The following is a 288,358-nucleotide window of genomic DNA, read 5'->3' on the forward strand; positions in this document are numbered from 1 at the left end:
GAAGTTCCTGAAATAAATTCAAAATTGGGAAAAAACCAATCTCAATCCTTAATAAAAAGGTTTGCAGAATTTAATAGAGATGAAATTAATAGGTTTGCATATAAATTAATCAGGATTCTATAGAAATTATTCACAAAAAACTATAGGCTGTAATAGAAAATGATCTCCTTCAGAATGTTTAACCTCCCTATAGGATTTAACAAATCATAACCAATAATTTAGACATAACCAGTATAGCATCCCATACATTAATTTAAAAATTCTATACCAAGGATATCATTTGCTGTCAAATTTCTTAAGACTTTTCCCATAAGGGAACGTGATTTTTAAACGTTTCTATGTAATTGTTTATTTTTCAAAGTAACTGCTCTTAGCTGTTAAATACACCATGCTTTTCTTGATGATTACATACCAAATCCTCAGATGCACAGGAGGAAAGAATTATGCAACTCTGGAAAGGGAGAAGGAAAACTCATGTATAGTTAGCTGACTCAAATCATCTGCTTTTGTCTGAAATTCTATCATGGATCATTGAGGTGGTGGGTGACTTGATGAACCAGTAATTTTTTTTTTTAAAGTACAGCTGTTCAGGTACTGTATGTATCTATGAGTAATCATGGAACTTATCAGAACAACTCATTTTGTCAAATTGTAGGCAATGCAGTTCACATCTTCAAGTGATAATTATATACTAAAGAAAGCTGAATCTCTGTGTGTGACTGCTAATGAAAATACGAAGTAAATATATACAAACCAAGAAACCAATGGTACCTAACCTTCTTGAAACACAAAAGATACTTAAAAATCAAATTACATACAAAATACATAAGAACTGTAATCAGCACACTTCATATGCCAAAACAAGGAAATAGCTTCAGACATTCTACATGGCTGCTAATTTCTACTCAGTCCTCGTTTCCAAAGCTGTTGGTAATTTACCTTTTTTCCCCCCTTACAGATAATGTCTTCTCCTCCTGGTTTTTCCTTGGCTAGTTGCAAGGAAATTGCTTTCTTCTTTCAGTCTAAGATCACCTTAATTTGTAACAGTATCTCCTACATCCTATATCTTCCTTCCAAAATGTTTGCTCTTCACTTCAGAAACATTTGATAATCCAATTCTTTAAAAACTGCACATTTGACACGCTTCACTATTGTTTGGCAGGTGGGGGAGGGGGGAAAAGGAAGGAAAGTTTGGACCTTATCCATTTACCTTGCATTGGGATTGATTAATTTTGGGTATGTGGATCATTTTTGGTATTTCATCACTCCCAGTTTCTATCCAGTCAGAAACTAAACATGCCAAAACCTCATCCTAACAGTTCAGAACTTTAAAAATGAGATTTAAAAAGTGGGCAGAGAGAGGAGTGTGAGTATGGCTGTGTATGGGTATGAATGAGAGAAAATGGTGATTCTTATTGTATTTAAAGTGTTTCATCCATCTCTAATGAAGACATTATCTATACAGTTATTAATAGATAATATAGTAGTAATATCATTATGCCATGCAGCATTTCAAGGTCACTACTCCATGTAAATAACTCATGTCTTTAATATACTAAGAAAAATTGTAGATATTCTGGAGGAAGGATCACAACCACACCAGGAAAGTGGTATCTCCCTGATAGGTTGTACAGAACATGCCATATATGTATCATCAGTAATCAGATTTACTTAACTATAAATTGATGAGATAATTATTCAGGGTAGATCAAACTGAAAAATAGAAATACAAAATTAAGCAATCCAGTGTTATCAACATGTATGCAATTTTCTGAGTTACTGAAATTAATGCAAGCTCACTCTCTGCCTCTCCCTCTCCACAGCAACTTTGAAAGCTGGCCAATCTCACTGAGTTTGGAAATGTGGCATCCAATTTATTAATGAATGAATGAATGAACTAAATTAAAGGGTTATAGATGTGCTAACTGGATAATAAAAAACAAAATATTTTCATTCTTTCAACACGTATTCCAAAATTCTTTTTATATCTTAGAAGACTGGCATGTCATTTACTGTGGGCCAGTTTCTGCTATACTTACAAACATCAAGTGGTACCTCACTCCTGGAGCAGTCCCATTAAAATCAATGGGACTGCTCAAGGGTTAATACACAGTGTGAGTAAGAATATCAGAACCTGGCACATAGGCTTTGAATAAAGCCCAGTCAAAGCAATTGATGGATTTGGATCTGGTCTAAGTTCCTGATTCTAAAAACACTTAAGTATGTAGTTAAAAATGTCCCATATGAGTAAAACTATGTATATGTTCAAGTGATTGCAGGATTCAGGCCTAAATTAATGTGACACTAGTGTAGTAATAGACAAAAGCTCAGTCAAAAAGTAGAACACATTATTTTATATGTAGGAAATTTACGTGACACAATAAAAGGGAATATTCTAATGACTATTCTAATGATTTACAGTAGTTCTTCAGTCAGGAGGTTGAATAATGGATCACATTGGCTGAGTCAAGATTAATGAGATTCTCCAGAAACAAGGGGGGTAAAAACATCTCTTGACCAAAGGGACATTGAACTGAGTAGGATTTAAATTTTTAGCCCCATTGACAATGTGTCATAATAGCACCAATGAGCTAAACAGAATTTATTAAAATGAATATGCAAGACTTGAATTTCAGCCAACATTTGTATAATTCCTTGTTTAGTATGTAAGGGCAGGTATATCATACATCAGAATAATCCAAGCACTGAGACAGAAAAAAAAACCCACATGGATTTAAAAGAAAAAAATGATATCTCTATTGCCAAGTGTGGTGTTTGGCACAGTGACCACACCTTATTAGAACATAGGGATGTGAAATACCACATGGGAAAACTTTTATGCTAACACCACAATCTTTGCATATTCAGGACATCAAGTACTTTTGCTTTAATACTAGAACTGATCATCTGTTTCTACTCAGGTTTAATCTGAAGACTGGCATCCAAAGAAACAGTATGGATCCTATAATTTAAGAGAGAGAGCACACGAGAGAGAGAGAATCAGGATCACTTGTGTATGGCAGAGTTTGATTAGTGAGGCAAGGCAGCACAATTCCCAACTTCTTTTACCATGTTCCATGGCAGATGTATGAAGTTTAATAAGATGCCAAAAGTGTTACTCAGTAAGTAAGCCTGTTCCTGTATTATTTTTGAGGTTGCTGTTTAAGTCTTGTATAAAACTCCATTGTTTGTAAAAAGTTATAGACTTTCCACAATCACAAGCTATTATCAATATATTTACTAATTTACATGGTCCAAAAATCCTCAAACATTCAGTAATCATGGTAAATTACGTTCAAAAAATAAATTTTCCATTATGTAGTTTTTATATCCCATCTAGTTTAGTTTGTATGTAAGAGGTGAATTAATGATAAGGTAAGTAAAAAATAATTTGGAAAAGAGACCTAGATAGCAACAACTAGATACTACAGTGACAGATGTATTAGTCATACATTAGACAGATAGAAAGGAAGCCTATGACAGCTAATATAAAAGTAATGACATTTTTTGATGAAAGAGCTAGTGATACGCTAACTATAAAATACATATTTATGACTTTTCTAGACATCATTTCTACTTGTAAATGCAAAATCCCTATTGCCAGACCTCTTTCACAGATTATTACTGTTGAATAAAAAGGGTTTTCCTTGATATCTGAACTCCCAATATTTCTAATCCTTCCATAATCCACTCCCTCAATCAGCCTCTCATTTTTCTTCCATTGGTTTCCTCCAATCCTCAGAAGACACCTGGGGAAACAGGTTAACTTTGGACTGTACCTAGAAAGTAACTAAAGGAAAGGAAGTGAGCTCCAAATCGAATGTCACCGTCAGTATGAGCACCTTGCCATTGCTTCCTCCAATCAGCATATACCGATTCATACCTTACAAAACTAAGATGTCTGACTTATTAGATACTCATTATTATTCGTGAGAATCTTCTCACATCTTTGCATGCTTGTGTAGTGCTTACAAGAGGATGTTAAGTTTTCAAGACTACTAGACAAAGTTACTATTATTTTCCTTTGAGTAAGCTGCAGTGGGAGGATTCACAGGACCTAATCACATCAGACACACCATCAGGGGCTCGTACACCTGCACATCTACCAACGTGATATATGCCATCATGTGCCAGCAATGCCAAAGAATAAATGGACACAAATCTGACATCAGGAATCATAACATTCAAAATGTTCTCTGTATGTATAAATATCTCCTGTCTGTGTGTTCCATTCTATGAGCTCATGCTAAAATAAATTTGTTAGTCTTTAAGGTGCCACAAGTACTCCTGTTTTTTTTGCGGATACAGACTAACACGGCTGCTACTCTGAAACCTGAAGAAACTATGAGGTCTATGATCTATTCTATCTAACATTTATACTGAAAAACAAGTGAAAAAGTTGTAATTAAGTATGCGTGTTAATTTTAATTCTTAAACTGTAACACTAGTACTGCTGAGCCACTGAAGATATGTGAATTGTTATTGAAAATACATTTTCAGATGTATTTATATAAAACAACAGAGCTAGTCTGATCTATTTTGAAGATAGACAACTATGGTATGAGTGGTGCCAAAGAATAACATACCAAGACTATGGGATCTAACTGACCTATTGGTTGAAGTTCACTTGTTTACTCATTTGCACCTTAGTAGGTCAACATCTGTTTTACAACATCCTCTCCAGCTCTTTATGTAGCTGGAGAAATCATGTGGACAAAGTGGTTGTTAACATTTTGTTGCAATTTCTGTTTATGGAGTTCAGTGCACATTTATTACTTTTAACATGGTCTATTGCCAATAATAGTTGTAAAAGCTGTTAAATACCTAAACTGACATTTAGAAGGCTACATTCATAAAGATTCCTAATGAGATATCCATACTTTTAAATCCCTGGAATATCTGTGGTCTCCAATAATGCGATATGGCCATATCACACACTTATATCGTATCTGCATTCACTGAAAGAATGGAAATACCTTTAAACAGGATGTCACATATATGAATGTTGACATGACAGAAAAGATAATAAATCATAAGGCTGTGGTTCCCCCCCTCCCATCATACTATTTCATGTTTTGAAAAATTCCTGCAATAGAACACATTGCCATCTGTATGATTATGAGAAACTTAATACACCTGGTTGATTCACTTTGACATACTTTTCTATATATTTTATATACCTTTAAACCAATTCCTTGAATTATGGTTAGTGATTTATCAAGATGAAATATATTCCACTTTCTTTCTTTGTATGTCAAATTAGATACAACTAAAAATTCAGTCAAATCTTCTAGGTGTAACTCTTTGGGGTCAGGACTTTCTTTACTGTATGTCTCATAACACTGATGAGATTTTATAATGCTTAAAACCTGATTTCACATTCAGGTAAAATTCTCACTGAATTCATTTGCTCTTTTGCCTGAATGACATGTAGAACTGAGCCTATAGTCTGATAATCCATCTGTTATCTGCATACAAACATGCACATGCAAGTCATTTAGTCTCTATGTACCTCAATTCCTCAATTGTAAAGTGGGAGATTATTTCAACCTCACAGAAGTATTGTGCAGATAAAAACATAAAAGATATTAAGGGGCTCAGATACTATGGTGACAGGCCATGTAAGTATCTTAGGCCTGGTCTACACTAGGCATTTAAACCGGTTTTAGGAGCGTAAAACCGATTTAACGCCACACCCGTCCACACTGAGAGGCCCTTTATATCGATATAAAGGGCTCTTTAAACCGGTTTCTGTACTCCTCCCTAACGAGAGGAGTAGCGCTAGTATTGGAATTACCATATCGGATTAGGGTTAGTGTGGCCGCAGATTGACGGTATTGGCCTCCGGGCAGTATCCCACAGTGCACCACTGACCGCTCTGGACAGCAATCTGAACTCGGATGCAGTGGCCAGGTAGACAGGAAAAGCCCTGCAAACTTTTGAATATTTCCTGTTTGCCCAGCATGGAGCTCCGATCAGCACGTGTGGCGATGCAGTTAAAAATCAAAATAAAGAAAGAGCTCCAGCATGGACCATGCGGATGTGATTGCTGTAAGGGCAGGCAAATCTGTTCTATCAGCGCTCCGTTACAGAAGACGAAATTCAAAATCATTTTTAAAAACTCTCCAGACAGACGCCATAGCAGGGACTCAGCGCACTGCTGCGTGACAAGCGTAACGGAAAGCCAAAGAATCAAATGGACGCTCATGGACTGGAGGACTCAAGCTATCCCACAGTTCCTGCAGTCTCCGAAAAGCATTTGCATTCTTGGCTGAGCTCCAAATGCTTCTAGGGTCAAACACAGTGTCCGCGGTGGGTCAGGGCATAGCTCGGCAATTTACGCCCCCCACCCCCACCCCCAGAAGTGAAAGGGAAAACAATCCTCTCTTGACTCTTTTACATGTCACCCTATCTTTACTGAATGCTGCAGATAAACGCGATGCTGCAGCACTCAACACCAACATCCTTGCTCCCCCCCTGCCATGGGTGGCTGATGGTGCAATATGGCTGATATCCATCGTCATCATCAGCCTATTGGCACATGGGGCAGTGCAAAAGGACTGGTAACCATGCCGATTAGCATCCGTGAGGTCGATCAAGGGCGCCTGGCCCTAATTTTTCCTGGTAGATGGTGCAGTATGGCTGGTAACCGTCCTCATCATAGCAACAGGGGGCTGAGCTCCATCAGTCCCCACCCTTCATGTGTAAAGAAAAGATTCAATTGCCCCTGGACTAGCAGCGGGATGCTGGGCTCCTCTCCTCCACACTGCTTAATGTCCTGTCTGGATTATCATAGCAGCTGGAGGCTGCCTTCCACTCATTTCTCACTAACAAGTCACTGTGTCTTATTCCTGCATTCTTTATTACTTCACCACACAAGTTGGGGGACAATGCTACGGTAGACCAGGAAGGCTGGGGGAAGAACGGAATCAACAGGTGGGGTTGTTGCAGGAGCACCCCCTGTGAATAGCATACAGCTCATAATTTCTGCGGGATCTGACACAGAGCAGCTGTGCTCTCTGGTTCTATGATACAGTGGTTCTCTAGTACATTTGCCCATATTCTAGGCAGGACTGATACTATTTTTAGATACCAAAAAGGAGGAATTGACTCAGGGAGTCATTCCCAATTTTGGCTTTTGCGCCCCTAGCTGATCTCAGCCAGGGGCACTTATGACAGCAGCAAATGGTGCAGTGCAAAAGGACTGGTAAACATGATCATCTTATTACCAATTTATGGTATGGTAGATGGTACAGTATGGCTGATAACCATCTCTGCTGTCATGCAAAAGCAAAAGCATGCTGCTGTGTAGCGCTGCTGAATCGCCTCTGTGAGCGGCATCTAGTACACATACGGTGACAGTCACAAAAGGCAAAACAGGCTCCATGATTGCCATGCTATGGCATCTGCCAGGGCAATCCAGGGAAAAAAGGCGCGAAATGCTTGTCTGCCGTTGCTTTCCCAGAGGAAGGAGTGACTGATGACATTTACCCAGAACCACCCGCGACAATGATTTTTGCCCCATCAGGCACTGGGATCTCAACCCGGAAATTCCAAGGGGCGGGGGAGGCTGCAGGAACTATGGGATAGCTACCCACAGTGCAACGCTCCAGAAATCGATGCTAGCCTCGGACCGTGGACGCACACCACCAATTTAATGTGTTTAGTGTGGCCGCGCGCACTCGATTTTATACAATCTGTTTTGCTAAACCAGTTTATGTAAATTCGGAATAATCCCGTAGTGTAGACGTACCCTTAGATAGATCTGAATCATTTAAGATTAAACCTGTCAGATAAGAGCTATTTTCATCCAGACACACATATAATAAGATACACGGAACAAGAATGGATTTAACACAGCAGGCTGCAACTTTATTAAACTCATCTCAAAATTACCACCACTCCAGCACACACCTTTTAGCCACCAGGCAGCATTAACTCATAATTATTAGGAATTTGTATTAGCACAGTTCCTAGAAGACAGAGTCATGGGCCCAGACCAGTGTTCCCTCTAATTTTTCCCACCCATGTGCAGAATGAATTTTGTTATGCACACCAATATGGAGGTAATATGTGACACAACCTTCATATTGGTGCACATAACAGAATCCATGTGGTGGGGGTGGTGCCGAGGGGTTCTTGTGGGAGGGGGCTCAGAGTGCAGGGGGTGAGGATGGGGATGAGGGGCTTAGGATGCAGGAGGATGCTCCGGGGCTACTGTGGGGAAAGAGGACTCCCTCAGCGCTCTCTCCCCACAGCAGTACCCGAGCTGTGGGGGGAAGAGGCGCCTTTCCCTGCCGCAGGCGCTCTGAGGCTAGGGCTTCAGGATAGGCACCCTTCCCTGGCCCCAGCAGGTCCAGGCTGGGGGAGGGCCGCCTGGGAGCGATCCCGACATGGCTGGGTCCAGGCTGCTCTGGCCACAGCAGGTCCAGGCCACAGGGTGAGTTGGGGTTGGGGGGGAGGGGCACCCCTCCCCCAGCCATGGCAGGTCCTGGGCAGGTCCCTAAGTGCGTGTGCGGTGCTAAATAGGCTGCTGTGCAGCCACACAGCTTACAGGGAACTTAGGCTAGGGCACCATTGTGCTGTACAGCACAGAACAAAATGTGAGTCCCTGCTTGAGAGAGTTTAAGAACATAAAAATGGCCATACTGGGTCAGACCAATGGTCCATCTAGCACAGTATCCTGTCTTCTAACAGTGGCCAATGCCAGGTGCACCAGAGGGAATGAACAGAAGAGGCAATCTGCAAGTTACCCTTCCCTTGTCATCCATTCCCATCTTCTGTCTAAATAATACCCTCAACCAAGGATTCAGCGGATGCCTGGACCACTCACATGCAGGGGATGAGGGTGCCAACAAGGTATTGTGGTATTAAGTATCCTCATATTCTTTTCAAATAATACCATTTTCAATCAATTTTGCTTGTATTAGACCTGGCAGGAAAAAGTTTCCTTTTGCATAACATTTTTTTCTTTTTTGAGATTTTGAAAAAATATTTTCTCCCTCCAATCATGATGAAAAGTAAAAAATAAAATAAAAATAAAAAAATCAAACCAAAAATTCTCTCTAAATTTCAGTTTGGGTCCTGTCACAGCTCAGGATAACTCATAGGTTCATAGATTACAAGGCCAGGAGGGACCACTGTGATCTAATCTGACCTCCTGTAGAACACAAGCCGTAGAACTTCCCCAAAATAATTCCTAGTGCATATTTAGGCCCTGTATTTCCCCTTTGTGGTCCAGCAAGGGCACCTGCTCCTAGCAGTCACCTTTTTCAGGCAGAGACCTGCATCCCTCTCCCTTCAGATGGGTTTCTTCCTCGCTGCAATTCCCTGACCACACTATAATATTCCCAGCAAGCCAGACAGCTTAAAATGGCAGTGTCTGCATTTTGTTTTCTCTTTGAAGGCTATGACCAGGTAGTTGACCACAGTTATGAGTTACCACAGAGCTCTTCCTAAACAATTTATTCTTAAAGTGAAAGCATTAGAGAGAAAACTTTAACAAAAGAATGTACATGCATACTAATAAGTTTATCAGAGCTCTGCCGTCCCCCCCACCCCCAGCAGGGGATCCTGTATCAGTCAGTCCTTCAAACCCACCAAGGTTTTTTTCCTGTGGTTCTAATCCTCAGCAGAACAGGCAACTGGACTAGACAGATCAGCATGGTTCTTTATACAGCTTGTGATTTGATATTCAGATTCTGGTAACAGGTAATCAGTAGACAATGGTCCCTTCCTCAAGGCATATCTTCAAAAAACTGGGATTTTGCATAACTACAGGGTGGAGGGGTTTTCATTCATCTCCCTCTACATATTTCTTAGCAATTCCTCATCACATCTATTGTCCCAAAAGATCATTCTTGTCAGCAACATGGTTCAATAGTCCTTTGAATAATACATCGATACTTAAACTTAATTCATTAAGGCTTTTCAAAAGGTATTACAGGAAATTGCTATATCTGTCACAAGTCCATCAAAACATTTTGTTTCAATAATTCTGAAATTTGTTTTGATTTTAATCATTAATATTTGAACTGTACTTAGCTTAAATTTCAAACAAAAAATTCATTAAAATGAAAAAAACAGAATTAGAAAATGTCAAAGCAAGACAGTTTTGAATTTTTTTCTTCAATGTTTTTAGTTGAAAAGTTAGTTGAAGCTGACCTTTTCCTGCAAAAAGGTTAGTTCTTGACAAATCTGCACTTTCCGACAAAAAATGAATCAAAATATTCCTGATCAACTCTAGTTTGTCACCAATAATATGTATAATTAATATGCTGTTCTCAGTGATTTTTGACATCAATGCATATTATGTGGTTAAAATTCACATTTTGAAAATGTACCCTGTTTTGTGATTATCAGCAAGTATAAAAGCTATTTGCAATATAGCAAAAGTATGATTACATACCTGTCACTGGTCCTGTAAGATGCATTCTCCTGCATTTATACAAAGCCCCACTGAAGTCGACGCATCTCTGCGGAGATGAGGGATTATCCTCCAGGAAGTAGCTGGCAGGAATGGGATTGATCGGTTTTCAGTTTTAAATAATTACAAGACACTTAAACACTGTATTGAAATTAAGGTACTAATTTTGCCTTGTCCAATTTTGGCTACTGTTATCTTTCTGGATGCATATGAAGATCAATACATTTTATCTACTTAATTGTATTTTCACCTATTTGCTTTTACAAAGAAAATCTCTCTGTCAAGAAAGTACCAATGTGTTGACCTAACTGGCCTGTTGTTCACTTTGATTCTTTCCTGCCCCCCAATTACTGTTCAAGCAAGTCCTGAGATTTTAATGAGTGTTGTGATCATTCCTGTGTTGGACTATTAAAGCATGGCCAGTATTTTGCCATGTGTGCAGAAACAAAAGATGATAATTAACCAAAACCTTGTAACAACATTTCTCAAACTACATCTCAGAATATACCTATGAAAGGATCAAATGTTAAAATATAACAAGTTCTTTTTAAAACTACACAACCTAGAAAATTCCAAAGTAAATGTTCCCAAGGTAACTTTAATCTTTTTTTTTTTTTGCATATTCATTAGGAGGGAATCTTTCATTATCAACAGCTGATTTAAAAATCATTTTAATACAAATTATGTTGGTATAAAAGCACATAGTGAAAAGCACCGAAACAAGTTTAATCCAGACTATCAATTGTGTCAGCTACAAATCCTTCTAGCCAGCAGCAGCACAAGCTCCCTAAGAGAGTGTGCAGGAGGATACTGGTGTCCAAACTTGGCCCCGCACTGCCTCTTCCTCCCCCAAGGCTATGCCTCAGCATGCTCCTCTCCGCCCTCTGCCTCTGTCACACTCCTCCCCCTTCACTCTTTTCCACCCCTTTCCCTGTCCCATACAACTGGTAAAAAGTGGGAGGGCATACTTTAAAAAATGATGGGTCCATGACCCCCTGGCCCTCCCTGTTCCAGTACCCCTGCTTCTAGCAGAATTGGGCATTACCTTGCATGAGTTCTACTGCTCATGAAAGTCTAAACCATCATAAGGATCACTTTTCTTTCAACATGAGGTATCTGCAAGCTCTGCTTTTTCCTCCATACTCAGAGTGACTGTGAGAGACCCCTTTACAAGCATGAATGGTAAGAGACCACATTCATCTGGAAAGATATTTGGTGAACTTCCCCACCCATGTTATGTGAAGATGCTTTAATATTTGTTTAGATGAATAAAAATGTACATCACCACATGTATGGTATTAGCACCTCATGGTTTTCAGAGTGGACAGCTGGAGAACACAGAAAACATGCTTTGAAGAGGAAGGGAATTCTGGTGGTGCTATTTTTGATGGACAGAAGAAAGCAGTTTGGTCACTGAAAGTAGCTTATCAGGAAGGGGAGAGAACACATAATATAGAAAGACTGATTGCACTTGAAACAAAACTGACAGACATAGGATGAATTTGTCACCAGTCCAAAATGTTCAGATACAGTGCTGAAAGAGTAGTGTTATCTAGCTCAGATTCACAGATGCTAAGTTTGTAAGTTCAGAGTGAGACAGACTGCCTCCGTAGGAAGGAAGCCAGAAAAAGAAACAAAACAGAAAGCTTCCATAAAAACAGAGACAAGGTGGATGAGGTAATAGCTTTCATTGGATAAGATCTGAAGCTTACACAGAGCTCTTCTTCAAGTCTGGGAAATGTACTCAAGAGTGTTACAAATAAACAGCATGGAACAGCTTATTTAGAATAAGGAGTTAGTATATTTCAAGAGACCATTCAAGGTGAAGTGACTTGTTAACAACTCTCCATTCATTGAAGGGGGTGGGCGGGGGAAAGCAGCAGGGTAGGGGAGAGTTATAGATTGACATAATAAGCCATAAATCCAGTGTCTCTGTTCAGTCCACCATGGTTTTTAAATATCTAGCAAAGTTATGAATTTAAGCTTCCAGACACATCTTTTGAAAATATTTTGCAGGTTCCCTTTGAGGATGAGGATTGAGAGGTCAGATATAAAAAGATCGCTTTGTGAAAAAAGTGTTCACCCACAGGTGATAGGATGTTTTTGTCTTTCATCATTTCTCTGAGTTCAGTTGAGAGTGTACTGATTGTCTAGTTTCACCCAGTTAGTTGTTATTGGGGCATTTAGTGCACTGGATGAGGTATACCACAATTGTAATAGGCACGTGTAGGACACATGGATCTTGAAAGGTGTGTTGTGGGGGATACTGATCATAGTAACAGTGGAAAGATGTTTTCAGGTTTTGCATCTGTTGTTCTGGCAGGGTCTGGTGCCTCTTTAAGTTGGTGCATCCGGATCTGTGCAGCACTTGTGTCTGATGAGCGTGGAGAGGGGTTTCAGCAAAGATTGCTTTCAGGATGTGGTTCTGTATGGGTCGTAACTGTTTGATGATACTGTACATAGGTTCTAGTGTGGGTTGGCAGGTGACAGCCAGGGCCGGCTCCAGACCCCAGCGTGCCAAGCGCGCGCTTGGGGCGGCGTCCCGCGGGAGGGCGGCAGGCGGCTTTGGCGGACCTCCCGCAGGCATGGCTGCGGACGGTCCACTGGTCCCGTGGCTCCGGTGGACCTCCCGCAGACGTGCCTGCGGAGGGTCCGCTGGTCCCGCGGCTCTGGTGGAGCATCCACAGGCATGCCTGTGGGAGGTCCACCAGAGCCGCGGGACCAGCGGACCCTCCGCAGGCACGTCTGCGGGAGGTCCACCACAGCCACGGGACCGGCGACCACCAAAGCGCCCCCCGCGGCGTGCCGCCCTGCTTGGGGCAGTGGAAATCCTAGAGCCGCCCCTGGTGACAGCTAGAGGTGTGAAGTCAGAAGGGGTTTTATTTCTGCATTGTAGTGCGGATGCACACTTTTCACAGAATGATCACTCTATTTGACACTTCAGTCTTCATTCTCAAAGGAAACCCGAACACCTTCAAAAGATAGGCCTGGGAGCTGAAATTCGTAACTTTGCTAGATACCAAAAGTCATAGACTGAATAGAGACAGTGGATTTATAGCTTGGTATCTACTGAAATTTACCCTCACCCCCCGCAAGGGTTTCCACCCCCCATGACTGGAGAGGTGGTAATGGGTCACTTCACCTTGAATAGTCCTTTGAGATACATACTATTTATGCTCAATCTTTTCCAAGCTGTATTTATCTCTCATGCAGAGTACATTTCCCAGACTGGAAGAAGAGCTCTGTGTAAGCTTCAGAGCTGGTGTTGCTCACTAACAGAAGTTGGTCCAATTAGAGTGATATTACCTCAGCCATCTGGGCTCCCTAATATCCTGGGATCAACATGGCTTCAACAACACTGCATGTAAAAATACATTAGTATGTTGGTTAAAGGGACAGACTCTAATAGAGAAACACAGGTGAGCAACACTATGTACAGTGTTTGAAATAGTGAATTATATTTTAAATTCATGAGCAAGTAAGCAAAACTAATTTTTTTTATCCTATCTTATTCTATTCTGGCTTTTATACTGCACCCATCATTATATCTGAATGCTTTATCATTCAGACAGCTTCACCACATTGTTAAAGAGTGAGCATCTGGCCCTTGTCAAATAGATAGATCTGTGTAGATGGTGATATGGTTCCAGCGAGTATAGCATCTATTTTAATAAACTACTGAGTATTTAACTTAAAGAAGGCCAACACTAGTGGCATGCTGCTGGACAGGTTATGAAATACTAGAAGAAAGATGGCAACAGCCAAACATTATTTGCACAGCCACCAGACAAGTCTGGGCACCAGATAGAGCAGGTAGACAGCCAAAGAGTGGGATCAGGTCTTTCTGCCAACACTTGCTAAATAAAAGTTTGATGTAAAAAGGAAATAAAAGGGAATCTGTCTCACTCAGATCACCGTAACTTGCAAAATACCTTGTCAGATAATTAGACAGTGAAGTTCTCTGGGCTGATGGTTACTAAGTCAATCTTGCCAAAGAAAACAACAAGCCCTAATATACTAGATGACCCATAGCAGTTACAAGCATGATAGCAAGGCGGTACTTTAAAACTTCCCAATTTTCTCAGATTACCTGCAAATCTTAAATTTCTTGCTAGTTCTGTATTTGTAGTTTTCAAAGGAATTTCTAATAGGAACTATAGAGAAATGAGAAAGTATTACAACTATTGAGGGAACCATTCTCTATCTTAGATAAAAACTGACATATCTGCTCTATTAGGGACTTTGTCTTTGTCCCACTGAAGTCAATGACAAACCTGTTATTGACCTCAACAGTTCAAGAGCAAGCTTATAGTGACTATGCATCTCTTTTCCAAACAGTTCAAAATTTTATTTTACCAGATTAGTGAAGATGCAAGTCCATTCATAATGAAAATTAGAATCTATGTTCTTTGGCACAAATACATGCTCAGAGAAACATTATGGCAATTTACCATAGTGGTAAAATCCCTGTAACATTTATGAATATGAACTATTATAGATTTAGGATCTCTGACATGTTTATCCATTATGGGACAGGCATGGTGGTTTACACAGAGCACTAGCTATGGTGTTGTAGTGAGCAGGTGTCCTGGAGGGAGCACCAGAAAGGAATATGCTTCAGGAAGAACAAGCACAGTGTGCAAGCTCTACCATCTCATAATACATTTTCACAAGCTCCCCATTCCACAGCCAGCCAACTCTTCCAGCTGGTGTGGAGCAGACATGGAACAGGCTGGTTCTTGTTTAGGACCCGCCCTCCCTCTACACCCACAATCTAATCCTAAGGTTTGTAATACAAAAATATAGATTCAAGACTTATTATAAGCAAGTTTATTTTTCGTTGATGGCTAATAAAAAAAACACTCAAGCTACTCTTGCAAACACCTCATTTAACTGTAATTTAAATTAAATGATTTACCGATTTAATTTGTTTAAATCGCCCACAGAATAATTATTTCAGAAATACATTCAGCAGCATTCAAATTTACTGAATCAGTCATCAAAACATTTCACAGGTCAGGGTACTCTGCAATTACAGGTTCATTTCATGGAACCGTGAGTCAGTCTTTCATGTAGTTGAAGGGTCATCCATATCATGCTCCAAGTACACTGAAAAATAGAACCCTCCCAGGTAGTGGCAAAGAGGCTTTGTTTTTCATATGTTAGAAGAGTATGAACAGAAGTGAAAATAAGTTTTTGCTTTCTGAACAAATGTGACAGGAGGATTTAGCTCTCTAAGGCAACAGTGTGATATGCTCCTTAACTTGGCTGGTGCTGACTGTTTAAATTCCCCAGACTTTTAATAGATTGAAATATGGGTCTTGATTTTTCTGGTTTACCTAGCTGAAGAAGCAAGACGGTCTATAACTGTTGGACTATGTTCTCACTATTAGGGCCCGACTAAGAACCTCTTAATCATACATGTGAGCAATTGCACACACAAGTAGTCCAAATGGAACAAATGTGAGTGTTCAGCAACATCAGTAAAAGATTCACAATCTGGCCCTATGAAGTGAAGTTTAATATACACTTTTAAAACGTTTCTTGTATTGTTTTTGGTAATACATCATGACCAAAGAGTAGCCTCTTCAATCAATTTTATCTACATCTGAAGTGGACAAGAACACATTTTATGTTGTTTGTTCAAACAATTGAATTATACCTGCACTATACCTCTGTATGCATATAAACTAAATTGTCAAATAATTTTCACCAGACTCCATGGACCAAATGTGTGATCTGCTGTAACAAGCACTGCGGACAAGTGTTTAAGTGGCCACAGGTTTTGGTTGCCTCAATTTTGGTGAGCTCAACTTTAGATCTGATTTCCAGTTATGCTCATTACTGGTACTTAGTGCTGCAGTTCTCAATTTAAAAAAAGAGGTCAGGCCTCAGATGTCACAAGGTGACACTCAGGTTTTGAAGCAATCAAAGTCTGTGGCCACATTAGAAAATGTTTCCCACAGATATGCATATCAGATCTATGACCACCGAATCCCATATCCTGCCTAAACCTGGCTCTAATATGGACTGCTTCAGAGGCGGAACCCCACAAGTGACATAAATGGAGGAAAAATGAAATCAGTCTAAAACTGAAATTATAAAGAAAGTGAAACAAAACTGGCCCTTTGTCTTCAAGAGAAAGATTAATGCAACATGTCACTTTGCTGACAGCTGGACTTGTGGAGTCTGATGTTTTCAATTACTTTGGCTCATTGCACATCAAAGTAGTGGTGAAAGTACAGTATCAGAACAACCTGGTGTTGGCCCCAGTCTTTATGATTAAAGCAGCAAAAAAACCAAAAGTGAAATATTGTTTCCTTACTGTGCTGAACTAAAATGCTTGAATCACATTTTAATTCCCTTTTTAATGTATTACTAAGATCAGAGCCAGTGCAAGGATGTTTCGCGCCCTAGGCGAAACTTCCACCTTGTGCCCCCCCCACACTGAGGCTCCCCCCCTCCGCCCTGAGGCACCCCCTTGTGGCAGCTCCCCACCCCCAACCCTGAGGCACCCCCCCACCACAGCTCACTCCTGCTCCATGCATGAGCACGAGCACCCCGAGCACACCGTCGCTGCTTCACTTCTCCCGCCTCCCAGGCTTGCGGTGCCTAAGCTAATTGGCGCCGCAAGCCTGGGAGGCGGGAGAAGTGAAGCAGCCACGGCGTGCTCGGGAAGGAGGCGGGGCAGGGGTGAGCTGGGGCAGGGAGTTCCCCTGTGTGCCACCCCCACCTTTACTTGCTGCAGGCAGCCCTCCCCGCACTCCCCTGCCCCAGCTCCCTCTGCCTAAATGCCGGCGGCAACTGGGGCAGCCGAAGATGCGGCTGCCGTGGTCACTGCCAAAGAAAATGGCGCCCCCCCCAAATCCCAGCACCATAGGTAACCACCTAGGTCGCCTAAATGGTTGCACCGGCCGTGACTAAGATAGTGGACAAATCACTATCTACAGAATTCAAGGACTCTTCATCCAAAATTTGGATAGCTGCACCTTGAAAACAAATACAATATGGTCATGTAACATTTATAAAGGTTTCAAAGATTCAGGGTCCTATCTAATAAGAAAAGCACTTAAAAATGAAAGCTGAACATTTTGCTCCTAGTTCTCATAGGATAGGCAAATTCATGGTTTGGGAAATAGAGCCATTCTCCTGCTTTGAATGCAAATATTGAGAGCGGAGAAGAGAAAATGTGAAATCACAAGGACAAGATACTGTCTCTTTGAAAGGTTATAATGGAGTGCAGGAGCCATTGGGGCGCGGGTGGGGGGAGAGCAACAACAACTTTTTAAGAGTGATCATTGCAATCTAGCACTATGCCTACTCACTAAATAGAATTTCAATAAATAAAAAAACAAAACAAAAACAATATTCCTCTTTGGCTACAAATTAACATAACAGATGAGTTACATACAATAGTTACAGGCAAGAGAGAGATCGTAATGCTTCCTAGAAACACAAGCATAGTACTCAGAGATAATTAAATGCATCTCTACACAAAAAATAAATCTTGTGACTATTGTCCAGTCTAAATACTTCAGCTGGACTCTGTGTAACTCTGGGCTAAGGACTTGGTCTGGAGCAGACTTTGATCTCAGCACTTCCATCTAGGGGTGGGAGAGACCTGGAGAATCTTCACCATTCAGCTGCATCCTCTGCTGCTAGAGCCTGTGAGTACAGCATACAAGAAGCTTATGGAACTGTGGTGGAGTACACATGATCAGCACATCTCCTACCAACCTACCTACCTCCTACACATTTCCACTCTGCATAAAGTAATGCTGTGATGTTCTCTGAATCAGCAGAGGAAGAGACAAAATGAGAGAGAGAGAGAGACCCGCAAATCTCATAGAATGGCAATAGCATGGATACATCTGACACTCTGACTACCACAGGGTTAATTATTTATGAGGGCTAGTAGAGCAGCAGAATTTCCTTGGATAAACATGATAGCACTCCTCCTTCCCCTCAAAACAGCCTATGATATAAATTATATAGAGAATGTGAACCCAGGAAAAACAAACTAAAAAGGAGAGAGTATCCTTATGGTATAATCTAAAGAGATACCTTATCTTTGAACTTTAAGTTCAGACTCTGGCCAAGGTCATTTAATTTTTTTTTTTTAAATTTTGGCAGTATGAACTGAGGAGCATTAGAGGAGAAGGATATTTAGTTTGCCATATATAAATAAACTAAGAATATGTCCACATTGCTCTACTGCTTGAGCTCCCATGTAGCCTCTCAGTGATAGGCTACACAGAGTGCTATTGAGTGGTGGTGGTATAGTCCAGGAGATAAACTATTGGTCTGTGAGTCATAGATTATTAGGGTTGGAAGGGACCTCAAGAGATCATCTAGTCCAACCCGCTGCTCAAAGCAGGACTAATCCCCAAATGGCCCCCTCAAAGATTGAACTCACAACCTTGGGTTTAAGCAGGCCAATGCTCAAACCACTGAGCTATCCCTCCTTCCCCAGGACACTTGAGTGCTATACTATACTCACCTGCTGTGTGACCTTGGGCATATCACCTCTTTATACTGCTGTTTCCTCTCCTAAATCTTGTCTGTTTAGCTTGCAAGCAATTTTGGCACAGGCACTGTTTTTCTGTGGCTGTTCAGTGCCTAGCTGTAGTGGGGTGGTCATCTGCTCCTGCCTGCAAGGGCTTAAAACAGCCCTGGAGAGGGCTGGGGCAGGGGGAAAAGCTGGGCTGATTGGGGAAACATCCTCAGCTGTGACCATGCCCCAAACAGACCCAGCTGGCCCTATAAAGTCCAGGGAAACTAGGCGCAGAGACTGTCTCTCTCTGCCTTCAGAGAGAGAGAGAGAGGGAGGGGCCTAGCTGCTGGGAAGCTCAGGGTCCCTAGAGTGAGGCAGGGTTGGGAAAGGCCAGAGAGGCTGGGTAGGGCTCCAGGCTGGTAACTCCCCAGGCTGCAGGGCCTTGTCCAAGGCACCATAGAGGCACTGGGCTGCAGAGAGAGACAGCAGGTCCAGACCCAACCTTGCCTATGATGAGTGGCTGACACTGCAGTCTGCCCCAGGGAACAGGGTGAGATGGGGATACAGGGTTCCCTGGGGAGGGGAGACCCTGAGACCGAGGGGTGTATGGCCAGGGGCTGCACCCTAGATAATGGGGCACTGGGTCTGGGAGGGACATGGGGGGTGCCAGGTGGCAGCAGGACACCAGCCTGCAGAGGGTGCACTGAGGGCTGGAGAGCTAATTCCTTGAGACAGCCAGCAGGAGGCGCTGCAGGGCTGAGTCCCACATGGCTTACACTAGCACAATGAGGCCTTATCTCAGTTGGATCAGCAAAGCACTACCGTAATACAAATAAAACAATCCTGTTCTAACATGCTGCTGTGGATACCCAGAGTTATGAGCCACTGTTACCTCTCTGCCTCTGCAAGAATGAGTTTTGCTAGCACTTAGCCCCCTTCTAGTATATCTTCCTAACCAGCAAACTCCTCAAGGCTCTCCTAGCCCAAACTTTGCCCAGCAGGTATCAATTATCTCTAGCCCCCAAGCTTCTCAGAGATGTTTCTCTGAAAAATCACAGCCCCATCACAGATATTAAGATTGCTGGTTTGTGAAAAAGTCACTACATCACAGCTTCTCATTTTAACTGAAGTATATACATCTTGCTCTTCAAAACATAGCACTGAATTGTTTATAGTAAAATTAAAATGTTTATTAACATGAAAGCATGGATTAAGCAATACCCTGTAAAAGATGAAGACAGAGATGGTTACACACAAATAAGTGAAAACATGCATTTAAGTTTAAACCTTAATTTAGACAGAAACACTCTTGAACAGATTGTTTCTCTCATCTCCATTCTCCTTTACAGTATGCTTTTTTTTTAAACTGGTCAGCCTCGATAGGACCTATCAGAGATCAAATTGCTTGGTTTTGTCTAAGGTGAATAAAGATGGAGCCTCTTTCTGTTGCTTATATTCCCAAACGGATTCAAGACGGCCTCCTGGGGATTTGATCTCTTCTCTCTTAGGTGAAGGAGCCATATTAATTCTTCACCTCTCAAGTTCAAGAACAGGATAACCCCAGCTGGTTTAGCTCAATAGCTTTGTTTACTGCTATATACAAATTGAGATAAACCCACATTCTTGTATCTAGCACAAACTTGTATATCACCTTTACCTAGGCTAATTTGTCTGGAGTTACACATATTCTAGTAACATCATACAGAGGTAATTTAAGACTTCACATATAAAGTTAACACATGCATTTGACAAGGATATTAATAACCAGCATGGTATTAGCTGTCATCCGATATCTCAAAAGACAATTTTTTACAAATATCATTGCAGCAGTGTGTAGGATGTGAGTACAGGGGTGCTTAGGATAACACCTGCATTCTTAATAAAAAAGCTGGTAAATCAGTAAGGAGACATGAGGTGATCAATGCCAGGAGTAACAGATTAATCAGTCTGTTTTAGCATTGATTAATGCAAGAGGAAAGTCTGAGTTTTTTAGAATCTCAGAATGCTGATAAGATGGGATGAGATTTTTCTGAAGTACATGAAGTCTTGCCTCAGATTGGAACAAAGACTTCCTGCAAATAAGTATATGCAGAAACCATGATAGATGCACAAAGAGAATGACCATAGTTTTATGCTTATTTAAGCACAGAAAATTGAGACATCTAGCTTTTTAAAAATCACTAATGTAGCAAACTGAAGCGGAAAACTCTTGATGTAAGAATTTATTATGAGAGTAGTTTCTGAAAACAGGATAGCGGGGATAAGCAATATCACAATTTAGATCAATCGAAGATCAGCCCCAATGAATATGGCCATGCAAATAGCATAGAATTGAACTTGCAGCATTTACAAAAAGAAGAAAAAAAATTACATTACTGCAAGTAGCAATTTTCACTGCTCGTGCTCTAAATATTTGTTACATTTTAGCCAAAGGAAGTGAAAGAGTCTTTATCCCTATATAAGGTACTCAACATTTGGCTTGGATTACTTTGAAGTGAATGGTTTTTCTTTTGATATCGTAACTTTGAGTAACAGAAAATCACTACCTACAGCTTTCCAGGGGAAATAACCTTATGAAAAAAAAAAGAGGGAAAATCTAAACCCATTGATTGCCTCATCATTTAATATAGCCACAACAAGGGATTTTCTCTGGCCTCCTTCTTCAGTGCCACTTTCAGATTTAGCCTAGGCTTTGTCAGGATAATTTCAAGAGGATCAGGTCCTATTTCACAGTTTAGCCCCAGCATTCCTTTTGTCTTTAACAATATCCCCCTGTTACCTTATGATAAGCATAAACAGCCTCCCCAGCAATAGTACTGACAGAATTTCTCCACATAGAATAGTGTTATCAAACTGGTTCTTCCGACAAGATTAATATTTCAAACACAAGAAAAACCCACAAAAAACATAATACTCTGGACCTCTAATCACAATATTTATTGTTATAAATAAGACTTGGGAGAAGACTCATAATTAAAGCAGAAAAGGTGGGACAGGAGAATAAGTTTACCTCAGGAGTAAAAATGTGTATTTGTCACACAAAAACTCTGTAAAAGATACATCTCTCTGTTTATGCATGTGTGTGTGTATATAAATGATGTATGTAATATTCACACATACCAACTTGTATAAAAGAGAAAGCACAGAGTTTGGGATGCCTGTATTACTTGCCTAGGGCAAAGCCCTGAATAACTTTTGTGGATCAGCCCAAATGAGAGCTAGTTAGTTAAACTTTTGCATCAAGCTGCTCTGTATTTTCCCCCTATTTAACACAACTAATTTAAGAATGATTTAGGCATTTAGAAAATCGGGATATTTTTATATTTTTGCACTTGGAAAACCAAGTTGCCTATTTAATACAAGTTCACCTGTATAGACCTCTAGGACAGGAAAATAATAATACACTGATTACATTTCTAAAAGTGACCTTATAACAGGGCTCACTTACTGCAAGAGTGCCTCTTCCTGGCCAGGCATGATATAGCATCTTGTTTCTCCTTTGGTGTCCCCTGCAGATAGTCATTCTGTGGTGGTCTCTCTTCCCATAATTCACAGTGCTCTTGCTTCAGGATTCAGCTCTCCATCTGGGTCACTGTATAGTCCACCTTCTGGGGTATCAGAATCTCATTGGACAAGGTGGGGCCTCCAACACTCCTGTATTACTTTCCAGTGGCTGGTAGAGAACCCCAGACCCTCACTCTACCCTGGGTTCTGACCCTATAACTAGCAGCCACAATCTTCGCAGTTCCCTTCCTTATTGCTGTTTCCCAGGCTTCTTCCGATCCTACCTCCATAACTCCTGTCGGGTTGATCATTCTTCCAGAGCTTATCCTTCCCACAGTTTTTTTGTTTATAGAGAATAACTCCAGATCCTCCACCTACAGACTTCCTCTTTTTTATAAACCACTCCCTTCTCCTCCCCCAGCTGGTCTTCATCTGCAATTAGTGTTTGTAAATCCCTCCTTTCTGGTGCAACTGTGAAGATTAAGTGGCCCCTTCTGAGCCACCTTAACCCCTTTATGGCTGGTGTGAGATGAACACCCCATCGCAGATCTAAAATAGCTTTTTAATGACTGAAAAATATCATAATTAAGTCCAATAACTCAAAACCTTCCTGGGATAGAAATAAATGCTTTGTACCACATATAAAAGCTGGGAATATCCCCCTCAATAATAGTATGACACTTCCCTTTTTGCCCTAATGGACAATGAAATATTAGACCCGAATCATGTTACCAGTGCAGAATTCAATATTGCCCATCTTAGGACTCAGGCCAATGCTATTTAGTAAGGAAAATTCCATGAGTTGGGGGCAAAAAGATTCCTCTATGGTGAAATTTTTTGGAGACTGATTTTTTTAAAAATGGTAACTGTTTGAAGCTGAAATTTGGAATGTTAGAAACAACCCTTATGGAGAGGGACTAATGGACAGCGTTTCTCTAAGTCTGTCAAATGCACGATATATTATATCTATAAGCAGAGCTGGTATTACTACTCACAGTTAAGGTTGCCCAACATTTTATATATATATAGATAGATAGATATAAATTTATATATAGATATATAATAGATTTAAATTTTGGCAAACTTATATTTTTCAGGATGAAGTTTTCTTTGCTGGATGTCTGCCTCAAGCTGAACCTTTTGGGACAGTTTTGGACAGTTGTTTTGCCCATATTAAAAAAAAATCACACAACCTTTTCTTTCAGAAGCTCTGGTGCCTTCAGGCTTTGGAACAGTGGTTTGAAATTTGGCAGGAGTGTTACCCTAACATTCAGGATGTGCCTTTTGCTGCCTCTGTGAAAGTCTACCTAAATCTGGCCAAGTTGTAAGCCTAGAAAAATCTCAGTTTTCACATGCTCAGATACTAGAGTTTGGCAGCTAAATTCTCCATAATTTCATCTGTGCTGAGCATGCTCACATGCAGAACTGCAGGGGCTGAGCAGGACTTTCCCTGCAATTGCTTTTCCTATCTTACACGGGAGCTGCTGTAGCACCAGACTGAGAGAAGAGACTATATCTCCTGTTCTCTCTGTTTCAAATGTTTCAAATGAGTTAAGGAAGAGTAGAAGGAGAAGGGGATGGAGACAGGAACTGGGGTGAGGAAGGGACTGTGGGTCCTAAGGTCCAACCCCTGCTTGAGGATCTATTGTCAGTATGATTCCACATGAAGAAATTTCAGTTTGTTTTTAAGAATATTTAGGAAATTATATTAAAACCCCTCATATGTTAAAAGAACATTAAGGTTGAAAAATCAAGGACTCAAAAAAGTTAGGAAATGCAAAAATTGGTTGCCCAGCCCCTCTGTGCATATGCATTATGATAGTCTTTAATCACATGAACACATTCTCAGTTTGCACAGGAAGGGTCTGCTCTGAGAGTGAATCAGAATTGTGGAGCAAAGGAAGCTGTTATCTGTAGGACCCCTGTTTCATTTGTTGTAGAATTTCGAAGGTGTATAAGGAAGGCACTTGAAGGAAGAGAAAGGATAGGATCTTGTTTAAAGAAGTTGAATGCCTCTATAGAACTGGATTCTAGCACTGCATCTGCCACAGAGTTACTATGTGATGCTAGGCAGCTCAATTAAATCCCTATTTTCACCACTGTCCAGTAATTGTGTATTTCTCATTTTTTGAGGTAACCAGCATGAGACCTCGTTGGCCAAATTTGCAGAAGTGCTGAGTGCTCACAACTACAACTGAAATTGATTGGGGCCATGCTTTGAGCATATTAAGTTCTATTTAAAAATGTATTCTGAAAAAATGAGTCTCTAGGTGAGTCTAACTGGGCATCCAAAATTAGTGGGCAATTTTGGCATTGGATGGTGCACACTAAATAGGGCCTGCATCCACACACAATGAAGACGATAAAAAGAAATAATGAATACCTATGTGTTCACTAAATGAAGCGGGAGTCCTGCAGAAAAAAAATAATAGGTGACAATGTAAGTAAAGAATATACCATAATAGCACAAGGGCAACCTTAATTCTGGCATTTCCTACATTTTGTGTGCTTGACCTTGCAAGATGAATGTTATTTTAATATAGTGTGGTGGTTGTCATATGCAATATATACCAGATATGTTGAGGAGATATTAATGTAATAAGCATGAGTAATCCTATCCTTATACAGAAAAACACTTGAGCATGTGATTAATTACTACTGACTTCAGTGACTTAAACACATGCTTAAGAAGTTTGCTAAAACTGGCCAAATTGCAGAACCCATGTAACCATGTGATAACTTGCCAGAGAAATACAGCTAAGACTCCATGTTCTCTTTCAGTTTATCCAGTCCATTAGATACTACTTAGATCATCAAGGACAATTGTGGAACTTGGAAACATATATCAAAGATTCTTATACCAATGAGCTTCTAAGATAAATTTTGGACCACTCAATTTTCAAGCATCACATGAACTAGAGCAGTTGGGAGGTAGTGTGGACCCACAGTTGGAGATAGAAGTTGAAGACTGAATGCAGCGAACATGAGACCTTCCATTTAATAGTTTTCTGTGCTACATTTCTACCTTTCCAAGGCCTGGTCTACACTAGGACTTTAATTCGAATTTAGCAGCGTTAATTCGAATTAACCGCGCACCCGTCCACACCAGGAAGCCATTTAATTCGACATAGAGGGCTCTTTAGTTCGAATTCGGTACTCCACCCCGACGAGGGGAGTAGCGCTAAATTCGACATGGCTATGTCGAATTAGGCTAGGTGTGGATGCAAATCGAACTTAGTAGCTCCGGGAGCTATCCCACAGTGCACCACTGTGTTGACGCTCTGGACAGCAGTCCGAGCTCAGATGTTCTGATCAGCCATACAGGAAAAGCCCCGGGAAAATTTGAATTCCTTTTCCTGTCTGGCCAGTTTGAATCTCAATTCCTGGTTGGACATCGTGGCAAGCTCAGCAGCACTGGCAGCGATGCAGAGCTCTCCAGCAGAGGAGTCCATGCAATCTCAGAGTAGAAAGAGGGCCCCAGCATGGACTGACCGGGAAGTCTTGGATCTGATCGCTGTGTGGGGCGATGAGTCTGTGCTTTCGGAGCTGCGCTCCAAAAAATGGAATGCAAAGACCTATGAGAAGGTCTCCAAAGCCATGGCACTCAGAGGATATAGCCGGGATGCAACGCAGTGCCGCGTGAAAATCAAGGACCTGAGACAAGGCTACCAAAAAATCAAAGCGGCAAACGGACACTCCGGAGCCCAGCCCCAGACATGCCACTTCTACGAGGCACTGCATGCCATTCTCGGTAGGTCTGCCACCACTGCCCTACCAGTGACCGTGGACTCTGAGGATGGGATAGTGTCGACAGGCAGTTCCTCGGCGATGTTCACCGATGGGGAAGATGAGGAAGGGTTTGTGGAGGACGAGGCAGGCGACAGCGCTTACAATACTGCTTTCCCCGACAGCCAGGATCTCTTCATCACCCTCACAGAGATCCCCTACCAAACCTCCCCGGCCGTTAACCCGGACTCCGAATCAGGGGAAGGATCAGTCAGTAAGTGCTATAAACATGTAAACATTTATTTTTTAACAAAACAGGAATAAAAACTATATGAAAAGAAGGTCAATGCATATAGGGATCGAACAGAAATCCTCTTGGGACAGTTCCACGAAGCTCTCGGAGAAGTACTCAAAAAGCCTCCGCAGGAGATTCCTGGGGAGAGGTGCCTTATTGGGTGCTCCGTGGAAGCACACTCTTCCGCGCCAGGCCATCCTGAGGTATAGTGGGAGCATTGCCTCGACCAGCATGGCAGCATAGGGCCCTGGTCTGTGCAGGGATTCACGCAGCATGTGCTCTCTGTTTCTCCTGGTGCCCCGCCTCAGGGTGATCTCGCTCGGCGACTGCTGCATCTAATTAGGGGAATTACTTTAATGTTACTATTGTGAATGCTTGACTTTTCCTTTGCATAACAATGACCGTCGTTAAACACCCACGTGGTGGAGGATGCAGAGGAAAAGCATACAGGGATCTTTCCCGGGGACAGCCACGAGGGGCTGGAACAGGGTCAGACTTTATGCTTTCCAGATTGCCTGCAGCAGGAGGGCACTGCTATCCATTAACTGTTAAGCAGCCTAAAGTTTACGGCTTACCAGGCCTGGCTGCTACACGGATTCTGCTGTCCTGCCCCGCTTGTCCGATCTCCAGTGCAAGACCCCAGGCAATGAAAGCGAATGCCGAAAATTCGAACTTGTCCTGAGAGCACATGAGATTAGGTGCCCTGTATGGTCTTGTTCACAGAAACTGAGTAGACTGTGTTCAGTGTTCGCAAACATGTATCTTTGCAAGGAAATCACTTCCTTTTTCCCATCACACAGCTGCGGCTCTTTCCCGAACTGCGCCGGCATCCCCCTCACAGAGGCTGGCGCACATTAGGCGGCGAAAGAAAAAGACTCGGGATGAGATGTTCGCTGAACTGATGACCTGCTCCAGAGCCGAGGCGGCCCAGCAGAGCCAGTGGAGGGAGACCCTCTCTCAGCAGCAGCGCTCACACAGCGAACGGGAGGACAGGTGGCGGCAGGAAGACCAGCAGGCGACTCAAACGCTGCTTGGACTAATGAGGGAGCAAACGGACACGCTCCGGCGCCTTGTGGATGTTCTGCAGGACCGCAGGCAGGAGCAGAGAGCCCCCCTGAACTGTATCTGCAACCGCCCTCCTCCGCCACAAAGTCCTGTCCCCCCCTCACCCAAAATCACAAGAAGGAGGGGCACTAGGGGCCGTGAAAACTGTCACTCCACCCCAGCAGAGCGCTCATGTACCAAACAGCTCTCTTTCCCTAAAGTATGAGAATTGCTTCCCTTCCTGGCTCACCCGATCCCAAATCCCAGTTTCATCCCCCAACTGTGTAGTTGAGTATTAAAAATAGTTTGCTGTTCATTACTGTTTCCATCATGTTTCTTTGCAGAAGACTTTGTGTGAAGGGTGGGGAGGGGTTTGTTAATTGCATAGGACAGCCACCATTAACAGGGTACAGACATGGGGGCAGGATCAACAGCAGGTCACACACAGAGTGCAGTCACTAGGCACCCGGTCACTGTGGGAGGTGTCTGCTGCCCCAGGTCAGTCTGGGAGGTGTATGCTGCCCCAGGGTCCGAGCGCCTGGCATCCACAAATGGCAAGGCAGGATGCCCGTACCATGCCCTTCCACCCTAGCCATGAACCTCTCCGATGCCCTGAGCCCCAGCCAGAGCCATCATCCCCCTACACCTACTCACCCTTCCCACACACCCCTCACCCCTTCCTGCAAACCCACCCCTTCCTGCACACCCTCCTGTAACCGTCCTCCCCCCAGAGACCGCTGTAGGAGCAGGGGCCTGTCAGTCCTCGAGTGTAGAAGCGGTCTGTACATCACTGCACACCTTACCCACCACAGTCTGCGTCCCTGTTTGAACCCTTTAATGCAAATTCATTAGTAAAGAAAACTTTGTGAATTAAAAATGTTCCAATAACTTTATTTTTAAACGTCTGTTGGAAGGGGGGAAACCTGGGGAACGGGGTATGTAACCGCTGAAAAAAGTGAATAGTAAGTGAAACAGGGGCAGGTTCAGCTTCTCTCAGTAAAGAGACTGGACAGTCATAAGTTACCCTGCTCTCTGAGGAACCTAGCTTTCAAAGCCTCCCGGATGCACAGCGCTTCCCGCTGGGCTCTTCTAATCGCACGGGTGTCTGGCTGAGCGTAATCAGCAGCCAGGCGATTTGCCTCAACCTCCCATCCCGCCATAAAGGTCTCCCCCTTGCTCTCACAGAGATTGTGGAGCACACAGCAAGCTGCAATAACAATGGGGATATTGGTTTCGCTGAGATCCGAGCGAGTCAGTAAGCTCCTCCATCTCCCCTTGAGACGTCCGAAAGCACACTCCACCACCATTCTGCACTTGCTCAGCCGGTAGTTGAAGAGCTCCTTGTCACTGTCCAGGGCGCCTGTATAGGGCTTCATGAGCCAGGGCATTAGCGGGTAGGCTGGGTCCCCGAGGATCACTGTAGGCATCTCCACATCCCCAACACTTATATGGTGGTCCGGGAAGAAACTACCTTCCTGCAGGCGTCTAAACAGTTCCTGAAAGCACGCGCGTCATGAACCTTGCCCGGCCACCCGACGTAGATGTTGGTAAAACGTCCCCTATGGTCCACCAGTGCTTGCAGCACCATTGAAAAGTAGCCCTTTCGGTTAATATACTGGCTGGCCTGGTGGGCCGGTCCCAGGATAGGGATGTGAGTGCCATCTATAGCCCCACCGCAGTTTGGGAATCCCATCGCGGCGAAGCCATCTATGACGACCTGGACGTTTCCCAGGGTCACTACCTTTGAGAGCAGTAGGTCAACGATTGCGTGGGCTACTTGCATCACAGCAACCCCCACAGTAGATTTGCCCACGCCAAAGTGGTTCGCTACTGACCGGTAGCTGTCTGGCGTGGCAAGTTTCCAGAGGGCTATGGCCACTCGCTTCTGCACAGTCAGGGCTGCTCGCATCCGGGTGTCCTGGCGCTTCAGGGCAGGGGCCAGCAAGTCACACAGTTCAAGGAAAGTGCCCTTACGCATCCTGAAGTTTCGCAGCCACTGTGATTCATCCCAGACCTGCAGCACTATGCGGTCCCACCAGTCCGTGCTTGTTTCCCGGGCCCAGAATTGCCATCCCATAGCATGAACGTGACCCATTGCCACCATGATCTCCGCGGCGTGGGATCCCGTGCTTTGTGAGAGGTCTGTGCCCCTCTGACACTTCATGTCCTCACCGCGCTGCCGGAGCCTCCTCGCCCAATTTCTCAGCAGCTGACTGTGGAAGAGGTAGACGATAAGGTGCGAGGAGTTGACAACGGCCATAAGTGCAGCGATGATCGCAGCGGGCTCCATGCTCGCAGTGCTGTGGCGTCCGCGCTGTCACTGACCAGAAAAGTGCGGTAACAGATTTCCCGCCGGCGCTTTCAGGGAGAGAGGGCAGGAGTGACGGTTGAATGACGACAGTTACCCAAAACCACCCTCGACACATTTTTCCCCCAGCAGGCATTGGGGGCTCTACCCAGCATTCCAATGGGAAGCGGGGACTGCGGGAACTGTGGGATAGCTGCCCAGAATGCACCACTTCCAATGTCGACGCTTGCCCCGTTAGTGTGGACTCACAAAGTCAAATTAGTGTCCTTAGTGTGGATTCACAAATTCGAATTCATAATGTCGAATCCACAAATTCGACCTAAGTTAAATCGAACTACTCTTGTAGTGTAGACATACCCTAAGACTTCACAAAAATCTTACCGCTCTCGTAGAAGCCTAATTTATGTTCTAAATGTATATTTCTATTTAAAGAAAGCTAAAACAAAACAAAAAACTCACCAAGGAAATTCCCAGACCAAAAGTATTATTAATTAAAGTTAAGGTTTCTACACTACTATTAATGATAGAATGAATGGAAACCAAAAAATGGTACAGTTAAAGATATACTAAACATTAACAAATATAGAAATACCATGGCCCTGATCTTGAAATCATTGGGGCTACTTACAATAATGAAGTTAAATGATTATAGGATCATGGCCTAAGTTAAGATATAATGTATATAAAGATTTGAATATCCTTATAGTTCTTGTGTTCTCTAATGTGAGATAGTTAGCAATATCACTCTTCAGGGAGTTCCTGTTCTGTTAATAAATAGGCCTCATATGCTAGAGCTGTCAATCTGGCATCATCTAAGGTCGATTTAAAAAAATGATGTTTTGGTGGGGGGGGAATCTTTTAAAAAATTAGATTTTTTTTTTAATTTTGAGCTTTAAATTATAAAATATTTTCTTTTTAAAAATAAACCTGTTTAAAATGAAATCTGAATTTAATACAAAATACCTTAAAGTCTAAACCTCTTATTTATAATATCTTAGAACATTTAAATAAAAAATAAATATGCTGAATCCAGGTTTGTGATAATGGCTGCTTTTCTATGTAAAGAAAGAATCAGTGAGAAAAGATCTATTTTTGAGATAAAGCTGTATAAATATGGCACAACAGGTCAGCCTAAGTAACTTAGGAAACTGTCTCATTTTCAAAAAAGTCTTAGGCAAGTAAGAACTTAAGCACCAGTTACTTTCACTTAGGCATGTTTGAAAATTTTCCTAGGCTGACCTGATTTAAGCACTTTAATGCACTAAATTAATCCCTCTGTTTAGTAAATCGTTTAGTTGTAAATGTGAAACATGTTTTGATAAGAGAAGTTCATGTATCCAAAACTTAAGGACATTTTGTTTAATAAATTTTATATACTGTTTCATAAGTTTTTTAATTAAATACCAGTTACCACCCTAATACAGCCTGACACAAATCATGATCAAAAAGTTAATTATCTGGTAAATAAGCACTATACCAGTCACCATTTTCTAACATACTAAAAATGTAAATTAATAAGAATCTAGAAATATTAAGCTACATATTTACTTAAATAAATGCATATAGTTATTTTGTGCCTTCCTAGGTAGCAAAAAGAGGTACCAAAGCTAGGGTAAAGGCTCTATTAAGTTGTAAATCAACATGTTTTAATGGTTATATCAATCAATGATAATGCATCTTTCTTTAGAAAATAACAAGTACAAATGGAAAGGCTGATTAAAATTGATTATTTAAATCAAGACTTTCTACTAGGTGATTTAAATCACGATATAAGTCACTGATTTAAATCATCTTGATTTAAATCAATCCACCCTGCTTTCATGAGCACTTTATTAACTTTTAATTTAAAAAATCCCAAGTTTTACTAGTTTTGATTATAACGCAAAATTAAAAATAAATCTAGGGAAATATGTTTTATTTTGTAATACAATTTAATGGTTTTCTTCCTTCACATTTGGAAGGAATCACATTTGTCTTCAACAGTCATAAATAGACTTCTAATATATAGGACTTGAAGGAGTTTTGGAAAATGTATTTCATCGCTCATATATTTTTCAACATACTGAAATATATCTCACTAACATTCTTCTACTACAATGAAAAATGTAGTGCTCTGCTACAATATTACAAAGTTTCCTTAAGGGATTCATGACCCTGGATATACAGTTAAAGGAGCCAATTTGAAGGGGTTATTTGCTTGATTCCCAAGGATTACTTTATTTACTTTTAAGGGTAAAACTTTCTAGTTCAAAAATACTGTTGGTCCTTAGGAAAAGTGCAACATTTAACTTCAGTGCCCTGCTGCCTACTGGAATTCACAAACCTGAGTTAAGGATGGAGAGGTGGCCATAAGAGGCAGAGTGAAGGTGGAGCACCCACAGGAAAAATAAAAGTCAGTGCCTATGCTCCCTATACAGTGCCTAAACTAGCCAATAGAAAATGCTGAAGAGAGAGGTGTAGCCTAAGCCCCATCCCTCAAAGGGAATTACACATCTATCTCTGCTTGGGCTACAAGGCCATCACCCCTCTCTGGAGTTAGTCACCTAAGCAGATCAGCAATTTAAAAACCAGCACGGAAGAGGTGGTGTCACTGCACCACCTTTCTTATAATGTTTATCTCAATGGTTAGAATGCTCATCAAGGGTAAGGAAGAACCAGAGACTCCTCTGCCTGGTGTGGAGAAGGGATTTGAACTTGGGTCTCTCACCATGATGTTGCCTTAACCACTAAGCTAAATGTTTAAGATAGGTACCACCTCTCTTTCTGTAGCAGCTGCATTTTGTGTAGGGCCTGATCTATTAGGCAACATCCTCCACGAACACCTATTGAATCGCACCCCACATGCAAGGTAAGCGGAGGAATGTCTGGTTTGCAAATCCCACCATGAGTTAGGTGTCAAGCTTCTGGACAGCTTCAAGACTGAGGATGTTGTTTGCATGCCCAGCTATCAAAATGTAGGTACCCTGGAGACTTTGATAGTGAGAACGTAGACTCCAAATGTGTTAAGTGGCAACTAAGGATTCTGTGAATGCCAGTGGTGTCTAAATATTATACTTTAGGTGCTTCAAATGGCAGTTAGGTGCCTAATTCCCCTTTGTAAATCTAGCCCTTTGTTTCACTTCTGTATTGAATTTGCAGATTCAACAAATAATATGATACAAAACCAAACCATATAAGATGCTGAAGATGAGTGTTGGTTAGGATCCTTAATTAAAATTTTTACACTGTATCGTGAAAGAGATGAGTCCACTCATCAAGAAAGAATTTAACAGGGGGTTCAAACTGCTCTTAGAGCTCTCTTCTCTCCACCTGGGGGGCACTATAGATGACATTACTTCTGTTCAAAACATGATCTAGATATTAAAATCATACCCATGGTCATTGAAATGAAAATTTTTCAGCAATATTCTCCATGGAAATGCACGTTACCTTTATCCCACCTCAAGTCTCTTTCCCTGCAATGCTATAAACTCTCTCTATAGAAAATACATGGCAGTGAGTGTTGAGATTCCATTTCCATGGGAGAGTACAGAGCAGGGTAGTCACTCCTGGGACTAGGGACTACCTAGGATTGATTAGGACCCCATGCCCAGAGTTTTGTGTTATGTTTTGTCCCCTAATTATTAATGCCTAATACAGTTCCCACAATTATGACATTTTTAGCAAGATCTCCATTTCTGGATTTATTTTTGCATGCTTTGTCAGTGTTTTGACATTGCCTTAGTACAGCGATGCTACTTGAAAAGATGTTGGCCCTTCTTAAGAACCTCAAATTTCTATTGATCAAGTGCTTATCTGTTTCAAATTGACAGTAATAATCCAAAATGTAACTGTAATTTGATAATTCCTTCATTTTAAATATACCTCACTCAATAGTTTTCTGTTCCCCTGACTGAGTTAATGTAGTTTTGGTCCTGTTCATGAACTACATTCTAAAATCAGTGGTTATATTTTCCGAAGCTGCAGCTACCTTACATTGTTATATGAACTGACCCACACAAAGTGCAATTTAAGCTGTTATGCTACATATTTATGCAGATATCTTTTTTTTTAAATGCATACAACCTGGAATTACATCTTTGCATTTATGTGTAGGGTCTCTAGTTTGTATAATAATAGTTAAGTTAGAAAGCTGGAAAAAAAACCAGTTGTTTTAATAGTGATAGACAATGTAGTAGACTTATATTTATATGGTTCAGTGATTAACAGAGTAGTAGAACATGAATTTAAATGAAGTAATTTAAAACATTGCTGACTTGAGTAGTATGAGCTAAAATGAGATGCTATACCTGCAAAACCTTGAACAAGTCTTTTTTTTTTTTCTTCTCATTTTTGGAATTTATTTGTATCTCTTGTTGCACATAAATTTGTATAATTTTTAACCATCATTGACTCATAGGATTCTGATATATAGAAAAAATACTTAAATATTAAACGCAAGCTGGTTTAGGGTTTTAAAATGAAAGACTCACTTTCCCTCGAGTATCTGAGGAAATGAAAGCAATGAATTTATACTAAGAGGTGTGCCAAAACCAAAGATGTTTTCTGACTTTAGCTAATTTCTGCTAGTTTCCAGAGCATTGCTAAGTTAAAAGGCAACCACTTAGGTAAATTATGTGCCTCTCAGTTTGAAACACATTTACTGAGGAAGGCCTTATTTGCATATAATGAAAGCTTTCCCAGTTTTCTCATGAATTTATAATGCTATGAAATAAGATTGAAAATCGCCTCAATCTGGCTCCTAGTGCCTGCATTGTGGTTTTCTTTATGTACTATTTCTGACATTCTTTAGTGTATTATTCAAATGAAAATTATGTACTTGTACAGTACTACATAACTGTGTGCTAAGTATTAAAAATATTAATATCTATATTTAGCTTGTTTAGGGATGTATCCAACAAGAAGATACACATAATATTCCAGGGCAACAAGTCCAAAATCACGGAACTTGGCTGAATGGGTGATGATTCACTGAGCAGAAAGTGCATCTCACTTTTGCCATTGAAAGTTACAGAGTTGACATGATCTGGCTCATTCCCAGTACAACTGAATTGCTGGAAAAAAGAGATTTTCAACAAGTTTGGATAAATACTTAAATCCAAGAGCCAAACATTGATGAAAATCCACAATAACTCTATATTCATTTCAGGTTTAGTTAGATTAGAGAGGGATCAAACATCCAGATCCAAATTCTTTTCATAGTGACAGGGGGGTAGATCCAGAGCAAATGTATTGACTTCAGTGGTGTTATTCTCAATTTACACAGATGTGACCGATGAGTAACTGTACCATGTTCAAAATGATAATGTTAACCTTTAAAAAAATATCAAAATGTTCATAGGGTTCAACTCTGAGGACTGGTCAAACATTTGGTTAGCTTCTGGATTTAGATGAATTGGTTTGCTCACCTCTAGAATCCTCTTTAACACCCTGCACACCAGCATAACCAAAGGGAGTTACTCAATACTCAAAGAACTGCCTAGTGGCCGAGGCTAAGGCAATTGATGGATTCAGCAGTTTGACATCATGGAGTTCTAGGATTTTTGAAGTGTGTGAGCAAAAGAGATCACTGGTTCTAAGGGAGTGGTGTCATCTTCATTTTCCTTCTTTAGGCTGTGTATAGATTCTTTGTTTGCTGTTGCTTGGTAACAATTGTGACTTCTGAAGTTAAGCGGAAGAATATCAGATCTTGCTATGTACATTAGAAGAGAAAAAGTGGCAAATAACCGGAGTATATTGTGTGGCTTTCATTGGATTACTTCAAGGATGGACTTTGGTCCACTATAAGCTAGTAGAGCACTCAGTACAATTATGATATTATACCTTGAAAGTCCTCCAAACATACATCTGACCAAAATATAATGGACCAGGGTCTCCTCTTCAGTGGAGAGCCTTATGGATTATATAAATAGAGGGATGGTGATATTACCCCTCATCATAGAGTGTGCCTGGTCTGTAGATCCTCCTGCCAAGTTAGTGTGGCACTGCATATACTTGCCGCCTCAGTTTCCATCTCATGGAGCCAAAAACTTTACTTCAGGCACTCTTGACACTACACTTAATAATACTCTCCTTAGGGCTTGTTTATTACAAAACCTCATACAAAGAAGTCCCGAACAAATGAAAAAGGTTTCTGGATTTCAGTGTTCCTCTGAAGCCTGCTCTCCAAGCCAGTGGTTCTCAAACTTTTGTACTGGTGACCCCTTTAACATAGCAAGTCTCTGAGTGTGACCCCCCCATATATTAAAAATACTCTAATATATTTAGAACCATTATAAATGCTGGAGGCAAAGTGGGGATTGGGATAGAGGCTGACAGCTTGTGATCCCCTCATGTAATAACCTTGTGACCCCATGAGGAGACCCAACCCCCAGTTTGAGAACCCCTGCTCTAAGCTTTTCTCCCAGTCCTGTCAGAGTTCTTTCTATGTCTTTGCTTCTCCTTATGGAAGGAGTTCCAGACTTCCTTCTGGAGTTGGGTAACTCCAGCAGTTATCCCTCTTCTTAACATGTCTTCCTCAGCTGGCACCACTTAGTTGTCAGGCTCACAGGGTTCAGTAGTCCTCTTCTGCTGGCTTCTGCTCCCTGCTAACTCAGGGACCTCAAGGAGCCTTCTTACTCCTTTCAATGTCTGCAGGCATTGACCCCAGTCCCCACTATGCTGGAGGATGCAGCATTTATACTGGCCCCTTCTCCCAGCTTATCCCTTATTGGCTAGGTGAGAGGGGAGACCGTGCCCCACCTTCTCTGCAAGGCCCTTAAAGATATAGTAACAAGATTTCTTCTAAATGCTACTTCTTCCTGGGAACCGTTTCCTCTCTCTCTATCTCCTCAGGCTTTGTGTATCAGACCACAGTAAATTCTTGAAGGGCCATGCCATGACAGGGAGAACTGACCAGTAGAAAGTACTGCCCTTAAGGGGCAGACTACCACATTATACACACACTCCTCCCTTGGGATAGGAGTTGCTTTAGCTTTTTGTGCAGCTGAGAGAATAAGCTGAATCAGCCCAACACCAGCTAGCCTGGTCACACCCCCTTAGCCACTCCCCCTCAATTTTTGGGTTGCCTTTGTTTCATAAAAATCCCCTGAAACAGGTTTAAGCCATCTTTATTGCTGTGACTTCTCCCACAGCAGACTTTCTGTGGCCATTTTAGAGAAGCCAGGGTAAGTCCCAGCTAAACTTGACCAATTAGCTTCACCCAATTCTCACATTTTAATCATAATGGTTTCAAAAACGCATTACATATAGCTCAGTTGTATACCATACCTGACCAATATGTGGCATAACACCTTGCATTAGGAGCTGAAGTTCTGCAGCTTCTTGTGGCAGCTGGAATGCCTCACTGAAAAGTGAAAGGCTTGTCACATGCTGTGTCTCTGGTGTCTGAAAAGAAACTTCAGTTATTTTTTTGAGGAAGTTTAAAGCTCTTAGCACAGAGAAACAAGCACGTACAGTATTCAGAGCAACTGCACACCTAATCTAATAGTCAATAGAAAAACTCCCTTTAGAGGTGGATGTGAAAAAATGTGTTTTATGCTCTCCCAGATGGGAGTTTTCCAGGTCTGGTATATTTCTACTTGAATTATAGCATGGATATTCCTGCCCTATTGCCTGAATGACAGAGGACAGCATAGGTGCTGGAAAATTTTTATAGTGGGTGTGCTGAATGCCATGAAACAAAACTGTAAACTCTGTAAATGATGAAAACCCTGTAAACCTCTTCAAACCAGGAGGTGCTGCTGCACCCCAGGACCCTAGTTCCAGCACCTACAGAGGACAGGAACAAAAGTTTTCTTGACTCAGAACTCTCAATGTTTCATACAGATGGGTATTTTAATTCAACAAAAGGTTCCCATTACACTTACTCACAAGTCACATCCATAAGTGTTACATAGCTCTTATTTATTTATAGTGAGGCAAAAATAGTTTAGTAAGTTCTCTTCAAAGCAAATGTTATGTTTTGAATTTTGTGGAGTGAATAACAGCAGATAGTGTACCTGACATTGTTGTTCCCTGTGCTGGTATTACATCAGGTTTCAATAAAAGGCTCTGAGGCTAAGTGTCAGAAAGGAAAAGTTCATTGCTTAATGGACACTAATAAGTGCTCAATGTGCTTCTGAGATGTCATCCTGGCAAATAATTAGATTGGATTGCTTGAATTTTCTTAGCAATGCTTTCAACTAGGAAAAAAATGCCAGTGAGAGAGCATGGAAATCTGCTATGGTCTCTACGGGACAGGTACAATATGGACAGCAGCCATTTAACCAGACCTACACTGTACTGTCAATATGCCCCAAGCTACCTCTGGAGGGATCATCTGTACAGTCAAGAAGATAATTCAGCCTCTGAAGCTTCTGCCATCACTTTCAACAAGGAGGTCAATCAATGTCAATAGTGATGGTGTTTTCCACAGCGTGGACCCCTAGTCAACAGGAATGCTATTGACACCACCAACTCATTAGTTCATTGAATGATAATTTCTGATAATTTTTGCTTTTTGTTTACCTGTGCTGGATTTAAACCCTCTGGAAATGAAAAGAGAAACATGAGAAATGTTTATAGCAAAATATTAAAAAATGTGTTTTCTCATTTTGTTATGAATTCAAAAATGGACCCTTTCCAATGTAAAGGTTGCTAAGTTAATGGATTTTTTTAATGTGAAAATGGACCCACTTTCAAGGAAAGTTAGCTTTTTATCCAAAATATGCAGAAATTAACTTTGTTTTTGTTTTGCTCTTAAGTCAAAATCACAATACCACAAAACAAATACCACAATTTTTTGCTCAATTGAGTTGTGCTCAATTCTGGGTGCAAGAATTCTCCATATTTTCTTTGGGATCCCCCTCCCCCCACCAGCCATTAGTGTTCCTATATGTAATTTGTATTGAGAGTCAAGACAATAGTGTGGGGAGGTGGCCTTGTTAAAAACCACAAAGAAGCCACTGGTGCTAGGAAGGTTAGTGTGGAACTGAGAGGAGAAGAAAGAAGGAACTTGGCTGGAGTAAAGCAAGTAGGAATGTAAGAGCAATAGTATGAAAAAGGAATGGGGAAAGAGAAAGAAGGTGGGGGCTGAGTAATCTCTTAGGGTTTGGATAAGTATCTGGACTTTTCAGAAACTTCCAACCTTTTGAGATTCATTCTTTGCTATTATAAATGACAAGAAAAGAGAAATTTCTAAATTCTTTAAAACTTGCAGAACTTCAGTTAAAATAATTGAACTCAAGCCTGCACAGAAATCAATGTCTTGCTAACACAAAACACTGTTTAACAATAAACATTGATTTCATGTCACTTTTTTATACATCAGCCCTCATATAAGATCCTTGGGTAGCACTGATTTCCTTATCTACAGTTTAATAGAGTTTACCATTCTGCTTCATGTTTTAAAAGCCCTCTGGTATTTGAAGCTCCTAATTGTTACAGATGTTCTGTCCTGCAACATGATACCTGATATTTACTTTTACACTTCGTGCATGTACTACAAATTAATTATTATACTTATACATGGGATTCAAAAGGGTTATATTATACTTAGCATTCCCCTCACATCTTGATTACCATAACTTCTGGCTTCCCTGACACCCTTTTGTCACTTTCTAGTCCATCCAAAGCTGCTAAAATTATCTTTCTAGCCCACCAATCTGATCTCTCAGTACTCCTTTCAGCCATTCTGATTGTATCAGACATAGAGCTAAATCCTGAGCCAATGTAACTTAGTGTAACTATGTCAATCTACTACAGCTGAGGATCTAGCCTTTAAACTTCTAGTGCTTGCTGTAACTCCATCACTCTCTACTTGGCTGACCTCATCTTTTTTTCCATCGCATCACATCGCCTCTGTGCCAATGATAGCAACCTCAATGACCCGTTCATCTATTTCTCCCACAGATGTCTCCTTGCCTTTTTTTTTCTTGCCACTCCTGTGCAAATGAGACAATTTCTATTCTGGTTTGTCAAGCCACTACTTTCCCCTCATTTAAATTCTTCAATTCTTCTGCAATGCCTACAATAAAAATGAGTCAATAATATGACTGTTGTTTTATATAGCACATAACCAGCCGATGTTATGTGCCTGTATAAAATGTTCAACTGGCCAATTAAATCCAATGCTTTAATTCACACTGTTAGTTGCATGTATCTTTATAAAATAAAAAATGAACAAAATTTTGGCTGCAGGACAGGCTAGGAGGAGAAGGGCAGCAGAAGAGGTAGAAAAGGACAAAATTGAATAGAATGTAGGGGAGGGGAAAGACCTTACAAGGACAAGCCAAGAGCAAGAGAAAGGTCACAAAGAAGCAGAAGCAGGCAGTATTAAATGGCAGAGCAGAGTGGACTTCAACAGTGAAAATCAGTTCTTAAAAGCACAGTCATAGCTTAAGAACTACAGAAGTGTCTGCTGAGGAGACACAGAACAACTGATTTTTGTTTTGTTTTGTTTGTTTGTTTGAAAGAGATTTCATACCTGAATGAGCAATATATATAAAGAGCATCCCAAGTGCCTGAAACTGTACCAAATGTGAGTTCTTGTTCCCCTATAATCAGATTGAAGACTTTATCAGCTTAACCTCATTTAGGAGATTCACATTGGTTGCAACATGTGATTGGCATCATGTAGGAAAATATCTTAAAACTTTCCTCTACAGAAGTGAAGCCTTTAGATAAATAAATTGCTTGTCCATTTCCAAAACCCAAGGAACAGCTGTACTGCATCTTGATATTCATTAAAGAGAAGAACCATATCCTTTTGAAAGTAAGAAAGAGAAAGCAAATGAAAATGATTCCCTTCCCACTCCCTTACAATTCATCTGAGATGAGGCATACCAAAGTTGCACGATGGGTAGAGCTTGGTTGAGTATGCCTCCTCTTCCTCTTCCTCATCCTTTATGGGTAAGTCCCATGAGGCTCTGTCCTTTCTCCCATTGCACCTTATTCTTGGGTGACCTTATCTACTCTCATGGTCCAACTATCACTTCTGTGTTTAAAAATCACAAATCTTCTTCGCTCCTATCTCTGTGTCCTATTGTCCATCCCTTCTTATCCATCTCTGACAGACTAAGATTAAATTATCTTAATATGAATAAACCCAAACTCCTTATTTGGCTTCCCACGTTCTCTTCATTTATTCCTTTTTCTCCTAATGCTGACAACTCTACCATCCAACCTCGCACTCAGATGTACAATCTTGGAGTCAGCTTTACTGCTATTTTGGAGGTACACTGTTTCTAGGTGAATAGCTTCCTTTTAACCCTTAGGAGAGGGTAACAAGGTGTTCAGAATTTGGGCTATGGAGAAGAATTCTCTTTTTGTCTGCAGAGTATATAATTTAAAAATCAAATAATTATAGTATGTATGTAACCCTTCGGCCCATCTGAGTTGGCAGCAACAAGGGCCGGGTTCAGTATCTAGGAGTTCCGTTTTAATAATGCAATGCAAAACCGGCTTAAGCCCCCACCCAGTGACCTGGGACAATTACATACCACCCCCCGGGTGCCTTTAGGAGGCAATACTTTCCTTTTTGCAAGCACGGAGTCTGAGTGTAGCAAAATCCTTTTAATAAAGGAGGGAAACAACGTGGCATTATGTTGGGGAAACACCACAAACAGGATTTATAACACAAACTATGAGCAAAAGACCCACCCCCAAGCTAGTTTGGCAGTGTCCTTTTCCCCTCAGGCTCTTAAGTCCAACCACCCAAAAGATCACCCCAAAATCCCCAAAGTCCAACAACCCAAAAGTCTCTGTCCCTGGTCAGTGCAGCCCCAGAGTTCAAAAGTTTATCTGCAGAGTTCTACACCCTCCTCCACAGCTGGGTGGAAATGGGGGGGAAGGGGCACACAGGGTGTTAAGGGGCACCTTACATGGTCCAAGGCCGACTCCTGTGTCTCTCCGTGGGGTTCTGCTGCAGCATTCACCACGAGCTGCTCCCACCGTCCCACGAACTGCTTTGCTCTGCCAGCTGCTTAGCAATATATCTTCAGGCTCCCCCACTAGTCAACACAGCACTTAGTGATTTCTGCTTGTAGTAGGGGAGCCCCAGGGATGGTGCACCATTGGCCCAAAGTGAATTCCGCACAGCAGCCATAACTAGATCCTTAATATAATTAAAATTAGCTCTGCTATTCAACAGTGGAGAGAGGAGGAGGTGCAATTGGTGTTTCAGGCCCTTAAAAGGGGCCCATACCATACAAATACCTGTCCTCAGCCTCTCTGTCTTCACTGGGTTTTGGAACCCATGTCCAGCGAGCACTACCTAGTCGATGGTGAGTCCCTCTGTCATAAAACAGTTTTCTTGTCCTTGATTCACATAATCAGGGCAACAACACTTCATTCCTCCTGCCCCAACAACAGAGAAACCGGGGATCCCACAGCAGCCAAAGTGACCATCTGGGCAGCTGTGGGCCTATGCTAGGTGGGGTGGGCACGCCCATGCAAACAAGACCAGCCCCTGAAGTTTCCCTCCAGACCCGCCACAATTCACCACCGGATGTCAGGGTAAAGCTCATCCTGACTCTGCTTACATCTAAAATAAATTTGATATTTTCAAGCTTTCATAATTTTGCCTATGTGACCTTTGATTTCAAGGGTCCATGAGTACACCAGATGGGGACTGCCAGATATGGAGTACAGCAGCAATCCATCCACCCCTCCTCCCAACATCATTTCCCCTCAGTGCCTTTCGGTCATCGGAGGGGAGCAAAGGGGCCAATACTGGCCAGGAATCTCTGTTCCCAATGCCTGAAGCAGCATATTCTGCATTCATTTACCATTTACCATTAGGAAAAGTAAAAAAAATATTATTACAATACTTTGGCTCACTGGCTCTTCAAAAGTAATAGAACGTTTCTTACTACATAATGAAAACATTTGTATCATTTGTGTTTAAAGTGTGTTACTTGGCATTTATACACACAAAAAGCATATATGTTCAAGTCATTCTCTGATAAGGTTCTTCTCTTTATCTTCTTGTTTGGATACGTAACACCACATGTCCGTGTTACTGTGCAAATGACTCCACAATATGCAAGGCAGCAGAGGTGAATCAGACCAAATGACCTAAAATCTGTATAGTTTCATTGATTTCAGCCTAGCTCCACTTCCTTAGAACCACCTGGTAATTTTGTCCATTGTATTTATTCCTTTTGTAAAATGTCATTTATACCTATTGTCCTAAATAAAAATATTGAATTATAAAATGAAATTTAATTATCCATAGGAAATAAAGTTTCTTAGTTAATTTATTTCCTCTTGAAGGAAGTATACAAAAATACAATCATGATTAAATGTTTTAGAACTTTTTATCCCCACAGTCAGTATAAATAACTTTCATTATTCTTTATGCATTTAAATGATACTTGTCTGTCCTTGGATTGTGAGCTCCTTGAAACAGGAACCATCCTTCTTGAGTATTAAAAACTGCTAGCACATAGTGATACCATAAGAAGATAATAATACACATTTGGAGAACCATGTCCTGTATACAATGTTGACTTTTAGGCCCTAGAATATGCATTTCATTTGAGTATCATTTTTCCTAGCTCTCTCCATAGAGAAAAAATATCTCTGGAAGACTCTTACACAACTTCAGATTCATCTGGGTACCCAATGTACTACTGTAGATGTGTCTGAACTATTTAATCTGTATCTGTAGTACTGTAGATTTTAGGACCCCAAAGCACTTAAACATGTGGTTAATTTTAACCATGTGAGTCTCCCTGTAGGGCTACTCTGAGCATCTGCATAAGCTGTTGCTGGATCATGGCCTAATTTCCTGAGGGCAAGGACTGTGATACTTCGTAGGTTTGCATGGTGCTGAGCACACTGTTGTTAATAAATAATAAAGAAAAAACATTATTCTATTCAAAGACATAAAAATGACATCTCTTTCTTTCTGCTATCATGCCACAGTTCCATCTATCCTTTCTATAGCAATCAAAACAACACTCCACACAAAAACTCTACAGTTCAAAATAATGCCACCTTTAAAATTAGGCAGCAATGTGAGAGAAGAGGAAATGCCACAGGGAAAAACAAACTTCCATTACAAACTCAGCTTTACAGAGGGAACCACTCAGCAAAAAGAAGATATAAAAATAACTAGACTCCACAAAGACAATACATCAACTCTTCTAGTGAACTACAAGTTTTATTTTCCCTCATTAGCCACAGGGTCTCTGACCTGTAGCTCTGTTTCATTCTGAAACTAATGAGGAATGCAACGGTCACCTTAATTCATGAAAATACATTTAAACCCCAAGGTGCAATGTGGTTTATTTTTCCCCTATATGGAGTCCTTTAGCTTTGTTTCTTTCTAAGCTGCTCTAGACAAAAGGCTTATAGTGTAAATCCTTCTCTGCTAAAAGTATTAGAGGCAAATCTGGAGTGTTACGCTTGCCATTGTACTGTTTGTTCGGAATGATCAGATTACTCTAAATTTCAGGAAAGTGTGAAGCATATGTGGGGCCTTATTTTCCTTTCATCACCCAATTTACCATAGCTTGTCCTTAGGGTTGTTTTTTTTTTTAAATGTAATCATGAAAGAAGCTTCATCATTTACCGTACATAGTGAATATTATACTTTGTAATGGTTATATTCTCTAGCTCATGTGTATAACTCATGTTTAGTGGAGAGATGTACATCTGGAGAAGCGTTCAGGTTGTATGAGAAACAAATAATCATGTCCTAAGCAATGGAGGCTATGTTAAAAAAGAATTTTAAGAGCAGGAAAAACAAAATGTTATATTCTCCCCTGTAAAAATTATTATGTCAATCTAAACTGGACATCTTTACACTGTCTGACTTCACTGCCCAGAGGTGTTATGCCTGCCCTGTTGCACATACTCAGTGAATGGAATGGACTACATGATTGTGCATGCTCCCCATACCCATGTCTACTGTCTATATATGCTGTTCTGAATACTACTATAACACTGTGTACATGCATATACCTGTATCCAAATGGCTGTCTTTGCCACACAATGTTACACTACTATTTCATGGGCAGTATCCCAGGACTCTGCGTGTCAGGGAGACTTCTGGGAATTGCTTTGCTGTGCATTGTTGGTACTGTCTCCCGCTTTCACTCATTTGCCAATGCAAGTTCCTGATCACATCTTCCCCCGGCCAAACTAGGTGGAAGACATGGAGCAATGGGATGATGATGTGGTTCTGGTTCTGCTCCTGATTTTTATTTTGGGACAAATGGTTATGCAGTGGAGTAGGCAATCGGTGAGATGTGGGATGGAATTTGGACAGAACTTTCTGACTCACAGATGGTGACCCTTGAAGTTCAATGACAATTTCTTCAGCTCATATGCTACAGATATGTAGGGTGACCAGATGCTAACTGTAAAATATTGGGACTGTTCCGGGGGCAGGGGGCACCTTTTAATTGTTACACTCACCCGTCCGGGTCTTCGGTGCCAATTCGGCGGAGGGTCCTTCAGTCGCTGACGGTCTTCGGCGGCATTTCGGTGGAGGATAATAAGTCTTGCCACCAAAGAAAGAAGCACCCACCCCCAAAATGCCACTGATATGTTGCATAGTTTGTACCTCACCACAGTCACAATTTGGTGATTCTTTAATTTTCCACTTGTGGAGGAGATATCCACACCTTCTGTGGGTGGAGAGGGAGAAAGCACTGAATCTGTGTAATCTTCCAAGGGACAAAGAGAACTCTTACTAACGTTAGACAAACAACTATACATTTTCTACAACTGTTCCACTCTAGCTGGGACCCTTCTATAGCCATCCCCTTCCTTCACCCAGTTCGCATAACCCTGGAAAATCACTGCCTGTGTCCTGGCCAAGAAATGCATGGAAATAGATGTGCAATGATTTTTCATTCATAATCTGTTTTTTTCTGACATAGCTTCTGCCAAATGCATAATAGTGATTCCTCAGAAATCAATAAAATGATTATTTAGAGCCATGTCTTGCTCAGGAATCATTTTGAGGTGGAGGAGAGCAGGAGCTGAGGTTAAAAACAGGAATTTAGGACCAGAACAAGATATTAGTGGGAAGGGTGGGAGTCCTTGTAACTTACCAGCCTTAGGTTCTGGTTCCTGCCGCAGCTTGGGGTCCTTCTCGAGTTTGTCATAGGGCACTTCCTCAACTAGCTCCTCTGGGTAGAGGTACAAAATGACATACTCATCTTTTGGGACTTCCTCTGCAGTCATTACTGCCTTCTCGGTCTGATCTTCATCCGCATCCCATTGGACAATGAAGCTGGTAGGGTTGAGGAAGGGCACGGGGCCAAAGTCCACTCAATGCACACTTACTGCAGCATCCATGAAATTTCCCTCTAAAAATGTATGTCCCTGTCACTCCAAAAAAAGTCATGGAGGATGGTGTATTCTGACCACACATTGCTCAGCACCTGGGCAAGGTGGCTGCTCTCAGAGCAACATTCATGTTCATCTGTATTGATATAAAGAGTGAAGCAGAAAACTGTTCTGATGTGGGCCACACAGATAGCTACTACAGATGATACTTGGGGGACAAGGCCCTTTATAGGTTAGGTAAGGGTCAGGAAAGCAAGGGTTCAGTGCATTGTGAGAAGGGGGTGAAGGACTATTGAAACTAGAAATCTGGGTGCCTCTTGTCCCTGTCCACACTGCACATTGGCATGGGTACAGAGGTGTGCCACAGTCAAAGCTCTGTACTTACTCATACCCTTCAGGTGTGCTAGCTTACTCGCCTTGTACTCACCTCCAGACACATGCTTCTGCAGACCATAGGGAATTATGGCACAACCATGCACATGGACACAGGCACAGTTGCTAGTGTAGATATCCCAAAAGTGACCTTAATGCTCTCTCAGTCTTGGGGCTGATCTGGGCTAGTCCAGTTCCTCATAGCAAGTTGGAGGAGCCTGAAGGCACCAGTGCAAATGGCCTAAAGAGCATTTACAGCAGCCAGAGATCACCAGGATACAGGGGAAACTGGTCATGTTTCCTTTTCCCTGTCTGCCTCCCCTGCATAGCAGATGGGAAGGAGAGCTTTTGGAGCCACTATACCAGTTTTACACTACCCAAGGTAAACCCAGCTCTAATATAAACCTTCCCACCTCCACCATGTTGAAGGCCACTTTGCACAGGTAGAGTGGCATAAAATGACTGGAGTGTGACCCAGGAAATGAGGGTCTTTGTCTCCCAAAAAGAGAATAGTTAATCAAAAACTCATAAAAAGAGGTGCAGATGGTGAACTTTTGTGCCCACAAAATAAAATCCTATTAGTCTGCCCATATCTGGCATGTCCACGGTCATTTTCAGAAATTGCATGTGCCAGTACCTGTTGATTAATGGAGTCAGTTAACATGTATGAATTAACATCTCTGTGTGGAAATGTGGGCTTTTGCAGCTGCTATAAGAGTATGCACTTTTCTGCTAATGGATCTCTTGTTTCTGACATTGAAAATTTAGCCCAAGGGGTGTAACATTCTCTTCTGATTATAAGAAACTATTAGAATATACTTGAATCTATTTCTCCAGGTTTATGTGTGATGCAACTAGTTAAAGAGATGAAGCAAGTGAGTGACAGTTGATTTATATTTTGTGGGAGGAGGTCTGTCTGTCTGGATTATTCCTTACATTTTGATTAGTGTTCATATTTTAAAATGACTATATGTAAGCAGCCAGAGCTTCAAGATAGGCACTTTTAACAAATCTGAAGAAATATATGAATAGTTCCTTGTGGCCAGTCATTGGAAAAAAAACCATTAATTTCAGTGGGTTCAAAATTGGATCTCTAGTCTTTTCCTACACTTTACAAAGGATCCCAAATTTTCTCAGCTTGATGTTTATACTATGTGCTTATATAAGTTGCTGCAGTAGCAAGCTGCCATATGAGCTGTTGGAGATTATAAATATAAAGTCTTAACACTGATATATTATTATGTATTTTACCTATGAAATTATAACAGTTGTCAAAAGTGTTTTGATTTTAATCCCTCTTTCTTTAAAACATATCTGTTTGCACCTTTTTTTTTTAACTAGTCTCTCTTTATGCCTGCCTACACACATGTGCTGTCCTAGAGACCATAGTTTAGTGCCTAGAACCTCACTCACATGGTTCTCATTTTAGTATTTATTTGGCAGTCCTCTCTCTAGGAAGTAATAAATGTAAATAATCAAATATCTCAAAGCTCATAATATATACTTTGTTTCCTGATACTATTTCACATTTCTTAATCGTGGCCTTATAACAAGGCTCAGGCACTGTGACCAGAGGAAGCTATTTGGCACTCAGATTTTACAAATGTCTTAGATTAAATCCTCTTGTTGTTACTGCTGACTTCAACAAGAGTTTGCCTGAGTAAAGACTGTGTTAAAGTGAGTAAGGATTTCCAGTCTGGATTTAACCTTTTTGCACAATCACCTCCATGTCTTCTTCCATGCAACTCCCTATTCATGGTACAGCCTCCCTACACTCATCTCTAAGACTCATCTGCAAGACTGCTTGTATTTAACTCCCCCTTAAAGCTCCATTTCTGCTGTGCTGATTACAGCGAAGCTAATTGACTTGTATTTAAAGCTGGATTATAGTTTTGGCATGATAGGCTCATGCCTACTCCAAACCAACTCCTGAAACCATATAATGAGGGCAGAGTTTTCACCACACACACACACTTTCTCTCTCTCTCTCCCCTAATCCAGGTGATTCAGAAGAAAAACTTGAAAGTGTGACTAAAGTATAACTGGTTCAGTGATGGCTGCCTGAGTCTGCAGACACCCTGGAAGAAAAGTACTTCCTGTGCATTTCAATGGGGTGTTAACTCCAAGCTTTGCTGCTTAAGGGATACTTGCCAATACCACCCCCAAGAAAGGACTCTGTGTGTGGCAAAATACTACAGTGCCCCCTCCCTCCCATCTACCCAAGCAGATGCACACTGGCGCTGGGGTATGTTCTGGGGCAGATACTGCTGCTGCTTCTGTTGACTCCCTAGTTGTTCCTAAGGAGAGGATTTAAATAAAGAAATAATAAAGAAAGTATAGAGCATACTACATGTACTGAGGTAACCATATCTATTTTTCCAAGGGAAAAATGGCAAGGGCTAAAGGGCAATCTCTGTATATAAATCTTCTTTCCAATTATTTTTATTTTTCGTTTAGTCAGGAGACTGAATGTTACAAGACAAATTACAAGACTGCCTTTCCTACTGTCAGTTAGCTGGGAATTTTACTGTCAGGACAAGACAGAGGATGTCTCTTACAAGAGTAGAATTCTATATCTAGAAATAAGCCGTCAGGTGCAGCAAAGTTACCATCATGGAATTTAAAACAGATATGAGCCTTGGAGTTTGCAGTAAATTGATCAAAATGTGGAAATGAAAGATTCAATATTTAAGAGCTACAATAAATCAGCATATACCAGTTTCTGACATTAATGATAAGTTTTGTTCTGATCTGTCAAATTCATTGTCTGCAGATTATATTTTAAAAGCACTGTGCCTTTCAGCCCAACAAAAACTAGTGTATCTTAATTCTAATTAACTGCTTCAGTAGCTGGGATGTAAACATTGACTTTTTGCTTCCAAACATGTATGTAGCTAATCTATATTTAATCAAAGTGACAACATCTGTAACAAAACAAAGAGGAAGGGGCTTGACAGTTAAAATGAAGAAGTTCATCTGGAGCATTACAATATCATTCTTATCATAAAATATTATAGACAAGATAGAAAAGAGTCTTTAACTTGTACTGTGCTTGAGGACTTGCTACAGTATGCAGTGCAATGTGAACTGTCTTTATTGGGTAACATTCTGTTACACACCATATCCAGGTAGTTTCACAGCATGTTCTAACCATAAATAATGATGAGGACATGTCACTGGCACAGAATGATCTGGATTGCTTTGTAAACTAGACACAAGCAAACAATATGCATTTTAATATGGTTAAATGTAAATATATACATTTAGGAACAAAGAATGTAGGCCAAATTTACAGGATGGGGTACTCTATCCTGGGAAGCCGTGATTCTGGAAAAGACTTGTCATGAATAATCAGCTGAACAAGAGCATCCAGTTTGACACTGGGGCCAAAGGGACTAATGCAATCCCTGGATGCATAAACAGTAGAATTTCAGGTAGTAGTAGCAAGTTTATTTTATCTCTCAATTTGGCACTGGTATAACCACTGTTGGAATCAGAGTAGCAGCCATGTTAGTCTGTATCCGCAAAAAGAACAGGAGTACTTGTGGCACCTTAGAGACTAACAAATTTATTTTAGCATGAGCTTTCGTGAGCTACAGCTCACTTCTTCGGATGCTGTAGCTCACGAAAGCTCATGCTAAAATAAATGTGTTAGTCTCTAAGGTGCCACAAGTACTCCTGTTCTTTTCACTGTTGGAATACTAGGTCCAGTTCTGGTGACCACAATTCAAGTAGGATGTGGTAACAGTGAGAGTAATTAACCATTGGAACAAGTTACCAAGGTCATGGTATATTCTCTATCACTGTCCATTTTAAAATCAAGATTGAATATCTCCCCCCCACCCAAAAAAAGGTATGCTCAAGGAATTATTTGGGGGAAGTTGTATGGCCTATTTATACAGGAGTTTAGTGTGAGTGATCACAATGGTACCTTCTGGCCTTGGAATCTATCAATTTATGAACAGTTTAATTTTGTTGTAATCTCAGTTTCCACAAAAGCAAAGAGTTCATCATACAAAAGTATGAAATCCATTAGTTAAAAAAATGAAATAGAGTTTAAGAAGATAAAATATAAACATATATTTGTAGTGTAGCTAGATATATTTGATTGTAAGTAAGCATGTAAATAAAATAAAAATAAAATAAAATAAATGAAGCACACTTTCTACAATGCTAGTGGTCAAAATGTGAGGATTTTATACACAGGTATTTTCATCTAATCTAACTCAGGAACCAAAGAGATATTTTAAATGAGCAAAAATATTTATACATCCCATAATTACTGAGATCCAATAATATCAAAGAATATTTAATTTCATTTACCATTACCATTTTTCAGACAGCCATACTTTGCTTTCTTTGTGTTGTTATGGTAAAATATTCCTTTGACATTTCTAGCTCTGAAAACAGTCCAATAATAAATAGCTTGTATGAATGAGAAAATAACTGCCCATACAATCACTTTATTTACTTAAATGGCATATATACTCTCAATTTATCTTCTTATTCTAGGATATGGAAGCTATTTTATCTTGTACGCTAGAGTGATCCCACATCAATTTCAAGAATGAAGTTTAAAAAAAGAGAGAAAATCAAGAGGTTAATATTGCATGTGACTATATCAATGTCAGGCTGTGTGAAAGAAGAGAAAGTGAAAATCAAAATATAAAATATTAAATGAAATATATTTAGTGATAGCTCTGTAATGCTATCGTATGTGATATTTGAAATGAAATTGTTTTTCTACAAATTTTAACAGTGCAGAATAAGCAACTTCTGATACTTCCAAAATAAACAGGAATGTCCAGAACAGTGGAATCTGTCATTCTGAAACCTGAAATTTATGACAAAGAACCACTGAATAAATTAAGTAGTAAAGCAGCCAGAATACAATCCAGCAAAAACAATGTAAAGCTTCAAAATATAAAATGAAATTCCCCTGCAGCTATGTTCTACCAGAACGACCTCACTGCACTTTTAAGTGGTGGGAGCTGTTGTCTGGATTCTAGAAAAAGTGTGTGGCTCCTTTAAAGGCTAGAGAGAAAGAGTGACTTGCTGTGGCAGCTTCAGACCAGATCAGCAGGGGGACGCTGACCCAGGTGACCAGAAGGGTGTGGGGGGGGACTATTTTGATCCATGACAGTACAGGTAAAGCCCTTCTTTACCTGGACCAGGCCAAGCAGCTCCCACCCTCCCTCTCCTGGGAGTAGTCAAATTCCAGGATTTGTCATGATCCACACTGGGCATTACGCTAGTCACTCCTTTCTCAGGGGACTAGGAAGGACTTTTTCCCCTCACCATCAGACTGGTCAGGGTGAGGTTGGTGCATTTTCACCTTCCCCATAATGGATTGAGGGTTAGTTGGGGCAAACATGAAATGGGGGTTAGGCTATGGTGTTGTAGGGGCAGATGTTCAATGGAAGTACTGCGTAGGGAAGGGATTCAGTGATCAGATAAAATGGACTGACAAAAGATATAAAGGAGGTATTCTTTAAAGGAGCAGAAATGGGGAATGGAGGTGGGGCTCCCACAACTGTCACAGTAGGAAGTGAACCCACCCCTTCATAGTTCCCCCTTAGCCCTCATTTGCGGCGGGGTGGGTGTGGCAGAGATGCAGCAGCAAGTTGACTGGGAACCAGGATGGCTAAAACTACGTTTTACTGCAACAATGAAAGTGTCATGCTATAGAGGAGACACATGACCATGACAGGAACTGGATCCAAACTATTGAACTCAGTGCCAAATGAAATGAAAATGGCCACTAAACTTGCTGCGTTTCAAGCTAAATGTAAGACCTACCTCTTAAGCTTTTTCACAGTAGTATCATATTGCTACCAACGCTCACACCTGCGTGTTAAATTAAATAAATAATAATAGAAATAAGAAGACAACCCATTCCAAACAACCTAACCCGGCCTCTTGACAGCCATCAAGGAAACGAAATATATCATTGGCATCATTTTTATTTGTGGAAGGTGCTCAGGTACTACTCTGGTGTACAATGGGCCAATATGAGGCTCTGGATAGAAAAAATATAAGACGCATTTGGACATATATTTATAAAATACCAGATGTGCTTTGTTTTCCTTTACTGGTTTCTTTTTATTAAAGATATTTGCATGAAAAGAACATTTGAGTTATTTAGAGTTCATGTGCACCTGCTGCTTTTTCCTCACTCGTGGTCATAATGTGCTGTTTGTTACATTATAATTGGTTGCTCTGAGGGATCAGAAGTATTGTTGCTAAATGGCAAGTTTTCAGGAAATACGGTAAGATATTAGCTGCACTTCAAAGATGGCCCAGCTTGAATCCTGGGCACAGCTGAACAATTTATGTAACAAATGAATTGTTTGACTACTTTAAGGATTATATTTAATGAGGACACATATATTGTAACAAAAATGGACTGTTTAAAGAACTATATTCAACAGACGATACATTTATGAAAGTCAAAATATTTGATGCAGGCCCCTTAATTAGCTCTAGCTTTGCTGTACTTATGTTAGTGGGTACTTTACATATTCTTATGTATTTTAAAGGGCTCCCTTGCTGTTTTGTTTATTACAGCAACATTTCACTCATTCTCATTGTGCCAATCCTAAAGCTCAGAGTTAGATCATGTTCCATTTCATGCTCCCTTTGACAAAGTTTACAGGAAGATTCAAAGAGGAGAAAAACTCTGAAGATCTTCTCACAGAGGTTCCTCCAAATTCTTATGCTATAGAGCAGTGCAGTGTGACATCTCCTAGAGAAGAAGCAGAAGCAACAAACCAAAACTTCCAGAGGATCAAAGCCTTCTACACAGAGATCTTGTGCAGTTCTAGGGCTGTGAATTCCATATCCAGGAACAGAGTCAAAGTAAAGGCAATATATTTTTGACAGAGTTCCCGCTAGATAGTTTCCAACAGCCACTCACTATGTAGCCGCAGTCAAAAAAAAAAACCTCACAGAAAGTTAGGAACCATTAGAAAAGGGATAGATAATAAAACAAAAAATATCATAATGCCACTATATAAATTCATGTTACATCCACACCTTGAATACTGTATGAAATTCTGGTCACCCTATCTCAAAAAAAGATATATTAGAATTGGAAAAGGTACAGATAAAGGCAACAAAAATGATTATGGAATAGCTTCCAGTGAGGAGAGATTAAAAAGACTGGGATTGTTCAGTTTAGAAAAGAGACAACTAAGGGGGTATATGATAGAGGTCTATAAAATCATGAATGGTGTGGAGAAAGTGAATAAGGAAGTGTTACTCCTCCCCTTAATACAAGAACTAGAGTCACACCCTGAAATTAATAGGCAGCAGGTTTAAAAATAAATAAGAGTAAGTAATTCACACAATCTACAGTCAACCCCAGTGGAACTCACTTCCGTGAGTTGTAGTGAAGCCCAAAAGTACAACTGTGTTCAAAAAAGAATTAGATAGATTCGTGAAGGATGGGTCTACCAATGACCATTAGCTAAAATGGTTAAGGATGCAACTCCCATGCTCTGGGTGTCCCTAAGCCTCTGATGGCCAGATGCTGAGACTGGACAACAAAAGATGGATCACCTGAAATTGCCCTGTTCCTCAGAAGCATCTGGTACTGGCCACTGTAGAAGACAGGATACTGGGTTAGATTGACCATTACTCTGACTCTGTATAGCTGTTCTTATGCTTGCTATGGCTGTTGAAGAAAACAATGTGCATTTTCTTGGCTCCACCTGCTCTTGCCATTTTCCCATGCAAGAAGCTCTGGATTTATGGAGAAGGATGGTTGACTGAATCCAGGAGCAGGCCAACGTATTAAAGGTTCTATAGAAATTGAATAGAGGCTTACAGAAATAACTTAAAAAACCTATACAATTCAATTGAGAATTATAGTCTTTCTGCAGAATTATTAACACATCCATCAGAATTCTATAGCAATGATATAGTTCTCTATTAAATTCTATAAGACTTTTCCCAAAGGACTAGATTGGTTAAGTGATGTTACCTTTGCTGCAAGGTTTGTGGCATAGCATAATACAGTGCACTGTATTAGAAAGTTCAGTCCCCTTTACTATAGCAAATGCTGCATAGCAACTCGCTTCTGCAGGATTAGGGATATACTTCATGATTACAAAGGTTTCAAGACTGATTTTTAGCCCATAAGTGTACTGCAGGAACATCATAACAATCACATCCCTCTGCAAAACAATCATGTTTTCAAATTATGTTCCTTCTTCTTAAGAAGAACATAAATCACTGAACTTTGGCTTAGAACACTGGAATTTTCATAGACCGTAACAATTCATCCAGAGAAAGAGCTCTCTGCACTTTTGCATCTTTAGAAAATATTGTTTATTTTAGCCTAAAAAAAAAAAAGAGGTCTGTGACAGGTACATTTCTGTGATTTTTCAATTATCTGGTTAGTCCATAATGTACTTTTAAAACTTAAATGAAGATGAAAGATCTTCACAGGTATTATTTTACAATAAAATTGTGACTATGAAAGATAAAAAGCCATACCTCTAAAAATGTGGAAGATCATTTCAGTACTACTGGCTGTATGGTGCAGTATTAGACTCAAGAACTTGAAGTTCTGTACAATTGTATCATAATTTAATAATGCAGAAGATTTGAATAATCAGGATAATCCACAACTTCTCTTCCCCAAGTTTATACGTATTATTAAAGAACTGGAGCTTAAAGAGGGAAAGAAGAAGAATCATGGCTGTAGCCTACTTACCATTGACCCCTGTGCCACTTAGTTAATGCAGAAGGAAATGAAAGTCAGACCTGTCAGGAAAAAAAAAAAGAAAATGCACTTTAACATTGTTTTTTCTTTTCCTTAATTGATTTTGTTTGCTTGTAAAAGGTGGTAGATTGACAGTCCTGGACCTGAGGTCCTCTCTCCATAGGCACATTATTAACTCCTCCAGCAAACTACAACCTTATTTTAGGACCAGCCGTAACCAGGTCTTCATGCCAAATCACTCCTTGGCTTTTGCTGGGACTACGAACAACTACCCCAATAAATACCATTTTTGGTTGTGAATTGTAAGTTGTTTGGGGTGGGGACAGTCCTTTCGTTACCAGTTTCTACAGTACCTAGTGCAGTGGTCCCTAAACTTTTCACAGTCATGCCCCTCCCTTTCCACCCCTCCCCCAGGAGCTGGGGCTGTGAGTGGGGCAGCAGGTCCAGAGGGAGGGGCAGACAGAGGTAATTGGAATGAGGCTGGAGCCACAGCTGGGAGTGGGTCTGAGGCTGGAAACAGAGATGCGGCCAGGGGCCAAGGCTGGGGGTGGGGCTTGGGACAGGGCCAGGAGCTGGGCCGCAGCGGGGGCCGGCAGGTGGGTACGGAGCTGTGGCTGAGGGCCAGAGCCAAGGCTGGGGGGTTGGGCCAGAGCAGAGCTGAAGGCAAAGCGAGACTGGGTGGTGCTCCCTCCCCACTCCCCCATGGGGGCTGGCCCAGACCCCGCCGTGCCATAGGGTTGCCAACTTTCTAATTGCACAAAACCAAACACCCTAGCCCCGCCCCTTCCCCGAGACCACGCCCCTGCCCTGAGGCCCTGCACCCCACTCACTACATTCTCCCTCCCTCAGGGGCTCACTCTCCCCCACCCTCACTCGCTTTCACAGGGCTGGGGCAGGGATTGGGGTGTGGGAGGGGCTGAGGGCTTTAACTGAGGGTGTGGGCTCTGGGGTGGGGCCAGAAATGAGGGGTTCAGGGTGAGGGAGGAGGCTCTAGGGTGTGGGAGAGAGTGAGGGCTCTGGGGTGCAGCTGGGGATGAGGGGTTTGGGGTGCACATGTGGGCTCCATGTTTGGGGTGGGGCAGAGGGGTTCATGGGTTCAGAGTGTGGGAGGGAGCTCTTGGCTGGGACAGGGCAGTGGGGTGCAGGGAGGGTGAGGGCTCCATCTAGGGGTGCAGGCTCTGTGGTGGGGGCTAGGATGAGGGATTTGGGGTGCGGGGGGGGTCTGGGTTTGGGGGGGTCAGGACTGGAGCAGGGGGTTGGGGCATGAGCTTACCTCTGGTGACTCCTGATGAGCAACGCAGCGTGGGGGGCGCTAAGGCAGGCTTCCAGAAGCAGCCAGCAGGTCCGGCTCCTAGGTGGAGGCACAGCAGGCAGTTCTGTGCACTGCTTTCATTCCACAACATCGCCAACTGGACTTTTAATTGCCTGGTCAGCGGTGCTGACTGGAGCTGCCAGGGTCCCTTTTCGACTGGGTTATCTGGACACCTGGTCACCCTACTATGCCCCTCTGAACATTCTTCTGCACTGTCCTAGGCGGGCACACCTCACAGTTTGGGGACCACTAACCTAGTGCTCCCAATCCCCAATAAGTAATAATGGTGGGACATTGTATGATGTGGACACCTGTCCACTAGCAATTGGACTGAGACAACCTTTTCACATAGGCCATCAAAAGCTGTTAGATGGTGATGACATTCAGTTACTTTCAGTGACCAGTTGACTTCAGAGGGGGAGGAGGAGGAAGGAGGGCAGGGTAAAGGAGTCCCTTGAGCTGTTTTTTAATTGTTCACTATGAATTGAAAGACCCCACATTTCATTACAAACCTCTAGAGAGCATGAATATACTCAGTCTAATCAAATATTTTTTTCCTAAAATGAAAGACTGGATAAGATTATGCTTACCGGGGGGGGGGGGGAATCTATTCCCCCGCCCCCCTTTTCTCTTTCACTCTTTCTTTCTCACACACACACCCCTACCTACCTACCTCTCTCTCTCACTGATGCACAAAGAAATTGCATGTGTTCGTCCTTTATGTAACAGGAAGCAAATGGATACCTTTGTACATCCTTCACAATATGCCTCCCACCTGTATCATCTATCATTACAAATGTATAGTAATACAATGCAATAATATTAACTCTTTCATAGTGTTGAAAGCTCATTCACATCATCCGCAAGTAATCAAATAAGGAGAAATGTAATCCTGGGAGAATAAAACACCTACAGAAATACTGATGTTGACTAGCTTGCTGTTAGAACTTTGACAAAGTTACAGCGAGAAATACTGTGTGTATTTTTAAGTTGTCATTTCATCTCTAATATAGACATTTAATATGAATTTGAAATTCATAAATGTTATTGGATATTATCAACATGTTATTCACTTTGAGAGCTGAGCTTATGGAAAATATACTTTTACACAATAATAAATAAGTACAAATGTACAAAATACAGAGGTCTAGTTTAACTAATAATCACTAAAAGGCAATCCTGCATGTTCTTACTGCAACATACTATATGACCTCAATGGGACTAGGAAGGGAAATAAGTATCTACAGCATCTGGCCTTTGGTCTATGATACAAGGGGGAAAAAAAGTCTCATCAGAAAAGAATATGCCCCGTCTCCGTCAGCAACTACTTCACAACAACTTTCAGAGTAGACAGCCCAGAGTGAATGGCTACCGCCATGATTTTTGCTTTAAAAGGCATCGTAAGCACAAATAAACCATAGAACTATCAATTCTGAGGAAAGAAACACTCATTTCACTTGTATTGGTATGTTATTTAAAGCTCTCAACTGCATGGTATATTTTCTGACTGTTCCAGCCACAAGTGCGGTTTTCCATTTTAATGAAGTGCATTATCTCACCTTATGTGTGTTGTACAAGGAGCCAATATTCTGCATCTTTGTCCTCAGTGAACCCCCAAACCTAGTTCAATTCCATTTCCTCTGCAACCATATTTATCAGCAAATCCCTGAAGGAAACATAAGGTATCCCTTGAAATCTTACAGGAATTTATAAAACCATCATTATAAGAATTGGAAAAAGATGTGCCAGTACCCAAGAAAAAATAGGTATCTTTTGTTTCCTAGAGTATATGTGAAGGGATACTTCTTAGCATCACACTTTGGAGTAATTCTCCTCTCTCATTCTCATCACTCAAGAGGGTTTATACCAGAAATTTCTATTATTTTTAATGGAAACTCCCCATAAAAATTGCTGAGGATTAGTATGGGATTAAAGTCCTTTAAAATATAATGTAGTGTTTGACCCTGCACGCTGCTGAGGAATACTGAAAGGAGTGTGGAAAGCCAAAGTGTCAGGGCTGAACAGAGCTGGTCAAAAAATGGTATATTAATTTTGTATTATCTTAAAGATTTTCACAAAATTTCATTTTCCCCTGAAATTTTGGTTTTCCTTTGAGTATTCCAACAACTTCTAGCACCAGCTACCAATAGAATGGCACAGATAACTATGCCTAGAGGTCAAAAATGGGGAACACCCTCAACTCTATAGTGAGCTAAGTACTGTGGAAGAGAAGGAGGTGGCAAGGTGGGCATAACAGGGGAAGGAGAGAGAGATTGTGGAATCTAATTAGTGTAAATTATGTGAATAGTGTCCAATTTTAAGATTCAAGATTTAAGACTCCCACAAGCAGCTGTTCAGTGCCAAACTACAAACAGTGAGCAGAGCGTCCTTGCCAAGCAACAGCCTGCCCTGCTCACTCCTTTCACTTCACTTTATCTGATTGTGAGTAAAGAAGCATCAGGCTCGGTAGTCCTGGTGGTGCTGCACTCTCAAGCTCCTCAACTCTACCCTGGCAAGATCAGCTCTTTTATTCTAAGAACTCTATTCCTGTCACGAATTAAAGCCGCTCAGCAGAAAAACAGGATCCAATTTCCCTCATTTACACTTAAACCTAGTAGAGTTACACAGGCGTAAAACTGGAATAAGGATGATATTGTTTAAGCAGGAAACTCTGAAATTTTTTCAAGTTTGTAACCTCAGTCAGTGGTGAGAGCCCTACTCTAGATTAGTCCCTGAAACCATTTTGACTACAGTATTTGTTAGACCTGCTCAGAGCAAGTCTATCTGGCTCCATGCTGAAAATGACATGGATAACTAGAGGGCTGTCTTCAGTAGGTCCAGCTGACCTGTATTAGCAATGATTATATATTTTTCAAAACGTTCCTTTGTGTCAACAAACCTTGAGAGAAACAGGCCCATTCACCATACAATAGGTCCACTTTCAGGAACACCTGAAATAAACGGTTTACCACTTAGACTATGTATCTTTATAACTACTGGGTTAGGGTTCCTATGGGTAGGGAACGTCGTGCTAGGGTTAGGGTTTCTATGAGTAGGGGACTTGGAGCTTGGGTTAGGGTTCCTATGGGTAGGACACGTGGAGCTAGGTTTAGGGTTCCTCTGGGTAGGGGACTTGGAGCTAGGGTTAGGGTTCCTCTGAGTACGGAATGTTTAGCTAGGGTTACGGATTCTATGGGTATGAGACTTGGAGCTAGGGTTAGGGTTCCTATGGGTAAGGGACCTGGAGCTAGGGTTAGGGTTTCTATGGGTAGGGGACTTGGAGCTTGGGTTAGGGTTCCTATGGGTAGGGCACGTGGAGCTAGGTTTAGGGTTCCTATGGGTAGGGGACTTGGAACTAGGTTTAGGGTTCCTATGGGTAGGGGACTTGGAGCTAGGGTGAGGGTTCCTATGGGTACGGAATGTTTAGCTAGGGTTAGGGATTCTATGGGTAGGAGACTTGGAGCTAGGGTTAGGGTTCCTATGGGTAGGGAAAGTGGAGCTAGGGTTATGGTTCCTATAGGTAAGGGACTTGGAGCTATGGTTAGGGTTCCTATGGGTAGGGGACTTGGAGCTAGGGTGAGGGTTCCTATGGGTACGGAATGTTTAGCTAGGGTTAGGGATTCTATGGGTAGGAGACTTGGAGCTAGGGTTAGGGTTCCTATGGGTAGGGGACTTGGAGATAGGGTCAGAGTTCCTATGGGTAGGGAACGTGGAGGAAGGGTTATGGTTCCCATGGGTAGGGGACTTGGAGCTATAGTTAGAGTTCCTATGGGTAGGGGACTTGGAGCTAGGGTTTGGGTTCCTATGGGTAGGGAACATGGAGCTAGTGTAAGGGTTCCTATGGGTAGGTCTTCCCGCCCTAGGGTTAGGGTTCCTATGGGTAGGGCATTTCGAGCTAGGGTTAGGGTTCCTATGGGTAGGGAACGTGGAGCTAGGGTTAGGGTTCCTTTGGTTAGGGAACGTGGAGCTAGGTTTAGGGTTCCTATGGGAGGGGACTTGAAGCTAGGGTTAGGGTTCCTATGGGTAGGGAACGTGGAGCTAGTGTTAGGGTACCTATGGGTAGGGAACGTGGAGCTAGGTTTAGGGTTCCTATGGGTAGGGGACTTGGAGATAGGGTCAGGGTTCCTATGGGTAGGGAACGTGGAGCTAGTGTTAGATTTTCTGTGGGTAGGTCTTCCCGCCCTAGGGTTAGGGTTAGAGTTCCTATGGGTAGGGGACTTGGAACTAGGGTTTGGATTCCTATGAACATGGAGCTAGTGTAAGGGTTGCTATGGGTAGGTCTTCCCGGCCTAGGGTTACGGTTCCTATGGGTAGGGCACTTGGAGCTAGGGTTAGGGATCCTATGGGTAGAGAACGTGGAGCTAGTGTTAGGGTTCCTGTGGTTAGGGAACGTGGAGCTAGGGTTATGGTTCCTATGGGAGGGGACTTGTAGCTCGGGTTAGGGTTCCTATGGGTAGGGAACGTGTAGCGAGGTTTATGGTTCATATGGGCAGGGACTTGGAGCTAGGGTTTGGGTTCCTATGTTTAGGGAACATGGAGCTAGGGTTAGGGTTCCTATGGTTAGGGAAGGTGGAGTAAGGGTTAGGGTTCCTATGGTTAGCGAAGGTGGAGCAAGGGTGAGTGTTTCTATCGGTTGGGGACTTGGAGCTAGGGTTATGGTTCCTATGGGGATGTCTTCCCGCCCTGTGGTTAGGGTACCTATGGGGAGGGCTTCCTGCCCTAGTGTAAGGGTTCCTATGTGTATGGGACTTGGAACTAGGGTTAGGGTTCCTATGGGTACGGAACTTGGAGCTAGGGTTGGGGTTCCTATGGGTAGGTCTTCCCTCCCTTGAGTTTGGGCTCCTATGGGTATGGCACGTGGAGCTAGTTTTAGGGATCCAATGGGTAGGGGACTTGGAGCTAGGGTTAGGGTTTCTACAGGTAGGGGACTTGGTGCTAAGGTTAGGGATCCTATGGGTAGGGGACTTGGAGCTAGGGTTAGGGTTCCTATGGGTAGGGAATGTGGAGCAACGTTTAGGGTTCCTATGGGTACGTCTTCCCACCCTAGGGTTAGGGTTAGGGTTCCTATGGGTAGGGCACTTTGAGCTAGGGTTAGGGTTCCTATGGATAGGGAACGTGGAGCTAGGGTTAGGGCTCCTGTGGTTAGGGAACGTGGAGCTAGGCTTAGGGTTCCTATGGGAGGGGACTTGAAGCTAGGGTTGGGGTTCCTATGGGTAGGGAACGTGGAGCTAGGGTTATGGTTCCTATGGGTAAGGGACTTGGAGCTATGGTTAGAGTTCCTATGGGTAGGGGACTTGGAGCTAGGGTTTGGGTTCCTATGGGTAGGGAACATAGAGCTAGTGTAAGGGTTCCTATGGGTAGGTCTTCCAGCCCTAGGGTTAGGGTTCCTAGGGGTAGGGCACTTGGAGCTGGGGTTAGGGTTCCTATGGGTAGGGAACGTCGTGCTAGGGTTAGGATTTCTATGGGTAGGGGACTTGGAGCTCGGGTTAGGGTTCCTATGGGTAGGGGACTTGGAGATAGGGTCAGAGTTCCTATGGGTAGGGAACGTGTGTGACGTTATTGATATAAATGGGGACCATATAGAACATGTGTTGCAACCAAGGTCCTGTAGTGGCACCAAATCCTAAGTAAAGGGGGTCATATAAGGTGTCTAAGACCAGGTTCTGGGTTGCTGGTTATGATTATGCTGTCTGTATGTCTGTGTATTATTTTGTAGTTGAAGTTATAAGTGTTGGCTCTGTAATGTCTGTAATTTTGTATTATGCTCTGCCTCTGGGAAGTGTCCCAGACAAAGCTGATGTTAGCCCGGCATAGCTGGCTTGATGGCCCATTAAAGGGCCATCAGCTACACAATTGACCCATGGAGAGAAGGCAGACACGCCTTGTGACTCAGCAAAGTATGCAGGGACTGGCCCATGTGACTCCAGACTCCATTTTATTTTTGCTGTAAGTTTCCACAGTGAGGACAAAGGGATTCTTACACCTGGAAAAGTCTATATAAGGCTGATGCATCATCTCCATCTGGTCTTCAATCCTGCTTCTGACCTCTGGAGGGACTTTGCCACAAACTGAAGCTCTACACCAGGGACTGAGGACCCATCCCAGCGGGGGATGTTCCAGAGACTTAATCTAAACCTGCAGTTTACTCCAGCACTGCTGCAAGCCTGAACTAAGAACTTTGCCGTTACTGTATGTAATTGATTCCATTTAACCAATTCTAGCTCTCATCTCTACCTTTTTCCCTTTGTAAATAAACCTTTAGATTTTAGATTCTAAAGGATTGACAACAGCGTGATTTGTGGGTAAGATCTGATGTGTATATTAACCTGGGTCTGGGGCTTGGTCCTTTGGGATTGAGGGAACCTTTTTCTTTTATTGGGGTGTTGGTTTTCATAACCATTTATCCCCAGGACGAGTGCACTGGTGGTGATACTGGGAGACTGGAGTGTCTAAGGAAATTGCTTGTGTGACTTGTGGTTAGCCAGTGGGGTGAGACCAAAGTCCCTTTTGTCTGGCTGGTTTGGTTTGCCTTAGAGGTGGAAAAACCCCAGCCTAGGGCTGTGACTGCCCAGTTTAAGCAATTGGTCCTGATTTGGCACTCTCAGTTGGGTCCCGCCAGAATCGCTCCGTCACAACGTGGAGCAAGGGTTATGGTTCCTATGGGTAGGGGACTTGGAGCTAGAGTTTGGGTTACTATGGGTAGGGAACATGGAGCTAGTGTAAGGGTTCCTATGGGTAGGTCTTCCCACCCTAGGGTTAGGGTTCCTATGGGTAGGGCATTTCGAGCTAGGGTTAGGGTTCCTATGGGTAGGGAACGTGGAGCTAGGGTTAGGGTTCCTGTGGTTAGGGAACGTGGAGCTAGGTTTAGGGTTCCTATAGGAGGGGACTTGAAGCTAGGGTTAGGGTTCCTATGGTTAGGGAACTTGGAGCTAGGGTTAGGGTTCCTATGGGTAGGGAAGGTTCAGCAAGGGTTATGGTTCCTATCGGTAGGGAACGTGGAGCTAGTGTTAGATTTTCTGTGGGTAGGTCTTCCCACCTTAGGGTTAGGGTTAGAGTTCCTATGAGTAGGGCACTTCGAGCTAGGGTTAGCGTTCCTATGGGTAGGGAGCATGGTGCTAGGTTAGGGTTCCTGTGGTTAGGGAACGTGGAGCTAGCGTTACGGTTCCTATGGGTAGGTCTTCCCGCCCTAGTGTTAGGGTTCCTATGGGTAGTGAACGTGGAGCTAGCGTTAGGGTTCTTATGGGTAGGGGACTTGGAGATAGGGTTAGGGTTCCTATGGGTAGGGAACGTGGAGCTAGGGTTAGGTTTCCAGTGGGTAGGGGACTTTGAGCTAGGGTTAGGGTTCCTATGGGTAGGGGACTTGGAGATAGGGTTAGGGTTCCTATGGGTAGGGAACGTGGAGCTAGGGTTAGGGTTCCTATGGGTAGGGGACTTGGAGCTAGGGTTAGGGTTCCTATGGGTAGGGGACTTGGAGCTAGGGTTAGGGTTCCTATGCTTAAGGGAGATTGATTTTATGCATGTGTTTTGTGCATTTCGTTAGCTATAATCAAGAATTAAATGTTTCTCCTTTTGCATGTTTTTGTTTCAACTTCATTACCTTCAATTTTTAATGTTCTTTAATTTTCCTAAAAATACAATGCCAAATGAATCAATGTTAAAAATAATAATAAAATACAATCGTTAATCTTCATTAAGATTTTTCTTAAAGTCAAGCCATAAAACATTAACGCTAAACATTTCCATATAAAGGTGTCTAAATAGATTTCTCAGAAAGCAGATTAAAAACAAAAAGAAAAAAGAAGAATCAGAGAAAGAGAATCAAGATAAATATTTTGAAGTAGAATAGAAAGACAAAATGAGAGGAAATAAAGAACGATCTGGAGGTTAGTAGGGAAGAGAAACTCTAAAAAGGAGAGAAAGCAAGTAGTTGAAAATAAATATCCAAAAGAAAAACTCTTCTTAGAATAAAAGTAAAATGTATAACTATCTAGAAATCCTAAAAAAGGTTGTTGTTATATTTTCATTGTTATTCTTTTCCATTAGTACCATATAATGGTGATTGGCTTGTCATGTACTGAAGGAGGTGGAAGAGGTTGAGAGAGGAATTTTTATACTACATATTAAAACAATTGTCTTTTTTTCCTGATGCTAATTTTCACTGCAGAAGTAGCATGAAGAAAAAAAGACTCAGACTCAATATGGTTAAACAGTACATTGAATTTCCTTTCTGCGGTGTGTGTGTTTTGGTGGAGGAGCAGGGGAGGGAGATGGAACTGCTTTATACATACTCACACACTGAATAATCTGTTCACTCATTCTCCTTCTGGGGTCATTGATAAATGAATTAGTGTTATGAAAGGAAAGTCTTCATGCACACAGAATGCTATCATTATCATGGCAATATCTTGGCCCCTGATCTTACAAACACTTGCTTAACTTTATGCATGGTAGCAGTCATCATTGACTTCAATGAGTCTAATCAAGATATAAAATTAAGGATAAGGGCTTTGGTCTTGAACCTCCTCAGCTAGTAGTCAGCAATAGAATATAACAAAGCATTTTAGCAGTCGCTGTCTCAAAAACAAATAATCCTATAAATAAAATGCTTTAACCATCATATTGGACCAAAAATTACCAACTATTTCCATATTGTGGTCTTGCAGACTCCTAGTATATCAAATTATGGAGAATATGGGATGCATTTAAAAGTGACTTTATTGTAACCATGTTGGTCTCAGGTTTATTGTAAGCAGTGAACCATAAAACCATGAAGAAGTTAAAACTTTCCTAGATTCAGAAGCATGCTACACAGTACTTAGTCTGGGGTGTAACTGCCCCCCTAATTAAACACATTATATAGGTGTTGGGGTCTAATTGACCTCATGTTTAAACAATGAAAATAGGTAGCAACAGCAACAATATAAAAGGCGCAAACACATCAAAGTGGCAGTAAATGACCTGCTACTTTGAACAAATGGAGCAACTAGATGACATATGTTCTGAACGTACAAAGTTTTTACACTTTACACATTTTTTAAGAGTCTTTTTGTCTCATTCTCTGGAACAGATGTATCATCTTCTCCATTTTTTAGGCTCTGGATCAGTACCCAGCACACTCGATGCTGCTTCTTTAGCAGCCTGAGGCAAGGCTGAAATGTTCCTTTCCTAAACCAGTGGTGTCATCATTTCTTACACAAAGATGTATTATGCCATGTGAGGTTCAATAAAATCCAAATAATATATACATTCAGAGTTGCAATATTCACATGCAGTGCAACAGCCACTCTTTGCCCCAGCCACAGAATCTTTTCCTGAGCAATTCTTTGCCCCAGCAGCTGTGAGTCTTTGCCACAGCAACAGAATCTGTCAAGTGTAGGCTGTCAGCAAATGCATCTGACAATTGTGGCTTGCCAAGAAACTCTTCCTAGCAAGCACAGGCTTCCCAGAAAATCAGTTTGGCAGTGTTATCTTCAAACACAATTTGCTGGATAATTCTGATGCTACATAAGTAAAATGCTATCTGAGGTTTCAGACCCCCAAGACCCTGTGCCTAGGGATCCTGGAGGACCCTTGTGGTGTGGGGAACTTGTACTATTAATTCACATTGTAAATAAAGCACATGGTGTTGAACCTGCCACATGGTCTAGGTGTGATGGAGTTTGGAATGCTATCCAGACCACTGAGGGGTTGTGTCACCACTTGCTTTGCAACACTGGATGCCTCACAGTGTTTTGCTGCTGTAGGTCCTGGCATGGGATGCTCACAAAGTGTCTGTGTGCTAGACAACCCTGGTTTAGCAGCTCAGACCTCAGCAGACTGTCTACAGACGCACAGCAATTTACACCAGTCTTGGTTACAACCCGCAAAGTGACCCCCACCGTACCCACAGTCCTGAATTCAGCTCAAACAGCACACTCCCTAAAATTATTAGTACAAGGAATAAGAAATAATCAACCTGTAGGAAATATGGCAGTAACAGCCACAAAATTAATATATATTAGTCCTCAATAGTAATGCTACATTATTTCTCAATTAGGGTGAATATACCCTAAAAGAACAGCATGCTATAATAATCACTGAGTAACTAACACAAATAACAGATTGATTTAGCAGAGATAGGATAGAATAATTATACTAAAGATGGCATCCCAGTGTAACAGTTTCCTGTTAAACATTTAAAATAGACACAATTCCCTTTCACCTTCTCTCTGCAACATCCAATCAATGGTTGTTTGCTTCATTCAGGGACTGATTAAAAAAGGGTATGTGACTATGACCTAATTTACAGCAATTAGAAATGAAATGCATAGATTGGGTAACTGGATGTGCAAATGGCCATTTGTGAGGCCAAAGACCAATTTGCACAAATATTTCTGATAATTGCATGCTTAATTTTTTGAGAAAAGCATGTCCTTGTTACTTGAATTCATTTGAACACAAAATGTCTGACAGGCTCAGTGCATCTCCAGGAGAACCTAGTACTTTTAAAGGGGCAATCACTTCAGCAACCCGTAAGAGGGCACATACTCAAATAAAAATCTGTTAGAAACAATCCAAAACCTTCTATCTAAATGTTACCTGCTAGCTGCAATTCCTCCTTCTGCAAAGATCCTTTTTCAGACAGGTCATCGTAACACGAACAGATGGATTTTTGTTCTTTAGGGAGCCTGTTGTAATAGTCTGCAGCCCTGAGACATAAAGGTCAATTTGTCATTATTTCAAATGACAGACCTCAGCATTTATAATATGCCTTCTCCAATAAAATCTCCCACAAACAGTGCTTCCTATTTCAGCTGACAGACTACCAGTGATCTCCACAGTACCACTCATTCCAAGATTTTATTCTCTCAAATTGCTCGTCAATTTTGAAAATATTGATTTCAGTGGAAGCTGCTGGGTGCTCAGCAGTTTTGAAAAAAAATCAAGCCATTTATTTGGGATTCTAAATATGGATTTAAAGGCCCAACTTTAGTTATTCATTATTGAAAATCATGGCTAGCAGTCTGAGGGATTTCATCCTTTTCACTGCAGATAGTAATTAATTCATCCTTCCAAGTCTAAGGTTGAAAGATTCCACTGATTATCCCTACATTTTATTGGTTATTTATGGTCTCCCCTTTTCATCCTGTGAAACTGACAGCCATAGTTCCCTTAATTTTATCAGTCTGTGACTGTGTTGAGAGTGGCAACCCAGTCTTCTGCTGGTATCACCACAAATTCCCTCTTGTTTGGTTGCCTGAAGCTGAGCAGGATTCTCTGACAACCAACCACATAGCCTGTGGTGCCGTGAAGATAGTTCAATAGTGTAAGAAGCAGACCAGCCTAATGCAATAAGACCCAGATCAGCAAAGGGACTTAGGTGTCACTACAATCCACAATCCACCTCCCTCCTCCCAAACTGTCATTAAACTCACTCAGCATCTATATTTTTTCTGTAAAAGTCCCCTAGGTATCAAAGTGTCTTCTGAGCATGTCTATCTCTTGCCTGAGTCCCAGTGCAATTCTCAAAGGTATTCTCATATGGGACATTATCCAGTAGGTGTGCTCTGAACATGCCACAAAATGGCCCAGGCCTAGGAGGGAAGAGGCTGCCTACCATATAATCACTAGGCCAGTGGTTAGAATACTCACCCTTTCCATGGATCACCACCTTGTAGTGGTGGAGAGGCTTGCGTGCCTCAATGACCCTGAGAGCGATGCTGCCTGGAGTCATGTACTCCTTTAGGGCTACCCATGGTAGAATGGTCATGGGCGAGGTTCTAGACAAAGTGTGATACAAGAAGTCCCTAATAGCAGAGCAGACAGAGGAGAACTGCACAATGGAGGTGAAACTGTTGTATAATGTTACATTGGCTGTGAAGGTGGATGAAGGCTGCAGCAGATAGAGGATCTCCAATCATCATGGTGCCCATGCCATTGGTTTCAAGTCCTCTATCTGTCAAGGATAGTGTGGTGACTGTTGTGCACCAGTCTCCCCACTTTAAAAGAAGTCGCACACAGGCATCTTCCAGTTCTGGGGAAAATAACATTTGCACAAGTCAAAAGTCTGGTGGGATGGGATGGGATGGGATGCGATGGGAACAGGACAGTGAAATCCAGACGTTCCTAGTTACAGACTGACACAGGTGGTGGGTGTGTGATACAGTCGTCTTGCTCAAGGATTGAGGTGAGTTGAGCATCTCGGCAGCTGCACCCATGATTGGGCAGTCCTTTGAGGATCCACTCTTCTCACCCCACATGGGGAGGGGGTTAAAAATAGTCTTGCCTTTGTTTTTCTTGGCTGGATAGCCGCATCCAGGAGGATCACCACCTCAGCGGTCGAAAATGTAAGAAACTTTTCAACTTTGTAAATTGGAATGTACGTACCCTGATGGAAAACTCAAACAGCAACCAACCAGAATGACATACAGCCATTATTGCTCATGAATTGAGTTGGTTTAACATCGATATTGCTGCTTTGTCTGAAACTAGAAGAGCTGATGAAGGACAGGTGAGGGAGGAGAAAGGAGGATAACCTACTTCTGGAAGGGAAAAATCTATAGATAAACCCTGATTGCATGGAGTGGGCTTTTCTATAAAGAACAAGCTCATAAGGTGCCTCTCTGAGACCAGTTAGCATCAATGAATGGTTTATGACACTCCGATTGAGGCTCACCAAAAATTAACAGGCAACTATTGTGAGCACCTATGCACCAACACTGGATGCCAATGAGAATGTAAAGGAAGATTTTTATTCTCAGTTGGAAATCATTTTATCGGAGACCCCTACAAAAGACAAGATCATCCTTCTGGGGGATTTCAATGCACATGTTGGATGAGACTCAGACCTGTGGAAAGGAACAATCAGAAAAGAAGAAGTTGGCAAAAGCAATTCAAATGGAATTCTGCTCCTGACCAAGTGTGCTGAACGTGAACTACTTATTACGAACACTCTTTTCTGACAAAAGGAAAAGTTCAAAACATCTTGGAGACACCCATAGTCAAAGCACTGTCATCACCTCAACTATGTCATAGTTTGTGCCCAAGATTGTAGTGATGTACTTCTCACAAGAGCAATCACAAGTGCCGATGTCATTGTTGGACTGATTATCACCTTATTCAACCCACAATGAAAATTAAGATTGCTCCTAAATGGAGGCTGCAAAAGAAGCAGGTCAAGCGCAAGTCGAAGATTTAAGATTTGAAGGACCCTATTAAGCATGACCATTTCCAAGCAGTCTTAGAAGAAAAGCTCCCATCAGAGTTTCGGAAAGAAACTGAGGAACATTGGAGCCAGTTGCATGCCTGTGAGGAAAACATAGGCTACCAAACCAGAAAACATCAGGACTGGTTTGATGAGAATGATGCTGAAATTGAGCAACTTGTTAATGAGAAAAGAATGGCATTTCATGCTTGGCAGAATTACATAAATTGTAATATAAAGAGAGAAGCCCGTGCCAAGGCGAGGGTGGAAGTCCAACGTAAAACCAGAGAACTTAAGAACAAATGGTGGCCTAAGAAAGCCTAAGAACTCCAACGTCTGTGGACAACCATAATATATGTGGTTTCTTTAGTGCCACCAAGGCTATTTATGGGCCAATGGTATGAATCCTTTTCACTCTAAGGATGGAACCACACTTCTGAAGGCCAATGAAACCACCAATTCTCCCTGGAAATAACATTTTGAAGATCTCCTTAACTGTAATTCTATGGTTGCAGATTAAGTCCTTAAGCAAATCCCTCAACGACCATTTAGGGATGAGCTTGGAGACCCTCCCAATTTGTATGAGGTACACAATGCCACCAAGCACATGGAGAACAACAAAGCAGCAGGTCTAGATGGGATCCCCACTGAAATCTTTAAAGACAGTGAGCCAGAGCTAATTTGGCAGCTTTATCTGCTTATCCTTAAAATCTGGATAAACGAGGAGATACCCAGTGAAATGAGGGATGCCCTGATGGTCACCCTCTTCAAGAAAGGGGATAAATCAGATTGTGGAAATTATCATGGTATCTCCCTCCTAGCCATTGCAGGCAAAGTTCTGGCATGGATCCTTGCAACCGGCCTTCTTCCCCTATCTGAAGAAATTTTACTGGAGTCACAGAGTGGTTTCTGACCATGTCATGGAACTGTAGGTATGATCTTCACAGCAACTGCAAGAAAAGTGTCAGGAGCAAAACCAACCACTATATATGGCTTTTATTGATCTAACTAAAGCCTTGGATTCAGTGAATCGCTATGCCCTCTGGATTGTACTTTCTAAGATTGGATGTCCTGACAAATACATCAATGTCCTAAAATTACTTCATGATAACATGAAAGTGACTGTTCTGAGCAGCACTGGCTCCCAGAGCGAACCTTTCAAAGTACAAACAGGAGTCAAACAGGGCTGTATCATTGCTCTAACCATGTTTGCAGTTTTTATCGCCATCATCCTTTTCCTAATTGCTGGGAAGTTTACAGCTGGCGTTGAAATCATTTACAGGATGGACGGAAAGCTGTTTAGACTTAGCAGGCTGAAAGCCAAGAGTAAAATCTCCACATCATCTATTGTGGAACTTCAGTATGCTGACAACAATGCAATCTTTGCCCACTCTGAGAAAGATGTTCAAACTATCTTGAATGTGTTTGCCAATGCTTACACATGTTTTGGTTTCACTCTTAATATCAAGAAGACTAAAGTGCTTTATCAGCCCTCTCCAAAAGAAGTATTACATGCCCCATCTATCAAAATCAGAGGAGTGGCACTGGAGAATGCCAATCATTTCCTCTACCTTGGAGGTCATCTTTCCTCCAAGGCAGATATTGATGAAGAAATTCAACATCGCCTGAGCTGTGCCAATGTAGCTTTTTCTCATTTGTGGCACAGGGTTTTTGAAGATCATGACATTTGAACAGACTCCGAGCTTCTTGTTCATCAAGCTATTCTCCCAACACTGTTGTATGGGTCTGAAACTTGGACAACATATAGACACCACTTGAAAGTCCTTGAGAAACACCATCAACGCTGCCTTCATAAGATTCTGAAGATCAAATGGGAAGATAGGTGCACCAATATTAGTGTCCTAGAAGAGGCAAAGACCACCAGCATTGAAGCAATGATCATCCATCAGCAATTCCGCTGGACTGGTCACATTATCCAGATGTCAGACCATCGCCTCCCAAAACAGGTCCTATTCTCTCAGCTGAAAGAAGGGTACCGTAACATTGGTGGACAATGGAAGCATTATAAGGACTTGCTGAAGGACAACCTTAAAAAGTGTAATATTGACATTGACACTTGGGAGACACTTGCCCAGGATCGCTTAAAATGGAGCGAAGTCCTACATGATGGTCCCCTACATTTTGAATTTGCTCGCCAACAAGCTGAAGAGGACAAGAGGCGCAGGAGGAAGGAGAGACTGGTTTCCAGTCACGGTCAACAGCCGCCTGCTGAGCCTGAAAACATCTGTCCTCATTGCAATAGAACTTGTGGTTAAAGGACTGGCCTTATTAGCCACCTGAGGCCCCATAACTCCCATGGAAGATGATCATACTCGGTAATGAGTGATCACCCATCATCATCAGAGTATTCACCCATGAAGTGGAAGACCGCATTCAATCCCCTGTCTGCCTGATGAGCAGAAGAGATTTAATCAGGGGCTTTCCACATGAATGCCTTAACTTCTAAGTTTGAATATTCTGGTTTGGGTCTCTCTCAATCACTCCTACTGACATTTTGTGTATTAGATAATATGCACTAGGCTGGAGATGGAGTGAGTGACTCTATAGCGCATGCTCTTTCTTTTTCATCTTGACAAGTTTTTCTTCAAAGAAACATTTTTGAAGCTACAACCATGGTTATGGAAATTTCTTTTAAGATTTGTATTGCTGTCACCACCCTCCTTTCCAGCTAACAGTATATAGATAGGGTTGCCAAGTGTCCAGTTTTTTACCAGAATGGCTGGTTGAACCACACCTGACCGGGCCATTAAAAGACCAGTTGGCAGAGCAGCGGGGCTAAGGCAGGCTCCCTGCCTACCCTGGCTCTGCGCAGCTCCCAGAAGTGACAGGCATGTCCCTGCATCCCCTAGGCACAGGTGCAATCACAGAAGCTCTGCACACTGCCCCTGCCCTGAGTGTCACCACTGCAGGCCCCATTGGCTGGGAACTATGGCCATTAGGAGCTGTGGGGGTGGTGCCTGTGGGCTCGGACAATGCACACTGTGCAGAGACACCTGGCCATGCCCCAGTCTAGGGGCCGGCCATGGCCGGGAGCAGCGCGGAGTCAGGGAAGGCAGGGAGCCTGCCTTAGCCCCACTGCACCGCCAACCAGGAGTCACCTGAAGTAAGGCCAGCTGGAGCCCACACCCGAGCCCACTGCCCTAGGTTGGAACCCTGTCCTTCACCCTAACTTCCTCCCAGATCCTGCACCCTAATCCCCTGCCCTAGCCTGGATCTCCCTCCTGTACCCTGTACTCCTCCTTTCTGGCCCTACCCCAGAGCCCACACCACCAGCTGGAACCTTCACCCCTTCCCGTATCCCAGCCCCCTGCCCCAACCCTGTGAAAGTGAGGGCGGGAGGGGGGGCTGGAGCTAGTGGTGGGGCAGGGCCTCAGAGAAGGGGCAGGGTTTTGGGCAGGGGGCGAGGCAAGGGTGTTCAGTTCTGAGCAATTAGAAAGTTGGCAACCCTATATATAGAACAACAATGGCTGAATTTCAATAGCTTATAATTTGGTTCATTTAAATCAAAATTCAGAATTGAAATGTGTATAGTATCCACAGATCTTCTGAGCTGCTATCGCTACCTGTTCTGAACCATATTCACAGTGTTGAGGAAAACATCCAGAATCAGGTATGAAAAGCATGGTGGATATATAGACTATACACAAATTTGAGCTCAGTCCTGCTCCTATTCAAGTCAGTTTCAAAAATATCACTCACTTGAATGGAAGCAGGATCAAGTCCTACACTGCTATCACCATTCCACTTTGTGAATCCCCCATGGGGCTACATCTTCTGCAAAAGGTTAAAATGTATTCTTTGGCAAACCCTTCAGGGCACAATATGCAACACATTTTCTGGTCATATCTGATTTTGGGACTGGATGAGGCCGATTAGAATATTGTTCCATATACTGCAACTAATATGCAATCTACAATTTGACCTCTGGTGTATATTCCATCTGTAATAACACTCTTTTTCACTTGTTATTGATACATTTTGTTTTGCAATAGATGGCTTTATAAAGCTGTGAAATAGCTATCTTAGCACAAGCTGTATAAGAAAAGAACAAAATAAAGAGGTCAGCTGCATCCATGAATGGTTTACTGGAAATCACTTTAAATGGCAATATCAATTCAAAGAGGAAATTTGTAATTTTCTTATTCCCAGCCTCTGTGGGCAAGTGATTTGTTTTTCCACTTGTATATGAAGCCGGGCAAAATTGATCATATTTACTTTTGCAAAAATTCATGAAAGCAAAATATATTCATAAAAAATATTCTCCAGTCTCAATGCCAGGAATAGTGTGCCTCCAACTGTACATAATAACACTATAATTCCATCATATGATTCTGGGACTGATGACACACCTGGTAGTGAAGCTCTGGTGGCATTTTCATGTTATAAGGACTAGAAGAGGGAGTTATAGCTTTTATTTAAGCACAGTAGAAGGATATGCTATGCCATTATAGTATTCCCAAACAACTAACTTTGCCAAAAGCATTAGAGTTTAAAGCATTTTTCAGATGAGTGCAGCTAATACCAAAAATCAATACCACACTTTGTATATAAAAATGATATATTGCTTTAAAAAATGTTCAAAAGTCTGGAAAGGAACCGTTAGGGAGTCCACCTATTTGCCCATTGCTTCTTCCTTCGTCATTCAGTATTTCCCCCACTTAACTGAATGACTTTCTGAAATATACATTCTATTGTATAGTGTTATGCCGGAGGTGAGACTACATGATCTGATAGCCCTTTCTGGCCTTAAAATCTATGAAAACTTACACTGCCACCCATCTGGGTTCTGTTTTGTGGTTCTATAGGTAATTTTAGAGACGGACCTGAAGTGCAAATGTTGAGTATAAATCTGGAACTGCAAATGAATCAGATTGGTATTCTGGTTCAGGCTGATCTCTAAGGATCGTAATCATGAAGATGGAAACCATAGATTAATCTAAGGGGAGATTTCCAAAGACAAAAGGGAGCTTAGACATCAAATTCCCAATGGAATCAATGGGAGTTCAGCACCTAACTTCTATTTGTGCCTTGGGAATCTCCATCTTCATTGTTTATAAATCACCTCTAGCCTTGGCTGAACCTCTACAGTTATGGATGTTCTTTACAGGTAAGCATCCAAAAACTCAAGTGAATATGTAAACCTTCATCAAATACTCTACTACTCAATAGGTCCATTTGAGCCAAATCTCAGCACAGATCTCCTTTCCCTCTGCTTGCATGGATGCTTGTCTGGTTGCTGCTCCTTTCTGACTACCTAATATAAAAATGCAGACGGTTCAATGGTTTCCTTATTTAAATTCAGTGTACCACTTTCTGTCAGTAGGAGGCTTCCTCATTAGCTGTGCCCAGAGGACACTATATCACTGAGAAAGTCTTAAGACACATGAGATTTCCAGTTTGGAGAGGTTATGGCAGGAACATACTGCAAGATTGCAATTAATAATGATATTCAGAGTACACAAAATAATGCACTGAGAGCCAATAAAGAGAGCCATTGGGCTTTCAATTAAAGGTGAAATAGCAGAGGGAGGTAGATAAAATATTGAAATAGAGATTTACAAGGGATTAGTGGGTAAAGTGAAGAATGCATGGGTGGAGAAAGATTAGGAGCTGGGAGCAGCAATGTCAATTGGGAGGGAAAGCAGTATGGTCTAGAGGATTGAGCATTAGCCTCAAAGTTAGGAGCTGAGGGTGCTCATCCCAACTCCTTCCACTTTTTGATTATCTTATTTAGTAAGATTATAAACTCTTCAGTAGCAGGGACGAACGATCTCTCAGAATGGGTGTGTCTAGCGCCTAGCACAATGGGGCCGCTTAGCACCACCATAATAGAAATAAGGTGCTGGGTGATCTTGGGCAAGTCATTTCACCTATGAAATTGGCATCATAATACTTAACTACTTTGAGATCTATGGCTGGAAAATGCTATATAAGGAGTATTATTATAACAATCAGATCATGTAAACAATTAAATACAAATATGGTCCCGCTCATGCAAGTAAGTTTGCATGGAGGGGTAGAAATATTATCATGGAGCCAATTACGGGATCAGAAACTAAATCAGCAACATATAGATTGTAACAAAATCTTGTTCATAAATTTATGTGAAATTCTTCCCCAAAGCATTGGATAGATAATTGAAAACAGCTTGTGTTTCCTGAAAGAGAGAAAATATTCTACTGATGTGCCAACTTGTCAGAGTTATTAATAAACATTTTTACTACACCAGAATCTTGCATAGTTCAGAGATTAAACAAGACATGTTTCTTCATGTTGAGCTGAAACGGAGGAAGCTCCACCCTTCATGTCTTCTGTCACTGTAATGTAAGTGCGTTGAAAGTCTTCTACAGATAAAACATTACTACATGCTTGAAATTAAATGAAGCAATACATCAGATGAGATCCATCAGTCTTTCTTAAATATTTACCATATGTTCCATTGATGAGGAGAAATCATTTGCAACTCAAACAAAGAAACTGAAGCATCACAACTGGATGATGAATATTAGCCATATGGTACAATAATTTAAGGCTATACTAATGAATGTAGCAAAACAAAGGCTTCAGTCCTGGTTTAGTACCTGACTTCATTTCAGTTGAAAACTCATGATAGACATGAATAATTATTACCATTCAAATGTAGTCAAAATGCGCTGATTAACTGTAGTTGAATATGAAACATATGCTATGCTCTCTTAAAAACAAGTCTTTAATGGATTTCACCTTTTATACAAGGCTTTGAAGGATAAATTATTTATTAGTACTGAAGCATAAAAATATGCTGTTTAACTTTAAAATAGCACATACATACCATACAATGTGCTATGGGGAATTTCTTAGACTACAGCAAATTTTAGCCTTGTCACCAAATTGCACAGTGTGTTATTACGCAGTGTAAAATTTTCATCATATCCCTTATGAAACTTTCATTAAATCATACAAATGTATACCAATATGAAAATGCATGGAAATAAAAAGGTTAAAATTTTGGAGTTTATTGGAATATGGATTATCATGGTAACTAGTGTCTCAGACTCTTGCTAATTAAGATAACTAGAATTCGCATTGGACTGTCTTGTTTACCTCAATGACTCCTGTAATATGAATTCAAACATTCAAACTTTGACTTTTCCAATGACCAGTACCAGTTTCACTTCATTCATAAATTCTTTTCTTAAGAAACTTTGGAACATTTAAAAAAATATTTTGGCATTACTATCTATATGCACTGCAGTGCTCTGGTGCAAGAGAGAATTTGCCCCATGTGTTTATTTTTTTAAGTTCAGCTGCAAAATAAAAATAGTAGTGGTATTTCTATATCCAAACAAATGTGTGCCCTTCAACTATATTTTTATTTTGTTGCTATAATTTGGACTAATTTGATCTGTTGGGCCTCATTCTGCTCCCATTTAACACTTGAGAGTTTTGCCATTAAAGTCAGTGGATGTAAGATGGGTACCACTTGACAGGATTCTGTTTTATTTTATCTAGTAAATATGCATAATAAGGTTCTTTTAACCCAATTTTTAAATAAAAAAATTCAAATCAATATATAGCAGTTACAGATGGAAGGTAGATCTGGCACTAACTCCCTCTCTCTGTCTTTCTCAAATATGGGAGGGGGGAGGGGAAGAGAAACAAAGACTATTATGAACCATTTAAAGAGCAAAAGTATTGATTTCTTGAACCCACCATCTTATCATGCAACAGAACAGCGGGTCTCCCTATTCTTTGGCATTGAAGTCAGTGTAAGATTTTCCACTAAGTTCAGAATAGGCACTAAGGATCCATTCCACTGAAGTCAACAGAAGTTATTGGGCACTAAATGAGCAAATGTATTATAGTAAAACAGGGAGTCAAAATGACAAATGATTCCGGGTTACTGTTTTCAATTAAAATATGGAGAGTTTGGCAAATAATCAGAATGCATCTTTCAAATCTCATCGCTGCTTCTCCACCTTATACTGAACCCCAATGATTCTAATACACTAATATCCAAATTGCTGCAAAGCTGTAATTACTAGTGATAAGTGAACCTTAAAAGGCTTAGTTTGAATGCTTATCCAAACAATTTTGGTTAAGCTATAAATATTAGAAGTCACTGTTTTTTAAAAAGATTTGCAGAACTTTCTGGTGTCAGCTAGGTCAGAAATGTCACATTGATTATTTTCATATATTTTTCTGGTCTATTAGAAATTCAGAGTTTAAAAAGTTTACTAAATTCCTTTCACCCTAAAAAATTATGTTTGGTTTTGGTTGGGGTGCAGGTTTTGGTCAGTATTATATTTTACCTGAGCTGTTTTTCACCATATCTAGTAACTGCAAATGTAGCAAGTCCTAACAAGCTGGGGGTGGGGGCACGGGTGAAGGAGAGAGAGTGAGAGAGAGACTCATTTGAAGCTTCTGCAAAATACAAAAATATGAGAATGATAGACACAGTTGGGATTAAGCTGGCATCATTAGCCATGGAAAAATGCCATTATTGTAACAGTAGAGAGGCAGAGACAGTTTAATTGGTATAATTAGCCATTAAAAATGCCATCGGAATGCTTCCACTCCTTGAAAAGGAAAGCAATATTAACAACAATCATCAGCCATTAAAATTTGGCACTGCAGTACCCTAAAACAATCAAAGTTCAATTGGCTTGTCAGCCATTAAAATGCCATTACCATAATGAGAAAGAGAGATAGAAAGTGTTAAAGTTCAAGTGGCTGCCTTGTAGAACCAAAAATATATAAATCTCCACTCTTTTTTGGGTATTTCAAAATATTGCTCCAGAGGAAGCCAATTACAATCAGAAACAAATAGGCTGAAAACACTACTTTTACACATTTTATTCATAAGAAGGAACCACTTGGTTTCTGATGAATAGGCAGAATTACACAATAACATAATACACATCTAGGTAGCACCATAATATCTGTAGAATCAGCTACTATAGTCCAGCTGGTTTTCAAAATCCTCCCTCTTTTGATAACTGAGAAATATGGTTGGGCTGTATATTATTTCTAGAGCTGAAAAACAGAATGTATGTCCCACACTAAAGTCCAAGATTTGAAGTTTGGTTTTGCCCCAGTTGGAGACAAAAAGTTAATGTCTTGGACTTTTTCATGAAATTATTCCAAAACATTTCATTTCAATGTTATAGGTTTGATTTTAATCTTATTAAAATAAAAATATTATAAATATAAATTATAATCACAGAAGTCAAAACAAAGTCAAAATAAAATAGTTTGACTTTATCAAAACATTTAAATAATTTTCCATGAAAATTTAGAGAAAATTGACAGTACCCATGAAACATTTTGATTTAGTCAATTCAGCATTTTCCAAAGTTAAACTGTTCCACTGGACATTTTGTGGCCAGTGCTAATTGTTTAATCAATTAATTTAATCCACGAGAGGGCAAACTTTTTGGCCTGAGGGCTGCATCAGGTTTCGTAAATTGTATGGAGGGCCGGTTAGGAGAGGGAGTTGTGGCCCCTCCCCTGCCCCATCCAACCCCCCCCCCAGGACCTCTGCCCCATCCAATCCCCCTCCTTCCTGTCCCCTGACTGCCCCCAGAACCCCTGTCCCTGACTGCCCCCCTGGAACTCCTGCCCACATTCAACACCCTGTTCTCCCCTCCGACTGCTCTGACCCCTATCCACACCACCACCCACCAACCCCACCCCAAACTCCCTGTCCTCTATCCAACCCCACTCTGTGCCCCCTTACCACGCTGCCTGGTGGCGCTACAGTCGCGCTGCCTGGCTGGAGCTGGGCCGGGCCAGGCCGCCACCGGCCACTGCCACCAGCTAATTAATCAATATGTGCACAAACCTCTTAGGACACAAAATCCAATCCTGTTCTTAAAAAAAAGTAAATTTGATTAAAAACAAAAAAAAGGAAATACATTGAAAACTCAGGCTATTGCTAGATTTAAAAAACCCAATTTTAAAAAGTTTTAGCCTTCCATTGGCTGTTTTGGTCGGTTGATCGCTCCTTTTCTTTTACCTATGCAGGGAGACGCTTTAACCCTTATAGGTAAAGCAAGTAGAGAACAGCTACTAAGAGGGATTTTATAGCTAACTGGGTCCATAAAAGGAAGCTACCCCTCCCCCCTTCATTTATCACTGGTGTAGAGAGAAGGTGAGCCATGACACAACTCCACACCAGCCATTGGAGCTGGCCAGGTATGCTGGGGAACGTACAGCCCACCTCCTGAAGAGGTATAGCAGTAGGCTTTCTTCCCTTGAGTATATAGTTGCTAGCCAACTAAAGTGATGTAGCTCTACACTACCCCTACTCAGGATTTCAACCAGAAGACAAAAGCAAACCCATTGTCAGTGGGTTCCGGTACAGAAAGTGACAGCTATATTTCTCACACTTGTGAGACTAACAAAGTGGTAATGCACTGTGTCCCCCACACTGTGGGGTTTTCCTATTTTGGGATCAATATATAAATAATATTTAAACTATTATTTAATTTTTTTTTTTTACATTTTGGGATCCCTGTGGACTCTAACTGACTTAAGTTACAAACAAAAATATCTGGGTAAGAGTTAACATAAGAAATCACATTTATTGGACTTATTTGACAAAGTGTGAACTATTGCAGTCATGTAAAATCAGCCTATATATTTGTAATCCCTACACATAATATATACACTGTAGAAGAGGGGAAACGTTTTCAAAGCATCAGTAGGTATTAGAAAAAGAACATTTTAAATAGGCAGAAAAATCTCTACTCAGGAGATAAAGAAAATATTGTACTATTTCATGTATTGTTTCTGAAGACATATGTAACTGGAAATAAACTTAGAAACATTCTGGGTGCCACAGGCTAAGTTAAAATTTCTGATCTGGGATTTGATCCTTAATGGATCTGTTCTCCCATCAATGGCTCTGTTCCCCAAGAGTGGACATGTGTGATTCTCATTAATGTTAGGAGACTATAACATACCCCTACATTACCAGTGAACATCTTTTAAAAATGCTTGCCTTGGTTCTGTGTCACTCTCTAGTGTGGATCACATTACACTCTACAACACTAAAAATGATGTAGCGTAGCAGGAAAAGAGAAATATTTAATTAGCAAAAAGGAATTAATTTCCTGTTATATATAACAGCATTTAAAACTGGGACAGGATATTTTTTTCAGATCAGAATAGTACTATGTGGAATATAATACCTATTTCCTTGTAGATGAATTACCCACATTAGCATGGTTCATGGCATGCATAGGCTCCCTGAGTCACTCAGACTATGCAGCTGTGGCTACTGCTACTTATTAAAAAAAATAGCTGTGTAATTTTAACAGGACATGGACATCCAATCTTGCACTCTTTCTAGGAGTAGAGTCCCAAATGAAGCTTGAATGCCATGTCAGTCAGGCCCATGAGAATGGATGTCAGGGTGTGAGCATGCTCACTGTGTCCCTGAACATCTGAATGCAGCCTCATTCTTACCAGGCACAGTGTTAATATTTTTAAGAGGAAGCTCACAGTTTAAAGACAACATCTCCTTGGCTAGATTTCCTAATAAAAGGAAGGCTAGGTCACATCAAGCCAAAAATCCCCACCAAAGAACAACTTGCAATAGTCAGAGGGGGTGGGGAGAAAGGGAGCCACCTATTCCAACAATCATAAGATCCCTGAAAGCAATGGAACAGTGGAGCTGTAACACATCAATGTTGCAAACATACAAACACCACACTGCCAGTGGAGAACACACTTGATATCCTCAGCACCAAAAGCACAATCCTCTACCACATGAGTTAAAGAAAACAGCTTTAGTTGTGTGAAAGTAACAGGGTGTCATAGTGACTGTGGCCAGCCACTACAAGGACACATAATCACAACATTAAATTAATGCTTCCCAAGTATTTCCATGGGGTAGAATCATCATGAAGAGATTTTTTCATGGACCACTTTTTTGACTACTCACAATCACATAACATCCCTGTGGCAAATACAGAAGTTGCCAACATGGAAAAGTGAAATTAGGATAGTACTTAAACTACTTTTAGCTTCCTTTAATATGATATAGCAGCTGGAAACTGGCACCATATGACCATCCAGCTCTGCAAAAACACAGTAACTGGTCCACAGGTCACCAGTGGTCCATGAACCATAGGTTGGGAACATCTGAACTAAGGCTATTTATTACAGACAAGACCCAACTTTCTCTGTTAATATTGTAATATGAATCTGGAGAGGCAAGCCAGCACCTGAAAATTGAAGAAGAAAAGTAGAATCCCCTCAAATCAAGTCAGTCAGACATGCTGTTGTAGGCAAAACAGAGGAACAGCTTTTGTTCCAGTTAGAAGCTTACTCAGAGAAAGTTTCTTCCTTCAACTCCACATAGTAGGGTTGGGAAATTTATAACCTCATAGATCTCCCTCCACACACTACTGTCACTTAATTAATTCTGTAGTGTGAATCGTTTGCCAATATCTATCTTGAATTAAGCTACTCTCTACCTGCACATAGTGATTCATGACATCCAAAATCACAACAGTCCTGTTTTGCCTCCATATTATAATGTTATCTGTTTCTTTAGTAAAGATATACAACAATTATATACAGTTTCACACATTAATGCTATGGGGAGGGATCATGGCATAGGGATCACTTATTGGCAAAATAACTAGACTGCTTGTTCCCAGATATCCCCTTCACCTACTGGGGAGTTCCCAAATTAATAATGACATGAGAATGCCTCTGTGCACACACAATTTACTTGTTTCATTTATGACCAGAAGCTACATTGAAAGAGCCATATTTTCAATGGAAAGAGGCTTTGGCACATGTACAAAAATAAGAATACAACTGCACACCTGTGTGTGTTTGCGCACACCTGCTCAATTATTGCATTTACATGAGCAAAACTATATTTAGAGATCTATAGGGAAGTGAACACAATGCAGTAAAAAATAAATAAATAAGGGGAACACAAATGACACATGGTCTCCTATAATGTTTCTAGGGTAAAGCTCAGCTCACAGGCTTCCCTAATGACAGCCTCATGTCTTCATGGACAAGACTGGCTTCAATCAACCCTTACATTCTTCCGGTCCTTATTAATTTACATATTTACATGACATGCTTTAAAAGACTTGAATCAAAATAAATATTTATACAAGCTAACTAGCTCTCCACAAACACTCACAGTGTGAGATTAATTTAACAGTTCCCAGGCTGACACTTCCATTCCTCTAAGATTTTCAAAATTAAAATTTAGAAGGTTTTTTTCCTTGACAAATCTATCATATTATTTTATCAGTAAATCAATAGATATTTACAACCTTAACTCCATCTTAATCAAGATATTATCTTATTTTCTCATCAGTCATTTCCCTGAGATTTTAAAGACTATTTAAGAATTCCTCAGTGACGAAAATCACTGTGGAGTTTACAAGCCCCTCAGGGTACTAGCACAGCTGACAGTGTGCTCACTGCCCAGGCTCTTTTTTTTGGCCGGATCTGTGAATTTCTTCTTCAGTTCGGAGAGATTTTCCAGATATAATTGAGAATGGTTTGGTAAGTGCTTCAGTTTGTTTCATAAGTTTGTCGGTCATTCGTTCAATCCTGCCCCCATTAATTAATTGACTTCAGTGGAAGCAGGAGTAGTCTTAAGCAACACCTGAGAAGTCACATGATTCAGACTTTCTGATTTCTAGAACACTTCTTATATGAGTGCTTGATTACTTTGTAAGGGACAGATTCTACCATGCTTCCTTGTGTCTGCTCTAAATTGTTCTGCAGTTAGATGCACTGGCTTAGCACAGGATTAGGGTGACATCAAGCAACCTTTGCCATTCTCGCTTCTCAGATGCATCAAAAGCAACTCCATCTATTTTTAAAAAATGAGTTGTTGAAAGAAATTGTAAAGTTTTTTTTTTCTTAATCTAGATATAAGTAGGATTTTCCCTGCCTAATTACATCAAATCAAAGCAGACAAGGCCTAAAAAAACTCACTATCCCGTTAGCTAAAGCTTGATTAGTAATATCCATAATCATTTTATCATGTTTTATCTTAATTAATGTGGATTCATTTGTTTTAATCTATGCATATATGGGGTTTTGTTAACATCTTTTCATTAACTGTTATTTTTTAGGTTGATTACCAATTAATGCATACCACACTTTTTTATTTAAAGTATTTAGTTGGCATTTTTGTGGATTGCCTAATTTTTAATTTAACATACCAATTGTTGATTTATTGATTTATTTTCTATCAAATAATTGTTGAATATAATAATTATATTTTGCAGACTGTGAGACAAAACATGATAGGGTGAGTATTAATAGGAAATTATGCACTATAACTTGCTTTTTAGGCATATGGCCAAAAGCTGAGTGTCTCCTTCAAGCACAATAGGATTTGTTTTGATTGTGTAAAGATACACTAGGTATTCCGTTTGATTGTGCAACTGGCAGGGGTGAAAGTAACTTAAAGGATTTACCGGTACGCCAGAGTCCTGAGAGGGGCGGAGCCTCCATTGGAAGGGACGTGGCCTCAACCGGAAGAGGCAGGGCCTTTAAATCACACTGGAGCTACTGGCTCCAGAGGTGTCTGGGAGCCCCAGGGCTCAGGGGCAAATTAAAGTGCTTGGGGCCCTGGCCACTGCAGAGCTCCAGGCCCTTTAAATCACTGTGGGAGCCCTGCCACCACTACCCCAGGGCGGCAGGGCTCGGAGTAGGGCTGGAGTAGTGGCGGCAGGATTCCGGAGGCATTTTAAAGGGCCCAGGACTCCGGCCACTGCGGGGATTCCTGGGCCCTTTAAATCACCCCCGGAGAAGATGATCCAGTCTGGCACGGCGTACTGGCTCTTGCCAGTATGCTGTACCAGACCGTACCAGCTTACTTTCACCTCTGGCAACTGGACATATGTATGCAATGGTATATTTGCTTGATTTAGTATGAAAATGAATGTTAGCAGTAAAGGTGGGACTGACTCAAAACCACAGAAGTGAACACCCCTCAGACTTTGAGGAAGTTTGGATCTGGATTTAAACTTTGCAGTTCAGGTCCCCTAGTTAAGAACAGGTCACCTATAGGTCAAGTGCTATTAAAAGCGGCATTCCTATTAGGAACAGCCATACTGGATCAAACAAATCAAGAAGACCATCGAGGCTAGTATCCCATCAAAAGAAATGGACAGTACTAGCTGTGTTAGTGAAAGGTGCAAAATAATCCTGTTGTGTGCAGTTATGAGATAACTCACTTCCATTGAAAATTTCCTCCTAACCTCAGTTAGTCAGAGCCTGACTCACACCCTGAAGTATGAAGGTTTATATCCCTTTCCCTTTTTTAATATTTACTATTACAACTCTGGATATTCTTATTATCCATATAAAATGTCTGATCTTTTTTGTATCCTGCTAAGTTCCTGGCCTCAGTGTTAATTCTTGAAGTTGTCTGCTTAGTAAAGATTGAACTGGAGGATAAAAAATACTGTATAATTATACATTACTGCATAGTTTAGAGTCTTTAGACTTTACAGAGCTCCAAAGTCTGTAGGAAACATCAATTCTGCAAAACTGAAAATCAGTCCACTTCACTGTACTATACACCTAAGTGTATTACAAAAAGTGATGAGCAAAATAAACTTCAGCTATACTTGCAAAGGGGCAGTGTCAGCTTCAGCTATACTTGCAAAGGGGCATTTTACATGTGTAAAAATGTCTAGGTTATCAGTTTGATGTCTGTCTATTGCAAACTGCTCAGAAATGCAGTTAGGATGAATGTCCTGAGCTGAAATGCTGATTTGGCTCCTAGAAGTATGCTGGGAAGTATGCATTTGAGCTAGGAAGGCTCAAATGGCACTAAACTTTAAGAAGGTAAAATTCTTAGCTTGTGTTGCTATGAAATTTGTACCTTAGAGGGATTTGAGAATAAGAGGAAAAGTCAAAATAAACAAAGATGCAGCTTTCAGGTAGGTAGTCAATAACTGATTTAAATAAAGACTAATGTCCTAAGAAGTAGTGCTGAACTATGAAAGTGTCTTCTGAGTATCAGTGGAGAATGTGTATTTTCACAAATATGGATTTATCCAAAAAATAACTATAAGATAATAATGTTGCTCCATACTTACAATATAGTATGTAGCTGAACGATAACTGATCTTCTATATAGATATTCTAGATACTATATTGTATACAGATGCCATTATAGCATTAACACCCTCTGCCACATGTTACTATGGCTGTAACATAGAAGAACTAGCTAAGTACACCTTACTATTGCCATTGCAGAAGTCAAATGTGTTTAAACACAGATATAATGGGTGAAATTCTAACTCCATTGAAATGAATGGCAAAACTTCCACTCATTTCAAAGGGGGATCAGGATTTCACCCAATGAACTTCTTCAATGGCAGATATGACTCCCACTGAAGTTGAGAGAGTTTTGCCAAATTACTTCAATGGTTGCAGGATCAGAACCACAAAGTATGTGCGTGTAAAGTTTCTAGAGAATATTGTACAAAAACTTGTACTGTTCAGTTATGCATCATCTTTAGGCTAATGAGTGAATTTTTTTCCATGATGAACAGTTTCCACCCTCTATGAATTGCTGACAAACACACTAACTCCAGCACTTCACAAGTCTAGTGATAATTGTTTGTTTGAGGCAGGACCCTGCCAAATCATTTTGGCAGGCTTTCAACTAAAACAAGGTATCTTTGTGTTTATAAAGCATAAACAGCATTTTCTGCATCCATCTTCCTTAAAAAAAAAAAAAAAGCTTTTTACAACACACCTGTAATACATCATGAATGTAATAGTCTTCTTGAATCTCCTTATGAATTCTGGCAAGGTTGATCTAAAAGAAAAGAAAGAAAAAGTAAATAAAATGACTGAACCTCACCTTTAAACCAGGACCTGTTTTCCGGCTTGCTGAGGGAGAAGGAACAGTGCTTTATTGGTTACAAGGTGGGCGGGAGAAGAGAGGCTCAGAAGCTGCTGCAAAAGGAGTGGGTGAGCGTGGCAATGCTGACTCATCCCCTGGGACTAGAAGGGCTGAGGGGTTGAAAAATGTCAAGCCCAGGCATGAGAAACCACTTTTTCTTGGAGCAAGTGAGGCAGCACCCACCTTCCCTGCCCTTGAAATAGCAAAATACCAGGTTTGGTCAGGACCTGCGGTGGGATTCACGCTAGCTGCTCCCTTTTATGGGAGCTAGGAATAATTTTTTCCCTCACCACAAGGATTGTCCTAGGTGAAGGAGTGTTGGGGATTGCCTTCCCTACAGCAGGTTCAGGGAGGGATTTGTTGTGGTGAGCATGGAAGAGTGTTAGGCTTTTATGTCACAGCTCATTATGTAAGCGTGGAGTGGATATCCAGTGCAGGTACTCCATAGGGAAGGGATACCGTGACCAGATAAATGGCTTGGTAAAGGACTTTAAAAGGAGGTATTGGTTAAAGGAGTGGAATAGAGGGATTTGGGGCTCCTATGACTGGTACAGCAGGGAGCCAACCCCCTCTTTTTATAACCCACCTTAACCCTCATTCGAGGTGGGTGTTGACAAGGTCCCAGCAATGGGTTGACTGGGGTACTGGGTAGTCCCAGACATCTAACAATAAAGTTGCAGCCTGATTAAAGCAATATCAAATGTCTCTTGTCCTCCTTTTGGCATAGCTGGACAACAATGCTTTACTAGCTCTCGGTTCATGAATTGCTTAGGAGTGCATTTTGATGCTTGTGCTTCTTTATTTCTTGCACTAATTCTCCCCCCTCCCCCACCCACTCCCCCGACTTGTAAACAAAGAAGCAGGCCCACTGGAGAGACAAGATTAGAAAGCAGTCAACAGCCATTATACAATATAATCCTAACAAACAGATTATCAGATGGGAAATGAAAGGCAATTTCAACCCTAGATATGGGTTGAAAACAGTTGTATAACCTAGATGGGACATATGTCCAGCACTAGTTTCAGCAACATTATCAGCACTGTTAGTGTAACTAGATCAATCAGAAAGAAACGTAACCAGCAGATTAGCTGTTATTACAGGGTTGGAAAGAGCCGAGCTAGAAGCCATGAAAATATCAACTTTGAAAAATTGATAATATTCAGCCAAACTAAAGATAAAAGAGAATTAGGGGATCAAAGAAAATAAGCAAAGAAGGTGTGCGGGGGGAGAGGGGAAGACAGGCCACGACTAATAGAATGGAAGATTGTGCCCAGGGAGGCATAAAAGCAGGGGATGCATTTTCACAGATAGCTGCTTGTGCACAGGAGCACGAATGCCTTCTATAGCATGTGCTCTGAACACACGAGCAAATTCTCAGCACTTGTGTGTCACAATAACGAAGAGGAAGCATCAGAAATGAAAGAGGATATTAGTTCTTTGTATACACAAATTCAGCAGACAGGTATTCCAACCCACTACCTTTATGTTGCTAGTGCCAAACACATTGTGTATGCCAGGAGGATGGCAGTTTTGCAGAAAGAAAGCAATGAAATTTATCCACACAAATATCCATTGCTTATGTACTTGTACAAAAGCTTCAGTTGTTATGTCCAAAATAATATATGTGAAGGAATGCCATACACCATTGTATGTAATTTGGGCTTTTTTTTTCATTGTAAATGGCTTAAATTGTGTAATCTTTTTTAACCACTACTAACACCATCACAAATCTAATTTGTTCTAGATTACCTTGCCACATTGCTTACAACACCTAATGAAGAGTCAAGTCTAGCAAGAAAAAGATGTTAAAATTCAGCATCAGTTCTGTTTTAGCTACAGATGTCCCTATTGTTCTGAGTATGTATTCTGTATGTGCACTATGTCACAAGTGAATGTCTTATGTCCAATGTCTTACTGTCTAAGGCCCCAGTTCAGCAAGGTTCCTAAGTATATATCTAATGTTAAGGCATGAGTAGTTCTATTTACTTAATTGAGATTGCTCATGTGCTTAAAGTTAGGCATGTTTTTACACACCTTGATGAACTGGGGCTTAAAACAATTGTTCTCCAAAGCCTACTCCTGGTTTTGATTAACCAATCATTTAAATAAATCATTACAACTGGAGACAGATGAGTCACCATCACAAATATGCTAAAACTTTAAAATGTTTACAAACTTTTCTAAATTCTAAGTTCTGAAAAACTTGACAAAAATTGCTGGGGACTGAAATTTGAGGGGAAAAAAATCAGCAAAATCTGTGAATAATTCCTCAAATCCCTGTTTAGACTAAGAAAGAAAATAACTTTTTCAGAATGCCTAAAGTCCCCTGAGCAGTTCACCTTGAAAACACAAATAAAGGAAATGAAACTTGGGATATAGCAACTGAATTGTAAATGCAAACTATGTTACAAATCCTTCTGATGTGGTGTGCAGCATGAATATCCTATACGCGCTGCTAAAGCTAATACTAATGACAACATAACAGTGGATATTGATCTGAAGCAGAAAATCAGTATGAAGTATTAGCTACAGTGCCAGTCCCCAAACTCTGCTTTGAGTTTGGGAGGAAGGAATATGACAGCAGTGCATGACTTCAAATACATGAGGGAGGCAATGGTTACAACAGATAACTAGCTATTACTACATTCTTGTCACAATATATAGTTCTTATTTCTAATATAAATTTAAAGTTAGGGGATGGGTTACAGAGAGATAGAGCTAATTTTTTGTAACTGAGTGTTTTGCAATTGTGCATTTAGTGACAATAGTTATAGCTGCATATGCAATTGGGGTAATTTCATTAACATTTTATATAAGAAAGTGTGGCCAATAATCTCACCATGGCTTCCCATTCACAATAGCTAAACAACTCCTGTCATGATTCTTAAGGATATGTGACCTGATTCCGCTGTCCCATCCACACACACACTTTTTCCCATCTTTCAAACTGACAATCATCTAAACCTTTGCTGAGGTTCCATAAAGGCCACATATGTATACTCAAGGTATATTTTTGTGTTGACTCTTGAAATGCAATTCCCCACAAAAAGTGCCTTTCAAAGGTGTTTCACCTAGGACTAGTATCACAGTGCGAGTTAATCACCACTTCCACACGCTTTGTTATCATTCTCAGAGATAGTTCTCCTGATGTGAAATGGTTTTGAATGACACTGGAAACCATATGTGATGGGTGAAGTTTGGTTCAGATAAGCAAAGCACTGAAAATTTTAGATGCTCAGCTTAACTACCTATTTGCTGTCTGCAAAGTTAGACTGAAAAGTCCATGAAAATAGGCATTCTGGTGAGGTTTCTGGTAACTTTCATTTCCTGTTAGTATGGAAATTCTGCAATAGCAGCCCATTTGGGCATATTTTTGGAACTTCCAGTTCTGAGCAGAATAAGAAAGTGCCATGCCCTGTGGCTGTTCCCTTCACTGAAAGGGGAAGGAGCAGGAATGTTAGCTGAATAATTTCAATTATGGGCAAGTCTGCAGGAAAACAAACAAAAAAAAACCAGTTAATCATCTTAGAAATTTTTCAGCAAAAAACCTAAAATATGGTGTTTTTCAGGAAAAAAACAGTTCTGACAGAGTTGTGTGTGTGAGAATGTAAATGGTTAAGCTAGACTACTCTCTTAACATGAATAATAAAAAAAATCTTAACCCTTATGTCACAGTGAAGTCCATTGTAAATGACTCTCAATCCATTTGAAGAGGTTTTCATCACTGACTTCAATATGAGCAGGATCAGTCTTATAGGCGGTTAGTTACTTTAGTAAAATAACTTAACCTCAGTCACCACCTCTAAGCACCTCCAATCATCCCAATGAAAAGGGCCCACTTCTGCAGCCCTGAGTTGAAATTCCAGTTGAAGTACATGTGGTATTTGACTGTGTATGCACTGCAGAATTTGGTCCATAACCCTGTTAGTTATTTAACTATCTGACCCAGTGATCCTTATAGCTTGTTTTGGGAATGTAAAGGGTGAAAATACCTTTATTTTCTGCCTGACAATAATTTGTCCAAATTTGAATTGAAGGAACAGTCCAACCATAGGCACTAGAACTAAAGGTGCCGGGGGTGGAGTTTGAAGTGGTTTCCATCACATTCAGTGTATATAGTTTGGTTCAATGGCTATCAGCACTCCCACCCTCCAAACTGTTCCAGCACCCATGAGTCCATTTTGGTCATTTGGAATTGTTTTCTTACACAGAGTGCAAAATTAGTGATGGGCACACCTCCAAGGTTTTTTGGAGATACATGTCAGAGAAGTGCAGACACTAATTCAACTGTATAGCTCTTCATTAATATCACCCACCTTTATAACAATGTGTCCATTACAATGTGAAAGAAAAAAAAACTCAGTAGAAGGAAAAGAACACTTGATCTTTAAAATGAATTGAGCTAACCTTTACAACTGCCACGGAATTTATTTCAGTTAGAATTCCTTCCAAGGGCTATCAGCAACTTCCTTCATTGTATTGAATAATAATCACAGAAATCATAGAAATATGGGACTGGAAGGGACCTCGAAGTCCAGTCTTCTGCACTGAGGCAGGACTAAGTTTTATCTAGACTATACCTCACAAGTGTTTGTCTAACTGCTTCTTAAAAACCTTCAATGATGGAGATTCCACAACTTCCATAAGTAATTTACTCTAATGATTAAGTATCCTTACAGTTAGGAAGTTTTTCCTAAGGTCTAACCTAAATGTCACTTGTTGCAATTTAAGACCATTACTTTTTGTCCTGTCCTTAGTGATTAAGGAGAACAATTTACCACCCTCCTCTTTATAACAACCTTTATGTACTTGAAGACTTATGTCCCTCTTGTCATCTCTTTTCCAGACTAAACAAACCCATTTTTTTTTCAATCTTTCCTCATAGGTCATGTTTTCTAGACCTTTAACCATTTTTATTGCACTCCTCTGGACTTTCTCCAATTTGTCCACATCTTTCCCAACATGTTGTGCTCACAACTAGACACAATACTCCAGCTGAGGCCTCATCAGTGCTGAGTGGTGTGGAAGAATTACTTCTTATATCTTGCTTACAACACTCCTAATACATCCCAGAATGTTTTATTTTTTTTACAACAGTGTTGACTCATATTTAGTTTGTGATCCACCTCCAGAGCCTTTTGTGCAATACTCCTTCCTAGACAGTCATTTCACATTTTGTATTTGTGCAATTGATTATTCCTTCATATTTCAGTAACCTGATTCCATTGCAGTAGCGAATTTCCACTTTGTCCTCTTATAGATCATTAGTGGTTTGGCTCCCACTCCATGACATGTACCCTGGTCATTTGGACTTAGCACTTGTTACCCAACAGAGAATATATTGTTCTTTGCTTTTATAGCTATTTATTACTTTTTTTTCTAACTTCAAAATTCATTTTGGAAAGAGACATTGCTATCTCAAGTGACACTGTGAAAAACAACAAACATGATGTTAGGCTTCTGTCCTGCTATTCTGTCAACTGTTCACATTCAGACAGTTTTATGCTCAAGGGAGTCTAGTCATTTTTGTTTGTTTGTTTTTAGTTGCAATATGTAGAGGGAAAGTGCATATCATTAGTTAACTTCAGGTGCTTGAAAAATAAAACATGTAGGATCTGAGGACAAAATGATGGAAAAATATACAAAAGTATATGCATGATCATGCAATGTGTTTTCAGTAATCAGTCACAGATGATTACAAAATGGAAAATGGAACAGCCTAGGCTTTGTTAGTGATGTATGATAAATTGTAATAATATGAATAAAACAGTTTATGCAAAAAAAAGATTTAATGAACATAATTGCAGTTGCAATGATTTCAGTACAGCAAAGATGTATTCACTGAAAGGATTTTAAAGAGATTAGAACACCAGCTAGAAGGATTTTATAGTTTCATCTAATCAGAGGAATTCTTATTTTTGCCACACGGTATTTCAGGTGAATTTTAATTTTTGTCCACATCTTTCCCAATGTGTTGTGCTCAGAACAAACCAAACCAAAAATTTTTGATCATGGTACAATGTCCATATTTCAGTACAGGATTTGGCCAATTTTGATTAAAACTGCCAAATAGTTAATTTTTTGTGCACATAACATTGTAGAGGGCTTCTACAGATACAGGACTCCAGTGACTGAAAGACTGAGTACACAAGCAGCAAAAAGGCTGAGATCTCCCAAGAACTGAGTTTCTGTTTAGCATGAAGTTGTGAAGCCTACTCTAACTTGTGACAGGAAGATACACAGATCCACTCACAATTTATCCTCCTGTCAAGGGTTAGGGATTCAACTAAGGGTCTAGAGCCAGATAAGGTTCTTTCCCCCTCTTGATCTTGGAACTCTAGCCTGGCATTTTGCCTGAAGCCCTCACAAGTAGCATACAGAGTCCTAGGTATCTTGTGTCATGATTGGACACTACAAAGGATACGAGAACTCTTCATGAACTCTCTATTGCCTTCAGAGTTCCCTGACTAACTATCCAAAACAAGAGTGTTGCTCCCTTTCAACCTTTTACTCCTTGCTTTTAAGTCATTCAAAAGGTTCCACGTGATTTTTTTCCAGCCTCCACTGGCTACTTTCCAAAGAAAAGCACTAACTTAGTAACAAGATTCTTAAAAGGTGCTTTCATAAGCCCCATCACTCAACCTAAGTGATATACAGGTGTTACTCAGGAAAGCTTACTACACTAATACACATGTTGACTATCTCAGGATACTTGATTATCTAAAGCATTATGGACTACGTAAAATTCAGTAGCCAACTCTTCATAGACAAGACCATTGGTAGATATAAATTAAACAGTAAATTATGCGAACAATTTCTAAATTTAGATCAAATTCATGCCCCTGAAGCCTCAATGTTAGGGTTCAATTCTGATCAAGTTATTAGACTGCAGATCACTTCTAAAAGAATTATCATATTCAAAATCATTCGATTCTTTGCTTGCATGTCTAGACGCATTAGTATGTATGGATTATTATAGGAAGGATGGCCTATACATCCACTTACAAGATTCTGTTTTCAGTTGTTTATAAACTTGTCAAACGTCAACCATTCAGGCTGACATTTTCCATGCCAGATGTCCATCTCAGGCTGATTTTTGTTTTAAGCTTCAGTAAAAAATGTTTCAGCAATTTCCCCAAACTGAGATTACAGGCTGCATCTTATAAATGCACCTTAAAATTATTCTAAATTATATTCTTCTAAATTCTAAATTATAATGTGGGCATTATATTTAATGCCCACATTAAAAGACAGTGATGCCAGCCTATATGACTCCATGGTAATACTGGTATAATTGTCCAGGAGTGCACATTTGTTACATCTAATTATAGACTATGCCACCAGTTTGAGGTGTCTGCCCTTGTTTGCTGACAGTCAGCCCTGAGATAGGCACTCACTCCAAACAGTGTGACAGAAAACATCAGAATGAATTTGTATATCCTGTATTTCCTTTCTCACTTACAAAAATATGACATGTTCCACATGCTTTTGGAACTTGAAGACTTTTTTATGCAATTGTAAACTTCTTTATGGTTGTCCATTTACAATAAATTCCGCTATTCTATAATGTAAGAAGGATTGATCTTACAACATATCTGTATGCCATCATACATTAAATTTTAGCAGATGTTTTTGTGTGGTTATCAAATCTTTTGGGGGGTCTATTACAATATATTACGAAGAAGAAGAGGCTGATATAACAACATCTGCAGATCATTAATGATTGCCATTTCATCAGCTCTTTTTTAATAAATCTTGATCCTCAGCACTTTGTTACCCCATTAAGTATTGTGTCATTTCATTAAAAAAGAATATAATTTAGAATAATTTTAAGGTGCATTTATAAGATGCAGCCATCTAATATGAATAATTCAGTTCCCTTTCAATGACAGTAAACGTTTGTCTCAGCTGCCAGCAAATGCTGCTTCTTTGGTGACAGTGTTGTGTAAACTACATAAAAGTGCATCAACCAAACCTTGAATAGTACAGATACAGCAAAGGACTAGTCTCACCTTCATATACTGGAATATGCATATTAATATTAATATCAATTGAAATAATCTTCATAAACCTTCCCTCTCTGTCAGATATATGGCTCAATCCTGCAAGATCCTGAGCTGGCTAGCCTTATTCCAACAAAGCACTGAGGCACATGCTCTCCTTTTAGCATAGGAGTAGTCCTATTGACTTCAGTTGCATTACTCATATGCTTAAAATTAAAAACACACACTTTAGTACTTTGCTGGATCAGGGCCAGACTTCTCAGCACCTTGCAGGACTGAGCCCAGAGAGAATAATATCCTGGTATTGTGGACCAACCAAATTCAGGGCTATCTGGTCATTCAAGAATTAGCCCCTCCCTAACAGATTATATGAGCAGCACTCTTGCTGTTTGCAGCATGATCTGTTATCATGCTTAAAAGTTTTTGCCTTACAGGCAATTTCACCGTGCTGTAATCAGTTAATTATCATGCCTGCAATTGTAACACCTGTCCACAAAAAATAACTTGATCAAGTCAGACATCCTTATCAAAGATTATTCTAACACAGCAATTAAACTTGAAGTTGAAGATACTCATCTACTTTTCCCTTCCCATAAGAAGAAAGGAAGATGAACAGCTTATAAAAATATGGTTTGCTAACTAGCTGTGCATTCTTTCTGCTTCCCAACACAGTACTGAATCATGCCAGGATGATCAGAAGAAAACATTTCCCCTCTAAAGACCTAATGCTCTGTAGCTGGGAAACATGAGAGTAGAAGTGAAATGAAGGTCACTTTTTGCAGCAGGGATAAACTATCCTGAACAAATCAATTGTTACTGCCATTGTTTAGATTTTGTAAATTTCCTACATCATTCATAATCAAAGGATACTTGGGTTTAATCTGACCTATCTAGTCCTGTTAAATTACTTTACAACAGTTCACATTGTGGTGGGAAGAGGGTCTAGGTGGCTCTGGGAACTAAGCCACCATAACAACAATTTTGTTTAAAGATCGAGGTCCAAGGTCAGCATGCAGAAAATGCACACTCAAGTGTGCTATGACACATGTTCCCATAATTATTGCAGGAAACGCCCACTCAAAATGTATAACCATATAAAGGTGTCAACCTAGGTTTGCCACAGCCAATTACCTACTTTGCACAATCACAAGCTCCACAGGCAGAAGTGCTGTATGAAAGTTCAGCCCCAGAAGCCAGTCTCATTTCTCCCCAGTAAAGCAGCAGCAGTAGATACTATGTACACATACCCTTTACCTCAAATGCAGCTCCCTTAGTGATGTCGCACTTTGTATATTAGCTGAGTTATCAAGTAAATGAAGTATAACATTCTGTTCCCCTACCACCCCCTCCTTTTTTTTCTTTTTTTTTGGTAAATCGGTTCACCTGCCCTTCCTTTTGGTCTACCTGCCTTTTGGATTCTTATGCTTCCTACATGATTTGTCAGACTTTGCAAACATTTTATTTAAAATCACTTGCTTCATTTATTTTGTTTCCTTTCCTATTTATGGGGATTTTCTTTCTTGTCTAATAACACAATGCTCATCATTGCCCTTTAAATACTTCTGTCTCTTCTCTTCCACTTTCTTGACAAGGACTCAGCTTGTTGATACACTTGTAATTGCCAGGAAGACAGAATGATAAGAGATCTTCATTCACTGGGATATTGTTCTTCATTATGTCTTTCAGCATTGATGTGCCTGCCAGCCCAGTGAGCTCTAGCAGTCAAATTGGGAACAGAGAGCTAACTAAAAATCCATTTGATTACTGAGACATAATAGTAAGCCAACATATTTGCAATACGTCATGTAAATAAGTCATAGACAAAGGAAGGGAAGAATAGTGTTTTAGGAGTATAAATCATGCTTACCACATGCCATTGTTTATTGGAAGGAAGACCCAGAAGATCAATTGTAGTCATTAATACTGTAACAGTTTCAGCCAACCACTCTACGGTGAGCAGCAAACCTATTAATGCCAATAAATATCTCATAATCATAGTTTTGATTAATGTACATTAGAATTGCAAGCTAACCATGTGATTTTCACTTTGCCAAATGTTTTGCCTTGCCTGTTCATGCCCATTTATGTCAAATTTGATACATTTTTAATTATTTATAGATTGTTTGGTCTCTTTGTGACTTTTAAAATGTGTGTGTGTGCATGTGTTTTCCAGAAAAAAATGTGTATGGCATAAGTAATTAATCACTGACTCTAGGAATTTGTAAGAATAATAATTGCTAGGATTGAAGTAGGAGAAAAAAACTGACATGGTAATCCCAATAACCTCATTTTCAAGAGTGGCTGTTCTCTGATGTACCAAATTAGTTCCCTAAGTATTTTTGATGAATGTTATTTTTGAAAAGTGTAAATAATTTCAAAAAACTTAAGAGATAGTTATTAACCCCTCAACTATGATGCTATTTCTCAACAAGGTAGAAGAGGTTTTACAACTAGATATGTCACAAGCAGCTTCCATTTCCAGACTGCACAGCTTAGTGTATTAATAAGGTATCTAGAGTCTTTGACTTCTATGTGATCAGTTTGAACTGTCCAGCCTACAGTTTTTTATTGCTGCCCCTCACCATAGTATCCGAGCACTTTCCACGTAAAGGCAGTAGCAATAAGAAAGCTCCTAGTGATTTCAGAGTGTTTCAGCACTTTTCCCTTTCTGTGAGAATCTGACTCAGGTAAGAAGTGGCTGAAAGTCAGTACTATCTATGACAAATTGTTTGGTGGCTCAAGTGAAATGAACAGAGGAGTTTAGCTGGTTTCAGTGATGTGTCCATTATAACTGGGTTTGTCATCAATCTCAGCAGAGTTGCCGAGGGTTACATGCACATGGAGACTAAAATAATTACCTCCAACTAATGGTTCTCCCTGGCCCTGGCTGAAGCACATTTTCTGAGATGTCAAAGAGGCTTGTATTGCCCATGCAGTACTTACCCTATGGATAAATAGGGGATTCTGTCATCGAAAAAAAATGTAGGGCTGAAAGGAATCTCAAGATATCAGCTTATCCATCTCCCTGTGCTGAGGAAGGATTAAGTATATCTAGACTATCCCTGAGAGGTGTTTGTCTAACCTGTTCTTAAAAACCTCCAATGATGAGGAGTCCACAATCTCCCTCAGTAGCCTGTTGCAACTATCCTTTTTAGTTAGAAAGTTTTTCCTAATATCTAACTTAAATCTCTCTTGCTGCAAACACCTTGGAGCCTGGATGAATTCATCCTTTCTGTAGGATAAGCATATTAAATTATGTAATGAAGATCCCAAAGCAGAAACTCTCTATGATTACAGAGTCAGGCAACTTTGATTAGAGTCTGAGCAAATGGTTTTCCATCTTTCCGTTTATTGCTTTGAATAATTGTAGAGATAGTCACAGAACAAAGTTGTGCCCTATGAGTAACGTCCTGTGCCATCCCATTGTTTAATGTGTATGTAACAAATGTTGCTGTCTTGTATGAGATTTTATATGATTTGCTCTGCTTTGTAATTATGCAGAGTAATGTAGCTTGTATGAAAAACTAAATTGACTGCATCCACTTGAAAGGAAACAGTTCCAGTGGCTGAGTATGTTTGTCATAACATCAAGGGAATGATTCCTCTTATCTGCCAAGCTATTTCACTCTGAACTGCACGACCTATGGTTTGAAGTCATTACCACAATATAGATATGCAGTATGTGGAATCGAGAATGATTGGGTTTTGGTTTTCTTAAGAGCTTCAGATGAGTGGAAAGCGGTTTCCCTTGAGCTTAAGTCACAAAACAGCGTAATTCCCTTCCAGATGGTCTCTATGTTTATTTAAAGGAGAACAGTTATTTTAAGCAGCATACCTACTCTAGCTATATTCCCTTTTTTCATAAGGTTTTGTAGTGCTGTTATTTTAAAACATTATTATAATTTGTTATATGTGGTTACAGCATGGTTTTGTAATGCATCTCAGAAATTATAACTTGTCAAGTGTAAGCAGAGGCTACACAATCTATGTTGCTCATGGGGATAACTCAGGTGGAAAGGAATGTGAAAGAAAAAAGGCTTCTATATGCAATACTTTTAGAAGAAATAATGTGCACTTACTGTCTAACTATCTAAACTGATTCAGCAGTAATTTAAGATAATTAAAAGCAAGAGTTTTTTGCAGTCCAAAAGTTTGTACATTTGAAACAGTAGTTAGCTGCACTAACTGCTTGCAATATTAGAATTGGTAGCTGCAGAAAATAAAGTTAGTGATGTGTAACCTTTTGCTGCAGGAGGCAAATGTGGCCTTTAACATTCTAGAGATGCATACTGTACCAAAAAGAGTCAGAAGAGACTTGCTGATGGCACAAGAGGTACTTTCAGATGCTAAAATACATTATGAAGTGCTGGTCGCAAAACCACAGTTAATGTTCAATTGTATTTTACAGTTAAAGTAGGAACTCAATCTATTATGTATGAAAAGATTACAGCATTTCCTCCACAATACTTGCTGTTTGAGTACAGAATGAATTTTCTGAGAACTTACCAGTGAATCTGTATTAAATTAAAAGATTAATTAAAAACTGGGTTCTTTATGAAGTTTAGCATCTGTGCCAGTTTTTTTTATATGCGAGTTATCTTGATAATGAAATAACATGGACTAATTAAAATTTCCATATAGTTAAAATTAAATGACAAATTGGTGACACCACAAGTGGGGGGGGGGGAGAAATATGAAAAATCCTAATGTGTCTTTAGAAAAACAGTTTAACCCAAGTCCACAGACACTAAGATGGGGTAATCGTGATCATCTTGTTATCGCATGGCATCACTTCAGGGCAAATTTAAGATTGCATAGTTAACGTATCCAGACATTTACATAAAAGAAATGCACATATTTTAACTCTGAATCTCCTGAGTTTGCACTGCTTGCTCTTGGGATATTTACAATATTCTTGTAATGCTTTTTATCCTTATGTTACTGATATATACTTATATCCTGCAGTCTGTTTTAATGTAGGTATTTTGTTGCTGTTTTGTTTTGTTTTTGGTTTTGGATTTCAGTTTAGAAGAATGAATACAAGAAATAGTAGTGCTGCCTTGCTAGGCTGGTTATACAGCAAGGTAACATGAGATATGATCCCTCCCTGTAGGAAAGTACAGTAAGATCAGGAAGTGGTTAAAAACTGGTAGGCCTTTGTTAAATAAAACTTGTCAGTTAGCTTGAAAGATGCATTTGCAGAATGGTTAAAGACATGCATTTTGAGCCTTATGGTAAACAGGCTTGTGATGAGTGTAGAAAGCCAAAGATAGTTAGATCAAAGGTGTTGAAGACCAGAGGCGGATTAAGGTTTCTTGGGACCCTGGGCCAGAGCAAGTGGGGACCCCCGCCCCACCTGCTGTCCTGCGCCTGTTCTGCCCCCTCCGCCTGCACCTTCCCCAGGGCCCTGCCTCTTTCCCACCTAGGGTCCCCTGGACGGGGTTGGGGGGTGCTACGTACATCTTTCAGCATACATCAGATCTCCAGCCCAACTAAGCTGTAATTACTTTCAAGTAACAAATCATCTGAACTCTACCCCACAGGATGTTCCAAAGGTTCAGGTACAATAGTCAGAGCTCTGAGATCTCCATACACCACTTCTAGGAAAAGTACCATAGAACAAGAGGCCTGTTTAGGTGATTCTGGGATTACCTCAAAGAGGAAACCAGAGCCAAAACAGATGGAACATCTGAAAAATAACTGCAGAAATAGAGCCCAAGCATACAGTAGTAAAAGAAAACTGACGTAGTTTGGACCGAGACTGGAAAATTCATAAACCTCACCCGGACCTAGGTCAAATCCAGATTAGGAAAAGGTGACTGCTTTAGCTGAGCATTGCAGAGGTAGATTATAGACAACATCCAATTTTTATGAAATATTTTCTGGCAAAGGGGCTAACAGCTTGCATATTCAAGGCCATTAGTGTGTAAGCACTCAGGAAGAACCTCTCCATAGAAAGAGTTAAAGATGCCACCCAGTGACCATACTCCAAGACTCATTAAGGCCATTATGATTAAAGCACTCTTGTCTGGTCTGTAAAACTTTTTCAGATAATTCTTTATGTTGTGGAACAACTTCACAAAGAGGGATTTCAATACCATGTGATTCTAAATGAAGAACTTTAGACTGGGGTTTTCCAAAGTGAAAGCCCAAAGATTTACAGCAGGAACAAGGAAAAAATTAGCAGTTGGATTTGAGTGAGTCTCAAAGGAAAATCGGTGCAGCTGCACTGCTGCAGCACTGCTAGTGCAGAGGCTTTAAGCTGGTAGGAGAGAGCTCTCCCATTGATTTAATTACTCCAGTCCCTGTGAGCAGTGGCAGCCATGTCAGCGGGAGAAGCTCTCCTGCCAACATAGCGCTGTCCACACTGGCTTACATTGCTGTGGTGGGAGACTTATTCACATCCCTGAGTGACATAACTTATACCGACCTAAGCTGTAGTGTGTACAAAACCTAAGAAAGGGTGGTGGTGTCTTGGCTAAGGTTTCTACAAGAGGGAACTGACTGGTCTGGCTTCTGTGTTTCAGGAAATAGGAATTGTGTACATTCTGTAAATAAACACATATCCTGAATCTGTCGGACTGATTTCTGCTTCAATAGAAAACTGACCTGCATGGTACTGAATTCTGCTACTGTCATCAGTGAGAAATCACCATAACTTGCTCCTATCCCAAGCACATGAGAAAACTCTGCTCACCCCAGATATCCCTTATATGGGAACTGTTAGCAAATGCAAAGTATTTAATGTCAACCGCTGCAAAACTAGCACTATAAAAATTAGTGTTTTTCGATCTTTCTCTTTGCACCTAATCTTTTATTTAGATATCATAGGGACCAACATCCGAGAAATGTCAATCTAGCACCATTTTAAGGAGCTCTGTAATAAAATCCAGCCCCCTAAAATATGGAGGATTGGGGGAATTTGTAATATAAACTGTCCTGTGCTCCTTGGTTATAACAAGGCTGAATGAATAATAACAAATTAGAGTCTGTACATCTGCTTTAATATTCTGAATAAAACCTAGCTTTTATCATTGTTCTTTGGAAACATGAAAAGCTAACAATTGCCTGAACGGTACAGAGAAGGCATCATTTATGATAAAAAGGGATGATCACATAAACGCTACACATGGGGAATAAGATTAGACATAATGTCTGGCTATGAATACCTCTTCAGGCCTCATGGAAATTTAATTTCAGCTGTGTGATACTCTGAGGTCTAATGGCTTTACAAGGGATCTGGGCTTTTAGAAAAAAAATATAAAAAACCTAAACCAGACAGCAGATAAATACAAATTCCAGATTTAGTCATTTTTTATTATAAAAGTCAAAAAGCAGGGCTTTCTGTCCATTAGCAGTATAACATGACATTGATTGAGCGCTTAAACTTGTCCCTCACAGGATAAAAGTTTATAATGTATCTGGGATGCAAGGTGTCTTCTGAGTGGATGGACTGTTTTGTTCCAATAAATATGAAAATATCAGTGTTCTTGTCCAATTGCAGGTTTTAGGGTGGCTCACTTAGGCCAGTCTACACTGGGGGGGATCGATATAAGATACGCAACTTCAGCTATGAGAATAGCGTAGCTGACGTCAACGTATCTTAGATCGACTTAGAATCACTTACTTCACGTCCTCTCGGCGTGGGATCGACGGCTGCCACTTCCCCGTCGACTTTGCTTCCACCTCTCACTGAGCTGGAGTTCAGCAGTCGAAGTGAGAGCGATCGGGGATCGATTTATTGCATTTACACTACACTCAATAAATCAATCCCCAGTAGATTGATCACTACCCGCCGATCCGGCGGGTAGCGTAGATATACCCTTACATTATTTTTATTAATTTGATTTTAAATACAATTATTTTATCTGATTTAAATGCACTGTTGAGTCAAATACTTTGGTTAAATGCCAAAAGAGACTTTTTAAAAAATACTAAGTCCAACAGCATCAACGCAAAAGGAAAAGCTCATCTTTATAGTTTTCAGGGGGAAAAAAATCAGTAAGAGTTAATGGTCGAAGACATTACAATAAAGTGTAGCATGAAACATTTATGAATGTTCATTCACCGCATGAGCTAAGTAAGGGACAAATCGCCAGGTCAGGTCAAGGAATAGCTATAAGCCACATTTTCACTTGCTCAGTCTGTGGACCAAGCCCTGGCATAATTTGTAGCAGTTCCTTGGCTACAGCAGTCCTGGAAAGATCACTCTGCTAGTTGGGAATGGCTGAGGCAAAGACACTTCAGTCTTTCATTTTCCTGCCCCTGAAAACATTCTCAAGACACCTAAGGCAGAGCACTATGTAACGGGGAGGCAAGAGGTGATGAAGAACTAGTTTAGTGTAGCTCTGTGTCAGCCAGGGATTCTCTTTATGTCAGGGGAAGTCACAGACAGCCTTTTAGAACAGCTCTCCATCCATCACCTGTGCATTATCAGAGCAACAAATGATAAGGCAAGATGCCAGAATTTGACCTGAAATATTCATAACCTTAGACTTCATAGAAGAGAGGGTGCATTGTACAATGGAACAATAGTTTGTTTCATTATAATTGCTCCAGCATGGAAATAGGAAGGATTTTGTAAATTAAGTTGAACCAATGACTTTATAATAAATGTAAAACTTTGTGCTGAAGGTTGAGATTCTCTCAAACAATAGTGTGTTCCTTTCATCACATTTTGGGCATCAGAAATAACAGTTTAGCTTTTATTTAATCAGCAAGCTTAGCACTTGATACGAACAGACACATTATCTTTCTAACAGAAGTACTCTCAGGATAACACATTCATAGCAAAAGAACCTATACAATATTATGAAGTAATATCCAAACACGTTATAATTTAACAGCTATGTTAGCCCGATATATGGGAAAATAAGGCCAAAGAAAGTTCAGATAAGATCCAATACATATATACCAGTGACAAATCAGCAAATACATTTTAGATATATGGCAATAGGAAACCATTTATTTTTTGACATATGACAGAAATATGGTTTCTGTGATTGCTATCTCAAGTGTATTTTAGAACTTCAGAGAGATGGGGGAAAGAGTCTGTGCCCTGGTAAACTACTCTTCTTTAAGACAGAAGGAAATAAATATCTCCAGATACTGGGAATGGAGCAGCCAAGGATCATTAAGCCATCCAAATGATGATATCTGGACCCAGCATTTTCTTGGGATTGAAATAATGGTCTGGAGCATGGAGAGGGAGGTAATAACTGCACCTCCTTCCCACCAATATACCCACAGCCAAATCTTGGGCAATATATTAACAGAGTCATCACCTGAAAGCCCTTAAATCAATAGAGATTGAGCTTTGTAAGGAAAACAGCGACGCAGACAGATGCCTGGGAGTGGGAGAAAAAGAAGCAAGATGCTGTCTTGTCTCACTGGTGGAATAGGCTGAGGTTTGCCTCCTATGGCCATGTGAAAACTTCATTGGTAATTCTCCTCTCCCTCCACCATTAAAAATGAAACACCCTGTGTAGTTTAATTTATAGAATCATAGCATTAGAAGGGACCACATGGGCCACATAATCTACCCCACTGCCAAGATGCAGGATTTGTTGTGTCTAAACCATCTAAGACCGATGGCTATCCAGCCTCCTTTTGAAAACCTCCAGTGAAGGAACTTCCACAACCTCCACTCCCCTAGGTTTATCAAGGGTAAACCTAGATATGGGGTGTTTTAATGGCAGTTCAGCCGCATTTCTCCATTCTTTAAATCTTTAATAAAACTTTTTGTTAAAGTCCTGCTGGCTGTTTGGGGAATTCATTAAGTCTTGGAGAAGAACAACCCCACAGGTACCTTCACATACAGAGCCTGTCAGATTCAGAAGCTTTTAGACCTAGAGGCTCTTGTTCTAACTGAAAGATGAAAGACTGGGAGACACTCTCCCAGGAAAGCCTGTGGCAGACGGCTAAGGTGAGTAATACATGGTGAGACACCAAGTGCCAGGAAGAGTGAGAGTTATAAGTAGCATGTAAAAGGTCCCAATTTTGACCTATGTAAAAGGAGAAAGAACTTAGAGAAGGTTTTATTTTATAGTGGCTGAATATCATGAGCATAAGAGAGAGAAAGGACAAATGGACCCCACACTTTGCAGTAGAGGAGAACAAAGAATGGTCCAAAATTATGGAAGGATGATATCCCTCCCTATGAAACCACAGAATCTTCTGTGTGTAAGTCACATGGGTTTGAGTTTCACAGGTTTTCCAGGGCATGTGGAGGTCTCAGAATGACAGAACAGCCCCTCAGTGTAGCATGTTCCCCTGCAATCTTTGGTGGGGAGAGCAAATCACTGGAACATGGACTGAACTTGTATCTCCCAAGTGAGCACTGTAAGCACTGGGTTTCAGTCATTCTTTCTCTGGCCCAAGAACCCTGCCTCAGTGAGTTTTTTAAAGAGCTTAGCAACCAGACTCCAGGAGAGGATTCACAGCAGTGAATTCCAAGTGGAGATAGACACTTCTCTTCTGTACAGACTTAGGCACCTAACTCCCTTGAGAATGGGGCTTAGGGCACATCTCTCTTCTTGGAATTTCCTAGTGGCTAGCTTAGACATCTCCCCCTCAGCATGCTGGCTTTTGTGGATCCCATTCTTAGGCACCTGTCTCTCCCCATGTATTGCATGAAGAGTCTGGGCACCTAACTCAGCACTGTACAGTGCTCTAGGGGGCAGGGTGCCTAAATGTTAGTCTAAGTTATCTTAGTAAATCTAGCCCCATATGTTGTTGTAATATTTCCTACAGAAGTAAAATATTAGACACTTTAGACTTGGTATTTTTCAGTTACTTCCGAAGTACAATGTAAAGAGTATATTTTCAAACATGCTTAAAGTGATTTAGGAGCCCAAGTCCCACTGGGTTTTCTTAGGCACTTTTGAAAAATTGCCCCCCTAAAGCCTGGATCCTTCTCCCATAGAAGTTAATGGTTAGAGTCCCATGAATTTCAGTGGGAGCAGAATTTGGCACTGTTTATATGCAGACCTCTGTATGTATTGGCTTCAGTGAAAGTTTCATTTACAGAGAGTATAAAGGATCAAGATCTTTCCAAGAATTCTCCCCCAACTCCCACCATTACCACATTTGTCTTGACAATATCATGCACACTTTTGGCACTGTACAAATTAACAGCATCATAATCTATTTTCATATGTGCAGCAGTGGTAACCCAGGCTGTATTATTTTTTTATTTAGTTAGCTAAAAATAAAAGTATTATTCCATACACTTTTAGGAAAGTAAAATAGTTGACCATTTTAAAATAACTTTCTGTAAGAGATGAGAATAAGTTGATTGGCTTTCACTCCTGGTGTGCATTTCTACCATTATATATGCTGACACATGATTGATAGTATTTCAACCCAAGCTCACAGAGTGTACTGATCATCTTAAATCACAGCCAAGTAAACAACTATATATCTCTGCTGAAAGAGTCCCAAGGAACTCCGCAAAATTTATGAACTAATTTTACAGACATATCTTCTAGGACAAACTGCAGAACTCGAGTGTCTACATTTTGGCTCTTAAACCCATATTTAGGCTCCTATATAAAGCCAGCTGGTTTTCAGATGTGCTTAACACATCTGCAGTCAATATGAGCTGCACATTGTATGTGAAAACCAGTTTATTTATTGAGGAGCCTATAAGTGGAATAGAAGCTGGCCAGGTTTGGAAATTATGGCTTACTTTATTACCACAATAGGCTATGTAGACAGCTTATAAAAGCAAACCAAAAGGTGACAATTTCCATTTTCAATTACCTATCAGTTAACATTACTTGTGAATGCTACTATCAAAACCTAAGTAAATACACTGCATTCATATGTATGGCTGTAAAAGGGATATGACATAGTGGTGGTATCTGCATATGACTTACCTCTCTCTATCCAGCTACATGGTCATGCCTCAGTTTCATCATAGGAGATGATCTCCCTCTGGAACATTGGAAGCTTGGCACTTTAGCCAAATTACAAGTCCTCCCTTTACAGGATAAACAAAAGCCCAAACAAACAAAACAGGCCTTCCACAACCAAGGTTCCTAGGGGTCACAAAATGAAATTAATAGGCAGCAGGTTTAAAACAAACAAAAGGAACTGTTTTTTCACACAACACATAGTCAGTCTGTGGAACTCTTTGCCAGAGGATGTTGTGAAGGCCAAGACTATAACAGGGTTCAAAGAAGAACTAGATATGTTCATGGAGGATAGCGTCCATCAATGGCTATTAGCCAGGATGGACAGGGATAGTGTCCCTAGCCTCTGTTTGCCAGAAGCTGGGAATGGATACCAGGGGATGCTTACCAGTTCGTTCATTCATTCGGGAGCATTTGGCATTGACCACTGTCCGAAGATAGGATACTGGGCTAGATGGACCTTTGGTCTGACCAGTATGTCAGTTCTTATGTTCTTAAGCCCTTTAGATTTGGGGGTTACATAATCCTTTGCCTTCTCAGGCTAAACAGACTTTTTACTCCCTAGGTAACAGGGATTTCCCAAAGTCCTTCACCATTTGGTCACCCAGGTGGCACAATAGGGGAGTATGGGCCCTCCCTCTATCCCAGGCTTCCACCCAAGGACCCTAAACCAGGAAATAGTTGTCAACTTCATTCAAAAACTCACCCTACTTCACTGTTCCCCAGGCTACGTTCTATGTTCTCCCTGTTTACATTTTCTCCCCAGCTCTTCCTATCAGTCCTCCATGAAGTGCCTCTTTTTCTTCTTCTCTGGAGCCTAATATTTACTACTGTTCTCTTTAGGGAAAATTGCCAGCCCTGTCCCTGTTCCCAGTCCCTGGAGTAAGACTCTGACCCCAGTTCTTTACTGAGCGAGCTGCTACTCTTTCCACAGGCCTCTTCCCTATCCTTCATAGTGAAACTTTCAGAAACTTGATGCTATTTCTGATCTCCAGCTCAGCTCAGCTTTGCAGAGGAGCACAACTGATCCTTCCCCCATAACTACAAAGTATCCTAACACACTGTTATTCCTGTAAAGCAGCCCCTCTAACTGAAGCAGGGGAGCTGTCTTTCATCCTGCTTTTCTCTTCCCCAAAGGCCTTGCTCTCAACTTCTTGTCACTGGATTTAGTGGTTTTCCAGAATACAAGTAGGAGGAAATCAGGAACAGGTGGGATCTAAAGCTAGGCTGTTCTCAACCTGATATGTAATTTAAACACACTTTTTCATTTTATATGATCCTATCATGAGAATTGTTCTAGGACTACAGTTAAATGGTTTTGGTGCTTTCAATATGAAATTAAATATGATCCTATTTAACCTACTTATCAAGACATAAATATTACAATATATTGTATTAGTAGACAAAATATTTAGTTAAATAGGAGATAATGTTGAAATGAAAATATATACCCATGGTGGGGGCAGGGGAGAATAATAGAAAGCTTTTTAAGATACTAGCTCAGTAACACCTTGAAAGATATTATTGACTTAGAGCTTTGTGGTGGTTGATACAGAGTTTGGAATCTTCATGCTGTTGGGTCTTAGGTCTGCTATCTTTCAATGAGGCACGAGGTTCTCTACATTCCTTTAATTCTGGAAGTCACATTCCACCAACTCGGAGCTATTGCTTCTCATGTTACCTTCAGCTCTGTGCAACCCGGTCTGTAGCAGGCAGATGATGAGAGGGTTTGACTTGGTCCTCCACTTTTCCTCTTGACCATACTCTCTTTCTGATGCTCCATATTGACGCATACAGATGTCTACATTTATAATGCACTTATCACCACTGCATGTATGCATTAGGTACACAATAAAAAGAAATATCTAGTCCAGTAGAATCTGCTTCTTCTGTGGATCCTAATATCTGTTACTCTGCTCATACAGAATACACAATGAGGGGTAAGAAGTAAGTGACATGGGCTAAGTAGCTTGTTTTCTATTCTTTTGGTTATTGTTGCTTGAGGAAGTATCCAAAAAATTACCATCATATCAAATGCATGTAGTATAATGTTAAGTGACTTTCTTAGAAAATGCACCATTAACACATTTGCTCCTTATTCAGTCATACTTACTCAGTTTAGTGACAAAAATAAGTCATTACTTTTCAGTCCTGTTTATACTGCAGACCCAATATGGGAATGGGAGAATATCCTTGAAGGCATCATCAACAAGTTGGTTAACTAAGGGTACGTCCATACTACCCGCCCGGGTCGGCGGGTAGTGATCGACTTCTCGGAGTTTGATATATCGCGTCTCATCTAGACGCGATATATCGAACTCCGAACGCGCTCCTGTCGACTCTGGAACTCCACCACCGCGAACGGCGGTGGCGGAGTCGACGGGGGAGCCGCGGACTTCGATCCCGCGCCGTGAGGACGGGTAAGTACTTCGAACTAAGGTACTTCGAGTTCAGCTACGCATAGCTGAACTTGCGTACCTTAGTTCGAACCCCCCCCCCCCCAGTGTAGACCAGGCCTAAGTGCTATCCACCATTACTTCTGGAGTAAGTCTAGGGCTTGGAATTTCATACCTATTTAAATAACATTTACACATATAGCTCTACTTAAATGCATCATATTAAACAGAATTTATGCTGTTCAGCTGAGGATTTGCACAGGTATAAATGAGAGTAGAGTTTAAGTCTGCAATTAGAAAGTAGTTAGTTCTTCTGTTGGTAATGCACTTCCAGTTCATGTTCACATAAATACATCGGCTCTGCAGTGCTTTTCGTTGTTGTTGTTACTATATAAAACAGCTATAACTTAATATGGAACTTAGAATTTTGCACTGATTTAACAATTAGCTAAATATGAAATGCATCCCCACTGAACAGAACTTATGCCAATACCATCCAGTTTATGTGGTAGTCACTACCATTCACTACCAATAGTACACTACCAATATTCACTACAATTCCCACCTGGTGAAGTGAAGAAACAGATTGACAGAGCCAGAAGGGTACCCAGAAGTCACTTACTACAGGACAGGCCCAAAAAAGAAAGTAACAGAATGCCACTAGCCATCACCTACAGCCCCCAACTAAAACCTCTCCAGCGCATCATCAAGGATCTACAACCTATTCTGAAGGATGATCCCTCACTCTCACAGGCCTTGGGAGACAGGCCAGTCTTCGCTTACAGACAGCCCCCCCGCCCAACCTGAAGCAAATACTCAGCAGCAACTAGACACCACACAACAAAAACACCCAGGAACCTATCCCTGCAACAAACCCCGTTGCCAACTCTGTCTGCGTATCTATTCAAGGGACACCATCATAGGACCTAACCACATCAGCCACACCATCAGGGGCTCATTCACCTGCATATCTACCAAGGTGATATATATCAGGTGTCAGCAATGCCCCTCTGCCATGTACATTGGCCAAACTGGACGGTCTCTATGCTAAAGAATAAATGGACACAAATCAGACATCAGGAATTGCAACATTCAAAAAGCAGTCAGAGAACACTTCAGTCTCCCTGGACACTCAATAACAGACTTAAAAGTGGCAATTCTTCAATAAAAAAAATTCAAAAAACCAGACTCCAACGAGAAACTGCATAACTGGAATCAATTTGCAAACTGAACACCATCAAATTAGGCCTGAATAAAGACTGGGAGTGGATGGGTCACTACAGAAATTAATTTGCCCATACTAATTTCCCCCTACCTTAACCTTAAATAAAAATCTAATAAGTCTTCAAGCAGCAATTTTCTTACTTTGTCCATCTGTACGTTTCAGTTATTATCGATAGAAATAATTTTGTTGCAGTTTGTATGTGTACAGGGAAATCAACATTTGCCCACATATATTGATAAAATTCTAACCCTTCCAAGTCTGCCAAATAGTCAAACAGTTTCCTGGAATATAGCCAATAAAGCAACCATTCATCTTCAGTGTGTCCCAATGATTATTGTAATAATATTTTACTTCTATATAGACTTGTTATTCCAAAGTAATTTAACTTTTTCACAAAAAATACACATATGGCATCACCATACTGCTTCTGGTGTGGAACACAATGGACAACCAGAACACTAAAAAGAACTCAGCACAATAATAAATGAAGGGAGGGAAAACAGCCTCAGTTTTTTAAACTAATTTGAAAAATCCACAAACCATAGTTAATGTAACCAACTTGTCTACTTTGAAGGTGGAGGGTGTGCCCAAATTCTGCCTAAACTCAAGCGTGTGGAAGATAAATGAATTATTTCAAATCTGATATTTAGACCGTTAAGCTGTATCTTCCAGCTGAGCCTCCAATATCCATTACTACTGTGTGTACCGTCTCTATTGTTTTCTTTGAAACATTGCTCCTCTTTCTCTGCAAAAAAAAAAAAGATCTTTGCCAAACAGTCTCTTTTCCAATCAATTCTCAGTTTACATACCCTGAGAGTATCAACACTCCCCTCCAGCATTCAGCTCTGTGAAAAGCAGTAGAACTAGCATGCAAAGAAGGATTTTGATTTCTCCTGAGCAGTACTGCTCTCTGCTCAGCCAAGCTGTAGTATCATCTAATAATCATACTTACACAGCGCTTTATATATTCAAAGCATTGTGCAAATATTGAGTAATGAATCAGTGCAGAGAAACACACAAGTAAGTTATTGCCTCTGTTTTACAGCTGGGAAACAGAGACAGCGAGATTAAAGGACTTGCTTAAGGTCAAATAGCAAGTCAACATTGGAACACGGATGAGAACTCGGGGCTAATGACTTCCAGTTCTTGTGCCCTAAGTCCCCGAGTCTCAATGTTCTCACTGCAAGGCTTCAGCACAAACATCATCTTGGTCCACCTGTAGGAAGATTACCTCCTTCTGTTTTTACAACAGATTACATATCTGGAACTACCATGACACATGCTAAAATTCTCTCCGCAATTCTTCTGCTTTCTGTTGCCTCCTTTCCCAAGTCTTTTGTCTGTTTATTGTTTATTTAGATTTTTATCTCCTTGGGGCATGAACGTTGTCCCTTTGTCTCCAATTAGGGTGACCAGATGTCCCAATTTTATAGGGATAGTCTGGATATTCAAGGTTTTTTCTTATATAGGGGCCTATTACCCCACAACCTGTCCCAATTTTTCACACTTTCTATCTGGTCACCCTCTCTCCAATATACCTAGCACACTTTAACACATGTTAAATAATGAAATTAAGTAAAGCAGAGCAGCATGGCCTGTGTTACAGAAAGTTTGCTTTTCATATAATATGAATATAATATCTGAAGAGAGACCTTTTTGGCCTGAGAGCTTGGGAGTCTGAATTTTTTGTTTGGTCTAATAAAAAGGGGATCCCATTATCTGCCTTTCCCAGTTCTTCTTGAGAGGTAAGCACTATGGTGATTAAAACTTTCTGCATATCAAATAGTTCCAGGTAGTTATGATTAACAGCAGGTTAATTCTCCCTCATACTAAACTAATTTAAAATCAAACCTATATATACGCCTGTGTTTTTAGCTCTCTCACCTAAGTGGCAGCACTTATAATATTAAGTTGCCCTGGAAGACTGTCTTCATGCTAGAATCTACTGAAAATGAATATCCTGTAGAGCATTTGAAGATTAGTGGTTCATTGAACACATTTTCACCCAAGGACAGTTGTTTAATAAAGTCATTTGGTTAATCTTCTAAAGTTATTTTACTGCCATCAAATTATTAAGAGGAATTTCAGTACAGTGGCAGGGACCTAAATGCAGCTATTTGGGGAGGGATGACACTCCAGCCTGGGAATTGTCTGTGATTGTCTCAGATGAAAATAAAGTTTAATCTAAAGATGCATTGCAAGGAAGTGAAAAAATGTAGCCACTGTGGACTGTAATATTTTTCATTTTGTAAAAGTTACAGCCTCAGCCAGTATCCAAATGGGTGTTTTCTTCCTTACTTACACAGAATCTAGTTTTGTTGTTAGTGGTAATTAGATATTTTTGTCCTATCCCCCAGGTCTCCCAATGAGTCCCTCCACCATTTATAGTACTCTCCTGAATAACTACAAATCCAAGAAAATCCCTCATAATCTAAATACATGGAAGAAAGTGTAGGACATACTTATTATAAGTATTAAAACACCCCTGAGCAGTGTTGTTAAGCTGACCTATGTCCCCACGTAGAGAGCGCTAGTCTACAAGAGAATTCTTCTGTCAACCTATATCATCTCTCAGAGAGATGGATTACCTATGCTGATAGGAGAACCCTTCCTGTTGATGTAGGTAGTCGCTACACCAGAGGTGGGCAAACTACAGCCCACGGGCCACATCTGGCCCGCGGGACCATCCTGCCCAGCCCCTGAGCTCCTGGCCTGGGAGGTTAGCCCCCAGCCCCTCCCCCACAGCCTCAACTCACTCGCTCTGCCGCCAGTGCAATGCTCTGGGCAGTGGAGCTGTGAGCCTGATCTGGTCTCTGTGCTGCATGGTGGTGGCGGCAGCATGGCCCGACTCCAGCCGAGTGGTGCGGCTGTAGCACCACCAGCCACCGGTGCTCCAGGCAGCGCAGTAAGGGGCCAGGGAGTGGGGTGGGAAGTAGGACAGAGGGCAGGGGAGTTCAGGGTAGTGGTCAGGGGCCGGGGATGTGGCTGGTGGTCAGGGGGGAATCAGAGGGTTGAATGGGGGCAGGAGTCCCAAGGGCAGTTAGGAAGGAGTGGGGGTTGGATGGGGCGGCAAGGGGCAGTCAAGGGCAGGGGTTCCGGGGACAGTCAGGGGACAGAGAGCGGGGGTGTGTGGATGGGGCAGGGGTCCCAGAGGGGCCATCAGGGCGTGGGGGGGTGGTTGGATGGGGCAGGAGTCCCGGGGGGGGAAGATAGGAGGTGGGGGCTGGGCCATGACCCCCTTCCCTAACCAGCCCTCCATACAATTTGCGAAACCCGATGCAGCCCTCAGGCCAAAAAGTTTGCCTGCCCCTGCTCTACAATGATGCTCTATAGCAGTGCAGTTCACTGTAGTGTTTTGAGTGTAGACAAGCCCTAAGACTGATTTATCAATGTACTTAAGTACATGTCTAGCTTTAAGCCTGTATACATGAAGTCAATGGAACTATGTACATGCTTAAAGTTAAGCATGTCTGTAAGTACCTTGATAAAGCAGGGACTAAGGGAATTGGATATAACACTATACAAATATCTGAAGGGTGTAAATCCGAAGAAATTAGAGTATCTCATTTAGTGTAGTCTAGGGAGTGGAATAGTCTCCCAAAATGGATTTTTTCAAAATTACTCACCCATACAGCCCGGAATTTTTGTGATTTCTGACACTTGCTCCTAAATTAGGATGATTTTTTCCCCAAAATTTTCCATGGGATGGATATTCCATTTCCCAGTTAGCTCTAATTAAAGCCTTATCACGTGAATCATTTTAAACTAGACTACATTGGGTGGGCATGGATAAGATCATCTGACAGGTAGCTTTCTTGATTTCTCATGTATTCCAAGGCAGGCCTGTACCAGTTTCTCATTTCAGCTGCCTTTTCCCTAACAATTATTTTTTCTTTGAACCCACAAGAACAAATTAATAACCACTAAAGAAGCCTTTCTTATATATATTTCAATAATAGTTTAGTTCGTATCACCAGCTGTGGGTCATGATCAATTAATATGAAATTATTTGACGTAATAATACAGTAGCTGCTACTGTAGATGAAAGGCATGCTCTCATAATTGAGAATGAAAACTTTTAATAACAAGTATCATTTGAAAATTGTCTTTGATATGGAGACTGTAAAAAAAAAAAAAAAAAAAAAAAAGAAGCAATCTATCCATGGCGTAATAAGTTTCCATACCAATAGAGGCAAACAGCAGAAAGGACCCAAGTAACAATGTCTCTCATTTATTTTCTCCCTTTTATATTAAACGACAGAACAATCAAACAAAATATTATATTGATTTAATTGTTTTTCTAAGCTTGGGTCTTCTTCAGTCAATGTGCCAAATTCAGCACCAATCATAGTGATAAAACTCTACTGAAGTCAGCAAAATAGATTAGGAAATAGAAATTAATTAAGAAAGAATATTCGGAGTCCATAGGATATTATTCAGGATAAAAGAAATTTTGTGTGGTAGAAAAATTAAAGGATAAAAAGAGGAAGTATGGGCACAGAATGGCTGGGTTTACCATCACACAGCTTTGGGTCAAATTAGCACTAGTATACTTGAGTTTAAGCATCAATAGACTGATCTCTGACTTGAGGAAAAATCTGCCAGCGTGGAGCAGGGACAGAGGATTGCTGTCACATGGATCCTCCCACCCTATTTCCCCAGTTATGAGGAGGACACACAAGAGCAGCAGTGACTGCTGCAGCTGAAGAGCTCCAGGAGTGCATGCACAGTTGCTCCAACACCTCCTGGGAAGTGTTCCTCCCATGCTTCACAAAGATACCCCTGATTTCCCCCTCCTCTCCTGCCTGCCAAAAAAGTCAGGCTGGGTACAGAGCTGAAGATTTGGACCATCTCTTCTACTTAATGTTTTACTCATGGGCAGACAAAATCATCAAAACTTAGACAAAATTACCACATTCAGAGCCCAAGCGAAACACTGTCCATTCTATAAGATCAATGGGACTCTACATTCACACACAAACTATCACTATCAGTCATACAAAACATATTCATCTTAATCCCACCCACCTTGAAAGCATGTTTGTGCTGTCATTGGAAAAGCCAAGTGCCAATCTCTCTGAAATTGCCTGGTCTAGGGAAAGAAGGGAGCTATTTTAGTTAAGCAAGGTGCCTTATACAAATCTTATCAGTCAGTAGGTGAGACAATATGGTAATGATTGTCCATATCCCTGTGGAAGTGCCTTTATAAGTGAGGGTGACATTTACTTACCCTTACTTACCCAGGAGGGCCTGGTGAAGGCCTTCAGCACTAAGGGTGGAGGAGGGGTCACATTAGATTTTCAGCCTTTAATCGACAAACTAGTTCAACAATTTACTTATGGGCATTCTTTGCAGAGTGCCGATCACTCAGATGGGCAAGGAATTCACAATGAATAGTTAGTTCATTTGGCAAAATTCTCTTTTACTCGTTTGTGAACTGCCTGCAAACAGACTGATTTTTATTAATTGGCTCGCCGATTGCAATTATTTAACAAGCCTTTTGTGCAAACTAATTTCTGCCAATTGATTGCTCACAAATGATCTGCTGTGAGTATTCAGATGAGTAACTAATATATCTGTGATTTTATTCTGGTTACCCAGGTCACATTATACTGGTTCTGTTTCGATGGCATTCCAACACACAAGTCCATGAATAAATACCAAGATGGCCATATGAGTACTTCCAGAGCAAATAATTATGTACGTATTCGGTCCACAAATGGCCATGTAAACAAAAATGTGCTTGTACAAATGTTCACAGAAAACTGAAAATGGGATAGAAATACCAAATCAAAATTGCATTAACTTCTACTGTTTACTTCATGATACATGCTGGTTTTCAAGAGCCAGTAAGGCATCTATTGTGTATTAATTTTTTAAAAAATAAAACACTTATTTACCTTTTTACCATACTATCTGTTTTGAGTCTGCTATATTAATTTATGAAGGAAACACACAATTAGACCATATTTACAGTCACTATTTTCACTTTAGACTACAATGGCAGCTTCACTGCAATTAGAAATTCAATGAAAATAATCTATCAGGATCCCCTGGCAGGTTACTAAAAGGTTTATGTTTATTTCAATAATACTGCAACATTATGCCATCCTGATTGAATGTTCACAGACTGTGCGATGCAGCTAACTCTTTATTAGACAGTTATACGCAGTTTGAGAAGCTGAATTAATTCTGATGAAGCAGTTGAGATGAATAGTTTTGTTAATAATATTTATGTTTTGCTTTATTTGAGTGTTATTCCTCTGAGCCAACTCCCTAGAGTTATCCAAAGCTGTCAATCAAAGTCTATTAAAAGCTAAAGGACAACAATGGAATATACTTTAAAAAACCAGAAAAATCTATCATTACTTCTAATTAACACAAAATAGTCCTATCAATTTTTAAAGATGAATAATCAGTTTCCAACCTGGCAAAACTGCTGGGTGTGTCACTATTTGCTAGAATAGGAAAGAGCGTTCACTGACATTAAGTTGATGTAACACACAGAAGGATAAATATCCAAAGTTTGCTTTGCCAAATATATAGTATCTGAAATGATAATTCAGCAATTAGGATTAACTCAATAAAGAATTCTATTGCTTAAAAATGGGCCTTGTTCTCCTTTTGCACACTTGCTTTTACTGCTTCTTAAACTGAAAGAGGCGGAGTAGATAGTGTAGGATTAGATTGGCATGTTTAACAACCCAAAGAAAATAATAACTTTGCATGCTAACACATATTTTGTGTACGTTTCAGGCTGCAAGACTGTAACGTAGGCAACAACAGAACACAGGAGCAAGACAAGAGTTAGGCAGAATCACTTACAGAGTATCAAGGCAGTGACATTTCAGGGACAGGAGAGGAGAGCAGCAATGACTTCTGACACATGTTGAAAGCAAGAAGCAAGACTGACTGAGAAATGAGAGGAAAAGGTCAGTCAGATAATCCAGATAAATTCCCTGAATTATTGTTATCTGCTCTGGAGCAGAGACCATTAAATGAAATTTAGCAGATAGCAAACTGTCGCTGTTTAAAAACATAGGTGTCCATCTGGTGACTGATGAGTGGTATCTGAGTATCTCTGAGGATTTGCTTTCAAATCATCAAGTGTCAGTGGGCTTTCCTTCCAAAGTACTGAATCCAATGACCTTTGTGAAGGCTATCTGTTATTTCCACTTTTCTTTAGCCAGAAGATGGGTCCTTTGGAGAGCTGTCAGAAGTATACAGGATGGCCAAGAACATTTGTGAAATCTTTAAAATTTTATCTATAATACTTTAAAATAGTTGTTCAGCAGTCTGAAGGTATCTCCATTGATCTGAGAGGAAGAAATCAGTCAGGTGAATAATAACTGCATCTGCTGCAACGTTTCCCTAACATCTTCATTTATTGCATGAATGCATCTTTCTATTAAATTCTCCTATCTCCTCCCCTCACAAAGCAGTGAACACTACACCACCTTTTAAGTTATCATTTCTAAAGCTAACTTCAGTTAATTCTTATCAAAGATGGTTGTATCCCAATACAAGCTATCTACAGTGCCACACCTCATGTGTACTGGCTAGATCAGTGTGGGTGTTGCAAATAAGTTCTATTTTTCTTTCAGTGTGGAAATTATATACTTCCAACTTATAGAGAAATAATATGCCATTCTCATTATATGAACAGTGTTTACTTCAAAATAAAAAAGTTTAGTGAACATGATGTATTCAAATTTTCTATACTAAACACAACTTCTCAAATAACAGCATAAATACCTGTAAAGCTGTAGTCTTCTCGTGAGATTGTTTTCTTGTAGAAGTAATAGCTATTTAAAAACAAAGAGGAGGCATAATTTTTCATATGAAGAAAAATAACCTAGTCTGAGTCTTACAATAGTCCCAGCAGATCTTTGTGATTCTTTATTATGTTCAAAACTCCAAGGTTGAGATTTTCAAAGATAACTTAGGGTTAAATTTTCAATAAATGTCTAACCATCACAGTAAATGCCTGCCTCTCCTTTGAAGCTTAGTTTTAATGGGAATTTTGTAGCAAAATCCCCGTTAGATTTGAAAATTTCAACCGAAGTAAATATGCCTAAATGTATGCATGTATTACAGTCCTTGTGAATACTGAACCTGAAACCTCTTCTGAGCCTCATACCAAAGCTTTAGTTACATTGTTTTTTAGTGGTCTCATATCTCTGCAATTTTTGTTTTTAGCTATGGCTAGAAACAAAAGTAGCAAAATATACATTAAGGATGGTTGTTGAAAAAAGTTCTAGTCCAATTGAAATCAAATATAAAGGAAATACTGAAGGAAAGATATCACTTTGGAGATTTCCAGCTCAATTTCCAAATCAAACAGATAATGCCTAGACTTCCTGGAACTAGAGATACAAATCTTGTCAGGATCAGCCTAGTTCTTCATCCCTCTGAGGTAGATAGAATACTTTAGTTCATTGTTGTGGGTCCTTTTTGAATGAGACCTTGAACTGAAATCCTTCTACTTTGTTTAACAATAACATGCCAGATTCAGAGGTTATCTTTATAGTGGTGTAATTTTCACCTCAGTGGTTGTAAATAGGTGTAATTTATACAGAGGGGACAGAAAGAGGTAGTTCCAGAATGGGTTAAAAGAAGGTATAAAAAGCATACAATAAAAAAGAGTGTATTTGTTAATTGTTTTCCTGGCCTGTAATTTAGCCTAAATTTATGAAGAGTAAATTATACCACCTTGTGTATCACTTCTGAATTTGGCACTGAAGATCAAGCACCAGATTTTTAAAGGTATTTAGACACCTAAATATGCAGAGTGGCACCTAAATACCTTTAAACATCTAATCCTAAATTCCAAAACAAGAGTCCAGAATCTGTTCTCATCTACATTTTAGATCTCATTTACCATGGTCCTGTGTTCAAACAGCTGCTTCGCCACCTAAGTAGCTACTTATGTGCTCAGTGTTGTTGTGATCAGAATATCAAATGCTGTTGTTTATAACTCTAGTATGCTTGCAAGCTTTTAACTCCTCACTGATTTCTACTTTCATTCTTTAGCTTAGTAGAGATTTTTGTCTGGGAGTTCCCTTAATTTTTGAAATTAGATTGGGAAATAGATACAATATCTCATCATTGTTATAGAAAATGTAAACAAAACTAATTATATATGTATTTTCTAACTAATACAGAGGGGAGATGCATTAGAAGCATTTTCTAGAGCTAACAGGTACTGATTTTTATAAAGTGCTATTTAAGCAAGTGATTGGTTCAATTAATTTCAATCATAGTGAGATATTTCTTTATTGATCAAAGATCATACCTACCTAATTTCTATCTGGAATTCCATTACTTGTAGATTTTACAGGGGTGGAGAGAGGAAGGGGAACCAAATTAGGTTTATATTGGTATAGGCAATTATAACTATGGTGTGGCTATTGTGGCTGCCGTATTATATATTGCAGTTTGAGAAGTACTTTGGGGATCCTTCAAATCTCTTTTTTTCTTTCATTATTAATTTAATGAAACCACTAAAATTAACATATTTTCCTATCAAAATTACACTGTGCTTTTTTTAAAAGAAGATATTTTGAAATTAGAACAGCATGTCATGCGCAAGTTGATATGCAATGGCTGGTCTTCACTACAGAGAGACAGACACTGCAATCGATACAGCAGGGGTCAATTTCATGGGTCTAGTGAAGACCCGCTAAATCGACCGCAGAGTGTTCTCCGGTTGATCCCGGTACTCCTGCTTCCTGAGAAGATTAAGGAAGTCAATGGGAGAGCATCTCCCATCGATGCAGCACAGTGAAGTCAACCTAAGTTATATCGACTCCAGCTATGCTATTCACGTACCTGGAATAGCGTAATTTAGGTCGACTTACCCTACTCATGAAAACAAGCCTAAGGTTGCTATTTCCATTCTGTCAAGAGAAAAAAGAAAAAGAAGAACATATATAGCCTATTATATGGTCTACTTCAAAATGTAAAATTCTAGCTAGGAAATAAATGTCACTACACTGCTATGTTTGCATCTTTAATTTCTAAAAGACAATTTAAAAGTAATGGGCTGTCCCAAAACTCTACGTACACCATTCTGCGTAACTGTGCAGCATATCCGAGTTTGAAAGTAAAATGAGTTGCCAGAAATTAATTAGGAGCATAAAATAATGAGGACAGGCAGCTCCATCCCTCTACAGCCTTCTCACCTGCTTCCAGCAATGATATTACTGAAGGACATTGGACATGGCTTCAATCATACATGGTACGTTGCAAAATAACTATGTGTTGGTGGGCAAATTGCTTCTGTATAAATAGTGTTGTAAAAATTACAACTGATGCAGGGCTTGGCTTCCACCTCAAGGCAGTTCAGGTAGCTGTAAAGATGGGTGCCCATCAAAGTCTCTAAGCTTGTTCTTTTGCAACCTACTGTGTGGAATAAAGCCCTGTTCAAAATCCTGCAAAAATATCATTCCTGTGAGCAGCAGAAAATTCTGTAGAGCAACGAAGCTGCCCACCCTCATTATTTTATGCTCCTGATTAACTTCTGGCAACTAATTTGAAATAAAATTTAAATTCTTAAAAAGGTCTCTCAATATAGCAGCAAGGTAAAACGAGAAGATGTTTTATTAAAATATAATGCCCATATCTCTCAATCAGCCAATGTGGGACAAAATGTGGGCAAAATACCTAAAGAGGACAAACTGTTTTTTTTAATTATGTAAAACAGAACAATTCTTCACACACTGTACAATTACTTAGTCTCAATAAAATGACTTTAAAAAAAACCTTGCAATACCTCCTTTATGTTTGTTCTCTCCTCTAGCTTTATTTTTCTCTCTTTCTGCTCCATGTTTTCTTCATTTTTGCAAGTAAAATATACCAACAGACCATTAGTGTCCTTTTTTGCCTACATACCTACCAGTTCATTGATATAATTCACCATTTTGCTAGAGCCAGCTGCCCAGCATTTTGTCTCTGGTGTTTGTCATCCTACCCCCTTAGGTCCTGCCTGCAGCTTTGTCTTGCTCTTCAACTTTCTCCACAAGGGGGAGTTAATTTCATTAAAGTGGATTCTCCCTTCACTGTTTCATGAAGTTAGGCAGCAGGGGAGGAAGAGCTGGAGTCCAGCTTGCAGCCGGAGAGCAGGGGAGGCAAAACTATAGCATAATGGGGCCTCCCAGGTTTTCTAAGTTATTCCAAGCTCTGAAAGCTTTTGGGAAGGCAGGAATTCACCAAGGAATCACTCCAGCACACAGATCTATGCCAACATCTTTATTAACATGTGCAGGGCCCTGGTTTCATTGAAAAGAACAGTTAGCAGGAGTAGGGTATAGATCCAAGATACCTAAAAGGCATCTACCTCCATCAGTTGCAGTTTCAAGTGTCTTTTCAGCCTTGGCTCCTTAGTCCCAGATTCAGGCACCTCCTTCCCTTTGGGCTGTGGCTGATTCTTTCGTGTGAGTGGAATCTCATAGGGACCACGTGTTCAGGTTGCTTCTTGGGCCTGTCTCTGAGATCAAGCCATTTGGGCTCACAGCTGCAACATATGCAGTCTCCTACTGCACCATGTGCAATCCTGTCTCAGATGGCATCAACATGTCCCAATCAGAGGAGACCTGGCAGAAGGAAGCAAGGGTGGGAGTTCCTGACAAATGTCCAGACAACCAGGTTTCTGAGGAGACAGAATAGCCAGTTTCTCCTTTCTGGCAATCAGGGCTTTGGGGGCAGGGTCAGTCTTCACAGTAGTACGCTCATTTGTTGGGTTGGGAGTCCACAGTAAAACATATAAGACAATCTATGTGCATGTGCATAGCACTTTGAGGACAATGATCTAGATTCAATCATTATGGAACCCAATCTTTCATCTACTGGTGGCCATAAGTTGGGAAACGGCAGTGAAAACTGTGTTTTTAGAAGAGACTTGGAGGTTCACATATTTTCCATGGATAATGAGTTTTATATATGTCTAAGGATCAGGGAATAGAATGCTCACAAAAGTTATCACATGCCCCCATGTATAGAAATTACTTTCAAAGATTTGAGTAGTTTTTCTATTATGTGGCATGGCTGATTGCATACAATGAGATCTATCAAGGCAGTTTTAAAAGAAAAATATAATGTTCCTGACTATAACAGGGTAGCAGTGGAATAATATCACCACTCCAAAATGTACCATATTGCTGCTGGCAAGGCATGAGGGTTGACTGTAGGGAACATGTGACCAACGTGCCTCCTATAAATGTAAACAAGTTGTGTGAAGATGAAGCCTAGATTCTGCCTTCCCTCAATCCCCCAGGCAGTGGAGAAATAAGGTGTACCTCTTAACAACTTATTCCCTGCACACACACCTCCCTGCCGCAAAGGAACAAGGGTGGAGAAGCAGGGGAGAATTGTGACTGCCACCTCTTGGGGTGGCACAACTACATACCATTCCTTATTCAAAACAAAGCCTTCCATCTCAGTGTAGCCTCTTAACATTTATCTCTGCCATTCCTCAGTCATTTTCATCTCCTTTTCTTCTCTTCTTTTTTATGATGTGCCAGAATATTTAATTTCATTTTTGTGTAGCTTTTATCCTCTTGCACTTCATTGTTTTCCTTCCTGAACAGTCATTACTATGGAGATTTTCTTTAATCTTTCACTTGCTTTGCGTTTTATTTCTACTCTTGGTTTTTTTCCTCTCTGTTTTACTCGTTGTTTATTTCATTCAGTTTACAAGAGAATGAAGACTTTTTTTTAAAAAATCAACTATTTATTTTTCTTCATCTTGTTTACATTTTTATTTTATCATTAAATTATTTTAGTTTGCTTTTTCTCCATTTTCTTTATTTTCAATGGTGTTTCATCATTTTATTCTGCTTCCTTCACTAGATCCACATCCTCTAAATGAATCAGCTAGCTGGCCACCTTTATGGCACATTACTTGGCTATCTAACATAAATGGCTCGTTACATCTGAACCAGCAGCATAGCAATACAACAGTAAGGGGTGTATAATTGCTTAGCAACTACTGTTCTTCTCAGATGAAGCTAAATCTGTCGCCTGTAGAATTCACAGAAATTTCAGGCTCTAAAAAACAGAAGAAAAATCCTATGTTCCCTTTCCCATCAGGCCAGATACTTGTCACTATTTTATGGGCCTGAAAATGATCAAGATACAAGTGCTTAAGAAAGGCTGCAAAAACTATATCACTTAATGCCATGTTATTTTCATCATCTCCTGTGTGTGCATCAGCAAGAGTGTTTTAATGGCCAAAACTCCTCGTTGACTTCTGCATGAGATACTGAAAGTTCCTGGAGGAGATTAATTCAACCATAACATTTTACTTACAGGATTAAAACTAATGCAATCAGTCAGTGGCAGTGGGGAAGTCAATATGAAGGACATGCCAAGTAAAGAAACTATACAGAAGTAGAAAATATTCCATTTAGGAATAATTCCTAACAGCACTAACCATATAATAGCAAATAATAAACACAAACCACTGAAAGGAAAAAAGTCCTGTGTAAGTAACCTTTGCTTTCTTAATGAAGCGACACAATCAAGGACAGTAACAATTAACATTATTGGCCTGTCAGAGTTTTGTCCGACCAAAAAGTGCTGGATTGATCCAATAGCAATATGAAAATCCAAAAAGATACTACCTTAAGTAGCTACATCAACCAAATGCTTTTCTCAGGGTACAAAATGCATCTGGAAAAAGCTAGTTAAAAGCAAAAAAAGTTTGTTTTTAAAATTATTTTTATTTGTTAAAATGCTTGGTTAGAAGTAGACTGATCAGGTCTCTTATTTACATAAACTCGGGTAATTAAATCCATTTCCATGTCCATTAAACTCAGTTCGTACTAAAATCACATGGAAAAAGACTGACAGCACAGGAAATGTACTAGAGTTGCAAAAGAATTCACCATGTTGAATATTTAAATGCACTATTTGCAAAAACTGAATGACATTTTCAAGTACAAAATTAGATTGAACTTCAACAAGAATATTTTCAAAAAGTCTTTGAAATGGAAATGGTCACTTCTGCAGCAATAAATAGATTGTATGAGCAAAACTAAGATACAAATAAAATAGCAGAAGGCAAAAGCTGTACCTAAGGTCATTGTACTGAATTCTTATTCTTTACTGTAAAAGCCAAGGGAGATTCATTTCAGAGAAGTTGTGCAGGTCTAAGAGGGAAAAAAAGGACAAGGTGACTAAAGTCTAAGGTTCTCTCATTGGTTTTAATGGATTTTTCAAACCAATTATGTATGGGGTGAGTTGAGAAAGGAGGTGATTATTAAACATGTGAAGCTGTATTGATTTAACAGCTACTCCACTGCAGTTTTGAGCTTTCACCAACAGCACAGTGACTAAAAATTAGTCAATTGAGGGATGGACAAAAAGGGAAAGCCGCAGACCTAGAAGTCAGTAGGAAAATGTTGAGTTCACTGCTCCAGCAGAGTGAGCTTTAGAGCCCTACATTGCACAAGCCCTGTGTTCTTGAGAAAAAAAATCTGTCTCCAGACACACCACGGTAGCAACTGAGATTAGTTAAAGTGCTCAAGATAATAGTCTCTAGATTTTAAACATCTGGGACTGGGGACAGTGTTCTCAGTAGTGGGGCCCCCTGTGACACTGGAATTTGTTATCATTCCCTTACCAGACAAAGGCTGATTCTACTGAGCTTCAGGGAAGAGTGCCAGGTTGATCTAATTTCTCAAGCATCTGCTTGATAGAGTAGTTTGAGTGGACAGAATTTTTTTGGTCTATTTGGTTTGTTGGTTTGGTTTTGCTTCTTTAAAAAAAAAGGGGGGGAGGGATTGTAAATTTTCTACCCAACTCTACACAGATAGCACAGATATTATAAATCATAACCAAAAAAAAGCTCTATCACAATGGTATCTGAGTACCAGCTGGCTGGTGATAGGGGCATTTGAATCCACATCTCCAGGGGAAATTGCTTTCTTAACGTAGCTCCTTAGACTACTCACAAGGTTAGATCATTTGTTCTAATGGTCTCAGTGGCAGATGCAAGTACTGTTTGGGCAGGCTTGGGCAACAACTATTTTGAGAACAGAACTCCAGTTCTGGCTCATTTTTCTCTCTGTTAGCCGCACTCATTAGGCAGGCTGTTGCTTCTTTTCTTTGAGAGGTGGTTGCTGAACAAACAAGAAGAAAAGTGGGGGAACAAAGATCTGAACTAGATTTCGGCTTAAGCCACAACATTTCCCCAAATGCATAGCCATTCTTGAATAAGCTCCATTTCAGAGCCATCAATGTTCTCTCACAGTCAACCAGGACAGCCTGAGTCAGAAAGATGGATTCCAGAACTCCTTCTGACCCTGGGAAGATGATTTCCCTGCTGTCTTTTCCTAATCCTCGATTGCCATATAGGCAGTTGTAAAGCTCAGGCATGTCAAAGAGCTCCTGAGGTCTATGTGCCATTACAGTTTTTGTGCCTAGGACTGGGCCATTATCGTAAATATCTGAATGACAATTTGAAATCTCTAAACTAATGTTTTGAAACTACCTATGTTACTATTTTGATATCTGAAATCAAATGTGTTCCTGTCTTGCAGTCTCAGTAATTATGCATAAAGGTTGAAGGAAAAAAATAGCTTTTCATGCTTAAAAATCCTCACTTCCTACCGTTGGTGAGATTCTCATCTCTACAAGGGAAGAGTTTGGATGACAAATTAATTGTCTGAGCATCAAGAAGAGATAATACCACATGCCGTATTGCTTGCTGTTTCAAGATAAAAAAGCAGAAACTCTGCAAGCATTTTATAGCTTGGTAGCTTAAATGAAGTCTTACAATTGCTGGGATTCTCATCAAACCCAATGGTGCTTTTTCATCACTGTTCAGACAATGCTAGTGAACTGTTTTTAGTCTTTCGATTCAAATCAGACACTAAGTTGTGTTCAAACAGAGTTGCTGGCTACACTTGCAAATTTGCAGCGCTGAAAAAACACCCTCTCCAGCGCTGCAAATTGCGGCGCTGCAAAGCACCACTGTGGTCAAAGCCCCAGCGCTGGGAGCGCGGCTCCCAGCGCTGTCCGTTATTCCCCACAGGGAGGTGGAGTACGGACAGCGCTGGGAGAGCCCTGGCAGCCGTGGCAGCACTTTGAAGTGCAAGTGTAGCCAAAGCCTTAGGGCTTGGCTACACTTGCAAGTTGCAGCACTGGTAGTTTGCAGCGCTGGTCGTCCAGCTGTGCAGGGCCAGCCCTGGAGTGTGGCCACACTGACAGCTACCAGCGCTGCAGTGTGGCCACACTTGCAGCATTTGCAGCGCTGTATTGAGAGGTGCATTGTGGGCAGCTATCCCACAGAGCACCTCGTCCCATTTTTGCGCTGTGGGTTGTGGGAAGGGGACGGAAGGGTGCGGGTCATTCCGCTTCCTGTCCCAACGCCCCGTGGTGCATCGCTTCGCATCCCAGCATTCACAGTTTTTCCGGCCACGTTTGGCGCCATTGTGAGTTACTTGCTGTTTTTTACCCTCTGTCTGTGAATCGCAATTTCTGTGGGAAATGGAGCCCGAGCTGCTGAGGACTGTGATGATGAGTGTCGTCAGCACAACACGTTTGGCAGTCGAGCTATTCCTTCAGCTCCAAAGTGACAGTGAGGAGTCCGACGATGATATCGAGTCGCCTGACGCGTGTGACACTAAATTGCTTGTGGCATTCACGGAAATGCTCAGCACCGTGGAACGCCGCTTTTGGGCTCGGGAAACAAGCACTGAGTGGTGGGATCACATCGTCATGGAAGTCTGGGATGACGAGCAGTGGCTGCAGAACTTTCGTATGAGAAAAGCCACTTTCATGGGACTGTGTGCTGCGGCGCAAGGACACAAGATTGAGAGCTGCCCTGACGGTGGAAAAGCGGGTGGCTATTGCAATCTGGAAGCTGGCAACTCCAGACAGCTACCGGTCGGTCGGGAACCAGTTTGGAGTGGGAAAGTCGACCGTTGGAATCGTGTTGATGCAAGTTTGCAGGGCAATTAATCGCATCCTGCTAAGAAGGACCGTGACTCTGGGGAATGTGCAGGACATTGTGGATGGCTTTGCACAAATGGGTTGCCCTAACTGTGGAGGAGCGATAGATGGGACGCATATTCCTATTCTGGCGTCCCCCCACCTAGCATCAGAGTACGTTAATCGGAAGGGGTATTTCTCTATGGTTCTCCAGGCGCTTGTGGGTCACCGTGGGCGTTTCATTGACATTTACACAGGCTGGCCTGGAAAGGTGCATGATGCACGCATCTTTCGGAACAGTGGCCTGTTCAGGAAGATGCAGGCAGGGACTTATTTCCCAGACAGGAAGATCACAGTAGGGGACGTCGAAATGCCCATTGTGATCCTTGGAGACCCCGCTTACCCGTTACTGCCTTGGCTCATGAAACCCTATACAGGGAAGCTTGACAGGAGCAAGGACCGGTTCAACTACAGGCTGAGCCGGTGCCGAATGACTGTGGAGTGTGCTTTTGGCCGTTTAAAAGCTCGCTGGAGATCTCTGTATGGGAAGCTAGACTTGGGGGAAAGCAGCATCCCCGTGGTTATATCCGCATGCTGTACCCTCCATAATATTTGTGAAGGGAAGGGTGAAACATTCAGTCAGGCATGGACCACCGAGGTTCAAGTCCTGGAGGCTGAATTTGCACAGCCAGAGAGCAGGGCTACTAGAGAGACCCAGCACAGGGCTACAAGGATTAGGGATGCCTTGAGGGAAGAATTTGAGACTGAAAGTCAACAGTAATGTTTGCTGCCTTGCATGGGAGTGAAGTGCAGTGGTTACACTGTTAGGATTCTATTATCCCTAACATGATTTCCAGTGACTGTTTCTTTACTGAGATAAGGTATCTTTCACTATCTGCAATAATAAAGACTGTTTTCAAAGCCAAGATTTATTTTATTGAAAAGAAAAATACTTCATTGACGGACACACAACATTTCAGGAACCTAGGGCAGGGGGCTGGGTTGGTGAACTGTACAGTCAGAAGTTTCCATATGTCCTGTCTGCAGTGCTGTGCAATGGCTGCTGCACTTCAGGGTGCATATACTGCATGGTGATGGGGGTTGAGTGCAGAGGGTAAGGGTCGTAGTTCTCAGGGCTGGTTGGTGAACGTACAGGTGTTGGAGGCAGCTGGTGGTGGTAAGAACCTGGATACTGGGGAAGGGGGTTTTGAGCTGACATTGGGGCAGAAGAGAATAAAATTTGGGATGGGGGGGGCTGTGGGGCAGCATGGGACTGCTCTGCCTGCATGGCTACGAGTGCCTGGAGAGAGTCCGCTTGGCGCGCCAGGATGCCTAGCAGCTGGTCTGTGCTTTTCCTCTTTGCCACAGCATTTCTCCGCCAATGTCTCTGGCGGATCCTGCTTTCACTTTCTCTCCACTCCTGCAGGTGTTTACTCTCTCTAGCAGAGTGATCAATAACTGTTTTCAGCATGTCTTCCTTGGTTTTTCATGGCTTTTTCCTCAGATTCTGTAGTCTCTGTGCTGTGGTGGAGATTGGCAGTCCAGCAGTCAAGGTCGCTTTTGGAAGGCAAAAATTGCAACAGTTAACAGGGTAGCATTGTTCATTATCTCATCCAAACAGTAATTCCCACACACTGAAGGAGTTTACAGTCTTCACTTTAGCATATTTTTCACATAACAAATAAGAGCACACACATAACACAACAGCAGCCACGAAATGGTGAGTAAGGGGTACTGATTGCTTCAGGGCTGTGCAGGGGTTTCTGTGCATTGGGGACAGCAAACATCTGCATGGGGGATCTGCACTAAACAGTCTCCCAACATTTTCCACAGGAGTTACTCCTGGAAGATATCTCCCTGTTGCGGGTCACCAGGGAAGAGCGGAAAGGTCTTCTACAGCAATGTGGATTCCGCCCTGGCCCCTATGCAGCTTGCCTGTGTGCAGCAATGGTCCCCCAACCCCTCGCGGAGGCGTTAGCCTGACTGGGACAAGGACCACAGTGGCTCTCCCTATAAACCTGCACAGGCACATTGCCCACGCTCTGGCTGAAACTTTTGAGGAGATTACTGCAGCCGATTACCGCGACGTGATAGACCACATCAATGGGCTATTCCACATCTAGGCATGCATGCATGCAGCCCTAACCCCCCCTCCTCTCCCGAAACATTTCCACCCTGAAAATAAAAGCCGCTTACCGGTAACTCGCTCCTCTGCTTGTCTTTCAGCAACTGCTGTGTGCTGCGATTGGCTTCCTTCCTCCTGGCTTGAGAAGAGCTCCTGGCTGCATGCCTCCTGGGACTCTGGGGTGTCTTCCCCCATCCCAGTACCTTCACTCGCGGTTTCCTACCCCCCCACCGCCTCCTTCTCCTCCTCCTGTCCCCCACCCTGGTCAGAAGTGTCCATCGTGGTCCTAGGATTGGCAGTGGGGTCACCCCCAAGTATCGCGTCCATCTCCCTGTAAAATCGGCAGGTCGTGGGGGCAGCGCCGGACCTGCGGTTTCCCTCGCAGGCTTTGTAATAGGCACTCCGCAGCTCCTTTACTTTAACCCTGCATTGCAGCGCGTCCCGATCATGGCCCCTATCCAGCATGGACCTTGATATCTGCTCAAAGATATCATAATTCCTACGGCTGGAGCACAGCTGGGACTGCACAGCTTCCTCCCCCCAAACACTAATGAGGTCCAGCAACTCGCCATTGCTCCATGCTGGGGCTCGTTTGCTGCGTGGAGGCATGGTCACCTGTAAAGATTAACTGATTGCACTCCACACCTGGCTGCAGCAAACAGGAAGGGGATTTTTAAAATTCCCGGGGCATTTAAAGGGTGGGTCACCTGAGGCCAGAGCAGTAGAGTGCAAACTGATGAGCAGAGTGGCTGAACAGGAATTCTGGGATATCTCCTTATTCCCTGGAGGCCAATTAAAGCGCTGGTGTGTGTCCACACCTGATGAGCAGCGCTGGATCACCAGCGCTGCATTCCTTATACCCCAACCAGAATGGGTGCACAGCCAGTGCTGCAGCCAGGGAGTTGCAGCGCTGGATGTGCCTTGCAAGTGTGGACGGAGAATAATGGCAGCGCTGGAAAGCCTCCACCAGCGCTGCAACTTGCAAGTGTAGCCAAGCCCTTAGGGTATAGCTTTCGAATAACTTATTGCTCTAAGTATTGTGCAATACATCCAACAAAAATACCAGTTGCAGCATTATTTACTGTAAAATGAAGTTGCCTTCTGTAATGCACAATCTATGTGTTTTCATTTTTCTTTTACTGCATGCAGTATGGAATGTTTTGAGGATATTAGTAGTTTTGAATGGTAGATAATGCTGTAGTGGCATATTTCAGCTACTATTTTCTCCAATGGGCTTTCGCAAAGTACCATGAAATATTGATCCCAGTCTGTGAAATACCTGGTATCTCTACACAGCGTGTGTGTGTCTAGGAAATGCTATTTTATGCCAGACTTTTTTTTTTTGAATTGTTGAAGTCTCTTATAGTTCTTCATGAGGTTTTATTGTTTTAAGTGTAGTGGAATACCAGCTGAATATTTCTGTCTGTGTGGAAATACAATTTATCTTGTTGATGGTTGAGAACATTTAAACAACTTGAGTAAACGTATTGTATGCACCAAAGTGTACTGATGAATCCACTGTGTCTGGTTGAAACCAGATTACTCATTGTCATCTTGCCTGATACAATTAAAAATGTTTACAAGTTTATTAACTTAGACCATGTATTCAGCTGTCAGGCAAACAGGGGCACTGGAGCAGTTTTTATAGTGGGGGTGCCGAGAACCACTGAACCAAACTGTAAACTCTCTATATAATAGAAACCACTTCAAGGAAGGGAGTACGGCAGCACACCCAGCACCGCTAGTTCCAGAACCTAGGGTAGCAAACTGAAAATATCCCTGTTACTTCATAAGGGTGCTGTGAATTGTTAATATTGTGGCAAAGTTCCTCCTCTCCTCTAGTAGGTCCTGTGCTTATTGGCGGATTTCTTCCCCTCAGTGGTTTTCCCCTTGGATGAAACCCATAGATTGGATCAACTACTCCTATGTCTGATTAGGAGTAGCGGGGCTAGGGGAGAACCCGGGCCCGCCCTCTACTCCGGGTTCCAGCCCAGGGCCCTGTGAATTGCAACAGTCTCTATAGTGCTACTTGTAACCGCTGCAGCTCCCTGGGCTACTTCCCCATAGCCTCCTTCAAACACCTTCTTTATCCTCACCACAGGATCCTCCTGGTGTCTGATGCTGCTTGATTGTATAGAGTTTTCCTCAATCCTCCAGTAGTACCCCCTCTCAATTCTTAGTTCCTTGTGTTTCTGGCTCCCAGCTCCTCATGCGCACTTCTTTCCTCTGGCTCCTCCTCCTTGACTAGAGTGAGCTCCCCTTTTTATACCAGGTGCCCTGATTAGCCTGCCCTGATTGGCTGCAGGTGCTCCAATCACTGCAGCTCTCTCCTGTGCCTTCTAGAAAGTTCTTAATTGGCCCCAGGTGCCTTGATTATCCTGGAGCAACTGCCATTTTGGTTCCCATGGTACTAGGGATTTGCTTAGCCTGGGGCTAACATACCTGTTCCTCAGTACTTTCCTGTAACCATCCGGCCTTGCTCCATCACAATATTTATAAAATGCTTTGAATTTAAAAAGCACTACACTATGTAAATGGAAAGCACAGCATTAGTTTTTCAGCCATCTTTTTGGGGGGGAATTGTAAGGATTTTGTTTTGGAACTCAAGCACCTAATTATAGAATTCTACACTACACTACAGGAGAGAAGATGATATTGGGCCCTTTCAGATCTCTTCCAGAACCACAAATAGATCTCCTGGACCTGTGCAGAGAACAGAACCAGCTGTCTCTTCAACAGCATCCCCAGCAACCCACAGCCTTGATGGATGGCTCTCTTCAGGTGTGTGAAACAACTGAGATTTATAGTGCTGGATAATTAAATTCCCTATTTAGGCACAGAACAGATACAAGAATACAAAATCCCCTAACTATCCCACTAGAATGTCTCAACTGTGTTCTGGAGAGGGATTTACTCTTCATGCTTCTCAAATCCTTGAATACTGCCAGCAAAAGGGGGACAGAATAAAACTGGGCCCAACCAGGAGCACACCTCCCACTACCACCCTTGATCACAGAACTAAGATGGGGAGAACTCTCCACTTTGGGGAACTAGGACCCAGGAGATGCCTTCCCTTCCCCCCAGACATGTTGCCTGGGAAAAACTGCACCTGCAGGTCCAGGATACATATAAGGGAAATGCAGATGGAGCAATGGATGGCAGGATTATAAACAGAAACTATCGCTTTTCTGTAGCTTTCCCTCTGGGGATTCTGTGAGATATCACTAACTAGTGATGTTTAGGTAACGCAGCTCCTTTTCAGTCATGTTGCTGTGGGGGGTGCCCAAGGGCTAGAGCTGGAAAGCAGTCTCCATATGGATGTACATAACCTCCTGCAGCTCCTAGGATTATATAGTCCAAATCAGCAGCCTGCTCTGCAGGGTGGAAGTGGGGAGGGAAGGGAAGGAAAGAAATCTCATCCTAATGGAAGAATCATGAAAATCTGTGTGGGGAATTTCACCAAGATTTATTCCCACTTAGCCTCATGCAAGAGATATTTCCCTTGCAAGGGGATGATCAGGCCTACTGTTATTAGCTTTTTAGATATGGAAAGATTTCCAAATTTTTTCAGAGGGAAACCACTGGTATTGATGTGTGTATAAACAACAGTTTCTATTAACTGCATTGATTTATGCATTATCCTCAAGAAGACAAGCCATCCCACAGACTGTGGGCAGCAAAAGGCACCTTATCTAAACTTTTGCATGCAAAGATGGGACTGTGACAGCCTTAAGAGGATGTTTAGAAGTTTATTTGAAGGGATATTAAAAATATATAGACGGTTATTTTTAATTAGTGAATATGTGAGTTGCTAACATGGGAGGCAGATTTAAGTGATCTAGGTCACCACATGGCAAGAGCGATTTTGAACAGCAGGACAATCCCAGAAGTAGAGGTAATCAATTAGAGTCAGCTATTTTTTTCCCCTGCAGTACGGTAATATGGGGATAATTAAAACAAATATCTAGCTCCAAACCATTTTAATATTACTGATGAGCATTTGCCTGAGAAGAAAATATTGATAGGTACCATTGTGACAAACTGTTCCTATGCAGCAGCTGATATAATAGCTTAGGTCACTTACAAAAATAGAAAAATTATAACTGTCACCTACATTTATTTTAAATGTTATATTTTTATAACACTCTGACAGTTTTGAAAAGGATGAACAGTTGTTTATTATAGGAATGGGTTTTATGGCACTTTTCTCCAGCATTGAGAAATTTGACACTCTGATTTGCTATAGCTAAATATATAAAACAATTACCTGAATGCCATTTCTGAACTTGATATATACATATCTGCATCACTGTATTTTATTCACAGTGTTGTCCAGAATATTCTTTATTCTCTAACATTTTAAAAGAAGAGTGTGTGTGTGTGTGTGTGTGTGAGTGAGAGAGAGAGATGGATGGGATTTACAGCACTGGAGAATTAAATTCCTTATTTATTCACATAACAGACACAGCAAGAGCACAATATTCCACAACTGTCCTGCCAAAGTGTCTCAACTGTGTGCTTCATTCACTCTCCATGATTATCAAATCCTTGAAGACTGCCAACAAAGAGGGGAGGGGATAAAATGGGGCTCAACTAGGACCACACATCCCCCACCACCACCCAAACCTGTGCTGCGAGATCGTCCCCACACATTCCAGGTGGTGCCTCCTGTCCCTGCGACGTGGTGGTGGAGGAAAACTGCAGGGAAGAACCAGCCAGAGACTCCAGCCAAAGGAACAGCTGAAGATGCAGGCAAAGCTAGGATCTCCAGACATTCAGGGAATGTTCTACAATTTTTCCTGCACTGTGTCTGCCCTTAGCTGATTGACTGTTTCCTCCAGTTCTGCCCCTCCCACACAATCTCTTCATCTCAGTTTTACTCCACACCTGACCCTCTTACCCACTTCTCCTATGCCCTGTTGTCCTCCTCCCACTCCCCCTTGCACTCCACATTCCCTCTCCATTCAGTTTTCTTTCCGTTTAGCTTATCCCCTCCTAACTAAACCCCACCCACCCCTCAAAAAATCATGGAACTAACGATGTTTTCTGCCATCACATTGTTCACTCTGATTGTGTGTTCTATCACTTCTCCTACTCTGTGTCTGTCTTCTCTATTAAATTTAGATTTTAGATTGTAAGCTCTCTGGTGTGGGGACCGTCTATTCTGTGTGCTTAGTACAATGAAGCACCATTCTTGGCTGGTTCTTAGGAACTGCTGTAATGAACATGATTAACCATACAACATGCTTTTACCTGATCACTGTGCGCTGTCTCCATTCTCCAGTGGGGGCAAATGGGCATGAGGTGTTAAACTGAAGCATGAACCTACAGGTACTAGTACAGATGGATACAAACCTGAAGGAAAGAAAAAAACAAGTACATTTTTATATGAAACTGTGTTGGATACCACTCTCAGCCCGCTTACTGGGGATATTTACAAATTAGGAGAGTTCGTGGAATTTGCTCACTTTTTTCAGGTAATTTTAATATGTGTTGCATAGGTGACTCAAAGAAACTGAAATTCTGCCACATCTGCTTAGATTCACTCCTACAGAGGAGAATTTGCCTGTGGCTGCTTGATAAACATTTAAATCGGTGTTTTCTGACTTAAAAAAAACTATTTGAACACTACCAATGGCAAGCACTGATTAGATTCAAAATAGGGGGTTTAAAAACCAAGCAAACAGAAAATGAAGTTTTAAAGGGGACTTTACTGAGCAAGGCTACAATTAAACTGTTCTGTAAACTAGCAAGATAAATAGCATTAAAGAGCTTTGGGCTGAGGATCTAGATAATCAAATAACCAACATATTATCAAAGGAAACGTGCTCCCTTTTCGGTTTTGGGTCCAGTTCATTCCACTGCAGAATACAAGCTGTGGCTGCAAGCAATGGAAAGTGCATTGGAAACAAAGGAACAATTCTGTTGGGGGTCCAGTTCAGCCCACAAAATGAAAGGGCTGGAATTTGAGGAGCAAAGCTAAAGCATCTGGGACATATGCTGTTTCAGTACATCTCCTGTAGAGCATCCACCAGCAGAGCTCCTAGAGGCCTACATCAGGAGTTGAACGTCACAATCCCTTTAGAAAAGCAGTGGCACCAGAACAAGATCCAGATTTCTCGGTGTGACTTCTGGAATAGAATCAATGCTAAATCACTTCAATGGGGGGCTCTTTTTACAATATTTCTAAGCAGGATGACAAGTGTCTGAAATTTTGCAAGAAAGCATTTTGGAAAATATCCAGCCCATGTGGTAGAATTTCCAGCATTTCATAGACTCCAGAGCCTTCAATAGTATCCAATATACTGATGATTATCTGAACTAAACCCCAAACTTCTTGAAGGTTTGACTAGATGAGTTCTCTGATCTTGATTTATGCAGAGAAAAGTACAAGATTTTCCAGTTGTTTCTCTTTTCAAAGATCTCTCCCCAAATTATATCATGCATGTTACATCTGTATCTAATAAATGGACTTACTACTTCTGGTAAACAGTTTTATGCACACAACACATGAGTCTTCTGAGTTGAGCTGAAATCCTTTTAATCAATCCCATGCATTCCTAACATTTAAGCTGTGCTTTGGGTTCTGCAAGAACTCATTTAAACCCAAATATTTTGGGATTTCTGTTTGTTATTGATAATTTCTCTCTTAGAAAGCGTTTTATAAAGTCATAATATTGTGCAGTCTAGTTTTCTCATGGCATTTTTCTATCCTTTAGGCAGTAGAATACTATAAGACCACCACATCATGATTTTTGCCAGACCCATAAATGATTCCCAGAAACATTTTAAAAAGCCAGTGAAAACCAAACACCAATAACTAAAACAAATTTCTACTTAGATACTACAGGGCAATACAGTATGCTATGCTGAATCCTAAAATAGATGTATAGAACCCACAGATATCACTACCTGCTACCTGGCATCCGAAGAAGTGGGCTGTAGCCCACGAAAGCTTATGCTCAAATAAATTTGTTAGTCTCTAAGGTGCCACAAGTACTCCTGTTCTTTTTACCTGCTACAGTAAATCAAAAGTAATCAAACTTGCATTTTCATTTGGTTTAAGATTCAATTTGGCCTCTAAACTTTCAAACTTCTATTCAATGTTCCCCCATGCCTAGAAAAAAAACGAACACTCAGATATGGGAGGATTAATATTTTATTTGTAAATGCACAGTAATATAACTCATTTTGCAGAACCATAAGGTTCTCCTCAACATTCTGCCAAGGAAGATTAAAAACCATAGCAGAGGTATGGCATTCAAGGCAATTAACTCTCATGAGAATAAAAAGAAAAGCTGATTTGCCTCCTTTTACATACAGGCATATCATATTGCCATCTTCATACCAAACACAGCTAAGCCTTATTCACACATATTGTAGTAAAAAGAGGAGGTCTAGTAGTTTCTGAATCACAGTCCTTCTAGTTTCTGAATCACTACAAAAGTCCCAAAGCATTTGTGTGGTTTATCTCAAAGGACAGCTTTCTGGCACACACTGCAAACAGTAAAATGAGGGGTCTCTCCGGTCACTGTGCAAAATTAGATTAGCAAATGAAGAACTACTGTTATAATATTCATAAACAAATGTTAAGTTGAGAAGAGAATAAGCTAGGCGCCAGGATTTGGTATGATGCATTATTAAAGAAGAGCACACAAAGGCAGAATTTGCGAATATATAGTAAGTTTGTTTCTGCTTTTATGGCTGAAGCTTACTTGCATAAAGGAATATTTTTGGAACTGTCAGTATTTGTGATTATCCTAGAAAGGTGAGTAACAGAACAGCCACATGAATTGCTAAAATAGAACATGTACTTAATCCCTTTTGATTATAATGAAAAGCATGAAACCAACCATCCTTTCTTGCCAAAGTCACTAAAAGCATATGTTGTACAGCATGCCTAAGAGATTACAGTATGTTATTGTGTGGGACATGTAGACCCATCAGAGTTTGCACTGTATGGAGTGTTATGATGCAAACAAATACTAGCATACCGTACATTTTATAGATAATTCCAAGGATCCAAATAAGCTACCTATCTGGCTAGCCATTTTAGAGATCTCCTGTAGCAAACGTAATCATTTTATTTAAGAGCTGACAATAATCACAGGGTACACCACCTGCTGTGTGCAAAGGAGAGACTTAAAATTGATTCAGCATTTTTCTTGACTGTTCAGCTAACTCTTATGGTAATTAATGTGTTGCATTTATGGATAACATGCTGAAGTGTCTGATCAATATTAAAGCCATAATTTCAAAAGACATAAAAAGCACTCTTCTTAGGCAGTTTTACTAAATGAAGGAATTTTCAAGCTACTGAGTGATGGTGGAATATGGCAAATAATTCACTTATGATAGCAACTGCTGTTACTTCTTGCTTTTGTTATTTAGTAGATGAAGAAAGGATGTTGAGTTTGTTTACTCACTCCATTAGTTTCAGATTTGCAAGTACTTTTTTTCCCCCTCTGGACTTCGGATACTCATTTAAAACCTAAAGGAACATTTCCTTATTTTAATGTTTTATCACTTAAGGGAAATGTGTTATCAATTCTTTTGGTTCTAGCTTCTAAATTACCTAGCACATGTGCAAAGAACCTTTCATACCACTTGTTCGTGCTGCACAAGGGCCAGATATGATTGCAGTTAGAGCAGTGCAGGGAGTTCTCCAAGGACCCTGACAGCATAAGTCACTCTGAAGAGAGCAGGTGAAGGAAAGATCATGATTACCCAGGCTACCTCCTTCCACTCCAGCCCATGGATCTAGCTTGGTGAGTCAGGCTAAGCAGTCTGCAACATCCAAAAGGAGTGTTCTCAGTGTGCATACTTTCCCTGAATGTGAAAGAGCCAAAAGAAGTGGGGTCACAGCATCGGTGGATGGGGGTGCAATCCCGATTATCAAATCTAGCCCATGAGTCACAAGATGATTCTGTCCAGACCCAAAATATGTCTGGACCTGCTCTACAAAATGGTGTCCTCCACATATGCAAGATTATGCTGCATGGAAGACACCATTTTGTACAGCATATATTTCTGTCAGAGCCTGTGGCGGCACTGCAGAGGGTTGAAGGACTCAATAAGTCTCAAAATGGAGTCATGCGTGCAAAAAGTTTGGGAGTTGCTGTTGTGATGCCCCCACCACCACCACACCCAGGTGCGACCTAGACCTGGGGTACCACTGAGCCCTCTGACTCACCAGCCTGGGATCCCTTTCACACTGTGGTGCTGTAACAAGCTACAGTCTTCTCCAGGACTTGCACTTATTCAGTCACACAGGCAGGGACACGCTCAGCTGCAGTTACACGTATGCTTCTCTTCAGCCACTCATGAACTAACAATAGAGAAGCTACACCCAGCACCTCCCGCCTCAGTTCCACAGCCTAGGACCCAAGAGCTGTACCATCTTGTACCAGTCAAAAGCCTGACCAGTAAAGATTATTACCCAGTCCGCCCTTTGTTCAATGTGGAGAGGACAATGCACCAATCCCTGTTCCTGAGCAGATTTCCCTTTACACTTTAAACAAACTGTTTTAGGTAAAAAAATACTAAGCTTGTTTTGTAACTAGAGAAAGGTAGATTTTAAGTGATTATAAGTAGTGAGTGTCCAGATCCAAGCATATTACCTAAGAAATAAAACAAAAGCACAATCTAAGTTCTCTAAACTGGATAGGATTTGAATCAAGCAGTGTCTCACCTTTAGATAGTACAAACAATCCACCAAGCTTCCATACACAGGCAGGTTTCCTTCTTTCCTACCTGGAACCCTCTTTCCCCAGTTCAGTCTTTCTTCCTCAGGTGTTGTCTTGTAGGGGCAATGAGGCCCAGAGGAGATGTCACTTCCCCCTTTTATAGCTTCTTCCATGTGGAGGGAACTTCTGTTTCAAGCTATGCCCCCCAGCCAGGGCCGGATTATGACATTCTGAGGCCCTACACTATATCAAGTGTAAGAGGCCCCATACCATAAAAAATGAATTTATTATTTTCACAGAAAGGACATTGAATATATAAACCTGAAAGCTTTATATTTGCATATATACAAAGGCAAAGTTGTAAAAATAGAATAATCATCTTCATTTTCAGCAGCCCTCTCTGTAACGATGACATCATGACAAATAACTTTTAGACAAATTCTTTGAACTAAATGCATATGTAAGTAAAGTACAAGTAAACAATACACTATAAAAAATACAAAAAAATACAGTAAATAATTAAATTTACTAGAAGAGTTCTCAGGAATTTTTCTTCTCTCTTGGGGCATCTAAATTGTAGAATTCCTTGTTTGAATATGCAGTGAGACTCTTGGAGAATATAAGATGGCAATAGAGGATACAAGAGGCATTAGAGGATATAGGATGTGGATAACCCACAAGCTAAAAGCCCAACTATTAGTTATATCAATATGACTTACACACAGGTAATAAGCAAACCATCAGAAAATTGTATGTGGGTTGTATTTTTCCAATAAATGGATTTGTTTTGTTTTTATAGAAGGTTATGCTGAATTACCTAATATTGGTACTAAAATTAGTAGCAGAAAGTTTTTATTGAAATGAGTACAGATCACAGGTTTTCAGTATATATGCTGAAAACGTGATGTTTTATCAGGATATTTCTGTGAAAGTTAGTGCTATTTTGTCTATGTTCTCAAAGGAAAAGAAGAGAAGATTATATATATTTCCATGAATAAGAAAAATTATCCTTTTCATATGAATAAATGAAAAAAATTGATTAATTTTGTTAGGGAAATACAAAGTTTATCCAGACTATATATAAAATATATTTACAAATATTTATTCCAATTTAACTTTCGCTATGAAACGATGAATTGTTGGGATTTTTCTTTTGCCAGTCTATAAAACTACAATGTATTATGCATACGATATGTGATTTATAAGTCTATATAACAATTTTTTACATAGCATACTACCTATAAGAAAATATTATCTTGCACTCTCCAAACCCGCAAGCAGAAAATCCCAGTCTTTTTTCTAGGCAGATATTTGCTTCTCGATTCTCTGTCTCCCCCAGGACCACTAATTAATCTCCAGTAAACACCTTGGACACACAAAGTAACAAGCAGCTATATGTGCAAAAGAGAGAGAAAGAATTTACCAGAAAAAAGACTGGTAATCTCTACACAGGCATTGAGAAAGTGAGAAAAACTAGTCTATATTCAAGCTATAGCCTATAAATCATATATGCATATAGTATGAAATAACTTGTTCACTAAGAACTCGGAATATTTTGATATATATGTATATTTTCATTCACTTCTCTCAAAATTCTCTATTTATCCTTTCATCAGCACTCTCTGATATTTACTATAAAGGTCCCCAAAACTGACAGAGGGAAGCCAGCACAAATTTATCCCCCTCAAGATCCACTGGACCCAAGTCTATAAGGTGATTCCCTGCAAACTCATTCTTGTGAAGCATGGATAGCGCATGAAGTAGAAAGCGGCGTGCAAACTAAAATACACAATTCTATGTATGTATAGAACAAAAGAAAGAACACACTAACATACAAGTATGAGCTTGGCAGGATTGCTTCACGACACTGCTGTATCCAACCTCACATTTTTCCTGATTTTATTTGCAGTGAGATTTATTTATTTAAATAAATTATGAAGGTACAGTCAGAATTTTATCAGTAGCAGCTCACCAACAAAACGCTGCCTTAGGAAACTGACAGCAGACTTACTTGGAGGAATACTCATTTTACAAGTGCAATTATTGTTTTTTTTCTCAGCCCTGGCCTCCTGCCTATCAATAATGAACAATTAGTAAAGGGTAAGTGTATTTGTGTAGCCAGATGTGTATATTGTTGTCTTATTTGAACAAAAATGTCTATAATTAGAGAGAATCTTCTTTTTCCCATCTCTCCTTTATTTATCAACCGATTTTGATAAAATTTAAAATGGAGTCAGTTTTTTTCTTTTCTAGAGGCTCCTCATATTGCGAGGCCCTAAGCTGTAGCTTAGTTAGTTTATACCTTAATCGGTCAGCAGTTTGTGGAAAAGTACAAGCAACAAGATGGAGACCCTTATCATATGATCTAGTCACATGCCCTTGCATGCTTTGATGAGTCATCATGGCACCCTGTCATAGGTCTTTTCCCCCGCTTGGAGCTGTTGGGTTCCAAGATGGGGACCTGCATGGGCTCCTTTAAACTAATTTTAGTCTAGATCCGGTTCTGCTGCCACCAGTTAAGTTTAAAGTGGGTAACACACTGCCTGTCCCCCAAACTTCCCCTGGGGAACCCAGATTCAAACCCCCTGAATCTCACCAGAGAGAGAGAAACAGCCGGTACCCCTCCCCCCCTTCCCTCTCTCCAGCCTGCTCCGGAGAGATACACACCGAGTCAAATCCTTGACTCAACACAAAGAGGGACTCACCTCCCCCTCCCCTTCCCTTGAAAATGCAAACAAGAGAAGAATTAATCAAGTCCTAAAAAGAAAATAATTTATTAAAGAAAGAAAAAAAAAGTACACTCTCTCTGTATTACCAGGATGCAAAAATACAGGGTCTAACTTATAAAAACTGGAGAGACTCCCCCCTCCCTCCTCCTCAGAATAATCAGTAACAGCAACAGAAATAAAGAATTTTTCCAGCAAACACACAATTGCAAATATAGAAAGCAACTTAAAAGACTAATCCGCCTTTTTAACTAATACTCACTATACTGGATAGTAGGAAATACTCCAGGAGAACTTGGAGACATGTCTGGCCTCTCTTAGATCCAAAGAGAGCACACAGAGCAAACAAGGAACACAGACAAAAAAAAACTTCCCTCCACAGAGATTTGAAATTATCTTGACCCTGATTGGTCCTCTGGTCAGGTGTTCATCAGGTACTGCTTGTTAACCCTTTACAGGTAAAAGAGACCTTAACCCTTAACTAACTGTTTATGACACACCCATTACCATATTTTCTGAAGCATCCACAGGAAGGCTTACCAGGTGAGACTAAGCTTTCCCCATGTCCCATTATCTTCAATGAAGAGCAATGACCTTGGATAGCCCCTTCACAGTGTGCTGGCTAAACTGGATGTAAACAAACTTTGTGTCTGTTACCCAGGAGCAAACACATTTGAAATACACGTACATAGTCAATATTCATAACTCCAGATACAAAATGGATACATGCATACAAATAGGATAATCATATTCCACAAACCATAGTTTTCCCATTGACACCTCACATGACATATTTTGTACAAGATGCATCATAATTATAGTATAACCATAATCATAATCATATCACTATGGTGAATATAGGATGCAGAGTGTCACAGCTGTGTTAAGCATTTACTCAGATTATCTCTTAAAATGAAAATAGGGCTGTGGGTTTCCTTTTAGAAATTAATGTGAGCCTTGGGGGGGGGAGGGCAGAATTCAGCAGTACATTATCTATGGGCTAGATTCAATCATAGTCCCTCATAATTTTCACCAGTGTAACATCATTGAGTACAATGTAACTATTCCAGATTTACCCCAACACAGATGAAAAATTAAACACAATATAGATCACTGGAACATCCACAGTTACATTAAAATATAGGAATATAAGTCCTCATGCTTTGGGGTATAAATTACCACTAATTTATGGATTTAGGAACAAAATATCCTATTGCAGCCTATTGTTGAGTTGTTTCTTCCACCTTGCTCCAGAGCACGAGGTCTTGGCTACTGTCAGAGACTCTGGCTCAGATCGTCAAATCTTATGTTCCTATATCTCCAGTGTGGCTGAGATAAAAATTGATCACAGTGTATCTAAACAAGTCACTACCATGAAAAGTCCTTTATGGTTCCCCTTTCAAAAAGATATTGCAAGCATTTTTCATTCCATTATCTTTGCTTTCTATAACTGTATTTTAATTGTCTTTCATCACCTCATATTTATTCATTGCCCCATAATTACCCTTCCAACAATAAATTATTAACTGAAAAAAAATAGTGCTGTTACTTTCATAAGACAATTTCTTATCATTATGGAAGGTGCTTCTAATGAGAAAGGAAGAAAAAACCCCTCACTTACATAGATTTTAATACCTTAATTCATATTCATTCAGACCTTAAAACACAGCAAACAGAGTATAACATCTTGCCAGAGGACACCTAAAAATAAATATCTTTAAGCTTCTATAAAGTAAGTATACATTTCTGCCAGTAGAAAACTCAGAGGTCCCAAAGGAACATTATCCAAAAATATCAATTACAAAGTAGACAATACAAAATAATTCCAAAAGAATAGCTAGTGCATGTCAAAAAAAAATCTCCCTCTTTCACAAATACAGTAATATAGTTTTCTGGAAAATTATATTGTATGTATAGTAATGCTTGCAAGACAGCCAGACAAAGAAAAGATTATAGACACAGCAATTAGCAGAACATTTTCATGTCTCCTTTTTCCATCAAATATGTAATAATATTTTGCTGGTGATGCTTTAAATAACTGTCAGGTTTTGCTGCAGAAAACACACATCTACATATACGCATTCATTAAACTTAGGGTATGTCTACACTGCAATGTAAGCCCAGGGTCAGTAGAGCTTGAATTAACAGACCCTGAATTTGTTAATTTAGGGCTTGAACATCTACACTCATTTGTAACCCCAGGTTAAGAATTGCTGAACCCTGGGTCCAAGCATGGGGCTCCAGCATCTATACTGCATGACCCGAGTCCAACCATCCATATCCCAGAATTCCTAGTGCCCTTCCAAAATATGGCCACTCCCACCCTTTGTTTGTGTTGGAAAACTTTACTGTCCAAACTTGTGAAACCCACTGATTTTCAACTTACCAGTAGCACCATGAGTTTTTTTTTTCAAGAGTATAAAAGCATACAGACAGCTTAAAATAAAGAATATCACAACTTCCAAACACCCAATAACATCAACTCCAACGACAACACTGGCATGACAATGGACCCAACAGTCAATCTCCCCTTTCCAAACTGGATGGGTATGGACTCATAATAGTCAGGTGTGACCAGCTTCCAGATAGCGATGGCAATCTATTTCTCAGCAGGCATGGGAATCTGCATGTTAGAACACTGCCTTTGCAGCTTCAGGACTAGTTCAGTATATGTCTCCAAAAAGGTTGCCTTCACCATCCTGAAATTCTTTTGACACTGCTGATCACCCCAGGTCTGCAGAATGATCCTTTTCCACCAATTGATACTGGTTTCCTGAGCTCAGAAACAGTGCTGCATGTGTGATCCTGCTTCAGGAACAGCTTGTATAGTAGCAGTTACTCAGTATCCTCCTCTTCCTGTTGCTGCTGCTGGAGGAGGTGCTGTGGTAGCCACATTAGCTGCTTAGTGATGCAATGGCTGAAATCCCAAGATGAAGCCACTCTGCACCAAGAGGGCAAATAGAACCCCAACAGCATCTGCATATTTGCAGTTGCCAGCATCACAATGGGGAGCATGGTTCCATCCATGCTGGCCAACAGCAGTTTGAAAATGGCATTATCCCAGGCAGAAAAATGGGATTTTTGGAGTTTACACCCAAATCCCAGAATTCCACTGACTTCTGCTAGGTATCTATGCACAGCAAGCAAAATCGTAGACTGCACAGAGCTCAGCAGTGAAGCAAAAGACTGTGGGATACCCACCCAGAATGCTAGGCACTTAGTGTGTCCCAAGCCCCTGTCATGTGTATACAATGATGAGAATTGAAACAGGACACAGCTTTCCTCTGTGCATGCTATTGCTGCAGCTTTAGTACTGTGCACAAGCTAGTGAACATCAACTCACTGTGAACTAAACTCTCCCTGTGGATAAGCCCTGAGAAAGACCCACCCCAGAGTATCCTATAGCCCAGTGGGTAGGCTACTCACCCACAAGATGACAGACCTGGTTTCACATCTCTGCTCCATGAGGCAGAGTATGGATTTGAACCCAGGTCTCCCACATCCTGGGCCATTTTGGGCTATTAGGTATAAGGGTGGGGAGCACCAGCATCACCTTCCTTTCCCCCTCTTTTTGTAAGAAAAGGCTGACTTGGCTTAGGCACCTAACTCCAGGAGAGGGTTCACAGCTGTGAAACCAAAGCTGAGGTAGGTACCTCTCTCTGACCCAGAAGGTAGGCATCTAACTCCCTGAGGGGGCATGGTTAAGGCAACACTACTTTCCTTAGCATTTCCTACTGGCGAGTTTAGGTGGATCCTCACTTAGCATGCTGGCTTTTGTGGATCCCATTCTTTGGCCCTCAACTCTCCCCATTAATTATATAGGGAGCCTGGATACCTAACTCAGAGCAGAAGATTCTGCTGCATATCAGGGTACCCAAACTTGGGTGTTGCAAAACCAAGCCTAAATCTTCTGTGGCTCTATCCCATTCTATCTAATTTATGGATAGAAAATTTTGGTTGCCATGACTATCAATCCATCACTAATTAAAGTACTAAATTCACTTTTAAAATTAATATTAACCTGAAGACTATAAGCATAATTCAACAGTAGATAAACCATTCCTTGTGAACACTAGCTGCCACTGTGCACACAGGGTGAGCATAATCTAGGGTTGGACCACAGGATTCAAGAAGAGTCAGGAAAAATCTAGTTTCTACCCCTGGCCAAGCCACTGATTTACTGAGTGACTTTGGGCACAATTTAGTATGTCTACCTCATTTTCTCTATCTGCTATTAGTAGCAGTAAACAGAACTGGATGATTTTTTTAAATCGTTTTTTTAAATGAGAAATCGCTTTTAAATAACAAAAAATAATTTTCACCAAAAAATTCATTTTGGTCAAAATTTTCCAGTTTTCCAAAGAAAAAAACAGAAACTGAATATTTTTCAGTCAAATGTTTCGGGTTTCAGTAAAAATAAAATAAAAAAATATTTGGGGGGGTTGATTTAGTATTTTCATAAAACAAAAAACATTTCAATGAGCAATTAAAATAACAGAAAATGATTATGTTAAAAATTTCCCATGAAAAATAAGTAGTGTTTTTCAACTAGCTCTATCAGTAAATATCTATATTATGGTATTGCCTAAAGTCACTAACAGGAAATAGAGGCATTATTGTGCTGGGTGTTGTACAAACACATAAAAGCAACAATCTCTGCCATGTCTCTGAAATTAGCATAATGATGCCATCCTTCACAGGGGTGTTGTGAAACTTATTTTATTATCTGGAAAGTGCTTTGACATCCTCAGATGGAAGCTGTGAACAAGCTACTATGGGTTGACATCCAATTTCAATTTGTCTTTTATTCATCATACTTCAGGAACTATGAATTGTCCAAACATGGAGAGAATACATACTGACTGTGAGAATCTGTTCTCAAGGTGTTTCTGGTTCAAATGAAAACAACAAATACTAAGGGTACTAGTTCTCCAATCTCTACTTCAGTTTAGCAGATCTAAGATGTCTGGATATACTGAAGAGCATCCAAACTCTTTAGTGCTGATTAAAACTGAATACACTCACTGAATCTTTTGAAGTTCACCTGCCACTAATTCTGTTCATGAAGAAGTTTTCTGAGTCACTAACTTTGTCTTTGATACTGCAGTCCTGGTGCAAGTAAAACTCCCATATTTCAACTTTCACAGTCCCCCTTTTGATTTCAATCAGTTTTGCATGCCCAAGGACTGCAGGATTGGGCCCATATCACAGCAAATGCTGGCTAGGTGGCAGTGGAAGCCTTTAATCGGCCACAAATGCCCTTAATTTTAGTCATGCAAAGAAAGCAGGAAAATAATAATAAAAAGGCATAAACTGGAGTTTTACTGAAATCTCGCACTCTCAGGAAATCCCTTACAAATACAAAAGTGCCTGCATGAAAGCAACTGGTTTAGTTAAGGTATCTGTTTCTATTGTCTTTACATGGAAGGCATAATAAAACATACCTGATTTTACCTGTAATTAGACTTGCTCATGATCCACAACAGTGAACATTTGGCTCCTTGCAGATATATGAATGTATTACATGTTGTTCTGTTTAGGTTTCCCCTAGTGTTACTTGTTAATAATGTTCTATTTGTTTTCCTCTATGTACGTGTGTTTTGTTTTATCTTTTAATTACTGGCAAACCAAAGGCCTTGGTGTTCTTTCATTATTTCTACTCTTTCCTAAATTTATTTTATTTGCAGCCTGTTTCTTTTATGGCTTCTGAATGCCTGGAGTACCTGTTGCTGATTAATTATTTCACTGAGCCATAATAGCAGCTGTTCTGTCTCTGATGCATACAGCCTTCAAGAGGTGCCAGAATACACAACATATGCAATCAGCCTGGTGGGCATGCAGATTGAACAGCACACATTGAGTGTCTGCACTGCTGTTTTCCTGGGAATTCAAAATCTCCAGCAGGTATAGAGAGAAAAGATGAAGGACTGGTTTAATGCGTAAAATGTGTAAGTTGACCAGAGGTGTAGGACTATGGGAATAATGGATGCAGCCAGTTAGTGACACATTCCTTTAGTATGGAACTATTGAATTGGTTAGGCAGTTGATGTGTTGTAATCACTTCTTATTTCACTGTTCATAAATGGCTCAATGGTCCCATGTGTTCCCCCATCTGTTTGCTGTATCCACTGGTTGGCTCTTAAACTTAGATTGGAAGGTATTTTGGTCAGGGATCATCCTTTTGCAATATGTTTGCACAGTCCCCAGCACAATGCAGCTCTTGCATCTAGGTGCTACTGCAATAAATCATCATCATCATATTAGTCCACAAAACCTGAAAATCATTTCCATCATGTCGCATTTGTTCTCACTATCACTAAATATTTCTCTGAGTTATGCTGCACATTGTGGAACAGGGACATTTTTTTCTGAGTTTCGTCCCAGTACTCCTACTGTATCATGTATTCACAAGAAATTATTAGATTCATTGGGTCATTTATTTACATTAGGGGTGGCAAACTAGTTCACATACACTAAGAAACAACCTTTTTCTCAGAATGAGAATCAAACCCAATTCCAGTATTGTTTTTGGGGGGGTTGGAAATGATTGGTTATGTTTTTGGTTTGTTTGACTCGGATGGTCTTTTTCCATAAATTGAATGAGCAGTAGGCTTTCTTTACTGGCCCTCTGAGTCTCTGAGGATAGGAGTGGGCCAGACCCACTACTCAAGAAGTTTCCCTAGAATTGGAGGAGTGTTCGAGGTTGGCCTGAAGTTGGCCCAAGTTTATTCTGGAGTTAAGACAAATTTCCTCAGTTTTGCAGGTACCTGTAGAAATGTCAAGCTAAACTAAAAACAGACCCGAGTCTTCATACAAAACCTAAACCTTCATACAAAACCTTTTGGAGAATTCTTAGAAATTTGGTTGACTTCTTTCCTCCCTCTATTATTTTTCATATTTTCACATCCATGTATTTCCAGGTTTGAGCCTGCAGTAGGAAAAGGAGTGCCAAAACCATAATGAGGTAAGCATCCAAATCAACCTACAAAATGGTTTGCGGTTCATCATTTACCATGCTCTCAAGTGTACCATTTTTTCCCTCTATTAGTCTACTAATCAAAACAGAACAGTAAAGAAAAAATAGTCAACTATGAATAGAGTTCTAAATGACATTAAGTTCTCCCTATTTAGAGGCAAAGTCACCTTTTTTATGCACGGCGCACAGTTGAGAGAAAATATATAAAGAGTAAAGTTTAACTTATTCTCCGTAAGTATGCAAATTTCCTGCTCTATCTGAACACAAAGACCTTTAAAGACACTCTTCTTAGGAACAAGCATTCATAAGCAAGTGCTAGTCTACACTAGAAGTGCTACATTGGCACAACTGCACTGATGCAGCTGTGCCACTGAAGCATATCTAGTGAAGACACTCTACGCTGATGGGAGAGAGCCCTCCTGTTGGCATAATAAAATCACCTCCATGAGAGGCGGCAGCTATATCAGCAGGAGAAGCTCTTCTGCTGACATAGCGCTGTCCACGCTGCCCCTTAGGTCGGTGTAACTTACATTGCTCAGGGGGGGTGGCTTATTCACACCTCTGCACAACATCAGTTATACCAAAGTAAGTGGTACTGTAGGCCTGGCCTTAGTATTTTGATTTTTCAGGGCACGGTTACAATAGCTGCCACATTTGACCCCAGAGGACAGCCAACAAAAGACAATCTCCAATATCCATCATCATTGCCCAAACTAATCAAGGACCACCATTATACCATCTTTCAAAGTAGGCAGTTGTGCAAAGCAGGGGATGGCCTGGCCTTGAAGAAAGGGGTGGGGTGGGTTCAGTGCTGGGCCACAGTGAAGGATGACTTGGCCCTGAAGGAAGAGGTGGGGAGGGCTATGCTGGAGTAGCAGGAAGAGGTGGGGTGACTGCGGTCAGCTCTGACCTCATACCTCCGCATAGTGCTATCCCTGCTGCCACCCTGGTCCAGGGCCTGGAGCCACTGCCTCATCCCCATGAGGGGGTGGATAGAGCTCCCTGTGCAAAGCCACACCCCTCCAACTCTCTGAGCCCTCTTGTCCATTCGAGGGTGGGGCTCAGAGGGGAGGCACTGAGGCGGCACATGGTGGGGGGGTCAGAGGAGGCACGTCCCATGGGTGGGGCTCTGAGGGGGGCTTGGGCTTCACAACTGCTCATTGTTTGCTTGCTCCAGTTAGCACCATGGGGACAGATGCTGCAGGCTCTAGGAGCTGTCAACAGAATCTCCTAGGCAGCAGGGCCCACAGCTGGTAGAGCCCCGGCCAGAGGATCAGAGAGGTGGGGGCAGGGCTCAGGCAGAGTTGTATGTGTGAAGTGGCTCAGCGGGCAGAGTGGGAGTCAGCCCAAAGGGCAGGAATTAGACTGGCACGAAGAGCAGCATGAGCCGCTGGTTTCACCTAGGCCAAAGGGCCAAGGTAGCTCCAGTGATGTAGCAGGCAGCACTGAGGTGGCACATGGGGTGGGTGGGGCGGGAGCTGTTAAAGCACCTCTACTGGGCTGTGGACTGAGTTGGGTGGCAAGTGACTGCGGAAGGGGAAAGTGAGGTGTGGAACGGCTGCAGGAACCAGAATTGCCAGATTCCTCTGACTTTGCAGCATCAGTGGCTGAGGATGGAAACAGTTTCACAATGATGCTAAAAGAAGTCTTGGAGTTAGAATTACAGGCACAAACTCAGGAGAAACAAGGCCACCTCCCTAGTTCGTGCTCAGTTTGCGTTGTGTACATGGCGTTTGCTGTGCTGTGTCCTCAGGCTGTCTTAACTTCTCTCTTCAGCGCCTCCAATGAAGAGAAAAGGACAAATTCAATTTGACAATATTGATAAACATGGAAAAGTGGGGGGAGACACAGGTTCACTTAAATTGCTTTAGTAAAGAAATCTTTAAAAGGGATTCACTATAGTGTAAAAATAAATGTCTAGTGTCATCCTTGTTGCCAATTAGTTTGGTCTAATGCAGAAATGTGAAGTTTGAATGAAAAATAACTATCCACAATCATTTTTAAATGCTCGGTAAAATCTATTGCATTAATGTGTGTTCTGGCTGCATTAATTTGGAAAGCTTCATCCTTGGCCAAGGTCCAGGAATGAACAAATACCCCAACTTTCTTATCTAAATTGAATGTTATCTGATTTTCCTAAAGTTGGATTGTTACTTTCTCTAGCTCAGCATGAAGAATAGTGTTAATCTTACTAGTCTCTTCATCAGATAGCAGCAATATAGTGTCATCAGCTTACATGTAAATAAAATATTTATCAACGTGAGAGAGAGAGAGAGATATTATACATATACAGGAAAAGGAGGGAGTAAACACTTGAACAATTCCAATATTCACTATTGCTTTTGAAAAACAATCCATGTATAGTTTCAACTTGTTGCTTCTCTTTTTAAAACAAGATTGTAATCATCAGAATACTCAGTTATTAATATCTAACAGAGAACTGCCTTAGAAGAAATTGTGATGAACTCTTCTACATAAAACAGTTCTCAAATGAAATGTCAAAGTTCTGTATTTCAATCTCTTATCTAAAGAGGAAAATATTTCATTTGTAATGAAAGAACTAAAAAGTCATTCATGTTATGAGCAGCGGCCATTAAATGAATATGATTGAGCTCTGGAAAAGATTCCAGTTTGGGTTTTATCTATATTAAAGAGAGGTGAAACACATTAACTGATAGATAATTCCAAGGAACGTGAAAGATGGATTCCTCCACCTGTCTCTATGTGGGACAGACTTTTTTTCTGCTAATGCTTTTCACCTCTGACAGTCACTGGTAAAACTAAAAGGAAAATGTACTACCATTCCCACCCACAGCAAGTCTCTGGAAGGGCACGAAAAAGACTGATTATTGTTAATAACACTGTGGATATGATACAGCAGGCTTCATGGAACAGGTGGTTATTATACAGAACTTAAAAAAATATTCATCCTATAGTCCCAACGAATCTATAATTATGAGGCACTGTCATTGGAACTAGTGCTGTGCAGAGGAATCACTTCAGCAATTTCCAAAAATATACTATATCTGCCATCAAGCAGTACTGATTTTTTATTTTATTTTGGCAGCTGCCATAAGTCACTTTTGATGTTTTCATCAGTCTATCACAGATATTTATAGAGGATAAATATTTTCTAGTCTTTGAAAATCCAGAAAGGAGATTAAAGCAACACGAATTATACAGGAATAATGATGAAACAGAATGCATTCATAAATTCCACCACAACTGTGCCAATGTGCAAATCAATGATTCAAGAAAAATATAAATAGCCCCCCAGTTGCAAGACAGCACTGACAATTATTGATTTAGGAGTATTGTAAAATATTTGAGAGAGATCTATAGGCTGAGTGAAGTATAAGTACATAGTATCAGAAGGGTAGCCACGTTAGTCTTGATCTGTAAAAAGCGACAAAGAGTCCTGTGGCACCTTATAGATTAAGGTCGCTTTTTGTAAGTACATAGTTTCACACTGATGTTAACTCCCTTGATTTCTGAGGTTTCATTTACTGCTTTGACATATCAGTGTTTTGAGATAATATTTTGTGTTCTGGTATAAAGCTGCATTATCTCAAGAGTTTATGTGAAACTATACTTATTTATTTGGGACAGATTATGATACCCTTATTCACAACAAATAGCACCTTACTCTATGAGTAGCTACAGTGAAGTCAATGGGAGTGTTTTCCAAGTAACTTACTGCTCACTAAGTGCATTGGAATCTGGTTCTTACATACATTTTCTTTGACACCAAAATGTTAATAACTGGATTTTAAACACAAAGGGCCAAATTTTAAACTGATTAATAGCCAGAGCAACTCTGTAGGCCTTATGAGATGTAAATCAGCACATTGTTTAGTGTAAACAGCTAGCAGTTGAAACAAATTAAAGCAAAATTATAGTATTAATAAAAAGAAATACTGAGGAAAACATTTCATGAACCTGGAAAAGAACTAGGTACGATGCTTAAATCTTCTGCTGTTTCTTTATACACCAGCATCAAAGAGTAGCGTTTACCAAAGAGGAGAACTCTTTAAACACTGGGATATTTACGCAATCCATAATCTATTTGAAAATATTGTCAGTTAGCTAGATATATCTGTTCTTGATGCTGTTGGCATAAATATGTAAGGAAAGCTTTGCGCATAATGTTTTACTTTGAGGAATCAATCATGCCAGCTAGAATGGCACAATACATTTATGCATTACAGGAATCAAAAAGTGATCTCTTTGTCTATATATGTCAAATTAATAACATTGCATGGGACCTCAGAAAGGAGAAATCCTCATAACTGACACAAAATGAAATTGGGTTTGCTGCTTTAAGTTGTTTTCAGTCTTTCACTTAGTACCCAGATAAACTTTAAGCAGAAAAAGATTTTATTCAAATTGACTTTGCATAGCTCATACTAAAGTTTATCTAGAGATTAGATGAAAACTATTATAAGATCAGACATCCTTTTTATGGGAGAGGAGGGCTGATCAATGATTATGAGCTATATATGATGCATACTCATATATGGCCCAAGACATAACACCTTACGACCCTTAAAGTTTCAAGAAAAAAACCGAAAAAAAAACTAGAAAATGTAGATCAATCAATACGAAAAGTTAATGTAACCTTAGTCAATACAGTAATCACTTCTGTTGTACATACAACTGTAGAGGGTCATCATACCAAAGACTACATGCTGTAACATACACATTTTGCTTTATATAGTCATATATAAACTTACACTAAGAATATGGTCTTTAATGACATTTATTTAAATGATCTAGCAGCATTAGCATTAGTACTGGGAAAATGTCCTTTTCCTTTACTATTCAGGTGTCAGCCTAATCAGTCTGCTCACATGTGGTGTCTAACTAAAAAAAACATATGGACATTTACTGTAGGCAGTCAGATTTCAGTAGCTATTAAGGAGGAAGTTCAATTTTAAACATGTTTTCCAATAAGAGTCCCTCTCAAGGGAAGGTGCATGAGGAATAGGATGAAAATGGTTAAGTCAATACAAGACTGACTCCATTACTCTTGCCATCTGTTTATCATGGACCTTGCTACAGCTGTTTTGCACTCTTCTATTGACTAAAGGATATTAATATTGCTTGACAACTGCCTGATGTATGAAATAAATGATTATCTCAATTTTTCCCTAACAGCTGTTGATTCATCCATGCTAACATATTTGTGGCACATCAATCATGTATTTAGAAGGTGGACAGGTCTCATTCTACATTTGGTGGGAGAATATTGGACAATGTAGAAAGGTGGATGGTAGGAGCTAATGACAGGGCTGTACAAATAACTTGCAAAGTTTTAATAAACTACACATCAATCACATTGCAGCAATGACTTCTTCCCCAGGCTAAAGAACCCTGCAGGTGTGTAGATAAGAGCTATTGCCAAAATACAACTCAAATAAACATCAGCTTCCTAAGTTACTCCAGACAACTGTTTTCAAACTTGATGGTTGTTGTGAAAAGCTTTTCAGCTCTGGTAATACTAGTGGAAAGAATGACTCACAAGCAGCATGAAAGATAAAGGACAGAAACTACAGAAGAAATTTGAGTTTGATGATGAAAGATTCTTGGCTCTGAGGGAGAAGTAAGCCTTTTTCTGTAACTGGAAACTTTTATGAAATTTTTTCCTTTTTTTTCCAAAATTTTCTGATTTTTCATTGAAACGGGATTTTTTTGATTCTCTTTCCATTCTGTTCCACTCCATTGAACACATTAGAATGAATGGTGTCCAGGCGGCCTTTGGGTTTTTCCCTCCATTTCTTCATTTTTCCATTTTTCCCCCCACAGCCACTCTGCAACTTGTCAAAGCTTCCACTTTTAAGAAGTTATAGAGTAGGAAAAGAAAAAAATAGAAAAATGAAAAAGTGAAGAAAAATTCAAACTCTTTAAATCATTTGTTCCATTGCAGTGCATTCAGTGGCAAAATGGGAGGAGAAGGTAAAAGGGGGAGAAAAACAAATTAAAAAAAATTAAATGTCATATTTTAATGAAAATTTGTTCCATTTTGAAGTATGAATATTTCAAAATTCTTCACAAACCTGTTTCCTTTTTTCAACCAGTCTTCCTCAAACCCCACCCTTGGAGGATTTTTGGAGTTAGCACCACAATGTACAGTAGTTTTGATAGGAATGAGCTATTTGAGGTTTCTGTGGAACCTAAGTGTGAGCCTGTGTTCAGACCTCAGTGGAACCCACAATGAGAGCTGGAATGTAAGCTGCAGGCAGGTTTGGGTCTATTTGTATACACTAGTTAAATGTCTCTCACTGTGTAACTCTTCTGGCAGGTGGCAGCAGCAGCAACAAGGGCTGGGATCCATATCTAGGAGTTACTCTTAACATTATAAAACAGAACCTACTTGAGCCCCCCCCCAGAAATCTGGAAGATTGAATACTTCCCATTTGCAAGTCCTGCCTTGAGTGCAGGGGACTGGACTAGATGACCTCTCGAGGTCCCTTCCAGTTCTGTGATTCTAAGTATTGAGTTTGTGTATAACAAAAGAAAACTTTTAATAAAAGGAGACGGAACACAGCATTAATTTTAAAAAGTACCAAAAAATTATTTAAAAGTATGCAAATAATAAGTAAACACCTGCCCCATAGTAGTCTTTTGCAATAGTCCTTTGCCTCAGTTTCCTACTTTGCAGTGTGACAGTCCAATAGACGAAAGTCCCTTTAACACGCCACTTAGGGTTGGTTCTCTTGGATCAGTGAAATATGACAGTCCCGGTGTGTTCACCTCTCGCCCATGTGAGGAGTGAAGGTTGCTGCTGCTGCCCACTGTTGCTGCCACCTCTGTCAATGTTGCTGCACACTAACATCATTGTTGCTTCTGCTGCTTGCTGCTCTTTAGTTGTGATGACACAGTCTCAGGTTCCACCATTTAATCCACTTCTTAGTGATTTCAGTCAGTAGTGGGGAACCTCGCTTCTGCTGCATCCTCTGCCTTGCCTTTCACCACAACACTGTCTTCCCATCAGGTCTAAGCCTTAGGCCCCTAACCTGGAATAGAACCCAAAATGATACTCACATTTTAGGGAAATATTACGTAGCCTCACCAAATAGCTTTAGTATCCACTCGTGTATAATGATCACACTACGCACTCTACATATGCTGGCTCCTCTGTGTGTCCACCTGCTAGATGTTCACCTATTGATTTATTTCACCAACATTGGCTTGTCTCTATCACTCGGGTAACAGTTGACTATTAATATATCCTGTTACTTCCTGGTTACATCCTTTTCTGTATGGCCAGTATTTTCTGTGCCTGGCTTTAAGCTTTCTTCAAATCACAAAAAAATAGTATAAAAATAAATTGGCAAATACTACACAATGACATAGCAGGATACAGATTTTCTCCAATGGCAAAGACAAAGTGGTCTAGAGAGACTCCTCTTAGAGAAAATGGAGTACCAGCAAGTTAAGGACCAAAAAGATCTAGAGCTTTTATGTTTTTAATTTTCAGGAAAAAAAATATTTCAAGAAAAAGCTATGCTAGAAACTTTTTATACAGCCTTGTTTGTTTAGCCCTTTCACGGCTGTTACACCATACATGTATCTCAGCAGAAGTTCTCGTAAGAGATGGTTCAAAATTAGAATCTCAACTCCAAACCTATTTACATTGCAGAGTAGAGTCATTTCAGATTAAATCCATAAATCCAAGTCCACTTCCTTAGTTCTGACTACAGGTTATATTAAAAAAGAACCTGCTTTCAGGTTATGATTTGGATGGAACCCAAATCTCATAAGAACTGCTGTTTTCACAAGATTTCCACCCAGTTTGGTGTAAATCTTTTGATACCACAGCTGACCTTGAAAGATTTCTTCAGATAAGAGCAGGAACTTGTGAGAACAGCCTGTAAAATGTAACTGGTGACAAATCTGAATCCAAACTTCAGTTTTCAACCTTTGAGCCTTAAACCCAAACCTAATATTAACCTTATGGAATCATTGCCTCTTAAGCCTACCTCTAGTTGTAATACTATCATAGTCATTAGCATTGGGAAAGACCTAACTCATTCAGTTCCACATTCTGCTAAAGCAGAATTGCTTCCTCCAGTATCTTCTCTAGTGTTTCATCTATTCAAATAAATTGAATGTCAGGATGTAACTGCGGCCACATTGGACAGAAACATTTCCTGAAAGTATCTGATACATCTAGCAGCATCCAAGGGGGTAATTTTGAGACCAATTGTGCACAAGTTCACAAAGGTTCAGCCTGAATGTTCACCTTGAACCTTGTAATGTTGGTGTTATTAAGTCTGTGTCCTGTTCATTTAATAGGATTTCAACATAACAAAGCTCAGATGTTTAGGACTTAAGTTTTCAATAGTATTTAACTTTTATTCACTAGGAGAACAAAATACAAAAGAATAAAATCAATTATCCAAATGAAAGAGCAGCATGGCCCTGTGGTCACAATATTCTGGCTAATAAATCATTATGAGATTAAAGTACATATCATTGTGCTCTGTTTTGAACACTGACCTCGCGTGGTTTCCTCATACTCCCAGCAATATTTTTTATTCTGATTTAGTCAATATGGCCTACAGCACACCTCCTCAGGCTATGATCTTGTCAGATCTTGCAAACTAAACAGGCTTGGTCCTCATTAATACTTGGATGGAAAATGTCCAGGGAAAACCCTGAGTGAATGCTGCAGAAAGGGGTGTTAATGATTAGAAAGTGGCATTCTTCCTTCTGAGAAGTTTTCTTGAGGGAATATAACTCTGCTGCTGGAGATGCTGTCTTTTTGAAGAGATGTTTAAAAAAAATAATCAAGATTCTGTCCACTTGTGATCATTAAAGATCCCATTGCACAAGTTGCAAAAAGCCAGGTGTTAGCCTGGTAATATAGATTAATTCTGTATTTAGTAGATACGTTCTGCCTCCCTAATTCCCCCTTGCCGTTTTAATTGGAAACTGTGCTGAACTGCTGTGCAGTGTCACTGTGCTCTGTTAAACAGCTGCTGAATTCTCGACCTCAACGAATCCATTCGTGCAGCTTGAAAAACGTTTTCGGATAAAAGTGTAAAGAATCATCAGTGCTGTATTTTGTTTTCACATTTCTCATACAAATCCAATAGAAAAAGTTAATTAGCTATGATACAATTTGGGGACCCATCCTTCTCAGAAACCTCTGGGCTGACACAAATCTGATATATTATTGGCATTAGATTTATAAAATAAAACTCCTTTCACTTTTCTTTGCGCATTGAGTATGGGAGCTATACTTTCAAACATAATTCACCACTGTGTTACTCCAGGTTTATTCTGGTATAACTACATTTATTTCAGAGACATAAATCTGGAATAAAGCAGTGGTGAATTAAGCCCATATGTCTTATTGTGGCATATATTTGCCAGATTTTAATCAAATATAATTAGTTTAGTTCACAAGCGTTATTCCTTATTTGTATAGATATTATAGAATTCATAGAAAAACTCTCTCTACCTTTGAAGCGTCAGATTGTGCCCTACCTAGATGTGCAAACAAAGAAAGGGGGGTTGGGAGGAAAGAGAACAACAACAAAAATCTGGACTCTCTGATGAAGATTAGAGCTGTGATCCTTTTATCTCTTTTAGACACTATAGTGCTACCTAAACTGTTTGTTCATGGCTTAGATACAACAGTGATAGGAACCTTAAAAATACTTAAGATCAGTGAGAGTCAGCCAGCTAGCTTTCAGCCTTGCTTCAGTCTTTTGTCAGACACTGGGAAATTCACTCAGCAACTCTGGACGGTTCACATGAGCCGGCAATATAAAGCTGGATCACATCCATGTACTGAAGGCCACCTACTCTAAAATACATCCCCAACTCTCCTAACTGCTTCACATACACATTGAACAGGAGGAGTATTCTGAATTGCTCAGATAGTGTTTTGAAAAACTATCAATAGAAGATAATTAAATGACATTGAGATGATATGTCAGACCTAATCTCCCATGACTAGTCTGACTGTTCAAAAGCAGCTAGTCAGACAGGATTCAGCACAAGGCTCTCCATTTTTCCTGTGAGAAATGATGTGCAGTGCAATATGGCAAATTTTTCACTTGTTATTTGGATTAAGCAAAAACAGAGTGCAAAGCCACAATCACTCACGTCAGGCTATTCTCTAATAGCCATGTGAAGGCTTGTATTAATTGGGGGACTCTGATTATTATGCAAAGGCCCAAGGAGCACACTGGCCTAAATTCTACCCTCAGTTACCTCTGTGCAATCTCCATGGACTTTTTTATATAATCTGAGCACTTATTTTTCTTAATTTGGTAATATCTGTTTTACATATTATAATACAATGAGCCTGACTCACCTCTCCCTTACACCAATGTAAAACACCAGTAGCTCCATTGTAGTCACTGGAGTTACTGGGTGTAAAACCCAGGTAAACAAGAACAAAGTCTGGCCCACACTGATGAGGAGGCTGCATCTTCTCCCTGGTTAAGGCTGAACCAGCTTTTATTATAAATTTCAGTCTCTGTATAAACTTTAGCTTGGAAAAGTAGATTGGCCTGAAAATTTCCAGATTGATTCTGGGCCAATGAAAACTCCATGCATCCCTCTTTTTTATTTTAAAACCTGTACTTTCATTGATATACAAAATAATAAATAAAGAAGTAACAAAACACATACAAAACAAAAATACCTTGGGAAGTTCCAAAAAGAAAAGCAACAACAAAAACTATTTGTTTTAAAAAAAGTTAGGGTTGCTAAGTACAGCACTGTAGTTCTGATCATATTTACATACTCAAAGCAAGGCAATAGCAAATACTACACAGCCCATCTGCTAACCATGAATACATTTTTCTTAGCATGTGTAAGTACTGGCCAAACATAAAGAGGAAACCTGAAGGAAACATGAAGATTCATGAGGCAATTGGAGCTGCTCCCTGATTTGCAGCAGTGAGGCAAAGTAGGGGGAGCTCTCCTTGCAGGACCAACTGTGTAACAAAAGCAGCTGTTTTCAAAGGTCCTGGTAACTGCAGGATCTGTTACATGCAGTTACATGTTTTAAGGTGTCTTTACAAGCATAATCATTAAAATCGTTCTTTTTTTAAGTAGCTCAGATTCTACTGAAGGTGGCTAGCATTGGTCCTGCTTAGCTTGGAGAAATTCCTATTCTTCCCAGACAAGTGGGATTTTGTCAAATTGGGTTAATATTTAAGAAGGTGTGCACATATGTCTAGGATAACTAGATAGCAACTTTGAAAAAAATGGGACAGGGTGGGGAGGCAATAGGCCTATATAAGAAAAAGTCCCAAAAAATGGGATTGTTCCTTTAAAAACGGGAGATCTGGTCACCATATATATGTCCATCACAAAAACATTGAAAAGAGGATTAAGAGGTCTATTTGCTGAAAGTGCAAGTGAGTAGTGGGAGGCATATAGACACCTGTTTAAAAATAACATGCAGTGTGCATTATTACAAAATGAAACAGGCTTCACTTTGACTTAAGCCATCTTCTCTGTCTTTTTCAGGCCTGGTCTACACTAGGACTTTAATTCGAATTTATCAGTCCACACCAGGAAGCCATTTAATTCTCCACCCGGCAGGTGGAGAGGCTTGGTGTGGATGCAGCTATCCCACAGTGCACCACTCTGTTGACGCTCTGGACAGCAGTCCGAGCTTGGATTCTCTGGCCAGCCACACAGGAAATGACTTTGAATTCATTTTCCTGTCTGGGCGGTTTGAATCTGAGCACCTGCAACGATGCAGAGCTCTCCAGCAGAGGAGTCCGGCAATCCCAGAATAGAAAGAGGTCCCCAGCATGGAGTGACCGGGAAGTCCAGGATCTGATCGCTGTGCTCGGAGCTGCGCTCCAACAAGAGGTTTCTAAAGCCATGAAAGACAAAGGATACAGCCGGGATGCGATGCAGTGCCGCGTGAAAGTGAAGGACCTAAGACAAGGGTATCAAAGCCCAGCCCCAGACATGCCGCTTCTACGAGGCACTGCATGCCATTCTAGGTGGGTCTGCAGTGCCCCACCAGTGATGGTGGACTCCGAGGACGGAATAGTGACAGTTCCCTCTCCTGTTGATGGGGAAGATGAGGAAGGGTCTTTAGAGGGAACCCACTCCCGCTTTCCCTGACAGCCAGGATCTCTTCATCACCCTCACAGAGATCAACCAGGACTCGGAATCAGGGAAGGATCAGGCGGTAAGTGCAACACACGTATAAACATTTATTTTTATAACATTGTTATAGAAAAATAGAAACAGTATTTACAAAATTTTAAATATTAAACTATAATATATATTAAATTATATGAAGAGAAGGTCCACACAAATGGACTTTAAAAATTCTAAATATTTACAATTTAAAACATTCTAAATATTAAACTATAATATATATTAAACTATATAAAGAGAAGGTCCACACAAATGGGGATAGAAAATAGTCCTCTAGCGACATTTCAAGGTGTCATTCAGTTCAAGCCTCCGCATGAGGTAAGCAGACTCTTCCACGCCAGGACATCCGAATATAGAGTGGAACCATCGCCTCTACTAGCATTGCTGCATATGGTCCTGGTCTGTGCAGAACATGCGGTCTTTCTGGGCACAGTGACCCGCCTCAGGGTGATCTCGTTCTGCAAATACTGCATCTAAGTAGGGCAATTAGTGTAGTGTTACTATTGTTAATGGTTTACAATTAGGTTGCATAACAATGACCCTCGCCTAACAGCCACGTGCGAGGCCACAGAGAACAAGCATGCATTGATCAGGGGCTGCAAAAGGCTTATCCTTTCTGCTTTGCACATTGCCTTTAGCAGGAGAGCACAGCTAACCAGTAACTGATAAGCAGTATGTACTGTAAGGCTTACCAGGACTTTGTGCAAGAGGGATGCAGCTATCTTTCCTCGCTTGTGTGCTCTCCAGTGCAATGGCGCAATGAGAGCGTATTCGAAATCTCGGATTAGTTCTGAGATCTCCTGAGACTTGGTTCCCTCTTTGGTCTTGTTAACTGAAACTGACTAGACTGTGTTTACTGTTGGCAAACATGTATGTGTTCAAGGAAATCACCTACTTTTTCACATCACACAGCTTCAGCTCCTTCCCGGACTGCCCGCCATCAGAGGCTGGCAAAGAAAAGACAAGGGACGACATGTTCCAGGAACTGATGGCCAGCTCCAGAGCGGAGGCGGCAGAGCAGAGACAGTCGAGGAGAGCCTGTGTCAGCAGCATCGCACACACCTGGAACGGGAGGATAGGTGGCGGCAGGAAGACCAGCAGGCGACTCAAACGCTGCTTGGTCTAATGAGGAGCAAACGGAGACGCCTTGTAGATGTTCTGCAAGACCGCAGTCAGGAGGAGAGAGCCCCCTGCAGTGCATCTGCAACCGCTCCAACGCCAAGAAGTCCTGTCCCCTCACCCAAAGTGACAAGACGGAGAGAACTGTCCCTGCACCGCAGCACACCGATAATGTTAGAGACAACTGTAAATTTGTACAAGCTCTTTCTTTACAGCATCAACCAGTCCCAACTCCAAGTTCAAACCCCTGTGTATTACATTATTAAAAGCGGTTTGGTGTTACTGACTGTTTCCGTTTCTGGTGTCAGAAGACTTTCTGTTGTTCTGTGGGGAATTGCAATGTCACTGCATAGCCCACAGTGCCATGCTACAGACTTGGCTGCAGGGTCAACTGCAGGGCACACACAGACTGCAGTCACTAGGCACCAGGGACAGTCTGTGTGGTGTATGCTGCCCCAGGTCTTTCCTTGCTGTGTATGCTTGTGCAGGGTCCTGGTGCCTGACATCCCCGAATATAAAGGCAGGCTTCCCTTCACATGCATTTGGACCGTAGTCACGATCCTCCCGGTGCCCCGAGCCCCAAAAGAGACCTCATCCAGGGGCAGATACTCACCCTTCCCACACCCCTCACCCCTTCCAACGCCCAAACCCACAGCCGTCATGGTAACCCCTATCCAAGGACGGCACCTTCCTGCAAACCCACCCATCAGTGCACACCTTAACCAGCACAGAATGCTTCCATGTTTCAACGAAGAAACAGAAATGCAAAGTCAATGAAAGATTTATTATTAATTACTAAAACATGTCCTTAGTTTTAAAACGTCCTTGGGAAGTGGGGGAAACTTGGTTTATGATCAGGCTCTCTTAAAATCAAGTGGACAGTCACAGGTTACCCTGCTCCAAAGCCTCCCTGATGCATAGCTGGGATATTCTCTCAGCACGGGTGTCTGGCTGATCGTAAACAGCAGCCAGGCGATTTGCCTCAACCTCCCAAGCGGGCAAAAAGGTCTCGCCCTTGCTCTCACAGAGATTGTGGAGCACACAGCAAGCTGCAATAACTACGGGATATTCTTTTCGCTGATGTCCGAGCGAGTCAGTAAGGTCCGCCATCTCCCACCACCATTCTGCACTTGCTCAGCCGGTAGTTGAAGAGTTCCTTTTCAGTGTCCAAGGCGCCTGTATAGGGCTTCATGAGCCAGGGCATTAGCGGGTAGGCCGGGTCCCCGAGGATCACTGTAGGCATCTGCACATCCCCAACCGTTATTTTGTGGTCCGGGAAGAAAGTGCCTGCCTGGGCGTCTAAACAGACCAGAGTTCCTGAACACCATGAACCTTGCCCGCCCACCTGATGTTGGTAAAACGTCCCCTATGGTCCACCACAGCTTGCAGCACCATTGAAAAGTAGCCCTTTCAGTTAATGTACTCGCTGGCCTGGTGGGCTGGTGCCAGGGTAGGGATGTGAGTCCCATCTATAGCCCCACCGCAGTTTGGGAATCGCCATCTATGATGGCCTGGACATTTCCGACAGTCACTACCTTTGAGAGCAGTTGCTCAACGATTGCGTGGGCTACTTGAATGACAGCAATCCACGCCAAAGTGGTTCGCTACTGACCGGTAGCTGTCTGGCGTGGCAAGTTTCCAGAGGGCTATGGCCACTCGCTTCTGCACAGTCAGGGCTGCTCGCATCCTTGTGTCCTGGCGCTTCAGGGCAGGGGACAGCAAGTCACACAGTTCAAGGAAAGTGCAGCCACTCTGTGTCATCCCAGACCTGCAGCACTATGCGGTCCCACCAGTCTGTGCTTGGCCCAGAATCGCCGTTCCACACCATGAACTTGACCCATTGCCACCATGATCTCCACTGCCTGCTTTGTGAGAGGACTGCGCCACTCTCCTCACCGTGCTGCCGGAGCCTCCTCGCCCGGTTTCTCAGCATCTGACTGTGGAAGAGGTGGACGATAATGTGCGAGGAGTTGACAACGGCCATAAGTGCAGCGATGATCGCAGCGGGCTCCATGCTCGCAGTGCTGACCAGAGAAGGGCGCGAACAGATTTCCAAGGAAGACAGGGAGGCGGGATTGACGGTTCAATGGCGACACATTTTCCCCAGCATGCATTGAATGGGCAGCGGGGAGTGCGGGAACTGTGGGATAGCTTCCCACAGTGCACCGCTTCCAAAGTCGAAGCTGGCCCCGTGAATGTGGACTCAGAAGTTCGAATTTGTGTATTTAGTATGGATACACAAATTCGACGTATTAAGGTCGAATCCACAAATTCGACTTAAGTAGATTCGAAATAGTCCTGTAGTGTAGACAAGCCCTCAGTGTGCTTCCTCACTCTGTTTTCCCTTCCTGTCCCCATAGATGTAAACCAATACACAAAACTGCAGCCCCAACAACTTATAAAATTACTATATAAATATATTTGCAACATGAAACAGTCAACTTGCTGGTGATGAAATGCTATAATTCTTGCTCCCACCCTCTTAATTAAATTGACTGTCTTTCTACTGTTTTAATTAGTAAAACTGTTTAATCAATTTTATGAAAAAGAATAGTGGAAAATGTATCATGACAAGTAGAGGAAACGCTATTCTTATCTTAAGTGAGTATCATTGTTTTCTTTAGAAAGACGCCTTTCTGACATAGAAAAGTTCAGCCAACAAACAGAAAGCTCATGCTTAAATAAATTTGTTAGTCTTTAAGGTGCCACAAGTACTCCTGTTTTTTTTGCGGATACAGACTAACACGGCTGCTACTCTGAAACTTGTGGTATTAACTTTTTTCCCCTTATACTGAGGATATTTGATATTAGATAGGATTGTCCAATTTTGAAAGATTCTGAGCTAAACTTTGATCTCGGTTATGTTTTTTAATGTACAAGGAGCAAACAATATATTTTCAAATGGTCCTTATATTAGATTCAGGAAAACAAAAAAAAGAAAGAATGGATTAAAAACTGAATGAGAGAAAGAGAGAGATCTTAACATTCTGCCTCTGAAATAAAATACAAAATACCTCACAGCTGTCCCTTCTACAGGCACAAACACAATAAAAAGAAAACCATCTCCTTTGACTTACATAGTTACTACATACACCGCAAACTTCACTGGAGTTATTCCTAATTTACACCAGTGTAACTGAGATTAGAGTGAAATCCTGGTCCCAGTGAAGCCAATGGCAAAACTCCCAGTGACTTTAACAGGGACAGGATTTCATCCAAGAATTTGGCTCAGAGTTTTTACATAATTTTATTGCTGAAAAACTATAAAAAATATGAAACTTAACAGAATTCAAGTTAGCTGATTCAGATTTTATTCTCTGTGATTGTCTAATAAATTTAAGCACATTAAAGAAAAAGAAATGATCTTAAAGAAAATGGCAGTAATAAAAAATTCTACACATATTTCCTTATGGTTCAGTTGAAACCTGATAGATGCTTATGCACATCAGAATATATTTTCAAAACTCCACATACATGCATGTTAATAGATTTTTTGAGGATACATAGTGATGCAAATGCCTTGTACCTACAGGTAAATATTAATCCTTTGGCTTGAAATAAGTATAGTCAAAATGTTGATAACATTTTTATAGACAAGGAGCAATAGTGCCACCAGAGCAGTGGCTGAATTGGCAAGCATCTTATACTTGGCTTTAAGTGGTCAAATATACATTTTTAAAAACTGGATGAAGTGAATCACTTCATTAAGAACTGATTGGCTAACTTTCATCAGAGACTGTTTTCCCTTTTCATCTAGGTTATAATGAAAGACTCTAAAAATAAACCTATAATCATATGATATTAACCTTTCTACCTGAACAGACAAAGGACCAGATTTTTAAAGGAAATCAATGGTAGTTAGGTGCCTAAATATATTTTAAAATCTCCCCAATGCAAAGAAGTTCAGAAGAAAGGCTATTCCTCTTTCCTGATCCACTATGATGTACGTATTTGTAGCCTACAGAAGTACTGAGACCATGGTCCAACAAAATGAACTTTTATCCATTTATGGCAGATTGCAAATGCATAAAAGGATTAGATTGATAGCAATGATAAATTATTCACACTGGTGCCAGATAGGGATATGCAGGCATCTGAATACTGAAGTCTTCATGTCAGTCTACCACTCATACCCATCTTATAATAGTTCTCCCAAATCTTCAGTCCTCAAATAAGCAGCTCTGGCTCCCTCCCCATTAAACCCCTATACACTATAACGTTCTATCCCCTTTCACCTTCCAATACTCTCATGATTTTCCACATTCACTGACACCCTCTAATACAACCATGCCCGTGTCCTTCCCTTATAATCTTATTCCAACCCTGGTTTCCTCAAGCTTGCTTTTCATGACCTCATTGATACATGCATTTCTAAAGTATCCAAAACCAGATTATCTGACTGTCAGCATAATATGGTGGGTTTAACTCATGTGTACTAGGAATGAGGCACAGCTAACTAATTTTACCCAGACACCAAACCACCATCCAATGATATCGACAAACAAGTTACCAGGCTTCTGAGCCAATCAGTTCCCTCTGTTAATGCTTTCCTATGAAATATAAACCTTTTGATGTCTTGTATTTCAGAATAATGGAAACTGTATGCTTGTTGTATTCTTGTTCCTGTAATTGTTGGTCTTCATGATCTTTCCTGTTTTCCAAGAATCTAGAAGACACTAAAGAATTGCACAGAACACAATCTGATTGCCATTGTCAGCACTTGGACCTTATTAATGACCACTGTTTAAATAATGTGCCACTAGTAAGGATCTGTATAAACTCTCACTGTCACTGAGAGGATTATTAGGATCATGTTATCATTCATTTAGCACCATTAGCACAGCTTGAGGTATCATTGCATCCTTAACAGAAAGATCTTGCCGCTGGTGTTTCCTCATTTGTTTGGAACTGTGTGTTTCTAAATAAATCAACGAGGTTCAATGTAATTACACACTTGTGAAAGGAAACAACAGATTTCAGAGTGTAACACCCAATAAAAAGATAACGGTCTTGTAAGTATCATGAAGGTAGAAAATACCCACATCCAATCTATTAGCAGCTAATAAAAGCATAGCATACTACACCATCTTAGTTAGCACTGGTAGCTAGCATAGTTCTGGTTCGGTTTCAATGTCTGGTATGGACAGAATTTTTTTTTAAAGACAACTGTTAGCAGAAACCATTCAATCTACTATTCCCTAACAAGTCTATATGTTGGTTTCTTCTCCTTGATCCTCAATAACCCATGTCATCTCACTATTCCACACATGACCATGAACTTTTCATTGTTTCTCTGACCTCTCAAATACCAGTATTGAAAACCTGATCCAAAAGTCACTGTAGCCAAGTGGGAATCTTTCCAGTTAATTTTATGAAATTGGATCAGGCTTTGAACTTGCTGGTGACAGTTAACTCTGAAAATCAGGTCTGATTTTGCATGAAGTACTTCAGGACCCTACAGCAGAAAGACTCCAAAAATCTTTCTGCTACCTGATAACAGTATAAAATCTATGTTAACTATACTTTTTTACTGAGCCTGCCCATCATAGTTAGACATTATTGGGCAAATTTTCAGCACTCCACTATAATATGACCACACAAACACCCATAGTTCTGTTCGGCTGACATAAATATAGGAAACTGCAAAGTTTGCAGATGCATTCCTGGCCTTTGACGCTTAGCAATTAAAAGTGTCCCCTATGCAACAGCACTTGACAGTAGAACCTATGGTACATTTCCCCTAGCTGGAAGTCACTCTAAGAATTATTTGAGTGCATATAATGCTGCCATATACAAACCAACATGTATATTGTCCCACAGAACAAATGGAGGCATCAAGTTGGAGTATCAATGGCAAGTTTTTCATCTGTGAATGTAAAGAAAGAATTTTTGTACTCACGGTCTAAAATTGCTAATCCTAGTCCAAGCCCAGACAATGGTCACCTTTATAAACATAGCAATTGTCTTAGATATCTAACTATGGTTACGTCAGTAATTGCAATATAGTACACAATTCATTTAACAAGTACAGGGAAGTTTAAGTAATACCACAAATACCGAGGTTAATTTAGGCAAAAATGGCACAGATGACAGCAGCTGAACTGGAAGGATGATGAGGAACCACAGAAGGAGTCTAATTTAATGCTTATTGAAAGTGCACTAGGCTCTTTTAAATGTCAACAAGAATAATTCCTTGATCTTGATGAGTTTCCTTGTGAATACTATAGAGTACCAACCACACAGCAGTAGCCTGTGTATAATTCCAGCCAAACAGAATCCTTTCCTCTATTCCTTGCACTATACAGAACATGTCTGCAACTACAAAATACTTCATACCTTCCAGCTCTTTTTAAGTCATGAATTAAAAGTCAGGCTAAATCCTGATGATCATAACTTGAAAGGATAAAAAGACTGAACTGCTTAGAATGAAGACTTGAAGAAACTCGTCTAAAATTTATGACTTCTACTATACACACTTTAAATTCTCCATGTAACACAACATTAGACAAGGTGCAGGCAGAATTTTTCAGAGATTTTTACCCATGGCTATGTCATTTTAACTTTGGCTAACTTTTTATTTAAAGAGCCATAGAAGGAGCTTTTTAACAATATCCAGTGTATTTTACACTCTCTGTGTTTGTTAGGTCCCTCTGTATAAAACAGACATTAAAAAGCCAGGACACTTTTATTTACCTTACACTCATGACGTTATCAATATGTAACATCAATCGCAGTCATGTGTTTGTAAAATGTGGAATGTTAATACATACATTTCTAAACAGAAATAGTCTTCCTTCTTAGCACAAAAATTAACAAATATGGTTGACATTAATTCATGTATAGGATTTCTAGTTACAAACAAATTGAGCCATGCACCGTAAAATCATCTTGGAAAGTCTCCTTCACGTCTCTGTGACTCTGATTTCCCTTCTATAACATGGGGATAACAATACCTACACTTATTTGTAAAGCACTTTGAGATGTATGGATGAAAAGCACTATATGGGCCTGATGCACAACACCCTTGAAGCTAATGGAAAGACTACCTCTGTCTTCAATGGGCTTTGAGTGGGCCTTATATGAGCCTATTATTATTATTATTATTATCTCCCTATCAGATATCAATATCCTTAAAAGAGACAGTAACCAATAAATGAGTCTGTAATATATGTTACATGACAAATAAATTTGGTGGTTACTATTATTTTTATAACCTTTTTTATCTGCAAATAACAGGTATCTTGCTTTAGCTTGGGGTGGGCAAACCACGGCCCACGGGCCAGATCCAGCCCAACCGGACTTTGGATCTGGCCCACAGGATTGCCATTCCCATGGCGCTGCAGGGCTAAGGCAGGCTCCCTGCCTGCCCTGGCCCCACGCCACTCCCAGAAGCGGCCAGCACCACATCCCTGTGGCCTCTGGAGGGGAGGGGGAGAGGTTCTCTGCATGCTGCCCTCGCCTGCAGGCACCACCCTCCGCAGCTCCCATTCACTGGGAACGGGGAACCGCAGCCAATGAGAGCTTCAGGAGAGGTAACCACAGGCAAGGGTAGTGCATGGAGCCCTCTTCCCTCCCCCTCCCTCAGAGGCTGCAGGCATGTGGTGCTGGCTGCTTCCAGGAGCGGCATGGGGCCAGGGCAGGCAAGGATCCTGCCTTAGCCCCACTGCTCACCGCTACCACCCCTGGGCCACTCAAGGTAAGCGGTGCCAGGCCAGAGCCCACACCCCGAACCCCTCCTGCATCCCACCCCTCTGTCCTGAGCCCCCACTGCACCCTTCCTGCATCTCAACCCCCTGCCCTGAGCCTCCAAACCCCCGCCCTGACCCCCCTGCCACACTTTACACCCCCCCCCACAGCCCAACCCCTTGCCCTGAGCCCCTTACTGCACATGCACCCCCCACACACTCTGCACTCCCTCCCGCACCCCAACCCCCAGCCTTACATTCATGGCCCTGCATGCAATTTCCCCACCCAGATATGGCCCTCAGGCCAAAAAGTTTGCCCACCTCTGCTTTAGCTTATACATTCAGTATATATGAACTAGTGCACCTCTTAAAAATAGCCAAAAGGTGAATTCCTAAGAGAGGTACAATTAAAATAGTGGGAACACCCCATACACCAGATTTTGTAGATGTGGTAATAACTGCTGCACATTATACAAGAATCTGACTTGATGTTCTAAATGGCGTGTACTAACTTTTTGTAAGAACTGACTAACAGTTGAGGTGACTCTTGGCTGTTTCAATATAAAAGGCACTCTCTAGGAACCACATATTTCTTCAGATGTACAAAACCAGCTTAATTGCACAGTGATGTATTTTAATAATTAACTGAGAGGACTATTAAAAATAAAGTGTGCCATGTTAAGCCTGCTGCAGATAGAAGCCAGTGGAAACATAGACTTCTCATGTTTGTCTTTTCCTTCTAACCCCGGCTTTTAGCTCTGTTGTCGACTCCCCTTTGAAACGACATCTCACTTCCCAGGCCACATAGGTCTGCCTATCTAGATTGGTAGTTCTTTCAAGCAGAGAGTATCTCTTACTATGTTCTAACACAATGGGCCCCAATATCAGCTGGCACCTCTATGCACAACTGACCTATTAATAATAATGTTAACCAAAAGGTATGTTTTCATATGTCCAGAGAAATCTAAATCCTGTAACATTTTGTGTAAGCCTTCATCAACCAAAGATCTAACTACCTAGTTTATGCCTCTTATTTTTACAACTTTGTTTTCGTTACACGTAACTGGGATGAGCTACTGATTTTTGACAGCACCTGCCTAGATGCAGATTATAAATTATTTCAGAGAATCTTCTTAACCTTTCCTGTGTATGACATGTTGTCTAAATGTTGTGTTATACCTGATAAACTCTGTCTGAGATACTTCAGTGGATTAAAAAAACATCTGCAATACAGAATAGAAACAAGAGCAGAAAAATGGAACAATTAAACAAAAATTTAGTGTTGGGAAATTTAAAGGTGTAGCATTTCAACCCATCAGAAAAGACTAAACAAACCTTCCAGAACCTGACACAAGATGCACAATATCCTGTAGAAGACTTTACTGGTGAAACACAAGGATTGCAAAGTCTGGAGGGAAAGATTCAGACAACCAACCAAGGGCATAACTGGGAGAAGTGGGGAGCTGGTTTACCCACATGATCACAATTTTCAGGGAGATTCTGGTCCAATTCAGTTAAATGGCTAAAATTAAGTTTCGGGTCACTTCTTGTTTTGCTTCAAACTCATTTGTCTATACTAACCAGGCTTACCTGGCTGGTTACATGTAAACAGTTATTTACTCTGGCTAAAAAAAAAAAAATCCAAGTGTTTCCCACTACATATAAACAAATTCTAAAGATGAAGACAAAATGCTAAAGCAGGCACCAATTTCAAGCAAAAAGGCTGGAGAAATTTCAAGCCCATATAGGACTTAAGCTAAAGCTGAACCCAAGTATTTGGCTTGTAACGGGGAAGGTTGGTCTTGTGGCTAAAGCACAGACCTGGAAGTCACGAGTTACAGCTTCCTTTCCTGTCTTGGCCTTAGACTCCCTGAGTATCCTTAGGAAAACCGCTTAGGGCCAGATTATGAAAAATGAGGATGTGAAATACTTCACTCTGTCTCTAAGAGGTGTGGTGAAACTTAATTAACTTATTCTTGTAAACACTGAGATCCACAGATGGAAAGGGCTAACAACTTGCAAAGTATGATATTACCAAACATGGAAATTATTGCTGGTGTTTCATTAAACTTTTCTAGCATTTAATTAGTCATCTCCCTCTGGATTTATCAAATTGGGAGAAGGTTCAGGGGGGGGGGCGGTTATGGAATGGGACAAAATAAACACAACTAACTTAACATGGTAGGGATTTTTCAACAAGACTTAATAGCTCACTATAGATAATGTACTGCAGTCAAGCATCTGCTTTTTTTCCCCCAAGATAAAAATTATTTACTAATATTGTGCTACCTTTTCCTAGGTAGTAATAAGATACAGTGTGGACATTATTAGTATTCTTGGGCTATCAGTGGTAGATATATCTCAATATATATTTCTTTTATCCAGTATTAGGTTTTTATATTTGCACACATTTCATATTGTAAGAATGAATGTTTCTATGTTGGCAGAGCTCTAGAAATACTATGAGATTGAATGTCTGTGTTGCTGACCAAAAAAATGACTGTGCTTTTTAATACAGACCACTCTCTCGTACAGGGCAAAATATGTGGTCAGAAGAGATGCACATGTGGTTACAAAAGAGGAGATATGCTACTCTGTACAAATGCTGATAGACAGTGTAGTAGACATTTTACTGAGGAATTACATATCTCTTTCCAGATTAATTTTGTTGAGCAGATTTAATTAATTTGTAACAGGCACTAGTTATTGTATTTTGAGTGAAAATCTTGAGCAAGGAAAGAAAACAGTATAACAAGAATGAAAACTTTCATCCAATATAACTCCACTAAAAAAAAGTGTGGGAGTAGAACAGTCTCCTCCCTGCATTTAATGTAGTGAAAGCTCCAATGTCCCTTGCATGCTGCAGAGCTGTCAATATAGCAAGTTAGCCCTCGGAGTGTAATTCCATAACTTTGAAGATGTGTCTATTTTAGGAATTCTAAGTCACCAGTCACTGGAGTATCAAATTACTGCATGTATTCATCAAGATTCCCAATCATTTAATCTAATTTTTCTGCCTCTCCTCAAATCCAGTTTTCCCTATATCTGCCTCATCCCAGCTCTTCTCTTTCCATCCCTTCTCTCTTTCCTTTTCTCACCCTCATCTCTCACCAATTCTATCAGTCTAAACCCTAGCCTGAATATATTCAGCTCTAACACCTTCCCACAATAACTACACCAAGAGAGGCTACAATAGTTCTCTCTGTTTACAGTTATCACCATTCTAGTGATCTGGTATAGCAAAGGCGGGCTGGAAACCACATGCTACTTTGTGAGGTCATTGGTGTTAAGTGTAAATTTCTTTGGAATTGGCTGGACTATTTCATACTTCAGGGTGCCTGCTAGTCTGCTTTCTATGAAAGAGGCATTTCTCTTACCACATAGGCTCCGATAATCTGCCATAGCTTTTACCACCTATGAGAGGCAGAACTCAATGTTCCTCAAAGCCTTAAGTGCTTGTGAGAGCATGATTAATCCAAACAGTCCAAGTAGAACAGCTCTTTGGTTCAAGTTCTGTTTTCTTGGTTTTAGAGAGCGCCTGATTCTATTGACTTATCAGTGAAGTAAGGGGATATTTTTCTGATCAAGTAGGAAGTAGCATTCCAAGGCAGCCCATCATTATTTTTCAAGGTCAGTTGGGGCTAAGAAGATTTTTTTAGCTGCTTTAATTGTAATTATAAGTGTTGAAATGTTGTTGGACTGGGGTTGCATGGTATTTGCACCAAAGGTGTTCTGATCTGCTTTCACACTTATGTATTTGGTGAACTACTGAGATAGTATGAATGAAGGGGCCATTATAGTGCTACTGTGTCAATGCTTTCAGTGAGCAGTAGGGTTTTAGGGTTGCATCAAGTCAATGTCTTGGACTGGCAGCTGAATAATTCTTTTCCCTTCTTGCATTTTCTGTAAATGCAATAGGATCGGGAGGTTCTTCGGCTAAACTAATTTGATCACTTTGCTTAGACAGTGTGTATATGAGAATATTGAGGGAGGGTCTCCTCTGAGCTCTGCTTTAAGAAGGTTGTGGTCCATCCCACAGCAAAGCTGAGAGCCAATGTGTGTTCAGCTGCATAGATGGGGCCAGAGAAGTCCATAGCAGATATTGGGGGCATTCACTATTTGTATATTGAAGTCTCAGGACAGTGATCCTTGGGAATCCACCATTAAAGGTGATGAGAGCTGGTTTTGGTCCAGCAGAAGACTTTGGAGTTTATACACCAGTTTAAGTGCTGAGTTCTATATTATTTCCATTACTAAACTGGCATATTATGTAGATGTACTTAAATGACTTCACCTTCCAGAACCAATTTTGCATTGGAGGCTGCATGGGAGAGAATGGCTTCTACACCTTGTTTTTCTACTCTTGGGTTATACAGTACTAAATAGGTATAGATAGAGAGAGGGGCTGAACTGGAATTTAAAATCTAAAAACCCTTGAACTGTGGGAAAGAGGAGAAATCCACATGTGAGCTAGGATCTTATTTTATTGCTCATATCCATCTCGGTTTGAAGAGACAGCTGCAAAGTAGCTGGCGAGAGTGTTCTGTTCTTACTTAGGAAAGTTCAATGCTATTTTTATCCTTTGCCTAAAATTCACTCTCTCTGTATTTAGTATTTGTAAGAGATGTTATATTGACAACTTTCTTTAACCATAGAACATACACAGGCTGTATCTGCAGTAGCAAAGGTGATACAAGTGTGCCTGCACTGTCACATGAATATGCCTCAATTCTAACCTGAAAGTAGCACCTGTAGAAGCAGAAAGTTTTCCATATCCTTCAAACTCTTGAAAGAAATTGCTGTTTTTTCCAAAACCATTTGTGAATTTTGCTGATTAGAACAGAGTCTCTCTCTCTCTTGTAAATCCTGAAAGAAGAGGTCAAGGTACTTTAAATCAAGTTCAAATCTCTTTCTAAAAAAATATATTAAAAGTTCTACCAGAAGATATTGGAGTTGGTGCCAAAATTACTGGATGAAAGTCTATAGCCTGTGTGGTGGAGAAAGTCAGACTAGATGATTATTATGGTCCCTTCTGGCCTTAATATTATATATATATATATATATATATATATATATATATATATATATATATATATATATATATATATATAAAAGAGCTGGTTAAATTCATTCTGACAATAATTTACATAAGTGAAGTCCCTTCCTAAGCTCTGCCAAATGTATTGGGAGGGGAGTTCGGTGACTCTCCAATCTCCTTACATGCAGATAGCAGGGGAGAATTTCTACCACATGCTCAAGAAAGTAATAGGAAGAGGGAGCACTCCATTTTGTTCTCAAGGTCCACAGACTCCTGGCTAGGAGTTGTTCCCCAGACTGGTAGTAAATATGCTGCAGTGAGCAGCATGCATTAACTGGGAGCAGCTGAGACCAACTAAAGAGACAGGTGACAAAAACTGTCATCCTTCCCTGCTCCCCTCCCCTGACTTTACACCCTTTTTCCTGTGAGGTAGGATTTTGCCCTTGGTTTCTGATATAATTTTATCTATAAGATCAGTAGTTATTTCAGAACAAGAGCACGAGAAAGAAAGGGAGGTTTTGACAGTGACAGTGCACACTATAAGACAAAAACTCCACCCAACATTTGCTAAAAATAGATGAAAATTGCCTGTCACTTCATTCTTATTATTGTTCTGATTATACCTTAAGTCATAACAATTACTTTTCTAATACAGGCCAGCTAAGCAATTATATGATCTAACAGTACATTCCTTATAGTACAATGGTTTCTATGGCTGCACTGGCCTGAGTCAATAGGGCTTTATTCCAGGCACACACACACTAAGTGATATAATTGCAGGTATGTGATGCCCTGGGCCCTTTCTATAATCTGAAAATATGACATTGTACAACAGACATTTGGTGTCTCATTCAGCAAAACCTTGGAAGATAAAAATGGTTGTAAAAAATTGATATCCTCCCACTGTTTTCCTTTTGTTGGGGGAGGTGGGTGATGAGCCAATGGAGAGGGACTATGAGAAAAACATTATGGGTCGGGTGCTGGGACAAGACGTATATTTGGGAGGAACAGACCAAAACACTGGGTGGGGGGGGGGGAAACAAGGAGAAGCAAGCAAAGGAGCAACTCAAAGGAGAAGAAAATAGAAAAGGACCCATATGAGTAAGAAAACAGGATCCTCTGCTTAAAACAACGATAAGGACAGAAGCCAATAAAATGACAACAGTCCTATATGAGTCCTGTGTCCAGAGGGAAAAAAAAATGTGAAATACAGTATTAGTGCTAGCTTTCAAAGGAAGAAAACTAAGATGAGCACAAAATTCTGTCAAATTTCACTAGAAGAGCAAGAGATGCTGAACTCAGGGGAAACGCGACAAGGTGTAGTTGGAGGGACAAAGCTAGGAAATGAGTGCCAGGTGTTTGAATGGAAACATACAACTTGCTGTTAACTAGCCTTACCCTGCCAACCAGAATGGAATGTCAGAAGAACATATGGTGTTCTTTATAATACAATATGTATGCTATGTTGTTTTAGTGGATTGTGTTAGGAGACCCAGAGAACATAACCCTCCTCACAATTCCCTTTCCAATCAATCTACTGGACAGGCAGTAGGTCTTGACAGTCAAGTCTCTCTCTTCCTCTCACATACAAACCACCACATTTTCTAGCTGTTTTTCCCCCACCAGTCTTAAATTCACTGTCTTAGGCTTTTAGCTGTATAGAAGGTTTAGGTAAGGAGTCCAAATTATTTCTACTTGTTTACTGCCAGGGGACTTTTTGAAAAAGTTTTACTTTTTTCCCCATTAGGAACTTTGGAGGTAAGTCTTAGTATGTATAGGTCAAACTTGTGATTGTGTCTCCAGGCAGCTTTAGCCCAACTCCTAATTAAAATGGAGTTTAAAAATCAGAAAATAGTTTGTGAAATGGCAATTAAAACATTAAAATATTCACTTTATGATTTTTTTTTCTGGAGTTCTGATAATTACCATTGCAGCCATGTTTGATCCATATGATCTCAAGTCTCTTAATTTAAAAGCCAATCTCAATATATATTCTTTTTCAAAACATCAATATGAATGTCTAATTCAGTGACAATATATAACAGGGAAAAAAGCAGATTAGGAAAGAAAATAAATGTGAGTTGAATATGCTACATGCAAATGGGGATATTCTGAAAATTCATAGAGTAATTTTTCTTTTTAATTTCCTGAGTAAGATAATCAAGAGGCTGGTTGGTTTGGGAAACATTTAAAATGTCGGTTGAATACAAATAGGAAACGAGAAGTGTTAATTTATTTGTAAACTGGCTTTTAGAATTCCAGTAAGGTCTTTTTATTCTATACTTGTTAGTTTACAGTTAGCAATGATAAATGAAAATGTTAGAATTACCTCTTGTATATTACAGCCAATCTAGTTTATCTGCACTGCAAACCAGCTGTTTGGGTACATAGCTCTAGTGCAATAAAATACAGTAAGGAAAATGTTTTCAGTGATTGCCACCATACCAATATATTATTGTTACTGTGTGCTTTGTTTCAGTGAAATTCTTATGACTAATTTCTATAACCTAAACAGGTCTACATTGTTAGGCATTAGTGAAAGGATTGTGAGCAAGCAATGTGGACTCACTCCCAGCTGTGAGTAATAACCGCAGACAGTGATAGTCTACATGGTTTAGTAAACTAGTTAACTGATAAATAACCTTTTATTCTGATGCATTTTGCAGAGACATGTGAACCCCCCCCCCCAATATTTCCTAGGGAGGTGGGATTTCATAGCATGAAACTCAGAGTTGGTAGTGCCAAAGGAGTCAGGTGGTTATATCTCCTTTACCAGTTCATACATTTGTTTTTATCAGATTAGAGCTTGTTGTGTCATGATGTGTTAAATAACCTAGAGCGCTCCGGTTTGTTTTAGGAAACCACAATAAAATTTGAGACACTGAGGTCAGATTACTTTTGGTCAAAAGGCAAATTGTCCATTAATTGTCAATGGCAGTTTTAACATTAGCAATGCCTGGCTGTCTGCTTTAGTATTGATTAGCAATATTCAGGTCTCTCTCTCTCGCGCTCAAAAAAAATTGTTTTGGATTGGTTGTGATGTGTTTTGTTAAATTCTGGGTAGTGTTGCTCCTCCCCTGTAGATGCAAGTGTACACCAAGACAATAAGGTTGTTTTGCGATGTTTTAATAATGTTTCCTTGAGCGCGAGGAACATTACATCCACTTTTGAAAGTATAGTCTATCTCTTGAAGAATAAAATGTTTACAAATTGTGAATATTAGTAAAACACTGATTAGCATACAATTGTTATACAAGTTGCAATTTGCATTCTCTGAGCATTGATTGTAATGAATGAGCTTCTTACATTTTTATCACTTTAGCTGATTTATTCCCTGTAGCTGAGACCTGACCTAGAAACCTATTTTATGAAACTCTGATATTGTTTTATTATTTATTTTAAAGTAAAAGAGCAAAGAAAGCAAAAGAAAACAAAAATAATTAAACTAAAGTTTCCAGGACATGATACTGCCTTACTGCACAGCACCACCTACTGCCATATCTAAACCTATTTGGGGATTATTCATTTTATTCAAGTCCTTATGCAAACAAACAGTCACACCACAAAGTGAAAAGCAGAGTTGGGCTAACATTATGGTTATCAAACTAGAAGTGATCTTTATAATGGAGTTAATTTCACTTCATACAATAGAAGTGGAGGGAAATGTAAAAAAAACAATTACACTTAGTCTTACTTTATCCACTCCTCACCCTTTTTTCCCCTGGACAAAAACAAAAGGAGAGGAGTGTTTTATTTGAGGGGGGGGGGTGTTGAGATTTAGGAATGGAAATTTTCATTTTGTTTCAAAATTTGTCAGGAAATGAAATTTCTACAAAAATCAAAAGTTTGTCAACATTTTCATTTTTAGTTGAAACGCTTTAAAAAATCCAAACATTAACAATTTTCAACTAGCTCTTGTGCCAGCTGTTCCTTAGGGACCTCTAGCCATTTGGAGACTGCTAGAGATCATTGTCCTCTTTCTATACACATGCCCGCCCCTAGCCCTACTCCCCAACACACCCACTATGCTGATGGCTTACAGGGAAAGCAGCATAGGAAGTGGCTCTGCCCACGATATGCCTGCTGGCGACTCTTCTATGTTGAGAGTATCCAGCAGGAGACGTGTAGAAGGTGTTTGCTCCCTTTGAGGCTCCTATGTGCCTGATGATTTTTCCATTTTGTACACTGATATTCATGGCCATGGATTCACTGGTATGCCAGCCATAATGTTTTCCCTGTGCTGTCTCCCTATGCCAGGAGGCTAGAGGATGGCATGGGAAGTGCTACAATGTTTCTATGCCACAAGAGGATTCCTCTATGCTGGGAGAACAGTCAAATACCTCTCAAACTTGGCAAATAGCATTAGTGGGGCCAACAATCTGCCCCTAAGCATGTAAAGTCATAGCAGTCATAGCTAAGAGAAGGTAGAGAAATAAGGTGAGAATAAGGATGGAGAAAAAAGCACACAGAGGTGCTGAAAGGCCTCCACAATAATTAGTGTGGTTAAAACGCTCAGCTCAGGGAATCAAAAGCAAATACTTTGATTCTACCAGGATCGTCTTTTTGAGCCAACAATCCAGCAGTTTCTTTTCCAATTTTGAGCTTGTTTTCATTGGCATGCTTCACAAAACATGCTGTAAAATGTATCTCAAGTACACACAAAACCTGTCTTCTCAAATATAATATTTTAATAATTTGAATGATATTTAAATTAGCCACAAAATCAGCACATTTCATCAAACTAGCTACAATGAATGATTTGTATAACAGCAAAGTGATACATGGGGTGATCTGTTGGTCAGAACCATTCATTACTTAGTAGATACTAAAGATACAAAGAATTTAAATGACATTTTTCCTGAAAGCAAAAATCACATACTTTATAAATTATTATTAAATCTGACATTTAGTCTGAATCTCCAGGTACCAAATGTAAAATTTGCTCTATGATAAAGTTTCCAGGTATTTTACTTGACAGAGTATGTTTGTACTCAATACTTACAGACAAATCATCCCCTCCTAGTGAAAAATGCAAAGAAGGTTCAAAATTAGACTATATATATATAGCTTTGAAGTCATGGATTCCCATTACCTCCTGAAGATGAGGTGAGGTCCAGATTCTTCTCCCATAGTAGATCAAGGGTATGAACTCTATGACCCATGGATATCTCCTGATATCCACAGGATTTAACAAGGGATGGAGACCATCAATAAAATTCCCAGGGCTCCTGTGGGCAGGCAACCTCACTCTTCTATGAGCCATGATGGTATGACCCCCCACAGATCCTCTCCCCCCACCCCAATTGTTTTTGAAGCTGTAGAGTGGACTTTTGCAGAAGTTAATACTGAGAATATCAGTTTTTATCTACTCAGTAATGTACACTATTGTTTTCCACATGGATGGTGTCAGGGAAAGCAGCTTTCTACACCCTGGCCTCTTACACTCCCCCCATACAAAATATCTGGAAGCCCAGCCATATGAATTACACAAAAGGGACTTCTGTAGAGTTAAGATGAATATGGGACAAGAGGACATTGCCACAGCCCCCTCCCTGTTGCAGATTATAGCCCAGTTGCTGTTCTCATCCTCTCCCCTTGTTTTCCTTTTATCCCTAGTCCTGTAATTCATAAGCAGCTGTGAGAACCAGCTGTCACAGTGATATGCATGTGAGCGGTGGTGACATTGAATGCAATAGATGCCAAATATTGAAAGCAATTAATAGGGATTGTTAGGCGGAGAAAAATTAAGACAAGCCTTTTCCTTCAACAGAAATACATTGGACTTGATAAATATGGATAGGCAGAGTGGGAAAACATGATAACATTAAAGGACTAAGTGTTTTCACTGCTGAATAGGGATAGTTGCCATATTTAGTAAACTATCCAGACTGCAGCGGTTTGAAATTGTTCCATCAGTTACGGTCTCTAGCTCCCTACGGTTAACTCAATCTTCTGGCCTAAGCGACTAACAGGTCCAGAAATTACTGCCACTGCACCTGAATTTTTGGACTTTTTACTGATGATACAGGGATCCACACTGCTCAGTCTCTAGTGCGGGATGCAATACATGCTGCTATAACTGCACTCTGGTCATCCATGTGCTAACTTAATTTTTTTAGTTAAGTTCCTCATTCCTGTGCCCACTTTACATTATGTCATAAATTCTGGCAAGAATGCTTGTTGCTCCCCACGAGGAGGAAGCCCCATGCACACTTTTCATTTTCAAGATATGTTAAGAGGTCTAATTGCAGAGATTATTTGATCTGGGATTTTGGCACTGAACTAATATTTGTGGATGCAAAGGCTGTGCATGTCCCACGGGATTTTGTTTGCAATCAGAACCCTGGAGTTTTGGTCACAGGGACTGGAAGAATACCATCCCCTGAAGGTTCACTGAAGAAGTTAAGTTGTCTTGCTAGGTAATCAGACCATGTACATTCTTGGCTTCCCAATTTTAAGTTAGCTGCCTTCCTGCTGGTGGTTAACTGAGGGGGCTGTGAAAGGGAAATAAAGATCTGAGAGAGGAAATGTACACAGCTTCCCAGAACAAATATGTACTAGGTATTAGCACTGATGTTAGGACCCAACACAGTAAGTAAGTGCAGTCATGATTCACTCTTCACAATTATGAACTCTACAAGTTTGGATGATCTGTTTAGAAAAGCACTCAAATGTTTTTCTACTTACCTACTTCTTGTGTCTTTCAAAGTTGGGCTGGAAAACGTGGGAGAACCGGCATGCTCAAGAGTTCTAGCAGCATGTTCTCCCCTTTTGGAGAGGCAACAAATACTAGGAGAATTGTACTTTTTATCAACACAGCCAAGACTGGGAGACAGAATAAATGGGCAAAAAATGAAAGTTAGGAGAACATAATTGAGACTGCCAGTCTGCTGTAGGGGGGAGCATAAAGGTGTATGTGTCCCAGCGGTCATTCTGGGATACATTGTGAATCAGATAGGCATAATGCATCCTGGAAGGCAAGGAGAGCATAGCCACTGTGCCAACTAGAGACAGGATGTGTTTTCCTCTAACACACAGGGCCAAATCTTCTGGCCAGTGACCTCAGTTATGGGTGGGGCCAAAACTGCAACCATGCCCCAATACATCAAGGAGGAGCAAAGGCGAGAAAACCACTCCTCAATTCTGAAGCCCACACTGGTAGGAAGCTTATTTTTTGCTGTATGCTGCAGGATGATATTACTCTATACCTGTCTTTCCAAGGTTGTCTTTTTCTCACTCATGCTTTTATTTTTGTCTGCAGCCTCAGATATGAGACTGTACACTGCTTGCTTCCCACACCTTCTGCTATCTTAACACCTCTTGTTAAATTATCTGTATAACTTAACACTGGCTCAGGTATTGATCTTTTTTTATCCTGTTGGATGCTACACACATTGAATTAAAAAACAATCCTGTGCCAGCTGCATAAACCAGCTGTGCCTACAACAGCATGCTTTATCTGAGCTGTATAATCTTTTTCTAATAAACATGCTACTAAGAAATGCTAATAATGTTAAAAACATGGGGGTTACCCACCTTATCTAAATATTTTACTCTTAATTAAAAACTAGCATTAGAATTGTATCTTAATATCAATATTGATTTGATTTCCAGGATGTTAGCACTGAGAAGATCAATATTAAATAGCAAAACCACAAAAGGTTTAGCCACTTTCATTTACTTACCAAGAGATTCTTTGGAACAAAATTATGCATTTCACAGTCAGACTCCAGTGCCTTTTTTTCAGTCTGATCCAACTTCACTCTGTTTGTAAACTGCCTTTTTAGTTGCATTTTTAAACTCCTTCCCCAAAGATTACATGATTCCCTCTGTTCTTTGCTCAGCCATTTTGCCAGAGGGCAAAGAAGAAATACTTGTCACTGATTCCTATCCTGGATGCTTTGTTACCATGTTCATTCACTTATCCTTATTACACAACCTGAACCATGTCTACAAATAGGAATTTTAGTAAACAAATTCCCATTGATCTTATTGCCAGGTCAGCTGCTCCTGTGATAGTAAATGAATGCTTGCTAAACATTCTGAAAGCAGACAGCGGCTTAGGGCTCAATATTAGGGCTCCTACTGATGGTACCACTGGCACACCTGAAGCAACAGTAGCAGGGATGAGAATTTTTTTGCTAAGATTCCTTAATGTATATAAGGCCTAAAAGAAAACCAAGGCTGCACCCATGGTAAACTCCTGGAATGAGAATAGGGTCTCATTATGCACTGGCAATTGTATTTGGAACACTGCTTGGCTGTTACATCTAGCCAGACCTGCACTTGAGATGAATCCCACACTAGAATGAAATGGCTATGCAAGAGGGTAAGCAGTGGAGAAAGCCAATTGGACTACCAGCATTTGAACAGAATGTCTGTCAGTAGCCAGTACAATATGCAGGAGAGAGCATACCACCTTGAGAAGTGTTTACTTCTGAACCACTACTGCCTAGCACTTCTGCTGACAGGCATTCCTTACTAGCACTCGCTGCAATTAGGTAATATAGTTCCCAGCTCAGGCCTCTGTATTGTGGAGGGCTCCCACCCTACTATTTGCACGGGGGGTGGAGGTGGAAAGAAATTGTCCCTATTTCCTCAAGACCCACCCTAACCCACTCTTGAGGATCAAGTCAACTTAGTGCATGATTTGATCCTTAGTGTGCAATTCTCTGGTCATGTACTGTCTAAAGACAAATTAGGGGAATGCACCATTAAATGAGATACTAAGAGCTCTTGATTACATGCTAATTCAATATGTGTAGCATCCAACAAGTTAAGGAGCACAGCTCACACCACAAACTCTAAAAGGAAAATTGTTTTACATCAACTAAGATCACTTGATCTTATATAGTTACATAATATGCTACATACAAACCAAAGGATTTAACTATATAAGGACTTTTGTATTGGTGGCACTACGCTGCTGTGACTTAGAATAAACTGCTCTAGTGCAAGTCACTTTTCACACCTGTGCGGCATATCTAAACTACACATTTGAACTGCTAGAGCATCAGTATAGTATAGTTACAATGGTATAAACATCCCTAGCATAGACAAGTCCGCAGTTTACTTTGTTCAGGTCTTTTTGGCAGGGCTGCTTGGTTCCATTATTGATCATCCTGATATGAGGAAATCTAAGTAAGCCTCTTTTAATATAATCAAGATTGGATGTCCAAATAAAATTAGGACACGCAGATGGGGAGTAAAGCACAGTAATAGAACCCCATGCATCCTTTGCCTATATCATAGTATCTGGGGACCACAGGAAAAGTCTTTGTTCTACTCCTTAACCAACATTAACTAATGAACATAAAGGCAATCTAGCTTAATGGCCTTCCAACCAAGAGGACAACTGGCCTTTCTTTATTTGTCATCAGCTTCCTAGCTGCCTCTCCACAAAGTAATATTCCCAGAAAAATAGGAAGTGATTAGAGTTTCTGTTCTAATTCAATGAAGTTAAAAGTAAAACAGCACACGGTCACATCCAGATTTTCATGTTTTTATATTGTATAAATTACTTTATGTGTGAGTCCAAATGAATACATAGATGGTATTATGTATTTTTCCTCATTTTTATGGTGGCATAGCGTAATTGGTTCTGCGTACTGATAAGCAGGGTGCAGCTGCTGTGAAGTATGGGATGGAATGTCAGTATGCAAACTTCTGGTTCTTTCCAGCCACAAATTATCTGCTTCTAACTCTATTTTATGGAATAGAGAAAGTGGTATTATGAGTTATTGTGAAATTGACTGTGGTAACTCATATGATTAACCTATTACTGCTTGCCATACATGTAATTACACTCCCTGTCATGATATATCTTTTATTTATATGTGATTTAGACAACAGATGACAACTAATGTATTATCTAAATTAAGAATCTCCATGAACAGAATGCATTACAAATTCTCAGCTAGAGCAGGGGTCTCTCCCAATCTATACCTTGGCTAGATGTGTCAAAAATGGTGGGTGAAAAATGTCATTGATATTTCAATTTTTTTGAAAAACAAACTCTATAAGCTGGTTAAAAAATGCAGCAACATATTTTTGGTAAACAGATTTCATTTTTTAAAGACTATTCAAAATTTACTGTGTTAGGCCCTGATCCTGAGGGGGAAAAAAATCCTGTTCCAGGCCTTGCACTGAGCTTCTCTCGACCCCTTTTATGTCTCCCTGACAGTATTCTTTTCTCATAGTCTTACGTCACTTGAAAAGATATTAGGGAAGATGGAGACTGGGTCATTATACTGGATAGTGACCCATCTGTCCAATGCCACCAGATACACAATCTCCCTTGCCCCTCCAGCAGTTCCACATTGCCCCCTTATGGAAAGTAAAGTGCACCCATTTGATCTTCAGAAGGTTCAGGGGGGTGAGATCAAGAATATCCAGAGTTACCATCATTAATGATAACCAAAATTTTGGAAGGGATATTAAACCATATTTGTTAGTGTTTACACCAATCTCTGACAACCAGAGACCTGGATTAAAACTAATGTGGGGGTGGGATGGGGGGAGGGCAGATCCTACATCTCTTAATGTGCGGGTTCCTATACCTTCCATTCCATCAGAGACAAGACACTAGATAAGATGGATCACAACATATGATCCAGCATGACAATTACTATGTAATCTTATGCATTTGTTAATTTAACAATAATTTCCAATCTGATTGTCCCATCTCCACATTGGATCTGCACCCACTAGGCTGATCCTGATTTGTGCCTCTTAGACTTGCTGTAAGATAAATACAAACATAAAACAATAAATAGTTTTATATATATATTCACCATTATTATGAGGAAGATCACCACAGAGGATTATCTGCAAACAGTAGCAGAGCCTAGCTTGACACTTCTGTTATTGATTCAGTTTCTCAAGTGTTAAAGAAGCTTGACCAAGGTTGTGATAGAAGAACTGAAATCTGCAAAACTAACATGAAATAATTCTCCATTCATCCTTTAGAAAGAGCAATTGAATTATAATTTTAAATACAAAGGATCAGTTTAAATCTAATATCTTAAAGTATTAGGATTTTTAATACCCATTTTTTTCATAGATTCCAAGGCCAGAAGGGACCATTATGGTCATCCAGTTTGACCACCTGTATAGCACAGACCATAGAACTTCCCCCAGATTATTTCTAGAACATAACTTTTAGAAAAACATCTAATCTTGATTTTTAAATGGTCAGTGATAGGGAATCTACCACAACCCTTGGTAAGTTGTTTAATTACCCTTATTGCTAAAAATTTACACCTTATTTTAGTCTGAATTCATCTAACTTCAACTTCCAGCCATCGAATCACATTATACCTTTCTCTGCTAGATTGAAGAGCCCATTATTAAACATTTGTAGATACTTATAGACTGTAATCAAGTCACCCATTAACGTTTCTTTGTTAAATTAAATAAATCAAGCTCCTTGAGTTAATCACTATAAGGCACGTTTTCTAATCCATTAATCATTTATCTAAACTGTCTCCAATTTATCAACATCCTTCTTGAACTGGACACACCAGAAGTGGACACAGTACTCCAGTAGCAGTCACACCAGTGCCAAATACAAAAGTAAAAAAAAATCTCTACTACTCCTGAGACATTCCCATACATTATACATCAGTATACAATTAGAGTTTTAAAATTTAAAAAGGCAAGCAGCTCAACTCAAAGGCCTGAATATAAATTATTTTTAAATATCTGTTTCAAATGGCATAGTTTAGAAAAACCCATAGTTTTGATTTCATAATTTTAGCATTACCTAATTTAATAATTTCTCTCATTTTAAATTTATGATCAGTTTATGACTTTTGGTGTCTAACTAGATTCATGCACAGAGCCTTTTAACTGGAATGAAATGTGGCTATTTAGGGACAGATCCTCAGCTGGTATAAATTATAACAACTTGAATTATGACAACTTGCATAAGTTTGAGGAGCTGGACCTTAGTTCCTAGAACACTGCTTGGAAAATGCCATCCTTAGAGGTCCTATTTTCATAGGTAAATAGCTGGAATATCTCCGGCATCAAAGCTCTGCTTCATGCTGGAGAGATGTGGGGGCATTGGGAAAGGATGATTCTGAGGGCCAACTCCACCTCAATGTCACTTAACCACTTGTGCAACTCAGTTCTTAATGAAACTTAGGCCAATGAAGGATTGACGGAGGTTGGCCCATCTCCCCAGCCTCCCAACACTCCCCCTTACAACCAAGAAGCAGGGACATGATGGACAGCAGGGACTTCCTCTCCAAAAGGAGAGTTATCTGCTTGCTTTCTGTGGCCGCATTTCAACCTTTTAGGTTATAAACCAGATGACTTGGATTATAATGAACACATCACCAGTGAAAACAGTGAATTAAAACCATGAAAATACTTACTGGCTGAGCAAAGAAAGGCTTTGCATTCAACTTGATGGCATTTCTCTGTTTTTCTATCAGTCTGTAACAAGATCACTTTTGAAGACTCCATTTAATCAATTCCAAAATTTCAGGGAACGTTCTAGGTTTCAGTGAGCGGAACCCTATTGATTCTGGTGAAAAATCAGAAAACCCCAATTTCCACTAATCTACCTGTTATAACATAGGCTCTGGATATAGGGGTGGGACAGTTACCTCACACAAGCATGTGACAGGGGATCAGAGTTGCTTGGGAGACAGGAGTGAGTCAATGCCATTAAGGTTAAAGCAAGGGTTAGGGGTTGGCATTAGGATGGCAGAGAGCTTCCCCTGGCTGCAGAAGCAAATGGGCATTCTGTGGGTCTTATTTTAGTGGAAATCAGGAAGTGTAGAGATTACTAGCAATTTGGAAACTTTTTGCCTCCCCCCACACCCTCAGGCAATCCCTTCACCTCCACATCAGCCAGCCTCCCAAATCGGATCTCGATCCTCCCAACTCCACCCACAGTCTAACCTGGGGAGCAGTGCCTAGCCATAGTGGGGTGAGGAGGGATCCAGCTAGGAGTACAGTTCAGCTTACATAAACAATTAAGTGTGTAAACCTCTTGTTTTAAAGGTTTCGGAGAATAAGTTATCTTGTTCTCTCCCCCTCCTTTTTGGGCTCAACAACTCACATCTTTTCTACCCATTTTTTAACTTAGAGCAGAGCTGAGATGACCATGTGACTATTCTGTTGATATTATTTCTTCGTGCTTGACATTTGCTCTTTTCTAGGTCGATTTAAAAAAAATGTTAACCAGTCCTTTAAGAAAACGCAATGCTCATGGAACATTTTGAGATGACAGATTTAAAATGGTGATATTCTCTATTTATCTACAGAGGCGATCCTGTCTAGGTGGCAGCAATGCAAGCTGCCCAGCAATGCCCTGCCAATTTGCTTTAATTTTGACAGGGAAGGACCAAGTAAGAAAAGAAATGTAGTCTCTACACTTATTCATCCCTTCTCTCATTTGCTCAGACTTTCAGCAAGGGTGTAAATGAAATTTGATAGTGGTATTTTTTGACATGTACACCAATGGGCAAGGAACTGCACTGACTGAGACCACAAACATTTCTTATAGATGACAAATGGAAGTGTTATCAGCTTTACACCCTGTTGCTACAAAGCCAGGTGCTCACAGGGAAATTTGTAGCAATTTACAACTGTAATTCCCTAATTTCTCAAAATTATTTCTCCCTATTTTGCTCTCAGTTTAACAAAGTATTTACAGGATACGGGGGCTGATTGTGTACCCTATAGCCACACTTAGAGCATCCCTGAGTGTCTAGTTATCATTCACCTGGTGTGCAACAAGGGGTGGAGAAGGGCAGCCTCCTCCATGGCACATTCACTCCTTCCCAGGAGCCTAAGAAGAGTTACAGTGGTTTGGGGATCTGCTTAAGGGGAAGGAGTGACCCTTCACCAGTTGGGGACAGGGACAGAGACAGGGTGATGCAACATCATCTCATTGGCAGTACAGAAATTTTCTGGGAAAGCAAATAGAACTTTGGAGCTTCCCGCATCATGAGAATCCCCTGCAAGAGGGTTCCAATGAGCAGCTGTAGCCAGGGCGAATCCATTAAAGTTGTATGAGTTGTATGAGATTTGCCCTGGGTAGGAACAATCTAGCCCATAAAGCAAATGATTACGTGGAAATCTAAGGCAAGGAAGTTCTACCCTGCACATGTACAAAATAAGTTTTCTTTGAAGTCTATACCTAGTAAAAATCCCTGAATATCAAATACATATTGACAATTACGTTATCGCCATATTTTTGTCACAGTTAATGGCTTTGACTTTCCTCTCACTTCTTTGCAGTGAGATTTCTGTTTACCTACTTTGTGTGACTTCCTGTCTTCCAGGAACAGGCAAAAAGACTTTGAAGAGATGTCCATTTTACTCATTATGTTTTATGTTGACACGTTAATTGGTTGGTAAAGCAAAATAATAGAGAGCATAGCTGGGTCTCTTCAAAATCCTCTGCTTTGCCAATGTATGTCAGGAAGACAGTGACGAAGTAGGATGAAAGAAAACTCATTCTACCCAAAATGGCAGCCTCCCTTCTCCCCTCCCCAACCCCTGCCAGCCCTTTTTTTTTTTTTTAAAAGGTATTATGTTTTTAGAGTCAAAACTAATTAGATTTAAAAAAAAATGTGTTTTCTCTTTAAGTAATCTCTCTTGTGACACTTCCAGGAACAAACAGACAAAGGCCTAAGTTTTTAAAAAGTATTTAGGCATTGATCTACTTAGTGTCACAATGCCTAAGTCTCATTTTCAAAAGTGACTTAGGCCCTCAAAAGGTATTTAGGCTTCTAATTCCTATTGAATACAATGGGAGTTAGGTGTCCAGAGTCAATGGAGGCTCAGGCTCATAAGAAAAGTGAGACAGGCTCTTAAATCCGGTATTCAAAAGCTGAGCAGAGCAATGCCTATAAATACCTTTAAAAAAAAAAAAACACCTTTGCCAAAGTCTTCAATAGTTGTGGGATGAAGTGGTAGCTCATACGTGACTTGGGAGAATTATCACTTTGCAAGTGATTACAAGAGGATGGCAGGGTGGCCTACTAGATAGGGAATCAGGACTGGCAGTTGGAGGACCTGGGTTCGGATCTGCTGTATGACTTCTAGTGACTTCATCTGTTTTCCACTCTTTATTTGTCTTGTCTATTGAGACTGAGAGATCTCCAGGACAGGCACTGTTTCTCACTTTGCGTCTGTACAATGCCTAATGCAACCAATCCCTTATCTCAATTGCAGTCTCCAGGAACTACTATAAATAGAAGATGATGACTGTCAGCCTAATCCTACAAACAATTATGCTTTCGTCATATGAAGCATCCCCCTGCAGTAAATGCGACAGCTCACATGAGTAGAGTTACTCATGCGAATGTCTGTAGGATTGGGCCAATACTAAATAATCATGAAAAATGCCCCATGTACTGTGTGATGACACATCATGCGAAGTGGTAGAAGGAAAATTCTTTGGAACACAGTTACTAGGGTTTTTGTTTTGGTTGGAGGTTTTTTTGGTTTGTTTGTTTTTTTGTTATGCAACATATAACCTAAATCTATTTGGCTAGTTGTGTTTCATGTTTCAGACATTGTCAGTTATAATAACTGATAACCAGAGTTAGTAAATAGTGGGTGCCCATTAAATATATTTTCATTACATAGTTTATGTCTACTTTTGAGGGAGGCTCCCAGCTGTGTGGCACTTAACTTACCCCCCTAAAATGCCAGAAGCACACTACTTTGGGTTCATTCCAGTTACTGATGGTTACATGGAGAGGTCCAAATTTATTCCTGTGTAGTTGTTTTAATTGTGGGCCCTGGAGTTCAATTAACAGATTCCCCAGCGGTGGTTCTAAACAGGATAATTTTTTATAGATCCAACTCAAATGCATTAACAATGAGTTCCCTCCCCCTCTCTTCCTCCCCCCACCCCCCGCAAAAAAAGGACCAGTGCTGCATTTATGGTACACATGGCAATTGTAGATTTTCCCATTTTTTTCTAGTTCTGAAAACTTCTCTCTAGAATCATAACACAGGCCATCCAACCTCTATCTGTTCCTTCTAGAGTCGATGGGCTTCAGAGGGAGCTACAAATACAGCCCTTCTCAACAAAGGGAAAACATGCCACAACATGGGGCACTTGATGATGGAAGAGTACAACTGGGACAAAATTAGAGTGCCTAAATAAGAAGGCACTCGCTGACCTCAAGGGCTTTGGATCAGGTCCTTGTTAGAAGGTACAATGAAAATTTGTGATGTGCCCATTTTTTTTTTTTAATTTTAATTTTATTTTATTTTGAGGAGAGCCTTTTAAATCTGTGTCTGTTGATCTCTTTGAAAAGGCTCCTATTGACTTCATGGTCTTTAGACCAGGCTCACAGTACCAATGGGTATCTGTCCTTCAATAGTACTACTTCAGCATCAGTCATTCTTTTTGTGGCTTTCCCCAGTGCTGGCCCGCTCTGTATCTAACAGATATTAGAATTCCAGGACAAGCTGTTCTCGGTAGCAGACGATTCACAGAAGTCCATCACTGACCTATAACTCTTCCTTGTGAGATTACACAGAACATCCTAGTGTAGGTCAGTGAAAGACAGAGTTTGTGTTTGGTTGTTATTCATAACACGGAGGCATTCAAGGTACAGAAGCTTTCAGCAACCCTGTAGCTTTTGTAGCATATTTCAATGTATCATTACATCTGCACCCCATTAACTGAAAAGCTACTAGAAAAAATTATCTTCACAGCTCACTGGATACTTGTATTCAGTTTGCACTCTAGCTTCCTATGCAGCAGAGTAACTAGAGAAAAGTTCACTTTATGCTTTGAGGATTTCCCGAGGATTATACTTGTGATAGAGGATAAGGTGTTCCTAACTCTGGCTAGAGAGAGTACGAGTAAATACATCACCTATAATACCTATTTTAGCAATTTCTCCTGAATTTTTGAATAAAATCTTTCAGTGGGCCTGTGATGGGGCCTCTGTGTCCCACCATTGGCAACAAGGTGGTAAAGGAAACAGACTCTCAACTGGCAACAAAAGGGCTAAGGAGAGACTGTGGAACCTGTTGACCCCACACTGGTGCATCTGCATTGAATCAGAGGGGTAGCCGTGTTAGTCTGGATCTGTAAAAGCAACAAAGAATCCTGTGGCACCTTATAGACTAACAGACGTTCTGCAGCATGAGCTTTCGTGGGTGAATACCCACTTCTTCAGATGCAAGCTTGCATCTGAAGAAGTGGGTATTCACCCACGAAAGCTCATGCTGCAGAACGTCTGTTAGTCTATAAGGTGCCACAGGATTCTTTGTTGCTTCTGCATTGAATGTCAGGCATGGGGAAGGGGAGCTAAAAGGTGGAGACCTAGCTCAGTTCAGGGCTGACCAGAAGGAGAGGAGAGCTTTGCTACTTCCTTGGTGAGGGAAGCCTGGTTCCAGCTGAGAACCAAAGACAGCTTGCTACCTGCGTGAGCCATTTGGTGGATGGGATGACTAGACATAACATAGGAAAGGCCGTACCGGGTCAGACCAAAGGTCCATCTAGCCCAGTATCTGTCTACTGACAGTGGCCAATGCCAGGTGCCCCTGAGGGAGTGAACCTAACAGGCAATGATCAAGTGATCTCTCTCCTGCCATCCATCTCCATCCTCTGACAAACAGAGGCTAGGGACACCATTCTTACCCATCCTGGCTAATAGCCATTTATGGACTTAGCCACCATGAATTTATCCAGTCCCCTTATCAGTCCCCTTTTAAACATTGTTATAGTCCTAGCCTTCACAACCTCCTCAGGTAAGGAGTTCCACAAGTTGACTGTGGACCCAGGCAAACTGACAGAATGGGACTAGCTGCCTGGAAAGAAGCCCAGAGCAGACAGGCGAGGGTCCTCTCAACAAACCCACAGACAACCTTGATTCCAAAGTTTGCTGCTTTCCTTTTTGTTCTGGACTCTGACACCCTGGAAATGGTAGGGCTGAAGCATTCCTTCGCCAGAGGGCTATGGTTCCATGACAACTAATCTATGAAGGGTGATATGTGGGGACCTGCAGCAAAGTGAATCATGCCCTGATGGACCTTGAGGGGGCACTGCCTAGACAACTTGGTTACAGTGACTTAGTTAGTGCTGCTATTATAAGATCTAATGTTCTGTCTCATCTATGCTTCCTCTAGCCCATCTCCCTTTTCTGCTGACCAACTCTCCCACCAAAGTAAAGTAGTAAATATTAAAATGTTCATTTAAATATGAAATGCATCTCATGTGCAATGTTTAGCTATTGTTTATATTTCTCTAAGGTATCTGTTTGCCCTAATGGCTTTGTATACTTTTTTCCCTTCCAAACAAAAGCCCAGTTTTAGCATTCTGCAGCGGAAGTGCAGTGCCATGGACAACTTCAGGGTTGGACAATGGTCATAGTGATTCACTCAATTTCTGCTGGTTACAAATGCCTACTTCCAAAGTTTATATAATTTGGAGGGATGGGGAAGTGGATTAATGAGAACAATGACAGTTTCGAGCAGCTGCCATCCATCTACTTAAGTTCACCTCTTAAGTCAAGATTTGCACTCGTCTGAAAACAAGTGTAAGCTGATTCCATCTTAAAACAAATTTAATAATATATACACAAGTTCTGTAATGTACCTTTAAAAATCACAGCAAAGGAAAAGGAACCTACAAGACATAACATCTGTGTTTTCAAGGCCCACATGTGACTTGGCATCTCATGGCTGGTACTCAATGTGGCATGCACAGATTTACACAAGTATCTTCCATTAACTTTTACCCTTAGAAGTACTTTCCTCAGCCAAAATGCTTTCAGAGATGCTTTGGACCCTCTAACTAGGTAGCTGTTTGCAGCTGTATCTTTTAGTTTTTATGCTCTGCTGGCAACTGTTGAAATACAGAGCATATAGGTTTTCCCAGAGCACTTGATCTTTCCAGGAGAGAAAAGGAATATTATTATCTGATAGCTTCCTGGATATGGGGCAGTATTATATGGAGCAGTAAACTCAGGACATTGTTTGCACAGATAGGGGGAACCATGAAGATGAATGACTGTGACCATAGCTCTCTCCTTTTGCCGGTTGGCAGAACTTTATTTTTTCTTTAGTGTGCTTAAGTTAAAGTGTATTGACTCTGTTAGGAGAGGCTATTATAAAAGACCATTGCCTTAAGACAACCCATATGGTGTTATCTACTTTTAGGAGAAGATAACTATAATCAGAATACATAACACGCTCATACTACAGTATTGTAGAATATAAAATCCCAAGGAGATTTGGGAATTAAAAAATATACCATAAATATTAGTATTAGCTTGCTTTAAAAAAAAAAAAAAAGGAGAGAGAGAGAGAGAGAGAGAGAGCTGACAGGGTAACTCATAACAAACAGTTATCCAATTCATTTTCTACTATCAAATTCTCACATTATTCCTTATTTGATCTTATTTCTCAAATGGTTTTGGTGACAACTCTTGGTCTGTAGATTGTACATGAGCAGCTCGTTAAATTGTGGAAGGGTTAACTCACCTCTGACAGACCCCTCACAGCTAGGTGTGGCACAGTAGCTCTTTCCTAGAAAGCAGCCTTGGCAATGCAGTGACTTTTCTTCTTGCAATTCAGCCTTCTGGGCAGGTCACATTAGTTCCCTCCCTTTGAGGATATCAGCATTCGACACAGACAGCACCCCACTGACACTGTTCCATTCCACTCCTCTGTCCTTAGTAGCCTCAGGCCTTCTCCAGGGAATCTCTGACCCAAAACAAAAAACACCACACCAAAAACAACTACTATCCTTTCCCTAAGCTTTAACTTTTAGTCCAGCCTGGATCCTCCCCCCTTCTCTATTCTTCTGCAGAACACTGACTGTCAGGGTTTACCTCTCTAGAGTCTTGTCCCTAGTCTCCATGTCTACTCCAGTCTATACCCAGGGCCTCCTGTCTATCAGTTGCCCTACACTAATACCCACTTCAGGAGTCTCCGTCACTTCTGATGCCCTCTCTTATTGGGGCTAGGGGGAAGCTACCTAGAGAAGGACTGTACAGTTCTTTTCCTCTCTCCCTGAAGCCCCCTCTATAGAAACCATCCAACTTAGCCTCACCTGGGATTCATTTTTAATGGGTCCTGGGCCACTCTCCAGGTGCAACCATGTGCCTTAATTGAGCCTTTCAACTCCAGTTAAATCTTCAAATGCCGGGGCGGGGGAGGAGGGGAGGGATATACCCCATCACATATGCATTCAAAATTCAAGGTTTGTTCTGATTGCACACACTTTGTTCCTTGTCTGCATGAGTACCACTCTTAGAATCAGATTTTTGGCATGAATACTCCTGACATTGAAATGAAAACTTGCTTTCTGTGATTAATCAACATGTGCTTAAAATCCTGTTTCTGCAAGTAAACTCATTCAGTAAAAAACTCACAGACAACAAATAAAAAAAGCATAAACGCATCTGAAGTAAATTTGTTTAAATATTCAGGCAAATAATCATATAAAATCTTTTGCAGTATCCTATCAATGCTATTATTTTTTGTCTGTTTGCTTGCTTGTTTATGTAAAAATAAGGCTGATTCTCACTGCCCATCGCTAGAGCTCCTGTATAGGGAGAGCATAGCAGGGAAGAGGTAAGAAAGAGGGGTTTTACAATTTGAATGTTACTTTTACCTCTGACCTTGTCCTCCACAAGTAGCATGCTGGGAAATGTAGTCCAATGGCCATCTTTGTTGAATCATATTATTTCAGTAACAGGGTTTGTTTTTTAGTGAAGGTATAATTTTGAGTTGCTTGTCTACAGACTTAGGGAACATACATTATATCTACTTCGCAATTAAGAATCCTTCAAGATGGAAGATGCTCAATAATTCTTGAGTCTGAAGGAAAGGTTTCCTAAATAGCCAGGCTTTTTTCCATTTCAGTACTGAAAGTGTGAAAACTCCCCATTGGAGTGGGGAAAGCCATATTGCAAACCCCAAATCATTCAAAACTCAAGTGTCAGGCTAGAAATAAATTATGAGATTGTACAAATTATGAGATTTTAAGATAAATAGCATTTGAGGTTCTTTTTTAGTTGCTTTCTGGTTTTTGAGCCTTCAAGGTGAACCGATGTCACATTTACAAACTTTTCTCCATAACTATAAGGGCTAGAAGCTTATTATTTTTTAAGAAAAAAAATGCAAGCCAAGATTATTCAGCTACACTATTCCCAGAGCTGGGGCTTAAAGGTAATAAGTGGAGATATACCAATCTCCTAGAACTGGAAGGGACCTTGAAAGGTCATTGAGTCCAGCCCCCTGCCTTCACTAGCAGGACCAATTTTTGCCCCAGATCCCTAAGTGGCCTCCTCAAGGATTGAACTCACAAGCCTGGGTTTAGCAGGCCAATGCTCAAACCACTGAGCTATCCCTCCCCTCACAGTATAAGACTCATAATATAATTGTGAGAGTTGTCAGCACTGGGAAAGCTTGAGTTTTAGTGAGTCCTTGGAATCAGTGCTCTATTTTGCTAGCTCCTTAAGACTGTTTTTATTTCTTAGACTTATATTTTCAAAGAAGCCAGAGGGTGTTGGGTCCCATAGATGCAATCAACAAAGCAACTTTGGTGCCTAAACTCCAGAGTCAGTTGCCTAAGTCCCCTTGTGTGGCACCACTGTGATCCATGAAACTCCTGCTTGGCTGCCACCTAATCCAGTAGGCATCTAAACTCACTCAGCACCTAACTTCCCACTGTGAACGTTCCCAGGGTGCCTAAGTTTTAGATTCTGGGGCACAAGCACTGCTGCCTCCCTCTAGGCATCTGGACACCTATCTTATATTCTCTCTCTTTCTTTCTGGCCCAATGACTACTGAGAGAATGGGAATGACTCCGTAGTTCAGTGGCTGGGGCACCCGCCTGGGAGAGGGAGCAGTCCCCCTGCTCCAGTCACTCTTTCGTTATTTATCCACAGTGGAACAGCTTCAACAGGATAGCCCCATAACAGACTTCTCATAGCTCAGTGATTAAATCACTCTCCTGGAAGGTGGGGGACACTTGTTTGAATTTCTGGGAATTGTCTCCCCACGTCTCAGGTGAGGACTCTAACTACAGGGCTAAAAGTTATAAGGTGGGCAGTGGTGGCAGCGTCTCCTCCTCTGGCCATTTTATGTGGATCAAAGCAGGTGCCTATCTCATTTCCCACAAAAAGCAACTTAGATGCCTAAGCCACCTGACTCCAGGTGGCAGATTCCCATTCATGGATTGCAAGCAGGGCTAGGCACCTCCTTGCAGCCTGTATTTAGACTGTCCATCTCATGGAGATAGGTAACTTAGCACTCACCCCTCCTCTTGGCATCTCCCATCAGCTAGCTTAGGGTGCTCTGCACCTAGAGTGCTGTGGATCACATTCTAATGAGTTTATCATTCATTGTATAGGAGCGTAGGCACCTAATTGAAGCTCTGTGGATCATAATATTGTTCCTGCAAGGTTTGTTTTTTGGTTCTGTGCCTAAAAGTTAGGTGTCACTTTGCAATGCCTATGGTCTTGTCTACACTTGAAACACTATAGAAGTGCAGCTGCAGCTGCGCTGCAGTAGCACTTCAGTGTGGACACTGCCTACACTGACAGGAAAGGTTCTCCTGTCGCCATAAGTAATCTCCCTCCCTAAGAGGCAGTAGATAGAAGAATTCTTCCTTTGATCTCTTGACCTAGTGCTGTCTACACTGGGGTTAAGTCAGCTTAACTACTTTGCTCGGGGGAATGGATTTTTCCCATTCTTGAATGATGTAGTTGTATCAACCTAACTTTTTAGTGTAGATCAGGCCTCAGTCCCTTTGTCAATCCCACCCACAACTCCCATTGATTTTCAGAGCAAAGAAAGTGCTGTTGTACTATTTTCTGGTTGATGGCCAAAACCAGGATGGTGCTGAACACCTGCAATTTCCATTGTTACTAATACGAGGACTCAATATTAATAGGCTTCTTTCAAAGCCTAACACTTCCACACTCGCTTCCCCGGCTGCCAGACAAATGCATTCTTATGACATAAAAACTATCTGCATACAGGTTAATTCTGTAGACCTCACAATGAATATTTACTCCATTGTAGTAAAAACAAGAAAATTATTGTGAGAGAACAAGATTACAGACAGAAGGGTTAAACCACAGGTCCAACCTCAGAGAAGCTTGATGAGAAAGGAAAAGTAATATCTCTTCTCAGCCAAAGGGCTTTCAATTTCCCACTGCTAGCACACTGTGTCATCCAGAATAAATATGTTCAAAATCCATCTGCAGCCACACTAAAAAATACAGACTAGAATACGGTTGCTATTTTCACTAAATAACTTCCATTACAAGATAAAATACATCAGCTTTATTTTATTTTATTTTATTTTATTTTATTTTATTTTATTTGGAGGGGGTGGGAGGGAGTGTTATTAGCTGAACCACCAATCCCCAGCAGCTCACTAGTTAAATATGATGTCTACCGAAATGAATTTGGGGAATTTACTCCCCTTCATTGTACTTAATGAAGGCTTCAATAATTCAAAGCATAATATGTTGCAAAAGGACTTAACATGAACAGAAAATGACACTTTGGTATCATCCTGCTATAGCCATCTGTCCCTTAGTTAACAGGCTGTCCCTTTTTCAAATATGTATTTCTCCTTTATATTGATGATTCATGCTGCTGGGCTCTACAAATATTTTTCAGGGTAATAAATAAATCTTAACTCTTTCACTGCCCCACTGACAGATTTATGAGGGGTGAGGGAGAGAGAAGCATCTTATTTTGTTGTGAAAGCATGTCACAGGCCCCTGTATTCAGTGCAAATTCATTTAGGTGGTAAGATCCAGGAAGGTGCACATCATTAGGTATGCAAAAGATAAAGGCGATCCTAATTTAAGTCAATTTTACATTATCAATCCATAGACAGAAGAGACTGAAAGATCCTTAAGAGCCTAAGGCTGTATTAACTTGCACTATTTCTCCCTCCCTGGTGGAGAATCTCTATTGGTAGGGCATGGAATTCAAGGGGCACTGAAGTGGTAGAGTCCTTGAAAGCATAACTCTCCACAGCAGAGGCCACTCAAGAAAATCTGTAGCTCCAGGCAAAACTTCAGTGTGCCTCCTCACTCATACCCAGTAGAACAAGTTCTCAACTGGGAGTGGGAGGGACACGTTTGACTTTTCTGAGGGGCCCAGAGAGCCTTCTGATCATTTGGTGGTAGGGTGACCAGATGTCCCAATTTTATAGGGACAGTTCCGATTTTTGGGTCTTTTTCTTATATAGGCTCCTGCTATCCCCCACCCCTCATTCTGATCTTTCACATTTGCTGTCTGGTCACTCTATTTGGTGGTTACGGTACAAGGAAGCAACATTCACTCAGGTTTGACTCTGCCAAGTTAGGCAGAATCTGTTGCTCTAGATAGCTGCCTGTTTTTCCTATGGCTAGGGTGGCCTGCGCTGCAGAGCCCACTGACAGATCAGCATCACAGAGAACCAAGCAGCATCTGCCCAGTTCCCCATGTAGACAAGCCCTAAATGTTATTGAATCCTGTGGAATATTTAAATTTTGTACAGATATGGAAGATCCATGTGTTAAAGGCCCTTAACTTCTTCTGCAAGCAGGGACCATGGGAACCAAATCCCCTTCATGGAAAGACTAGTAGGAAACTCAGTCAATTGAAATTTTGTGATGTTTCATTTCCCCTTGGTGGGCGTAATTCTACATAAATCAACATGGGCTCTACAAGACTTTAGTTTTGTACTGGTTCTTGCATATTCTTCAGTCACATAACCCTTTTTAGGATTTTGCACAGTTAGTGCAGATCTTCAATGCTGACCCATTTATGTGTGGTAAACTTGTAATGCCGCATACTGTTTATATACTTTTACCTTTTGCGTAGAATTTGGAAATAGATGTTGGATAATGCTGCTATGCCTTTGGATACGAATAACATGGAAGAATGTAGCCTAGGCTGCAAGGTTTAATGTTAAAAAGGAAATGGGAAGAACTTTGCACCTAACTGAGGATGCATAGTAGATTTTTGGGAAGGGAACTCTGACATGTAATGTTGCATTGTGGATGGGAGCTCACTGGGAGAAGAATTTAATAATGATCTCTGAAAGCCAGGCCCTGAGCCGGTGTAAATGACAGATAAGAATAGTTCCAATTAAATCAATCAAGCTATGCCAATTTTCATCAGCTGAACATCTAATTGAATCTTTATAGTTTATTAATAGAGTTAAAAAAGAATAGTGTTCACTCACCGGAATGCTTATGTCGTTTTTCCTTTCATCTTGCTTCACTTTATCAGAGATTTATTTTTTAGTCCTGAACCTTGGAGCTGCAAAATAAAATTAAATTGATATAATGCTAATCCCATTTTCAGTGACTTGTTTGTACAGTTTGATCTCCTGAGTTTAGAAAAGTTCATAAAAAAGAATGTTTAAAATTCCACTTCTGGGGAATCTATTAGAAACGTACTTTTTTATGATTTAGCTAAATAAAAAACTGATTAACTTTTGTCTGGAATCTTTTATTGCTGGTATTTCTTGAGTCACAAATGATAACCCTGGATGCTTAAAACTGAAATTTAAGGACAAATTCAAGTGATAAATTCTGGTTAGGTGGCTGAGGTAAAACATAACTATGTTGTGTGGTAGAAAATTATTAGTAGTGATCCAAAACTTAATAACTTTTAAATGGAAAGACATAATTGTCCCACTATACTGAAAGTTGCAGCCTGATTAAAACCATATCTAGTATCTCCTGTCTTTCTTTCGATATAGTTGGACAATGAATAGCCTTACATCTCTGTCATGTGTAAGTATAAGTAAGGGGGTTCAGCCAAAGAGAATTAGCAAGATCACATAAAGAAAGTTAATTAATATCCACTATTAAAAATTCTGACTTTACTACATGGTAAATTATATCTAATTAAGTTGGTACAAACTATTTATTAAATGGTATCTGAATGCCTAGATGGGCAAGCTAATATCTTTTATTGGACCAACGTCTCTTGGTGAAGAAAGGACAGGCTTTCAAGCTTCGCGGAACTCTTCTTGAAGTCTGGAGTTTGTCACAACAGAATGCAATTGCATATTTAATACCTTAGTGATTTTTTAAACATTCATTACATTGCACCTAGATTCTTCTGACATCTTTGCTGGAAGTTCCATAAGTCTTCCACTAGAGCCTGTTTTTTCCAAAACAAAGTCAGGTAAACAGTGAATGTGGACTTCTATCTTAACACTGCAGAGTACAATTCCTGTACAAATCTGTATGCACAAATCTGTGTACAGATCTGTATGCACACATGGTTCTGAAACACTCTCTTGTTAGCATAGTTATGTGATTTGCATATGCTCTGGCTTTAACTAAACACACAAAAGTAGATGTGTAGGTGAACATGCTAAATACATGCAGACCCATGACCTGTTCATTGGGAGCTATGAAAGTCAGGCCTTATACTGCATATAGAAAAGCTAGGGGATGGCAACCATAGAAGGGTGTAGCTCTTCTGACTTCTAAGGGTGGCAATGTAACTTCAGCAAGTATTTGTCTGGGCTGCAAAACCCATTCCAAATCCAGCAGACAAAGCTGACTGAGGAGTATAAAATAATAATAAAGAAGCAAAATAACTCTCATTGAAAGTCAGTGAATCTGCATTTAGGCACCTACATTTAACACTTAGGTGCCAGTGGCATTCAGAGAACCACTGCTCAGCTACCGCCTAAGCCTGTAGGCTCCTAGAGTCCCTAGACACCTAAGTTTCCTCCACTAAAATCTGCAGAACACCTACATTTCAGCAGATGAGTACGCACACACAACTGCCTAAATTCTGACACTACCCAGAAGCCTGTGAATCTTCCTTCCCACCCCCTCTATTCCTAACCTAGCAAAGCATCAGACTTGTGTGATTTGAATTGTTTTAGTACCTCCATTGACTTCAATGTTGAGGCAGCATGGTCAAATGGAGAGGGCACTGGAGTGAGAAGCCCTGGCTTCTTTTTCTAGCTCTGCTACTGAACTGCAATGACCTTAGACAAGTCACTTCCCATCTCTGTTTCTTGATTTCCCTTCCAGCCCCTTTGTCTGTTTGTCTAGTTAGATTGTAAGCTCTTCAGGGCAGGGGCTCTCTCATTTTGTGTTTTTACTGCACCTAGCACAATGAAGCTCTGATCTTAGTTGCTACTTTAATATCAATAATTATAATGGTGGAGATTACACATGTCCTTTGCCAATATTTAAATAAAGAACAATACCAACTCCCACCTACATTCAGTCAATGATCAGCTGCAGAAATGTCTCATGTAAGTCAGCTCCCTAAAGATATCGGTGGAGTCACTGTTCACATGAATCCTTTCAGCATCAGAAATGTGGGAAGCTTTCTACACGCAGTCACAGAGGAGATGAGACTTCTGGTTCTGTTCTTCTGAGGAAGTTGTTTCTCGACCTCCTGGTCAGCATTACATGGCACAGGAGAGTATGATTCTGGCTGCTGAATCAGAATGAGCCTTTCTGAATGAATTCCAAGATAGCTAAACTCTGCACAGTATACAAAATAAATTAATATATGCAGTTTTGCATTGGACTTGGTAACTTCTCACTAAGGACAAATTAACTCTTTACTTGGCAAACATGTATCAGGATTATAAAACTATGTGCGCCCCTACCACTACTATGATCACACTTCTACAAGAGCATAGAAAAGAAGTTCCCCAATGCAGATTGTTAAAGGCTGTCACATTTGTTTGCTTTCCCAAGCTATTGTTCATAAGATTCATAAAATATTTACAATATATTAGAAAGTTTAATTTATTAACTTTGTGAAAAGCAAAGGCTCCTTGTCAAAAAAATCTGTCTTGTTCTATAAGATATAACACTTGATTAAGAACATTGCTAATTAATTTTCTTTTTATTTCCTTTACTATTTTATTTTGATTGTACTGTGCTCTGTGCAAGAGCAGAGGAGGATGGTAAGGGTGAATTTAAGCCATCCTTGTGACTCCTGAATCCTGGGGCTGATTTCTGCTGGTCTGAACCCACAGCATAAGTTAGAGAAGCCAGGAGGGCTGCTATAATTTACGACTGTTGCCCACTGCCTCTAAAAGGCCACTCTAGAAGCTAAATGTTAATGAATTGTAGGGAATGCTCCATCCCCAGTACTTTTCTGCAGATACATTTCATTTCAAGAAGGAGGAATGGCACAAAAGCCATTAAGGTAGTTCTGTGCCATCTGAAAAATTCCCCAATTAAGTAATGAAATTTACAACTGTTTTTTACCACTAGGATAGTAGGGTGAAGGACCTACCCCCATATTTTTGTATAGATAAAATGTTGTGGGTGGCAAGATAATTGAATGTTTTTATAAGTGAATCTTGAGATGTAATCCTGCAACATTATATTTTATAATTTTAATTATGTTTTGTTTTTATTTATGGGAAGATGACTTTCCTTATGTGTATTGAATGAAAAAGAATTTTTAAAAAAAATATAGATTACATTTTTGTTGGACATCAAACTTTATAATCAACCAATATATAATAGCATTATTAGACACTAAGATTTAATTGCTAGTTTGAGGCATTACATTCACTTTAATGAAAGCTGTTAATTTTAGTCAGTAGGGATGAAAATGACATAATTCAATAAATTAATACTAAAAAATAGACTCTAGGTATTAAAGTCAGTTTGTTAACTACATCCAGAAAATTCTTATGCAACTACATGACATCCATATGAACACTAGGAAGAGAATACCTTCCAATAGAAAATACTTATATGATTATTGCAACATCCTTTTCTCTGGCCCTGAAAAATGGAAACTTGCACCGCACACATCCATTCAGAATGCGGCTCCAAAGATCATTTCCCTAGCATGTTGTTTTAACTATGTAACCCCTCTGTTTCCATCTCTCCTTTGGCTCCCCTTTCTCCATTGCATCAAATACAAGCTACTTCTCTTCACTTTCAAGGCCTTTCAATCTCTCTACTCTGCCTATCATCTCTGATTCACTATTGAGCTGTTGACGCACCTCTGATCAGCTCATGATGCCAGTCTTTACTATTCCGTCATTAAACTTTCAAACAAGCACCTTCATGCTTAAACATCTGCACAGCTACCTCATTATCCTCCTTCAAAACTTCCCTTTTCCATGATGCCTACAAAAACTTGACAAGGGTGAGGCTATGCTGACCAATACTGTCTAATTGTTTCCTTTAGTCCCTCATCTTTCTGTCTATCTGTATCTGCATCTCTTGTCTTATATTTAGATTGTAAGCTCTTTGGGACAGAGTCTTTTTGTTCTGTGTTTGTACAGCTTTTAGTAAAATGGGGTCCTGGTTCATGACTAATACAAATAATAACCACACTTGCCATAAATTCATATGTATAATTTTGAGTCACATTTCATAGCCAATTGCTAACACTCTGGTCTTAAAGGGACACTGATATCTCTGAAAATGTTTTACCTACTGTTAGAAATGGCTAAACACATCAGTCGAATGTTTGTTATAGACCAGGCTGCAGTTAACAATGTTGATATTTTAAATACAGGCAAGTCTCGTCTTACGCTGGGGTTATGTTCCATTGTCAGCACGTAAAGCAAAATCGCGTATAGTCAAAATTACATCGAGTGTAATGGCGGGCGGAATCGCCCGCACTACAGGTACAGTATTTAAATTGTTATTTTTCTCTCTTTTTTTGTTTTTGTTTTTGCCGACTGTGCAAAGCTGAATTCGCACATGTTAAATGCGCGTAAGATGAGACTCGCTTGTAGTCAGTCCTCAGAATCAAGTCACTACTGAGATGAATGGGAATGGATTCATACTCCCTGAGCTATTTTCTCAGGCTGACTACTTGTAGACTTGGGAAGGCAACACTGCATATGTGAACGGTCAGTTCAGATTTTGTGTGTACTCTTTGCTACCAAATGTGCTAGAACTGCCTTTTTTTTTAAAAAAAAGGAAAGCTTAAATTTTGGAGCACACATGAATCTGCAGAGAAGATTCTGCAGCCAGTTGGTTAGCTGCAGACTGATCTAAAATACAAGGTTCTGGTTAAAGCCATAAAACATGAAGGCTTTAAAAAAAAACAAAAAAACCACCTAAATGGAGGTAAGGAATTAGTTTTGTATAACTTGCCATGTCTTAATAGTTTAATGACAAATGATCAAGTAGCTCCACATTGATATTTTAGAATTTGGTACTCAGATTATCAGATTTGATTTGTTTTATAACAGAAATAAAAGTTCTTGCCCCGCCTCCCCATGTTGTTTAGAACTGAGTTGTTTTTCTTTAATTAATTTTTCCAGCTTTCAAACAAACCCAAGACACATTTTTAAACCAATTTGGTTATATCAGAACTTAGCCTCATGTAAGTATGTTACCTAGGAAATGTTAGGTTTAAATTAGCTGTCAATCCTGTCTAACATTTAATTTAGCTGAACACAACCCTTATGGAATATGGCACAAAGGTAATGTTAATTTTTGTCTGTCTGCAACCAGTGTAAATGCCTGGAATACTATAGTAGCTAAATTTAAAGTATGTCGAGGAAAGTAATATTGTAGTTGTATGACATTTCGCTGAAATAAAATTGTCTAAAATGTGGCTTGTAATTAGAAAGGAGGAGGGGGGAAAGAAACCCAAGGCTTGCTATCATGGCAACGAGGAGACTCAGGTTTGCTAACAGACTGAACTCGGGCTTTTTCCCTCCACCAAAGGAAGGTGGAAATTGTGACTAGCTTGCTTTCTAGGAGGAAGATGTTAGCATATTATATATCTATGGAATGTGAGGAGGGTATGAATATCAATATTATAGGAAGCGTCTGAAAAGAATACTTAAATTCATAAAAGTATCACCATGCCTGGATCTTTATAATTTAAAAAAAAAATCAAGAAATAATCTTATAGGAAGAACATTACACTCCTTTAGGTGACTTTGTCCTTATTTTGCTTACCTTTACTTACTGCTTATATTAGTCACACAGTCTTACAGCACCAGGAAAATAACAAACAATAAATAATTTGACTATTTTCACTTTTTGCCCTGTTTCCCAATTATCTGTAAGCAGATCACCATTTTCCTCTTTTGTTATTTGAAATATCTACTGCATATATCCTGCATATCACTCTTGGTCTGTAGATTATTCATGAGCAGTTGGTAACACATTCTATGTTCATAATTTCCACTGTGGTTAGTTTTGATTAGACACTCAGGTCACATGGCATGTTTAGGATACTTGACAGGATATATATTTTTTTGTTTTTGTTTTTGCAAATTCTTGCATTTACATACTACTTTTTTATGGAAAAGGTGAAAAAGTATTTGTTTTATCTCAGAACTTTCAGTGAGTACACTTAATTTTTGCAAGAAGAGCTCATACTCCTTGTGCATGTAAAAAATGGATCAAACTAGACCCAGGATCAAACCAATTTCAGCTAACACAGGTGACAATGTTACACAGATGACTTCACTTTTCAAACCTTTTAGTGCACCCTTTGGGGATAGGTTTCACCTTCACCCCTCTTTGGGTGGAACCCTGCAGTCCAACCACTCTCATGCTACATCTACACTTGGAGCTTGGGGTGTGATTCCCAGCTTGCATTTACGTACCTGTGCTAGTTCTGCTTGAGCTAGTGTGCTAAAAATAGCAGTGTAGCAGCAGGTAGCATGGGCAGTTTGGGCCATCCATCCCATGTACGTATCTGCCCCAGTATGGGCCCTGGCAGTCTCTTTAATGAGTCATGGGTACCAGGGATGGGAAGCAGTTATGCAGGTATGTCTATGCAAGCTGGAAATCACACACTCTTTGCTGTCAGGCAGCTCAATACCAACTAGGTAAACTGAGGCACACAATATTTATTTTAAAGTATTTACCAACTTGAAAAATTATCATATCACCTTTTTGTTAAGCCAGGCATCTATGTGGCTGTTGGATATGACACCACAGATCCCATCTCGGGTTGAGATTGAACAAGAATTAGTATATCCTCTCCCCCTTTCAGGCATTGTAGGATTGCATTATTTTAGATTTGATGGCTCCAGAGCTCCCACAATAATGGCTGAGTGTCAAACTTAACTAGAAAGTTTTGCTTCCATAGTTTCTTCCATGAAGCAGTCGCATTGAGCAATTCTATCCTTAAAATTGGTGTCAAAACCTTGATGTGGAGGAATTGGATAGAGACAGGAATTATGACTGTCACAGCTAATTGGCAATAATAAATTTAAACCATATATAAATCTTTGGCAACAACGTGGCTTGCCCTGCTCCAGAGTATGAAAATATCTCCAGTTAAAGCATTTACTTGCAAATGTATTTGGACTGAATACATTGGGAGCTCTATCATTAGTATGAATAAAAACTTCCTGGATTTATTCAGCCAACAATATCCTTTCACAATTTTCTGGCCCCCCAAATTTACCACAGATTTATAATTTGATAGTTGCTTGGAATGGAGATTTGGGTCCACAGCTATCTCTGACCTAGTGGAATACAACTGTATTTAATGTTTTAAAAGCAACTATAAACCTGAGACTACCTCTTATACACAAAAAAAAACACTTGTTCAAATACAATGGTCCCCACCCACATAGTCTAATGCAGTGGTCCCCAACCTTTTTGTGTGGCAGGCGCCAGACAAAGGACTGTGGCGGCGGTGCAGCACCCACCGAAATGCCGCCGAATTTCTGCAGCATTTCGGCGGCGACGCCTCTCGATGACATCACTTGTCGGCGGCAAGCGGCAACATCGAGAGGTGTCGCCACCGAAATGCCGCAGAAATTCAGCGGCATTTCGGCTGACGCTCCACCGCCAGCCAGGATGCGAGCGCATTTAGATGCCCCTGTGTTGGGGACCTCTGGTCTAATGGTAATAGGCCTCATACACGCTGACTGCTGTTGAAAATGTAACTCCCTTGGTGCTGCATTAGCTCACATGTTTTTGGGATGATCCCCGTATCAAGAATTTCTGGCATGAGGTCGGTCAAAGAACCAATTTGATATTGGATGTTAAGTTGGAGCACTTAAGTTTCATTCTTGGATATATTCCTGATACCCATGTCTTACCTGGTAACAAGGCAATGTGGTTCCAGTGTGCAGCTTTTGAAAAATTAATCCTGCAAAAATGGAAAAGTCCATCTCCACCAAACAGTGATGCCTATCTGACCTCACAAGAAATGAATGACGGAATGAATTCCTTCAGGGGAATGCCCAAAAAATTCAAAGCAATTGGGACTGACATTTTAGAGGTCTATAATTAATGTAGACCATGAAGATAGATATGTTGCTTCCCCTCCTCTCCCTTTATCCTAACCCTCTTTACTTATTTTGTGTATTATGATGAATCTAGTATTGTTGTAAATTTATTGTATTTGGAAAAATTAACAACAATTATAATACACAACTCCCTCATTCTCCCACATAACTCCCTCATTCTCCACATGTAAATCATATTTCACTAATTTTCCCAGTTTTGACACTTGTTCCACCATTTTAAACATATGTGCCCACTCCCTAAACTTTAATTATGTTTAAACAGTCTCAAACCAAGGTTCTGAAATGTTTTGGTAACCTTTTTACCACATTTGTTTGTTCTCCATGCGTCCACGTTCTAATCTGTATCAGAAATAAAAGTGCTAGAAATTTTTGAAGAAAACTTGTTCAGCCCAATTTTACAGACTCCAGAGGTTCAGACAAGCATAACAGAGTTTCACATGCAGATTCTTTGCTGAAGGCCAGGGTAGAAACAAACCCTTCAGTGTGTGGGCTGGCTTACATTCACAGCATCATTCATTATCTTAATTTGACTTCACTGAGTTTCCTTGACAGTGAACAGCAGAGGACAACAATGCTATGGATGATGAATAAGGTCAACAACTTTAACTACTTACTAAAAGCTCATGCAACTCTTATCTGAAATCCAAAAATTGAAGTCAATAAACTTTTAGTGAAGAACTTGTCCAGGATAAAGTAGCAAGCATGGAACAAGGCTGTCATTTACACAGGCCTTTCATGTACAATGACATCAGGGAGGGCATGGTTTTCCATGTTGCCCAATGGACCATGTTGGAACATTTTGTTCTGACACTTTGAGTGTCACCAATGTCTCAATGCTGAAAAATCATAGTTAGGCCAAGCTACCCACTTATCCAACTATGGAACAATAAACTGACACTGGAGATCTCCTTCAGGCCCTGCTCTATAGCCCAAAATCTGCTTTATTTCTGAACAGTGACACAAAGCTAGTAGCTATGGAAACTAGGACTAAAGATCAGTTATGCTGTTAGACACTTGATTCAGGACTGCAGCTCTTGCTGACTCTGCTGCAGACGCAGAAAAGGAGGCAGATAGCGAAAGGCAACTTTTAATTGATGAGGTTAAGCAGTGGGGTTGGAACAATTTTTATAGTGGGGGTGCTGAAAGCCACTGAAGAAAATTGTGAACCCTGTATCTGTTGGAAATCACTTCAAGTCAGGGAGTGCTGCTGCACCCCCAGCATCCCTAGTTCCAACACTCCTGAGATAAAGGCATTAATGCTCTGCAGTGACTGGCTTTCTCCTTCTCCATCTAGCTCTGCTCAGAATCAGCAGAGCACTACGACTTACAACATTGCTAAGCCTCATAAACAAGCAGGTGGACATTGTGAGTATGACTTAAGATGGTTCCCAGAAGACATTTAACTTGAGTTGCAATCAAAGAGGTAAATGGAACATCCCAAAATGTCAGACAGTTTGGGGAATCAGCACATTTCCTGTTGGCTGCCATTGCATACTCCAGCATCTAAGCTTTCATCGGGGAGAGGGAAGTAACACTATATTTTTACAAAAATACTGTACCAATTGTAAACCCAGGCAGTGATATCTCATTGATTCTGCAGGCAGCCAGAAGTAATAGCTTTGAAGAGTAAGCATTGTACCTCCATTCATTCCAAAGGGGTTGTAACTCTGACGCTTAATACTGTTTGAATGTTAAACATTTGACTGCTGATCACAACACCCAAAAAAGAAGGAATCTTCACATTATGAAGATTTGAACTATACATATATACATACACACACACACACACACCACTTTTGGTGTCACAAGTAGGTGTTGGACAGTGGGTGGAGACTGGGAAATTACCATAACTTCATTCCCCCCTCCCAGTCTTACCCATGAGAATTACTGCTCTCCAGTTACTTTGACTGGCAGTAAATTATAATAAAAGACAATTAATAGTATGAGATAATTATACAGCACCACGGGTATGCATGTGGGGTTTATGGGTATAAAATAAGGTACAGGAACCTGCAGCTTGGGATCTTACACAGAGATGTAATAAATATAGAGATGACAAATAGTTAGGTGTTAATGGGGCAACAAATAAGGGTGGTGGGGGAGTGGAAATCAAACAATCAAACAAAAGCAATCATTTGGCAGCCATTTGAAAAACAACATTTTCCAACAGAATACCAGGCAGTTATGAAGTATAGAGAAAAAAAGTGTCTGTATTAACTGTTGGCAAATGTTACCTTTTAATGGTGACCACTGTTTGAAGGAAAACAGTTGGCTAACACTTTTGATTTTGGTACCTTGATTGCCCATCCTCGAGTGTCCATTCAGGAAGATGTTAGTCTTTGCAACCTCATTAAAATCTGCCTAAACAGATCAGTACCATAACAGGTGAAAAACTTCAGTTTTCTGAATGTCTACCTGCCCATTTGTATCTACTAAAATCATACCGGCTTTGTAGCCACATTATTTGGCACCTATATAAAACATATTCATACCCAAAAGTTTAGTTTAAGTTTGATGAGAACTGTGAGGTCCTTGTCATACAGGTGGGTGCATTCATGAGAGACATAGACACCACATGACAATAGATCTTATGTCACACGTTCATAGAGGAAAGTCAGTGTAGCCGATCTGTTTAAATTTTTTTAATTAGAGATAGAGAAATCCAATTATAGTTCTAAGCATTCACGAACTACATACTATTCACTGTCTCAATGTGGGGAGTCAACTCCTCAGGCTGCTTGTGTCTTCATTCTTTTTAATAATATTTTTCCATAGTTACTTTGGCATGTCTCCCCCTCCCACCCCGCCCTATCTTTCCACTAGGGCCCAACAATTTCAAACCATCAGGAGTACAGTTGGAGGCCACATTTGCTATTTTTCAGAAACCTCAAACCCATTCTTCAGCCTGAGTCAATCTCTTAAACCACACAAATCAGATTGTTATCTTTATACCAATTTCACGTTTTGGGGACTGTCTTTTAAAACCATCACTTGCAATCCTTGAGCAGGGGGTACTAGCCTGGAGCAATTCCCTGGCACCAGCATGAATTTGCAAGAAGGTATGTTGTGTACTCTACCCTCATTTCAGAGCACCTGGGTAGGGCCAGGTGCAACTGGATCTCTGCCAGTTCTTCCATCAATATTTTTATTATTTATATGGGAAGATAGATAATGCTGGTAAAAGAAAAAAAACTGACCTATTTCTGCAGCCCAATTTCAATTCCTGTACTATCTGAAATTCACCCACCCTTATGAAGAATCTAGTAAGCCAGTGATTTGTGACCTTGCTCTGACAAATTTCCCTTTAATTAGCTTTTTTTAAAACCTCACTAAGAAGTAGATAAATGAAAAATTCTCTTCTTTCCTTCATAGTTTATATAGCTTCTGTAACTGTGTAAAGTTATTTTCTTCATACCATATGAGCATTCATCCATGTTTCTTACATTTCAAAGATATTTTGCTAGTTCACTTTTTACTTGAGTTATTTTTGCTCAGGCATGGCAGCCAATTAAATGTCTTGATATACTGTACAACTGCTTATACTTAAAGAAGACTAATCCAAGTTCAACATTTTTAATCCACTGTCTTTAAAAAAAAAAATCTTATGCGCTCTGGAAATTAGAAAAGTAGATTCACAAACAATGTTTACCACTGAATCAAGTTATCTGAATATATTCAAGCAGGGTATTGTTGGTAAAAATTTGTTGGTTTTTTATACAATAAATGCATCAATCAGATTTACTGTATCTAATCAATTTTATTTTGTCTTAAGAAATAAAGATTTTTTTCATGTTTATTCTTAAAATAGAATCTTGATAGAATACCATTAACTGCTTTCCTTAAAAAAAAAAAAGAAAGAGAGAAAGAAAGAAAGAAATAGAAATAACCAGCAAATAGCATTTGGTCATAATGTAGAATCATTATCATCCATAGAATAGATGCACGACTTCTGTATTCTTGCGTGTCTCTCAACAAATTGAATAAGGTTCTACATTTTGCTCTTATATGCCTTTTTTTTTAAATTGAGGTTTACTATCAAGCACGTCTGTAATCTGATAAAATCGTTATAATGTTGCAATGGTGCTGTTTCTGCAGCTAATATCATGTAAAGTAAATAGCTGAGCTGAAAAATATTAAGTTGAATTCAAGAATTGTTGATACCAAGAAAATACCCACAGCTAATCTGGTAACTCAAATTATCCAATACCTAAAAAGCCGCTGCAAAAATTACTTGCAGTTGCCTGGGATTGCTCATGAGCATTCAGCATCAATTTCACAACATGTTGTTGGAGATAAAAGGAAAACAATCAGAACAAAAAATACTTAATTATTTTCTCAGGACTGGAGAAATTTCACAAACAAAAAAAAAACTTCTTGCCAAGATTTTGTTAATGGCAAGAACTCAATCAGCCCCACCAGCCATCGTAGAGAGCCTTCTTTTCTGAGAAATAATTTAGGCCCTAGTCATATAAAGCATCAGACCTTTATAACTTTACAGACTCCCTTTGCTTCCACAAATATTTGGGAAGGGCTACACTTTGTATAAATACCCATAGTCACAAGAATATTCATTCTTTGTTATTAGTTTTACATTACTTAGTTTCCATCATTCAGACAGCAACAGCAATACCATTTAACTTCAGTGAGCAATCACACACTACAAATAATGGATAGCAAATAGTCAAATTGAACAATTCAGTATGATTACTCCAAATTATCTGTCATATGACGAGCTAGCTTACGGAAGCAAATACCTGCCTTACCTCTATATCAGAAATACCAAAATGTTTTCAGAACTGGTTAATTCCATCTCTGCTTAGTTTCTTCTATAATGATCCAGCCAACATAAGGCTTTCTGGAGCTTCACTTTACACACTCTTTACAAAGACTGGGTATCAGCTTAGACTTTTGTAACTTCTCCAGAGATTGCATTGAAATCTACAGAGAAAAAATTAATTATCCAGTCTCTGGCAACGAGATGCAATAGTGATTGGGGGCCAAAAATACCTTAGAGCGTCATAAGAAATAAAAAGAGTGAACAGAGTGTGAACAGTCACATGACTAACCAGCTGTTCTGAAATCTAAAATTACTCAGCGGATTGAAATTAGCTAAATGAGCCCACCTACATAGCAGGCAAAGAATTACTCACTTCTTAAAGAATGCAACATATAAAAGATACTATTATTACTCTGACATTAGTTCTGGTGAAATTATAGTGTTACTGTAAAGATGATGTATCCAAAGATACCTGTAATTGGGTAGGACACTTTTAAATAATTGACTAATTAATTAACTGAACTTAAGAATCAACTTGAAATTGAGACCCACTTGGTATCTCACAAGAAATAAGGCAATGTGGGAAAAAGAAATTTCAGGGCAGAAGATCATTAACTTTTTCATATTGCTGTAGAATGAAATAGCAGAGTGGTAAAATATTTTTGACTTCCTAGAATATAAAGTATATACTAAATTAAACTGGCATTTGTATAGCTCTCTGGATTAGTGTGAGGACTTCTACCGTTTGAAAGTTTGCTTTGGTTTCAATATGCTCTACAAAACACAGATCTTTATCCAAAGTTTATCCAAACTACCCCGAGTCTGAAAACACAGGGCTGGACATTTTAATGAGGTTAAAAAAAAAGGGGAAAAGGATTTCTTGTTAACTTTACAGGGACCAGCAGGAAAGAAGAAGTTCATAGATACAAAAATAATAGGTATTTTAAGTTAAATATTTTTGAACATTAAAATATTTCCTTTGAGTCCAACTGGTTCATCTATCCCAGTCAAGGATCTACAGTTTATGGTACTGCTTGGCATAAACTCCTCTCAGTATTACCATTTGTCTTTCAAAAGGTATGCTCTCCACAGAGCATGTTGAAGCTAGAGTATGTTAGAGTATGTTGAAGCTTTTTATATAGAGACTGAAAACATTACACAGAAGGTGCTTTATGGGTCATTATTACTGGCAGTTGTTCTCTTATGTAAGTACCATAAAGCCAGATTGGTGATGTACATAGTCCTGCCAAGTAAGAGATACAAGACTGAGTCCTGACTTCAGCCCTGAGTTCCTCAGGCAGCAGAGGACAGAAGTGCTGTGGTATCTTTTGGGGGTGGGAAGAGGAGAGGATATGTAAAAAGAGGAAATGGAAGACCTTAAAACGTAGAGAAATATTAAACATATGCTTTTTAAAAGAGATGTTTTAAAAATAGTGTTAATGTATTTTTTTTCTTCTTTATTTTTCCTTAAGGTATACTTGCCAAATTTGTCCTTTAAAAAAAAAAATTCAAGTGTCCTTTGAGGTTTACATTTTTCCATTCATACTTATCTAGGGGCAGCTAATCTATTTTTCTATTATCATTGCTTAGAGATTCCCACTCCAGTTCCAATTACACAATCATTCTCAATAACACTGAATCCTCTGCATAGCTAACAGTCATATTTAGATTCAGTATGATTTCTCTTCAATGTGTATTACGCAGCCTTAAACTGTGCAAGACAGATATATTTCAGGGGATAATACAAACAATTGTTATCCACTCTGATGGTTTCAAAAGTGGGCATATGTCTAGGAGCAGGATGTGTCTGTATACATTATTTATTTTATTTATTACTGGGGTTGAGTTACAGGAACATTTCTTAATACCACAAATTCTTCTGAGTTGATTAACAGTCAGACGCTAAAGCACCCTCTTATTTACTCCTCCCTTACAGGTTCTGCCACAGTCAATCTGTGCATATTATATATCAGAACAGAGGTGGTTTAAAATTGGAACTACCAGCCTCTGGAAAATTCTGATTTTGAAATTTGATTTAATCACGAAATAGGACAAGAAGTTGAAACATCAACATTTTTTGTGTAATGGCACGTTGACAAATAATTCAGTTTGAAACAGTTTAATTTGACATTCTTGAAACAAAATAATTTAGTTTGGATTATTGAACCAAATTTCAAAGTTTTGCTTTGGCTTGGTTCAACATTAATCTGCATCTCCTTAGCTGCCATGGTATTTCATGGTAGGCATAGTTCAAGTGTCTCAGCATTCCATTCTTCTGTATAGGTTTGGCTGCCTAACTGGACTATATCTCCCATAATGTGCCATGTAATTTCAATTGGAAGGGAGATTGTGGTACATCATGGCAGATGTAGTCTGGCCAAGAACTATGGCCGATAGACAAGAATGGGGCATAAACCATCTAAACTACAAGTGCCATGGTACCCTGCAGCAGCTAAAGAAGACACCAATTAATATCAAGTTGACCTAAAAGGTTTTGATTCAGTTTGGTAGATCAAAATGTTTCAGTTCAAGAGTACCTCACCAAAAAGTTAATAAATACATTTTAAAAAATTGATTTTCCTGATGGAAACAATAAAATAAATTTAAAAAATTAAAAATTGAAATTTTCCATGTTTTTCAGTCAAAAAAATATTTCAAAGTAAAAAGCCCAACCAGCTTTATATGATAGATATATCTTTTATTTTGTTTCTGTGAGCCAGATTTTCAGAAGACATTAGTTTCTACTGTGGGACCAAAATAAGCGACGAGACTTTAAAAACTGCTCACCACTCTGGGAAATTCTGATCATAAAAGGGTGACTTTTCTTTTTAAATTAAAAGACCTTTTGTAGCAACCATGGAACAGTTGTACTATCCCTCAGTTGCCAGGGACAATGGAATCCTATCCTCTACACTCCAAGAGTTTGTGCATGTTGGTTTGCTGCAGTGTGCCTTACCAGCAATCAGTATACATCAGGCTCATAGAACCTATGGATCACAACCAGCACACATCAGGCTCCATGGAGACATGGAGAAAAATGTACAGTAAAAAAGAGATGAGAGCAATAGGAAAGCTCAAATGTTTTTCAGCTACATCTTCAGTGAACCATTCACCCTATTTGAGTACTCAGTGAAAATAACCACCAAAATATTATGTGTGGGACTCATTGTAAGCAGACATACACTTATTAAATATCTTGTATGCATTTATATTAATAAGAAAAATCCCCATACTATGCCATCTAGGGCTGTCAGCTTGCAATGTACTAAAATAATAGAATACAATATGCAAAAGGAATTTTCAAATAATAAAAGGATACAAGTGTTATTTTGTTTTGGGAGCAGCTTGTGATGTGGTAAGACAGTGAAATCTGTGTCCATTTGGCCAACTTTCCCAATATTAAATATATATTTTAAAGGATACATAATACCATTAAGAAATAACAGAAGCAAGGTTCTAAAGAGTGTATGGAGAAAACATGCACTAGAAGAGGTACACCACAAGTTGTGGTAAACATGTGTAGGACCCATGGATCTTGAAGGGTGTTTTGTGGGGGGTATTGATCATCATAGCAGTAAAGATATGGCTGCAGGGTTATGCATCTGTTGTGCTGGCAGGCTCTGGTACTACTCTGAGTTGGTGTGTCCTGGTCTTTGGAGAGCTTGCTTCTGATGATGGGCTTAGCAAGATCAGTGGTTCTTGGAAGGCCAGGATAGGCGGTTCAGGAAAGATTTTTTTCAGGATGTGGTCCCTATCAAATATGGGTTGAAATTGTTTGGGGATACCCCAAATGGGTTCCAGTGGTAGGTGACAACTAGGGATGTGAAGTCAGGGTTTTTTAAACCCTGTATTGAAGCAGGTTCTCTCAGGCCATTTGGATGCCCCATTCCAGGATGAGATTGTCTTCTCTGGTTGATTGTCCTTGTTTAGTGAAAGAAGTTGTAAGCGTATTTAGGTGTGCATCCCAGACTCTCTCTGTGGAGCAAATTCTATTGCATCTGAGTGCCTGCATCTAGGTAACAGGTTTCTTGCTGTGCCTGGGATGGTTGCTGGATCTGTGAAGATAAGTGTGGTGATCCATAGATTTCTTGTATATTGTCATTTGTAGGCTTCCACTGTTTTAGGCTGATTTTCCTATACTTAATACAGCTCTACCATTTCCAGTGCTGAATTTTTCAAAAAACACAATAATGGTACAAATGTTTGTTAAGCTAAAACAGTTAAGAATGATAGTGTTTGCATGGACTATTATATAAACCAGTGGTTCTTAACCTGGGGTGCACGCACCCCCTGGGGGTGTGAGACTCCCTGTCTGGGGGTGAGAGACATGACAGATTTTTTTAAAGAAGGTAAATCATCGAAAACACAAATTAAGCATAGGCATGTAAGTACAACTACTTTGTTTAATCAAACCTATGTATTTTTTAACATTATACATTTTTAACAGTTACTGTAATATACAAACAATATAATATACAAACAAAACATTTATTTTCAAGTTTTTAAGCTAATTGTAGGGGTGCAAGAACACATTTTGAGAACCAAAGGGGTGGAGGCTGCAGTAAAGGTTCAGAACCACTGGTTTAAACAGCAGTTTATCACTCAGCCACTAAACTGGATATTTATATGAATTCAATACATTAAATATGCAGCTAAATATACCTTGTAAGCTAATACTTGGGTCTCAGGTTTCATCACTAAATATGTGCATGTTAAGAAAAACTTGAGCTCTCAGCATGAGATTTCATAAGGATCCATCCACAGAGAAACGGTTTTCATACACATTTACAAAAAATGTATTTTACAACAGAAACTACACATGGTATTTTGATTTCTAAATCCTCAGTCCCTACTCAGTCTGTACTGAGGCAAAACTACCATTGAAATCAACATTTACAAAATCAAGATTTACGACATTTACAAAAAGCCTCTGATTCTGGGTGCATCAGTTTTTAAGGGTCAAATCTGAGACAGTTTAGGCTTGATTTACTCAGGGAATATAATTCTTTCACATTTTTAAATTCAAGAATTGTTTCCTAAACCTTACATTTGATGGAGGTCATATCCATTTCACATTTATAATGGTCTCAAAGCCCAAGTTTCTAAATCAACAGCTTCAAGATACAGTCCTTGGATATTATCTTGATCTTGAATCTTATCTTGAATCTATTCTTTTGACAGTGCTAGTCAATGGATCTTGAACTCCATCTCATTTTTAGTGCAATAAGTTAATGCCTTTTTCAATCAAATTTTTAAGAGCCTGATGTCTGTATGCCAGATAGACTGTTGGGATGCAGCTGGAAGAAAATTAGAGACACCAGTCCTGAGCATTGAAGTTCTCCAGCTTGTAAATATATCTTTAGTTGTGGGAGTTTTTCTTTCTTCCTGGCATAGTTTTGGTGAAAGGTGAACCAAACTATCCCTTCAGTTACAGTTTGTGATGGAACAAATTCAAGCATAGAGTAGACAAGGTAATTATTGACAAACAATAAAAACTGAAATTAAAGAAATGTTTGTATTAGGTAATAATGTAATGACAACAATAGCTTCCTGGAGTCTGACCAGCTTGACATGTTAAGTATCATAAGATAGGGCAGTGTTACTTCCAAGCAACTAGAAGCAGACAAACAAACCAAAGATTATAACTTTTAAATGTTCATACATTCATAGCTACAGTTAAATTGTACTTGGAAATATGATTAATTGCACTTATAACCCACTAATATTCAGATATAAATTACTTATATTGCAGCCCAGTACTTAAAGATGTTTAAGTTCTGCACTGAAGGCCATTGCACAAAACATAGTTGACTTCAGTAGCCTCCACAACAGAACAGGGCTCGGCCCATACAGATAGGATGGAAACCTAAATCTTAATCTTCAGTTTATTTTGTGAGTGGATAAATATGAGTACAACTTTTGTTGATGTAACTTACATCCACAAAAATGAATGCTGGACTTTACGATTGATCAGAAAAATAAATATGCCCTTAGAAAGGTCTTGTTTTGGACATTTCAACTCAATACGAAGCCTTTTTAATTACCCACAGGGCTATCAGACAGATGACTGATATGCCCATAGATATGCTTGAATAAACCCTTGAACTATCCCATGGGTTATATACATATACATACATAGATTACTGGTGAGCTCAGCAGTAGAATTGGCTACTGCCTTTCTTTACACACACATAAAATATCTATATCTCTAATTTTTATTGCTGTTGGCAACTAGCTGGTGTGTTTGTTATCCCTACAGCTTTGAAATTTGGATTTTTACCTCCTCCAACCAAAAATGTATATAAGATTTTGACTCCAGGCCATCTCTAAGAATGAGAATTTCCTCTATTCACTTCTAGTAATGAACTCTTTCTAATCTCAACACTATTAATACTAGTTGCTCAATACAATTAAATTTTCACCAAACTCTAATTTATGTTACTAGATTGTTTAGAAGTTCTCATTGTTTACCATTTTCTTTGCCACCATTTACTCTGTCATGTTGACAGCCTTTTAACTACTGTTAGATCAGCATGTGGAAATTAGTTCATTACTATTAATTTTCCTGTTGCCAACTGGTTCATGAACTTTGCTTTTTGAAATGTGGTTCATGAATTGAAACAAAAAGAATACCACCCATTGTGCTGAGTTAAGAATTTATGAAAATTAGTTTGTTTGATGAACATTTAAGCATGCAACCATCTGCTTTTAATCTCAGAGCGTCAGGCTATAAAGTATATTGATATTAATAAGGCTGTGGATGTGTTTGCTAGTTTCAGTTCACTCCATTGCCTACTGCTGGAAGCACGGCTTTAGAGAGATTGCTAGAGTGATAGGACAAAAACCAAAATTTCACTGTTCATTGACTGGGGTTAGAACATGGTGTAATTAATGGAACACAGGCAAAATAAAATTGAATAGATTCTCTATTTGAGCTAATGCCTTTCAAATGCAGGATACTTCAGTATGTTTAAAAAAGCCATGAGTTTGATAGAGATAGTGTGGGGACTGTGTAGGCACACATGGAAGCCATCATGCATTCAGTAATTACTTGTACACAGCCTTAAACATTAGTGGGTTGTTTTGTTGGGTTTTTTTTATTAAGAAAGGAAATGTTCTACAGGACACCTGGAATGTTCCCTGCTCTGTTCCAGAAGTGCAATGGCTCTTTAACTTGCAATTGCACAACCATGAGATATGGGTATAAAAATAATCTTATTACATTTTTCCTTCAATGGATAATACTTCCATCAATTCAATACCTCCCAGTCCTACACTACAGTATCAAGCACTAGGTGCAGAGCCAAGAAGGATCAGAGTGTAAGTCATGTAATTGGCCCTTTCTATGTGTTCTTATTTATGATTTCTCTCCACACAACAAATTAAAAGAATCAAGAAAATTGGAAGGTATTCTGAAATGATGAATACAAGTATATGATCCAGATAATTTTTGTGAAGGCAACATTATCTTCCATGGTAGGATTCACATGGCATTGTTGGTTTTTTTTTATAATATATTGATACAGATATGAAATCAAGGATAAATCAGAGACAGACAGATCTGTTGCGAATTCTCCACTCATTTCTGGTGTCAGATTCCTGTTGACATTAATGGGAGCTCCACATAGAGAAGAGACAAAAACAAGCAAAAGGGATCTGATTCTTGAAGTGTAGATTAGAAACCTGTCATTCGTATTGAAGGAGGTAAATTTGCCCTTAAGGTACAGTATTCAATATCTAGCCTAAGAATTGACAAAAAATTGAAATAAATAGTAGCGGAATAAAACTGTTACAAGAGTATTCTTACATAGAGCCTGATCCAATGCCCTTTCAAACCTACAATAATTAATTTAAACTCAGAGTCAGATAGCAATGCATTTACATTGAATGATATATTACACCACAAATAGTACCAGGAATTCAATTGGCTATTTGGAGAGTAAGATGCTATAGTGTGAGTATGTGTATTAGAATGAGCCATAATTAGAATAACAGAGTATTCCTAGGGAAGTAACCTATTGATTTCATTGAATTACTCACATAAATAAGGAATTACTCACATAAATTTACTCATGGGAATAAAGGTTTGATGGATCAGGTCCTAATAGCCAGTTTCAAGTCTCTACCATCTCTGTTACATCTTCCTGGCTTTCATTTTTTTTCCCCTTTGTGAGATAAAATTGAAATTAGTATTAAATCATACTCATGTGTGCTTAGGCACAAAATTGGCTCAACAAAGCACTGTGATGCATTGTAATTGATATGAAAAGTTGATTTCTCTTACAATTTTCTTTGTATGAAAAGCTTGGCTCATGACATCATCAAGAATAAAGTATTTGTTCAAAGAATATTTGGTAGTCTTACTGCAATTCAGACAAACAGCACTTTTCATTTTATACTGCACTGAAGTTTCATTTAAACAATGTTAGATGATACTTTTTGTATTAGGGCATATAAATAAACCAGGCAGTCAAGCACAGCCAGTACTGACCCTGCCTAGTTAAATATGAAATAGCGTCCTTTGTTCTGAACTTCAGAAAGCAGCATTTGGAAACCTTTGTCTTTCCATCAAAAACAACTAATCTGTAATATTATCCATATTTTTTAGCTAATATAGTCCCTTCTGTGCAGCCATATGCAGTATAAATAATCGTATCTCAGTTTTCAATAGTATTACAATAATATGCATCTGACAAGCATACTAATGCCACCTGGAAAGCAAGTGTGGCTCATATAAGCTACTTAGCGCAAAAGCATAGGCTTTTTTCCTCTGAGCCAAAATGAAAATAAATACTATCAGACATTTACTGATAACGGCAAGTAATTTGCATTAGGAGAGAAAGGGGCGGGGCTAAGACTGACAGCTACAATGGCATTTTCTTTGTCTCACCTTTTTTTTTATTTAAAGAAAGAAGAAAATTATGGATAACTAGCCATCATTTTGAAAAACTCTGATAAACTGTTATGTTATCACATTGTCAACACACTGCTAAAAAGTGAATTTTTATTTTAGGTAAAGCAAGAATGGAGATCGGAGTCTGATCAAATTTGTAAAAGTGACAGTGAAGTAGTTAGAAATAATCCTTGCAACAGGCAAATTGGGAAATGAGGAAATTGTAAATATAAAGTAGAGGTCCACATTTTTAATCTCCACTCTGAGGCTACCTATTTTATCTGGTCTAAGAGAAGCATATTTAACAACATAAAAGACAATAAATAAAACCCATTTCAGGCTGATTTAGGTGTCTACAACAGCACATAGGAGGTTAAAATGGACTTTTCGGTACTAAATCCAGATTTCAGTACTTTACTATAGACCATCATTTGAAAATTGTCTTTGAATGATTGCCCTCTAGATGACAGAATAATGGTTGAGTAGGGGTATCTCACAAGGAAAAAGTATTCGGTAGAATATTCAGAATGTCAGTTTCTGAGAAAATCTGTAAACTACCAGTACACTCGGTTTCTCAGATTCTGATCAGATTTCATACTGTGGTGCTGGGAAGGGAATAACAGAGGTAGCCACATCTGTAAACTTGTAAATAGAGGAAATAGATACATCCCTATTACTTGTTCAAAAGAATTTAACTATGTCTTTAAAAATATACATGCTTCTAATTGTAGCATTATAAGTAAACAAACCTAGATGTGTGATTGCCTGCATTTAGATGCACTGCAGGAAATGCTGAAGGACTAGTAGAGTACTGTGCTGGACACCCCATGAACTGCATTTAGTGGGAACTGAGATCATTCACTCAATGTCTCTCAAAGGATTGAGCTCACTTGACTATATTGTGGAAAAATAAGCATCTGCTGGGTGTCATTTCTTAATTGGTTTTGTAATTGAATTGGGAATAATTATTAAAACCATTGGTTTTGTGATAGCAAATTGTTGTGAAAAGATGGATTTTTGGTAACACTATCAAATCACAGAACAATAAAAAAAAAGGGTCAGGTGTGCTCTACACTGGCCTTTGAGTGGACATTTGTTCTTTTCCCTGACTCCCTCTTGCAGAAATTTTAAAATGTGCTATTTTCTAAGTTTTTCAAATGTTAATATTCCTCAATGCTGCCTCCTCTATTTGATTGTCCTTTATTAACCAAGGTTTGGCTCTGATTATTTTTCAGCTGCTGCAAGTGCACGACCCTCTGGCTTTTTTGTTGCTATTGTTCCTTCTGTGCCAATGCTGATAATCTGCCTCTCTCATTTAGTTTTCCTATTTCCCCTCTACACTTTAGTTTGTTCAGCTGCTAATCTGCATCAGACAACCAGACAGCTATCATAGAAACATAAAAATGACCATACTGGGTCAGACTAATGGTCCATTTAGCCCAGTATCCAGTCTTCTGACAGCGGCCAGTGGATGGTAGATGCTTCAGAGCAGGGGCTCTCAACCTTTCCAGACTACTGTACCCCTTTCAGGCATCTGATTTGTTTTGCATACCCTAAATTTCATCTCCCTTAAAAACTACTTGCTTACAAAATCAGACAAAAATACAAAAGGCTGAAAAAGGCTTACTTTCCCATTTTGTCTGAATGAAATTTCAGTTTGTTTTGACATTGCTAGTGGTTTTTTATGCGGCCTGTTGCAAAATGAGGCAAATATCTAGATGAGTTGATATACCCCCTGAAAGACCTCTGCGTACCCCAAGAGGTACACATACCCCTGGTTGAGAACCACTGCACCAGAGGGAGTGACCAGAAAAGGGCAATTTCAAGTGATCCATGCTTAACTCAGCTTGAGAAATGCAATATATATACATAGATATACATAGTTCATATACATGTACTGATGAAAATGTCACTAAACTTCCCCCTCCTAAAAACATGCATCAGTATTTGCTTATGATCAGGGTAGAATACCACAAACAGAGCCTTGTTCTTGGCATTTTGGCATTTCAGCTTTGGAAGAAAAAAAATCAGGAAGTAGAAAGACACATGAAAACAAACAAACAAACAAACAAAAACATGAGACAAATATCTAACTGTATTCAACCTTCAGAAAAGTTCAGCCTGAGTTCTGACAGAAAGTTTTGGTCATTTCTTATTAGACAGAGATTCAAAACCTGAACTTTGAGGACAGTTCATAAATATAAAAATTCAAACCTAAATCCAGATTTTGTAAGTGGCCTTGATTTTTATAACAAGAGTCAAGCCCTGGCTCAAAAAACTCTCCAATCTTTAAGTATTTAAAATCCAGTTATAAATTTTGTGGCTGTGCCCATTAAAAGTTCTTATTTTTATTCAAATCAGTTTGCCCACCCTTATGCAATCTTTTGATGAACCACCCTGGGCACATTCTTAGTTGAAATCAATTATTTCAATCACTCAGAGCAAAGTTTTGCTCTCATATCTGCATAATGGATCTTGACACCAATATTCAGCTCTTCTTACATGTGCAGATTACCCGTTGGCATTCTGCCTTTAATTATGAATACATTTTTGTTTTAGAGAAATGTTTCACTCTCTGAAAAAGTTAATAAATAACAGTTGTAATAATGGTAGAAATCTAACAGTTCTGTCCTTTAACTTTCACAAGAGTATTTCACATTGTAAATGAGGCTCTTCCATTTTGACAAAAAGGAAAAAGGTTTTGTAGGCTCCCACAACCAGACTAATCCAGATGCGTTTGTGTGTGTGTGCATGCTCGCCACACTGAATTGGATTCTTAACTGAAATATGAGCTGAGTTGCTGGGGAATTTTTGCATTTCAGAATATATATTTTATATGATTTAAATGAAAGTGTTGTGTTACTCTGCACTTTCTTTTAAATTTTGGTAAAAATTTAAGGGCATACTCTAAGTGACAGAAGAAGAAAGAATACATGTCTCTCTTTCAATAAAAACTATATTTATGAAAACTACATAAAACCATCATGCTATCAAAGTGGAGAAGCTGACAAAAGAGCATAGAGTGTTCAACAGAAAACTTTACACTATGATTATATTAAATTACCAGCTATGAATCTTTGGTTTTAGTAAGGATAGTAAATATGAGAAAATATGACAAATGATTTTTCCCTCTTAGGTTTGATGTAGGTTGGTTTCTTTATTATTTCAGCAACGACAACAGGATATCAGTGTGCCTATAAATTGACAATTAGTTTGCATCTTTGGTTCTTAATATTCCCTTGAAGATTTCTGTCCAATTATGAGGCAAGTGAATAAAGCAGCCTTTTATATTAGGCTGCAGAAGGATTGGATGGATTTCAAAACTGACAATTTATTTCTTGCTTCTAGAACTTTGATAATTGGATGACATTTTATTCTAAAAACACTGTGGTCGATAAAACATTTTAACAGCCACATAGCATTGCTGCTGTAGTTAGAAATGTGCTTGCCTTTCAAATGGACAAGTGCGTAACTTGCATAAACCTATCCTTGTTCTGATCGAGAGAGTTTGAGAGTAGTGGTTACCATGCCAATGGAGATAACTAGTTGTCTACTCACCCTGCATAATGAAACTGAATTATTTGCTCATTGTGGACAACACTGTACACACATACAAAAGGTCCTTCCCCTTCACCCTGGCAAAGGGGTTGGTACAATTAAAATAATTGAGCTCCTTTGACCCAGTCCAGCTTCTTCTGATGTTAGTGTGAGTCTTCTCTAAAGGAATAAGGGTCTGATTCTGCAAAACATTTCAACACAAGAGAGTTAGTTGAAGTCAATGAGATGAAGCATGTGCTTAAAGTGAAGCAATGTGCTTATGTGCTTTGCTGAATCAGGGCCTAAATGAGTCCAGCTCTGCTGCTGGCACCAGACTTTTCACCCCCATCATCCTCTGATGTAACTTTGTGTATTGCCATTGATGGAGTAATAACAAATTTATACCAGCTGAGGACTTGGCCCTCCAGAATGATTTGGGTTGGAAAGTGTCATGGGCCTACTCAGGCTAAGGAAGCTGGACTTCTAAGGGGCAAAGGGAAGCAGAAGAACATATTGTGCCCTGTCAAAAAACAGCACAGCAGCCATGCTCCCATAATCTCAAGAAGGCTTCTAGCTCTGCACTGCCCCTACAAGCCACTGTGCCTTCGAAAAACAGCTCTTAATTTTTAAGAAGCCTGTATTTCAATGCATAATGTGGCTGCATGTTTTAAAGAATCATTGAGAAATTCACAAACGTGACAAAAATCATGCTAGGAATTATACAGCTTTGGTACCTGACTACTATTGTTTTCTTGCCTTCACACTGAAAACGAAGGTTGTCAGTAATATGTATTTGAAGCACTAACTCTAAGGCCCACACACATTAGAATATTAACTAAAGAAATTATTACACAAATTACTGATATGCTTGCAGATTATGGCTTCCTGCCTTAAATAATATTTTACACATGATGGATTGTCGGCATGTAACACCATACACTTAAAAAATTGCCTGTATTTGTACACAATGCAGTTTCACTCTATAATTTGCAGAATAGGGGACATCTGTAAAACAACTTGAAAGGACTTGTGTAGTGTTCAAAACAGAAAGAAAATCTGCATATTCTGCAAAGTAAGCAACAGGTTCCTGCCCGTGTTGCCACCAAGTGAAGGAAATGGATTCTCAAAGTGGATAGTTAGTTAATTTCCCCTTTTTGCAAAAGTAATCAGCAAATGTAATTTGCTTTGTTCCAAAAATCAGCATTATCAGCCTGGAATAGAAGGCACATATTTGTAATTTGTCCAACGAGAATTTTTTAAAAAGTTGACAACATAACCCAGTTTTCATTTATAGAGAGTCCAATTCTGCAGTCCTTTCTCAGGCAAAACTCCTGCTTGGTGGAGTTGCCTGATTAAGGAGTGCAGAATATGTCCCAAAGTTTACAAATAGGCAAAATCATAGCTGATTTATAAAATATCTATATAATTACATACAAAAAATAAGTTAAAAGAGCATTATTAAATTGCAAAGTAAAAGGAGATGAAATGCCAGAATTATGTTTCCCTCTGCGACCTTAATTTGGCCCTCTTGTGCATATGCATTATGATACAGTCTTTAGTTACATGATCACATGCTATTTTTTCCACAGGACCTCTGTCTCATTCAGTGTACAGAATGGATAGTGCTCCATTAATCAGCAGCTATTTGGTTTTGGTTTTTTTTCATTCTTATTGTTCTGTGTGTGGCTCAGGATATATTTACTGCACATTATTCAAATCCTGCTTTGAAAGCAGAATTTTTAATTTGCTTATGTGATTTTCTATGCTGTTCATCATCACTGTATATGAATGCTTCCCAAATATTAATGTATTTATTTTCACCATACTCCTGTGAGATTATTATCTGCATTGTACAAATAGGGAACTGAGAGAGATTACAGTCAAACCACTAATTTTGGGTGCCCAATTCAAGGCGTCCAAGACAGATTTTTCAGAGTACTTAGCATTATATAGCACTTTACATGTTCAGAGCACAGTTCCCATTGATTTCAACTGCAACTAGGCGTGCTCAGAACCAGGGGCGGCTCTAGACCCCAGCGCGCCAAGCAGGCGCTTGGGGCGGCCGTTTCCCGGGGGGGCGGCATTTGGCTCCGGTTGAGCTCCCGCCGGCATGCCTGCGGCAGGTCCACCGGAGCCCGGAACGAGCGGACCTGCCGCAGGCATGACTGCGGCGGGTCCCGTCTTCCCGCGGCTCCGGTTGAGCTCCCGCAGGCATGACTGCGGCAGGTCCGCTGGTCCCGGGCTCCGGTGGACCTGCCGCAGGCATGCCGGCAGGAGCTCAACCGGAGCCGCGGGAAGAGGGGACCCGCCGCGGGACCGGGGAAGGGCGGCGCAGCGCTCCGCGCTGCTTGGGGCAGCGTGATTTGTAGAGCCGCCCCTGCTCAGAACTAGAGCTAGTCCAGAATTTTTTGCCTGAATTATTTTCCATCCAAAAATTCCCTATTTGCAATACTGAATTTTCCATGTGAAAATTAATTTTTTGCAAAAATATTCAATTTTCCATTAGAAAAATACATCTGATTAATGCCCACGTGCAGACTCTTGTTGATTTCATTCTCTGCCTGCAGGCACAAAATGAAATTGGCCTTCCGGAAGGACTGCCTAGGCTGAGTGCCCTAACTCTCTGCCCTTAGGCTTCCCCTCTGCCCTTCCCCTCCCCCATCAGATCTCAGGATAGAATGGCAGAGAGTCTGCATGCTCAGCTCTGCCACCTCCCCCAACCCCAGCTTCAGGGCTGGAAAAGCTGAGCATCCTATCTCTCTGCCACTCTAGCAGCCAGGCAGAAGGCTCTTGCCAATTTCATCTTCTGGTTCAGGATGACAAAAAAACCTTTTCAGAAATGTGAATTTTTTTCCAGGAAGGGTTTTCCATTTTCTAGCCAGCTTGGCACTTCTACAATTCTGAGCCCAGGGTATCACCCAGTAAATGAGGAATACAATTAGTGACTACTTCTGAAAAGTTTTGTTTAGGTGACTTGATTAGCATCACATGGGAACTCTGTAGCACAGGTTGAGAGAAAATCCACTTCTCCTGGAATACAAGAGTTTCCTCTGCATTCAACCCTGATTCATCCACACTGGAATACACAAGAAACTGAGACTCAGCCAAGTTCTTAAGATCATGCTTAATTTTGTGAGCTCATGCTTAATATGCAAGTAGTTCCACTGTAGACCATGGTCCTACTGAACAGGATTAAGGCCATGCAGAATATCTGTAGAGAAAGTATTTTTAAATAGTCACTTCTCTGACCATAATTTCTCCATATTATTTTGAAAGCATCTTATACCCTTTTCATGTGTTCTGTTTTGTAAGGGACGAACACAATTTCCACTTCTTTCTGGCAATAAAAGTCTAAGAATGCGACTCTTTTTTCCCCCCCCAGGAATGAGGGAACGGTTTATGCTCATTCCCACTCCCTCCTACTGTATCTTATGGTGTTGCTGCTTTTATCTGCAAGATCCTAAAATAGAATATCCATGTCCTGTTCCAATCCTTCCTAACTACCCAGCTGCTTCTACCCATCCCTCCCAAGCAGAGGTAACTCAGTACTTCAGTAGTGGCAAGATAAGAACTTATCTTTAACATGCAGAACTTTTATCAGATTGATGCATGGTCTAAGATTCTACTGGGAGCTATTACAAATGAGTTTCCATTATCATTTTAACCATGGAAGCAGCAGAAATATGATTTGGCTAAAGTAGCTCTCGCTATGCTAGACCAAGTATAAAGAGGCATGACTTATAGATTGGATACCAAATATTGTTAAAATTCTACCATTTACACCGACACCTCCTCTATAACAAAACAAAACAAAACAAAACAAAACAAAAAAGAGGTGCAGGGGGCATCCACTTGAGGTTTCCTTTGGTCTTTATTGATATTTTGTGACAACCAATGCTGTTAATGTATGGGAAGCTGGATACTTTGGGATGATATCCTTCACAGTAAGTTGATTTTAAAAATAAACAGATCTTTAAAATTTGTGAAAGTTTAATGAGGTTTAACAACTTGTTCATCACATGCTTATTGGAGTCCTTTTATGTAATCCATTGGGTTTATGGTTTACCAGAAAAGCGAATACCGCATTCTAAATATACTGTGGTTATACTGAGCATTTGGCTTAAATCAAAAGATCTCAATGTGGGTATTTTTAAAAAAGACTATCAAAGACTTGCTCTTTGTACAAATGCAAGAGCAAATAAAGTTCATTAAACCAATGTTAGATATTGGATTTATTATTATTATTATAGACTAGGTTAATGGGCAGTTTGATTTAAAATTAGACGGTTAATTTTGTTCACACTGTGGCGATATGAGAATTTCTCCATTGTTATAGTTGCAACCAGGTTCTAATATAAGCTCTATTTTTATTACCTCTGTAAACTCTGTCTAGCAAAATTTGTTTGACCTGAAGGTGAAGGATAATTTTTCCACCACAGGCAAAGAAAATTGATCAAACTGCTTTTGATTAATGAAAAAAATTGTTCTGATTTGAAATGTGAACTTGCATCTAAGGTTTCTGTATCAAAAGAGGGTGATTGATGACAGGGCTCCACGTGGTGTGAAGCACAGAAAAAACAAAATCGCAGGTGAGTAGAACTATGCTAATAACTGATTTTTTGGTTCATTAATAGTCTGAAAAATAAATAAATAAAAAATTGGTATACCAAAAAATGAAAAATCTGTTTTGGCTCAAACAAAACCCTTAGTTTTGGTGCTTTTTTTAAAAAATTGCTTTTTAAAAAATAAAAGTTAAGTAAATTTCTAAGCAAAAAGTTGTTTAAGTAGAAAAATCAAAATGTTTTAATTTGTATTTATTGCATTATTTCTTTGACTGAAACAATTTGGCAAAATTGACATGAATTCACTAAACATTCTGGTCAATCCAAATCTCCACTTTTTGGCAAAAGAATATTTTGGCCAAAAAAATTCTCCCAACTCTGTAGATGAAAGCCATGTCTTTGGGGGCATGAGCATAAAGTATCTTCCCACTATTCAAGTGAGTATTTCCAAATCAAAGGCAAAGTTTCTTGTGGTAAGTTTGTACTACCATTACCGATTTATAAGGCTAGTTGTCTGGCCACCTTTACAACCATTTAAATAAATGTTTATATATTGCACTGAAGGAGATTTTTTTCCCTAGATTGCTGCTAAATTTAAATACTTGAAAAGCTATAGAAGTGTCTGACTGAATGGGAATAAATGTTTTTCCTTTACAAACAAAAACAAAACTGAAAATATGCATCCCAGTTCAGAAATCTATGCAAAGCAAATAAAACAAATAAACCAAAAAATAAGCCCTGAAGATCCATGACAAAATAGCATAGTAGTATAGTACTATTGTATTTTTAAATGAATTGTTCCTTTTCTTTAAAGGGAGTTTTGAAATACCCAATAATGTTCTAGTGCATTTCTCCCAGAAAAATCTTGTCAATCAAAAGCACCAGTGAGGGAAATTGCATTCTCAGTTAGGCTGATGATGTTTTATGTCTTAGTGAGCTAGGAGTTGCTTTCTGCTCACAGCTGACTGGAAAACAAATTTATTTTATATGATCATAAAGCAACATTCCCTGGTGGTTGCAGTAGCTCAAACAGTTAAATATAATTTTAAAAAGTTGTTTGTTTCTAAGCCCGAATTGAGCTTCAGAAAAAAAACCCTAAGAATTGAATCAACAATACTTGATACTGTTTTTATACACTTGATCATTTCTTTCTCCTAGTTGTCCTGGTTATGTTCCTCCACAGGATTTCAATCAGGAGGTTCACATGAGAGGAGAAAACTCTCTTATGCATATTTTTATGTCAGACAAAAGTTGATCTTCTTGTGAAAACAACCCAAGCTTACCACTGAGTTTTCTGCTCTAGCATTGTCATGAAAGTCACTTCTTATAAGATCTAAATAATTAGAGCTAGGCAAAATTAACTGACCTTTTGGGACCTCTTAACAGGTGAATTTAGGCAGAACATTGGAAAAATTTGTTCTACTTATTCACACAATACCAACACTCTCCTGGAAGGGAAAATAGTTCAAAGAAGGCACAAATGGTTAAGCATAGAAGAAAATCTCTTAGTTAAGGCTAGATTTGGAGCATTTAGCCACAACCCCATATAGAGAATGGCACTGAGCTTCAGATACCATTAAGGAGCTACAGAGGCAGCAATAACTCCTCCACTTCATCACAGTTGGGATGGTTCACTTTGCTACCTTCTTTATGTCTGCCAGGAATATGGGCAGGTACAAAGAGGGCAGAGCCATGGCACTCTACCTGCTGAAAGTAGAAGCTTCTGCTTCTTCCTCAAGCACAGGGCCAGTGATGTTCCCTGAATTTGCATCTGGTGTGCAAGGATAGGGAAGGCTCCTTGTCCAGCTATATCAAAAGAAGGACAGGAGACACTTGGTTTTAATCAGGCTGCAATTTTATTATTAGATGTCCAGCTAGGCGAGGGTTACCAGGTGTCTCGTTTTTTACCAGAATGCCTGGTCGAAAAGGGACCTGCTAAAGGTCTGGTCGGCAGTACAGCAGAGCTAAGTCAGGCTCCCTGCCTTCCCTTGTGCCGCACAGCTCCTAGAAGCGTCCGGCATGTCCAGCTCCTAAGCGCAGGGGTTGCCATGGGGACTCTGTGTGATGCCCCTGCCCTGAGTGCTGGCTCTGCAGCTCCCATTGGCCAGGAACAATGGCCAATGGGAGCTGCAGGAGTGGTGCCTGCAGGCAGGGACAGCGCACGGAGCCACCTGTCCACCCCTAGGAGCCAGAGGGACATGCTAGCTGCTTCTGGAAGCCACCTGAGGTAAGTGCCCAAACCCTGAGCCCCCTCCCACACCCCTACCCCAACCCTGAACCCCCTCCCGCACCCTGAACCCCTCATATCTGGTCCCACTCCAGAGCCTGCACCCCCTCACACACCCCAACCACTTGCCCCAGCCTGGAGCCCCCTCCCACACTCTGAACCCCCCAGCCCTCTGCCTCCCTGTTCCTCTGCCAATTGGCCCATGGGAGAAAAAAAAATTCCCTGACCCACTAAATGGCTAGACCTGCAACATCTGTCCACCCAAGTTCCCATTCCTAATATTTTTCAAGTGTTCGGAATGCAAAGGAGAGATCTTAATTCATATTCTATATAAATCTGATGTGTATTAAAATCCAAATATTAAGTAGCACCTAATTTTTTTTACCAATATTAGAAGGAAAAACAAATCAAAATACTATTCACAACCATAATACATCCTTTCTGCATTTTCTGTTCTATCATAGTGTATCAGCTGTGAAAATATTTCTTTACAAGATTTGAACTTAATTTTCATCTCAATAAAAGCAGTCATTTTTTTATCATTGTAGAGTCTCTCTTATTCTCAACAAATAATTCTAGGATCAAGTCAGTGAATTTAGCCATTCTCTCAGTACTTCAATGGTCAGAGAACTGATACTTTTTATAATGTTCTTTTCAATAAAGAATTTGATTAATAGTTTTTGGAAAGACTAATCTGTGGATTATTCACATTGTTCTTCAGAGTGAGTATCCAACTAATTACTAATAAGTACCAGTTAGTACTTACAATTGGCTAGAGAGGTAATGCGATTAGTACAATAATGAGTACTATTTTGATTATCCAGTATTCTCAATTTGCTATACATGCTGCGTCATTGGTTAACTAACTTAGTTGGTATTGTTTCTTATTCCTGACAATGATTTAATTTTAAATGAATTTAATGTTGTCATTACACACAATTAATTTTTACATTAAATTACTTTAGGCTACAGGCCTGAAATTCATTTTCCATGAACTTCTGTAAGAACAAAATTTCACTGGCATGAAGAAAAAGCAAATGAACACAAAATGTCCAACCCCATACTATTGCAGTCAGTGGAATTTTTCAATTGGGAAGGGAGGGAGATCATCATCATTCTCTTTTTCGCTGCACCCTGCAGAAAGCCTTTTACAGATAAGGGAATTGACCAAGTGGAGGACTTGGGGGCGGTCGGGGGAGACTGGCAGGGTCTAGACAGTAGTCACTGTCCGGTATCAGGGCTTGGATGCATGTCAGCTTCCCCTATATGCCTACTGGTGCTTACTCAGAAAAGATAATTCAACTCAAGGCTGGATTATCTTTTCTTCAGTCTGCCTACCCCCAATGACGACCTCTAAGGGAGAGGTACCAGGGTCTACTGATAGCACAATCAGCACAGTATAATTGCTGGGGGGGATGAAGAGGGGAAACACAGGTGAGATCACTGCTGATTCAAAATAGAATTGAAAAGCCACAAAAAATTTTGTGGTTATCTTTTCCTGATAAAAGGCTAGGACCTGCACTCCTCAAAGACAATGCTAACGTGCCCATCAGCTACAATTGTGCAACTTCAGGAACTGTTTGCTCACCTGTAATCATTACTCATCTGCTATTGAGTTTAACTAGACAAAAGCAGGAAATGATTTATTTGATCACATAGTTGTTAAACAAGAGCCTTTGATTCCAGTTTAAAACAATCTCAGAATCCATAATTTTATTTTCTTTCTGCCTGCAGAAAATGTTATAGCCTTCCTGCTTATATTCACGATGGCCCTCAGTGTAATTTATTGTATCTAGCTGAGAACAGTTAAACGCATTCCTGATTAATCCCTCTTTGCCATGGTTGTTGTTGCTCACTGTTTTTTCCACTTCTATTTTTTCTTGTATTTTGACACATCATCAGAAGTTCATGCCTGACAGCTCTTTCTTGCAACCATACTGCATTATATATCATTTCCTTTCTTGAAGATGTAATGTAAAATCCCTCTACTCCCAGAAATACTTTTTCAGTTAGGGTTAGAAACATCTGTCATCTACTGCAGGATAATATACAGTACATCAACCTCTTACCTCATTTGTCTCAGAACCACTTATTTTCTCCTTATTTTGTTCCCTTCATTTCGCATCCATCTTTCACTCTCCAACTCGATGATAATAAATATATTTTCCTCTCCAATTGTTTTTCCCTCATCCAATTGTCCTTTCCTTACTTTTGGGCTTTAACTGAAGTTGATATTTGTAGGTATAGTCTATCTAAATCCCTCACAGGTCAGTATTTATGTATCTTTCATTTTCTCCCAAACACTCCCCATTTGTCTTAAACATTTCAATCTAAAATTGAAGGCAGGGAAGATGGTCTTGTGGGACTCCAGGGCCTCGCGCTCAATTCCTAGCTCTGTCACAGAATTGCTGAGTCCTTCTCTCTTCTGCTTCTATATGTCATAGCTCTTTAGTTTATCTTAGGATATTGTCTATATACTTGGCTCTTTAGTATGTAAACACTTCAGGGCAGGGACATCTCTCACTATATGTCTGTACAGAACCTAGCACAGGGGTCCCCAACGTGGTGCCCGTGGGCGCCATGGCACCCACCAGGGCATCTAAGTGCGCCCGCGTACTGGCCGGCAGACTACCATCCGCCGAAATGCGGCCAACAAGCAGCGTCATCCAGAGGTACCTCTGACTTACAGCAAAACAGCAAACCTCCACATTTTTTTTTTTACTTTGATTTATAGCACAGGGTTGTTATGGGAATCATTCTATGCTTTACCTCCTTCACTGAATTATTCATGTAATTAATGTAGGAAGAAGACTTCAATGCTGATGCAAAATTAATTATAGTTTTAGGTTATTACAATTTTGACTTTGTCTTTACTGACTTTTAAGTGATATAATTATTTTATTATTTTCATACATAAGAAACTTATACAATATGTGCTCTTGGTTTTGGGAGTCACATTCCTAAATAACAGGTTTCAGAGTAGCAGCCATGTTAGTCTGTATCCGCAAAAAGAACAGGCGTACTTGTGGCACCTTAGAGACTAACAAATTTATTTCAGCATGAGCTTTTGTGAGCTACAGCTCACTTCTTCGGATGCATAGAATGGAACACACAGACAGGAGATATTTATACATACAGAGAACATGAAAAGGTGGAAGTATGCATACCAACAGGAAGAGTCTAATCAATTGAGATGAGCTATCATCAGCAGGAGAAAAAAAAATAAACCTTTTGAAGTGATAATTAAGATGACCCATAGAAGGTGTGAGGAGAACTTAACATAGGAAAATAGATTCAATTAGTGTAATAACCCATCCATTCCCAGTCTCAGTTTAAGCCTGAGTTAATTGTATCTAATTTGCATATTAATTCGAGTTCAGCAGTCTCTCTTTGGAGTCTGTTTCTGAAGTTTTTTTGTTGCAAAATTGCCACCTTCAAGTCTGTCACTGAGTGGTTAGAGAGGTTGAAGTGTTCTCCCACTGGTTTTTGAATGTTATGATTCCTGATGTCAGATTTGTGTCCATTTATTCTTTTGCGTAGAGACTGTCCGGTTTGGCCAATGTACATGGCAGAGGGGCATTGCTGGCATGTGATGACATATATCACGTTGGTAGATGTGCAGATGAATGAGCCCCTGATGGCGTGGCTGATGTGATTAGGTCCTATGATGGTGTCAATTGAATAGATATGTGGACAGAGCTGGCATCGGGCTTTGTTGCAAGGATAGGTTCCTGGGTTAGTGTTTATGTTGTATGGTGTGTGGTTGCTGGTAAGTATTTGCTTCAGGTTGGGAAGCATCATCAAAGATCTACAACCTATCCTTAAAGATGATCCCTCACTCTCACAGATCTTGGGAGACAGGCCAGTCCTCGCTTATAGACAGTTCTATAGTTCTCTTGACTATATTTGTGTTAGTAATTTGGGGGATAAAACACTCCCTTCTACCCCATGTTATTCAGCCACTGAAATGTTGTGTGTGCATGAGAGAAAAGGAGCTAATTTCAAAGACTGCTATATTTTTAAAAAAACCATTTCCACAATGAAAACAAATTAACAAAAGACAAAAATTGATGCTACCATAAGGGGTAGATTTAGGGTCAATTGGAGCATGACAATGATTGAGTGAGAATGGTGTGCTACATAGCTGGGGACATCATCAAAAATGACAATCACGATCCCTTTGAGCAGAAAATGTATAGTCATTATGACAAAGTAACCTACTGGTCAATGCAAAATGGAAAACCCAAAATCTTTCTTCAAAGAAAGGTCAGAACAGGAGATGACCATCAATTTAAAGGAAAAATCAAAGAAAAAAAAAGAGACATCCTTGGCTTTCCTGTAAACGTCTTACTTTCCTTGCATACCATTGCCTGTATCAGAATGTTTGTTAGACTTGATCAACATTTTACAAATATTAAAAACAAATGACAATGTTCATCCTTTTGACCAGTTTAGATTGTAAGCTGTTTGGATCAGAGACTTTGTCTTCGCACTTCTCAACAATGCATTTAGCATACTTTGGGCCCAAAACATTTAGTAGGAGTTTTCATTTTCTCTTAGCTTAAAAAAAAAATCAAGTAACCGTAGCCAAATGAGAAATGTAAAAAACTTTAACAATTTGACATGGAAATATTTTCTTACTCATAACATGCTCATCATATTAACCTGATCTATAACACAGAGAAACAACAAGCAGAAGTAGGACCTGGTATAACTCGTTTATACAACATTAGTAAAACGATTGCTGGAATACTGTGCCCAGTACTGGTGTCCATATTTCAAAAAGAACATGAAATCTTTGGAAAAGATTCAAAATAGAGCTACAAGAATGATGTGAAGTCTGGAAACCATGCTTTATACCAGGGGTTGTCAACCTTTGGCACATGCCCCATCAGGGTAATCCGCTGGCAGGCTGCGAGACATTTTGTTTACATTGACCGTCCGCAGGCATGGCCCCCCGCAGCTCCCAGTGGCTGCAGTTCTCCGTTCCTGGCCAATGGTAGCTGGGGGAAGCAGTGCAGGCTGCAGGGACATCCCTCCCATTGGCCGGGAACTGTGAACCATGGCTGCTTGGAACTGCGGGGGGCTTGTGGCCTGCCAGCAGATTACCCTGATGGGCCTTGTGCTGAAGGTTGATGACCCTTGCTTTATACAGTGAGATTTAATATTCATCCAAAATAAGCTTAAGAAGGGATTTGATCATAATCTATGAATACCTAAACAAGGAAGAGATTTCTAATAGGAAATGGCTTTTTAATCTAGCTGAAAAAGGCATAATAAGATCCAATGATTGGAAGATGAGGTTAAACAATTTTAGACTAGAAATAGAGTGACCAGACATCTCAATATTATCGGAAGCATCCCGATATTAGGGGCTTTGTTATATGTATGTAACTATAAACTACCACCACCACCACCCCAAAAACAAAGTGTCCTAATTTTTTATATATGCTATCTGGTCACTCAAACTAGAAATAAGGCATACATTTTTACAGGGAGGGTAACTAACCATTAGAGCAACTTACCTAGGACATGGTGGATTCTCCATCACCTGAAGTCTTGATATCAAGACTGGATGTCTTTCTAAAGAAGACACTTTAGTTCAGAGGTTATGCAACTGGTGCAGAAAATACTCAATAAGGTTTAATGGAGTGTGTTATGCAAGGAGTCAGACTATATCATCATAACGGTCCCTACTGGCCTTAAAATCTAATCTTTTATAGAAAAAAATGAATAAGCAAAGGATTCAGTTTAACTATCTGTGAATTGTTTGCCTAGTCAGGGCATGAATTTGCACACACACACAGATAAATGCATATGAAGTATATTTTGTGGATTTCTATGGACATTAGAAACAGCTCTAAGTGCCTTTGGCCCATATTAACAACACAGAAATAAATAGATCTGACATCCTGCACAAAACCTGGAAGGCAGACAAAACAAAAAACACACCACAGATTATCCTCTCTCACTGCTCCACATGAGCTGAGGAAAAGAGCTGGGCCTTGCAGTGTGTCCTGAAGGTCAACAGAGTGGGGTTATTTTGGACCGAGGACATTGAATTTCAAAGACTAACATCCTTCACAAAAAACACGTTGGGTGAAATCATGGCCCTACTAGTATTAATGGTAAAACTTCCACTGACTTCAGCATTTCTCCCTTCTCTGCAACTGAACCCAGAAGGTGCCAGCATCTCTGCTGAGGTGACCAGTGCCAACATATTATTTACAGCCAGTTTTAAACTATATTGGCACAATAAGCCCTGGAACCAATAAACTATTATTTTTTTCAAACCACATATTAACCATGTATTTTTCCCCATTCTCCCTCTCCATTTTTTTGGAAGCAGTCTTTTTATTTTTAAATACAAAATAATGAAGAATTGGCAAACAAAATCACAGTCAGACAAGTTTCAGCTCGGAGAAAATTGTTGTTGATTTATATACTGTAACAAAAGTGCTGACACAATTGTCTGTTTGAAGGAATGAGAGTAAGAGAGGCAAATGCTGTCATAAACTTCCACCCACTATAGTCTGTTACCATCTGCTATTCATTTAAGATAATCCCTTGGGAAGCCTACATATGTTTACGTAAATTTAATGCAGGAACTGCAGTTGCTCCTTCATCTACACTTGTTATTGGCTGAATTAGAGTCTGATCCAAAGTCCACTTCAATCAATGGGAGTCTTTCCATCCACTTCAATGGGTTTGGGATCAGGCCTTAAAGGAGAAGTGAATACTAAGGCTATGGGTACACTGCCAAAAACTGTATTTATGCTCTGCTGAGCAAATGAGATATTTCACAGGAAGGGAGGAAAAATTTGGTAATTCCACTTAAACAGCTTTACTAAAAGTGACAGGCAAAGAGCAAAAAAGTTGGGCTTTTGCCCTTCTCTACTTTTATATGACATAAAGAAAGACTGAAAGTGAAAGGATCACTTTTAGAGGGATAGTTGTTTGCTTTAGTGCTTGTCTACACGCGCACACTTACCGGTTTTTAGTTAAACTTGTTTAGTTAAAATAGTGCAAAATCTTATGTGGACGCTCATTTCATTTTAAGAGTGGCTTATTTCAGTCTAACTTAAGCCTGTTCAAGACTGTTCAGGCAGCAGGGCTATTTCATTGCCATGTAGACTTTTGAACTTGGACTGGAGCCCAGGCTCTTGGACCCTGCAAGCCCACATTTTCTATGTAAAGGGCCTGATTCTTCATTCTCTTATTCCTTTTGTACTTATTCACATCTGTGAAAACTGAGTATAAATGGTACAATCAGAATGATAGTGTTTTACGCAGATTTTTCACTGGTGTAAATGAACACATATTGTACAGGATACAGGTGACTCAGGCCAAATTGTGTCCCCTGTGGATTTTACTGTATATAAACTTCACTTCTGTTTTTCCTAACCCCTATATTTTCCCAAGTATAGCCCCTAAAACTGACTAATATAAACATATTTTCTTCATTCTCCCTCAGATTGTATTGTACTATTTTATACAAAGACTAAACTGTAATGATGAGGGGTTTACAACAGTAAAAAAAATTCCAGGAGTTTATTAGCTCAGGGTATTGGTGCTATTGAATTAATAGGAAGCTCCCTCAAATTCTCTTTAAAGTGAAATGAAATATTTAATTAAACACAGATGAGAAAAGGAGGGAGACATTAAAAAGCAGGGGGTCAAATAACTAAAGTGTATTGTTGTTACCTTGAATTTCAGCACCAAAATGGGATGGAAGGGCTGAGATTCTGCCAATGTAAGCACAAATCTACTGCATGACAGTTATTCTGGGAATATGCACCTCACAGATGGGAGAGGTGAGGTTGGCAGTAGAAGGGACTTGAGTCTACAGGATTTTCTTTTTAAAAATAGTATCCTATGCAGCAGTTTGATGTTCCATTTTCTTTGCTTTGATTTTTTTTTCCTGCTCTTTCAAATAAATTTTATTTTTTCTGATGCAGCTGAAGAGAATTGAAATCTGAGGAGGTGTTTTGCTTATTGGCAAACTGCTGAAAATTCAGGCCCTGATTCAGTAAATGCTTAAGCAGGGGACACAATGATGGATTTTAAGCAGCAACCGTCAACTTTATTTAACTGAACACAAGGGAAAGGTGGTACCTGCCCAGTCACCCAGATTCTCACTCACCAGGCTCACTTTTCTGAATCCCATTACTCTCAAAGAGGGGGACAGAGATTACTAAAAGGGGGAACCTCAGGCCATGAAATCCACAAGGTTAACAGTCTCCACATGGCCTGTACTAGTGTTTAAATTAACAAAAGGAGAGGGCAAGGGACCAATCAGATCCCTACCTCCCACAGTTGACCAATGAGAGGCTAAAGACCCTGGAGAGGAAGAGGCCACCTGTGTGTTCCCCCAGCAAGTGCTTTCCTCCCCATTTCTACTGGGGCTATCCTAATCACTGCTGGTCCGATCTAGTTTTCCACCCATTAAAGCAGGTGAATGGCATGTGTGTAGGTCCAGTCCCATTAATGGTGCTATTCATGTGTTTAAAGTTAGATATGTGCTTGATTATCATGCTGAACTGAGGCCTCATAGAACTGGAGCCAGACAGACCTCAGACATTATATCCAAAGCACAGACATTTGCATATCCAAGCATAGTTATTGAAAAATGTACATTATGTAAATGTCTGCATTATTAGCCAAATTACAGAGATTTGCAAAGTTTGCATTAACTACACAAATCAATCAACCCAGAGAAAGGTTAAAGCAAAACATAATTAAATTATTATCTCTCTATGGGTTCAACATACCCCACAGAATAAAAGAGCTTCCGAGAACAGCTGACAATCTAAGGCCCTGATCTGTCAAAGACCCATTTGCATGTCTTGGTATAATTTGTTGGGTTTTTTTTTTTTTAAGTATTCTCCTATTAACCAGATTGCCCAGCGTTTTGGTCTAGTTAAAACTAGGTCCTCTCTACCCTAAATATTTAACCATGCTGTTTTCTGGTCAAATGACTCTTTTAGTGGTAGTATACAGGATCTAGGTAACACCAATCTCCATATGATCAGAAACACATTGAGCTTCCCATTTAATTCAAGATTCTATTGGCTTCACTTGCACCTTTGCAGGACTGAGATTTATATCAAAACCAGGACAACATAAGGTGATAGAGGAATAGGCTCAAGGGTGGAGGGGTGAAGGAGAAGACAATAAGATTAAGCGATCCCATGGAAGACTAAATATTTTAGTGGCTATACTATGTTTGTTTCTTTTACTTTTTAAGACTAATATTGTTTGGATTTGATTAGAATAACTACAGCAATTAACATATAGCAGGACCCAGGTGGCACTTATAAGCAAAAAAAGGAATAGATTCTTTCACATATAAAGAAGGATCCCAAGGTATGCTTTAAAGATGAAAAATTACATTATGTTCTGTGATGAGATGATCTGAATGTTAAGCTAAATGGGCTTGATTATCTCAGCTCATGTAATGAAAACTTTTCTTTATTACAAAACCATTAAACATAATTCCATTTAATTTGCCTGACTGGTAATCTCTTCTCAGGAGATACTCAGAACAAAGCCATGGAAACTGAATTGCAATTTAGAGATATCTTAGCACTGAATAATCCCTAGATAGAGAGAAATACACAAACACTTACGCACAAGCATAAGGATACCAGACTTTTAACAGAAATTTTGCAAATCAGAAGACATACTGTCCTCTTAAAAATCTGAACTTTAATTCAAGAACTTTAATTACTAGACCAGCACAATTTAAATGATTCAAATATTTCATATGTAGAAAAAACATTAAGAGAAAAAACAGCTCTGATTCAATTACATGAAAGCCTGTTTTCAACTTCTTTCTGCACATCACCAGTGTGACAAAACTGTGTGACAAAACAGCCTTTTTAGCACATGCTTAAAAATTAAATGACCAAATTAAACTGGATTCAATATTGGGTCAATTTGATGCTGTAATCACACAAGGCATTTAATACATCACCTCTCAGCAGCCTCCACTGGTAGTGCTCTATAGAAACATTAAATGCAAGCTAAGCTGCTCATCCTACAAAGAGAACCATATGAGCATACAGATCCACACAATGCCCTTTGCAGAATCAAGGCTGAACGCTGTTCATTACCCAATAGAAAATCCAGACTGAGGAGGATGCCCTTCATCTGAGATGTAATTAACATGTTCCAGTTTTACATGTTAACAAAAGTGCCTGGAATGTAGATAACTGGTTACTTTAGAATCCAGTTATCATGGAAGCTCTGGTTGCAGCTCCACAGTTAAATTTGAGTTGATTTTTTGTATTTAAAGAAGGGATGTGCCTTCTTTGCACTTCATTTTTCATATATAACAATCTGCTGAAAATAATAGCACTTTCTCATGGTGCACACATGGAATTTTCTGAGGATTTACAAGTACATATTTTATCAAATTAATTTTAACTCATAATAATTTTAGAAGCCAGAGTAGCCTTTCAAGTTGATGACACTGTGACAAAGCAGTCAAAGGTATTCCATTTGCCTTTATTTGTCTTTTATTTCAGGAAAGTTAACATACACACATTTCAGTGCAACTTCTCTTTGTCTGATAAACTTTCTGGAAACAGGTAGTTAATAGTTAAATACAAGTGCCATCTGAAAAATAGAATCTTTAAGACTACAACTCTTTAGATCAGGAAATTCAACCAAACCTCACAATTTCATCCATCCATATTTGTACACTTCCAAACACAATGGAAGAAAGACGGCTAATTAGGTAAACAAATTAGAACTTCAACTGGCAAGAAAATGTCTGACAGATTCTTCCAGGTTTCCTTGCTTCCTACATAAACAAGGACTCGCTTTGAAAGATCTATCGATCACTATGAATACATTTCATTGAGAGCACTTGGAGGACTGATGATGATGAATTACGGGCTTGATATTTGCCTTTGAAACTCTTCTTCTTGTGCTAGAATATTTATTTTTACCATATGCTATTATTCTGGGTTCTGGTTAGCTTCTTTCTATGAAGTTACGTACAAGGGGATATGAATGAAAGTTTGTTTATGGCCTACAGCAGTTCAGCAAGCCTTTTGAGAAAGAAGAGTAACAGTCCTTTTGGCACGAGAGCATCACTGTGTTTTGCAATAGATATAATAAATCTACAGAATAGTTTAATAGTACATGCTACAGTATAGCCTGTTTTCAAAACAGACCTGTCCTGTGGGAGTGGGAACTTGTGTTTCCCTTAAAGTTTTCTCATCTATTTCATGACTGTTATTTAAGGGTGATTTCTTTTGAAGAATGTAAAATAAACGTTATTTGCTTTAATTATCTGTGTCATTTATTTTGGAGTCCGCAGCAGTTAGGTTACGTCTACACTTAAAATGTTAGTGGGACACCTGCAGATGCCCTACTTTAGCACTTCAGTGTAGCCACTCACTACTGTGATGGTAGGAGTTCTCCCATCACCATAGTTAATCCACCCCCTAGAGAGGTGGTAAATAAATCACTGTTAACCTAGCACTGTCTACACTGGCGGTTAGGTCTGCTTAACTGTGTTGCTCAGGGGATGTGGATTTTTCATACCCCTCAGTAACATAGTTGGGTTGACATAACTTTTGAGTGTAGAGCTGGCTTTATTTTGTTAAAATCCATGTTAGACTGAATATTTCAGAGACCCAAGTATGTTTAGCAAAGCATAAAATATAAATTGGAAGTTTGTCACTTCATAAAGAAGGACATTAAACCTTCATTTTAGTGGTTTGTGTTTTATTTAAAACTAAAGAACGTTATGTAAATATTATGGCTGGATGTTCCCTTCTTTTATTTTACTGATACATTTTTACTATTCCAGCTGCTTTTGATTTTGTAATTTGGGGTGTTTTTTTCCATCCCTCTTATTGTGTTTGAGAGTGATAGGCTTCCCTGAAAGCTAATATTTTAGCACTCCAACTAATAATATTACAGAGATAAACCATGAAACAGCATCAAGTTAGCATTTGAAAATAACTTCTCTTAGGTTCGCACAAAGGGAAGCAAATACGAGAAGGAACATTGCATCATGACTGTATGCGAGGTGGTCAGGTGCTTCCTAAATTATGAATTTTGTGGGTCACTGGACTAGAAATCAGGAGCCATGGCTTCTATTCTCAGCTCTGAGACCTTGAGCAAGTCACTCATGTTTTGTGCCTCAATTTCCCCCGTAAAATGGAGATATGACTCTTAACTACCTTTGTAAAGCACTCTGTTCTACTGATGAAAAGCTCTATATGGAGCTGATACAATGTCCATTGAATGGGAGTCCTTCCACTGATTTCACTGGACATTGGATCAGGTCCAGTAAGAAGAAATTATTATTTTATCATAATATGAGAATTTTAGCATTATAAATGAGTTCTTCTCTTTTCCTTTCTCCAGAAAAAAACAGTCTGGCCTACTCAAACTGAAGAGTTTGGTTTGCGGTACCTGCATCTTAAAGGAAGAACTTTCCTTTAAAATAGGGATAACTTCCTATGAATTCATGGTTTAGCTGAATAGATATAACAATATAACTTACACATCTAAAATACTTCAAAGCACCATTACTAACAGCAATACTCTATGTTTGACTCACATCATTGGCCTAATCCTATTTATAAGCAAAAATTCCTATCTATAGACCAATACATATGAACTATATCTAAATGTTAACAGCAAAAAATATCACTACAAAACAACAAGGAGCTTTTTCCTCTGTCAGAGCCATAACCCAAGGCTTCAAGCCTTTGTCAAATTGCTTAAGTGGGATTTAAACTTCCCTAGTCACTAATTTTACTCACAATAATTAAAAGCTAGCTCTATAACAAGTTACTTGCCTGAAGAAAAATACTTTGCTAAACTTCCTCAAATAAAATTCCTTTTGTTTTAACATCTTCCATCTACAGAAATCCCACTTAAACTACTATTTCCAATAACAATCCTATTTCCTGTCTTTGCCTCAAGCAAAACTCTAGATTATTAGTCTCTGGGGAAAAAAATCTCAGTCAGAAGGAAAACACACCCTTATTTTGAACTTCAATGGGAATTGCAGGTGCTCAGTACCTATGGAAACAAGGTCTTCATTTAGAAGCCTAAATATTGATTTCTGTGCCTAACATTAAGCATCTATGGTTGAAAATTTTGGTTTCTCTGTCTTACAGAGAGAAAATAACCCTTATACATAGTGAAAGGACTATAGTAACTGATATCTAATTGACTGCATTGTATAGCACAACCTGACCAGGATTAATGAGTCCCAGCACATTCCATATTGTAACTATCAGAGGGGTAGCCGTGTTAGTCTGGATCTGTAAGACCAGCAAAGAATCCTGTGGCACCTTATAGACTAACAGACGTTTTGCAGCATGAGCTTTCATGGGTGAATACCCACTTCGTCGGATGCAAGTAGTGGAAATTTCCAGGGGCAGGTATATATATGCAAGCAAGAAGCAAGCTAGAGATAATGAGGTTAGTTCAATCAGGGAGGATGAGACCCTGTTCTAGCAGTTGAGGTGTGAAAACCAAGGGAGGAGAAACAGGTTCTGTAGTTGGCAAGCCATTCACAGTCTTTGTTTAATCCTGAGCTGATGGTGTCAAATTTGCAGATGAACTGAAGCTCAGCAGTTTCTCTTTGAAGTCTGGTCCTGAAGTTTTTTTGCTGCAGGATGGCCACCTTAAGATCTGCTATTGTGTGGCCAGGGAGGTTGAAGTGTTCTCCTACAGGTTTTTGTATATTGCCATTCCTAATATCTGATTTGTGTCCATTTATCCTTTTCCGTAGAGACTGTCCAGTTTGGCCGATGTACATAGCAGAGGGGCATTGCTGGCATATGATGGCGTATATTACATTGGTGGATGTGCAGGTGAATGAACCAGTGATGGTGTGGCTGATCTGGTTAGGTCCTGTGATGGTGTCGCTGGTGTAGATATGTGGGCAGAGTTGGCATCGAGGTTTGTTGCATGGATTGGTTCCTGAGCCAGAGTTACTGTGGTGCGGTGTGCAGTTACTGGTGAGAATATGCTTCAGGTTGGCAGGTTGTCTGTGGGCGAGGACTGGCCTGCCACCCAAGGCCTGTGAAAGTGTGTGATCATTGTCCAGGATGGGTTGTAGATCCCTGATGATGCGTTGGAGGGGTTTTAGCTGGGGACTGTATGTGATGGCCAGTGGAGTCCTGTTGGTACCGCTATGGGCACCCGCATGGCCCCACAATATGCCAATATTTTTATGGCCGACCTGGAACAACACTTCCTCAGCTCCCATCTACTCATGCCCCTTCTCTACCTACGCTACATTAATGACATCTTCATCATCTGGACCCATGGGAAGGAGACTCTGGAAAAATTCCACCACGATCTCAACAGCTTCCACCCCACCATCAACTTCAGCCTGGACCAATCTACACGGGAGGTCCTCTCCCTAGACACCATGGTGCAAATAAGTGATGGTCACATTAACACCACCCTATATCGAAAACCTACCGACCACTATGCCTACCTTCATGCCTCCAGCTTCCATCCTGAGCACACCACAAGATCCATTGTCTACAGCCAAGCACTGAGGTACAACCGCATCTGCTCTAACCCCTCAGACAGAGACCAACACCTACAAAATCTCCACCAAGCATTCTCAAAACTACAGTACCCGCATGAGGAAATAAGGAAACAGATCAACAGAGCCAGACGTGTACCCAGAAGCCTCCTACTGCAAGACAAACCCAAGAAAGAAACCAACAGGACTCCACTGGCCATCACATACAGTCCCCAATTGTAACTGTTATTGATATAGTAACCCAAACTTTGCTTTCAGTTACACAACAAATCTCAACTCCCAATCTTCTAATTCACTATGCCCCCAGCCAAATAATTTACACTCTCTCGCAGCCTGAGTTTTTTTCTATCAGTGAAACAGGGTCAATGGCATTTGCCTTACTCATAAGGGGGTTGTGAGGAATATATCCATTTTTGTAAAGTGTTGCAGGAATGTATGTGCAAAACTATCAGTCAGTAGCAGAAACTGAAAAAGACATCCTGGTATCCAACTACATCATGTGACCTTTAGGAAAGTGTACACACGCACACAAAATCTACTAGAAAATGTAAAAGTGTTGCCATATAGTGTGAAAAATTCTGAATTTGAAAACTGATGTTTTTCTGAAAACATTTTCATGGTTGATGTTTTGTATCTGCTCTCCTATGATGTCTGACCCTGCAAATCTGAAGTCAGTGAGACTACTCATGAGAGTAAGGACTACACATGTGACTAAATATTTCCAGGATTAAACTTTTAACTAATTCTTATGAGAGGACAACTAGTATTCGTGCCATGTCCTGTGTTAAGTAGGCTGAAGTATGTGCTTCATTTAGGTTAGCTAACCCACACTATCTAAATCAAGTTAATACATTAGTGAAGACACATCAATTGGGCTTTTAACTTGGGTTACCAACAGGCTCCTCTACAGGTTTGAACTCAAGCTGCTAACACAAGTTAGAAAGAGTTGCCATGTTTTCATTGCTGTTTTAACCTGGGTTAGCTAACTTGAGTTAAGAACACTTCCTTTTCCATTGTAAACATACCTAGAAGCATTGATTTGAATCAATCCCAGTGACTAAAAGTCATTACTGCCTGACCACTTAGCATAAATTAAGTTGTTAGCCTTCATCATGTTTTTAGTGGCTATATGTCTAAATAGATAAAAAGAATAATATTTGTATTTTGGAAGGATTTACTTATATGGAGGCAGAACAATGCTTTTAAAGCTACGGTCACTTCAGTGTTGGGTGGGATGGGAAAGTCTGAATTGCTGATTCCTATTTTGTACTTGTTTTGCAGTTAAGATGATACATTCCTTTCAAGAGATACAAATTTACTTTAAGTTAAAAAAAAAAAAAAAAAGCTTGAAGTAAAACATGTATTTGTAGGAATGCTACCATTTGAATGTGAACTCAAATACATGCTTTCACCTAGATAATTTAATTTCTTTTTAAAATGCAAAGCTGTGTAGCTGGCTGTCTTTTTCCGTAGAAGTTAGAGATACAAAAGACCTCTTAGGACATCTTGCCTATTCCCTTGAGCACATAGGGTTATTTCCTATAGTATACTCTTGATTGCTTTGCCTAGTCTCATTTTATATAAATAAGTTGAAGGGAGACCTCCTTTCAAAGGCTATTCCATGGGCTTATAAACCTTACTATTGAGAAATGTTTCCTGATATTCAACCTAGTTTTTCCATTCGCTTATTGTCCTCCCATTAAATTTTTGCTACCTCATTCTTATTTCACTCTAAACCAGTAGCACTTAGTGAAGAAGATTCTACCTATGCTGATGAGAGAGCTTCTCCCTCCCATTTGTGTAGGTACTCCACTTCCCCAAGAGGCGGTAACTATGTCGACAGGAGAAGCCCTCCTGTCGACATAGGGCTAGCTACACCGGTTAGTATAATTACTCCGAGCGACATAGTTATACCACCATAAAATTGTTGTGTAGACCAAACTTAAATAAACATAACAGACAAAGGGCTTGTCTACACACAAGTCTTCCCCTTGTTGCTATGACATGGCAAGGTGGCAGGGAGCAGGCAATTCAATGGGTATGGGGGGAAGGGTACGGGATTTCCAGTTTAGGACTAGTCTACATTTAAAAAAAAATGTAAACTGATTTACTTAAACTAGTGCAAATGGCTGTGTGGATATTCTTATTTCAGTTTGAGTGGCCTATTTGGTCTATTAGAAAACAGTTCCTAATTAACTTAAGCTAAACCAAATACATCTGGTTTAAAATGAAATAAGATTGTCCACACAGCCCTTTGCCCTAGTTTAACTAAACTGGTTTAAAAAAAATATCACTCTTTTACTTAAATTAATGCAACTTTCTCTTGCAGACAAGCCCTTTCGTCACCTCCCCATCCTCTTTGCACTGCTGCAACAGTGCAAAAGAGATGGAACTACATACGGACCATAGAAACCAGTCAGTGTCGGAATTTATACATATTCAACGTCTTGTTATATCTCAGTAACTGTACAGAGATTCTGCAAATCCTTGTGCAATAATTGGCTAGTGATGAAAGTGACTATACAGAGGTGGTGTTCTGCCTATATTTGGGTTGAATTAGCTGGGTGTTTGGTGCTTGTTTGTGAACTGAATGATTTTAGATCTATGGTGTGGTAGGTTTTGTGGTGCTGTACAGACTTTGGGCCTGATTCCCCACTCTGTTTATTGCAGTTTAGTGCCAGTATTATTTCAATAGGCTAACACCTCTGTCCAACTGGAGTAACAGTGGCAACCAGGTCTTCTCTTTAAAACACTATGTGGGGCACTCTAAGATGAACAGCTGAGCAAGTTGTGGATGATTACAAGTGAAGGGATGGAACAGTGCAAGATAAAAAAAAAGCTACATGTCTACCACTCTTTGAAACATTTGATTCATCCCACTCTAGAGACATTTACGGAGAAAAATTGGGGAACAACTTTAATCTCCATTTAAATATACTGGAGTAGCAATGATTATTTGGAGGCTAAAGCAGGAACATGAGAAATTGCTTGCTAAAAATGGAAGCATTTGATAAAGCATCGTGCATCCAGGTCCTATTGACTTTAGTGAGCAACAAACACACAAATGGATGAGCTGCTGAGGGAGTTCAAAGAGAGGACAAGATAATACAGAACAAAGACCTTGACAAATCCCAACAAGTGGGCATCAGAAGCATTAAAACAACATTTTTTTTAAAAAAGGTCTGACTGAATAGCATGCCTGGGACAGGCAACTGCCTGCAGAACAAGGAAGCCAGTAGCATTTGCAAACAAAGACATTTTCCTCGTGTGTTGATTAAGAGCATGAAGACTAATGTGCATCTAAATGGGAATTCAGAAGAGATATTAATATTTTATACACCAAATTAAGTGTGGCTCTGCTCTCATTGAAGGGTTCAGTAATGAAAGATTGAGCCATAAGGGCAAAATAAACTTGGCCTTAAATTTAAGACCTAAATCTACATTTTGGAACTTAAAATAGCAACTTGATTTTTTTCTAGAGAGGCTAAGCAAAGGAAGCTGTAGTTGCTTAACTGTTTTGAAAATCAGGCCGCCATTTTAGGTGCCTAAAGATGGCTTCAGGTATCACCTTTTAGGCACCCACATATGAAGGTGTTTGGAGTAAGTGTACGGGTTCACAGTAGGCACCTCAAAGATGACATTTAAATATCAAATGATTTTTTCAAGCTTCCTAATGATTTTTTAAAATGCAATAACATATTGTATAGCACTGGGCATGTGAGTCTAGTTACTATAGGTACTTGATTTTTTTTATTATTATTTATTTGCATACCCAATTTGTACTGAAGATGCATCATGCTGCATATTTAAGGTATTTTCTTTCACTATTTAATCTAGAATGGCTCCCAGAAGAAGTATGATATGGAAGATTGAGAGTACAGAATTCCTATATTGCTATGAAAACTAGTAGGGCTACATATAAATGAAGTGCAAAGCTGGGCCTGTGTTTTGTAGGAGAAGTGGCAGGGCCTCAAACCGCAGCTGAATATGACAAGGTAAGCCACATAAGGTGACCTAAGTAAATCAGAAAGGGAGGCAGGAGAAACACAGGCAGTTAAAACCATCCATGAAATCTATGTAGAGAATGAAAAAGGAAGACAGAAGAATGTAGCAATGGCAATAAGAAAGGGCAGCACGGAAATATCTGTGGAACCACAGAACCTAGATATTAGCCAGGGATACTCAGCTTTTGATAATTAGAGGATAATCAAAGTGAGAAGACACCAAGCACAGCATAGTCTTAAGCAACCAAGGTCAGTAAGCTCCAGAGAGGGAGAAGAGGCAAATATTGAGTGATGTCATAGTGAAGAACGTGATGGGGGCTATTGATGACCCAGAATGAGAAAAGCATGGCATGGACATTTCTGAGTGTAGGGTAAAAGAAGTGAAGAGAAGGACAATGTTTTATTCAGTATTGATTTTTAAAAGATAACGACACATTTTAATTGTACCCTTTGACCCCACTATTTGCATCTTGCTTGCCTTCTTTGATTGTCAGATCTTTAAGGCCAGGAACATGTTTTCAACTGTGTTTGTAGGGTGCCTAGCACAAATGTGCCCCAATCACAACTAGGGTTTCTACCATAATAGAAATAACAGTAAAGATAATTGGAGCGAAAATATTGTTGGCGGGGGGGGGAGGTGCCACCTCCCACAAATATCAGCAAATTCACAGAGTAGAGTACAACAGTGGGGATGTGGGATATGGGAAGAGAATTAAAATCAAGGTCAATGAGACACAAAGACACAAATGTATAAAGAGCAAGTGATGCCAGATAAACATGCTCACTTTTATTTTTGATTGAAATATAAAATTACCCTACTGTCCTGCTGGGAAAAAAACAGTAAAGAAGAGCAGAGGGCTTGGGAAACTGAGATGAATCTCAGGGGGAGCTAAGCAGTTTTCATAAGCAGTCCTGTCAATGTCTGCTCCATGACCCTCACCTTAGTGAAGAAGGGTATGTAGGGCTTAGAGGATAAAAGGGAATTTGTTCAGTGTGATATAACAGGAGATCAGAAATGCATTTGATATGGTGCCTCAGCAAATCTGACTTCAGTACTAAGTCAGATTCACCTGGATGCAACCAATCCCACATCGACCGAAAACTACCTGATGGGTAATATGGAGTATATGTGAGGTGCTGCAGGGGTCAATGTTAAGCCTGATTTTATTAAAGATCTGAATGGAAAAGGGAATAAATAGCACATTAAATGAACTCTCATATGATATTAAATTAGGAGGGGTTATAAACATCAGTAAGGAAAAGAAAGAGAGGAAGAGATGGAAATGTGGTTAGAAAATAACATGAGGTTCAAGATGAAAAGATGTCCAGGCTAATATCTGAGGGGGAAATAATCCCAAATACAAATGTTTACTAGGAGAGTGATATGTTGCAAAAGCAGCTATTCAAAAAAATAACCTGGGGAAGTAATGGAGAGAAAATTACTGAATCTGATATGAGTTTGTAATGATATGGCAGCAAAATTTCAAATGCAGAGCTAAGTATATAGAAGTATCAGGTCATGGACCAGTGAGGTGATAATCTCTTTCTGTGAAACAGTGGTGAGACTGCATGTAGTGTACAGAATACAGATCTAGGCATCTAACTAACAGAAAGTTTGACAATTTGAAAAATTCTGAAATTAGCAATAAAAATAATGCATTAGAGGGTCTGATTTATAAAATGAGATGAAACTAATAATGTGTAGCATCACTGTATATTTTTATATAGTGTAAATAATTTCAGATTGTTTAACAAACTAATCCACTCCATTGGCTTGTGAATTAGGTAGATATTTATAGCTTAGATAATCAACACTGAAGGCACTAGAGTGCGACTCAGAAGATCTAGGTTCAATTCCCAGCTCTGCTAAAGACTTCCTTTGTGACCTTGGGCAAATCACTTAGGGCTTGTGTACATGGGGAAATTTACCAGCATAAATATGCCACAGAGATAAAAAGAGTGTTGTTTTCTAGTGTACTTACTTTCAGGGCTGGCTCCAGCATTTTTGCCGCCCCAAGCGGTGAGGAAAAAAAACAAAAAAACCACAATTGGCGGCACTTCAGCAGCAGCTCTACCGCACCACTTCATTCTTCGGTGCAATTCAGCGGCAGGTCCTTCCCTCCAAGAGGGACTGAGGGACCTGCCGCCAAATTCCTGCCGAAGAACTGGATGTGCCGCCCCTTTCCGTTGGCCGCCCCAAGCACCTGCTTGCTGCGCTGGTGCCTGGAGCCAGCCCTGCTTACTTTGGAAGTGGTATAAGCTAAACTGGAAAGGGACACACTTTTTTTAGAGTAAGAACGTCCACACAGGGAGTTATACCAGTATAGTTTTTCCGGTAAATTTCCCTGTTTAAACAAGCCTATACTACCTCTGTGCCTGAGTTCCTCATCTGTAAAATGGGGCTAATGCTATTTTTTTTCTTTTCACCTTTGTGCCTGGCTACAGAATGTACCAGAATAATTAAAGGTGTGATTTTATACCAATTTAATTAAACCAGTGCAACTCTGTGTACAGACATTCTTCTATCAGTTGTAGTTTGATTGGGGTATTGATTAATTTCTTAGCTCACAGTGGTTTATGAGGATTGAGTCTCCTGAATGGCTGCAGCATCAGGATGATACAAGTGTTATTAGAATCAGAGACCCGAGGAACACATGAGAAACAGCTTCAATTTATCACAAGTCCCTTTATTAACAAATTCACTAAACAGATAAACAATCCCACAAACACTGACAAACACACTGGGGTTCATACATATTTATGAAGATTTCAACCCCTTTCCATTATTTGAACTTCCACATACCACTACTTTTAGGGTGCCCCATTTTTCATAGGCTAACTTGTTAATTCCCCTTATATTCAATAACATGTATATTACCCAATCACCATAACACTGTGGGTTAGCACATTGCTGATACACTAGGTCTCGAAAGCAATCTCACCGGCTTCAATTGGTACACTGCAATATATATTTCCTATATATCAGCAGTTTAATGGAGGTAAATATCAAATGACTCAGTTGAGCCATATTGACAGCCCTGTGTTGGGGTGGTGCAGTCACATCATCCCAGCAAGAGCTCCAGGAAGCAATGTAATCCAGAGCTCTGTATCACAGCTAAAGAAGTACACTCATTGCTAACCCTCTTAAGGGTTGTAGCAGGTGCTCTGCTTTGTAGTTGTTTAGCATCATTTTCTAGTGCTGGTGATTGAGGATACAGTCTCAGCCTCCACTCTATCCCTTTTCAAGTGACTATTAGCCTAGGCACACTTAGACCTTGATTTTGCATTGGGATCCGCTAGCATTTTGCATCAAGATCCCAACACAATAGGATTCTACACATACCCATCTTAGTGCAGATCCAAACGCAAAATGGAGGCTGCACTTTTTATGTGTAGGTAAATCTAAGTAGTGTGAATACCTTCTTGCTTCCCCTTCCCCCTGCACATTTGGACTTCAGAAACTAGAAAAACCTAGCCCCAAAACTGCAGCTGTAATCATTAGATTGCAAAGACTCTTGCTTCTCTATTTTTAAAAGAGAAAAGGGTGTTTTTTTTAAAACAACTTAGCTTTTAAACACCTGCCCTCCCCAAAAATCAGGTTTTATTTTAATTGCTTCATTAAAATATTTCAAAGTCCATCTGAGACCCTCATCTATTCACCCTTAAAACTCCTTTCATCAAAAACAGCTTCATTTCCCTCCTGATACCCTGCCATAGAGTGAATTATGTAAATGGGATGAAAAAATAATTGGTTGCAAAGCTGCAAACTAGTGGGAATTTGTGGAGAATACAGTCTGGGAATAATTGAAGGACATGAAATAATAGTGACTGCAGGGATAAATAGACACTAGTTAAAAAAGACAAGGCCCAATTTCTATTAGTGAGTCAATCTTCAGCACACACTTTCCATTTTATCAACCTTAAGGTTCATGTGAAAAAAAAAGTTCATGACATTTTACTTAGGACTGTAGAGATAAATCATTTTATGTTTAATTAAAAAATAGAAATATAAGGTTGAATTATCTGGATTTATATACCAGTAAGAAAAAAGAAAGCTAAAGTAATCAAGTGAAGTAAATACATCAGTTATTGATATTTGTCTTTAGATATATCAGAGATATTGTATTTTAGCTGAATTTTCAAAACTGAGTGAACTGAAACATTATAAAAATCTGCTTTATGCAGGGGATGATGAGAAATAACTCACCATCCATTCAGAAGTGGATTATCTAATGTTGCTCTGTGCTAAAATATTTAGAACCAGCTATTACTATATTTGTAAAGGAGAAGTTATTGGTAATCAATAAACAGTTTACAAGAACAGCTGAATATTTGAATATATGAATATTTTGAAATTCTAAAGCATCAGCTAAAATTTCATTTTGATTGAAAAACCCTTTTGCACAATGCAAGTCTGCAACATTAGCAAAGAGTTATGAGTTAAAATAAGCAATATATTTTTCTGCTGCGTTTGTAAAGAATAATTTTGCCATATAAACACAATATTGTGAACTACATTATCTGTTTGTTTATCTGAGGCACTTCTAATGTGTCCCATAAAACTGAGCATACCAGAGAATGGGGTCCTATGATTCACTGATCACTCAACCCATTGACAGAAAACATCTATATGTTTGCAGGAACAGGCCTAAGAGACCAATCTTGTAAACCCTTACTTGCCTGATTAATGCATACTTGTATTTTTATATGGTGTCGGTAGGACTACTCACATGAGCTGGGGTTTGCAGGATTACCTACAAGGCACATTAAGTTAAAATAAAAAGGTATCCTTCCTCCTTCATTCCTCATTTCTGTTGCAGTTTAGAAGCTTTTTTCCCCCCTTTTCTTCTCACTCACCCCCTCTTCCTCCTTCTCACAGTTATCTGTCAAAACGAAATTGAGAATGACATGCAGTTGTTCTCTTCAGTCTTTGTTACTGGGGGAAAGCTGTTGTGGAAAGATGTCATTTGCATTGTTCTCTAAAGATGGTTTGGCATGAGTTTATTCCAGTCTTTTTAGTAAAAGAATTTAACTGTCTTGAGTCCCCACAACCACTGAGAATATTCTGCCTGAAGAGATTCGCCCTAGAAATAACTTTAATTTATCCACATGGCACGTACTGCGACAAAATTGTTTTAATAAAAGAAGGCCTGAGGTCTGCACACAATATCAAATGCTGTTACTGCAACTGTGGATAGAATTCAGGTGATAGTATGCAGGCTGACTACTATTTTGTACATTCAGTCACCTAATATATACATGCAAATATAGGACATGGTTGTTTGCAGACCTTGGGCCCTTGGTTTTAATTCGTCCCATGGAGTATTTGGGGTTTCTAATAGTGGGCCTGTAATGGGAAGATAGGCCCCACATTGGGGCTGAGATTCTATGGACCCAATTGGCCCTGTCCCACAACATCTGCAGCAACTGTCAGACACAGAGAGGGGACTTAGCCCTATTCAGGGCTTTCCAGAAAGGAGAAAAAAGCTTTACTTCTCCTGATGTGAAAGAAGCCTGGTTGAGGGCCAGAGACCAGGGCCAGCTCCAGGCATCAGAGTAGCAAGCAGGTGCTTGGGGCGGCCAATTCAAAGGGGCGGCACTCCTGTAGCTGTAACCCAAGAGGGAAGCAAGCATTGCACAGCTGCTACTCCTCATCCCCATGAGGAACTGGATGGGGAAAGGTAGAGTGCAAAGGGGAGAGTCTTGACTCCACCTTTGTCCCCCCACAAAGTACCAGTCAGTCAACAGAGCAGAGCTAGCCTACGAGGGGACAGGGATGGTAGCATATTACTCTTCACCTCATGAAGCAATAGGCAGAACTGATATTCTCACCCTGAATTCAGTTTGTTATGATTCCTGGGGTCATATTAATTATTCTCAAGCATTTGGATTATAGCTGGGTACTCTCAAAAGCATTGGTGAGCTCAGAATATGTTTCATGAAGGTTAGCAGGAATGGGCATGTGTCTGAGGCACATGAGAAACATGCTATATGGTAATAGTCAAAGCAAAAAGATTGCAAACAAACAAGCCATATGATGAAATGGCACCCAAACCTACTAAACAAATATTTACAAACAATACTTATTTGTTACAATGCTTATTACAAATATTTACAAACAACACATACAAAGGAGATTAGGATGGGTCTGAATAATTCACTAGCCAAAAATACAGGCTTCATTCATAATGAACTTTATTTAGCCTGGACACTTGCCTTTCTCCACCTGGCTTTCTAAGCTGCTAGTAACACCTCAAGCTCCACCCTATTCTTCTTGCCTCCTCTGACTCCCTCACAAATGCTCCTTGAAGAAGTTGTGGGTTCTTGGTCAATTGCTTCCACACAAAATGGTGTGAAAAGTTCTCACTGTTTTGACCAGCTCTGCTTCTAACCAAATTTTCAGACAGACTGTGTCCATATATGAGTTTGATTATGGAATCCATCCCGTTCATGGAGAATAGTACACTCCATTTCAAGATTACTTGAAAATCTGGACAATGAAGTGTCTCAAGTACATTACTTACAAATTAGGAGTTTTCCCAACCTATTGTCTTTGTAGTCACATCTTAAGCCTTAGCAGATCGTCATCATGGAGATTAACATAATGAGTACTTAATGAACTATCCCAGGTCTTTGACATATTTTAAGATAATCATTAACCTGAGTTGAGATCAATTCATCTTAGGTAAGAATTAGTCTTCTATAATGATTTCCCAGCTATGGGATTTTCCTCCAACCAGTGCTTGGCTATAGACTGAATGCACAGGATAGGTTTGCTCATTTGCCAAAAACTAGGGGTGGAGGGAAGATGGAAAGCTTCCCAAAAGGTAGATAAGCTACTGATACATAAGCAATATGTTTTACACAGCAAATAGTATAACTGCTAAAAAAAAGTCCACTAGAATGATAGATGTATTTTAGGCAATTGATCATCTTCTGTCTTGAAGGGACTTGTAGTAATTATAAAGATTAATAAGAACCAAAATTTCTGACACATTGAACATATGAAAAGCAAATTCTACTTCCTTCCAAACACCTCTCATTTCTGATTTCTTTGCACAAATGAAGAATGAATTTCTTCCACTGCACTATTTAAGGGTTTCATCCAATGACAGGACAATGAAAAATCATGTTTGACTAAACCTAAAAAAAAAAGTATATAATTTAAATTCCCAAAGCAAAAGTCTTAAAGTGATTAATGTGAAGCTCTCCATTTTCTGCTCTGGAAAACACCTGGCTTTGTTAGAGTAGAGGTCACCATTTTTTACCCATTCAAATATGTGGTAATTACCACAAAGCTACATAAATTACTGAGGTACACAAGATTCGACTATGTCAGGAAATAGACTATCTAAAGATGATATATATTGCTGTGATCATAAATACCTGAATTATTCCCCAATTGTTTACTGGCACATTTGTTTTGAGGCGATATAATAAAGCTCGAGTGTAGAATATCCCTGAACTAAGTAAGTAGCAATAATGGAAGAGCTTCTCTTTATCATGATGAATAAAGGCAGGGTGTCTGCTCCTCTGAAGATATTTCAGACAGATGTGGGGAAAAGGGCTTACTACGGTGGAAGTAAAGAAGGCAAACAAGATACTTCCTGCAGCTCCAGGAACCAGCTGTAATAAAGGGCTTTGTTGGCCATAACCTTCCCACCCACACCCAAATGATAAATTAAAGGCTATTAGAAGTATAGAGGGGGGCAAAAAAACCCAGCTTTGTTATGAAATTGATGGATTTTAAGGTTCAAGGGTCTTTATGTTCATATGAACTTGAAACGCCAAATGACTACATGGTGTATACCACACACACATACTTATACACATGAGGTAACCCACTGCAAATTAAAATAACCTCTTTCGGTTTAACTAACACGTGTAAAGCCCAACCAGTGGGCTTCACTCAGCATTACTGTTTACAAAAACCTGTAGTAAGAATACCAATTTTTTTCATATAGATCATCAAATGGTAATATTTGGTCAATTCAGAGTCACATTCACACTAGTGGCCCATGACAGATTTCTATTTTACTTAAACAAGCCCCCAAGCCACCCAGTCTCCACTTCTGGTATGGACTTATTTGTTTTAATCTGACTACAGATATTAAAAGCAGTAAAAATCATATTGTTTGGCCCCTTTCAGTGAGTTACATAACATCCTTTAAAACTTTTTAAATAACCATTCTGTACATATTAAAAGTGGTAAAAGAATCATTTCTTGTCGCAATATCTTGTTACCAAAAATTATTTTATACCCATTTATGTTAGTCTATCAATGTTCTTCTAAAACGCTACCACTGTGGTGTCTCACAAAATTATAATGTGTGCACATATGGATCTCTTTTCCCTCTCGTTTGTGAGGACTAGTCTCTGGGCCTTTTAAAATATATATTTTTATTATTTTATGCTGATATTATGTTAGGATCCTAGGAGAAGCCATGCAGGACAATGTCAGGAGCTTGGAGTTCCAGAACTGAAACCAGGGGTCAGAGCCAGTACCAGGTCAAGAATCAAGTTGAGGGTCAAGCTAGAGTCAGGTATCAGGCCGAGGGTCAACGTCAGGTATCGAGGTCTGTGTTTGGGCCCAGGGGGCAATTGGGAGTCAGAATCCAATCAGAACTGAGGTCACAACTGAGAGTTCAGGAACAGAGAAGCAGAGTGATCATCGCAGCTAATTAGGGATCCACATTGTTGCCTGAACACTTCCTGGTATGCCCCATGGGCTCATGTAGGGACAAGGAGACAATCAGGGATCACTAAGACCACTGTCATCCAGATCGCTTGAGGCAGAACCTCCCATGGCATTGAACCTGTGTGGACTGTGGGTCACAGGAAGTGACCAGGTTGCAGCTGCCCACTGTCAGTGTGGGGATACTGGTTACCTGGTAGCCCTACAGGACAGGGTTTAAGTGCCACCTATCCTTACATCTTAAAGATATTAAGATGTTACATGAAAAATTGCCTATTTGGCAAGTCTAGACATGGCTGAGTTGACCACTCATATGGACTGTCTTTACACCCAGTGTAAATGTTATGAATGGAGCACTTCAAAGTGCTCTCTTCTCCCCACCAGCATCACTTCAGTATGTCAGCATTCCACTTCAGCCACCTGTTCTTCACCTGGTTGCTGATCTCAGCCAAACCCAGTGATAATTGGGAGATGGTGCTGTTTGAGTCTCATGAGTAGGTGATACAGAGTCGGAGCATAGAGAAAGCTTGAACCCTAATATGGCATTGACATTAATTGCCTTTGACCACTGGAGGAAAGAAATTATTATACCCCATCATACATTGTAGCTAGTAGGAGATGCTGAAATATTGATTTTGTTTTGCAAGAAACTTCTCCTGTGGGAATTTACAAAGGGCATTTTTTAAACAGAATACAGAGGAACTACATTTACAATAAAAATAGAGAACCTTTCAGTGGTTTACCAAAGTATTTGTGGTTCCCATTTCAAGGCAGATAAAACAGTACTAAATATTGAACAGAAAAAGCTAATTTGTATACCAGCCATTTTAGTAAATAAAAAGAAAACAAAGATATTTCAGATATTCTGACTCCTGTTAGCTTTTACTAATTCTGAATAAAAATCACTGAATAATTATTTAGGAATATTTATATTTTACCAACTTCTTGCTAGCATAAAAAAAGAAAGGGCAGATCCTGAGGTCTGAGGAGTAATTAAAAAACAACATTAGTGTAAAGAATGTTTTATATTGTGTACTACAAAGTGTAAGATAGCAATTGCAAATTTGTATGTCATGATGATCCATTGCCTCCCATCCATAATCTTCCTGTAATGTCTACAGTTAGACAGAATATTACATACACTATTATCAACACAGGAAAGAGATTTCTACATTCATATACACACAAAGTCAACCTACAGATGAGCCAGAAAAGTAAAATATGACATTTTGATATATCAGTTCCAAAGTACAGAATAAAAAAAACCAGTTTAATTTTAAAAAAATGGATATCATGAAGCACTAGAGTGATCAGAGACCTGTTTCTGTATGGCAGGCAAAATGCATATAACCCACCACTTAGGTTAGACAGTGTAGTTTACGGCATGGAGTACTCACACAGGACTTGATTGTGAGAGGGGAGGTGCCCCCAGAACCTCTTCTGAAGTTAACATGATCTGAGGGTGCTCTGTGCTTTCCAGAAGTCACTCAAGGCTGTGCAGGATTGGCCCTGGGGCAAGGAGGAGAAAAACATTCCCTAAAAGAAAAGGAACATGCTTGTATTGAAACTGCTCCCTTTGTCTCCTGCGTATCTGTGTTAGTACAGTAGCCATTTTCACCACTTTCCTTCCCCCTCCACCCCCAAGTCATGTCTGGGAGATAACACATAAAAAAAACAGAATACAGTAAAAATTTGAACATTCATTAATTTGTCTGAGGGAGTTACTCTTCTTTCAAAGTAATATAAAATGTGTATGTGTTGTTTGGAAGAGAGCCCTCACCTCCATCCAGGATCAGCATCTGATAGTCATTGCTGCCTGAAGGCAGGCAAAAGTACCAAATAAAATAAAATAAAAAACAATGGATTTATGTGGTGGGGGCTATTTTCCTGACCGATTGCTAAACATGCAGGGTTTTTCAAAGCCTCTTGGAGTAGCTCAGTTTATTCTATTCATTGGGCAGCAATGGCTGATTTTGCATTTCAGGCTGCAAATTTCAGAGTTTCATAACAGTTTCTTCTAGCATTTTTTGGAATCCTATTTCAAAATATAGTGGCCTACACTAGGAATGGTGGTGCTGGACTTTTCTAAAGCTCTTTGCGGGTTCAAGAATGTTTCCCTCTTGCCATTCTACCATCTATGTAGCACTATAACGTTTTTCTAGCTGAGGAGTGTAATTTAAAAAAAAAATCTATATTTACTGGATTTCATGTGGAGTGATTTCAAACATTTTCACTTCTTTCCCAGTTTGTTACTCCCTTGCAGTTTATAGTTACTCCTTGTTTAGTTAATGTTGGTTGTATACTCTATTAGTTTCTTCTGTGTTGCCAACATGTGCAATATTACTATGTGTCTCACCACGTATCACTTGTATTACAGCCACAGCCCTATGAGTTCCATAACTATGCAAGTATCAGAGGGGTAGTCATGTTAGTCTGGATCTGTAAAAGCAGCAAAGAGTCCTGTGGCACCTTATAGACTAACAGACGTATTGGAGCATGAGCTTTCGTATTCTCCCACAAAAGCTCATGCTCCAAAACGTCTGTTAGTCTATAAGGTGCCACAGGACTCTTTGCTGCTATAACTATGCAAGACTCTCAGCTTTCATTTTTTTAAAAAAAGTTTCTAGCCCTCACGACTATGGAGATCACCTTGAAAATGTGCACCCTAAAGGCTCAGATACCATAAAAGGAATCCAAAGTTGTTGGGTTTTTTTTTAAATAGCACATGATTTTCAAGCCAGTATCACCCCTGGGGTGGGGGGAGAGATGGCTGATTCATGATTTTTGAACTCTTGTTGTTGGCAAACAGCTCTTATCACTTTTAGAGGGGGCAGAAACTCAGAATTTTGAGTTATGGGAAATATGAAGTGTTTGAAATTTGATTTCCCATGAACTGGAGGTCCTGAAAAATGTGTGTTTCAGAACCAATGACACATGGTGTTTCCAAAACAAAAAAGTCCCCACAGAACCAGCAGTTGATGAGAGCAGTTGACATAGTTCTTGTCAGTTTGATGGCTGAAAACCCCTGCGTAGCAGAGGTTAAACTTCAGGGCTTCCAAGGACTGCAGCTCTCTGTGGCCAGAGAACTATGGGAGCCCTGGTTTTCCTGGCTTTGCAGAATGGAGCTCGGAGGTCTTAAGAGCCCTGGCTTCAGCTTCCAGGGTCGCTGCTCCAGAGCCAGAATCTGAACCTTGGTTAAAGGTGGGGATTCCAGTTCCATGGCAGTTAGCCTGAAAGCCCTAAATGTTCCCAGGGTTTGCAGGCTCTGGATCCACAGCAGGAAGCCTGAAAGTCCTAGGATCCCCAGTCCTGGGGTGGCCCTGGAGCTGTGGACCATGGAAATATGGGCTTCTGAGCAGCCCACCAGGAAACCAGGCAGGATTCTGACAGAACACAGCCTCTGATTTAACAACTGTTCATTGAACCTGAGATGTTTCTGTAAAACATTCCAAGTTTGACAAATCATCATTTTTTGATTAAACTATTTTGCCAGAAAATTTCCAGCCAGTTCTACTTCCTTTATTTGTTCTCTGAGGCCCTGAGTCAACTCCCATTGAGATCAATGGAGCAAATACCATTAACTAACAGGAGATGGATCAGGCCCTGAATCAAGGCCTAGCATTCTGTGGCGATCTCTAGCTCTGTCTCCTTCACACTGTATTGCTTTCATGCACTTTGGCTTCCAGCCTCAATTATACCCATATGCAACATGACTGTCCCCCTAGTGTAAGGTCATAGTTTCTAAGAGCCTTCAATATTTAAAGGAGTATGTATCCGCCATACCCTCAATCACCAGAGAACCTAGCCCTGCCTGTAATTTATATGCATGTTGGATAGGAATTTAAATTGACTATAGCATGCATTTGTCATTACAATTTTTCACACATTTTCATTCTCTGTGCTCTCTATTTCAGTAGTTTCAGTCCCAGTCTTCAGCTCATTGCCATAGGCTACTAGACTGGAACAAAGCTCTGTGTGAAACATAACGAAAAAAGGGAAAATCATAAAAGTGAAATTTGGTTATATCCACTATTATAGGCCTTAATCCTTCAAACGCTGCGGGTTCTGGAACATCAACCAAAGAGCTCAGAGAGAGCGGTTGAGAGGAATGCGGTGCTGCTGATATTCCTCTGCTGCAGCTACAAGAACAAAGGTCAGCGGCAAACAGCCAAGCAAAAGAATTTCTTCAAAAGAACAGCTTGATGTCGGTATTAGCTATGACCTGCCAGTATAACAAAGAAGGATGCAGATGAACAACATCAACCTCTAGTAACTGAGCTTTCCCATATACTATAAGCATTGCATCATACAGTGCCATTACACTAACAGCTTGCATAAGTAATGATATATGTTCTCTAATTCCAGTCCAACTCTTGCACAAGACTGCACAGAAAGGCAAAGAAATAGAAAATCAGACTGACTCAGAATGTTGGAAAAAGATATAAGACAGCAGCTCTCATTCAGACTACTACATTTCTGCTATTTATGGAAGATAAAAGCAATACATTATTTTCCTCACCCAACCACAGAACAAAACCTGTCTCACTATCATATACCACATGTAACTATTATTGCAGATAACTTTTCATGGTACATTTTAATTTAGTTAGTTAGTATTTAAAAGTGAAACAACCCAAAGAAATGAAAACAGGAGGAGGAGGAGAAGGAATGTAAGTGTTGTACAGAGGGTATAACTGGTGGCAATGGGGTGAAATTAAGAAAAGAGGAAGCTTAAGCTGAATATAAGAATACATTTTATAACAGGGAGATTTAGGCGTTGGAATAGCTTCCCCAGGGAAGTGGTAGACGCTGTATTGCTTGAAACACCGAATGTACAGAGTATGAGAACGTATATAACAGTGGAAGAGTGATGAACTGATTAAATACATCTCTGAGATCAAGGACATTCTGTAAATACATGTCTGCATGTGGTACTGTCCATACTGAAATCTGAAGCAGCATCCACAGCTTCCTAAAGGAAAGAAGACTACTCACTGATCAATAGGTGCCCCTCTGGCAGATTACAGAATGGTACGGGCCATCTGTTCAAAAGGAATGCTGTCCAGTCCTTGTTTGCTTAGAAGGACTGAAACCTGACTTTTAAGAGGGGCTTTTAAGATGGGGGTAAAAAGGGAAGGCATTTGTGAGTAGATGGAATTATCTCGAACAGGCAAATATACATGTTTGCTCGCCAGGCTGATTAAACTCACCTTAATAGTTATACTTTCAAATCCATAAAAAGACAATATAGCAAGAACGTATGAATTACTAATAAAACATGTAAAAGAGACATCACCGTTCGTTGTTATTTTGCTATCAATGAAATGCACCGCAAAAGCTTCCCTTTGTGCTGTGCAGTGAGTATTGTACTGGAACCACTATCACGGGCAGCACGTTGAAGGATCATTGCTTTAATGCCTCACAAATTGTGTTACAACTTGCATGTGAAAATAAATTCTTTCTGCCTACATTGGACAAGTAAGGCTGAGCAGGAGAACGTTGGATGAATATTAAAGCATGTCCCAACAGTGTATTTCAAAGATACTGTGGTCTATATACATGTAGTACTGCCACCTGCTGAACAGTTTTCATGTTATGCCAATTAACTACAATTTCTAAAGTGTGTCCTAGCACCAATTTACAATCAATGGGACAAAGAAGGGTTTGTTTAAACAGTTACCTCTCATACTGTGGAAAGCATAATTTCTTTCCCTACCCTATATATTCAGTTTTATAGTAGCTGAAAATGCAAGGAAAAATATGCAGTGCTATTCTATTTTTATTGTAGAGAAATTATGTACTAGAACTGGCAATCACAGAAAGCAGAAGAATAACCAAATTAGAGATCTTTTTCTACAAGCAATTTTTAGAATACCACATGTGGGAAAAGACTATTTATGTGGTTAAAAAAACCTGAAAAAAAATCTATACAAGATTTAAATACCACTTTACTTTTATATTCATTTTCAGATTCCCCCCCCCATATTTTTTTTTGTTGGCACAAATTTTATTTTGACTTATAACAGCAATTTTCTCTCAAATCACAATTCATTTTTTCAGTGCTAAAGAAAAAAAGTTTGAGGGGGAAAATCAGAATCTAAATTCTGCATAGTGTTGTAATTTGAGTGAAAATTATTGTCTTGTATGCTTACCAGTATAGTGAAATAAGTTGGTGGTTGCAGTTTCTAATGAATTACATCATGAAAATTACCCCCACTTTGGGCACTAAATAGCATTTTGTGGAAAGGCTGAGCAGAAACAGAAAGAAAGAAAGAACTGTACTATGCATTCTTCTCCAATAATGAACTTTCGGGTCAAAGTTGTTGCACAGAAGACTAGTATACGACTGCCACTGCTTATGCTGAGACAGTTCAAACATTTTCAAGTGCTCCTAAATTTGGGGTCTTTAGTTTCTGAGTGTTCAGTATAAGATCAGTTTGGGACTGATCTTAAGTAGGTGCTTAACATCTCCATCTCTGTCTGGAAGCTGCAGAGGTCCTCAGAACTTCTGTAAATTAGGCCTTAGCTGTTTCAAGTTAGATTCTCAGGGAAAATTTTGACCACACTTCTGTGGATAAACGCAATACATTATTTAAATTGGGATCCCTTCATGGAGTTCATCCCAGTTAACTAGGATCTAACCAAGGCTCCTTCCCATTTAGTTATATTAGAAGGTAAGGATATTGTGACTCTTTGACATTTGTTCACACTCTCCATTGGGACTGATCGTGACCCACAATGCAAGAACTCCTGGAACATAAGGGCTCATTCTCCAAGGTTGTAAGTCCAAAACCCTTCACCAAAACCAAATTTACACTATATTTAGTAGTGTGTGTAATATGCTAGTAGTTGAAGGGCTAATTAATATAGCTAAAGAGATTTGTGTAAAGCTTTGCATGAGGTATCAGTGACTTCAAAAGAAAGAATGACTCCCCCCACATTGTATTTTGTTTACAGTTTCAGCTCTCTAAACAAAACATTTGTCTCTTTTCCTTCCAAATTACAACAAACCTGGCTCCTCCAGAACATTGTCAGAACACAAGAATTTGCAGGATTGGGGCCTGAGATTGCAAGATTTTTGGGTTAAGGTCTGTCTTTAACTGTGTCAGTATAGCACTTAGCACAGCAAGCAGATAAAGCTGGCTGAACATTTTCCATCACAACTTCTTTTTAAAAATGGCCTCCTTGATGAATAACTAGATGGAAAACTTTTGTTTTGTTTGAAATTTTCTGATTATTTTCAATAAGTATCAAAACTGTTTGTTTTTTTTAAAACCCAAAAACATTTCAGCTTTTCAAAAACTGACAGTATACATTTTGGGGTTCCAGCTTTTGAAAACAACAAAAGCAACCAATTTTTTCCTTCAAAAATGCAGAACATTTCCATTAAAAATTAAGAACAAAACAAATATTTGTTTTAATTTTGGTGGGGCAGGAAATATCATTTGACCAGCTCTAGCAATGAGGCCATCATCCCAATTGCGGCCTTTGGGCTGTACTGAAATAATCATATAATATATAGATGGTAAAAATTTTTAGAGTGTCTAATTATGTAGGACCCTTAGGGTAACACATTCATGCACTTAAGTGATTTAGGCACATTTTTCCAATGTGATTCAGACACTTAAGAGCCTACACAGGGAAATTGACTGGCATAGCTATTATGGAATAAGGGTAGGTTTACACTTACCTTCCGGGTTGACACGGTGAGTTCGACTTCTCGGAGTTCGAACTATCGCGTCTGATCTAGACGCGATAGTTCGAACTCCAGAAGCGCTGCGGTCGACTCCGGTACTCCACCACTGCAAACGGCGGTGGCAGAGTCGACGGGGGAGCCGCAGAGTTCGACCCTGCTGCGTTTGGACGGGTGAGTAGGTCGAACTAGGGTACTTCGAATTCAGCTACGCTATTCATGTAGCTGAATTTGCGTACTCTAGTACAACCCCCCTTCTTAGTGTAGACCAGGCCTAAGATATTCCACAATAGCCATTGTGGAATAGCTTCCTATGTGGACTCTAGTCTGGAATAAGCTACACTATTCTAGAATAACTACTCTGCTCACAAAGTGGAGTAGTTATTCCTGAATAAAAGGTATTTTATTCTGGAACAAAAAGTGTCTACATCATGGAGTTATTCAGCAATAGCTATTCTGAAACAGTTATGCTAGTCAATTTCCTCAGTGTAGGCAAGACAAAAGGTCCACTTTAAAAAGCACCTAACCCCAAGTTTCAAAAAGGCAAGATCTACAAAGGCACCTAAAGATGTAGATAGGTGCTTTTGTAAATTCTATTTCACTCCTATCTCCCACTGAAAATCCATAGGAGTTACATGCCTAACATACTTAGGTACCTTTGTAAATCCCAATAGGTATTCTGCATTCTTAGACATCTTTGAAAATCTGGCCCAAAGTCCCTTTTAAAAATAGGACTTTTGAAAATTTTACCCAAAGTTCCAAAGACCTAAGTCATTTAAAAAAATCAATAGACCTTAAGCTTCAAAGTGACTTAGCCCCTTTTGAAACTTACCATGAATATTCCCAAACACATAGTTCTGGAGAAAATAGTAAACTCAGTGCATCATCAATACTAAAAATTCAGAATGATTGATTAGCCACAGGGCTAGCATGACCAAGTTGATCTCGCTACTGATTACCAAAGAAATGTATGTTTCTAAGCATAGGGGCCAATTCTGGCAACCTTTATTCAAGTGTTAGTCCCACATAAGAGAGAAAAAAAGTGCTTTAAGATACAGAAAATAATCACAATGTAAGGGCTAAGTATTATTAGTCATGGAAATATAAATCATTGCTTTGAAACACCTGGGAATTAACTAACATAGGAAGACTTTGAAAGAGACCTTGAAGCAAAGGAAGTCTTCTAAATATGTCTGGCCAGAAGGGAGTAATTAGGAAGCTCCTGAGAATAATGTTTTATAGATGTTACAGAATATGCTGTAAGGAATTTAGGATTGTTTACAATGCCATAATAAAAAATTCCACCTTGAGTACTGTGAACCCTCACAATTACCAAACAATAAAAATGTTACAGTTATTGAAGCAGCCTGGAACAAACTGAATAATCAGATAAATACTTTACAATTGACTGTACTGACTGAAAGTAACAAAAGATGAAGGACTAAAGAAAGAAAGAAAGAAAGAAAGAAAGATTTTCCCCTCTAGAATTAAGTTCTATTTAGCCATTTTCATATTTTTAAAATACATTGTTTGATTTTCTCATTATTCTCCAAGGTTATAAAGTTGGGCGAACCATTTGTTAACATATCTGTTGAACAATTGAGTTGATTAATTTTGGGAGTCTTAAAAAAAAATCAGTGAATTATTGTATCTATTATTCATCTATGTCTAGTTTATATTTATGATGAATGTACCATGAACTAAATCCTGCTTCCCTTACTCACTCCCAGTGGAGTCAATGGGAGTACTTATATGAAAAGGCAAGTACAATTTGGCCTTTTAAATACATTCTATTCCTCTGGCTCTCAGTTTACCTGATTTAAAAAACAAAAAACCAAAACCAAAAAGGATCTTGATGGACTCCACAGCTGCCTACCACAGTTTCTATTTACACTACTGAACTACTTTTCTCCTACCCCCATGTCCTACACTGCGCCTGCAATTACTTTGTCTTCTCCAACTCTCTACTTAACTCCTTTTTTCAACCTTTATGGGCCTGATCCTCAAAAATTTTACTCATATGAGTGGAATTTACTTATGATAGTCATCTCATTGACATCAGTGGGACAACACAAATTAACATGGATTTTGCAGTCTTGAGCCCTATGATTGGAGCAGCCTGTTGCTTCAAATATACAAAACATACCTTCCTCTCGTCATGCAGATCCCTTGTTAAAACCCATTTTTTAGCTTCCAAATCTTCATGTTCTCTGACTGTTTCCACCTAACTGTTTATCATTTCTATTACTGAGAGTTAGATTGTAAGTTTTTCATGGCAGGGATCTTGCTTTGTTATACATTTTTGAAGTTTCACGGATGTTTACAACACTAAGTCAATTACACTGAAAAAACAAACAAACCCTACATTAAAAGAATGTTACAGTTGCATAGCCAAGCACTCAAAAGTTAGGAAATGCCAGAATTAAGACTGCCTGTACCACCTTGTTTTAGCCCCCTCTTGTGTTGTTTACATTCTGATATAGTCTTTAATTAGATGATCACATCCTGTTTTCCCCATCCCATTCCCCCACTCCCATCTGCCTCAGCCACATGAATACATGGAACCACTGTCCCCAGTGTTGCAGGGCCCATTATGATACCCACTCTACTCTGTCTTCCTCTCAGTTTCTTTCTCTTATCTCACGAGTTCAGTTTTGGGCTACCTCTCCTTTCCTGCTCTCCTCTGTAAAATCCAATTCAGAACAAAACCATGATGCAACCACCAATATGGGAACATTCTACGCCATTAGATTCCACCATATGATCACAAACCTTTACATTTCCCACAGTCAAACAAATTAATTTCTTCTTTAGCCTGACTATATGTGGCTTGCAGCAAAGTTCAAACCTAACAGATGAAGCGGGGAAAGCACAGGAACTTCAAAAGGCCTGTTTGATAAAATAACTATAGTTATAAGTACAGAGAAATTGCAGGGTTAGGTGTCCACGCTTGGAGGCCTCCGAGTGCCTAAATAAAAGCTAATAAAAAATATAGGAACCCATACTCATCTATGCAAAAACAAGGCTCATCCATAGGGAAGTCCCTTCTTTCTGAACTGTCAATCACCCCACTTTCTCCAGCCCCTACGTTCAGATTTGTTACTGTTGTATGTGAAACAATATTGTCTTTAAATCTATAGCTATTACAGATGCCTTATACTGAAAACTATTTTTAATAAAGATGAGATTGTTAAAGGAGGAATATGCTGGTGAACCAAATGGGGAAACCCCTTGGAATTTTGTTATACTCATTCATATTAGATTAGGTTTGTTAGAATGGCTTTTTTATTAGTCCCCATTAAAGTGAAATGAAGGAATTGAAACATAGCACTGTGTCTTTAGTACTGGCCACATTTATTGTAAATGATTTGGAAAGATCTATCTTGGTTTCACTCAAATTATGTAATGTTAAACTTGTATGGGTTGCTGGTGTTTGGTGCATTGATGATTAGAAATAACCACTTGAACTGATCTGATGTCTCCTAAAAGCAGTTAATTATTTTGTAAGTATTTCATTACTTTGCTGGTACAACACATTCTGCTGACATGTAGCGCTGCATTAAGTGATTTGTAAATCACGCTGGTCTACAGCCCAGGCTGGCATGATTAGAAATCACTGCAGCTCAGCACAAACCACTAGGTAAGCTCTAAAATGGGCAGTTATATGTTATGGTACATGTAGTATGCATAGCTTGTGCAAGCCCAGACACATCCTAACAAAAAATGGAGCTGTTGGGATAGGAGTAAAGTACTCGAGGTGCTTCCTGGTTTGCTGGTGTCATTCAGAAACTTACTCTGGATAGAATATGGTACCCATTTGCAACTGGAGGGGAAAAGTAGAGGGAAGGAATAGCTCAAACAAGCATCTAAACATTTAAACGCTTCTCCAAAAATCTGAGGCCCATCACTGGCCTCTTTCCTAACCCTCCCCTTACATCTCACCCATACATTCCTGAGATTTGTCCCAGATGAGATGTGGCTAGGCAGTCCATCCCCCATCCCATCTGATGAAGCAAACTCATCTCAGTAATTCCTCCACTGAACTGTCTTTATTCAAAAGCATCCCCACAGATCACACCCTAGAGTACATAACAGGACTATGAAAATTCTCTCTCTCCTTTTCCCTGAGAGCCACCAATGTCATGGGAAGGGAAGGGAGTCAGAGGAGGATCTCATGCATTTTCAGATTTTTCAATCCTGAACTGTACTCAGACTAACAAGACATGTCTAAGTCCCAGAATGTCACAAAATATAAAAGACAGCAGAAGAATTACTTGGTCCTGCTCTCTCTAATTTATTGTTGGAGAAGCTGAAGGAGCGAGAAGTCTACATTTCTATGAAGTCCTTAACTAGAGGGAGGAACTGGAAAAATCCCCACTGAGAAGAGACCTGTTGCTAGGTGATAGGTTCTTCAGGAGGGACTTTTAAACCATGTGGAACCTACAAAAGGTTTGACTAAAGTTCTATACACAGGTTCAGGACACTCTTTATCTTTTCTGAACTGGCTCAGATAACAAAAATCATCTCACCAACTCCTTTTAAACATTTCCTAAATACCACTGACCTTTCTCCCTTGCTTCTGCAAGTTATAAATGTCCAGATCTAAGTGACAGAAGCAGGTCATTTTGCAGAAATTTGTAGTGCTCTTCCTAGCTTGGGAATAATGTCACTGGCATGTGTGTTATTATCTAGGGATCTGACTTCTTTTATAGTCAAACCCCATTGCTTTACAATGAAAGTAGAACACACATATTGAGCTCTCAGTCTTTTCATTATAAATGCTAGAATAAGATCTAGAATTGGAGAAAATAAAATGTTCTCTTTTTTTCAGTGTCAAAAAAATTACAGATGAGAATTCTTCTAAATCAATTATCTCCAAATTTCTGGTGAACTACGTTTCATAAAAGAAAGAGTCATATGTATGGAAATGGCCTACTTAATTCCTTTGTTGTTTGCTTGATTAGGAATAAGTTAGTAGGGGGGACTATTTATTTTAAATGAGAAACCACATTTCCTGGGCCCCCCACAGAATTGTGTAATTTACATAAATTCTTCCCAGATTTTTATTGGTCCCAGCTGTGAACTAAAACCCCAGTGATACGTTTTCAATATTATTTCAGAGACTCAACAATAAAAAAGAACTTTAGAATTGGCATCCTCCCTTTACCCTCCTGTTGTCCCATTTGCCATTAACTCAGTACCACCCCATTACCACAGTGAAAAGAGCTGCGGCTTTACCTTCACAACAGTAGTTAAATGCTGCAGTAGATCCACAAACAGAATGATAATGCTGTTGACCTTGCCAATGATAGAATTTTCCAGCATCAGCTAAGGACTACCAACTGCTATTGTCTATGTTGGATGAAAGCACTGAGATATCTTCAAGTAGGAACAAAACTTTAGATTAAAAAAAAAATCTAAGGGTACCTGAATATTTTTCCTATAGTGTTGAGTGATGCAACCTTGCCATTGAGCCTCTTTCCCATTCCTCCCCTTTATTACCTGTACAAACACACACACAGTCTAATATTTGTGCAGGTGATGAGAAGACACAAATCTCCTAATCTATAGAACAGAATGAATTCAAAATGTTTTGTGAATTCAGTAAAACATAAGCATAGTGCTTCCTATACCCAGGAACAACAACTCTAGACTCCTCTTGTATTCCAGAGGTGCTTATGTAGTGGAGGGACAACTAAAAACCACTTGTACAAATTCTGAGGTCCTAACTCAGTTTCTAGTTAATCCTCACTCGGGCAAACTCAGAAATATGTACTTTGGGATCAATGGGAGTTTATCCGGGTAAGAAAAAGGGAGTAAGGAACACCAAGATTTGATGATCTGCAACAAGTTGCCCATCTGGAACCATAGCAATTTAGCAATATTCGTGTTGTAGTTCAGAGTTAAGTAGAGATTCCAAGTGCCTGAACCTTCTCTCCAGTTTGCAGTCTTTGCCATCAGTTCGGCACATGGAGTACTTTGAACTGCTACAGTTTAGATAAGAAGAAATATTGCTGGAGAATTGCCACTGTTCCAGAAAATTTATTATTTACAATATGCCCTTTGAACTTCAAAAATGTTTGTCTTGATGACCTGCCTGTGTTCTTTTCTCAATGCCCAGATAAGGACTTCCTCCTCCAGCTAAGAGAAAGGTAGCCAATATTTATCTAGTTGATGATCTCCAAGGATCTCATGCAGTTTCAGATTTTTCAATCCTGAACTGTACTCAGACTAACAGCCTTGACACATGCTCTAACCCAAATCTACATCCTTTGGATGGAAGGTTGAAACAGCTTTGTTTCAAGAAGGGGGATCAGGAAATTGACTTGCTTCTGACCAGAAATTTGTTATCGTGTATGGGCACCATAATTTTAAGCCCTTATTAGGAGGGAAGTTACTGTCTATGTAGAATGTAACAAACTTTCATACTAGATTAGATCTATCATAGAATATCAGGGTTGGAAGGGACCTCAGGAGATCTTCTAGTCCAACCCCCTGCTCAAAAAGAACCAATCTCCAGACAGATTTTTACCCCAGTTCCCTAAATGGCCCCCTCAAGGATTGAACTCACAACCCTGGGTTTTAACAGGCCAATGCTTAATCCACTGAGCTATTCCTCCCCTCTATGAGCCATTACATCCAATATCCAGTCTAAGATAGTGTCAAGCATCAGGTGCCTTAGAAGAAAAATAAATGCAAGAAACTCCTCTATTGGCAGATGAAGGATGATCTGCTTCCCCAAACCACATGAAAATCTCCTCCTAGACCCTAATATTTAGAGATTGTCTTAATCCCTGAATCATTAGGCATTTATCCTATCCAAAAGCTCATTTAAGCATTAGCTATTATAAATCTGGATATTCTTGTTATCTATACAGACATCCAGTTCTTTGAATCTTCATATATTCTTGGCCTTAACAATATCATGTGGAGTTCCACTGTCTAATTACATTTTTGGTTAAAAAAAGTATTTCCTTTTATTAGTTTTAAATTTTCCACCTTCCAGTTTCACAGATTCTCTTCTTCTTCTTCTTATGTTGGAGAGGGAGAACAGAAGTCTCCAATCTACCTTCCTGTGCCATTTATTATTTTGTATACTTCATTATCTCCCCTTCTTTCAAAGATGAGAATTATTAAAGGCATTGAAACTCTCTCACATGAAGAGTGAAAAGCTTGGAATTTTTTTCATCACCCTTTTCTGAAAGCCTCCAATTCTGCAGTACCCTTTTGAAATGGAGTTGTCAGTATTACACACAGTATTCCAGTTAAGGGCAAATCAACAATTTGTATATTGGCATAACATTTTCCATATTAAGCTTCGTCCCATTCCTTACACACACTAACATTTGTTTGCCTTTTTAACTGCAGCTGCACATTGAGCATTGAGCAGTGACACCTGGGTCTCTTTCCATAGTTAATATTGTGAATTTAGTACCTTGTAGTTTGTATGGGTAGGTCAAGTTTTCCCTCCAATGTGAATTACTTTTCCATTTATCAAAGATAAATAATATGCCTGGCAGCCTTTATGAAATATGAAAGAGACATTTTAGAGGAAGATTAAAACCAGGAGTTTGATTATACAGTTTCAAAATCAGATAACTTATGTAGAAGATAGCAACTTGAAAATATTAGTTTGAACAAAGTAGACAGATGAAAGGCAGAATTTGACCTGATTCACCTTAGGCAGTTACAATCTCTATCCAGTTCTAATGAGTTGATACTTTGGGATTAAAACACCAAATGGCAATGCAGCCAGGAACAAAGAACATAAGTGAACACAGGCAGGAAAAAAATGTCCAGATAGTATTGGTAGTGTATAGAAATAGAGTGTGTTCTACTACCGATACTACCCTATTCCTACACACTACAATATTAAAATTTCACTTTATTTTCACTAGCAGAAACAAGCAGTGAAACAATAAGGGAGCATAACAGTAGTAGGGGAGAGAAAATGGCAATGGAGACAAGGAGAGAATATACAATGAGCTACTGAAAAGTGGAGGAAGAGACAAAGTGATATGGAGACAAAGTGAGAGGGAGGATGAGGAGGGATAGAGACAGCATAGAATGAAAAGACAGAAAGGAATAGAAAACTCAGAATGGCAGGCAGGGGAAAGACGACACATGATAGGTCACAGCACAGAAGATGAGAGAATACCTTTTTTCTGGACAGCCAGGTACGGTGTGTCTGCTTTGAACTGTGTACTTTGGGAGGTAAGCTCATTGGAGCAAGGACCACATCTTTAAGTTTTGCACATTACTGGTTCTCCACAAAATAAAACCAGTAACTGAGAAAAACAGTGCCTGAATTGTATAAAAACAAGTGTTTAGCATCTTTTGAGGTGATGGGAGTAGGCCAGATCCGATTGCTGATCCATAGCACAGGGAATCATTTTCCCTCATATCTCAGTCTCCTGGCTGGAAAAGTAACCCACAATGTCACCAAAGCAGCTTGAAATTGACAAAGCAGAGCTTTTGTTCCCAGACAGTCCAGAAACTTGTCAGTTTCAAGTTGCTGCAGCATCAGTGCTGGCTACCCTTTGCATCTATGCAGAGGAGAAAGAAGTGAAGATACAGATATTCTACATGAGTGGGAAAAAGACCACCACACTGGGGAAAAGATATGAGGGGAGAAAACTGAGACAAAGTAAAGATTTTTTAAATGACAGCTATATTGTTTGTTTGACAGGGTGAGCACTCAGTGTGGAGATACAAGCAAAACCAAAACTATTTAAAAGAAAAAAAGAAAAAAACCAAGAAGGACACAGATTGGAGAGTTAAAGAAAGATGTAGTTAAAGAAATAGATACAGCAGAATACATCAAGAGAAAAACAAAATAAAAGGACAAGAATGAAAAAGAAAATGGAAAACAGATGAGAGAACAAAGAATGGTGGATTAAAATAGAAGTACAAAGGAAAACAGAATTTTAAAAAATCACATTGCTTGAATTGGATTGCTGTAGGTTTTGAAAGCTTAGGCTTATTTTCAACTATTAATTAATTGTGCATTTGAAGCATCAGACCAAAACTTTGGACATCTATAGAAAGCACACCTTTTACTTGGAGGGACAAATATCTGGTTATCAAAATGGGGAGAAAAAAAAACCTATAAAATCAGGTGAACGTTATTGATCTTTCTATATGCTGTTGTTTAAATACAATTGCAATTTCCTCAGTCAATATCACACCATCAGTGCAATATCAATGTAAGTCATTTCATTTCAGGGATTGATCTAAAATAGGGAATATGGATCTTCTGATGCACATGTAATTGACACATAATTCACCCACTGTGGAAATAGGCCTAAGGCCAGATACACATTTGCCCTTAACATGTAGTTTGTGTAGACAGTTGGAGGAGGTGCAACTGTTGCTGCCATTTCAGACTATTGCTTCTGTGTCTATTACCACTTCCAAGTCTGTTTCTTCCAAGTCATTAAGTTACTGTACAGCCTTGCTGTTTTATAGACCTAACATTTTCCTCTCCTCTTTGAATGCCATTTTTTTCTTTTTTTTTCTTTAATATTTGTCTCTCCTTTTGTGCACAAATTCAATACTGTTTGACCCTTAGTTAACAGGCCCGCTCCCTAAAGAGTCCTCCTTACCTAAAATATTGTCTGTGTTTTCTTTAGGGAAAAATAAGAGGCAGCAGCAGTGCACATGCAGGCTCTTGCTGGTTGGCATAAGCATCTATGACCACATCTAGGTCTTTTTTCCCTTTCAGAATTATTTTCAGTAAAATAAAACCTTGCCAACTGGTAAGTGAAACTTAATTAGTTCTTTTCAAGTAAGTTTCATAAAATATGAGTATAGAGCAGCAACATGAATTTGCAACATATCAACAACTGGGATTTGGCAACAGAACTGCAGTGCACCACGCCCCACTGGAACTTGTGTAGTGTCTTATCCTCTCTCCTCTGTTTGAATTATTTTGATAGCCCCCACAGCACAACTGTCACTTTTGTAAGGCAAGTACTATAGCTACTGTACTCTATTCTTTGAAAGCTTGATCAGATTCACCTTTTCCAACACGACTGCAGAGAACTCAAATACGTCTATGGGGAATGTATGCCAAATTCTTTTCCAAAGGCCCCAACTATGCATATCTACATTGTGTGTATGACATGGTTTCTTGCCATGTCTGGAAAAAAACAGTTCTATTAGAAATCCAAGTTCTGCTGAGAAATCTGAGCAGATTTGCAATAGTGTACATCTGCTGTACACCAAATCAACGCATTGTGGGTCTGATTTCCTCCTCAGTTACACTCTACTTTTGTTGATGTGGATCTTTGATTTAATCCTGTGGTTCAGAGAAATCACAAAGGTAGCCAATAATAGATGTGTGGTCACAGAAGAAAATATAGTACAAAAGAGAAGGAAAAGAATAGAAGAAGGTACAAGAAAACTAGAATAAGAGGAAGTAAAAATACTGCGGTTTGGGAAAAAATTGCAAAGGAGAACATCTGGGGAGAGGGGAGTTTCTCAGTTTGTGAGCCTTAGAAATTTCTATATCCCTTTCAAGATTTAGTTCAGCCAAACACCTTACATTCAGCTGAACTAGTTAAAAAGTTGCTCAAGGGTCACATGGAAGAATGAACATGTCATAAATGTAGGCATAGGAAAACCAGTTTGTATGAAATAAAAAAACCCATTCACCCATGGATGCAAGAGGAATACTACAGGGAATCTGAAAGCTCATATTTTCCGGAAGTTATTGTAGTTATTCTAAACTTACGCAATAGCTTTAGGGTCATGGCTCAATTAATTTTAAAATATCTAACTATCATTATAGTATTGCTTTGCATTATTGTTTCACAGTTATTTTTTCTTTCTTTAAATAATTTACCTAGTAAGGAGTCTACCATACTGCCTTCTTGTATCAGTGCATACCAGTATACTACTCTCTTTAGGAAGGTTTCCGAAATGAAACAACTCCATGTCAGGAGAGAAAGTTCCTTGTGTGAACCAATATTTAAAAATCCCCCTGATTTCACAGGATGAATTTGACCTATTCTATTGACAAGGCACTGAGTGCACTCAGTGGCCAAGATTTTTTTTAAATGGGCCTCAGGTCAAAACTAAATAACATAAACAAGTGCCGAGCATTCAGCTGCTCTCATCAACTTAATGAAGAGATACTGGGTGCTCAGCACATCTCTCTCTCTCTCTGTGTGTGTGTGTGTGTGTGTGTGTGTGTGTGTGTGTGTGTGTGTGTGTGTGTGTGTGTGTGTGTGTGTGTGTGTGTGTGTGTGTGTGTGTGTGTGTGTGTGTGTGTGTGTGTGTGTGTGTGTGTGTGTGTGTGTGTGTGTGTGTGTGTGTGATCAGTTAGGTGCCTACTTATGACTTTAAGGACATAACATTAAGCTCCTATTTTTGAAATTCTTGGCTGCTATGTAAAGTCACAAGAGTCAGAGGAGGCAAATAAAATATGATGTATCCTCTGTCCCTGTGAGATATCCACTAGTTTCAGTGGACATTTTGCAGTCATTAAATTTGAGATGGGAACATTTGATGTGCGTTTTTTTGGAGCAGGAATCTTCCCTGAAATGGGAAATATATTGATGTGCACAGGTCCAAGCTGCTAGCCCATATTCAACTCTATTCACAATTATTAGAAGCACTGATGGACTCTCAGTGGTGCTGCTAGCATTTCAGTTTCTTGGTATCAATGACCCTTCCCATTTCTGTTAAGAATATGGATTTGCTAATACACACGACTGTCCTTTTAGAAGCTTTGTGGCTGAGTCATAGAATTTAAGGCCAGAAGGGACCACTAGATCTAGTCTGACTTCCTGAATATCACAGGCCACGAACACCACCCAGCCACTAGCACATGAGGTGATAGGACTGGGATAACCAGTAGTCTCCATCCAGGGAAGCATCTCTTTGCTCTCTAAAAATCTTCATTGAAATGTACTGACTTAGGTTATTCAATGAGGAGGACTGTGCAATAGCATTCTCGCTCAGATAGTTGTGAAAAACCACATGAGGTCCCCTCCATCTCATTTACTTTACATTACAGATCAGCACTGAAGCGGCTTGTCTTGAAACTATGTATTTTAAAGGTTGCAATCCTACAATTTCTCACAGCTACAAACAAGGTACATTTAAAGGGAAAAAAATTAAAAAAATGAGGAACAATAGAGTAACGACAATGTATTTTTACTTCTGCTGGATGTTTACAATTTATTAGGCCATAATCACAAAAACAATACATGTGCAAAACAGCTACTCCACTTCAGAGTCTAACTACGGCATTTTCCATAGAGAAAAAGTGTTTCCAAATACAAACTGATCCTCACAACTTTCAATTAAATGTGAGGTTACATTAGGTTAGAATAACTAAAATTTGTAGGAAAATTGTACATGCTTTCAGATTCCCTATGGTGTGCCCCATAAGGGTGGGAGAGAAGGTCTTATCTACAGTAGTATGGCCTCAAAAAAGAAGATTGCCTTTATCATCAAAATATTGATCGGTGTAGTATAGATTATCACCCTTTTGAAGGTTGTTTTGTTGTATTTTTGCAATATTCTTTTACTGTACAAGATATTTCTTATGAAATGTGTTAAATTGACAGCCCTGAGGACTAAAGTTCCTTGTCTAGATCCCATTTGCACAGTATACCTGCACATAAGCATGTGATTAAAGTTAAACACATGCTTCGCTGTTTTGCCAAACAGGAATGGACAAGCATATGTCTAAAATATTTGTTGAACTGTGTCCAGACAGAGCAGGCATGGCACAGGCAGTAGGATCACAAGCTTCGAAACACAAAATTCACATTGCCTTATGGCACACCATAGTTCTGAATGGGAACCCGGGGGAAAATGCTGGACCCATTGAACTTCATGAGAAAACCCCTAGTGACCTCCTTGGGGCTAGGATTTTACCACCCATGTTTCCAAAGGTGAAAGGCTTCTGCTGTGGCCTGCTGAACTACTCAGTTCTTCAAAATAAAATAATAATAATAATAATTAACAAACGTGTGCTAATCTCCTGAAAAACTTTAATGCTGTGATACTTGGCTGTTTGCCCTGCCTCACATTTAATAGTTATATTGATTTCACTATTGTGAATTTTCAGCTAAATGCTAGTCATGACCTCAACTATGAATTACTAGCATGCTACAATATGTATATGTAGATATAAGCATTTCATGTATGCTTCAGAGAGGTTGAGTTACCTGCCTCTGACAGACTCACTTAACTTTTGAATGGGGCAGCTGGTTGCTCTCAGATTTCTCATGTCTGACCTTGCAATCTCACTACTGCCAGAAGTAGTTATCACTCAACTATTTCCATCTCTACTTTCCCGCAGATTTCTTTTCACCCACTGCTGGTGCATCTAATAATGTTTTTCCACTAATGGGTCATTCAAGGTGTACTTAGACCCTTTAAAACAGAGTGCATACTACAGAATTTTTAAATGTTTAATGTACAGACAACACCTTTTACCGTTTCTCGCCCTGGTGGGTCTTTATGGTAAAACAAAGGACAAAATCTAATTTATACTGACTGGGCCAAGTCCTGCTCATTTACATGCATGTTCCATATAAATATATTCAGATAACAAATAAATATTGACAAACAGTTGGCCACTCAGCTTCTTTGGTGTTACTTTGGTCTGTCTTATCACTAGCTTTAACTTTGAGAAATTGTATTTTTAAAACCCTGCCTTTCACAGGGAATATTAATCAAACAACATTTATGAGTAGTGGAGGTTACTAGAATATTTATAACCGATTTGCAACCTTAGAATGGGACACAAAGGATTTCACTGAAATCCAGACTGGGATCAGTTAAATAATTTCCACCAATGGATTTGAGAAGGATTCTAAAGTATAAAGATGACAGGGGAAATTACTTTTGCAGAGTTCCCAACAGCATGCTAGAGTCCCAGGGTAGGGCATAATTATTCCTGTGGAAGACTCTTCTCTAGCAAACCAGACAAAGCCAACAAGAAATAGCACTGGAAGTTAAAGGGGTATGGAACTGATGGTGAATGTTTGCTTCAGTGAAACAATTAAAGTAACTTCAGTTTATTAGTTGGCCGCTATTTGTTCAAAGAGATATCTACAGAATTAATCAATGAAGGAAGCTGCTCAAAATATAAATGATGAACTGCATTGACCACAGGGATCAATGAAAAAAGGAAAATGAGTGCTTAATGATGTTCATTTAGAGGAAACTGAAGACAATTCACAGTACTCACTCAAACCCAAACTAAATGAAAGGCAAAGCAAAAACTGTGCCCTGAACTGAAGTTTTGCAACATTTCAGGAATGTAAGGGAATCTGCTTAATTGAGACACCCCCGAGGGCAGCTTAATATTCTGATTAAGGAAAAAAAAGCTTGGGGAATATTACTGTTTTCCTTATTCTAATAAAGTTCCTTGTTCAGTGGTTGTCAGAAAAAAGCTGTTTTTTTCATTTACTGTTGTCACAAAGACACACCCATCACTGTTGTGAATGCCCCGCCCCAGCAGTTTCCTCCAGTTCTCACTCTTTCAGTAAGAAGGAAAAAGACAGGTTGGCTTGATTATGCCTGTATCTGGCAGAGACTTCCTATCACTGATCCCATTGCAGCTCCATGAAGAACTATCTGATTGCTGAGAATATATGGGCAGGAAAAGCAAGTGAGAAAGGCTCACTTGAAAGGTAGAAGGGAGATGGAAGGCGTTGTCCAATGTTTCCTGGCATAAAATATAAACAACTTAAAATTATGGTTCTCACATCAACCATAAACTACTTATTTTTGACTTATGTGCAACATCTTAGGCCTGCAAAGACTTACACATGTACTTAACTTTATACACTGAGTAGTTCCATTGAATTTATAATGCATTAAGGTAAGTACAGGTGAATTTTTCAGCAGGATCACAGCATTTAGTAATACAAAACACTACAACATATGCAAGGTAGCATATTACGGCTGACTTGGGAAGCATAACTTTGTATTTTCCTTGCTAAAGATATTAACCTGATATCCTACCTAAATTCCAATTGTATAATTATGCTGTGTTTCCATTAGTTAAATATTGTACATGTATTTTCTTAAATCATTTGTAAGTTGGGTTTGATTAATATGATCCTACCTCATCCTCTTCATCAAAGAGTGCATAGAATGGGAAAAACTAAATGGAAAATATGGTGGGTTTCAACTTTGTGGAGTTTCCAAAGCATGCTCCCCTCAGGGTAAAAACAAACAAACAAAAAAAAACCCAAAATGATTACCAGGTGGGTTATGATGACCATGAAGCAATGGTACCCAAGAAAAAGACTGCTCCAACATCAGAGATGTAGCAGCATTTGCCTAGCTATTCAGCCTCTCTGCTTTCACCCTACACAAACCATCTATTTCCTGCCATCCCCAAACAGTCGGACATATCCTTCCAACTGCTGAACTTACAAAACACAGGTTACCAGGTAGAGCACAGTGTTAGATTTCCTCTCCTCTTTTCACACTGCCCAAACCCAATGTGTATAATCTGCATATTTGGTCACCATCTCACACAGTGGAGGGCAATTCTTAGTCCATAGTTTCTGATATTCAATTAAGTTATAATAGAAACATGAGATTGGAGATTTGGCTGAACTGCATACAGAAAACACTCTACGTTAGGTTCAAAGTAGACTTGGGCTTCCCATGAGAATTTAAGATATGGATTCTTGCCCCCCAAAAAAAGAGTTTGCAAATTAGGCACTTTGGTGATAAAAATAAATTAATAATATAAAATGTATTTCAATGATTTTCATAACAGGAAATGTTGCACCATTGGACAGTTATTTTCATTCAGCCAATCTGGACACAACAGCCAAGAAGCTGAGATTATAACTACTTCAAGGCAAAAACAAACAGTGGAGGTACCAAAAAAGAGTAGCTTCACATTGGTCTTGGTCTAGAATTTTGCATCTAGTCATCTGACTAGATATAAAATTGCAACCACAGAATGGGAAGAAAGATGTGAAGCTCAGAAATATATTCCCAGTTTGGTTAAGTTCAGTAAAGCAGAATAGAGGAAGAAAACTTTATGAACTGCTACTGTTTATTTTTTGCTTTAAAAATATGAATGAGAGAGAGATTATTAGCTTTCAGAGCTCCTGGAAACTAAGAAGCAGTTTCTGAGAGTATTATTGTTTATATTGTATAATTATTTTTTATTTTTTAAACAGATGTAGCCTGAAGCCTACACTATAAATGTTACAGTTGTGTTTGGGGTAGATTTATAATTGTTAGCCCTCATAACAATTTTAGTAAAAGCAATTTTATGTTATCTTGCAGTTGTAACAGTACCTACGACATCTGCTGTAAAACCATTACTATCCCCTTTAGCGTCTCTCATTTCAACTTTGTTTTGAACTGTTGTGAGGAAATATCACCTTTGAATTCAGCTACATCTGCTCAGGATTGAGACTCCATCAGTTTATAGAAGAGTATTTTTGGAGGTCTCTTATAGAGTATATCCTAAACATTTTTTTAGATCTTCTGTGCTGGAAGATCAAATCAACAAACACCGTAAGTGTTGATGATAGATATAAATTCTGGGACAAATAACATTACAGGTGTGTTGGCGCATGATGTTCATGTGCCTCAAACAGAATTTAAGATAATTTAATTTGTATGGCAACAAAAGGTGCTACACTAGTTAACTACGATTATTGTTGTGACTATACAGACAGACTAATTGGCTGACATTATTTATCAGAAATAGTTCACATACAGTGAAGAACAAAGGCCAGATGAACAAGATCTTATCTGTGTCTTTACCCCAAATTTGAGCCAAGTTCAAGCCTTACTTTTATTTGCTTTTTGTTACTCTTTAAATTCTAGCCATCCAAACAATGAACAGAAATAATAGCATGTGAACTAAATGACCAACCACAAAAGGCAAGAGATTGTCAAAGCAGAACGTTTGTGAACAACTCACTCAAATTCATTCATACAAACTCTTCAGCAAATACATTAGTAACTGACCCCAAACTTCTAAACTAAAGAAGGCAAAATTCATAACCAGTATTATTTTTAATGAAGAACTCAGGCAGCTCTACCTTTTAATTTCATACTCTGCCCTAACTTGTGCTTTATTCACAAATCCTACACAATTGTATTGAAAAATTGTGCAATCAATCTTTCATGTATTTTCTTTATGCAACCCATACTTGCTTGAAAAGTGGGCAGGAACTCATTCTTGAAGAGCATTAGTATTAATTTTTATGTGCCTGTAACAGGGTGGGCCCCCTTTGTTCCTGCCTCTGCTCCAAAAACCACTCAGAGACCTTCAGGTTTAGCAATCACCAGGGCAGTTTATTTACAGCATGCAATCCCATCACCTTCTCACTGTCTACAGCTTGGGAGTTTCAGCCCTAAGGGTTTCTCAACCTCTGCAGCCAGGAGGGAAGCACTACCCCTCTCCTTCCACTCTCCAGCTTCCCCTTTTCTGTCTTCCCCCTTGGCTTCCTTCCTCTGAGGCTTTTATGCAGCCCCAGGCTAATCAGGCTGGCAGCTGTTTCCCCTTTGCCAGTCAGGGGCAGGTTTCTCTAGGCAGCTCCAATCCACCTCCCTTAATTGGAGGTGGCATGCCAGAGGGCTGTCAGTTCCTGCCTAACATCCAGTTACAGATGTGAGCTGGCTGCATGACTTGCAGCTGGTTCGTTTCCAGACCATGGTAACTTCTATACACACTCGTGCTCCACACCCTTCACTTCCTCACCCTTGTGTCCCGCCCTGACACAAAGTGGCAGGACCTCCTGCCACCTCTAGAGGCTGAGGAGCCCTGGTGGACCAGCCTATACTCTGCCATGGTCCTGAGGCCCACCTGGGATATCAGTTGGCAGCTCCTTCATGGGGCCATGAGCATGGGCATGTACTTGGCACGGTTTAATCCTGTCCCAGACACCTGCCCCTTCTGCGGCATGAGGGAGACCCTGGCACACGTTTACTTGGAATGTGCCAGGTTGCAGCCCCTATTCCGGCTCCTCACAAATATTTTGTTATGCTTCTGGCTGCACTTTCCCCCTCACCTCGTTATTTATGCACTCCCCATCCGTGGCCCCATGGGACCTCCTGGTCAACCTCCTCCTGTCCCTGGTTAAAACGGCCATCTATAAAACCAGGGAGAGGAGGATGGCCGATGGGGTCTCCTGTGACTGTGGGGCCTATTTCCAATCCTCCATCTGCTCACGCATCTGGGCAGAGTTCCTCTGGGTGGCGTCCGCTGGCTCCCTTGATGCCTTTGAGGAGCAGTGGGCGCTGTCCAGGGTTCTCTGCTTGGTGTCCTCGTCAGGTTCCCTTTGTTTGACTCTTTGACCTCATTCCCATCCCTGTTATCTCATTAGTTATCCCCCGGAATTATTTGGTTTCCAGACCCTGTGGAGCCTCCACTTAGACTGGTGGGGGAGGGGGTCCTTTAGCAGTTGGCGGGCGCCGCCCACCCACTTCCTGGTTCCCAATAGGATCCATTCACAGAGCCCCACTGTTTCATGAGAATTTTCAGAAACTGTGTAATACAGTGTACATTAAAAAATGATACATTCAACATAAACTCCATGGTCCTGAGCTTGCAATAAGCTCTGTGCAGACAGATCCCTCCCTGCCAGTGAGGAGTGCAGTGTTCTGATGAATCAAGGCTTAAATATTTTTTTAAAAACTAGTTTAGAGTTCAGAGTTATATTTGGAGCAATATTTAGAGAGGCATTGTCTACTGGTTAGAGCAAGGGGCTGGAAGCAACTCTGAGAACACGTAAATTCCAACTACAGCTCTGCCACTACTTGCTGTCTGGCTATGGAAAGGAGCTCCCTGTCTCAATTTCCCTCTCTGAAAAACTGGGATACTACTACTTTTCTGCTTCACAGGGATGCTGTCAGAATGGGTTACATTTGCAGTGTTCTGAAGATCTGATTAATTTACTATTCCAATGCTACTGTCACTCACTAAGAATACAACAATATTATGCAAAAACCTAATAATATTATGGTTAGTCTAGCAGAAATGTTAGAAATTATATAAAAGAAAAAATATTTGGTTTTGGACTTATGAAATATTTTGTAGTCATAAGTCTGATTTTTTTGGTTTTAAAGAACTTTTATAAACATTTTTTCAACATCCTATTTTTCTCAGTTGTCTAAGTTCCTTTTCCTTCTGACAATACTGCAGTCATTTTCTTGAAGCAAAACCCACTATCTGCTGGGGGGATTAGTCTTCTTACTTGTGAAGCTTCACCAACAAAAGCCATTTGCTTTTTGCTTTTTTGCAAAATTGGGAAAATGCCAAAATTTGTCATTTTCAATTTATGTCTGAAACTTTTCATATAGCTCTAGAAATTAAAGACATTATTCTCAATCTTCCATATCCTTTGTGCACTGGGAATAAGAGTTTCATGGCCTTCATTTCCTGATGCTTGCTTTTATTAATTCCACTTCCTAGTTTAGAAATAAAACATAAATCACATGTTATCAACTAATAGCAGTTATATCTGAAGTTAAGCTGCAACACAGATTGTGCTCCATTTTTTAAGCAATACAGCAGCAAACTTAGGTTCAAGAAGTTTAAAGAGTGATTTTTATTATATTTTTAGGAGTGGAAAAACAAAAGAAAATGGCAGTTAAACACAGTAAAGTTCACATCTAGATCAATACATTTGTTTTGTGCCTGAGAATAAACAGCAGCTAGTATTTATGTGAACCAAAACACTTTCCCCCCCAAACATGAACTGTTTAACTACTTGAAAGTTTATCTATACAGCCACATTAGAAAAATTAGTTATTACTAGAGCCAAAAAAAATGTTTTTGAGTAAAGCCTGCAGGATTTGACCTTTGCTATGAAATTCTAAGTTTTTACCTCCTCAGCAAAGAGCTGTTTAAAACTTTTTGCTAAATGCTGAGTATTGGTTGATATAGAATATCAATGAGCTGATCATGGCATATAGCCACTCGAATGCAATGTGGGTGGCAAAGAAACCCACACCCAGGAGAGAGCTTGGAAGTAACTGCACCTTAGAAGGTCACAATCGTTACCATCTAGACTATAGGGTACTTGATTGGATTTATTCTATTTCATAATTTAGGTAGAGAGAAAAAGAGAAGATCAGGACATCTTGTAATACAATAGTGGCAACATAGCATCTTCCTTGGCAATATAATCTAGTTCTTTAATAAAGCCTTGTAGGCAATTTCTCTCTGACCAAGTAATAAAATCAGGGTATTTGTTCTATTACCCCATTAATCATCTCACTAATAAAATAAATAATAATACCGAGAAAGTAGAATGAATCACATACAGTAGCTTTGAATTAGAGGAGATTTGAATTATACTGATGAGAATGGAATATACTGTGCTTGCTTTCTTTAATGATTTATTCCGTGTCACACCACAACCAGATCCATCCATGAATTTGTGGTGAGTTTTAAAAACTGAAAATAGTTGGAAGACAAAATAAAATTGAACACTACCAAGCAAAATTCTACTGTGCTACACCAGTCAGGGTAGAGCTCCACTTAAATTAATGGAGCTACTCTGAAATTGCACCACTTTAAATGAGAACAGAGTTTAGTCTCACAAGTATGATCACTGGTGTGGAACAATATTCAAAAAAAGCACCGAGTCAGAATTAATGTGAAATTTGTCAAATTTATTCACTAAAAATTATTTGACCAATAATTATACAGGGTAATTCTATACAGATGTGAGACCCCAATTCTATTTTCAGTTATCTCATTACCTTTATATTTATAATAAGTCTCAACTACATAGGTTTGAAGAAATGGGCAGCTCTCATCCATGGATTAAAACATTATTTAAAAACACAGATTGTGTTTCAACCCCCCTATTCATTTTAGTGATTTTAAAACCGCTCCTTATCATCTTGCATATTACAGCCTGTGGAAGAAACTGTAATTTGATGATATCATAAGAAGATTGACTGTGTATTTGGCATATTTCAACCAGGAAGCAATTCATATACTTATGCTTTAAAATATTACACAATTTATTATAGAGACTTCTACAAAGTGTTCCCCAAACTAATGATGTTTCCTTGGTTACTGAACTAACCAATAGAACAGACAATAGAATAGAACAGACATGTCCTCATACTAGAGCTGCAAGATGCAACTGGACACATCTAGATGGACCCCACAACTGCACAGACCCCTGTTGAAATCAGCTATTATATTCCTACTTTACAGATTGGTAAAAATTAAGATAAATTAACACATTCTAATATATTCAAATATTTGTGAATAATAAATAGCACCCTGCTTTCCTCCCTCCCCCCCACATGAAAGTAACTAGTCAAATTAGAGCTGTTTATTCACAAATGCACTTGGTACTTACTCATCCAGTTCTTTTGGGATTCCAGGTGGAGAATCATCTTCTTCTGCTGCTGGATCTTATGAAGAATAAAATCCCTACACTTATAGACCTGGATATTAAGGAACATCCCACATACATAGTATGGCAATGTTGGATTTGTGCAGAATCCACTAAGGGTCCCCTTATTCCTGTGGTATTTGAATTTTATTGCTTATGGACTCCAGAGACAAAGAGCATTTTGACTGCACTTTATTCTTTTCTATCTTTTTCTCTACTTAAATTAGAGTCCTGCAATTCAACAAAAATGAAAGGGACTAGATGTTAGGTAAGAAATCCTTTCCTGATTT

General features: G+C 39.8%; 5 long non-coding RNA genes across 6 annotated transcripts in view; 2 read left to right on the forward strand and 3 right to left on the reverse strand.

Annotated features, from left to right (window-relative positions):
• LOC120407504 overlaps nucleotides 1-447 on the reverse strand; it is a 9,085-nt gene extending 8,638 nt beyond the window's left edge. Inside the window, exon 1 of the long non-coding RNA XR_005600069.1 lies at nucleotides 413-447. This is a non-coding gene — a long non-coding RNA (uncharacterized LOC120407504). The remainder of the gene's footprint in view (nucleotides 1-412) is intronic.
• A 52,361-nt stretch (nucleotides 448-52,808) lies between these two features.
• On the reverse strand, nucleotides 52,809-90,998 carry LOC120408535. 2 transcript variants are annotated; one of them, XR_005600759.1, is made up of 8 exons: nucleotides 90,912-90,998; nucleotides 86,445-86,507; nucleotides 67,072-67,181; nucleotides 58,053-58,159; nucleotides 56,455-56,532; nucleotides 55,173-55,222; nucleotides 54,014-54,054; nucleotides 52,809-53,198 (listed from the first exon to the last, which is right to left on the reverse strand). It is a non-coding gene; the product is annotated as an uncharacterized LOC120408535 (long non-coding RNA). The 2 variants fall into 2 exon arrangements; XR_005600760.1 differs by lacking the exon at nucleotides 67,072-67,181.
• Nucleotides 90,999-116,084: 25,086 nt separating this feature from the next.
• On the reverse strand, nucleotides 116,085-194,580 carry LOC120408675. Its single transcript, XR_005600868.1, has 6 exons — nucleotides 194,045-194,580; nucleotides 155,237-155,598; nucleotides 134,448-134,549; nucleotides 119,995-120,033; nucleotides 117,890-117,939; nucleotides 116,085-117,450 (listed from the first exon to the last, which is right to left on the reverse strand). It is a non-coding gene; the product is annotated as an uncharacterized LOC120408675 (long non-coding RNA).
• LOC120408677 lies at nucleotides 116,897-135,262 on the forward strand. Its single transcript, XR_005600870.1, has 3 exons — nucleotides 116,897-117,066; nucleotides 131,836-131,975; nucleotides 133,657-135,262. It is a non-coding gene; the product is annotated as an uncharacterized LOC120408677 (long non-coding RNA).
• Nucleotides 194,581-231,659: 37,079 nt separating the features above from the next.
• Nucleotides 231,660-264,290, forward strand: LOC120408676. Its single transcript, XR_005600869.1, has 3 exons — nucleotides 231,660-231,772; nucleotides 250,146-250,303; nucleotides 263,046-264,290. It is a non-coding gene; the product is annotated as an uncharacterized LOC120408676 (long non-coding RNA).
• Nucleotides 264,291-288,358: the final 24,068 nt, after the last annotated feature.

Source organism: Mauremys reevesii, linkage group 6, assembly GCF_016161935.1.
Source record: "Mauremys reevesii isolate NIE-2019 linkage group 6, ASM1616193v1, whole genome shotgun sequence".
Lineage (NCBI taxonomy): Eukaryota > Metazoa > Chordata > Testudines > Geoemydidae > Mauremys > Mauremys reevesii.